General features: G+C 52.5%; 1 protein-coding gene across 8 annotated transcripts; it reads left to right on the forward strand.

The window, feature by feature from the left end:
* The first annotated feature begins 37,780 nt into the window (after positions 1 to 37,780).
* Positions 37,781 to 187,137, forward strand: ARHGEF10L (Rho guanine nucleotide exchange factor 10 like). 8 transcript variants are annotated; one of them, XM_088790236.1, is made up of 28 exons: positions 37,781 to 37,932; positions 84,302 to 84,381; positions 89,945 to 90,133; positions 90,883 to 90,916; positions 103,824 to 103,915; positions 105,605 to 105,688; positions 109,313 to 109,485; positions 114,070 to 114,186; positions 117,042 to 117,150; positions 119,663 to 119,769; positions 121,891 to 121,968; positions 123,003 to 123,182; positions 123,973 to 124,089; positions 125,545 to 125,637; positions 126,388 to 126,561; positions 130,488 to 130,633; positions 132,822 to 133,003; positions 135,998 to 136,113; positions 136,637 to 136,764; positions 138,283 to 138,383; positions 145,431 to 145,552; positions 150,419 to 150,505; positions 151,576 to 151,808; positions 153,510 to 153,664; positions 160,342 to 160,490; positions 177,153 to 177,327; positions 184,734 to 184,856; positions 186,070 to 187,137. In XM_088790236.1, the coding sequence occupies exons 2-28, from the start codon at positions 84,345 to 84,347 to the stop codon at positions 186,606 to 186,608; spliced, it is 3,840 nt and encodes a 1,279-aa protein (XP_088646362.1). In that variant the 5' UTR covers positions 37,781 to 37,932; positions 84,302 to 84,344; the 3' UTR covers positions 186,609 to 187,137. The 8 variants fall into 8 exon arrangements, with proteins under 8 accessions (XP_088646362.1, XP_088646361.1, XP_088646363.1 ...); XM_088790235.1 differs by lacking the exon at positions 37,781 to 37,932 and adding an exon at positions 52,565 to 52,776; XM_088790237.1 differs by lacking the exon at positions 37,781 to 37,932 and adding an exon at positions 52,566 to 52,776 and having other exon boundaries at positions 109,316 to 109,485.
* The last annotated feature ends 87,777 nt before the right edge of the window (positions 187,138 to 274,914 follow it).

Raw genomic sequence — 274,914 nt, forward strand, 5'->3', positions numbered from 1 at the left:
GCGCAGCTCGCCTTTGCCCTTTTACGCAGCGCGTCCTGCGCGTCAGAGATTTCTTTGGGGTTTAGAATGTTAGATTGTTTTTCCCGGACGCGTCTAGACAGGTCACCTGAGGACATTCGCTGGAAAATAGTTACTTTGCTCACGCCTCCGCCAACAAGGGACTTGCCCTAATTGAGTGATTGGAATGAAACACGAATACAATTTGAATAATTTTCTCTTGTGCAGAGAAAAAGCTGGGGGGTTTTTTTTGTTTATTTGGGGGTTTTTGGCCTATGGATGTGCCCCCAGTATGTAGCAAGGTGCTGTTACCGTATATGGTAGGATTACATAAAGGTTTGCTATATTAGTGAATTAATTAGAAATTAACATGGAGGCCAACGATGCACTGAAAGCTAGTTTTGATGGAAATTTTTCATCTTTTGACAAATATTTACTGAGACCCTGGTACATGCAAGACACAGTACTAGGTGCTGGGTATACAAAGCTAGAGGACAAGATTTCTGCCCTAGTGGAATGCAAGGTCTAAAGGGAAAGATATCCGTGAACAAGTAATTGCACGTGTAATAAGTGATGGGTTCAGGATGTGCTACCCCAAAATATAACACCTTGGCGTATTGAATATTTTAAGCTGAAAGAGTGTTGAGAAAATAGGAAAGTCATTCTAATCTTCCACGGGTACCCCTAGCCCTTCTTCCCTGAAATAGGCCGTAAAACCCTCAGGTGAGAGGTTCCTGCCCATCCCAGGAGGAAAGGAGCGTCCCTTTCTCCAGAGAAAAAGGGACACCAAGAAGAATCCTAGTAAACAGGCCTTGATAAGTTTCCCCCAGTCTGGACACTTTTCTCCTACTCCTTAACCTGTCCTAGTCCTCTATAACTGTCCACTCTGGCAGAAAAACACACAGGTCTGTTTCTTTGGGTCTTCATTTCTTTCTGAAGGCTCCTGTGTCACATAACAAAATAAATTTGTATCCTTTTCTCCTGTTAATCTGTCTTGTCAGTATAATTTTAAGACCCAGCTAGAGACCCTAAGAGGGTCTAGGAAAGCTTTTTCCTCCCCTACCCTTCCTCCCCTACATAATCATTGCAAAGTGACACATGTGTAGGAGCATCATGGCAAGGGAATTAGTTCATCCTCCTGTGGGGTCAGGGAAGGCATCCCTGTGGAACGTTAAGCTGAGTGACTTACAGGATGCATAAAACTCACCAGATGAGCAGGGGTATGAAGACTATTCCAGGGCCGCTGGAGGGAATGGTACACACAGAGTCCAAGGATCTGGAGAGATGCCTCCTGGGAGGAAAGGTGTCCTGTGGGAATGGAGCTGAAGAAGTAAGCAAGGGCTAGCTCAGGGAACCTAGTCAGCACATTAAAGATTAATTTTTTTACTAGAAGAACTTGTTGGCTTCTCCAGGGAGGGGGACAAGCTTCTGGTCTCCCTCCCATGTTATGATCGCAATAGCAATTGGTCTCCTACCAAAGGATTTACCTGCTTCCTTTTTTTCTTAGGCATTCTACACAAGGAAATTTCCTTCTTTAAGCAACTTCCTGGGGATGGGTAGAGTTCTAGGATTTTTGCAATTCATTCATTCCTTAATCATTATAGCAAGAAGCAGGATTGAGGAGGAAACAAATGTCTGAAGGAAGACAGAGAAACCAGGAGGTGCAAATCTAAGATACTTGATTAAAGTGAAAAGTCTGCGTATCCAGTGAGCCAAGAGCACTTAGATTTGGAAATGAGGAATCAACTGGTCCAGAGATATTCAGAAAGGTCAAGACTGGGAGTACAAGCACCCTTTAAAAACCTCTTCTTAATAGACCTGCATTTAAAAAGATTTAGGAGGTTAAAGCTTGATGCTTTGATATAAAACACAAGTAGAACCAACCAGGAAAGAATTTTGCCTAACTATGCCATCAAGTCCCCCCCAGGAAATGGCATGTTGATGCTTGTCAGGCCATGGTGGCTGGTTGGGTGTTTATCCTCCAAAACGCCCTGTGTGGCCAATTAGGAACCATACTGACAGTACCTTTAGATTTCAGCCAGCGAGATTCCTTTTTTTCTCCTTTCCCATTATAAACCTTTTAGCTAGCGCAAAAGACACATGCGTCAGAAACACTGATGCAATGAGACGCTAATATCAGGTTGCATCATCTGATCCTAGGTGTGGTGCTCCTGAAACTGGTTTTTCTTGAGGTTGTGCGGCAGTAGAAAAGCACTTTGGGGATAACACCCAAGAACTGGCCCTACTCGTCAGATGGCAAAAGTGATTTTTGCAACTCCATGCCTCAACTCCGCACCACTATTCTAGGGAAAGCCAGAGTGGTTTCCAGGCTGCAATAGGTGCGCCGCAGACATTCATCAGTTAGGTCACTTATGCAACAAATGTTTCCTGGGGAGGATCACCTACCAGGCAAGCTGGAAACGACACTTCCTCCTCCAAAACGTGCTCTGCACTGTATCTCACTTTAATGGAGCAACTTCTCTGGGGACAGACCAGTTGGGTGCAAAAACAGAAGAGGAGGAGAGAAAGAAGGTGGTTGAGATTTCTCAGCCACTAACTAGGCAGCTGCCGCTTTATGCACAGAACTGTGGAAATGTGGGTTCCAATTGCTAGCCTGCCATCAGCGGGACCCGCAGCAGGCTATATGGCCTCTTCTGGGGCTCAGCAGAATCATATATCAAGTTAGTTTAGGCTACTTGCAAGGTCCCTCCCAGAAATGGAATGCTATGCAACTTGGCCCCAGAAAGCTACACCTCCAATTGGAAGATGAATTTTCTGGTCCAGTGTCTAAAAAATGATCAATGGTCATGGGAATGATGTTACTGACCAATGGAAAATTGGTCCTAATGATCTGTTTATTTGTACAGTTGAATTAGAATAAGATGCTACAACTTAGATCTTCAGTGTCCGACATGGTACCACTAGCCATATGTGGCTACTGCGCACTGGAAATGTGGCTGGTGCCCATTGAGATGTGCTGCAAATGGACTTACACTGGATTTTGAAGTCTCAGTACAATAAAAAATAATATGACATATCTCAATAATTTGATTATCTTGATCACATGTTGAAATAATATTTTTGACATATTAGGTTAATGTAGTATTAAGATGAATATCACCTGTTTCTTTTTACTCTTTTCAGTGCATCTACCACAAAATTTGAAATTACATATTTAAAATTCTGTGGTTCACATTTTATTTCTGTGGAACAGCACTACCTTTGAGAGCATAGCTGGAAAACCAGTAATTTGCTCTGGATCCAACACTCTACCTTTGTTCTTTAGTTTCTCTAATCTGTTAAATGGCAAGATAGAGTTTGGGCTAAATTTCTCTTGGGGTTACCTCTGCATTTAATATTCCCCAATTCTGAGAACAGTAGTAGGTGGGGGAATCCTCGTCATAGTGCTTGGAAAGATGTTTGGGAGAGGGAGCTTACATAACCCTATTTCTGCCCATGAGTCATCAACTTTTAGAATCCAAAGCATCTTTAAATATTATTGTTGGACCTTAAGCCACCCTGTCTGAAAGCCCCTGCTGGGCTTAGGTTTTTCCAGTAAGCACCCAGGGCCACCTGACATGTAGTAAGCTGTCAGTATATGTTTGTTGACCTATATACTACTATCCAGATAGAGAATTAAAGCCCAGAGAGGCTCTGAGCCCCCCTAAGGCCACACAGCTAGCTGGTAAGAAAGCCAGGAAGAATACAGACCAGTTCAGGAAATCCCTGGTGGGCTCCCTGGAAGCTGCATCATTTGGGTATTTGTTAGAAACACAGAATCTCAGGCTGGCCCAGATCTACTGAACCTGAAGCTGCATTTTTATTAAGATCTCCCCAGGGGATTTTTATGACTCTTAAAGGATGAGAAGTGCTACTTGATGTCATACCACTTTTCTCAAGGGAAGCCTCGCTGTGCCCTGGGGAAGCTCTTCATAGTCTAGTTCCAGGGTGCGGAGGTATAGGTTACTCACATGCTGGCTAACAAAGACTAAGACAAAAGAAAATTCACCAAATATTTTCTGCGCCCAGTACTTGGAACCAATGCACCTGCTTCTCTTCCTGAGGGTTTGAAGGGCTTATACTTTTTTCGGCCCATTCACCTGCACCTCAAGGAACAAGCAACCTCTTCATTCACAATTTGGCCCCACCTCCTCTGGTCCCTCTATTCCTATTTTAACACAAGAGAGTCCAGGAGAAATTTGAAATGAAAACAGGCACACCTTGGGAGTTAAATCTAATTTTTCAGACCCAGGAAAAACAGGATCGAAATCAATTTCATCAACGTCTGCGTATTAGTTTGTAACCAACCACCAGTCCCTCCCAGTTCTACAGGGTATTTGCATTCATGTTGTGCTCCTGGCCTGTGACAGAAACACAGTTTGTAGAATTGGTCTCTGATCAATAGCTCTCCCGTCATTTTTTAAGACTGTCCCTCATCTAGGTTTGCACAGAAAAGCCATATATGATTCCATTTTTCCCTGGCAGTTGGCCATGTGGCTCTATGGTTTTGAGACTAGAGAAAGAGACAGAAGGACGAATTGCAGACCTTACAGGTGTTTGCTCAGCATTGATTATGTAACGGAGTGGAGAAGCCAAGCGTCTTTCCAGTGAGGTTAAGAAACAGAGTTTGAATGGACAAGAAAAACCAAGGGTTTGGGCTCAGCTGCAGAACTGGGTAATTTGGATTATTAATGACAAAGCAAGAAGATGGATAGCATGTTTAATGTATCAGATGGCCCTGGTGGCTGGGAACCTTTGCGTTTCAGGTCACGACACGTCATAAAAACCTATGACAACCCTTTGGAAAATGGACAAACCAAACCAGTGTGAGCCCCCACAATGCCAAATACCTGGGCTGTCTGACTTTCACCTTCACTAAATGGACTGACTCAGCCAGATGAAGGAAAGGACTTCTTTAAAAGAACCCAGAAGCTCTGGCATTTATTGAGCTCTTACTGTATGCCAGACATTGGTCCATGCATTCTACATAAAACAGCCTATTTAATCTTTATCACATCCATACACATAAATACTGTTGTTGGTCCCTGCCATAGGCCACTAGGGCTGCCATAACAAAGTACCACAGACTGGGGGGCTTAAAGAACAGACATTTATTCTCTCGCATTCTGGAGGCTGAAGTCTGAGATCGAGGTGTCAGCAGGGTTGTTTCTTCTGAGGCCTCTCTCTCTGGCTTGTAGATGCCTTCTTCTCCCTGTGTAGTCACATGTTTTTCCTTTTGTACATGTCTGTGTCCTAGCTCCTCTTCTTATTAGAACACTAGTCACATTGGACTGGGGCCCACCCAAGTGACCTCATTTTAACTCAATTATCTCCTTAAAGACCCTACCTCCAAATACAGTCACATTCTCAGTGGGGCCAACAGTTCTGCACTGCTTGCTCCCAGGGTTGGTGCATTAAAAGGGCTGGGGAGGGGCAGCCGGATGGCTCAGCTGGTTAGAGCGCGAGCTCTCAACAACAAGGTTGCCGGTTCAATTCCCACATGGGATGGTGGGCTGTGCCCCCTGCAACTAAAGATTGAAAACAGCGACTGGACTTGGAGCTGAGCTGCGCCCTCCACAGCTAGACTGAAGGACAATGACTTGGAGCTGATGGGCTCTGGAGAAACACATTGTTCCCCAACATTCCCCAATAAAATTTATATATAAAAAAATACTGTAAAAAAAAATACAGTCTTCGGTGTGGGCAACAGTGATGTTGGATGGAGCTGGATGGTGCCAGGACCCAGCTTCTACTCCAGGGCCTTGCTGTTCCTGGGAGTGGACCACATGGACCCGGAAGCCTGCAGTGTGGGCTGAGTGCCTGCTGTGTGCAGAACCCACCCCAGGCCGGGCGTGTCACCCACCATATCATGGCCTTAGAGCAGGTCCCTCAACCATAACCAACCTAGAGGCACAGTATTCACAAGCCTCAGCTTCCTCTCTTTGCTCAGTAAATCAGGCAGTAGCAATAGCATATGCAAAGGCCCTGAGGTGGGAGTGCATTCTGTGAGGTGTGTTCTGTGTAGGTATAGCAGTTCATCTTCATAACAAACATGAGGAAACTGAGGCTCAGAGAGGTTCTGAGGCTCAAGATTGCTCCACTGGTAAGTTCCCAGGTCATGATTGATTGGGACCCTGTGAGTCTGACACCCACACTCTTTTTGCCACACCTCGCACGTCTCGACTCTGAGAACCGGGCCTCTTCTCAGAACACGCCTCAGTGATGTTAGGCTTAGAGCAACAGTCCTGGACCCCAGGCTCCCTCACTGCAAAGTGAAGGGAGTGGGTCTGTGCTTCATGAATGTGCCCTTTGGTCACCCACCATGACGTACCCCATGGAAGTGCTCTGTGAATACACATGGATGTGCCCTTGCAGACCCGCTGTGGACATGCTCTGTGGACGTACACCACAGACGAGCATCATGGGTGTTCAGTGTGGACAGGCATTATAACATGCTTCGTGGATATGCTCCATGACATGCACTGTGGATGTGCTCTATGAGCATGACCCATGGACATGTTCCATGGATGTGTTCGGTCGTCACGCTCTGCAGACATATCCTATGTATGTTGTGCTTCGTGGCCATGCTTCATGGGCGTGCACCATAGACGAGCACCTGGAGGTCGTTTTTGCTGGGACATCGATGAACATTCAAAAAATTCCAATTGGTATGCATTTATTTCCAACATATTAGAAATCCATGTATGTCTGTATAAATAGCAATCAAATCCATGCTTTCAATAACGAATGATTCATTTCTATTTAAAATAGGTGTTTATTTAAAGCAAGATACTCATTCAGGTGTTATGTAGATCTTGCACAATTGAGGACGGTGATTCACAAACAACCTTGGCTTGAGAGACCAGAATTTGCTGCTCTCTGACACCTCTCCCAGCTCTCACATTCTTTGTTCTATGATGAATCACTGACTCTGACAATCTAGGAAAATCCACCGTGAAAAGAAGGCAGGTAGTGGACAAGAAAGCAAGCCTGTTGAAATGTACACATTGAATCGCGCAAGTCTGGACCCAACCCATGGAAAACTTCTTGGCTTTGAATATATGACCAGGTGTGCAACCTGTCATCAAACACCAGCGTGATGATGGGGTCTAAGAAGCAGGAAGCTGGTAGCAAAGGAGGATGAACATTGCAGGTGGGAACCTGATCTCGGCCTGTCGCGTCTAGTGTGTCTGTGTGAGATATAGTCATTTTTGTGTCCACGAGGTTGCTCTGGAAAGTATCATTTTCTGGGGGAATCTAGTCCCCTCCTATGAGGAATGAGAAAAGTGAGACCCAGAGAAGGTGGGCTGTCTCCATCCAAGTGGAGTCACGTGGAGGAGAAGTGCTCACTGCCCACCGCTCTGCCAGGAGCCACCCTGACAACTAAGCCACTCCTTACTTTCTATTTCTGGGGAATTATTACTGTACACACATTTTTCAAAAGAGTGCATTTATTACCAAACTTCATTAAATTGCCTGAGTCTCGGGCTGGTTCCCCTTCTCTGCCTTGGAAAGAAGGAAGGCATTTGGCTGGACACAGAAGCATTCTCCCATACCATCATTACCTAATGCTCTGTGTCCAAAACATGGTGCTCAGGGCAACCAGTCTAACAGTGAGTTTCCAGGTGATTCATAGGGCAACTGTGAGCACAGGTTACCCCAACAATGCAGGCAGGGCCTTTCCAGGGAGACTAAAAGGTTGGACTGGAGTGAGAGATTGCACGGGAGGGAAATGGAGGGTACAAACTCTGGAACAGGACTGCCCAGGTTGAAATCCCAGCTTTACCGCTTGCTGTGTGGCCTTGGACAAGTCAAATAGCCTCTCTGAGTCTCAGTTCCCTCCTCTGTAAGTGGTAATGATGACACTAGAATCTACCAGGGACACTCGTGCTGTGGCCTAAGTGGGCTAGTCTTAGAATGGTGTCTACGATGTAGTAAGTGCTATTGGGTGGCTATTATCCTAATTGGGCAGCCCCTGGATCCACAGATCTGGATCAGAACCACAGCTCCAACCCTACTCACACCGTGACCTTGGGCCACTTACTCCACTCGTCTGGACCTCAGTTATCTCATGCATAAAATCAGGACGCGATGGAGCTCACTTCGTAGGAGTCTTATGAGGAGTCAAGAACTCAAACCCAGAGCTTGGCACAGAGAAGCGCTTGAGCGAGAAGAGCTTGCATAGCTAAGACTCTTGTCCATGTATTGATGGAATCTTGTTGGGAGTGCTCAGGACTGACCCAAGCAGCAAATGTTTCTGTCTCTGACTGCATGGATGGGGAGGGGGGCAACAGACGAGTAAGCAAAAAAGATCCAGGGCATGGGGAGTGCAGTGGGGGTTGCTGGATGACCCTGGACAAGGTCCCTTCCACTTTTGGGGCCTCAGCTCCACTAAAGGTAAAAAGAGAAGCTGAACCTCATCAGGGGTTCCAATGAGGCTTCCTTGGAGGTGCCTGGGCCTCAGCTCCCCCACCCCCACCCACTTCAATCAGTGCATATTCCCTTTTAAAATAATAATAAACCTCTCTGTTGGTTTTTGCCATGGACCCAGTACCTGACATGCATGTTTATGTTCCAGAAGTTTGTTCCTTGTTACTGAATTGTATTCCATTGGCATGGATGTACCATAGCTTGCTCAACCATTCACTAATTAAAGGACATTTTGGTTGTTTCCAGTTTGGGGCTAGTACAAATAAAGCTGCCATGAACATCTGTACACAGGTTATTGTGTGGACGTGTTTTTGTTTCTCTGGGATAAATGCCCAGCAGTATAATTGCTGGATCATAAGGTAAGTGTGTATTTAGTTTTTTAAAAATAAACTACCAAGCTAGTTTCCGGAGTGGCTGTATCATTTTACATTCCCGCCAGCAATGTACAAGAGATCCAGTTTCTCCTCATCCTCACCAGCATTTGTGGTTGTCGCTTTCTTTTTATTTTAGCTGTTCTAATAGGTAAGCAGTGATATTTTCTAAGGGTCTTGGTTTGCATCTCCCTAGTGATATTGAACCTCTTCGCATGTGCTGATTTGCCATCTGCAGTTCCTCGCCAGTGAAAAGTCTCATGTTTTTTGCCCATTTTCTAAGTGGATTTTTTTTTTTTTTTTACTGTTGAGTTTTGAGAGTTTTTTACATAATTTAGATAAGAGTCCTTTGTAAGATATGTGGTTTACAGATATTTTCTCCCAATCTGTAGCATGTCTTTTCATCCTCTTAACAGGGTTTTTCATAGAGCAAAATTATCTAATTTCAGTGAATTCCCATTTATCAATTTGTTTCTTTCATGGATTGTACACTGCATTCTAGGATGTGGTGCTAGGTCCCAAAGACATTCTCCCCCAAAGATGTGTTTTCTTCTAAACGTTTTATAGTTTTACTTTTGAGTCTCTGATCCATTTTGAGTTAATTTGTATATGAGGTGTGAGGTTTGGGTCAAGGTCATTTTAGGGGCTGTGGACATCCAATTGCCATTTGTTGAAAAGACTATCCTAACTCTAAATCGGGCATGGACTTATAATCATGAGACTTTGCCATCTCTGTGCTTTATACATTTGTGGTCCCTATAGGATTTTGTTTGAAGAAAAAATTCCACTGCCAAGATAGTTTGAAAACGGTTGAACTAGAAGATGCAGACATCTCCCGGCTCTAATATCTTACTTAGTCTAAGCCCTTGAGCAACGTATGAAGTGCAGCAACCAGCTTGAAAGTCCCCCAGAGAAGGGACTCCCAGGTTCCTGCCTCAGCATGAGGCCCCTGCCCCCCTCCGCCTTATCTCTCCATCAAGGGCCTCCTCCCCAGATGGGGCCTCTCACCACAGAAGGAGCGGGTCCTCTGATTGGAGGCTCATTAGCGGAACAAATGATGTCTCTGGCCAGGAGCAAGGGCCTGCAGGGAGGCAGGCAGCCCCCTAGTGAAGAGCACTTAGGAGCTGGCAACTTGTAAGAGGGGGTGGAGATGGAGGGGGAAGGAAGGACCAGGACTTGAAAGGGTGCTTGCAAATTCCATGTCCTGGAATCTTATAATAATCAGAGGGGCAGGCATTATTATTGTTACCACTGTTATTTTACTGGGGCTCCTAAAGGTGAGCTACATTCACAGACGGCACATATCCAGTAAGCGGCAGAGCTGATTCAAGCCAGGCTTGCAGGATCCCGGAGCCTGCGTCCTTTCCACTGCCAACGTGTCACAGCCTCTCCTGGGGACCCAGTGAAACCTCCCGTGATGAGTTCTCTGGGAACAATGTACTTCCTGGAGTCCTCCACCATTCTCTTCTCCTCCAGTCAATCAGCTTCCCGGATTGGAGCCACCGCCTTCCTCCTGCTCAGCTTAGCCCAGGACGCTCTGGGTGGTGGCATCTGAGAGTTGCGTGGGTGCTGGGGTGGAGAGTAAGAGGGTGGGGCCTTTGGAGAGGCACCAAGTTCAAACCTGCTTTGCCTGGGCTGACCTTCAGCGGGGAGGCCCTGGTTCTCTAGCTGCCAACCTGGCCGTGCCAGGGGCCAAGAAGGATGCTTCAGGCCAAACCCCAGCATGCAAGAGCCCCACTTCTCATGCTCCTTCAGGTGGCATGTGGAAGGCACACAGAGCGGGTAGGGACATCGGCGCCCTTCTTCTGGCTTGCAGCTCTGCTCAGAAAAGCCTGGAAAATCTCTGTCTTAGGGTCCTCCTTGAAACATGACCCTCAATCTGAAACACAAGCCTCCTTGAACTGGCCACGAATCCTTACTATACCTTGCATTAGAAAAGAGCTTCTTCTCAAACCGTTTCATGCATGTGTTAAAAACAATTTCTGAGTCAATGACGCAAAAAAAGAACACAACTTTTTTGTATTTAGGAATATTTTATTCACGCTACATTCCCAGAAGTAGAATTACTGGGACAAAGGGCATGAATATTTTTAACGCTCTTGAAGCAAATTGCACCCCAAAAAAATAGAGATGCGTAGTATATCCTGCCGTAAGTAGTGCATGAGGACCCCATGGTTCCTGCTGTCATCGGTGGATGCATTTTAAATTCCTAACACCAAACACCTCGCATATAACTACACTCGGCACATTTTTATTGAACTCGTGAAGGGGAGATGTGTGGCCCTTAGCAGGGGCCATACAAAGGTTTTGTTTGACGCTTTTGCATATTTTAATTTAGTTATTTAAGCCTCACAGTGATCCTATGAAGTGGGTAGTCTTGTCATCCCCATTTGACAGGTGAGGAAACTGAGGCACAGAGGGTGAGAGGTTTGGCCAGGGAGAGTGCTTCTCTGGTACCCCTGCCCCTCCGTGTCCAGCCGTTTCTGCTACCCCAAGGGCGGGTCTCTGCTCAGCAGGCTTGACCTGGATTCTAGATGCTCTGCGTGTTTGGGGAACTCTCCTCAGGAAGAAGCGGGTAAACAAAGAGGCTATGGGGGCTCACCTTGTGAGTTTCCTTCCTCTGAGTCTGGGGGACCACACAGGCTTGTGCCACCTGTGGTTTAATGCCTGAAAAGCACTGCTTCTGGTACTCTGTCCAGTTTGGTGGTTGTTTAGGACGCGAGGACTTATGTGGTACCAGCTACTCCATCACAACCATCAATGAAGCTCACCTTCCTTGGTATGGTGATGCTTCTGCTTTTCATCAACAATTTTAAATTGCAGTAAAATACACACAACATCGAAGTTACCCTTATAACCATTTTTAAGTGTACTGTTCAGTGGCATTCAGTGCTTTCACATTGCGGCCAGCATCGCCATCCAGCGCCAGCATTTTCATCTTCCCAAATGAACTCAGAACCTACTAAACACTACTAACTCCCCATTCTCCCTCCCCCAACCCCATCGCTGTCTCGATGAATTTGACGGTTCTCATATAAGTAGTTACGATGATGTTTCTTGAAAGTTTTTTTTAAAAAATATGTAAACAGTGCAGAGGATCAGTGAAGGAAGAGTAGAAAGATACAGGGAAGGGGGGTAGAAAGATCATCCGACGACCCATCACTCTGTAAAACATTTTTTCCCATTGACAGCCAGCCCCACTTTCTGGGAGCCATCAAAACCAACTGCTGCGTTTCACCGCAAGAGACTCTAGGGAGCTGAAGCTGGTAACAGATCATGAACTTGGGGTGGCCGGGACCCACTGGACCTAACTGAAGGCACTTTTCTGACAGACTAACAGTGGGACTTGCTTTAGCCAACCACATACAAATCTTGGGACTCACGCGACCTCGCCAGAGTGCTGGTTTGCAGGCTACATCCACACAACACCGTGAATCCCCATTCGAGAACCCCTTCAACTCTACCTCAGGCACCCAAGCAGTGTGTTTCTTGGCTGCCCTTGTCCGGCCAGCGAGTAACTCAGCCAGGGTAACGTCTTCCCTCTGGTGGCCTTTATTTGTTTTTAAACCTAAATGCAACCAGTTATCATTTTGGCTGATTTTGTTTTGGTGATGACCTTTAGGCAAAGATCAAGGAGCAATCGCTAAACCTTTTGTTCCCCCTCCAAGGTGTCTGGGCCCTTGGAAAACAATTTAGTTCCTGTCCTGCCCCACCCCACCCCCCGGGGGGATCTAAATGCTAAACACAGGCCGATTTGGGGGCGGAAAGCAAGCTGGCAAACAAAGCCTGCTGTTTTGAGAAATCATCATAATTAGAGCTACCATTTCTCGTGCTTTTTCTAGGGACAGTTGGGTACTTGAGGCACATTATTTTATTCCTGCCTGAGAGTTGGTATTACTCCCTGCAGAGGGAAGCTCCGAGAAGTGAATTGATTAGCTTTAGCTCACACAGTTGGTATGTGGTAAGACCTAGAACACTTCCTAGGTTCTGGCAAAGCTTTCCTTTTACACACACACACACACACACACACACACACACACACACGGTGCCAAAAAAATGTATACACATTTTATTGTGATACTCAATATATACTGATAACAAAAGATGAATACAAGTCACGTTTGACTTCTGCAATCACAGAGGTGCTCAAAGTGGTTCCCATGAGTCCAGACACTACTGCTTGCGCAACGTTGACTAAAGTGTCCACTTGTATACATTTTTTTTGGCACCCTCAGCATGTATATAGTTGTATATAGTTCTCATTATAACAGCAGGAGGTGGGTGCTATTTTCATAATCGTCCCCATCTTACAGATGACAAAACTGAAGAAGTGGGAGTGGCTCTTTCAAAGCAGCTTGGCCAGTCCTTGGGGGAGCTAGGACTTGAACCCAGGTCCTCCTTACCTGCATGTTCACCTTTAGCTCACCCTGACCCCTGACCTCTGGCCGGCTTACCAATTCTAAAGCCCTCCCTCTTCACAGCCGCCCTGACCCAGGGTAAACCCAGCAGTTTTGTTATGTGTAGTTCTGGGGTCTGGGGTTTGAAATGATCCCCTCTGTTGTCAGGCAGGGCCTGGGACAGGGAGACTCCAGGAGTCGTTCTCTATCCCTGAAGACCATCCCCTCTCATTTGACTGGCGGATGGAGGCCCCGGAACCTCAGTGATTCTAGCGGGGACCTGCCCCCTCCCCCAATTGTTATCTTTTGGCAAAGTCGGAGAGATTGTGTGTGCTCGCTTGTTCACAGGTATTTGCAAGTTTGGCCACAATGTCTGTTCAGGACTGGTGAAAAAAACAGGCCCCATATGTGAATTTTACATCTGCTCTCTCTTTTTGGAGACAGCTTTTTCTACTTTCCAGCTCCTCCAGGCTAGCTGTGAAGTAAACCCTTTGCTCTCCCATCCCAGTCTTTTAAAAATGGGATCTTTCTTTCACTTCCCCCTGCCGCTCTTTTTCTTCAGACTCTTCATTGAGGTATAATTTACACACAGGGTAATGCACCAGTTGGAAAGTACAGTTCGATCAGTTTCTTTAACAGCACACATGGTCAGGTACACAACTGTGTAAGCCACAGCCTTGTCAGGATGTGGAACATTTCCTGTGGCTCCAGAAAGTTCTCTCAGTCCTTTCTCTCCCTCATGTTCCCTGGGCGAGTGGACCCACCAGATGCCAAGCCAAATCACGGGGCAGCTCAGTTTCTGGGCTGGAAGGCAGAAGGACACCCAGTCTCAGCCGTCACAGAGCTGTCAGGCTAAGGGAGGGGCAGGAGACGGAACAGGTGATTTCACTGGGTGGGGACCCAGGTAAAGAGAGGCTGATGTGAGGTTCAGAAATAGCCCAGCAGAGGGCCTTTCCAGCGATGGGGAGATATGGGAGAGTCAGAGTCTAGTTAATCTAGAGGGGTGTGTGTGAGAGTGTGTGTGTGTGTGTGTGTGTGTGTGTGTGTGTGTGTGTGTGTGTGTAAAACCCAACCATGACCATCTGAGCTGTTAAAGAAAAAACAACAATAACAACTGCACTGGACACTTGTTAAAAACTGCAAGGAAGATTATTCAAGACTATTGCAATAGGGAAGAGACCATTGCAATAGTGGAGAGAGATTGAATTTAGCTCTGAACACATCACAGACAGCTGGGGATTTATACCAAGGATCAGAGTGATGGGGAAGAATAATTTTTCTTTAACAGTGACGCTGCGAGGTGGGGGAGGCTCGCCTGATTTATTTATGATGTTTATTTGCCCAAGGCCCAGATCAGGGAGACACTCCTAGAATATTTTCACAAATATTATGAAAGGGGGATGGGTGGCTTCATTTGTAAAATGTTTTGGGGGGTGGGGGAGCTGGGATGTGGAGATAGGGGAAGGGGAAAATGGAAGAGCAAAATTAAAAGGTAAGGGATTGTTCAGAATTAAGGTGAACATCTCAGAGTTAATTTGATTTTGCTTTCCTTTAGATACCTGCCCTAGTATTCCATTCTTCCAAAAGGTTACTTTTTGAAAGTGCTCTTTTATAAATATTTACTGAGTCCTGCCTGAGCCAGGCACTGGGGATACAGCAGGGACCAGTCCGGACAAAGATCCTGCCATCCTCGGGCTTCATTCTACTGGGGGTGGAGGGGAGACAGACATTAAACAAGACAAAGAAATGAATTGTGGCATCTCTGTTAGGGAAGGGGAGAGTGTGTCATGTTGGTAGGTTTACATTAGCAAACAGGGAGTGAGGTTGGAAGATTTCAGTGGAAAGGAGCCATTCTGGCTAGGGAGCTAGCTGGGAGACAGAGGGATACCTGGGGGAAAACAGTGGGCACAGGGAAAAGCAGGTGCAAAGGCCCTGAGGCAGGTGCAAGCCTACTGTCAGAGATAGGGAACTTCCCCTTGTTTTCCTAGTTCTTCTAGCTGGTTGAATAATTGAAATGACACGTAGCAGATTAACAGGAGAAAATCAAGTTTTAATACCTGTTCATGGGGAATTCACATAAGCATAAATATTCCAAAGATAGGCAAAATGTGGGGCCTACCTCATTCAAACTAAGGAGGGGGAAGTAAGGCAGGTCACAGGATGGAGCAAAGTTATGGGTTAGCCAACAACTATACATTGGGCCATCTTGAAACAATGGGACATAGCGAGGATTTTGGTCAAATGGGTCTTGCTAGGTTTTCCCTATCAATCACACCTCTTTATATTAAAATATAGTTATCTATGATAATAGCACCCTTCCGGGAGCAAGTTCTCTGTCTAAATTCTTTTTGGCAGTTAGGGGGAAGGTCAAAATAATCTGCCAGGGTGGCACATCTTAGGGTGATGTGTTGTGAACTCTTATACTACAGTATTGAGGCTCCACAGGCAAGGAGGCTGGTGAGGCTGGAGCAGAGTGAGGGAGAAAGAGGGGGAAATGAAGAGGGAGAGGTAAGGGATGTAGGGAAGGAGCCCTGAGGGCACTAAGCAGGAGAGGGACATCATTCCATTTTTTTTTTTTTTTTTTAAGGAGGGTGCAGCTCACAGTGGCCCATGTGGGGATTGAACTGGCAACCTTGGTATTATCAACACCACACTCTAACTGAGCTAACCGGCCACCCCTGATTCCACGTTTAAAATGGATTCATTTGCTGGGAAGGAAACAAGGGAGGCCGCATGGAGGTCAGTTAAGACTCCAATGCACATATTTCAGGTACATGTCAAAGGAGGGGCCATTAGGTCTCATTGATTGTGGGTATGTGGGAGAAAAACAAAAAGATGCCTCTACAACTTTCAGCCTAAGTGACTGGAAGCATGGAGCCTTTGCCATCAAAGGAGCAGGAAGACCCACCTAGACGCAGGTTCCATTGGGGGTGGGGTGGGGAGCAGATAGAAGAGGGGGACCACTTGGGAGCTCAGTTTGGGATATGTTGACATGAGATGCCATTGGACATCCCTTAAAGAACAAAATTCAACTGGGTACATTTGAAGAGCTAATTGGCTATATTCGTCAGTTCATGAATCTGGCAGCATTCCCTCTGGGAACTAGAAGGGTTTTACAAACTGGAAGCTTTTATAGGCAGAAGGTGTGGCAGGGGAGTGTGGGGGTTCTGCACAAGCCATCCTAAGATGTGCCTCAGTGGTATGTAGATTACTTTGAGCTAAAGGCAATTTTAGCTTTAGGCTCAAGAGAAAATTTGGCCTCTGCCTTTAACTATCTATAGTGCAGAGAGAACTTCTATTTACTATATGTTTGTTTTCCAATGACCCTTTGAAACCCCCAAAAGGCACCTTACCTCATCCCTAGCTCTGGATGTCTCATATACCCATGTTCCCTTTTTATCTCTGAACCTCTCGTGCATGTGGGGTCTCTGACTCTCTCATGTATGTGGGGTTCCTATATACATATATGTAGAGGTATTAAATTTGATTATTTTCTTTCTAATCCATCTCATGTCTATTTCATTATTAGACCAGCCAGAAGAACCTTGAGGTTAGAGGTAAGTTTCTTCCTCCCCCACAGGAGTTATTAGGGAAAAGAAGAGAAATAATTATTTTTAGGCCTGGTCATCTTCTTTTGGGGGGAAGGAATGGCAGGATTTTTTTCATGTAGATTTCCTGCTCAATCAGGAACTTCCAGACTGATTGCTTTAAAATTCCCACTCCTGGGAGAGGCTGAAATTGCAAATAGTTATTCAGTTTTGATTTGGTGACATGGCTTAGCAAAATTCACTCCATTTTGGTCTGTTCTTTTCTTTTTTTTCTTTTTTATTGGGGGGAATATTGAGGAACAATGTGTTTTTCCAGGACCTATCAGCTCCAAGTCAAGGCATTGTTTTTCAATCTAGTTGTGGAGGGCACAGCTCACTGGCCCATGTGGGAATCGAACCGGCAACCTTGGTGTTAGGAGCACTGTGTTCTAACTACTGAGCCAACCAGCCCCCCCTCCCCCGCCCTTGGCCTGTTTCTTTTTTAAACACATCCAAGTGGGGTTGTTGAGCAGGCAGTTGATTCTCAGAGTCTGGAGCTGGGGAGAGGTCTGGCCAGGAGAGGTAAATATGTGAGTCATCTACTTCAGTGTAGACAAACTAAAGCCTTGAAACTATATAGGCTCTTCAGGGGACAAGGACCTTGGATAAAAGCCCCTCACAGCTCCACTAATCCAATGCTCACTTTCACAGGGAAAGAGTGGGGGAGATTATGGTCCAAGGTCACATAGTCAGCTCACAGCAGAGTAAAGAATAAGACCTCACTATCAGATCACCCTTGACATCTGGTAGGGTTTCACCGCCCTAGGTGATGTCTGATTACCTGGTCTGCCTTCAGCAGGAATCCTGGGAGGTTGGGGTAGCCAGAATCCTCCCTGCTCCTGACGTTTCCTCTTAGTAATTTTACAACCACTGATCCCTTCCACCCTGTTCCTTGCCAATCAATTCCCACGTTTCCCTGCGGTATTTGGAGTTGAGTCCAATTCTCTTTTTTAATTCAAACCCCCATTGTAGTGGTCCTTACGTCTTTTACAAGAGTCTCCTTGAATAAAGTCTGTCTTACTGTGAACAAGGGCCATGAATCCTTTTTCTTTTGTAGTAGAAGCCACCTTGCAGGAGGCTGTCTGTGACCATCTTCTTGCAGAAATAACCTCCATCAATGTGGGGTCCTGGTGCTTTCCCATTTCTGTAAACTGCACTAGGGACCTGTAGTGACCCAGAAAAATGGTGGAAGGTGGGTGGATGACTCAACCCCGCCCAGTCTCATGTTCCATGCTCACGCCTTAGAGCTGACACATCTGCAGGAGGTATCCCGTGGCTTCCCCATCCCAAAGGTCAAGGCTTGGGTGTGCCGGTGAGAACTTTTGCCTGTCATTGTAGATAAGCTTTCTTCCCCTCGGGAGCATTCTCTTTGCTAACGAATTTTCTTCCCCACTTAGCTCCTGGAAATTTCCATCTTTCCCGGGTCTGCAAACAGCCGTTACTTGTGGGTTTGTGCCAACGCGGGGGTTTTCAGGCACTACTGACATTTGGGGCCAGGTAAGTCTTGTCTTGGGGACTGTTCCTGCACTGGAGGAGGTTTAGCAGCATCCCTGGCCTCCATCCACTAGATGGCGGTAGCACCCCCTCTCCTAGTTATGACAACCAAAATGCTTTCCAGACACTGCCAGATGTCTCTGGGAGCAAAATTGCCCTCCCTTCCGAAATTGAAAACCACTGAGTTACTGGAAAGCTTGTTTCAGCTGTGGCAACAGGAAGGGAGGGCTGGAGGGGGGCCCGTACAGGGCTAAGTGACCAGAACCAGATGTATGGCTTTGATCATTACACTGAAGCCCACTTTACGGCCACGTGTTTCATATCTAGAGGGGGCCTCAGAGACTGCTTTTTTCACTGTTATAAACTCCTGGGGGTGGGGGAGGATGCTGAGAGAATTACCAGGCTCCCTTGGAACAGTGAAAGGTGATGACACGTAAGTGATGTCTTGGTTAATGAAGAAAGATCAATTCTGTGAAGAGAAGGGGAAGTAGGGTGAGTCTGAGATTTGATCCTGGCTCAGCTCTAGATGGCTGTGTGATGTCAGGCTGGTCACTCAACCTCTCTGCGTGGTAAGGATCCAATGCACCCGGGGTGGGAGGGGCCCAGAAGAGGGTGTGGCCTGCCCCATAAATGAAAATTTTCCATTTTAACGCTGAACGATGATGCTGAGCGTGATTGCAGCAAGTTTCCTAATAGCCTCATGTTGTGGAACTCCGGAAACAAAACCAAAGGTAGAGCTCACCCACCCCGGGATAGATGTGGGGCAAATTAACGTTAGGTAATTGTGCTGTGCAAGCAGCACTGAGAACCATGTTGCCTATTTCTAGAAAGGAGAAGATTCAAAGGGTTAGAAGCAAGACTGAAAGGTTATTTAATGACTTCTTGTTTCATACTGAACTGGCTCAAACATTCTTAGAAAGTTTGATGTTGTCTTGAAGATGCCTCAGGGGAGAAAGGAAAGACACACACACACACACACACACACACGCACGCACGCATGGTAGCTTTTAAAAAAAGGAGGCTTGACTGCTAACTTCCATGTCCTTTATTCGCAGTGCTAGCATATTGCACTTACCTAGCCCCCTGCAACTTCTGATAAATCTATATAATAATGTCGGAATGGGGTAGGGGAGAAATTGCACCCAGATTTGCAGCTGGTGCAAGGACCGTAGAAAGAGTGGCAGTTGCTTTGAACAAGTACTAAAGAGAAAATCACAAGTCGAGTCTCTTTTAACTCGACTACTACTACCTGAGAGAAATGAGCCTGACCCACCAAACAATTAGCACTCTGCCCAGGGCTGATCTATCTGAGCCCCTTTTCTTCTTTGTGTTCTGATTGGCTGGCCCAATGTTTTGGTTTGTTCTGGAAAGTCCTGAATTTGAAGATCTGAATGAGCGAGATCCTCTCTCTGTTCCCTCCCTCCCTTCCCCTTTCCTCCCTCCTCCCTTCCTTCCTTTTTTCCTTCTTTCCGCCCTTCCTTCCTTCCTTCCTTCCTTCCTTCCTTCCTTCCTTCCTTCCTTCCTTCCTTCCTTCTTTCCTTCTTTCCTTCCATTCCATCCATCCATCCATCCATCCATGCATCCATCCATCTACTCATCTACCCGTCCATCCCTCCATTGGTACTAACCAGGCAAATCCCTAGCTCTAGTTAAATGCAACCCTCATTGCTCTCACCCAGTCTCTATGCAAATGAACCTTTAAATCAATTGCATTCCCAGGACACAGTTTACATTTTAATGTAAGAATTATTTGCATTGGTCTCAGTTTTCTACAATTTACATGGAATGTAAGTTACTTAAGGACTATGAGCTAGCCAGTCAGGACACCCACTACATCTCAAAATCGTTCACAATTTTCCCCACACTCCTCTTGCTGTCGTCTGCCTTCCCTTTTCTCCTGCTCACTCTGTCCCAGCCACAAGGCCTGCACATGCTGTCCCATAAGCAGGCTAGACCCCTGTCCTAAGGCCTGTCTTCCTAGAATGTGCTGCTCCTGCTGTCCCGTCTTCCTATTAATAGAATGAACTGCCCTCATATCGCTGACTCTTCAGAGGCGCTCATCTCACTCAGGTCTTCTCTGCTCAGAGGTCACCTTCTCAGGGATGCCCAGACAAAACAACCACCCCCATCTGTCCCCTACACTGTTGTGGGGACAGAGTTCCAGAGAGCAGTTCCCAGACTCTTGGCCTCACGTGGAAAGGTGTTGGCTTGGGTAGTAGTAGATGGCCATCAGCTGTAGCCAGTTAGCCATTGGCCACTGATATAACTGCGCTGGTTTGGTTGATTGGCAGAGAAGCGGACAGCAGGTTGCGGATCGTGTGGCTCCTGCTTCCTATGTCTCCAACCCAGCTGCCAGCGAGAAATAGTGGTATGAACCCGCTATCTAGGGCTCAGTTGGTGTTCCTTTTTGGCCTCACCATATCCTGCGTTCTTGTGCGGGGAGTGGGACTAGAGTCCCTGCATGACAACTGTTTTCTTTTTCTCTCTAGTATGTACCAGTCATTATCTGGCACATGCTGCATTTTCTTGCAAACTGTGCCAGCCTCTTCCCCCACCCCTACACATTGTTGAATGGGAGAATAAAGTGACTACTAGGTGCCAGGAACTAGGAATCATATTATTTTTAGAACTGGAAGTGGGTTTAAGATCTTTTTGGCACCCTGTCATTTTAGGGACAAGGAAACTAAGAGCAGGAGAGGGAAGAGCTTGCCAAGAGCAGGCAGTCGGTCTAGTTGAGGACCAGGCAGTGGGATGTAGTGCTAAGACTGTGTTCTTGGACCCTGCTGCTGGGCTCAGTTCTCACTGTGTGACACTAGGCCACCAAGTTCCTTCACCTCGCTGAATCTCAGTGTCCTCATCTTTAGAACGGAAATGCTGCTGCCGTTAGCACTTGTTGAAAGGACGTAGGCAAGCTGTCCAGCCCAGCCACACTGCACAGCACATGTGAGTGTGTTACCAGGAACCCACAAAACAATGAAATAAAGCCATGTGGATTTTCCAGACTCAGACCAGCCATTTCTTCTCTGGAGCTCCCTTGGTTTTTGAAGGGAATTCGAGCCAGGAATTGATATTTTGAAGTCTGAATCAGAGAACAGGACCCTCAGGAATTGCTTAGAACAGTGGGGCTCACATTTTACATCATCTGAGGGGGGCGGAGGAAGAGCCTTGTTCAATAATCTGCATTTCTAACAAGTTCCCAGATGACGAGATGCTACCAGCTCTCCTGGCTCTCAGCCCAGCACTATTTCTCCATTTCCATCTTCACTGAGTCTACTGTGAAGCGGTGGCAGCAGTTCCTACCTGCTCAGCCCAGCTCCCTGCCCTTCCTCCACCCTCCCCAACCTGACCTCAGATTTCCTCTTCTGTCTTTATGCAACTGTACACAGGTGGTTCTTCTGACCTGTCTGGCCCCACTAATGCCATCTCATCCTTTAAGGTACAGCTCAGACAACATTCTTGGCTTTTCCTATCACAGACAGGGTCACCCATGCCAAGTGCTCTGGCCAATTTAAACTAAATTGTCTTGGCCTCAGTGAGTTGAACTCCTGAAGCAGGATACCTATCACTCAATGAAGATCACTTCCTCCAGGAAGCCCTCCAGACTTCCCAGGCTTGATCGGGTATTTCTCCTGAGCTTTGTGCTTATCTGTCTCATAAATGTTCCTGAGAGGGGACTGTGAGCCCGAGGCAGGGATGATGCCATATCTATCTCAGCATCCCCAGTCCTCTTGGTGTTCTTTTCACTGCGACCAGCAGAGGGCGCCTCAGCACCACGATTCTGCCCGTCTGGGCTCATTTTCAGCCTTTTGGGTGAACAGCCTGGACCTTCCTGTTCCCAGGTGAGGCTTCCCTTGTTCTTCCAGAACCAGATCACCTGTGTTTAAGAGCCCAAGACTCGGACCCAGATATTCCCAACTGCGTGAATTTGGGCATTGTGACTAGCCTATCTGATCCTCCGTTTTCTCTTCTATAAATCGGCTATAATAATGCTTCTTGGGAGTTTGTGAGCATTTAATAAAATTATCAAGTGAAGTGCTTAACCTAGCCTGGTTCAGGAGTAGCATATCCATCACTCATTAGCTGAGTGACTGTGGACTAGGAATTTCACCTCCCTGTGCCTCAGTTGCCTCATCTGTAAAGTGGGGATAACCTCAGAGGGCTGTTGTGAAAACTGAGTTAACATATATCAAACAGTAAGAACAGTGCTGGGCATGTGGTCAGTGCTATGTTGTCATTTCCCTTTATTCTTGTTTTTATGTGATGATGATGGTAATGAGCCAGCTCTGATTTTCAACTGTCCTATCCTCGCTGATTGTGGGTCCAGAGTAAAGGCTGCTCCAGGATCTGTGCCCCAACTTTTCCCAGGAAGGGTTGGTTGAAGCTTCTGGCCTGAGCTGGGGTGCCAGTTGAGATGTAGATACTTGGCTCCCCTGAGCCTGGCTGCAGCTCATGGCAGGAGTGGGAGTCCAGGGTGACCCCACGCCTACCCCACAGAAACCAAGGCTGCCTTGGATCTTTGAGCAGGCCCTGCTCTCTGAGGGGGAGAGGAGGCAGCAGGCAGCAGAGGGGCTGGTGGCCTGGTCAGGCTTACAGCCAAACTTGGGGTTGGGGGGGGCAGGGTATGGAGTTTGGACTGCAGTCTCTCTCTTTCTCCATCCACATGGTGGGGACAAAAAGACCTGTCTCCTCTCTCCCTCTTAGGGAAGGCTGGTAGAGCACCTTCATCCAGTGGAGTTAGGTGTAGGGGAAAAGCCCACATTTTGGAGCCTGATAATGTGGGCTTTGAACTCTGACTCTAATTCCTGCCAGCTGTGTGATATTAGGTAAGTGACTGAACCTCTCTGAATCTCAGTTTGCTCATAGTGATACTGGGAGGACTGAACATGTTGTATGCATATGTGTGTTATTTCTGTTTTATTCTTGCTGTGGTTATTAATGTTTGAAACCTGGTGGGTTTCTGTGTAATCTTCAGTTCAACAATACAAGACTATATTCTCTGGGCCAGTGCCTTGACACTAGCCGTGGACCTGAGTCTGAGCTTCCCATCACTTGATGTTCATACTTCTGTCTCCAGAGAGAGGGGAGCTCCTCTGAGGAACACCCACTAGGCACTAGCCCTTTACATATAGGACTGCATGGATTCCTCCTAGCAACGGTAAGAGGTCATCATTCCAATTTACAGTTAAGAAAACTGAGGCTCCAGGAGGTGGAGTGACTTGTTCAAGACCCACATTTGCAAGACCAGATGGTCAGAGGCTGCCTTGGGTGGAGGAGGGGGCTCCAGAACATGATCACAGTCCCGCTCCGGAGAGTCTGCAGAGCTGGCCGGCCTGCTCAGTGCACCCACCAGGGGGCGCCATGCGCATTGCTGAACCCTCCTGGTGATCCCGGGCCAGGGCCGTCCCGCTGAGCTGTAGCTGAGGCTGACTACTGATTTCTGTGAAGACAGTTCCGTGAGGACAGCGTTGTAGCTGGTAATGACCGATTATGCCCATCACTGGCCTCTTGGGAATTGGGCCCCTCCCCGTGGGCTTCCGTGCCCCCTCCAACTTGCTTTCTGTTTCTGCAGTGTCTTGAGTGTGCCCCAGCTGTTTGTGCTGTCAATTTAATTCCCAGATGGCCCTGAACTTGACAGAAGATAGACACAATAGGAATCTAGTAAATGTGTGGGCTGCCAAGCAAATAGATGTAAATAACTTGTGCCTCTGAACCTCTCAGTGGGGTAAATCATCCTTAGAATACTGTTTAAGGGCCTGAGCTGGAAAGGAAAGAGGCTCAAGTTCAATACCAAACAGGGTAAGTCTTGGTGATTCGAGTTATAATTGGAGACAGGATGCTGTTATGGTGAGTGAGGGACCTGTGTTCAAGTCCTGCCCTAACTACTCTATAAAAGACAAAAATGGCAACCATGCTTCGTTTCTCCCATTGTGGAATCTATTTTCCCAGTCCTTGCTTTGACCAACAGAATGTGGTGGAAGTGAGGACATGTGACGTCCAAGCCAGGGTCTCAGAAGCCTTGGCCACTTACGCATTCTCTCTCTTGGACCTTTGTAACTGTCATGTGACATGAGCCTATGCTTGTGTGCTGGGGGATGAGAGACCATGTGGAGGAGGGGGTCCCAGCAAGGCCATCCTACACCAGCTGACAGCAGACTCATGAGCAAGCCAAGTCCAGTTGAGATCAATTTAGTTTGGACCTGGCCAGAAGAACCACACAGATGACCATGAACTATAATCGATATTTATTGTTTTAAGCTATTACATTTGGGTTTGTTGATTATGTCAGAAAGAGTTTATTGATACAGCCATTTATAGGCAAATGATCGCAGTCAAATTGCTTACCTTCTCTGAGCTTCAATTTGTTTACCTGTGAGATGGGCATGATAATAATCCACATCCCAGAGGATGTGCCCCCCATCGTGCTCCCATAAGAAACATCCCCCAAATTGTAATGACTGAAACAACAAAGGTCTACTTCTTGCTCTTGCTACTTGATGATGGCAGGTGGACGGGGGCGGGGCAGGGCGGAGGGGGCGGTGTGCTCAGCTTATTGTGGTTGTGTGCTGTCCTGGGCTGGTGACGTTCCCCATCCTGAAAGGGGCTATGCCAGCCACCATGCCAGAGAGAAAAGAGACTGGGCAGGGTCTTGCTCTGGCAGTTGAACGTTCAGCCCGGAAGTGACACACAGGGCACTTCCATTCACAACTCATTGCCCCACCGACCTAAGGGGCCAGGAAGTGGCATCCTTTGTACCAGAAGGCGAGAGCCTGAACTATTTGGTGACCAGCATTCATAAATGTTAGCTATTGTTTTCTGCTTTTGCCCTCAAATTCAGAGAGTAGAAAAGCAGAGATAATAGAAGCAATGTTCATAGGAGGAATAACAGCAGGTCCTTTTATTGAGTACCTACTGTGTGCCAGGCACAGTGAGAGGCCTTTAGATGTATCACTGAGTCCTCATATTATTTCCATTTCACAGAGGATGTGGCTCAGATTGCTGAGGGTTGTGCCTAGTGTTACCAGGTTGGTGGCAGAACCAGAGTTTGGATCCAGGACTCTAAAATTCACTTTCTTTCTTGTAGACTGTGTGGTCCCCTTTCAGAGCTCCCCGAAGGCTGACCAAGGGGTTTTGAAGAGGGTACCCAGAGTTAAGGCAAGGGGCCAGACCAGACTTCCATACACAGGGCCAGCCAGTCAGTTGTCACCTATCAATTGCAATCACAAATCAGGAAAGTGGTCTGTTTTGCACTTTAATGCCCCCTGCCCCTTTCAGTTTGATAACACATCTTTCCTTTGAGGAATTCCAGTGTGGTCTGAGGTGGGCCAAGAGGTTCAGGATTTCCTTACCCTCATCAGACTGGATGCAGGCTCTGCCTTTTTGCAAAGCCATTCATAACAATGACCATCATTTCTTGCACTCACTGTTTACATGTAAACTAGGTGCTTCATGAGCATTTTCTTATTGAAACCCTCTGTTATCATCCCCACTGTGCAAAAACGGGAATGGTGTAATGGTGTAACGGCACAGAGAGGTTAAGTGTCCTGTCCAAGCCAAGGTCACACAGCTGGCGAGGAACTGGGATTGGAGCCCCAGCAGCCTGGCCCCTTAGCTTCATTTTTAACCACTAAGCTACAAGGGGCTTTCACATCCTTGAGCTCATCTGATCTGATCATACACACACGCCCCAAGCCTGAGACATGGGAAAAGCATGTATTGTAATTCCAACTCTATAAATGTGGAATCTGAGGCCTGGGAATGCGTTCAAGCTCAGAGGACTGGTCGCCTGGGTTCAAGAGCGGTGCCCTTTCCACATTTGGGGGCTCAGTGGGAGGCAATGGTGTTCCGATCACCTATTCCTGAGTAACAAATCACCCCAAAACGTCATAGCATGAACCAGGCACTTGGCCAAGGCACAATGGGGACAGCTTGTCTCTGCTTTTAATGTCGGGGATCTCAGCTGGAAGACTTTCAGGCTGGGCACTGGAATCCTCTGGAAGCATCTTGCCTCACAGGTCTGGCCATTGGTGCTGGCTGTGGCTGGGACCAGAGAACCTACACATGACCTTTTTGTGTAGCTTGGCTTCCTCATGTCATGGCAGCCTCAGGGTCATCTACCTGTATCTTACATGGCACCTCTAAAGGTAAGTGTCCCAGCTAACAAGACAAGATCATGTGGCCTTTCCTGACCCAGCAGCATCCCTTCTGCTGAGTTCTGTTGACTACAACCAGCCACAAGCCTGCCTAGATCCAGGCATGGACCCTCTCTCTTCATGAGAGGAGAGTCCAAGAATTTGTAGACATGTTTAAAACTGTTCCAGATGGGTGGCACCAATATCTGACCATCCCCAGGGCCATGAAAAGCTCGGACAGAGAGTGTGGAGCCCTAACGGGATAGTGCAGGAGCTCAAGTGGACCTCTGGCACTCCATCATGCCTGTTGGCAAAACTCGGAGTCTTGGGTGTCTGTAGCTCTAGGAGCTTCCGGTTGTCATCCTGGAGACTGAGCTCCTAGTGGCCAGCAGGGGGCGCCCAAAGATCTCTTGGCATCCATAGGTTGGGAGGGGGCAAGGGGGGATGATGCTGGAGGCCTCTCTGGACATAATCGCCCTCCACCGCCCAGCAAGGAGCCCCCCAGGGGACTTCAACTGTGTCCACACTGTGTCAGGCCCCTCCCCACAAACTCCACAATAGGCCGTTGATGGCTTTTCCTGCAGATGGGGGAGGAGGGTGGTTCAGTACCCCCTGAGGAAGCACGTGGGCACCGGTCCAGCACTGGCTTTGCCGCCGAGCCCATTGTGAGCTTGGGCAAATCATGTCCTTGGTCTGGACTTTGGGTATCCTGGATGCCAGAGGGTGGTGGGCTACATGATTCTGTAGTTCCCAGAATTTCACTGAGCACCTGAATTTCTTCTCAGGTGAAAGCCTTACCGCCCAAGGCTGACTGCAAGCTCCTTGAGGGTAGACCATGTGTTCTTGACTCTGGTCAAGGCACTTCCCTACCTGGGGCCTCAGTCTCCTCATCTGGAAAATGGGGATGCCAGTAACACCTGCCTCAGGGAGGTGTTGGGAGGCAAAGACTTATAAAAGCACCTGGTACTTAGTAGGTCAAGGACAGCTCCTTGCCTTCCTGCTTTGCTGCAGGTGCTCCCTGAAGCCATGTAGGCAGGTTCATGAGTCACTGGTCCCCTTGGGTCTCTTGGGCGCTTGGGGAGAGTGTGGATGGTGGAGTGCAGTCCATCACAGCTCCTGGATGCAGAGTTCCAGGTGCTCACCCAAGAGCCTCTCCCCAGGCCCCCTGTTGTGCTGTGTGGGCATCATGTTGGATTGTAGGTGGGCATCAGGCTCAGGTCCATGGGAAGCACTGAGGTCCAGGGAGAAGATGGCGGACTCTCATAGGAGCAGCAACAGCAATACCTCCTAGGAACAGGCACCTACGTGCGTCTCACTCTTCGTATAAGGAGGGCACTGCCATCTGGTTTGGGGATGGGGAAGTTGAGGGTGCACTGCTTTTCCCCTCTTCATCCCTGCTCATTGCTTCTGGGCCACACAGGAGCTCTGAGACGTTGAGGACCCGGATATCTCCTGCCTTGCTCCCTCCCAGCGCCAGGCCCCACCACTGCCCACTTCACAGAGGTGCTGCCCATTGTGCAGAGGCCAGGTCTCGTTCACCATCCTTCTCTTCTTCCTGCCCTCCCTTGGCCTCTCCACATCCCAGACGTGGCCACTGCAGCCCAAGTAGCACTGACTTCTCACCATTGGCTGGTGGCTGACGTTTGTCTAGAGAATTGAGGTGTGGAGAGTCGTGGGGCCCCCACCCAGGAAACTTCTTGGCAAGAGAAATTATTTATATTTTTGAAAATACATTCCTTCCTCCCAGGTTTAATCTGTGATCCTGAGGCCTCTTTGGAAGTCTTTGGAGAAGCCACATCAACTTTTTTTTCCAACAGTAACCTTTTTTTTGTAGTTAAATTTCTCTCCTTTTTTCTTATTATGTAGCTAACACACAATATTATATTAGTTTCAGGGGTACACCATAGTTATTCAGCATTTATAAACCTAAAGAAGTGATCACCATGATAAGTCCAGCAACCATCTGACACTGTACCTGCTATCACAATATTATTGACTGTATTCCCCACGCTGTACATTATATCCCCGTGACTTATTTATTTTATACCTGGAAATTTGGGTCTCTTATTCCCCTTCCCCTTTCCCCCTCTTTTTAAATTTATCAATTATATAAGAAGTGATTCCCCTGACTAGTACCCACCTGGCACTATACATAGTTATTACCATATTATTGGCTATATTCCCTATGCTGTACTTTACATCCCCATGACAATTTTGTAACTACCTATTTTGTACTTTTTAATCCCTTCACCTTTTTCACCCTGCCCCCAAACCCCTCCCATCTATCACCCCAACAAACCTAGTGCCCATCTGACAACATACATAGTTAATGCAATATTATTGACTGTATCCCTTAGGCTAAACCCTACATCCCCATGATTACCGTGTAACAACCAATTTGTACTTCATCCCTTCCCCTTTTTCATTCACTCCCAATCTTCTTCTTCCCATCTGGCGATCATCAATATGTTCTCTGTATCTACGAGTTTGTTTCTGTTTTGTTTGTTAATTTTATTCTTAGATTCCACATATAAGTGAAATCACACTGCATCTGTCTTTCTCCGTCTGACATCCTCCACTCAGCAGAACACCCTCCTGGTCCATCCATGCTGCTGCGGATGGCAAGAACCCATTCCCTTCCATGGCCGAGCAACATTCCATCGTATATACTCATATGTATGTACCACCTCCTCTTTACCCATTCATCCATAGATGGACACCCAGGCTGCCTCTACATCTTGGCCATTGTAAACAATGCTGCAACGAACATACGGATGCACATGTCCTCTCAAAGTAGCATTTGGGTTTCTTTGGACGAATACGCAGAAGTGGGATTACTGGGTTCTTTTTGACTCTTGTTATAGCCTTTGTTTTAAAGTCTATTTCACCTGTATAAGTATTGCTACCCCAGCTTTTTTGTTTGTTTGTTTCCATTTTCATGAAATACCTCTTTCCATCCCTTTACTTTCCATCTCTGTGTGTTTTTCAATCTGCAGTAAGTCTCTTGTAGGAATCATGTGTGATGGTTTTGTTTTCTTATCCATTCAGCCCTCCTATGTCTTTTGAGTGGTGTGTTTAATCCATTTACATTGGAAGTAATTTTTGATTGATACGTAGCTATTGGCATTTTATTATTAATAATTTTGGTCTTTTTTCCCCTCCATCTCAAATCTCTCTAGCATTCTTTGTAATAATACTGGTTTGGTGGTGATAAATTTGCCCCTTGGCTTACTTAACCTAGGTACCTGGGCACCTGCCTTCGTTCCCCTGGGCTGGGTTCTGATACCCAGCATTATTATCTCTTGCAATGGAGAGGGACTGGATCCTATTTCACAGGCCCATGCAGCCAGAGGGATTGCCTCAAATTGCAGTGCAATCAGTCTCCTGACACTGAGTAATGCCGCCATCTGGATGCCGCTATTGAGACCCCAGCCTGAGATGGACCTCTGATGGGCTCACATTTGCCCAAATTAGAATGAAATAGAAACTTCAAATCATGACTCTGTCTCTTTCTGTGTGATTGTGGGCAAGACTCTCAAATCTTTCTGAACTTCAGTTTTCTCATCCACAAAATAGGGACACTAATAAACCTATAAATGTCAACCGAACATAAATGAATCAGGAGGTTTTGCTAAAATTAGCAATGGCAAAGTTTTATTCAAGGATCTTAGGATTTGCAAATTGGAAACACTACGAGGTAACATCCAGGTTGTTCCGAAGAAAAGAGAAAAGTGGAGAGTTCTTACAAGCAAAAAGGACATTCTTGAGAAGAATCAGTCTCGTATTCTTAGCCTCTGGATTGGTCCGAGATGGTGATCTTCCAGATACCCCATGGTCTGAATAACGGATGTCCGGTGGTGTGGACAAGTGGACATCCTTTCCTGAGTTCTTCAGAGGGTTATCTGTAGGGTTTACATATATCCCCAGGCACTGATGCACACCTGAAAAGTTCAAAAGTTTAAGTCCTCAGGCTCATTAAAGTAAAATAAAATCGATTCCTCATGCTTCGGCCCGTTTGGTCTGAACCAGTTTTGTCAGCTTGACTCTGCAGGCTCCGTTGTAAATCAGCTTAGCTATACCAACTTCGTCTTGTTTTCTTCACTCATTCCCTGTAATAAATCTGCGGAGGTGAATCTTGGTGGCACAGTGACAGTGATGGAGCAGCCGCTCAGCAGGTGCCAGTTGTCACGTTCTCTTTCCCTCGGTGCACTACCTGGTGAGGTTAGGTTTCCTTATCTGTGGCACCTAGGCCCTACTTCCTGCTCCCCTTTGTTAAAAATTGTATAAACGAAGCCACTTTAAAGTAGAGATGAGCGGCCATCCCAGAGGATGTCTTACTCCTCAAACCTTTGGAATGTTAAAATTGGGCAAAATAACCTTTGGACTGGGCCTAAAGCAGCCTTGTATCCAAACAACTGTTTGTTATGAGTACAGGACTGAACATTAAAGACACTCTTTAGAATTAGTATCACCATGTTAGCTTATCTGCACTTATAGACAATCCTTCCTTCTATTCATGTAATTGTTCCCCTTCCCTTTTTCATAAGTATCCCTTGCCTTCCCCTCTTAATTGGAACACTGGGTTTCTGCCCGAATCAGTGCTACCCAAAGAACTATCCTTTTGGATTGCAAACAAAAGTTGCTTCTCACTTTGGCCGTTTGTTTTTAGGTTAACACTCTCAACTCAGGACGGTCTGTGGAGACAGGGCAGCTGAAATCCTGAATTCCAAGGGGAGAGTTTAGTCTCTTATGCATTTTTCATGAATGGACTTGGCCTGTAGAGGGGTTAGTGGGTCTGTTTCAATGACAGGTGAGAATTATTTGCCGTTAGCCAGGCCATCATTAATGTAAATGAGGCTTCTATGGTATTCACTTCTGCTTTATTAAATATCTTACATTTATTGATTCACTCACTAAACGTTAATTAAACTCCTACTATGTGCTGGGTGCTGGGTTAGGCATTGAGGATGCTGGTGAAGACGGGCTCCTGCTTTCATGAAGTTTATTACACAGTTGAGGGCACAGATAAAATCCAAGCAAACACACAGATGGATACATTACATTATTATAAATTGCATAAATGCTTTGGAGTGAACAAACTAATTTGCTTATCAAAGCTTAAATGATACAAAGATAAGTTTCAGCCTATCCCATGGAGTCTGAAGGTTTTTCTAGGATACTGTAATAAAAATAATGACCACCCCAGAGTCTCTATAGATATCAATGGCCTGCTATGGCCACAAATGCAAAATGAGTGCTTTACATAAAGGAGTTCTTTCACTCCTTACAACAACTGTCATAGGCAAGTGTCATTATCCCTATTTTATAGATGTTCATAGAGAGGTCAAGGGGTCAAGTGACTTGACCAAGGTCACAGGGCTTGCTAATGAAACTGCATTCAAACTTGGGTTTGTTTGATCCGTCTGCCCTGTAATTACAGGCTTTGCCCGTGCAGTGCCTGCTGGGCTCATGCTACCCTATTTGTCTTATCATTAAGCCCTGGCAAGGAGCGCTTATCGCCTTGCGGCTAGAGGGCTGGGAGAAAGCAATAGAAGAGAAGTGACTAGTGGGGCTTGTCTCCTCACCTGGAGGCTGCTAATGTCAAGGTCTGGACCAGAGCCTTGTCTCATAACAAATGGGAGCAAATGGTGTCTGCGTCCAAGATGCACTGGCAGGCCCACCTGGAAAAGGGCCTCTGGCTTCAGCCTTGTTGGCAAAAGCTGGATGAGGATGATGTAATGCGAGAAGCCCCAACTCTGCATCGTTGTTGGTAGCATGTCTTTCATGGCCTTGACTGTGCACACTTTCCAGGCTGCACGCTCGTGGCTTAGGAGGTTGGAAGCCAATATCAAGTCCCCCAAACTCAGAATCTGGAATCCTAGCTTCTGGTACCACATGCCATTAACGGCGCCAATCCTGCTGCCCTACGGATAAGAGCCTGGACCCTGGAAATGAAAGGCCCTAGATTAAAATTCCAGCTTTCCAAATTTCTAGTTGTGTGACTTTTCACAAATTACCTGACTTCTCTGAGCCTCAGTTTCCTCATCTTTCAAATGGGCATACTAAGATTTGCCTCTGGTTGTTTGGGGAATTAAATAAGACAATTTCTATCCAAAAAAAAATAAAAAATAAGACAATTTCTATAAAGTATGTCACCCAGTTCCTGGACGATGATATAGTCTTGGTTGATGAATATAAAGTCAAATCATTTTCTTCCAGGAACTTGGGCCGTCATCAGCATCTCCCCAACCAATACGGAGTCTGTAAAACAGGATGTAACCCACAAATGTTCCGTCTTTGATTTTGTTCTAACTGCACAAGTGCTTATCCATGTAAGAGACTATTGTCCCTTCAAAGTAGTCACCGTTGGAAGGCTCTTCCAGGAACACGGCTCTTGGAAGTGTTTTCAGAGCCCGATGCACGGCTTTGAATGTGTTCCCACTGTGCTTCCCTCTGAGGGTGGGTCTGGTGTTTGAAAGGAATCTTTTGGACCCAGGACTGCCAACTTTGGGTGGGGATCTGAATTGAGAAATGCTAGTAAGGGGAAGTAGAACTAAAATGCAGCGGGGAGGGTGGAAAAAGGTTTTCTACCATGGAGGGCTGTGGATCTGACTAAAGTAGTTTTAAAATAAGTGTGTGGAGTTTGGTTCTATCCAGATATCCCCTCGAGATCCTTTCATTTGCGAGTCCATTGTCCTGGGAACATTCTGAGGATTCAGGGTGTTTGTGAAACTCAAGAGAGCTTTCTGGACACATGAGGGGCTGAACCCAGGCAGTGCCTGCCTGTCTGCCTATCTCTAGTCTCAGAGTCTCTCACTCTCATTTTAAATTGTGATAACATATACATAACATAAAATCTATTATTGTAATATTCAGTGGCATTAAGGACATTCCCAGTGTTGTGCAGCCATCACCACTATCCAGTGTCAGAAATTTGCCATCATTTCAAACAGAAACTCAGTACCTACAAAACAGTAACCCCACCCCCACACCCCCACCCCCCACCCCTGTCCCAGGCCCTCGTGACCACTCTCTGACTCTATGAATTTGCCTATTCTAGGTACTTCCTAGAAATGGATCATATAATGTGACCTCTGTGACTGGCTTTTCTTTAGCAGACGAGCAATATTTTCAAAGTTCATCCATGCATCAGAATTGCCTTCGCTTTTAAGGCTGAAGAATATGCCATTGTATGGATGTACCCTATTTTGTTTATCCATTCATCCATCTATGGACATCTGGGTTGTTTCTGCCTTTTGGCTATTATGAGTAACGCTGATAGCATTATCTTATGTCTGCTTGTCTTTGGATCTGGGGTTGGATTTCTTGGCTTCTCTGAGCATGTGGCCACCCTACTGCTTTTGGGTTGCAAGTGCTCAGTTCCAGCCATCAGTGGGATTCTAGTTCCAAACTCACGAGGCCGACTGTACCTGTCAAGTATGTATACCATGGCTCATGGTCACATCGTATTGATATGGCTGGTGGAATCCATCCTTGGGAGTGGCGAATGGTGTTCAAAAAGGAAAGGGGCATCGTTTGGGATTGGGCCCCCTCCCCCTAAATAAGAATCTAAGCTGGGTCACCCTCAGATAGGACTATTTCTACTTTGATGAACTTACCTGGAATTTTTGAATCAGAAGACTCAGAAAGATGCTATGTTAATTTCCGCATACATGCATGTCTTATGTTTCCTGGTTTCTTATTTTGAGATATAAGCATGGGCCTCCACAATCATCCTTGGCTGTGGTTAACTTGACATCTTGACCTGGCCTGGGAACCTGCTCACCTTGGAGGCGCGTTGGCTGGCGATGTAGGAGGAGGGAGTGTCGCCAGCTTCTGCTCCAGAACCTCTGGTGCCTGTAGTCCCCTAGTCCAGTCCCGCCTCCACCCCAGTGTTCTCACCCATCCTTTAGGCCCCGCATTAGAGTAACGTGTACCTCGTCCAACTTCTGTTTTGTGATTTTGAGCCACTCACTAACTGACATGGGACACATCTCCTGATATTAGCAAGCCTCAGTTTTCTTACTGATAAAATGGTTAATAATCCGCATTCAGAAAGTTGGCGAAGGAGGCACATAGAACTGATGACTGAGCAGGGGTGTCCACCAGGGGCCACCAAGAGGGCATTTGGCAATATCTGGGGACATTTTTGATGAACTTAGCTAGGAGGGGTGGGTACCTCTGGCATCTAGCGGGTAGAGACCAGAGATGCTGCTAAACCTCCTAGAGTGCCCAGGACCGCCCCACGACAGAGAGGTATCAGGTCCAACAGGTCAGTAGTGACAAGGGAGAGCAATGCTGGTCCGGAGCAGCTTGGAACAGTCATTCATTCCACAAATCTTAGCTGAGCATCTTTTGGTGCTGAGTGTGGGAGGAATAGGGGCTTGGCAAGGATACAGGGGGGGAAAGGACCCAGCCCCTCCCTGTGGTGGGGAGGGGGCAGACGGTCTGCCATAAGGTGGGCACTGAAATACTCTTTCTGCATCAAAGTTTGGCCTCAGCTAGCAGAAAGCCTGGCATGTTATTGTGTTATGTCCTGTGCTGATGGCAGAGCAGATTGGGGTAAGGGCTTGGGGAGTCGGGGCTTTTTGGGGCACTGGCTTAATTGAATAAATAAGTGTCTGTGGGTAAGTGGACAGCCACTGTTGGCAAATAGGTACTTCCCAAATGCTTGGTGGAACTGCTGCCTGCGGCCTGCGAGCAAAGCGTCACTTAGGCCACCAGGTATTGTACGGGTGGTAGAAACGCAAACTTCCCTTACCTCTTGGAGTGACCAACAGTGTGGGGAAAAAAAAGTGGAGGTGGATTTATTGAGTTTTTTCCGAACTCGTGGTTCCTTCTCAACTAATATTCAGCCCCTACAATGCCACCTGGATTTGAGAGGAGGGGCAAGAGAAGACCCCCAGAGAGCAGGAGAGAAAATTCCAGAGGCCTTTATACCCTTTGGAAGATGGGGAGCTGGCTCAGGTTTCCCAAGGAAAAGACCAAGGGCAACTTAGGCTACTCCTGCCATGGCCTTTGGTGCTACTTCTGGGAGTGGAAGGCCCAGGCCGGCTCTACTGGGTGGGTGAGGTGGGAAAGGCAGTGGCCCTCTGGGGTGAAGCTTGGGGAGTAGGAGTGCAGCCTCCCAGCAGTAACAGCCTCTCCCCTGGCCAGGGTTAAGGGAAGGTGCTGGAATGAAGGCAAGGGAGGCGGTAATATAAACATCTATTTCACAGGCCCTGAACTGGAACCAGGAAGCAACCCTCCACACTCTGGCCAGGCCCTCTTAAAGGGAGCGCTCTCCCCCTATTACTTCTTCAGCTGTTGGGGCTCTTCTCCACCTCCCCGCCTCTTTGCTCACACTTCATGCTCTAAGAACAATGACAAGACCCTCTAGGGTCCCACAAGGACAGAGGGCTCCCGTCTGCGGTGCTGACCTAGGTGCTTTACAGGCAGATCTCATTTCATTCTCCGGCCCTCTTCACGTTTCCACCTTGCAGCTGGCTCATGGTGGAGACAGGACTCAGATGGAGGCAGCCTCCCAGGTGGGAATCAGAATGAGACGCGTGTTGACTCTCTCCCGAGGTGTGGAACTGCCAGTCCTACTAGGGCTTGCTGAACCCTTTGGGCCCCAGGCCTGTGTGCTCACTTGGTAACTTGTGGAGCCAGAAGCTTTGGTTTCCATCAGCCCTTGATTCAAAATATCCATCTGTTACAGATTCTCAGTGTGACCTTGGGCAAGTTACTTCTCTCTAAGGAGCCTCAGTTTCCCTCTCTGCAAAAAGGGCGAGCCCTTGTTGAGAGGTTTATATAAAGAGGTTTTTAGCGGATAAAACATGGAGAGGTTTTTAGTGGATAAAACATATAAGAGTAAAAAACCAGGATTATCATCATTACTACCACCATCACCACCACCACCATCATCATCATCATCGTCATCATCAGGGGTCAGCAAACTTTCTCTGTAAGGCCAGACAGCAAATATTTTTAGATTTGCAGACCCTACTGTCTGTCACTACTCTATTGTGCCTTTGTCTCTCCAAAGCAGCCAGGGGCAAAAGTCAAATGGGCATGGCTGTATTTCAATAAAATTTTATTTACAAAAACAGGGATGGGTGGGATTTGGCCCGAGGGCTATAGTTTGCCAACCTCTGATCGAAGACCTTAGGCTCGATTGCGGGTGTCCCGTAGCAGAAAGTGGAGCGGGGTGCAGACCAGGCATCCATGGGCAAACTGCTATCTGTGGGTGTTTGGAAGGCAGGGAGAGAGTCAACACGCGTCTCATTCCCTGATTCCCACCTGGGAGGCTGCCTCCATCTGAGTCCTGTCTCCACCATGAGCCAACTGCAAGGTGGGAACGCGAAGAGGGCTGGAAAATGAAATGAGATCTGGCTGTAAAGCACCCAGGTCAGCACCGCAGACGGGAGCCCTCTGTCTTTGTAGAGCGTCATTGTCATTGTTTTTAGAGCATGAAGTGTGAGCAAAGAGGCAGGGAGGTGGAGAAGGGCCCCAACAGCTGAAGAAGTAATAGGGGGAGAGCGCTCCCTTTAAGAGGGCCTGGCCAGAGTTTGGATGGGATGCTTCTTAGTTCCAGTTCAGGGCCCTTGAAAAGAGAGACCCCTTTTGAGACCCCCATCCTGGGTTCTCAGGGATACAGGGTAAGAACAGAGTGTTTATGGTTAAGTGACTTTTTCTGATGTCCAGACACTCGTACTCTTAATCAGCTCAGCAGATGTCTGGCTAACTTCTGGGGGCCCCTAACGCTGACACTCAGAATGCAAACAGGCCTGCCCTGCCTGAGCGTGCTGTCTTGCTTTCCCGAATAGGCGTCCTTGTAATGAGAGCCACAGTTAGAGACCATCTGCTAGGAGCCGGGATCCTAAAGCCCTTTCCCTGCACAGTCTTGTGTCATTCTCGGGACTACTCCAGTAGAACAAGGGGGAAACTGAGGCTTGGCGAGATGAGGTCATGCAGCTGGAGAGGACAGGATTTCAAACCTGAAATGTTCTGATGTCAAGGCGTGTGATTTGTTACCTTCTCATGGTCTCAGTCCCTGGGTGAACTTCCAACCCTCCCCTATGCCCATGCCCCATGGCCCTTCCCGAGCCAGTGAGCTGCTGTCACAGCTGACTTTCTGCTTGCACTGCCCCCACCCCCATCCTTTAGAAGCTCCCACTTTTGTTCATGCTTCTCCTCCCTCCTTCACCCTGGCTACTTCCTGGTCCTCCCAGGCCGGGTGATAGATTGCCTAGCCCAGCCCAGCCCAGCCCTGGCGGGCCTGACTCAAAGTAATGTAGTCTTTTCTTATGGGCTGCTAGGGCCTCCTCCTACCCTCCCGCCCTGCAGGTCTGGCAGGTGACTGACTCACACACCTAGGCCCTCCGCACGCCCAGCACGGCACAGGGAGCCAGTATATCCGACCCCAGGTCCCCCTTCCACCCTGCCAGCTGCTGCGACAGCCAGGACCCTTCCCTGCCAGTGGGGCCTGCCCCCATTACCTGCATTCCTTCCCCAGAAGGCTGGAATTGGACCGCACAGAATCCAGGTCAGGTTTTTGGTTTTTAAATATCTCTGCTCCTCACTTAATTAGAGGAGGATCCTTTGGAAGACACTGGGTGTGTGGGTGGGTCTCTCCATTGTTGACACCCTGGGCTCGGGCCCAGGGACACCCTGCCCTCTCCCAGGTGGTGGTGCGCCTTGGGGATGCCTTGTGTTGGGGATTGGCGAAGGGAACTCTGCTGGGAGCCTCAGTGGCTGTGGCAGGCAGTCTGGGGATGTGGAATGCAGAGGGAGCCTTGCAGGATGGGAACTTTCTCCCACCCCCTTCTTAGGGTCACAGAGTGTGATGATTGCGGCTTGATAGGGCCTCAATGAACACCTAGTTCAACAGCACCATTTCATCGCTGGGAAAATGGAGGCTCAGAGGACAGGGAGTAACTCCAGGTCACACCGTGACTCGGTGACCAAGCAGGAGCTGGAAGCCAGAGTGGCTGGCTGCCTCCCCGCCTAGTGCTCCTTCCTTCTCACTGCCTGTTCCTCTGTCCCTGCCCCCCACCCCTACCCCCACCCCCCCAACTACCCTGGTAGCCCTCTCCCATCTCATCCTATCCTGGCCATGTTAGGAAGGAGAAACTACAACATACGCATTTTCACAGGTGTGGTTTTATGGGCTCACAGTTGGAAACATTTTAAAAGTCACCAGGCAGTTCTGGCCGTGAATCCCCGACAGGTGGCTGTTTAGCCACAGCTTGAGTCTCTCCGGTGATGGCACGCTCACAGCCTCTTTCATTTGTGTGGCTGATGTCTGGCAAATATCATGCTTGCTGGATGCTTGCTTTGTGCCAGGCACTTTGCTAACAGAGCACGTTACATGTATTAATTCATTTAATCCCCCAACACTCCTATGAGGTAAGTGTTATTATTATCATTCTTGTTTATAGCTGAGGAAACAGGCACAGAGAGGTTAATAACTTAATCAAGATTTCACAGCTTGGAAAGGGGAGCTGAGATTTGAAGCAGACAAGTCCAGTTCTGGAGCCGGACTGAACCCTTAGCCCCCTCACTTGACTGCTGCTGTGAGAGGATGAGGCAGGGGTCCAGTTGGGTGTGGCAAGGCTGAGGTTGTAAAGGGGCTGCTTAGAGGACTGTGTGTCCCACTGGCTGGTGGTCTGGGGGCACAAATGTCACCATTCAAGCTTTTTCCCCTTCACCTGCTTCAGCTCCATGGGAGATCATTCTCTGCCTCATGTAGCTCCCCCCGCTGCAGGTTCAGGACAAATGACTTCCAGAATAGTTTGTGGTGAGTGGCAGAAGGAGGGTTCGAAGCAGCTGGCCAAGGATTTCAACCCCATACACCAGCGTCAGGGGTTTCCATGGAGTCCAGCGGGGCAAAGGAGGCAGGAGGTGTGGGTGGGCATGGAGAGGAGTAGGAGGGGCCTGGTCCCAGGTCTTTCCTTCTGTCCATTATCACCTTCCAGAGAGGCCTCTGCTATGCTACCCCTTGCCTTGTCCGTCCACGAAGGGTCCCTTGGTGATTGACAAGGGCAGTGCCTCAGCCTAAGGTGATTGACAGTTTACAGAGCAAGTGCACGTCGGTTGTTTTGAGGGTCTCACATCAGCCTGGGGAGCTGGGCAGGGCAGGAATTGTGATCCCCACAATGATGATCCTTACGATCGAGGGACAAAGGCTCAGAGAGGTGAGGTGACGTGCTTGAGGTCACACAGCTACGAGATGGCAGAGAGTCAGGCCACCTCTCCTGGCTCCTAACAGAGTGCTCCACACCAGGCGTGCCCCTCTTCTTGGTAGCTTTTCCTCCAGAGGCTCCTGCTACATCTCAGACAGAAGTGTCTGAGGCGAGGCTGCCTTCCCAGCTTTTGGCCCCTGAATCAAGGTCTCCTGAGGCTTCGCTGGGGGCCACCACCTCTCTTCTGTCGCTCAATGGCTCAGGACCTCTGGGAGTATGGCAGCCGTCCTCCTGCTTGGGTCTCCTCTGTCGGTGGGACTTTGGAACCGTCAGGGGTGTGACTGGTCTTACCCCATTTCCATCCTTGCCACTTGAAGGTGAGGAGTCCCTGGCGTCTCCCTCCCGGTCTCCTCTTAGGACAGTCACGTGGGCCAGAGGTTCCCAGGGTAATTCTGTTTTGTCTTCTCCCTCTCCTAATGATAACGATACAAAGGCGATATTGATTACTAGCCATGGCTGCCACCATTAGTACATTTCCACTTGGGCACTCACCATATGCTAAGGTCTGTACCAGGCATACTGCAGGCCATAGAGCCTTTAGTCCTCCTGACAATCCCCATTTCACAGATGAGGAAGCTGAGGCTCAGAGAGGTGAAGTCACTTGCCCAGGGTCACACAGCTCATCAATGGCACCAAAATCATCAGTCAGAAAGTTGAAAGCTCACATCACCCAAAGTCACCCCCCCTAAGTTGTGTGCTGAGTTCATGGCACAAGCAGGGCCCAGCTCGGTTGACTCTGGATTTCAAGCTCTTCCCATTCAACTCCTCTGGACTGGGCAGGGCTGGCTGGTGGGACTTGAGAACCATGGGTTCTGGTAGTGTTCTGCCTCTAAATACTATGGGAGCTTGGGCAAGCTCCTTCACCTCTTGGGGCCTGGGTCACCCCATCTGGGCACAGGGGCTAATAATTCTTTCCTTGCGTTCTCACCAAGGGCTGTGGATTATTGTCGTGGCTGGGAATGCCTTCACAACCTGACACAGTCTGCATGCAGAGAAGTAGTACGAAGAGAGAGAATTCCCCAAGCAGCGTCTCCGTCCCCTCTGTGCCTGGGACAGCCTTGACATTCAATCCCCACAACCCCCTTGGGAGGCAGGAACACAATCCCGCTCTATAGTGGGAAGCTGGGACTCAGGGAAGTGAGGTCACGGGATTAACTGGTGGGGAAGCAGAGATTTCAACCCAGTCTGTGTGTCCCCGGAAGTGAGCACCCCCACTGTGCTGAAACAGCTCCCTGGGGATGGGGATCTCCCGGGGTCCCCAGGCCGGGAGCAGTGAGTGACTTTGGGGACACCCACTCTTTGGATTCAAGGTAGACACACCCATGAGGGCAAGTTCCCTGGAACCTAGCAGATGGGTCCAAGGTAGGTGGGTGGTGCTGCCATGAAGTGAGTCGTATCTCCCACTTTGCCCTTCAGCAGAATAAGAGACCCCTCCCCCATCCTTCCTGGTCTCAGGGATAGAAGCAGTCCTTGTTCCAAGAGGGTCAGGAAAAGAGGGAGCTCTCCTGGCCACACGGGGACCTGCAATGCAGGTAACCCTGGTCCTCCCTCCAGATCCAGCCGAGTCCAGCTTAGCCACTGCACAGATGTCTGATGCCCGCGCAGAAGGGGGCGGTAGTGGGGTTAGGTAGCACCCCTGCCCACCTCCTCCCTCCCCATCTTACCCTGGTTTTCTTCCGGAGCAATGTCGTAATTAAATCTGATAACTGTTCATTGCATCTGATGTAATGGGTTCCAATGTCATGGCTTTATTGAGAGGGCTGGAGTGGGGGTGGGGACCCCAGGCTGGGAGCCAGGAGGCTGCCTCAGCTCCCATTCCATTCCTTGCACCCTGTGTGACCTTGAGCCAATCCTTTGCCCTCTCGGGGCATCAGTTTCCCCTTCGGTGAAAAGACAGAGTTGGCTCGGATTATTCCTAAGGGCTCTTCCTGCTCTGAAAGTCTCTGAATTGCTCGAATGGGTGACCCTGAGGTGCCCTCTGGGCTCCCTGCCATCTCTCCCTCCTTTCCACAAAGCTGGGGAACACAGGAATGTGGAGGAGGGTGTGTTTGCTTCTGATACGTAGAAACTGGCAAAGGCTGGAGTGGTTGCCATAAAAACCCACTCCTATCCTTTCTGGCCAGGTTTGGAATAAACCCAGGATGCCAACGTTTGCCGAACTGAAGACTTTTCCACATTGTTGTTAGTGGAAAAAGTATGGACTTTGGGGTCAGACTTGGGTTCGAACCCCAGCTCTGTCCCTTCTGATGGTGTGAACTTGGGAGACTCACCTGGTTTTAGTTTATTCATCTGAAAAGGGAGCTAATAATACTGAACTTACTGAGGTGTGATGACGGTTATATGTCGTACCAGGCAGAACACCTGGCCTGGAGCATAGTAAGTGCCCAGAAAAAGGAAGGGCACGTCTCCGGCACCAATGTCATCTCAATCCCTCATTTCTGACAAGTCGATAAGACTCCGGGATGACAGGACACCTCGCCCCGCTGTCCAGGATCTCAGTGCCATGTCCATGCAGACAAGCAATGTCTTCAGGTGGTACAGATGACACTGGGCTTTATGGTCTTTCCGCTTCCTCTTTCTTAAAACTACAAAACTAGCCCCATGCCACAGTGTCTGCTCCCCTGGGGCTGCTGGCTTTCTTTGTCCCTGAGTCTTGGCATGAGAATTCGAGGGTTAGCGTGAGATCTTAGATTAACTAGAGAACAAGCCCTCCCAAAGGCCAGGGCTCCTGGTAGGTGCTCCGGAATTCTGAGATGGCACCAAGGGAATGGGCTGGGGCTGACTCCCACCAAACCCCAGGGGCTGGCACAGCTTTGTTCCCAGGCACAGTCCTGGAGCCCCACGGCAGGGAGTTATTACACCAGGCACATTCTGTGCTGCCTCTGATTCAGAGAGGTGGTTGGGGCTGGAGCAGATGAAATTCCCTGCTGAGTGGTGGTTTCTGGGAAGGGGAACATGCTTAACCAGACTCCATGCTGCTGCTTACACCCAGCTATCTTAAAGCTCATCACCCACACGCCACTCCCTTTTTTCCCCTCCCCCCTAATAATCAGCATACTCTTCTCTGCTTTCTCTGGAATCTTGGCTGGGGGATTTCCCAATTAGCAGAGAAATCGCATCCAGCAGTTATCCTGTTTCACTGAGTGGGTGGCTGGCTGGGTGTGCAGGAGTTACTGCCCTCAAGTTCTTTTCCTCTTGTTTTTCCATTGTATTCATCCATCCATCCATTTGTCCATCCATCCATCTAAAGACTGTTTATTGAGTGTCCACTCTGTGCCAGGCACTGTATTCTAGAGACACAAGTCTGCAAAACACACATGATCCTGCCCTTGGGGACATGACAGTATATAGCAGGGGTGGCAGACAATTCAATGAGAGGTACAGTAGTTTGTGTTACGGTCTTACTGTCCTCGTTTATCAGTTTCCTTCTATTGCATGGGATGATAACAGTACTTATCTCATCGGATAATTGTGAAGATCTGATGGGATAGTACAGGTAAAGGGTTGGCCCAGTGCCTGGCACGTAGTAAGTGTTCAATAAATGTCAGTTGCGATGATAATGGTGATCAGGATGAGGATGATGACGATCAAAGCCACCTACTTACCGTATGTTTCCATGAGTTGTTCCGGGCAGGCTGGCTCTCTTTGGCAGCAATGGAAGGTGACAGGGGAATGGTGAGGAAGGGCAGGTCACAAGCCAGCCTGTCAGGGTGGGGCAGCCCTTGAGCAAATGATCAGCAAAGAGAGCATGGGTGCTGGTGGGGGAGGAGGGGATATCTACGTCTGAGGGCTTCTCCAGGAAGCCTGAGATAACACAGCTGCCTCTCTGGTTTGCCTAGTTCAGAGTTGGCTGTGAAGCGTCTTAGGGAGAAATAAGCCATGAGACCAGGAGCTGTCGGCTGCCTTCGCAGGGGCTGGTGCAGGCTGTCTGGAAAGCTCCCAGAAACTGAGGGGAGCAGGGAGGACAGGAGCGGGAGAGGTTGGGAAGAGCCCCTGTGCTGGGGGCCTGGGGAAATTGCAGATGGAGCTCTAGGGGGAGCAGCTAGAAGTGGTATGGGGGGTCCTTGGTGGTTCCCCCATGGGCTGGTGGGGGCTGGGACATATCAGTCTTGTGTACCACTGTACCTCCATCTCCTGGACTGGCCAGGCACATCTTAGGCATTTATTTGGGGAGTAGTGGGAGGTTTGTTGACTGCATGCCAAGACTATTGGCATCGCAGTCTGGTTTGACTATTGTGCTGGCTTACCTGGAAGGAGCCATGGCTCCGAAACCAGACAGAAGTGGATTCAATCCCTGATACCCCCGCTCACCAGCTCTGTGGGACCCTGTAAGACACTTCCCCTTTCTGAGCCTCGGTTTCCTCATCTGCTAACCAGGAATTGCAATATTGACATTGAGAGTTGTGTGAAAAGGAGATAGTGAGGGGGTTTAGAAGGTCCCCAATAAAGAATGACTGCTTTTGTCATTATCCATGCATCTGGGATGACATCCAGAGTTGGGAGCCACGACTGTAGGATTGGGCCTGCGGGGAGGGAGTGTCGTTTGAATCCCACGTTGTGAAATTTTGGGGAGACATGCTGGGGTAGAGTCATATAGACCTGAAATTTGTAGCTTCCTTACTGTGTGACCTTAGGCAGGCTACTTACCTCTCGGGGCCTCAGTTCCTCATGTGAAAAGGGGGCTCAGGAAAGCAGTCGTTCTACAGAGTTCTCGCAAGAGTATATGGGCTCATGCATGAAGAGCATGGGGCCTGGTGTCCTGTAAATGCTCAGTAAAGGGGGGCCATCATTACGGGTGGCCTTCAGAGGAGGAATGGGAGGAATGGCATTGTGAGTGAGACTATGAGATGAGCTGAGCCACTCGTTTCCTCTGAGGGAAGGGGCTTGGGTCCTTCATGTTATGTGCCCTCAGGTTACGTACAGATGTGCTCGCCTACTGTATCTCTGCTGATATGTTGGGTAGGTCAAGGACCATCCTGGTGAAGACACTGAGGTCTCAGAAAATGCTTAGTTGCAGAAGAGAACCCAAGAAAACCATTCGGTTTAACCTCGGGTTCCACGGGGCAGGATTTGAGTGATCATAACCGGAGGCCACATGATATGGTAAAAGGAGCACGGACTCTGGATTTCAATCCCGGCTCCTCCACTCTCCTGCTGTGTGACCCTGGGCAAGCCACCTGACCTCTCTGGGTCTGTTTCTTTATTCATAAAACAGGACAAAGCCCCCTTCCTTGTAGCATTGCCAGGAGGCTGAGCACAATGTGGACCTCTGCAATCGGGAGTGATTTTGCAGGCTCCATGGAGGGCGAGGGAGTAGATGTTAATGAACGCTGGGACTGGTCCAAAAATCCAGTCTATAAAACTCCTGCCTGCAGCTTCTGGTGTGTTGCTAATGGGAGTTTATGTGAAGGACACAGCCGGATAAGGGCCTATTGTTCTGAGTGGGGACGGTTTTATGACTCTTAGAAAGCGTCTTTCATCTGGGAGACCAGGGAGCTTATGGAACCTCCCAGCCCTGGCCGGTGAAACTGGGGGACGCTGAAGGTTTCTGGGGCTGGTGCCAGGCTGCAACTATGGCCAGGCCCTCCTGCTATAGTCCAGTGGAGTGGGGGGAGGGTGACTGTAGTTCCCCACGCCAGAGTGTCACTACAGTCTCAGAGCTGGCAGCTACAGCACCTTCCTTACCCAGGTCCAGGCCCTTCCCTCCTGGAGACATTGGGTTAGCCCCCCAGCCCCCATCCTGGTCTGTTTGGCAAGCCTGGAGGCTTACCCTGTTCCCCAGGCTCTCTCCCTGCTCCGCGTCCTCTGCAGCCAGAGCCACATTCTCTTCAGCCTTATGGCAGCTTTGAGAACAGGCCTTGGGCCCTGTCTACTGTCAGCTGACCAGCAACTCTCATGCCTGGGAGCCTCGCCTGGCACCCGAGCCTGGGTATTGGCAGTAACCTGATGCCAGGAAGTGAAGACCTTGTCTCCTTGTCCTTTCTGGCTTCTTGGACAGGCCCCAAGAGCAGAAATCCAACCTCCTTTGGCTCACAAACAGCCTCGAGCCCTCTGCCTGCTTATGCCCAGCGTGGGCTACAGACACCCGAGGATGAGGCTGGCACCCTCATGTAGACGGGGCAGGCACCAGTCTGTGGGATGTGGGCTGACCTGCAGAGGGCCTTTATGCTTCCAGCTGCCTTTGATGCCCCAGGCCGTGACACTTGCCCTTTACCCCTTCACCTTTTCCATTTTGGGAGATACAGGAAAGCTACAGTAGGATGTTTGGGGATACCTTAATTGGTTCCAGAATCCCCCTTCATCCTGCACGAAGAGGGTAGCCATGGGCAGTGCACCCACCTGAATATTAACCCTTCCTCTCGTCACAGACATCTTTGCTTTCAAGGAAAATCCAGTCAGGCACGTGCAAGTGAAGGTGTGTGGGGGGCTCTCTGTAATGACACAACAAGACACTCTGATGGACATTGAAGGCCAGGACAGAATATCTTTGTGTCTGCATTTCTTCATCTGTAAAATGGGATAAAAGTACCTACTTTATAGGGTTGCTGTGAGGATTAAATGGGTTAATACATGAACAGTGATTGACCAGAGCCTGGTATAGAGAGAGTGCTACGGAAGAGTTTTCTCTTCTTACTGCTGTCATTTTTACCATGAATGCCTTCCAGCGCTTCATGGTCTCTGTCTCACTGTCTTTTTCTCCCACTTTATTCTGCACTCCGGCTTCCCCCCACCCCCTTTCCTATGGAGTTTCTGATCCCCCAGAACCTCAGCTTGAACTTGTCTCTGGTTTGTTGCATGAATGCTGGCCCCCCGCTCTGCATGATCTTTTAGGCTCAGTGTTCATGGTCATTTGACCCACTCAGCCTCTCAGCTGTCCAGTTCCAAAATCCTGGGAGAAATGAGCTGATTGGCTCAGTTTCATTCAGATGTTCAATCTGTCGTCCAATCAGCTGTGCTGGGGAGGAGTGGCTGCTATGGCACATGGGTTTGTACAAATCTTGGCATGTCCGCCCCAGCCTCTTGAGAGGGTCTATCAGAGCCCGAGAAGAACTGTGAACTCTGGTTTGGTGCTTTTTCTGTCAACTCTCGGGGGTATTCCCATGTGTCTAATCGTTCAGGGCAAGCTTTCAGAACTCCTCCTGCTGCTGTTGCTTAGAGCCTGTTTGGCTCACAAATTATTGGCTGACTTAAAATTAGAAGCAGTTGTCAATATTAAAAATCAGAGGATTTCATATAGAAATCTGGATTTCTGGTTTCTCTTGGAAAAAAAAGAAAAGAAAGCTCTGGAGACACTGGGTATAGTGATGCATCTACTAGAAATGGGGAGTGACTGTCCCTTCTACAAGGGTCATGGGCTTTCCAGGGGTGCCCCCTCTCCCTGTGGTGTCCCTGATCTTGAAACCTGGTGGCAGTTGTCACACATCTTCATCCTGTGTCTCCCATTTTCATCCCCACCCTAGCCCTCTAGTCACTGGAGTTTGCCATCTTACTCGATGTCATGGCACTTTGCCTGGGAATGGGACTGCATGAGGAAGAAGAAAAATTATATAGCTCTTCAAAATGTTAGACTATGTATATGAGGCCAGTTCTGTGCCAAATAGCCTGCACATATTATCTCATTTAATTTTCTAAACAACTCCATGAGGTAGGTATTATTACTTCCAGCCATATGACAGAGATAATGAAACAGGCTCAGAGAATTAAGCAACTTGCTCTAGGTTAGCACGGGCATCTGGCTTTAGAAATAATTTACAGAAAAGCTGCAAGTACAGCTTTTTCCCTCTGAGGCATTTGAGAGGAAACTGCTGACGATGTTTCTTAACTCTGGATACTTCAGTGTGTGTTTCCTACAAACAAGGACAGGCTCCATGATACAATCCTCAAAATCAAGAAATTGCACAAAACATTTCTACCACCCCGTCCTCAGACCCTATTTAAGTTTTGCCAATTGTCCCAATAAGTTCCTTTGTAGGAAAAGGATTGAGTTCAGAACCACACATGGCATTTAGTTGTTGAGTCTCTTTAGTGTCCTTCAATCTGGAAAAGTACTCCAGTCTTTCCTTGACTTTTGTGACCTTGACATTTTAGAAGACATTTAGAGGAATGTCCCTCAATTTGGGTTTATTTGATGTTTGGTCATCATTCTGTGAATGGCATCTTGGCAGGAATATCATGAAGTGACATTGTGTCTTTCTCAACGTGTCACATCAGGAGGCTTGTGATGTCCAAATATCTCACGACTGGTCATTTAACTCAGTTTGACCACTTGGGTGAGGAGGTATCTGCTAAGTTCCTCTACTGTGGAGTTGTTCTTTTTTCCTTTTGTGGTTCATGAGTATTTTGTGGAGAAGTACTTTGAGACTATGTAAATAGCCATTTGTAGCTTTCAATTTATTCACATCAGTATGGACTCTTGGTTTCCTATCGTAGTCATTGGAATATAAATCCTTACAATTATTGTTCATTTTGATGCTCAAATTGCCCTCAGTTCGGCTATTCGGAGCCTCCTGGAAGGCTCTGTTGGTTTCTGTGTCCTTTTGCTACGTCCCATCACTTCTTGAGCAAGTTATTAATTTCTGGCGCAATATGTTTCAGGCTCAATTTGTTCTTCCCCCCAAATCGGCCAGTTTTCCAAGGAGCTCTGGTTCCTTTTAGCAGAGAACGGTGTTTAGAAACCATAATGTAGCTGCTAAGTGTGCTTAGTGCTATTGGGGTGTTCCTGACCCCCGACCCTCTTGGTGGACACAGCTATGAGCTCACACCAATACCTCCAATTCCAGTCCAAGCCCACAGGGTTCATTCTGTTCTCCTCCCTTTCCATATTTATAATTTCCTTCTCTAATAGTGAGCGTCCCAAGAGTTTGAACCTTGACCACTGCTACCCTAGGTTGCTGCTCATAAATAATAGTTACGATAGTTTATAATATAGTATCAAAAAGTGTATTTATTTAATTTGTCAGGGAGAAGTTGAAAAGTATCTGTTAGACTAAATTTGATTGATCTGTCAAAATCCTGTGTGATGGAAGAGGGCAAAAGGATTATTGTTCCCACTTTGCTGGCAGTGGGACCAAGTGAAAGAGGTTGAGGGCTGTTCTCAGGACTTGGGGTGGCATCAGGCCCAGAGCCCGGTACTGTGTCCATGTGCAGCCCACTGGACGTGGGCTGTCCATCTGCCCATGGTTGTCTTGGCACAATTCTGAGACTAGAAGAGAACAAGTTGCCCAGGTTGGCCTCTCCCTGACACCAAGGCCCGTAAAGTGGTAGCTCAGAGAAGTCACGTTTCCCTTCCGCCTGAGCTCCTGGAACCTCCTCTGCCTGTGACTGTGCCTTTGACCTTGGCTTCCTTCCCACAAATGCGGGTCGTGGGTTGTGAGGAATCTGGGAGGCTTCGGGGGTGGGGGGTTGCTCAGTGCATCCCAGCCCCTTTCAAAATGCCCATCCTACTGAACAGGGGCAGGAGTGCATGGGAAGAGGGCTTCGTCTTGGTTAGACAGGCTCTGTCATCCGCCTTTGTAATCAAAATGTGATCTAGCGTCTCTTAGATAAGAGCCCACTCATGATTGGTTTGATGTTATGGTAAATAATGAAGACTAACTGTTTCCTGTGTGCTCTCCATTTCACTTTTCCATCCACCCACTTACTTTTTGACCCATTATGGGCCTGGACTGGTGGAAAGGGGGCCAGGCTGGGAGACAGAGGCAGGCGCCCTCTGTTCCCATCTTGATTTTGCCACCAGCTTGCTAGGGAACCTTGGGCAAGTCACTTAGCCTCTCTGGCCCATGGAAAATACCACCCTTGCCCTCCCTCCCTCTCCCCTTCCCTCCCTCTTTCCCAGTCCAGTGGTGGCCTCAAGGGAGAACAGAGTCCCTGCCCCATTCAGCTGTATCATCAATGATTATGCTTACACAGTAAATCCTGTCCTCGTCAGAATGCTCAGTGAGAGGGAAATTCTGGTTAATTGAATGTTCTGGGACATGGAAATGTTCCCAGAAATTCTTTTTTTTCCTTTTGTGGCTATTGAAACCCATTCACTCATCTATTTAGTAAATATTTCTCTTGTGCCTGTGCTCTACCAGACTGTGTCCCAGGTGTTGGGGATCCCACTGTGAATGACACAGGAACGTCCTAGCCCCCAATGACTCGGTCTGGGCACACATATACCACACAACACGGTAGAATGAGCACACTGACATGGGGAGCATAGGATGCTGTGGGAGCCCCGGAGTCAAGTCTGGGGACACTTGAGAAGAGATCCTTGAGAAGGCGTTGTTTAGGTTGAAAGCATCAAAAAGCAGTTAGCTACAGTGTCTGGGGAATGGAGCAGTAATGGCATTCCAGGCAGAGGGAACAGTCAGGGCAAAGGCCCACAGAAACACTTTGCATATTCATTTGTGCTGTGGAGTGTAGAATGTGAAGCTGGGGAGGTGAGAGAGAAGAGTGTGTGCATGTCAGGAGAGTGAGATGGTGCAGAGAGCAAGAACGCAGGTGAATGTGGCCTGGCCATGGGCCTAGGGAGGCCTGGAAGGGGAGGCCTTATTTATTCTCAAGCATGTGTTTCTTCCTCATACAAGTAGAATGTAGAGGGGAAATGAAATGAAAACACTAATTCACAGAGGAGAGGCCTCCATTGAGACGTGTCACACAGGGCTGGGAGGCACGGAGGCAAGTGGAGGACTCAGCCTTATGTAAGGAGCCACATAAGGGCTGTAGAGTGTGACCACATGGGAATGAAGGCCTGGCATTACCAGATCTCCAGATTTGTTAAGCAATCTGGCTTTTTATGGAAAATCTCCCAATCGTTAAATGTTGGTAACTAATTAACAACAACAACAAAACCATTGAGGGGAAAACAACATGCTTCTGTGGGTTCCATTTGTTCTATGAGCTGGTGGATTGCAACCCTGGATCTAGAAGTCTACTGATAAGGGTTTGAAGGTGTCTTCTAGAATTTATCCTGATCCTTTCATGATCCCAATTTGTGCTGGGCTCTAAGGGCATGAGGGGGGTTTGGAGTATGGCCCCTGCCCTCAAGCATGGATCATAGCTGCCCTCAAGCTGGAGAAAGTTCAAGTCAGTGCCCAGAGCCAACTTAACAATGGAACAAAAGCAACTAACCCAAGCGTGGAATGCTGTAGAGATCAGAGGAGAGATGGTCAGGGAACAGAGGCCATGTAGAGACGCTTCCTGGAGATTCTGGGCCTTCTGATGGTTCTGGGAGGGAGGGTGCAACCCTTAGTGCAACCAAAGAGGGGACAGGCATTCAGCCTGGAGGGCTCAGAAGGGTCCAGGACAGAAATAAGATAGCCAGGGAGGGGGTTTGGAGTAGGTCTGAAAGGCTGTAAATACAGGCCACAACATCTAAATTTTGGTCCAAAGCTTAATGACACGAGGCCCAAGATTACTCGATGGACATCTGAAGATGTTCTTGCTGCTTTGCTGGCATTCTGGAAACTTTCCTCTCTGTTGTCACGGCCACTGCTTATTCACTCCTAGAATGGAGGCTCTAGCAGGGCAAAGACCATTCCTGTTTTGTCCACTGATATCTCTTGCGTGCCTAGAACAATGTCTGGAACACAGTAAGTGCTCAACGGATATTTACTGGTTGCCTGGGATGGGCCTAGTGTTGCCCGAGGCCTGAGGTTTCAGACAACTCTATGAACAGCTCTTAGGACAGGCTCTATGGAGCTTATGTTCTTGTGTGGAACAGGACAATAAACAAGCAAACAAACGAATGAGTAAGATGATTTCAGAGAGAGTAGCCTGAGTGTGGTTTGCCTCGCTGCACTGTAGTGGCCTATTTATTTGTGTCTCCTTCCAGCCTCTGAAAGCTGAGGGGGCAGGGCTGGGGTCTGTCTGGTTTCTAGCCCCTAAGGCTGGTGCCTGACAAACAGGGAGTAGTTTAAAAAAAGAAAAGTTTTTGCTGGCTGCATTAAATGAATGAACAATGGCTGACAAAGATTCCAGCCCACATACACCTGTGCCCTTTGGAGGCTATAGAACTCATTATTATCAACCCAGGAGTAATTGCTGATAAGCCCGAGTGTGAATTTCGTTGCAAATTGAGAGGTAGCAGGGTAATGTTTAATAACAGGGATAATCTTAATTAATGACCTGATAACTATAATTAATTGCATCATATCCAGAGGCCCTCTTTGGAATTCTGGGAGGGAGTAACTAGTGTTTGGCAGCTTTAGGGGGCTGGAGGGAGGAGGTACTAGGATCTCTTTCCACTTCCTTGTGGAGTAAGCTTTGGCAGCTCTGAGCCTCGGTTTTTTTCAACAGGAAGATGGGACTACGTGGTAGGGCTGGTTCCAGTTCAGTGAGATGATGCGGAGGCCCTCATCATAGCAATCCTTCAATGCCTGAGGTTGCTAGGGTCAGGAGATTGATGTCAGAGGCCAGGGTGCAAGGCCACCCAGGGGCTGGGGGGCTCTCTGCTGCAGAGACTGGGTGGGGGCCATCCAACCTCTGGGTTTTCCCCTGGAACCAACCTAGGAATCTGTCACCCCTCAGGGAAACCCTTGGGCAAACTCTTGAAAATGAGGGAGAAGCAAGCAGCCAGCACGTGTGGGATCTTTCCAAGGGATAAACGGGGAAAATGGGAGGCGACACAGAGAGTGAAGGAGTGAAGGGTCCTCGTGTGGCCTGGGGCTAGGTCCCACTGCTTGCAGTCCTCAGTTTCCCCACCAGTATTGTGAGAGGTTGTGACAGGGTGATCAGAGCAGGGCCAGCAGAAGGGCCCAAAGCCCTCCTGCCACAAGCAGTTGGGGGGCTCCCCTCCTCCCTGTCCCGCCCTCCAGGGGCGCCCTCGCAGGCAGGGGCGCGGCAAAGGCGGCCGGCCACCAGGGGTTAAGCAGTGACTTCAGCCGCTGCAGGCCTGGCGGGCGGGGGCGGCGCCGCGTCGCCGTGCGCGGTGGCTGGACCAGGCCGCTCCGAGGCGGGCTCACTCCCGGCGGGGCCGCGACCTCGCGGGCGGCGCGCGGCGCGGCCATTGGCTCGGTGGCGGCAGCGGGCCGGGCGGCGGGGCGCGGGGCTGGGCCGGCCCGGCCATGGGCGCCCGCGGCGGCCGGGCGGCTGAGGCACAGAGCCGGCCGGCGGCGCCTTTGTGAGTGGCGCGGACAACAAAGGCCGGGCGGCCGGAGCGGGTGAGTGCGGCCCGCGGGCCGGGGCCGGCTGGGGGGCGATGGGTGCCGGGGGGGCCCGGGACTCTGCGATGGGGTGTGTGGCTCTGGGGGTCTCCAGGGCCGGGGCGTCTCTGTGCCAGAGTCGCTGAGAGTGCATGGGCTCCGTTATCCGGGTCGTCCCGGACCCTCTCTGTGTTTCTGCTTCTGTGGGATCTTTGTGTGTCCCTGATTCTCCCAGTGGGAGTCTGGTGTCTTCTCCGGGTGTCCCTGGGTGTGTCTGCGAGTGTGTATCTCTGTGCCTCCAGGTGTTAGTTCAAGCCTGGGTCTTCCCTGTGTCCCGGTGTAGTAAGTGTGTGGTGTGTCTGTCTCCAGGAACCCGCTGTCTTCTCTGTCCGTGTGTCCTGGGAGCCTGTGTGTTGTGGATGTGACAGCCCCCAGAGCCTGGGTGGGCTTTCTACGTGTGGGTCTGAGTGTGAGTGTGTACCTCTTGAGTGTGTGTACCTTCCCCCCCATGGGAGTCTCTGTGTCCCTTGGGTGTCCCGCTCATCGGCATGACTCCTGACTGGTTTTGTGCATCAGTTTTGTGTGTGTGTGTGTGTGTTTGTGTATGTGACTCTGTGTCTCACTTTCCTGTCACTGTGGTCCACTTCCTTCTTCACTGACCTTGGGGTTCCCTGAGATTTCATGAAGTCGGGGAATGCTCCTGGCGTCTCTGTGCTGGGCCAGCCTCTCCCACCCTGGACCCCTGCCCAGAGGCAAAACAGGGGCGGCCTCAGCTACGTGGGGAGGGGGGGAGAGGATGCCCTGGTCAGTGGGAAGGCCATGGCCACAGAACCTGGCTAGGCCTGGACACTCCCCGAGGCAAGGGAGTATGTTTGAGGTGGGACCTGCTGAGAATGAAGGCCAGCCCCCTGGCCTCCAGGGGTGGTCTCTGAGAGGGAGCCCAGGCCTGATGTAGGAGCGTGTGGTAAGAATTCCTCCTCCCTCTCCCAGGGTGGGGGCCTGGCGCAGGGGTGAGGAATCTTCCTTTAGCCTGGAGAGGCTGAGGACCCCGGCTCTGACCACAGCAGGGAGGTGGTGGTGGGTGGGCGGTACTTCCTGCTGACTTTGGAGCTGAGACAGGCCTTGGCTTTCCCGAGGGATTCAACCAGGGGAAGCCTTGCCTCGCCTGCCCCAAGCCCCATCTGCTCCTCCTAGGATGCTAGAGAGAGGGGACAGGTTGCGCACGCTCATTAAAATGCTCAGCCCTTCCCTGAAGCCCTGTTTGCATGGCCTTCAGCTGCAGTGTCCATCTGTCCATACATCCATCTGTCCTTCTACGCAGCACTACGCCCCAGCATCCAGGACTCCAACACAAAGACTAGAAAGGAGGGTCCGCTCTCTAAGCTCCTTGTAACTATGGGCGGGGGCTACCCTAGCCCTTTTTCAAGCTCCAAGGTGAAGCTCAGAACCCTTCTCATACTTCGGAGGCCTCAGGTTGTGCCCGTGTCTGATTCTCTCCTCTGCTCCATCATACTCACCTTCCCAAGGTCCCTTCCTCTTCCACCAAAGACCCTTTGCCCTTGCTGTCCCCTCTATAGAAAGCTGGTCCCATCCTTCACTACTTCACTTCCCACTCAGGATCTCTTCCTTTCTGCCAGCCATATATACACATATACACATGCACACACATAGTCACACGTGATGTAACATTTCGGTCAATGGCAGACTGCATATACAATGGTGATCCCATAAGATTATAATGCAGCTGAATTTCCCGTGTGAAACGGAAGGATGCGTGGTTCAGAAGGAATTTGTTTTCTCTGACGGGAGCAGTTATCTTGTGGGGGTGGCAGTAGATTCCCTGTCACTCACAGCACCTCAATTCTGAGTGCACAGATGACATCCCAGTCAGCCAGCCACGGACCCGTTTCAGCACTGTCCCCCAGCACTTCGTATTCAGAGGGTGCCACCGCCCCCCAGATCTAGCTTGACGGTCTTCAGAACACACTGCTGTAAATTCTTTGTCGTGGACCAAAGATCCTGCACAAGGACGCAGGTCCACAGGCGCTCCCTTAACACGTATGAAGTGCCGCGGCCACTTTAGTGAGAGCTCGGTGGTCGTGTGCAGCCAGCCTGTCCCTGACTTTGACAATATTTGCAGGTTGTCCTGGTGTAAAGCACAGCTGAGTTTTATTTCTTCCACAATTCAATGGCAGTGAGAGTTTTTTATGCTAAAGAGGGTCAACAGAACCAAAAACAAATGACCCAAGTCTAATAGTCCTCAGTTCTACACCCTCTCCACGTTAAACACCCTCTTTTTCATGAATACACCACAAAGTTCCTTACCCTGACTGCTGCTCCAGCACGTGACAGCCCAAACCACACTGCATGACCATCCCTGTGTTCCTTTCTTTCCATCTTGATTTCTTACTGCTACTGATCCTCAGGCCACCTTTCACTCCCTCCTGACAGTCACTGTTAGGTGATGGACGCCTCACCCAGCCACTTTCTCCTCGATATTTCCAATCAGCCGGCCCACAGCCCTGTTCCTGGAGCAGCGCTGACAGCTTCAATGTTCTACTTCTGACCCTGTTGGAAGGAGGCCGGGGGGGGGGCGGCTTGTGGGGCAGAGTTTATAAAGCCTTCCGTGGTGTACAGTGAAGTCCGCGGCCGTCACGGTCACTCCCCACTCACTCACTGACCACCCCCCCCAGAGCACTTCCAGTCCTGCAGGCTCCGTTCATCCTGCGTGCCTTACACAGGTGAACCATTTTCTGTCTTTTGTACTGTACTTTTTCTATGCTTAGACATGTTTAGATACACAAATACTGTTGTGTTACAATTGCCTACAGTATTCATTACGGTGACATGCTGTACAGGTTTGTAACCTAGGAGCGGTAGGTTGGATGGACCACACAGCCTAGGTGTGCAGTAGGCTGGACCATCTAGATTGTGTAAGTGCGCTCTGCGATATTTGCACTATAATGAAATCTCCTAATGATGCATTTTTCGTACCCCGTCATTAAACGATACATGACTATATAATGTACATACGGGTGGCTACAGCACATCTCTTCCCAACTCTGTGTTCGGTAGTGTGTCACCTTGGTAGCTTGTAATTAGCCATAGTGAGAGTATTTACATCATAGAAACTGGCAAACACTGCAAATCAGGGTCCCCTGCCTCAGAGCCAGTTGTTAAACATTTATCAGCTGGGGATCCAGTAGTGAGCCACTCAGGTACAGCCCCTCTCTGGAGCTTGCATGGTGGTGTGACACCACTGGGGTCTGGTTTAGGGTCCTCGGGTGCAGAGTGAGCGGGGCTGGGCCTGCTGTGATGGTTGGGGTTGTAAATTGCTCTCAAATGACCTCTCCCTCTGGAAACGGAGTTACATTACCATGCACCAAGCAGAGGGGAAATGGGATGAGGATAAGATTTAGTTAATTGAGAGCCTGCTTTGACACTGATTGAATAACCACACTCAGGGCACCCAGGCACGTGGGAGACCAAGCAGTCGTAGTGACGGAGAACAGACAGTGGACAAGTCAAATAGCTCAGGGCTGGTGAAGGTGTGATGTCCAGGACCCAGGTAGCTAGAGCTGTCTGGGAATGGCCTAGGCAACAGAGGGCACGACCCATCCATATGGATTCAGGGACAGCATAAGAGTAGAACCAGACAGTTGAGTGGACATCTGTTTATAAGAGCCATAGCTCTTGTCCAGTCTGTGAGCCCTGGTTGGGAGATGGACGTGTGTGCAGTGACATACACAGTGGAGGTGTGAGTAGAGTATAGCAGGATGGAGTGGGGAGAGGGAAAGGGTCTGGATTGAAGGAACAGCATGTACTGTTCAGTCTGGCCTGGGTGTCAGGGGAACCAAAAGTCTACAAGGCTTGTGGCAGAGCAGGGGGTACAGCATCAGCTGGGTACCAGCAAAAACCCTGCCAAACCTCACCTGCCAGGGGCATCATACTCTGTGGTTACTCCCTCGCCTGTAAATCTTGAAGGTTTCTTGGTAATTTCTTGTTATTCCTCAAGCTTGCTGCTATTCCAGCCCTGGCATCTGTGGCTGATGGATTCTCAAAAAAGATTTCCATTTTAATACCAGACCAAACAAAACAGAATTGGGAAGGTGGATCTGCTGCCCTCCCTCCACCCCCAGTGCCAGAAAAGCCAAAGATAAAGGTAACTGGTATTGAGGTTCTCCAGTGTTTTTTGTTACCTCTGCTACTTCTGCCCTTCATCTAGGCAGATAATTGAGAGCTTATTTCTTTACAGGCAACTCATGTTTACTATATGCCTATATATGCCAGACATTTTTCGTGCATCAATTCATTTAATTCCCATACCGATCCTGCAGGTAGGTACTATTAGCCCATCTTACAGAGGAGGAAAACTGAGTCTTAGGTTGAGGGACTTTCCCAAGGTGACAATGTTTATAAGTGGCAGGATTCGAACTAGGTAGTAAGACCTTTCTATAATCCGATTTTCCTCCTTTATTCTATTTTCCTTTTCTCTTTGAGGAGGGGAGGAAAAGAAGATTCACCGCTGGTCTGTAATCTCAACACACTTGGCCATATTTGTTTGAAACTGATGTGTGCTTTTTCACCCACTTAGCTGGGTTCATTGCCCTGTGGTTTAGGGTCAAGGCCTAGAATAGAACCCCAGTGCCCAGATGGGCCCCTAGGCCTGCTGTCAGGAAACAGCTAATAATAATGGCTCATGTTTATGGAGAGAGCTGTACTAATAGCTCTTATTTACGGAGGAGCAAGCACGTTGGCAGGCATGTGGCTGTGGGAGCTTATTCAGTCCTCAGCTATCCTGAGCGATGGGTGGTGTCATCATGTCCATTTTGTCCCCGAGGCGGAGGCCCAGGTCAGCCACCTTGCTTGCCCAGGGTCATGCACCTGTGAGGGATGGAGGCAGCACAGGTAAACCCAGGGCCCCAGCTCCCAGCCCTACATCCCAGGGCAGTACCACCCCTTCCAGGGTCTGGCCTGGCTGTGCCTTTGATGTCCTCTGACAGTAGTGCCCACATGAGGTGGGAAAAAGGGAAAGACAGTTGACCACTTGGCCAGAAGCAAAGGTTGTACTCACCTCTTGGTTAGAGCCTGGTGCTGACCCCCCTTCCAAGGGCATCAGGGGTTCATCTTCCCACCCACCTGTCTGTTGAGAGGGTGGTCTTGGCCCAGGCCCCCCACCACTTTCTTTGCAGGGACATTCTCAGTCTGGGGCAGGGCAGGTGATTTGGGGTGGCCCCTGCCCACGAAGGCACATAGGGCCCTAGGTGAGGTGGCATTTCTGGGTCTGGACCCCCTCCTTCTTGAGAGCCTGTCCTCCTGGCCTCTACAAAAATCCCCTTTCCAGTGGCTGCCTGATTGATATGCATCCCTGACTCCCAGCCATTAGCACACGAGGGAGGTGGCGGGAACCAGCTCTCATTACTTCCCTGTCATCGTTGTTTGAAGTGGTCAGACTTGGCCAGAGCTTTCAAAATGCGGGCTTCTTATTCAATTTCGCTAGACAAACAATGGTTTAAATTAAGTAGAGGAATAGCAGTCTCTGAAAATTAAGGAAAAATATTCCTGAACCAAGATATTACCCAGGACCTTTGTATTTCTTTTAAAAATGAAAGTTTATTGTACTTTAAATTATGTATGTATTGCATAGCCATGGAAGAAAACTTGGAAAATACAGAGAGGGGAAAAAAAAAAAAAACCTCCCTATTTTCCACCACCCAAAGACTACCTCTCTCAATACTATGGTGTATATCATTCATTTATTCGGTGATTGATTTGTTCATTTGGCAAGTATTTATTTAGGGTCCACAAAGGGCCAAGCCTGTTTTGGGCTTTAGAGGGTCAATGGGTGCCCTGCTCCCTGCTGAGCCTCTTTCTGTGCTGGACCTTGGGCCACTCACGTGGCCCCTCTGTATCTCAGTGTCCTCATCTGTAAAATGGGGATAATACTATAGTCACAGTAGCTGTGTCATGTGCTGTGAGGACTTGACAAGAAAGTGTAAGTGGGCTGTTCCAGCCTGGCTCACGGAAGAGCTTAGCCCTGTGGCTGTGGTTACATCCCTGAGCTGGCTAACTGTATGTCACCCTGCCCTGTGCATCTTAGGTGATGGCAAAGGACACAAAAACCAAGCAGGTCACACCGATTAATAAAGTAACTGCATTTTGTCTATGAAAGAACGTCCGATCTATAGACAAGTTTTGTAAGAGTTCATCTGAGCCCAAATTTTGAGGACATGCCTGGAAGCAAGATCTCAACGGACTGAGAAAATGCTCCAGAGAGGGGCAGGTTGGCCATTCTTTCTCTGCATTTGGAATCAAAGGAAAGAACGGAAGAAAGGTCACATGGGTGGCAGATTAAGGAGGCGGGAGAAAGCAAGGCGGGGAAATCTCTAGGATTGGCTAGAAAGCAAAATGGAGAGACACATCTTTTACACTGGTGGGTAGTGAACGTTTAACTACCCACATGGAGTAGTTAATTACAGCACATGGAGATGGTATGCTCGTCGTGAAACAATGAGGGGTAGCGACGTCTCGTGTGCTGGTGACCCCGGTTGTGCCTCTGAGGGGTCTGGACAAGAACATTACTCTGACATCCCCAATGTACGTTATCTTAGATGTGTGACAGGCTTCACTTCAGCTACAGATTGGCCTTCGCTAAGGAAGCTGGAGGCCTGGGATGTGACTACCCGCCGTGACCTGCCCAGTTAGGAATTTATGATCAGACCATGCTGTGTGGTTCCTTTCAGTCACTGAGCTTGTCGGGCTGGCCATGTGGCACCCCCTGCACTTGTCAGGTCTACTGTGTCACTCCTTTTCATTCACAATGTCCTGGAATAAGTCCTGTGAAGGAAATAACCTAACGCGATGGGATGGGAATGATTGAGGGCCGCTGGGCTGAGATGCAAACTTGGGCGTAGTCAGCACATAGATGGGGCGGGGGGACCACCCAGAGGTCAGGTGAAGGAGGAGGAGCCAGGACAGGACTGGGAGGAGCAAGGAGAGTGGGGTCTCTGGGAAGCACACATGGGGACTGTTGCAGAAAACAGCTACCGGTCAACGGAGCTGCCGGCCAGTGAGTGTCCAAGTAAGATAAGTGGGAAAAGTGGCCACTGGTTTTGGCAACATAGAGGCAGTTTGGGCCTTTTTGTAAGAGCAGTTTTGGAGGAGTGATGGGGCTGGAATCTGCCGTGGGAGAGGACCGAGGGGATGGAACGTGAGCAAGGAGAGACAGCATGTGGACAGCTTCTGAGATGCTGGATAAGGGAAGGGGGGTTGGGAAAATATGTCTTTGTTGGAAGGGAAGTGCGGGGACCCAGGACAATGGTTTGTGCTGGTGGCCAGGACTGCCTAAGAGGGGGCGAGACACATGGGACAGCTACAGGAGCTGGATCTTTAGGCAAACGAGAGGGGTGGTACCCAGCTTGATGCTGTGGGGGTGGTGGGTGAGAGGAGCAGGGGTACTTCTTAGGAAATGGGAGAAGTTGGGGTAGGTTTAAAGGGTACCTGGGGACAGTCTCATCTGATGGCCTCATGGTTTTCAGTGACATCTTGACTAGGGGAGTAAGGGGTACATTCCCACCAAGACCACCCTCGAAGGGGTCATTTGCAGCCACTATGAGAACGGGCAGATTGCCATCTCCAAAATGGCGGAAGCAGGCTCTCCTTAACCCTCCTTCATACAAAGGAGGAAACAGGATCAGAGAGGTCAGGGGTTTGTCTGAGATGGCACAGTGGGGCCGAGCCCTCACTCCAGACTCCGTGGGGCCCACATTCTCCAGGGCCCTGGGCTGCTGGCGCAGGGGGCTTGTGTTAGCACACGCAGTGAACATCCTAGCCAGCTGGGAGCCTGGTGTTAGGAGAACTGGATCCCTGCAGCAGAAGCTACTGTAGCTGGGCCAGGGGACACAGATCCCTGGCCTGTGTCACCCTCACCTCTCACTTTTCTTCCCCAATTGTAAAGTGCAAGGACGTCACCTCCATGTGCCGGGACTGCGCTGAGCGCTCTGGGAGGACTAACTCACTGTATCTTTGCAGGAAGTGAGGCACAGGTGCTGTCACTGTCCTCACCTTACACGGAGGAGAGAGGCCTGAGATGTGAAATTCACCCAGCCCACATGGCCAGCTACAAAACGGGGGTGAGAGTCCCCAGCCAGGTGGTCCAACTGCTTCTCCCACAACATTCCCGTTTTGCAGAGGAGACCAAAGCTCGTGGAGTAGTGAATTTGTTGTCATTTGTCTGTCCTAGCATTCCTCTCCTTCCAACACATATTTATTGAGCACCATATTTCTTTATGGATCTGGGGACCAGGCTAGGAGCTAGAGTTGAGTCAAATGTGCTTACCCTCTCTCTGGTGCGGGAGGCAGACAGGTAAGGTAGCCAATGGAAAGATGGGGAGGGCCTAACCCAGGGGGAGGGGCTCAGAGAGGCTTCCCAGGCGGGTGTCTGAACGAAGCAGCCAAGAGGCAGAATCAGTTCAGGGAGAGGAAGCAGTGCAGGTGGGTGCAAAGGCCAGGGGTGAGTGTGTCACAGGGGAGGGAGTTGGGGACGATGCCACTGAAGGCCTCTGCACATCTCAGTAGGAGCTGTCACTTTATCCTGAGGACCATAGGGAGCTAGTCAAGTGTTTGCAGATATGGAGGGACAAGATCAGAACTTTTTGTCCTGGGTGGAGACTGGGTTGGGAAGGGACAGGAGACATCAGGGAGACCTTTAGATGCTGTTACAGGCTTTCTGATTCCCAGATCATTCTGCCAACCAGGCTGCTTCCTTAGTGCTTCCCAAACTCTCGTTTTCCTTTTCCTAAAAGGTTCCTGAGACTCAGAGAGGTGAAGCAACTTGCCTGGGGTCACAGAGCATAACAGGGCATCCAGGTTGGGACTGGTCCCTTGAGTGAAACAACCAGTCTCAAGGGTGGAAGCCCGTGGTGTGTAACCCCAGGGTGGGGCTCACTGGAGGCCCCAGGTGAACGTCACCCACCAGTCTACCTACAGAAGGTCCTCTTGTGGTCTCAGAGAATGGGCAGTGCCTCTGGGCAGGAGGAGCTGGGCTACTGCTGGGAAGTGGGAGTTGGCTCTCCCCAGTGCTCAGAGTTCGGGCCCCATGGGTTTAAGCATTTCTTGGGCTTCCTTCCCAGTGAGTGATTGGAAAACTCCCTGGGGCTGGGCCAGGATTTGATCTTGGATACGGGTCATGGCAGGGCAGTGAGGGAAGCAGTCCCTGCTGGGGATGGCAGCTGTATTTTACAGAGGCCTCATTCTCGGGGGCCAGGAGAGATGGGGAGCAGTTCCCAGAGTCCCGTCCCTTAGAAGTCCCGTCACTGTAGGCAGCTGTCTTGCTTCTCTGGAATCTCGGTTACCTCATCTGTGAAGTAGGGATGATATGAAATGTGATCCCAAAGGATCGAAAAAATAACCTGTGTTTACTGAGGGCCTAGAGTGTGCCAGGCAACCTGCATCATCTTCTTTCAATTCTTTGTGGCAATCTTGTAAGGAATGTATGGTTATTATCTTCATTTAACAGACGAGGCAGCCGAGGCCCAGATAAAGAACTGGCCCAAAGTCACACAGCTAGTAAATGGCAGACCTTGACCCCTGATCCATCCGACTCTGGAGACCTCCTTTGAAACCCTTCTGGTGCATATTAAACTTGGTTCAGCTGAGCCCTTCCTTGGCAAATCACCTGATAGAATCTTGGGCTCCAGCATTCCGCCCACTCCACTTTGGGACAGCTGATTGAGTCCAACCCCTTACGTTTTATCATGAGTCTTGGAGCTCCCGTGGGCCCAGAACCCTTTGCTCAGCATCTCACAGCCACATGGGGCAGGCTCGGGAGGAGACTCCCAGCAGCCTGGACCCCTGGCCTTTTGCTCTTTTCCCTACCCCAGGGTCTCGGAACAGCACTGAATTAGGAGCCAGGCACCTAAGTTCCAGTGAGGACAGGGAGAGCAAAAACAGTGCGTAGTCCCCCACTGGGCAGAGCTCAGCCCAGCCCCCGCCTGGCTCCGGAGTGCAGACCTCAGCTGCTTACAGAGACGGGGACTTGGGCCCAGGGAGACGTTGTGGCTGGTGGGGAGGGAAACGGGAGCTGCGGGTAGGACGATGGAGTCAGAGGCTCATTTAGAGCTGGAAGGGCCTCCCAGGATCTAGTCCAGAGTCCTTTTATGTCTGGGGACATAAAATTAGTCATCTGGAGAGGGGTGGTGACTTATCCCAGGTCACACAGCCAGTGGCAGCAGACCCAGGAAGCTGGAGCCTCAGCTTCGCCTTCTGGCCACTTTCATGGGCATGATTTCCTGCCCAGGCCCTGCTGCTGCCTGCCCTCTCTCCCTTGCATCAGAACAACCACAATCGTAAATGAAAGAAATCATTTCGCAGAATACTAAGCACGTGGTGGCCAGTACAGACTTGGGACAGGCTGTCTTGCTCAATCCCACCCTCCCTACTTACTGGTCGATGACTCTGGGCAAGGCACATGACTCTCCTGAGTCTCCATCTTTCTTCACCTGTGTTGTGATTTAAGTAGATTCAGAAATTGCAGGACTTTTCAGTGCCTTGAACACGCTGAGTATTAATTTCCAGGAAGGAGGTTTCTATTCTGGATCTTCCAGAGTTTTTGACCACCGAACCCCTTTTGTTTAGTTGAGAACCTGTTAGCATATTTCAGGACACAAGTGTTCCCCCAAATAGGTGGATTGAGAAACACTGGTATCAGTGGTTCTTCAGGACTGTTTAGTCTTTTAAACTCAGACATGGAGGACTGATCGTTGAGTTTTGGGGAGACATTCTCTACAGAGCTGTGCCCCCTCCCCACTAGATCCCTGGGGTCAGCAGAACCATAACTGCCCAGACTGTTCGTGCTCATTCCATTCTTTGGTGCCTCCTCTTACCTGGAGCATGAGTTGCTTTATCACTGTCCGTGATGGAGGTAGCCGGCGTCTTCCATGATCGAGCCACCCTGTTTCCCTGGGGCAGCAAGACTGGCTGAGGTGTCCAGGGCCGCTGGCCACTGCCCTGCTGAGAGCTCTTCCCGGGGACCCTGGCTCACCTGGGAGCAGGTTCGGAGGGTGTGAGTTAGGGGCAAGCCTCTCACGCAGGCCAGGGCAGTCTGGGACCGAGGGTGAGCCTGGGGCATGGCCACCTGGCTTCTAGCCTGGCTCTGACACTCGCTCTTTTATGACCTTGGGCCTGACACAGCCCTGTCTGGGCCTTGGTTTCCTCTTCTGTAAGACAAGAGGCGGGGCTTCCTGATTCATTTGTTCCCTTCCAGGCTCAGGATCTGAGGAATGGGCACAGTTGCTACCTTTTGGCCTCTCACCTAGTTTGCTGGGTGCCTTGGAGTCAGCCAAGATGTCCCATCAGGAGCTTTCTCTCTCAGAAGGCAAGGTGTGCATGAAGGTGCCGGACACATCAGGGGGTCTCAGCACCCAGGGGAGTGCGTGAGCCAGTAATTCTCTTGCTAAGGATACAGATTCTTGGGCCTCACCCCAAGAGACTCTGAGTTGGTTGGTAGAGGTCTGACCTTAGAATCTACATTTTAAAAAAGGCTTCCTCTCACGCAGGTGGTTCTGAAGTCAATAGTTCAAGGACCACACTTTGAAAAAGACTGTTAGACTCTCTTTTAACCTAAAAATGCTCAGGAGACTGATCTGCCGGGGTCGGTGACGGCTCTGTACAGCCCTGTCCTGAGATGCTTCAGCCATAGTCACAGCTTTCAGTAGCTGAGGACCCCTCTTCCCCACAAGCGAGCGTTTCCCAAACCTGGCGGGTTACGGGAACCACCAGAAAGCTTTTGAACATAATGTGAATTCTTGAGTTTCACCCTTAGAGATTCTGAACCAGCAGATCTCAGCTGGGACCCATGTTTAAAAAACCCCGTAGGTCTTTCATTCACTGGTCATTCATTCAGCAAATATTCATTGAGGCCTGCAATGGCCTAGGCCCGGGGGAAAGCATTGAGGACATAGTTGTCAGGCCAGACACAGTCTTGGTGGGACATTAGGTCACCTGTGCTAAGCCTGGTGAAGGAGACGGTGATTGCATAGAGATGTTCGGCCAAGTTGGGGAAACGTGTGTCTAGAAAATGGTCGGGTCAGACTAAATCCTTGGGGCAAAGCTGGGATTCTGGGGTAGCTGAGCTCCAGTAAATTCCAGATGGAAGCAGAGCCCTTAGCTCAGCGGCCTCTGGTCACTACTTGCAGGATCCTGTCATTTTTCATTTACTTAGTCATTTATTTATTAATGTATCCACCCACCTACTCATCCACTTACCAATCCACCCACCTACCTACCCATCTATCCATCATCTCTTGAATCTCTGCCATGTGCTGAGGACTATACTGGAGAGACAGAAATGCAAGGCACTGTCCCTGTCCTCAAGGAACTCAGAGTCTAGTGGTCGAGTCAGAGAACAAAGCAAATGATTCCAGTCCAGAGTGTGAGGTGCTCAGAAGGGTGAGTGGCGGCTCTTCCGGCGGGCGTCATGGAAGATGTCCCTGAGGTCAGCTTGTGCTAAGGCTCAAAATGTAGGTGGGAGTGTCCCAGGCAGACCAGGCGGGACAAGGTGTCCAGGCCCAGGAACGGTCTTTCCCTTGCGGAGACAGGTCATGTGGCCGGGGCAGGTGGGGGGATCCTTCTGCTCCCAGAGCTCAGGCTCTATCTTTTGTTTTCCATGTTTGTTTCTGCATGAGGCTTGGGTCATAGTAGGTGCTCAGCAAACATTCATCATTGGTGAATGAGGAGATGTGGGTGATCTGTTACACAGCGTGGCCTGTGGGCCATGCTCAGAAGCTTGTGGCTCTGCAGGGACTTGGACAGGGTGTCGGCAGGGAATGACCATCACCCAGGCTCCCTTGGCTGGGCAGGGAGGAGCAAGGCGGCCTCCCCAGCTCTCACTGTCCTCGGCCTCCTAGGCCTTTGGTTCTTTCCTGGTGGGGCTCAGAGTCATTATGTTCATGACACCTCGGGCGAGCCTGTGACTCCTTCCCAACAGTGTGTCTTTTCCTGCAACTCAAGGGCTGGCCTGGTTGGGGGTGGGGTGGGATGGGAGTGGAAGGGACAGAGTCATGTGGCGGCAGGAGTACAAGCTGTGGTGGCTAACAGCCTCGGCCTCTGGAGTCAGACCTCCCTGTTTTGATCCTCACTGTGCCTTTGTTAGCTGTGTGTCCCGGGGCAAGTTTCTCAACCTCCCTGTGCTTCAGTTCCGTTTCTCAGCTTGTCAAATGGGATAATAACAGCCTCTCCCTCATCCGGTTCTCAGGCCAATGACGAGAGTTGTCATGTAGAGCCGTGCCTGGTACCTGGTAAACATCCGATAAATGGTAGCTGAAACGCGGAGCTTTGGAGGCAGGCGTGCCAGGTGGTTGGATGTTTATTAGTCTTGGAGCCAGGAGACCTGGTTCCGATCCCCCCTCTACCTCTGACCAAGTAGAGACCGTGGCAGGCAGGCTGATTCAGGCTCTGAGCCGAGGTCTCTCATCTGTGAAATGGAGATCGATGCCCCAGATGGTTGCAGGGAGGGGCACTGAGTCTGGTGGTTCCTTCTCTGCGTTGGGCTTATTATTGAAGTTAGAAAACTTGCGTCTAAACAGCTGGGGTGAAATCTCCGTTTGATGAGGGTGGCATGGCTGCCACCTCCACCGCCCACAGACTCCGGGGCTCAGTATCCTGTCTGAACCCCCCTAGCCTTCCCCTCCCATGTCCTCAATGGTTTCTGGGATCCTATGGAAATGGATCACCGGATGACTGGGGCTCGGACTCTTTGGGGTGGTGGGTGGTACACAGTCTGCAGGGACATGGGCAAGGGACTCTTTCCCCAGCCAGCCTGGGTCTGGGACCCCGGAGAGACGGTGTCTGATCCTTGTCTCGGACTCAGCACCCGTCTCCCACCTCATGTCCCTGCTTGGTCTGAATTCCAGGGCTGAGTGACCCATGCATGCCTGATGCCCCAGAAGAGCTGAGTCACAAGTGGATAAATATTAACCCCAGAAATCTAGCTCTGAATGCAAAGCTGTTTCGGCTGGCTGCCTGGGGGACTGCCAGGGTCTGTGCCCCTTGCCCAGCTGATGGCCAGGATAAGCGGGTGCCCTCCAGGGGAAGAAAGGATCCCTGCTCCACGCCAGGTGGTGGAATTTAATTGCCATCACAGTCCAGTGGTCAGACTGTGGTCATATCTGTTTGCGGCAGAGGATGGAACCGAGGCATAGAGAGGGCAAGAGGCCTGCTCAGGTTTACGCAGCTCGTGGGGTGGGCCTGGGGTTGGAACTCGGAGGGTCCCCCTGTAAAGCCCGTGCTTTCCCTGACTGGACCCCCAGGAATCCCATTGCTGTTTGCTGTTAGGGTGACGCCAAGATGCTCTGCTTGTCGCATGTGCTGAGGTTTGCTCTGTCCCCTCTGAGCCGGGGCCTCAGAGTCCCCTTTTGCAAAGTGGGGACAGGCTGCTTGGGGGTCCCTGGTAGGCAGGACCAGGGCCCAGACACCTGAGTGCAGTGAGGAAGGAGCACAGGGAACTCTCCCTGCTTGAGAAGTGTGAGGCGCTCCTGGGGCCTGGGCTGGGGTTTGCGAGGAAGCATCTGGCTAAGCAAGCAGGCCTTCCCTTGAAGACCATGTACGAGGTACCGCGGGGACACCCAGGGCCCAGCCACAGTTCCTGTCTTCTGAGAGCTGACACATGAGCCAAGAGTAAGAACACAGGTTTGGGGACTTCAGGGCCTGGGTTCGAATCCTGCCTCTTATAAGCTGTCTGATCTTGGGCAGGTGTTTTCACCTGGCTCAGCCTGAGTGGCTGTCTCTGAAAGAGGAATGATAATCTCTACTTCCTAGGGCCGTTGTGAAGATGAAGTGAGACGGTGTGTAAGACGGCGTGTGCAAACGTCCTAGTAGATAGGCGGTGCTCAGTCAGTTGACTTCACTTCTCAGGCCGTCAGACAATAGTCATCGCCCAGCAGGTCTGAAAGGTGGTGCCGGCAGCCCAGAAGTAGCATCGGGCGACTCTGAAGGCAGCTGGAGATGAGGCAGAAGAAGGGGTCAGCTCCACAACGGGGGGCGCGAGGGATGTGGGCTGCGCTTGGCTGGGGAGAGAGGGAGATGTTGGCTTTTCCTTGGTCCTGCACCTCCCCACCCCAGCCCTGTAAGTAGTGGCAGCCCCAACATGGCCCATGGCCATTTTCACAGGCAAGGGACATCAGAACCCTGGGAGAGGAAGTGACTTGCCCAATGCTGGTGGGAGTTGGTGGCAGAGCCAGGATGACCCCCAGCCCGAGGCCCACCTGATCCTGACACTGACCTTCAGCCACCTGAGGCAGGTCCCTGGGGCTGTCAGGTTCCCTGGTCTCTCCGCCTGCCCTGGAGCCAGCTATGAACAGAATATTCTAGGGCACATGACTCACAGGCTGGTCATTCCTCTACCAGAGCCGTTTTTTTCTTTCTTTCTTTCTTTCTTTTTTTTTTTTTACACTTTTCCCTAATAAGGTCCCATGTAGTGCTCGCCTCTCCTTTCTTGGGTCCTTTTGCCCTGGGAAGCCTATCCTGGGAGAGCTCCTGCTGCTGGACTGCAAGTGCTCGAACATCGGAAAGGTCAAGCGGAGACATCGGAGTTGCATAGACCTGGATCCACAGCTGGGCTGGCCCACCCTCTAGCTGTGGGACTGGGCAAGTCACTGCACGTCTCTGAGCCTCAGTTTTCTCACTCAGGTCAAGAAATGTATTGGAGACCTGTTAGATGCCAGGTACAGTGCTAGACACTGTGGGTAGAGCTGTGGCCAGACCCACCCGCTGTTCTTTGGGAGCCCCAAGATCGAGTGGGGACCTGGATCTCCACCTTGCAGTGCCGAGGACCCTGTGAAATAACATATGAAACACCACACACAGCTCCTAGTATTACCAGAAACTCAGAAGCGATAGCATGAGGTTTGTTCCCAGCCATTGAGAGCAGTCACTGGGATTTCATGTGAATTACTGTCACTTTGATTTCACTTGTTAGCAGCAAAGTGTGGGGGCTACGTCAGGAGGGACAGGGTTGATTATCCGTGTACACTGGCGATGTGAGGTAGTGTCCCTGGCTGTGAGCCGAGGCTGCCACGTTCCCACGTGTGCCCTGATCTTTGCAAGGAGAAAATGCAACCCAGGTGATGTCCTGGGGTCACCCCCTCCCCCCGGGCACATATGGGGCACCCAAGAGGTGTTTGTTGAACTAGTAGGAGAGACAGTGGCAGCCTGGAATGTGTCCCAGTGGCCGTGACATTGACTTGGGGAAGGAGGGATAGCTGATGGGTCCTGTGCAGGAGCCTTGTTCTGGGAAACTGCACAGGATGAAAGGACGGTAGGTTTAGACCCTTCTAATGTGGGACGATGAGTCTCTTGCCGAAGGAGGAATTCCAAGACGAGAGTGTGACATGAGACAGTGACTCAGGCTTGGGGTGAGGTGGAGCATTTATGGAATACCCACTCTGTGCCAGTCACAGGGCGAGACACAGTACGACCGTCAGGGCAGGGAGCCTTTTCCTTCTGTCCTCTGATGTGTCCCAAACACCTGGAACAGTACTTGGCTCAAGGGATTCTTAATCAACACATACTGAACCAACGAATGAGTGTACTGCTGAATTGGGTCTTGGGAGTGTCTGCAGATGAATAGTGAAGCTTAAGGAGGTCAGGTCACACCTTTGCTTGGCTGTGGGGCCGGGATTTGGAGTCAGGGCCTCCTGATTTCAGGGCTCGGACTCTGACCCACCCATTTGCTAGGATCCTCAAGAAGGAATTCTTGCGCTGGCTGACAAGTTGGATTTTAGCCTCTCAGAGATGCCTCCCTTTTGAGAGGGACTGAGGGAAAATACAGAAAGCTTGACTCAGAAACAGGGGTGGGGTCAGTGCCTGAATCACAGCGGATTCCCCAGCCTTCGTTCCACCTGGATCGGGGGGTGCCCTTTTCAGGAGCCAGGTTAGGAGGAGAATCGATGCTGTCAGCAGTAAAGGGGGCCCTTCCGGGCTTGGTCTGACAACACGGTCATCCTTGGGCACAGCAGTGAGGAGGGCGCTGGTTCACGCTGTGGCTGGCACACAGCTGTGCCTGCTCTAGTTGGTACAGTGGGGCCTGAACCTCAGGCAGCCCCTACGTCGGTGCCTTCTCCAGGGTGGTGGCTGGATGGGCCTGGGTGAATCCTGTGTTCACAGAAACATGTGCCTGCCCTCAGCCCCCACCTGGCTCCAGCCTAGAGTGCCCAGTGAGACTTAATGTGTTCGCATTCGGCAGCTCTGGGAGCCCATGGCTGGGACTCTGACAGACGGGCCTGCTAAGGCTCTGTGGGGGACAGTGCAGCTAGCACCCTGCCTGGGGGCCCCTGGGCCAGAGTACTTTGTCTGCTAGTCCCCCAAGTTCTCCACCTGATGTGCCACCCCACTGGGGCCCTGTCCCACTAGCTCCCCCCCAATGGGGTCTTCAGGGCCCCATCTGCTCATCTGAGTGTTTCCCAGACAGCACAGGAGTCCAGCTGACTGGTAGCTGGCTGGTGGCTGAGGATTAAAGACGCAAATCCTCCTGGGGTTTGGCCCAGCAGCTGGACAGCCTGGACTGGACTCAAATTGCAGCTCTCCCTGCATTGACTATGTGACCTAAGCCACTTTGCTAACCTCTGTGTATCTCAGTTTCCTGATCTGTAAAATGGGGAGGAATAATGCCTCTCAGAGGGTTGTTGTAAAGATTAAAGTAATTATAGGAGCAGAAGGCTTGGAATAGCTCTGGGCAATCAGAAGCAGTTGGTGAATGTTAGCAGTTATGATGCTGGTTTTGGCCCTCAGGCCTTGGAGCTGCTGCCATTCCTCTGTGCCCAGTGCCTGGGCCCTGGGTCCCACCCACTCAGGACTGCCTGTCACGATGAACGAGTCCTGGGCCAGGTCCCTGGGGCGAGGGATGCAATGGCAGCGTCAGGGCCCCCGACTCCCGTTGGAAGCCCCTTTCTACCTTCTCTCTCCCTCTGTGCTGCTTACATATTCTCATTGCTGCCGTGTCCCAGGCCTTGCAGAGATGAACAGTGTTCATTGTTTCCTGGAGTATTAACTGATGGATAGGGCCCCCCTCACCCTATCTAGGTTCGGGTCCCCCTCCAGGAGTGCCTACAGCCCCTCCCCCCAGAGCACCCCCACAGAAACACTGCCTATTATGGTTGGCACCTGTTCAGCTCTCCTTCCCCTGCCAGATGGTGAGCTCCCAGGGGAAGTGACCATTGCATGAATGTGGAGGGTTAAGCCATGAGCTAGGCTGGGCTTGGGGACACAGAGGGGACGAGGGCATCGCCCCTGGCCTCAGAGAGCTCACAGTCTGGTTGTTTATTCATGAACTCAAAACCAGCTGCTCGGTGCCAAAAATGGTGCTGGGTGCTGAGGACAGGAGAGGGCAACATGCGGCCCCCGCCTCGCAGAGGTGGCAGTCTGCCCTTTCCCTCCTGTCCTCCCTCCCTCCTTCCATCTCTCCATACCTTCTATATTCCAGATGCTGGGCCAGGTGGTGGAGACACAGAGGAGTGGTCTCTGCCCCCAGTCTAGTGGGGGAGATTCACAGAAGCAAGTAACTGTAGCAGTTTCTTTGGAGACCCGTAGCCTGGTATTTGTCTGCCATGGGAGCCAGTGGCCATGACTTTGCTCTTTGCGTCCCTGTGACTAGTAGCAGTAACACTACCCATGTTCACAGGCCAGTGTCTACTCTGGATCCTCACGGGACTTGACCAGAGGCCGTCAGACCAGGGGTTCTCCACCTTGGCCCTGTGGACACGTGAGCCGGATAACTCTGTCGTGGGCCCGTCCTGTGCACTGTAGAGTGTTTAGTAGCTTCCCTGGCCGCCTCTATCCCCAGGCACCACTAGCATCTCCCACCCTTACAGTTGTGACAACCAAAATGTCTGCAGACATTGCCACATGTCCCCGGGGGGGACAAAATCGCTCCCAGTTAAGAACCACTGCCTTAGATGGGTCAGTAAGAATAACTGCCTACGTCAAGGTGGGATGGAAATGTTGAAATCCAAAAAACACAGCAAAAGAGGAAAAAAGGGCCCACACCATCCCCTATGCCTTGGGTGCAGAAACATCTGGTTTGGCGTAAAATGCAAACACGTGTTGGGAGGTGGGAGGGCCCTTGGAGGCTGGAGCTGTGTGTGCCTTGGTCCAGGCCACACAGAGGCAGAGCCCCTGGCAGAATGCACTGGAACGTCATCTGGTCTGTGTCCCCTTGCCCTGTGTGGTTATGATGCAGGGAAGGTTCTCGGACGACCACGGGGAGGACGAGGGACCAGTGCTGGTCCTGGGAAAGAGTGTTCAGCTGTCCGCCTACATCCCCGTTAAGCCCTGGGAGCCTGGTTTGCAACGATGTATGGATTTGTGTAATGGTTTAGCTTCTGCCTCCCTGTGGGACTGTGGCTTTCCGGAGGGTAGGAACCAAGGCTGTCTTGCTTATCAGCAAATCCCCGGACCTTGCATGGTACCGGGCGTCCCCACAGGCTCAATAAATATTTGTGGAATGATTAAGGGGTGTTGGATGGCAGAGGGATCCAGAGTCATGAAGACTGGCTGTTCTGTCCTCTTCCTGAATGCCATTGAGCTGAAATGTTCCCAGAATGAGGGAGTGGGGCCTGGAGATCTCAGTTCTAACACAGGCGGGGTCTATGTGGACGATGTGACCTCTACCTCTCACCTCCTGGTTTGTACCCTAAGGTGGAAGGAGATGGTGTCCCCGTTTTCTGAGCAAGACCCTGGCCCAAAACAGACCTGGCATGAACTGGGCAAAGGCTCCGTCTTGGCAGGGAGCACAGGTGCCCACACATGTGTTCGCCCCTCCGTCTAGCGTTGAGCACTTGTTAGGTGTGCCAGCTCCAAGCAGGGAAGAGAGCCCTGGACTTGCCTGCCCAGGTCCCCTCTCTCTCCATGAGCGTCCCTCAGGATGGTCCTGGTAGTGCTGAGTGACAGCCCCGGACATGTGGGGGGTGGGGGGAAGCAATGTAAGTTTGCTGCCTGGAGGGGGGGGTGTCCCTGAATTTAGCTGAATATATTTGAGTTTGAGCAAGGAAAGGGAGGCATCCTGGTGTTTGCAATTCTCCTGGGCTGATTCTCCAGCCAGCGTGCTTTACATAAAGGGGTACATTTGCGGCTGGTTCTGAGGCCCCCTTCTGCCTAACGTCATACATTCAGGGGATTAGAATGGTTCCCTGGCACCTTGCACTGAGCTTTGGCCATCGCTGTGATTTGCACCAATTAAAGAAACTCACTGTCTCTTTTTGGGGTCTTCCCCTTTCCTGATTCTGACCCTCCTTCCCTGGAATCTTGACTTTAAAAGGGATGGGTGGTGGGTGGAGGCTTTGGGGAGCTTCCATAGCTGAGTGTTAGCCTCAGGGCCAGAACAAGCTGGTGGCTGTCCCAGAGCATGGCACTGGGTACCCCTTGCCCTCAGAGGGGGACGCTGCATGGTCAGACGCTGCAGGAGAGGCTGTTCCCCTCTAACCTTGCTCTCACTTGGAAGGCAGTGATGGGAAGAGCTCTAGGGTTGCTCAGCTGTACCTGGGACATCACCCTTCTTGTAGGCCAGTTAGAAGGAGGTGGTCATTCATTCATGTATTCATTCAACAAACACTTATTGAGCACCTACTATGTTCCAGGCTCTTAGCTAGGTACTTTTTTTTAGTTTTTATTTTTATAAATTTTATTGGGGAATATTGGGAGACAGTGTGTTTCTCCAGGGAGTTGTCTTTCAATCTAGTTGTGGAGGACGCAGCTCAGCTCCAAGTCCAGTCACCGTTTTCAATCTTTAGTTGCAGGGGGCGTAGCCCACCATCCCATGCGGGAATTGAACCGGCAACCCTGTTGTTACGAGCTCGCACTTTAACCAATTGAGCCATCAGGCCGCCCCTCGGCCAGATACTTTTTTGAATTATTATAATCCTTATAACAACTCTATGCGGTGGTGATTCTTATAGTTCTCGTACAGAGAGGGAATTAGGGATCAAAACAGTGAAATGACACCTTAGCGTCACAGCGAGTAAGTGGAGAGCCAGGACCCAACCAGTCATGGGATGGGGTACCCGCTTGTGGGGCTGGTGGGAAGACTCGCCTTTCTGTACCTCCCTCACAGGGGCAGGACAGAGAGTAGTTGGAATGACACTCGCATGTTCTTGGGGAGCGCTTTGAATGTAAGTGCTGGCTGCTTTAAGAGTTCCACCAGAGCTATGCTGGGCCTTGTGGCTGACGCCTCTGGTCCCCTGGGGCTCCGAGCAGCGCTTGCCTTTAGGAGACCTCAGGTGCTACCTTTGCTGGCCAGCTCGCCCTGCCTTGGTTAGGTGGGCTGAGCTGTTTTTAGCTCTGAGTTTTGCAACGGTTATTTCTTCCTGCCCAGAGGTCTGATGTGGGACAAAGGGAAAGAGGCAGAGTGCGGGCCTGAAGTAGGAGGTCGGAGCCAGATTGGACCCCTGTGGGCTTTGAAAGGGAGGCCTCCTCCACTGTCCATGGCCTGCCATCCTGGCCCACCAGTGCCCTCGCCTTGACCCTGTGGCTCCTGGGGTCTCTTCCTGGACAGCTGGATATATGGCAGGTCCCTTACCTACTTGCATGGGAAAGACTGATGTATCTACCTCCTGCCAGAGTGGGTGAGGATGGCAGCCATTGGAGCTCCAAGGTCCTGTCCCCTTTCCCAGCCACATGTTTCTGACTCACCAGAACAAGAATGTGGTCCTTTTGGGAGCAAGTTTTTAAAAATAGTCCAAGTCTTTCCTCCCGCCCTGCCCCACCCCTCTTCTTCTGATCACACCCTGGCTTTGGCCCAGACTTCTCATACTGGTTTTGGGGAACCGCCTCTTGCACAGCTCGTCAGTGTAGCTCTGTTTGTGTAGCTCTCTTGGGAGGAGCTGTCCTGGCTGCAGGCTTATTTCAGACGGGAGGAGGCACAGTCCCGGGCCATGGTGGCTTCTCTCCTTCCCTGATCGTGGTGTTGGGACTGCCCCGGGGCCAGCGTGGGACCGGGGGTTCCTTCTTTCATTGAACAGGTGTGTGTTGAGGTCTAGTGTTTGCCAGGCGCTGTTCCAGGGCTGTGGACCCAGTACTGAATGGAAACAATAATGCCCCGGCCTCTGTCGAGTCCATAGTCTAGTAGGTGGAGAGTGATATAACCAACTAAAAGATACCGATGCCCGGAGATGTTAAATGCTGTGAAGATGGGAAGGAGCGTGACGGGGAGGTGTGTGTGCTGTTTGAAAGATGGTGGTTGGGGAAGCTTCTCTGATCTGGTGACCTTGGAGCAGAGCCCCGAGGAGGTGAGGGAGCCATCCATGTGTATGTCTGGGGGAAGAACGTTCCAGGCAGAGGGAACAGCAAGTGCAAAGGCCCTGAGGTTGCAGCCTATGTGGGGTGTTTGAGGAACTGCACGGTGCGGGGAGAGGTAGGATCTGAAGGCAGGGAGGTAGTGGGGACGAGTGTCACCCAGGGCCTTGTAGGCCAAGGAGGGGACCCTGCCTTCCACTCTGAACGAGGTAGGAAAGCATTTGAGGGTTTGAGCAGAAGAGGAACTTGACTAATGTTGAGAACAAAGTGTGTGGGGTTGGGGGTGAAGGTGGAAACTAGAGACCAGTCAAGGAGTCATTTGAATGGTCTTGGAAAGAGACGATGACGGTTTGGGCCAGAGTGGGAGCAGGGGAGGTGACGAGAAGTGGTCAGGTTCTGGACAGGCTTGGAAGGTAGAGCCAACAAGGTTTGCTGATGGGGGGATGTGGGTGTGAGAGAAAGAGGGAGGCAAGGGTGAGTCCGGGGTTTTAGCCCGAGTCGCTGACAGGCTGGCGCTGCATTAGGCGAGCTGGGAAGACTGGGAGGAGAGGGCTCTGGGTCAGGAGTTTGGATGCATGTGAATTTCAAGGTGCCCAGTAGACCTCGGGCGGACATGCTGGGCAGGCTTGCTGCGGGGCAGAAGCCTGAAGTAAGGAAAGTTAGGCTGGAGCCATCACCCTGGAGATCGTCTTAAAAACCAGGAAACGGACGAGGTCCCCCAGGGAGGCGCAGGTGGAGATGAGGCTGGAGTCCTGAGCCTGGGAACGGCCCAGCCTTTGGATGTCCTGAGGATGTGGGAGAAGAAAGGGGCAGAGCAGGAGCTGGCCAGGAAGGAGAGCTGAGAGGGTTTACAGGAGGGAGGAGCCTGGGGGGTGGGGCCAAGGCATGGCCACTGGATTTGGCATTGTGGGTGTCACTGGTGACTCCACTGGATCGGCCGGCACAGCGCTGGGGAGGACACCCCACCCTCGAGGCACCCTTCCCTGGAAACCCCAGCTCCCTCCAGCCTCTCTGCCTCTGCCTGGGCCATTTCTGCAGCCTGGAGCGTCCGTCCTGCCCCTGCATTAGCTCTGCCACATTGCATGGAGTCAGACATGCTTTTGTTTCCTGGTCCCACCTCATCTGCGCCTCAGCTTCCCCATCAGTGAAAAGGAGGGAACGACACCCACCTCTAGGTTTGGTTCCTGAGTGGAAATGCTCGACTGCTAGAATGAGTGTCCTAGAGCCACGCTGGCACCGGATGGCCTGAGAGGTGGCTTTGGATGGGGAAACTGAGGCTCAGCAAGGTAAAGGGGTGGTGCAGCGTCAGTGCTGTCCCCTCCTGGCCTCCAGGGATGTGTGCTGTGGGGCCCCATCACATGGGCCACTCAGGACGAGGCTGACTATCTGGGAACCTCCTGGGACAAGGCAGGAGAGGAGGTCAGGGCAGTTCAGCCCTTAGGAGGAGGCTTTTCATGTCGTCCTCCTGCCTGGGGCTCCTGCCTGGGCTGGAGAGCTGGGGACGAAAGGGTTAATGAGCCTGGGGGGCCGTGAGGAGGAGGAGGATCTGGGGACCAGCCGGGAGGCAGCGCCCCTCGCCCTTCACGCCCTTCACGCACACAGGGTCTTCCAGCTTCTCCAGGCTGCCTCGGGTTTCCCAGGCAACAGCTCCCAGGGATCCCTCTGGAGGGGTGAGGGGTGAGGGTGAGGTAGGCTCTTCTGTCCAGAGGCCCTCTCTTGGGGCCTCTCTCACATGTCCTGCCTGGGGATCATTGACCAGGGGCACGTCTCGCCTCCCTGCCTAGTAAGTCAATGGAGGAGGGAGGGTGGGATTGGGGACGCCCACACTGGCAGGGACAGAGCCTCCATTGTCTGCGGCTTCGGCCATAGACCAAGACTCACCCCTCACACAGCCCCCACGGTGCTCCTGTCAGAGCCTCCCTCCCGCCTCCCACTGCAGGAAACCCATTGAGTGGCCTGGCGCCTCATGGGCGAGGGCAGGAGCTGGCCCTCTTGTCCGCCTGACATTTGGAGGCTCCCGCCCCGGGCTGGGGCAGGCCTGGAGGAGGCTCCCCCCACTCCCACACCCACTCCCCCAGCACTTGTTCATCTCCCATGAGACCCAGTCCAAGGGTCCTGCCCTGGCTGTCCCTGCTCACAGCCCAGTGATGACCCGCTCAGTAGCTGCATGGCCTTGGGACCGTCCATCAGCCTTTCTGCTTTCTTTTCCTCATCCACTATAGGAATTCAGTCAGACAAAAAGTGACAAATATTCAACATGAGGCCTTGTGCACGGCAGTGCGCAAGAGATTTTAGCTATGATCATTTTCAAGATGGTCATTTTGTGATCTCAAGGGTAATGAAGGTCACGAAGGTCAGGGCACATGTTCTAGTGAGTGGTCAGCCTGGACTCAGTTGAACAGTCTGCGGAATGGGACAACGCTGACTGTCCTCAAGGAGTGGCAGGAACTCTGGGAAGGGAACTCTCATGTATTAAGAACCTACCAGCATTGTCAGACGTCCTGTCATTTACATTTGCATGTGACCGATGAGGAGAGAGGCACAGAGAGGGTGAATTACTTCCCGAGGTCTCGCCACTGGAGGGCAGCAGATTCAGCGTCTGCTTCTGGGTCTCTTGGACCCTAGCCTGAGCCCTTCCCACGCATCTCACGCCTCTTTCCAGGGCTCTGAGTTCTGTTCATGTTCCTCTTGCTGTAGCTCCACTGGTGTTTTCTTGGATAAGGCACCTTGTCTCTCCAGAGCCCCCAGGAGCCATCTGTCTCCAGATTCTGCAGCAGCTGGCCATTTGTGTTGAGGGCCTTGGAGGGCGGAGCTTTGGGCATTCTGCCATCCTGTACATAGTGGCTGCGGGTCCCTTTTCCTGGCCGGGCCCACCATCCAGCTGAACCTCTTCCTCTTGGCCTTGGTCTTTCTGGACAGAGCAGAGGATACCTCGGTGGCTAACGTTCTCACCTGCACCTGTCCCTCCCTCCACTGGGTAGGGAGTCCCACACTTGCAGCTGCTTCAGGCCCCCGGATGCCTCAGCCTCACGGGCTCCACAGTGAGTAGATCCCAAGCAGGGGAAGGTTTTCAGGTTCTTCGGTTCTAAGCCCCTGGGCTCCATTCCGTGCAGTTCAGCAGCTGTTGTCCAGCACGTGGGCCAGAGCTTCAGACACTGAGATAAAAGAAGTCACAGTCCAGTGAGGGAAACAGTTATAATAAGGGCTGTCCGTGTCCCAGAATCACCTATGCTCTCTGATCATGGACCGTCCCCCAAGCTACTGAACCTTGGGCCTGGGACACATGTATTTTTTAAAAGCTCCACAACCAGGCTCGGGAACCACTGCATGGGATGGGTCTGGCAAGGCCTCACAGAGGAGAAACTGGGTCTGGGTTTTGAGGGTTGAGTAGGAGTTTGCTAGCTGGTTGTGAGACAGAGTTCTATCGGAAGGAAACAAATAGCCTGAGCAAAAGGCCCAGAGATATAAAGCAGGTTGGCATGGTCATGGGCCTGACAGCCCTTCCTGAGGGCTGGAGTAGAGTTTCCAGTCAGGTCAGACGGGGAGCTGCTGAGGCCGAGAGCTGAGTGGTGAGGGGGAGGGGCGTCATCCAGGGCCTTGCTTAGGACCTGGACTTCGTTGTGAAGGCATTGAGGAAGAGTCTGAGGGTGTGTGTTGTGGAACAGTCACTGTGGCAGCAGAGGTGGGGACAGTGCACATCTGACAAGGGCCGAGAGCCAGCGAGATGGAAGAGCTCTGGTCCCGAGCAGCCCGAGCACCTGGTCCTGCTCCCCTGTCCCCCACGTTTTCCCCTGGCTTCTAGGAGAGACACAGGTGCCTCTGAGGCCAGAGTGGGAGGCAGGTGCCTGGGCCACAACCTGTTTCTTGTTTCCCTCTGTGCAAGGCTGAGTGGCAGCCACCCTTCCTGTCGCGAGTGAGGCCATCCGACTCGGATATGTCAGCCTCTGCTGCTTCCCCAGCTTCTGGGACTGACTTCCTGCCTGCCTGGATCCCTTCCCAACCCTTCCTCCCCGCCTGGGTTCCCTCTCCAGGGGCCAGCCTTCCCTGTCCTCAGACCCCTGGCCTGATGGTGCAGCCTCGCTGACTTCCAGGAGCCCTCTAGGTGTCATGCTCCAGGCCTCATTCAGGAGGAAGAGGGTTGGGGCCACTCAGCTGAGTGGGGGGTGAGAGATGGCCCAAGACAGGCTGAGTCCCAGGCTAGTGAGGAGCGTCAGGGGCCTGCTGCAGGAGCCTCTCCGGGCTGGATGGACCTTGAACTCTAGAGGGAAGAGGAAGTGATATGAAGCATTTTGATTAAATTAGAGCCAGGAAGACACCTGTGGAGGTGAGCAGCGGCTGCTGAGAGTGGAGGGAGGTGCTAATGCCTGCTGCTCCCGGTGGCCCTGGCCACTGAGCTTGACTTGCTGGGCATACCCTGCTGGGCTCCTCCATGCGCCTGGACCTCACCCAGCTGGGGGCTTCTGCCCTGGCTCCTTTGCATCTTTTGCATCTCTTCCTGTCGGAATGTGGCTGGAAAGTGTGGGCTCCTATTTGCCGTTCCGTTCGGGGTAGCAGGAAAGGGCACCATTCAGGGGGGTCTGCCTGCCTCGCCAGTCTTGGCAGTCGTTTTTTTTTTTTTTTTTTTTTTTAATTTTATTCGGTAGCTACGTTTTTCCTAGGATCCAACAGCTCCAAGTCAAGTCGTTGTCCCTCAATCTAGTTGTGGAGGGCGCAGCTCAGCTCCAAGTCCAGTCGCCGTTTTCAATCTAGTTGCAGGGGGCACAGCCCACCATCCCGTACGGGAATTGAACTGACAACCTTGTTGTTGAGAGCTCGCGCTCTAACCAACTGAGCCATCCAGCCGCCCTTGGCAGTCATTTTTAAAGAGATGGTCCCCCCAGAGAAGAAACTCTCCCCTAACCCAAGTGTCATACTGTTGCTATCACAATCTAACAGCAGCTACTATGTAGGTACGGGGAGAGCTTACTCTGTGTGGCATGTTTCGCACATACCTCGCCACTGGAGGGCAGCAGATTCAGCGTCTCAGCTGGGTCTCTTGGACCCTAGCCTGAGCCCTTCCCACTCCGTCCTCAATCCATCGACCTGGGACCAGGTGCTAGTGAGAAAGGTGTTAACTGTATTTCTGGCAAGTGCAGACTGGGATTTGAACTCAGATCTAGCAACAAACGCCATCCTTTTAACCACTGCAGTCGTGTGTTCGCCTCTCTAGTGTGTGTACCCGGGGAAGGTCCCTTTCCCTCCTTTGGACTCAGTTGGCCCATCTGTAAAGTGAGGGCAGCACCTTCTTGTAGCTGCTTTCTGGTGCTGACCTGCTGTGATGTTTTAGTGTCGAATCTCTTTTTTAAAAATGAGAAAGGTGACTTTTCATTTGCCCTTATTATAATGCTCGCTGTAGAATATCTGGGAAATTCAGAAAAATAGAAAGAAAGTAAACAGAAAATCTCCCATAACCCTATCACCAAGCATAACACGGTGACTATCTTCGTGGATTTCCTTCCAGTCTTTTTCCTCTGTGCACTTTTTTAAAAAACTTTTTTATTTATTTAAGTGTATTTTTCCAGGACGCATCAGCTCCGAGTCAAGTAGTTGTTTCAGTCTAGTTGTGGAGGGTGCCGCTCACAGTGGCCCATGTGGGGATCGAACCGACAACCTTGTTTTTAAGGGCACCGTGCTCTAACCAGCTGAGCTGACTGCCCCCCCCGCCCCCCCCCCGTGCACTTTTGAAACCGATTTGGAACCCCTCTGTATCTGCCAGGCCACTTTTGGTTTTCTGCTGGCTGCCCCTTTTGCTAGAGATAGTCATGGCTGGAAGGTTCTGGATCGCTTTTCAGAGCGAGGGTCATTTCAGGGGCATCACAACACATTTCTTTTGGCTCAGGTTCCCACCTCGAAAGCTTCCAGACCAGGCATAGCTCAAGGAAGACATAAAAGAAAAAAAGGAAATAACCTTCTCTTCGCTTAGCACTTTCACACTCACGACCTGGCTCCTTGCGTGTCGTAGCCCGTGAGAGCGTCTGGGCAGGTGCTGTCGTGCCCACTTTACAGAGATGAAGCCTGAGGTGCTGTGACGCTGACGGGAGGCCTGCGGTCATACTGAGAGCACAAGGCAGAGCCTGGCCTGCAAGTGGATCCTGCTGCCCCAGGCTGTGGCCCCCAGATCCCCCCAGCTTGAAGCCTTAGTCTCTCCGGGTTCCTCTGTGAGCCACCCATAGGGTCCCTGATACTCCTGGAGTGTGGCATCCAGACACAGAGCTTCATTTGCTCGGCTTCATTTTGGTGGTGGCAGCTTCAAGGACAGGCAGGCATCTTGGCGCCAGCGGAGGCTGCCGGGTCTGTGTGCTTGACCTTAGGTATGCCGCCGGGAGTCCCCTGGGGCAGGTAGCAGGACCCTCATTTTACAGATGAAGACATGGAGGCTCAGCTCGTCTGCCAGTGGAGCTGAGCCTCCAGCCTGGGTCCCCGACTCCCAAGGCAGAACTGTGGTCATCACAGCCTATGTCCTGCGTGTTAATCGCAGATCAGTGTGTCCCAGGGACCCTTCCGAGAGCTGTACGTCATTTTCCTTTTCATTTCCTTACTAACCCTGTGAGCTGGGTGCTTTGTAACCTCCATTTTGCAGATGAGTAAACTGAAGCCCAGAGTCAAGTAACTCGTCCAAGGTGTCCTGAGTGGGGACCCAGGTAGTGTCAGTAGCCTGAGCTCGTTCCTAACGGTTGAGCCAGGAGGGTCTCCAGCAATGGGAATGGGCTGCTCTGAGCCATCCCGACTCCCTTCCCACATCCTTGTGAGACTCGGACGTGTGTGTACACAGTGGTGACCCAGGCCTGTGTCCGTGCACGGGGGGCTTGCGGGTCTCTGTCCTGGCCTGGGGTCCTCACGGCCCCAGATTCGTTTATAACAGATGCCCCCCAGATTCCAGTCCCAGAGTCCAGGGAGGTGGTGTGATGAAAGGAGTCTGGCTAGGGTTTGGCGCAACTCCCTCCGATTGAATCCTAGGGTTGTCGCCTGGTTCTCTTGCCGCTGTGATCTTGGGCAAATCCTTATTCTTTTGAGCCTTGGGTTTACTTATCTGTAAATGAAATAATGCAGATGAAGCTTGGGCTTCATAAATGCCCATCTCTCTCTTCCTTTCAACGGAAAGCCTTGGGCGTGGAGTGGAGGGGGCGGGAATCAGCCCCGAAGGGGAAGGAGAAATGGTAGAACTTTGGAATCTCTGGCCTGGAGGGAAGGATTCTGGGTTTCTGCATCATCAGAAAACTGCATTTAAGGAGCAGTTAGCACAGGAGGCCAGGCTGCGCACCTCCCTTTTTCTTCCTGTAAAATGGGTATAGGTCTCCCTGCTCCTTCCTAACCGGCTCTGAATGAGCCCACAGGGAGAAGGGACCTGCAGGAGCCCTGCTGTGCGGCTGCTGTTTGATCTTTCAACGTGCAAAGGGGTTTGCTGACATCTTAGTTTGTTTTCCCTAACTCTTTGCTGAAGATAAAATTTTAGTTCTGAGAGTTCAGTGTGGGGCTAACAGGCTCAGTCATACACTCAGTGGAGAGCAATTGGCATTCAATCCAAATGGACCCAGCAGACCCCCTACTAGGAATGTGCCCTTGGGTTCACACATCCTTTCGCTCCAGGCCCTGCATATGGGAGATGTTAGTTGCTGCCTTGTTTATAGCACCAAAAGCCCGGAAATAACCTCAGTACCCATTGGTAGGGATTATGGTACATTGGTCAATAGTGATCCATTGAAAAAAAGACTGTGCAGCTGTTAGATAAAGTGGGGCTCATTTCTATGTACTGTTCTGAAATGATAGCCCAGGTTCTTAAGCAAAAATAAAGTGGTTGCAGCACAGTGGGTGCCATGTGCTTCCTTCTGTATAAAACGCCTCTCTCCAGGTGGCACATACATGGCTTAGTGCTGGTGGAGTCACAGGGAACCAGGAACAGGGGTCACTTCTGTGGGATTAGGGCGACGGGGGTGGGAACGAGACTCTCTTTCCTTGTGCACCCCTCGTGGTGTTTGGGTGTTGAGGGCCACTAGAGCATGGTGGTTACTTTAAGGAGCGCAGACTCTGGGGGCCTTGGCCTGGCTTCAAACCCCGGCTCTGCCGCTTACCAGCTGTGTGATCTTGGGCAACTTACTTAACCACGCTGGGCCTGATGTTCTGATTTATAGTAATTTGGATTCATATATGTTAACATTACTTGTAAAGTGCTTAGAATAACGTCTGAGCTCGAGTAGGCGCGACTTGGATGTTTACTGTTATGAATTACCATTTACATGTATTCCACTTTTATTCAGGAAGCCACTTCATAGAAGTGCAGGCGTTAGTTAGGAGTGGAAAGGAAAACAGTGCACAGCTGGTTTGTGTCGGGGCTAATTAGACTGGAGGGCCGCTGCTTTCCCTCCAGGGTGCCTCCCTTCTCCACAGGGAAGTCCAGAAGGACAGTCCCTGACTCAGAATCCGGGTGCCAGTAGGGAGGGGGGAGAATTCTCCCTCACTGCTCGGCAGGCCCATCTGGCAAGATGGGCTCCACGGCCCAGGAAGCCCACCGGAGGTACCAGCCTCTTGGTTGCACGAGCCCCCACTGCAAGGCCAGCAGCAAATGTGCTCCTCAATTTGAGCATTTGCGTTTCTGCCCCTGTCTCGTGCCATCTGCCTCTCTGCAGCCCTTAGACCCATGTGCCATGGCCGGGTGGCCCCTTGCCAGCTGGCCAACCCCATGGGGCAGGATAGGGGGAGACAGAAAGACTGAATGGCCTTCAGTGGGGCTGTAGGCGGCGGCCGGGGAGAGTGCCCGGACTCGAGCGACTCCATGGTTATTGAGCACCCAGGAGTAGGAAGTGTGTGGCCACGTCCATGACAGTTCAGGCGTGATCCAACTTCTAGGACATGGGGCTGAGCACGATCCTGGCCTCCGGTGCTGGAACTTCACCTGTAAGCCAGAGGGAACAAGGGACTAGTTTCACTGGACCCGCCTGGCTCCTGAGGGCCCTTGGCATCGGACAAGAGGAAGGTCTGTGGCGGCAGGGAAGGTGTGTGGGAAGACGGGGTGACGGGTCTGCAGCTGCTGGTTTCTCTGGGTTAATGATTTATGATGGGTGCAGCCGGGCCCTTTCTGGGCTGTCCTGTGCTTCTGAAGCTGCTGGGGAAGGAGTGTGAGAGCTGATAGGACGGAGAGCACAGGTCGGGAGTCAGTGACCTCCTCCATTGCCGAAACTTTAGCCTTGAACTGCATCTAATTGGATTTTTGGCCTTCTTTTCACAGGCAAGCAGCTGGGACGGTGCTACGCTGAGGTGGACCTTGTCTGATGGCTTCCTCCAACCCTCCTCCACAGGCTGCCATAGGTACCGTACCCTGGGCTTCCTGCTCGTCCCTCCTCTGAACTGGGCTGTGGGGGCAGGCGGACCCTGGGTGGGAACCCGGCTCTGCTGGAGGTTAGCTGTGTGCCCTTGGGCAAGTGACGTATCTCTCTGCCTGCGTTTCCTTATCTGCAACCGGGAATGATAATTTCCTCCTCACAGAGTGAGCTCCAGAAAGGGTTGATTCTTTACCTGTGTTCCTAAGATCCCCTGGAGAGATGGGCAGAGCCCCTCTGGTGATGGAAGTGTGCTTGGGGTGAAGCGAATGAATTGAGGGTGGGGACCTCAGGGTTGAGGGGAAGTGGCCGGGCTGTCCACCTCCGTCTGAGAAGGTACTAAGGTCATGTAGCAGTGTTGGGGCTGCCGGAGTTGGCAACATCCCCCCACCCCCCCACAATCCCCAACAACAACAAAAAACATACTTATGTTAAAAAAATTATTTGTTGTTCATCTGAAATTCAATTCAATGTCCTGTATTTCATTTGGCAACCCGAGCAGTGGGGCCTCAGACACTGCAGGTGGAATCCAGGCCCCACCCGGGAGGAGCTGCATACAGGCCGTGTCACCCCCTGGGCCGGGCTGCCTGTTCTCTGGCCCCGCTGCGGGGGCACAGATAGCAGAGTGGTAACGAGCCACGGCTTGTTTGTCAGCCTGACCCTGCCGCTGCCACTTGACTGACTGGCTGTTTTTATGGCTGTTTCATCACCGATAAACATGAGGATAATAGTTTATCCACTGTGTTATCGCAAGGTTTCCATATAGGTAAGGCCCTACTGTGTGGTAATTGATCACTTTATGAAGGGGAGCTGTTGTCACTGTGGGGTGGTGGCAGGATGGCGGCGTGTGCTGTGTGTGCTTTGCTCTGAGCCCTCCCTGAGCCTCCCTGTTCTTCTCCGAAGGGTGGACACACCTTCTCCATGGCAGGGGTGCTTCCTGGGTCCCCGCCTCCTGCACTCCCTGGGATTGTCTCTCCTGAGGATGGGGTGTGTCCAGGGACATCAAAGGTGTGTGTGTGGCCGGCTCCTGCCAGCCATGCCACCTGTCTAGATGGGTGGGAAGGGCTCAGTGCAGCTCTCAATTATCCAGGGATAGGCTTCCTAATTTTTCCTTCTGATAAGGAGTGATGTCTGACTGCCTGGGTCTCAGGAGCCTGGGAACAGCCCTGGGAACAAGGGCATCTCCTGATTCATGACCGTGACTTTAGGTCCCAGGTGTCCCACCTCTGGCCCCTGCACCCTTTCTCCTACCCACAAGGTGATCAGACGTGGCAGGTGAGAACAAAATCATTTTATGATCAAATCCATTCCATTCAAGAAACGTTTGACGGACATTTATCGTTCCAGTTCTGTCTGACATTGCTGCCCAGTGTCATCTGCTTGAGGCAGGCTCTTTGCCATTTTCTGATCCTTTGAGAGCTTCCCATCGACCAAATAAAATTCACATTTCCCTAAACACCTTTTCAGCCGTCTTGCAGCCCCTTCATCCCTGCCCACGTCTTCAGCTCTCCTGCGTCCGTCGCTGTTTGTGTTCCGCGCCTGCTGTGGCCTCAGCTTGCAGCACCTCTCCCCGCCTGACCCTGTCAGATCTTTACTCGTCCTTCAAGGCTCTGCACAGGGCAGCCTTGTGCCTGAGGCCCTCGCGGACAGGAACCCCCTCCTCTCTTTCAGTACCCGCTCAGTCTCTAGGGTTTTATGTTTTTCTCTTGCCCTGTCTGCCTGCCTCACCCTGCAGTGAGCTCCTTGATATTGAGGGGTCACGTCTTACTTCTGCTTGAACCTTCTGGCCCAGGTGCTGCTGGGAACCGTTCGCTGGATGCGGGCATGACTGTGTTGATTGATGGGTTGGTTACCTGAAGCCATTTGTCCTCCTAGAAGGATCAGGTGCAGAAGTGACCTGAGTCCCCGGACACGGCCTAGGGCTGGCCTGTGAGTGGGCAAGGCCTGCCCATCACCCCCAGGGTCAGGGCAATGGCTATGACTCAGCAGTAGTGGTGATGATGATGATGGTGATGATGCAATGACCGAGGTAATAAGTAGAAGCATCATCGTAAGAATCGCTAACATTTAGTGAGCACCTACTTGACACCAGCTGCTCTATGTGTGTTAGTTCATTGCCTCCTCCCGATAACCCTGGAAGGTAGTTACCATTACGGTTCTCATTTTACAGATCAGGAAACTGCAGCTTGGAAGGGGAAAGTAACTTGACACTCATACAGCCAGTGTATGGGAGAGCTGGAGTCGGAACCAGATGGTTTGACTGTGAAACCGTAATCACTGCAGTGATACCTGCCCGGTGTAAAAAAACAAAAAACGATCGCCTGCCCAGCAGAATCCAGTGGGCAGGGACGGAGGGCACAGAAGCCTCCTTGGCCAGGATGGGCTTATATCCGGGAGCCCGGAAATGGTGGACAGGGGCTTCGTGGTCAATTGTTTCAGTATTTTTTAAACTTTTAAAACCACAACCCTTAGACCTGACAACAGGACTGTGTGTGTGTCTGTGTGAATGTAACACATACTTGTTGTGTGCCTACCACATGCTGGGCACTGTAATTCATGCTGGGGATACAGCGAGGAGCAAAACAGACGAGAATACCTGCCCTCCAGAAGCTGTGGTCGTAGAGGAGACCGACAGTAAAAGAAAGGAAACGTAGAGCATGTCACGTGCTCGTAAGGGCCGTAAAGAAAAACAAAGCAGGCAAGACTAACAGGGAGCCCGTGTCTCTGTGGGCGGATTTGGTCCGTGCAGCCTCTTGGGGAGGTGAGAGCGGGAGAAGATACCTGTGGAAGAACAATCTGGACCCCAGGGCTGAAAGGGCAAAGGTCCTGAGGCAGCAGCACATGTGGCACATTCACGGTGCGGCAGGGAGACCAGTGCGGCTGGGCGGTGAGCGAGAAAGAACTGTAGAAGGTTCCACACATGTGCACACACTGTATGAAACTGACAATGTCTTTTTTTTCCTTAAAAATCTTTATTTGGGGAATATTGGGGAACAGTGTGTTTTTCCTGGACCCATCAGCTCCAGGTCAAGTCGCTGTTTTCAATCTAGTTGTGGAGGGCGCAGCTCGTTGGCCTATGTGGGAAACAGTTTCATATATTAACTGAAACAGAAGTATAAGCAACGGTATCAAAATATGATTTTATTAATGTTGTCATGTATTTATAAATATCTCAAACAAGCAGTTCATAAACAAAACAACATGCTGCCTGGGAATCCCTAATGGATTTTATGACCCCCCAGTGGGTCTGAGAACTGTCACTTGAAAGCCACCGACCCTGCTTCCCACTCAGCCCCTGCCTTTCCTTTGCTAAGGCACCATCACGGGACGGGGTGCTCAGGCTCAGGAGACTTCCAGGCGGCAGCAGGGTTTCGTGGAAAGAGTCTGGGGTGCGAACGAAACCAGATCTGGGTTCAAATGCAGCTCCCACTTTTAGCTGCGTGGCTGTGGGCGCGTCACTGCAGCTCTCGGAATCTGTGGCTTGATGTACGCAATGGGGGTGGTTGTGAGGCTTAAGCAGGTTGCTCCATGGGCCTCATTTCAGGCTCTCGTGAGTGTTTGTTTCTTCCCCCTGGGGAAGGAGCTCGTGCCACACGCATAGCACTGCCCAGAGGAGTCCGTGGGGTCCCCAAAGCTCCCGGGAGGGGAGCCTGGGCCTCCACCAATGGCCTTCATCTGGTCGTCATCCTGCAGAGGCAGTTGGGGCGGGAGGGAGAGCTGTGGGTTTCTGCTGTGGCTAAGCGGCTGAGGAAGGGTCTTCTTGAATTTGATACATTCACACCTAAATTGTTCTGCTCTGGAAGCCCCCAGGTCACTGTGGGGGCCTGGATGTTTCCGGTCAGGGAGACTGCTGGAGTCACATCTGTCCTATTGTCCATCTGCGGTCCATCCACCTCCCTACCCACTCACTCATCATCCGTCTGTGAGCACGTGCTAGGGCTGAGTCCACACATGGACCAGACCGACCTGTCCTCAAGGATGTCAGGCTGGGAGGGGCAGTTGTATTACAACAGATGACATTATGTAACACAAATACCCGGTACTACGCCAAGTGCTCTATCTGCCAAGTGCTCTATCTACCAGGCAGTTCTCAAGGAGGGGTGATTTTGTCCCCCAGGGGACATTTGGCAATATCTGGACACAGTTCTGGTTGTCACAGCTGGAGGGTACTCCTGGCTCCTAGTGGGTAGATGTTACCACAACAAAGACCAGGCAGCCTAATGTCAACAGCGGGAGGGCTGAGAAACCCCTGAGCTACATCTCAGTTCAGGTACATGTCGGCTTCAGGGCATAGGTGCTGTTTTTATCTCCGCCTTACAGAGGAGGACACCAAGGTTCAGAGAGGTGAAGCGACTTGTTCAGGACCACACAGTGGGAGGGGGGCCCACACAGGACTGGCTGAGCCTGAAGCCCACACTCTCAGTCATGGGGCGTGAGCGGCAGCAGGACCGCTCAGGGCAGCCCAAGGAGGGGTGGTCAGCCTTGTGGACTTTAAAACCTGACCACACTGCCCTGTTCGAGGTTCTGTCCTGCCCCAGATTCTGGGAAGGAAGTCTTCTAAGGAAGGGGACTGGAGACCCCAGCTGGGTGAAGCGGGTGGAAATGCGAGGGCTTGTGATACTCCTCAGGACAGAGAATCTACTCTTTCACTTGTTTACAAAAGGTGCCGGGCTCCTACCTGGGGCCAGGCCAGAAGCTGTCCCCTTAAAGGGGACTATAAAAGGGTCTGCTTTTAGGGAGCCGAGTTTGGTAGTGGATTCCAGTTGGGCACAAAACACCTTACATGTTTTACAGGAATGGATGAAGAAAACAAGGGACTAAGACAGAGGGCGGGCAGGACCTCCATTAGTGAGGGTAGTGGCCAGAGGCCAGGGGCTGGGGTCGGACCATCTCTGCTTGAGTTGAGCTTTGACAGATGACAGGAGGACATGACCATGAAGGACGTGTCCCAGGAGGGAGGAAGAGGGCATGAGGCTGCCTTGGGCAGACGGCATGCTGGGAGCATTGGTTTCTAGGCCTTCCCCAGCCAGTCTGCACCCTGGCCACCTGAGAGCTGGTACCTTCAGGCTCCAAACTCTGGTAGGCAGCTGTGTTTTGTGCTGCAGCCGTGCGTGCCAACTAAAGTGCAGCCAGCGGAATGAGCCGGCACGTGCCGAGTTACACACATGCAAAACGCACAGCCACGCATGCACACATGGAAATACACACACGGGTACTCACACACACACGTGCAGATGCATTTAAAAAGCCCCGTGTTTACAAAATGGGGAAATAGCAAACAAGGATACGAAGGACATGCATTCAAGTACAGGGCACACGCGCTCACTCTGGACGCTTGCTCCCTGCTCTCTGTCCACTGCCCATCTGCTTAGAGCCCTCACCCAACCACAGGACACCTCAGGGGCACGGGAGGGTATGGGTTTAATCTAGTCTCTGGGAACTGTCCTTGTTCCCTCACTCAGACCCACAGAGCTGCTCACCCACTTCCAGACATCTCTCCCTTGGCCAAACCCTGAGACCCTGCAGGCCAGCTAACTCCTCCTCCCTTCCAGGAGACCCGCTGGTTCCTGTTGGAGGCCTAGGCCCCTCCCCAGAGGCGGAGGAGGACCCTGGAGAGGCCTTTGAGTTTGAGGACAGTGATGATGATGAGGACACCAGCGCTGGCCTGGGTGTCCCAGGCGTTGCTCCAGAGAAGGATGCAGACGCCCCACTGATCCAGTTGGACTCTGCCCCGGTCACTGGTAAGGTATTCTGGGAGCCTTGGGTCCTCCCATTTCCAGGCCTCTGGGTGGGGGTGGAAGCTCCAGGCTCCCAGTGATGCCTCATTGCCCCTCTGCTGTCCCCAGAAAGCAGGAAGGGAAGAGCCATTGGGAAGAAGCTGCATTCCATTGCCTCCCTTGGGAACCAGGATTCCTAGCATTCCTGCAGCATCTGGTGTGCTTTGGCACACAGTAAATGGAAGGAGTTGGCCCAGCACGGATCTCTGAAGCTGCCCCCCTTCCCGCAGCTTCTCCCAGGGAATCACACCAGCCACAGGACTTTCCCCCTTCCAGTTGGGATTGGGGAGCTGGTGGCTCTGGGGGCGGGAAGGCCCTGATAAGGATGGTGTTAAATGGCAGCTTCTGGTTCTGTCATCTGGGAGAGACTGGGGACCGGACTAGCAGGAACTTCCTGCAGGCTTGGGGACAAGGGACTCCTTGAGGAGCTGGGGGTGGGGGGCAGGCCCAGAGCAGGTGGGGCGGCTGATTCTGGTTGGGGTTGGGATGTGGGCCATGGGGGCAGGGGTGGGGGCGGTGCAGGCGGGACAGGTAGGGGAGCTTGATGACAGTGAATGGCTGGGGGGAGGGAGACAGGCACAGCAGGCACCCAGGCTGGCCTTGGCCCCGGCTCCAGCACCCCCAGGGGAGGCTGGGAAAGGGGGCGGGGATGGACTGAGTCCATCGGGCCGGCCTCTGGCCTGACAGGCTCTCCCTCTGCTCTTCTCCCACAGACCCAGACCCAGCAGCTGCACTGCCCCAGACACAGTAAGTGAGCCTCGTTCCTTTTTTTTTTTTTTTTTTGGGTGGGGGGGAGGTGTGTGGCTGGAAAAAGGGAAACTGGGCAGGAGGTGTGGGAAATGGTAGCACTGAGGCAAAGAGGGCTCAGGAGATGTCTTTGGCTAAGGAGGAACATGTTTTAAGATCCCTGGGCCTGAAGGAAGACGTCAGTGCCTAAAACTCATGTCACTTCTTCCTTTCTTTGGCCCACAAGCCTGTGCAATAGCAGAGGGCTGACCTGGTTCCAAACCATGGCTGTGCCCCTTGCTAGCTTTGTGGCTTGAAGGAGTCGCATAAAGTTTCCAAATGTCAGTCTGTTCATATGCAAAACGGAAACAGTCAAGTCCCCACCCCACTGGGTCGTGGCTGAGAAATGAACTGGCTGTCTGGGGGTCTGCACCCCGTGGCTGTGCCTGGCCCGTTGTCTATGCCATTGCCATTTGTTTTGCCAGCACCATCCCCATTCCCTTTCCTATGCCTGTTGTCCGGACTCGGCCCTTCTCTACCTGGGAGCCTGTCTGAGGCAGGGCTGCCTAATGGTTAAAAGCCTGGCTGCTCAGGGGACTGCCTGGGTCTGACTCTGGCCCCAGCCCTGGCCATGGGTCCTCATGTCAGTCATAGTCCTCTGGGCTTTGGTTTTCTCATCTGTAAAATGGGCCACTGCTTCCTCCTTAGAAGAGTGAAGGACTACTGGGTAAGAGGCCCAGTGTCGCAGCAGGCCCCTGATGGAGGCAGTTGTTATTTTACCACTGTTCCCTTTGTGGTCTTTGGCAAGTCGGCTCTGGGTTGCACAGCGCAGTTGGGGGTTGGGGTTGTGAAAGCTGAGGCCCCTTGGAGCTCTACGCGCTGCTGCTCACTGCCCGGCTCTGGGGACCTGGATGCTTAGGGGGTCCTCTTCCAAGGGAAGTGTTAGTTGTGGATCTAGACCCTGGGGTTTATGGCCAAGGGCAGCCACTGAGGTGGGAGGAGGGTGTTTGAGACACCCTTTGTCCTAGTGTGAGTCCTGGGATGACTAATTCTTAGGCAGGTGTTGCTCAGCGGGAGGTCTCAGAGATGCAGATGTGGCCCAGGCCCCTGGAGCTGAAGGCTGCTCTGGATTCAAATCTCCTCCCAGGAGTCCAGCCCAGGAGTCCTCCTAAGTGCTCATTTGTTGTCTGGAGTGGGTGTGCCCTGGGAGGTTTCCTGCTGGGCCGGCCACTGTGTAATTACGGCCAGAAGTGGGGGCCAGCTTCTCCTCCCTGATTAGGGACCTGAAAAGACTCAGCAATCCTGCACCTGGACCCAGGAGTTCTGAGATGGCTGTGATCTCCCAGCATTATAGCCCTCGGCTGGGCCAGGAATGAAGCCACTCAGAAGCTCAGTCTGGTGGGGGATGCGGACACTTCACAGTGGGACAGAGAAGGGTGCCCAGAGAGCTGGGGCACTGGCCGGTGGGAAGCCAGGAGGGGGTCCTGGCTGAACCACTGAGCGTAAATTCACTGGGGAGGAGGAGGACCGGGAGGAGTGTTCACGCAGAGGAAGCCGCTGAGCAGAGGCAGTGGCTGGGAGATGTGTGGGCAGTGAGCCAGGGCACCCCCACCCAGGGTCTGGGGCTCTAGGTTCTTTCAGGCCACTCTCCCAGGGACCCCCATTTCCGACCTTGGGGTCTGGCCCATCTCTGCCTGCCTTCTCTCTGTGCGTTCCGCAGACCTGATGACTCTAACCAGATCGTGTGTCTGGCTGGTGCCAGGTGCCACACTGAGACCGTGAGCCAGTGGTCCCCAGAGCTGGTGCCCACTGCGTTGTTTTCATCAGTCCCACTGGTCAGGACAGCTCAGGGGGGGCCAAGCGTTTCTGGGAGAGGGGCCCAGCCCTCCTTGGGTCCTCTGCCTGCCACTCTGCAGTACCAGCCCTGTCCTACCCCTCACACTTTTGCAACCCCAGCCCCCTTGAATACCACCTCCTGGAGGCCACAGGGCGAGAGTTCTGTGGCGGTTCAAATCCCCACTCAGCCCCTCACCTGCTGGGTGGCTTTGGGGCTGCCTGTGAGCCACTCTGAGCCCCGGTTTCACCGTGTATAAGATGGAAATAATATCCACCTCGAAGCATTCTGAGAAATAAGTGAGACTGGTTGTGGGATGCACTAAATACACACACATATGGTTTGTGTTTGCTTCTGCTCCCGCCTCCTGTCCAGTGTGGCTGTTTGCAGTGCGGTGGGGTTGGAGGGTCAGAGGCGGTATGCCCAGTGCCCTGGACTCCTGGGCGCGGCCTGGATTGCCAGGGCTGGAGTTTCACCATCCTGGGACGTGAGCCCCTGCAGGGCACCGATCACAGCATGAGTCCTAAGAGGCCTCCATTTACAAATGGGGAGGTTGAGGGGCGGGACTTGCCCAAGGTCACACTGAGATGCTGGGCCTTCTGACCTCTTGTCCAGTGGTCTCTCCGCGTTTCCCAGCTTCATTTCCTCCCTTCCAGGTCTCTATTTACTTAAGTTCCAGCTTCTTCCCTGGGTGGTGATTTTCCACTCTGGAGTCCTCTGGGAGAAGAATCGATTCGGATCAAGTTCCTTCTCCCTGTTATCCAACAGAAAGGGGGGGAAAATCTTGATTTTCTTTTCTTTTCTTTTCTTTATTTTTTTATTAATTTCCCAAAAGTAGTCACAAAACAGACACTGCTTTAAAAAAGCAAATCTCCAAGTGGAGGACATTTCACCTCTTGTCACTGCTTTTCTTCCGTGGCCCCTGCCTTAAGTCTGGAAATGGCCTTGGGCTTGGCCGGGCCGCCTACCTGGCCTCCAGAGAAGCTCCTGACAATAGTTAGAGGACCTGCCCAGGTCCAGGCTGAGCTACAGCCTCAAAGTGACCTCCCTGCTATTAGGACTCTCAGAGGGAAGGAGGCCAGTCCTCAGCCACTTCCCGGCTGGTGAGCTGTCCAGGCAGGAATGTGATGGGTAAAGTGAGGTCTTGGGGCTGGGTCTTTGAGGACCTGGGAACTTGGGCTCTGAGCACAGAGTTGGCTTCCAGTCTTGCTCTGCTGCTTACTAGCTGTGCGTCACTGGGCAAGTGGTTACCTGTCTCACTTTCTGTGAAGTGAGCCTCACTTTCTGAATTAATAAAATGGGGATAATAAATCTGTTTTTTTTTTCAGGGCCCTGAGAGGCATAATTAGACATTTATCCAGGGCTCAGTCCGGCCGGCACGTGCTGGCTGCTTCAGAAGTATTTGCTGTTGTTACTCTGGGTCCTAGTTTAGATTTGGTTTTGGAGGGAGCTGGTTGGGCTCTGTATCCTGGAAGTCAGGCAGACCTGGGTTTGATCCAGCTCTCACCGACCATCTACCCCATTTCTGGGAGTCTGCACAGGGAAGAGAATCACACCTGCCAGGCGGGTGCTTACAAGGACAATTGAGGCTGACCAGCAGTCCCTGGGTCTGTCTCTGGCTTTGAGTCCTGTGGACTTCCTGGTCCCTTTGCCTGCTTGGCTGGGTCGCTCAGAGGACGCAGCCAGGCTGCTACGGGATAAACAGAGCTGCTGGCGTTGCTGGGTGTGTGTTATGCTGAGGCCCATGGGGTGATTTTAGGGTTGGGCTCACCCTGCTCAACAATCCCAAGGAGTAAGGGCCTCATCTGTCCTCTGCTGGGTGAAAGCAATCTTCAAAGCGCTCAGCTAACTGGCGGCACTTTCTCTTTCTTCCCCAGGACACATCTATTATCAGACAACAACAATAATACAATAGTGGCAAATAATAGTAGTAATAATCACGATCACATTTACTGTGTACCAGGCACTGAGCTAAACACCCAGTCCCGTTTACTCCTCCCATCTCTGGGAAGTTGCTCACGTCACAGGTGGGGAAACTGAGGCTCAGGGAAGTTAGGTGGCCACAGTTATATATGGATAGTACGTGTTCACTCAGAACAGAGACTAGAACCAGGGCCTCTCCGACTGGAGGCCGGTGTTTGGCCACTACATGACCCTCCAGGGACGCGCTGGGACTCCAGGTCCAAGCCCAAGACCTCAGACTTTGGCTCACGGTTGGGGGTACGGCCAGCTCCATATGAATGATCGAATTGTGTGTTTATTGGGGTAAGAACTTTGCCTGCTAAGAGACGCTCTCTGAGCTTTTGGGAGAGTGGTTTCCAAGCAGTACGTGGGATGTTCCATGGACCCCAACAGGGGAACCACAGTGGCTTCAGGACTGGCTGTGTGTCATTCTGGGGGAGGTCCCTTTGAAATGGGAGCAGAGCAAAAGCAGCACCCACCCCTCTTGCCTCACACTGAGGTCTTGTGATGGTAGAAGGGTTCGGAAGTATCTCCCACCTGCAGGCCAGCACCACGGGGATAGGGATTTTTTTTTTTTTTTTTGGTGGGGGAGAGGGGTATTTCGCTTGCTGCTGTATCCTCATCCTCGTGGCTTAGCACGGTGCCAGGCACAGGCTGAGGGCTGGATTCCCTGTGGAATGATGGGGACCAATGGATAGAAGGATGGGTGAGTGGGGTCTGAAAGGTGACTTTCAGTGTCTCCATGAAAACGAGCAGAACAAAAACATTGTGCAGATGGAATCTCTGAACCTGGGTTCTGACTGTGGCATCTGACAGGGGCCGGGATAGAGGCCAGTGGAAAGGCAGGCTCGGCATGGTTGAGTGGCCCAAGGCCACACAGCCAGAGTCGCCTGACCCTGCTGAGGCCAATGGTGTCAGTTGTCTTCTACTGAGGGCTTCCTGCACATTATCTCATCTCCTGGGCACCGCAGCCCTAGGAGATGGGGACTGTTGATTATGCCCATTTTGCAGATGAGGAACTGAGGCTTAGAGAGTTGATGTGGTTTACCCAAGATCTTGTAGGGCCGGTAAATGGCAGGCCTGGAGCTTGGCCTGTCTGATCCCACAACCATCGCTGGAGCCCACAGGGCTGCCTTTTCCTGGTGGATTTTGCAGCCCGTGCACTCACAACAAGACTGAGCTCTCGCTCGGAAGTTGTGGCTGAAAGAGCAGCCCTGAGTACCCAGTGATCAGCGGCTTCCTGTGTTTCTCTGGAAGCAGGCCATACCTCTCACCCCTCAGTGTACTGGATGTGGCCTCCAGCCCCCTATGGAGTTGTTTGCTTTTCCTGCTCAGTTTGCTGCCATCCCAGAGGGCCCCAAGCAGCCTCAGCATTTCCTGTTGGGCCAGGCCTTTGGCTTCTGGCCCAGCTGCAGGAACTCACAGTGGCTCCCTGGAGGTACCTCTCCTGCCCCTTCCTGGGCTGATCCAGACCAGATGGACGGTGCTGCTCACAGCCTGGACCCTGAGGGAAGCAACTGGGCAGCTGGATTCCTGGAAGGGCCAAGGAGACCATCCTCCCTCCTTTAAGAGGGAGGCCAGAGGGTCTGAGTCAGAGAGAGATTGAAAGACGTCTCGCCGATGGCTTTGAAGATGGAGGAGGAGGCCACAAGCCAAGGAATTCAGGCTGGAAAAAGACATGGGAACAGATTCTCCCCAAGAGCCCCCAGAGTGAGCACAGCCCTGCCAGTGCCTTGCCTTTGGCCGACGGAACCCATTTTGGACTTCTGAACAACTTGTGTTCATTTGTTACAGCAGCAATAGGAGACTAACACAACAGCCTTGGAAAGAGGGAACGGTTACGGGGCCCACTGTACAGACCCAGAGAAGTGTAGTCACTGGTCCCAGGGGCTGGGTGGCAGGTGATGGCACTTGGGCTCAATGCCCGAGAGCAGGGGCTCTGTTTGCTCTTTGTCTGCAGACCCCCCTGCCCGCCCAGGACAGTGCTGGCGTTGTCCTTGGTTAGTATTCTGCTGGCTGGCTGGTGAGCCCCCGCCCTTCACCTCCGTCCTTCATATCCCACCCTACACATCTTTACGGAGCAGGTACGATGTGGCAGGCAGGCATTCTGTGCAGGCTTCAGTTGTGTTCATGTGCCCGGCTGTGTGTGTGGGCTCTAGAGCCAGATAATCATGGCCTACCCGTGACCAGCTCTTATTCACCAGACCCCGTCCTAAGGGCTTTATCTGCCTAATCTCATTACTCCTCACAGGCTGGCACTACCATAACCCCCATTTTACAGAGGCGGAAACAGGTGCAGAGGACCTGTCGTCAGCCTAAGGTCACAGAGCTGAAATGAGGCAGAGCCAGGGCTGGACCCAGTTGGCCTCCACAACCAGTATTCTAACCCTCTGCGCTGCCATCTCCCACAGAGATCTGGTTTGGATCCCGTCTGCCCTGCACATCGGCTCCGTGACCCAGGACCCGTTTCATTTGTTGCCTTATCTGCTAACCCTCTATTTCCTCTCTGTAAAGTGCAGTAATAGACCCACCTGATGGAACCTTAGGGAGGATGGAATGAGATGTAAGGGCACGAGCTTTTGCTCACTGATCCCAAAGGGTGGGGGGTCTGTCTGGAGCAGACCCCAGGGCACAAGGGACCCTCGGGGACCAACGCGTTGCCTACCATTTCCTCAGATGTCTTTTCTTTCTCTTTCTCCTTTTCTTAGTAATAGTTATACATGTTTATTGTAGACAATTGGAGAGTACAGAAAATGATATACCAAAAGCAAGTTTTAATTCTACCACTGTGTGTCTTTCCAGCTGCTTTGCTATGCGTATATACAAGTGTCCATACATTTATTTATAGGACCGTGGTTTTATTGCACATGCTGTTTCATGGCTCACTTTGTGACTTAATTACATACTGTGAGCATTTTCCCACGGGAACCTGTATTTTTCTTCAAAACCCCACACGGTGCTCGATAAGCTGTTGCTGGGGGTGCAGTGCCTGTCCATGGTCTGACCGCCAAGCCAGGGGCCCTCGACATGTCAGGGAGGGAGGTGTGTGTACCACACAGCGGAAGGCCAGAGGCGGGGTCTGGATCAGCACCTGCGGCTGGGGCCAGGCTCTTGTGTTGAGATGGTTCCCCTGGGGGCCGTGGCGTTTATTCCCCACTGCGGACTGTGTTATGGATACTGCGTGAGGGGCCCCTTTCCAGATTTCCCCTGGGGGCTCCTCACTGCTCTACTTATTCTGTAAATGGATGTGTGACTGTGTGTGGGGGTGGTGGCACAGGACAAACAGACTGGGCCCTGGGACCCTTCTGTATGTGAGGGATGGCCAGGCCACAGTGTGAGGGGTTGAATGCATGTAGGGACCCTGTAACTGGAGGAGGGGGCGTGGGGTGCAGGATGGAGAAGGAAGTAGCACCCCAGGAGGATTTACCATGAGCCAGACCCTATGCTGAGTATTTCACATGCCTTCTTTATGTCCTCCTTGCAAGAACCCTAAGAGGGAAGTATTGTCGCCCCATTTCACAGACATGGAAACTGAGGCATGGAGAGGTGCTACATGCTTTACCTGTGTCATCTCATTTAATCTTCACTGATGGAAGTGGAATCCATTGTTCATGCTGTTCTCCAGCAGCCTCTGGACATGAAGTGACTGTCCCGGTGCACAGAGCTAAGTGACAGAGGTGCAGTTTTATCCAGGTCCGCTAGCTCTGGAGGGTTCACCTCATCACACCTCAAGGCCATGAGCTTGGATTCTCAATCCTGGCTGCACATTGGAGCCAGCGGGAGCTTTAACAACACCGATGCCTGGGCCCCTCCTGACCAACGAGTCAGAATCGCTGGGGTTGGAGCCCTGGGCCTGTATCTGATAGGACCTTCCGGTAACAGCACTGGGCAGCCGCTTTGGATCATCCACCCAGATGCTCCTGAAGGTCGTTCTGGCTGTAATGTACCATAGGAACTAGACAGTGGCCAGGGCTGACAGCAGGCTTAATCTGACAGCAGGGTTAATGGGTTAATTGGGCTTAATGTTCTTGTATCTCTTGGATTCAGGGATAGTGGAGATGGTGGTGGTGGGGAATTTCTGGGGGTGGGGAGAGGGCGGGTGATGCTCTGAGTAGGGCCATCCTGGGCAAGCCCCCTGTGTGCTGCACATTGGGTTTTACTCAAGGCCTTATAAGGCAAATGTTATTCTGGTCCTTTCTATTCGACAAAAGGTAGAATTCTTTCCCCTTTTATATTAGTCGTACCTTGTCCTGGAAAGGGCCCCAGGAGTGCCCTGTGTGTGTGGGCCCAACTAGGAATCCCCAGACCGTTCTGGGTTTGGGGGTGTTCTCCCTGACCACTTGCACTGTGTCCACTCTGGGAAGGGACCCTGTGGAATCTGCTGTCATTGAGATTTGCTAAGACCCTGGGGCCTGTACTGGCAGCAACCCAGGTAGGGAACAATGCCATTCTCTGCAGTGGGGCTTCTTATTTTTAAAATAGGCCGGGGAGGGCATTGGTCATCACTGAGTGTCCACTCTGTGCCAGGGCTGACGGAATGGGGTGACCAGGACACAGCGGGTCCCTGCTGTCACAGGGCACTCATTCCCTTTTTGTCCCAGGCTTGTTCCTGGATAGAAAGGAGGGCACAGAAGGTGCTCTGAGCTCCATAGTGGTAGCCTTTGGGTGTACTTGACCGAAGTCTGGTCATTGAACACTGTCGTTGGGGGCCTGGGAGAGGTCCCTTTTTCTGTCCCCTGCTTCCTCTTTTTCTCCGAGCTTCTCATTCTCTGCTTCTGTCCACGGACTCGGCTCTTTTCCTTTGCATCCGGTGGCAGTGGCCTCACCGTGTAAGACCAGTGTCATCTTAGTTGCTGCCCTTTCTCTCATGTGCAAGTTGAGAGGCATTAGAAGTACAGGCAGCTCAGATAAGGGTGAGCTAATTGGTCTCTTATTGCTTTTTATGGCTCTTATGTTATCTGGAATTTTGGAGGGAGGCCCCAGGAATGTTTGCTCACAAACACAGTTAGACTTCCCAGCCAGGCAGCAGCTGGGAGAGGCTCCCCCAAGGTGGGTGCAGGGTGGCTCAGTGGCCTTGGCAGGAAGCGGCAAGGAGGCAGGAGGCACCCCAGCCTCATTCTTGCTGTACCCTCCTCTTCCCTTGCCTGGGAGGCCCTTTCCTCCGAAGCTGCCTGGGAACTCAAATCTGGGGAGCAGCACAGCTGTTGTCAAGAGCAAGGCTTTGCAGGCAAAGTGCAGCTCTGTGACTTGCTGGCCAGGTGACTTGGCGCAGGGAAGGTACTTGCCTGTTCTGAACCTCATTTGTGAAACGGTCACAATAAGCCACATACTTGTCCATGAGCATTTCACATAGCCCAGGCGCAGAGTAGACACCAGAGAGGTGCAGGGCGGGGGTGGGTGGTGGTCTGCGGCCTAGAAAGACCTGGCCCCCCACAGGCACTGGCCTCTTCCCTCTCTCGGGGCTCCCAGTCCCTCTGCCTTCCGCAGCCATAGAGGCAGTGGGGGTGGGCACGAAGGTGACTTCTCTATGCGGCGTGACCTGCACTCCCCACCCCAGGGAGCCAGGACCAGTACCTGGGCTGGCTCCTCAATGCAAATGCAAATGAGCCCAGACTCCTTCCCAGCAGTGCAGGTGGCTTAGCTCTGCGTTGTCCTGTATGGTTGGTGGCCACTAGTCACATGTGGCTATTTCAAATAAATTGCTTAACATTAAAACTTAAGTTCACTGTGTTTTGGTAACGTGCAGCTCAGAGGCTCATGTTTTCAGCCCCACCCTGGCTTTTACTATGTCGTAAAGTTTTTCCAGGTCCCTTCTAAAGCTGCCTGACCTTACTCGAAAATACCTTTCCTTCCCCGACCGCACCTTGATGTCACCTTTAAAGTATACCCAGGGCCCTCTCGAGTGTTCTCTGTTCTCTAGTTGAACTGCCCTGCAGCTGAGGAGCTGGGTGTTACGATTCGTGTTCAGTATTTTTGTCGTAGAGACTTTGCCATAGACATTTTTGCCGTAAGCATTTTTGCTTTACAACTGACTGGGCGTAAGCAATTTTGCCATAAAAGAGATAAAATCATGACAAATAAAAGAAGGGTATTAAAAGTGAATCACAGAATTAAAAAGATTATTGTGAAAGACAAAATATTTGAATATACAAAGGGTGCCAAAAAATGTATACACATTGTAAGAAAGGAAAAAAACTATTAAAATGGTAATACTCTATATATACCGATAACAAAAGATGAATACAAGTCACGTTTGACGTCTGCAGTTACAAGATGTGCTCAAAGTGGTTCCCATCAGTGTCCAGACTGATTATGGAGAACTACTGCTTGAGCAACGTCGACCAGTGTCCACTTGTATGCATTTTTTTGGCACCCCCGATATTTAAAATCCGTAAATTCATGGCAATACTGTGCAAATAACTGATCTTATTTTGTGGGTTGTACCTAAGCCCTTGTCTTTGTTGTATGGAAAATGTGGGTTCACCTCTGCACCCTCAAAGAGGGCCCTCAGTGCTTTTTATCCCCTCCCCCCGATATAGTATGTTTTAAAATAAGAAACCAACTAACTCTTGGGCAAATCATTGTCATCTGGAAGAAATGCTAACGATTTTAAGACCACCACTGATTAACTATTTTCCACACCACATAGTCAATGGAGAAATGAAACCAGACTGCCAAGCAAACGGACAAAACAACAACAAACCGAACTTATTTTATCTGTTTCTTACGGCAAAATTGCCTTATGGTCAATTAGTTATGTGGTGAAAATGTTTGTGACAAAAGAGTCAGAAATGGCGAAAGTACCTAGAACCATTGCAATTTCTCTTGGACGAAGACATGAGCTTGTTTTTCAGACTCGATGCTGAACATTATCTCTCTCCTTTTGAAAAAACAATGGCTAAATAATCTGGCGAGGTCCAGTGACCTGTGACACAGCGAATCTGTGATGTTGGTAAATATTTAAATGCAAGTTCCCTACTTCCAAGAGTTGAAAGGACACAAACAAACTTTGCAGGCAGACAGCCTGGGCTGTAGATCCCAGCTCCCTCTGACGCACTGAGTGATGCTGGGTAAGTAATTAAGTCTCTTTTTACAGTTTCCTCATCTGTAGCACAAGAATGACAATCCCCACCTCATAAGACCTCTTGTGAAATGAGATATGCAAATATAGGCAAAGCAGAGCAAGCAGCACCTCGCAGGCGTGTTGTAATGGTTACCAATTGTTACGGTTAATATATTGAAGCAAACTTTCCACCAAACTCGACTCAACTGTCACGTGGACTTGGGCTGGACCAGCTTGGTTCTGTCTGAGCATTTCTGAGCAGCAGGATTCAGTACCTTCAGGATGTCTCTGGGTTGAGAAGGTGGTGGCTCAGGGAAGCAGCTGGGAGGGATTGGGGTGCAGGAGGCTCCCTTCAGCTCAGCACCCCATGCTGGTGCAGACCAGCCCCTTCCGTTCTTGGCCTTTACTTCCTGTGGGTGGAAAGCCTTACTCCAGGACTGAAATGTGCGTCTTACCCCAGGGCCTCACTGCTGACTTCTGGCAGTAAAATTTGAGCTGAGACCAGCTTCTCCAATAGGTGACTTCGACCTGCATTGTCCTGTGTGTTCCTTTGCCACATACAGCTGCTTAGAATCAGATTACTTAAAATGAAATAACGTGAGAAATGAAGTTCCTTAGTCACACTCCGTCCACAAACCACGTTCCAAGTGCTCAGTCGCCACGCGTGGCTCACCGCACAGCACAGACAGACGATTCCATCATCACAGCGACCGGCCTCTGTTACGTGAGATGCAGTTGTGAGAGCCCCGCTTCCGGGCCAGGCAAGCGGGCTTTGCGATCTGGCTCAGCCTCTCAATGCAGCACAATCTTGGGCAGGTTCCTTTGCCAGCTGCCTGCAGAGCTGGGAGGCTGAAGGCAGAGGGCTCACTCCAGGCCTTGGGTACCAAGAAATTCAAGTCAATTCTTGGCAACAGTGGCTGGTGTCTTGAACAGTTGAAGGTCTCTAACCTCTGGATTGGCAGATGTGGCCCTATTTTGTCTGTTTGTTTGTTTTTTTGGAGCGTGGGCTTAAGAAACAAAACACTTTCACTTTGGAATAATTTCAGATTTTACAGAAAGGTGATGGTAGCACATAGAGTTCCATATACACCCTCATCCTGTTTTCCCCGTGAACGTCTTAAGGGACCGTGGAACATTTGTCAAAACTAAGACACAAGTGCTGGTACACTGCCCACTCACGAAACTCCAGACTTTACCTGGATTTCACCCGTTTTTCTACTTATGTCCCTTTTCTGTTCCAGGATCCCAGATTGCATTTAGTTGTCATTGAGCCTGTTCTGGTTTGTGACGGTTTCTCAGTGTTCCCTTGGTTTTCGTGGTCTTGACGGCATTGAGTAATGGGCAGGTATTTTGTAGAATGTCCCCCTATCTGGGTTGGTCTGGCATTTTTCTCAGGATGGTAATAGATTGTTGTTGTGGGTTTAGGGTAAGGATACTGCTGAGGCAGGCGTCCTTCTTGTCACTTATGTCCTGTCGGGTACGTGATGCCTACATGACTGGAGACAGTCCCGTGGTCACTTGGTCCAGGTGGGGTCTGCTGTTTCCTTTCGCAGCTCTGCTTCTGGGCAGCGAGTCTCTGAGTCCAGCCTATCCTCAAGTGTGTGGGGGATTAAGCTCTATCACGTGTGGTTATATGAACCCTTGGAAATCCTCGTTTCTCACTGGAGGTGGGCCCCCAGACCTGGCCTCCATGCTGCACGTGGGAGAACAGGGAGATGGAGTTTCCCACTGAGCCTGTGCTGAGGGAAGACGGGTGCCCTTGTCTGGCGAGCACTTGGTCCTTATTGTATCCACGTGATCTTTATGCACTTAAAGCAGCTGGTCGACCTATGGTGTCTTCGAAAGATGGGGAAACTGAGAGGGAAGGGGCTTGTCCAAAGCTTCCTTAGCCCTCCTGACCGATGGCCTTGGGAAGTTTCCTGCCCTCAGCCCATCACGTGCCCTGCTAGCTTGGTGAGGGGCTGCCGGAGGCTTCAAGGAGCTAGGAGCTAGCTTTCTCTGTCCCTCCTGCTGTCACCAGCACCATCCCCGTCCCTGCTGGCTCACTGGCACTGTTTCCCGGCCTGCAGGGTGCCAGCTGTGGTGAGCAATGGGGAGCCTGTGGATGCATCTTTGTCTGGGGTCCGGCGTTCCAGCTGGAAACGGAAGAGCTCCCGTCGCAGTAAGTGCCCCTTCCCCCCTACCCAGGTCTTAGACCCAGGAGGAGGGGGGTGCCAGAATAACCTCGGAGTCTTCTTCTCTAGGCTGAGAGAGCTCACATGAACTGAGGGGTCGTCCTTACTGGGTGTGCTGCTGTGGGCTGAGTGGCAGCTCCGAAGTGGACCAGTCACCGCCCACCCTTGAGAGTTGCCTCCTTTGCTGCCTGATGACAGCCGTGGTCCAGGAGTGGACCACACATTCATCTGTTCACTGGTTCCTCAAATACTTCTGAAGCTGGGTGGTGGGTGTACCCCTGTGACCAAGATGTGGTCCCTCTGGGAGCAGAGCCAGACACACGGGCAGGCAGGTACCACGCAGAGGGCAGGTGCCAGGGTGGGGAGAACCCATGAGTCCTGAAGGCGGACAGCCAGGGAGCAGGGGTCAGGGAAAGAGTGTCCAGGCCTAAGGGCAGCTTGTGCCAGAGCCCGAGGTCGAGGGGATGCCTGGCACCGGGAAGCAGCCTCAGTGTGACTCAGGGTGTCATCTAAGGAGTGAATGGGGTGAGATGAGGCTGCCATCTCCCCAGCCTCCTGGGCTTCAGGGGCCATGCTTTTTCGAAGGCAACAGGGAACCAAGGGAGGCAAGTGATGTGGCCACATTGGCATTTTAGTCGGATCGCTGTGGGGTGGGGGTGAAGCTATGAGACACGAGACACGGTGGGATGGGCTGGAGCCCAGTGAGGAGGCTGGAGAGGGAGGCTGATGGCCGGAACTAGGGACCTAGAGAAGGTGGGCAGGTCTGAGGCCATGTGGGAGGCAAAATCCATGAGGGAGGGGAAGGGGGGATCGAGGATGAGGCTGCAATAGGGCTCTGGCGGCCCTGGGACAGCTGGAAGCATTGCAGTTAGGACAGTGGGGACTTCAGAGCCCACCTGGTCCCATGTCTTCCTGGAAGGGCTGTGGGGTGAGGACAGACTCCCATCAGGGATGGGGATTGGTTTTCAAAACCCTAGCTCTGCAGGGGCCCCGTACCCCTAAGAGGGCAGAGAGTGGGCATGCAATTTCAGGGGGAGACCTCCTTAAATTTTGCATCGAGGGGGCTGCTAACATGGCAGGGCCCATGCTCTGCCCTGCTCATAACCCGCCCAGTGAAGAAGTGTTCGGAGAGGGATGTGCTCATTTGCTGAATTTTCCCCAATCAGGGTCCTGCTGGCTAAGTTTTCGGGGGACTCTCCTTAACCTCACTCTCCAACCCGTCCCCTGTTCCCTCATTCCCTACTCACTAGGGATGGTGTGCCCTCCCTGCCTCTGGGTAGGAGGTGGCTCCTTTGGGTGTGCTGCTGGGTATCTGGGCCACTGAGGAGGTTCCCTGGCCCCAGGGTACAGGTGCTGGGTCTGCTTCATGCTCCCCGCAGGTGCCTGGAGCAGCGGCCCACCAGCCAGATGGGTAGGCCTGTGGGTGGCAGGGAGGCAGATGGGGTCTGCCCTGTCCCTGGGAGTGTGCCTTGGAGGGGCTTGGGGGCAGGGAGAAGGAGCAGAACCAGTGTCCTCTGAAGGCCGTGGCAGGGTCTCCCTGGGGCCCTGGCTGTGTGATACGGCCGCAGCCAAGGGAGCGGCCAGCTGGTGCAGCCCTGATGTCAGTCTGGCAGCCGCCTCCCGCTGGGACGCGACAGCTCATTCGTGCTCTTTTCCTTTCCCTTCTTCACTCCCAGTTGACCGGTTCACTTTCCCCGCCCTGGAGGAAGATGTGATTTATGACGACGTCCCCTGTGAGAACCTGGATGCCCATCAACCTGGTAAGGCCTCTTGCACACTTCCCTCCTTCTGGGCGTGGGGACGGGAGGAGCAGGGGCCGAGAGGGTCTCCTTCCATTTCCTTCCCTTCCCACCCAGCCCATCTGCCCCTCCTTCCTGCTTTTAAAAAGTGCTGCAGTCATTCAGGGAGAGTCTGGAGATGGCTGAGGGCGGGGCCAGACTGCAGCGGGGGGGAGGGGTTAGGGCTTCAGGGCTGGGGACGCGCTAGCTTAGGCGCCCTGCCCAGGGCAAGTCATGTTATCTTTCTAAATCTCTATTCCTCTGGGGAGATTGTGACCCGTGGGGGAGAAACAGGTTAAAGGGGGTGAATCTTACTGAAGCTGGGCCGAACTTACTCATCCAGGGAGGAGGGGCATTTATTATCAATCCATCTTTGCTTGGACACTTTAGGCTAACAACTCTCATGTTTGTCTTCTGTACTCTGCTTTGAAACTTTGATTTGGGGGGTAGATTGCATCCTCGTTCTACAGAGAAGGAAACTGCAGAGGCAGAGCTGGGATTCAAACCTGGGCCATTCTGATCCAAGTGCAGTTGTCTGTCCCCTATCCCAGGAAGACTTAGGCAGCATCTTATGACAGATGAAGCACATTTGCTCCCACTGTTCAATCAACCTCATGAAGTTGGCAAAGCCAGGCTTTAGTTGGCAGTCGCATCAGAGAGGTTAAGCCACCAGCCCTAGATCACACAGCCAGGGTTTTATGGATATCTGCCTGACTCTGCTTTTCCTACTGCACCATTCTGCTTGCTATCAGGGGCTCCCCGTGTAGGGGAAACACAGTCCCTGCTTTTGAGGAGCTCCTAGTCCGATAGAAGCGGCCGTCACCATCCTTCGACTGTGCACAGTCCAATAGGAGAGACACGCAGACAAATGACAAGGCCTGGGGTTCCCCAGAGCCACACTCCTGACTCCTGTCGATGACAGGAGCATCTGTTTAGCAAGCCTGGGAGGTACTTGGAACACCCCTGCTTGTGGCGCACTTGAATCCAGGAGAGGTGGGGAGTGGGCTCACTGTGTGGGAAGGCAGTGGGGTATCGTAGGAAGGTCCCAGACCTGGGACATATGAGTGGCCTGAGGCCGTTGTTTAACCTCTTTGGGCTGTTTTCCCACCTGAATCAAATCAAGCAACTAATTACTCGGTCCCAGTCTGCCTGGAGCACTGTCGTGTCCCCCAGGGTATGCGGATGTGGCATGTTCCTGCCATCCAGCAGTTTACCCTGAGGTGGTTAAGAGCAGGTGGCTTGGGAGTCAGACAACCTGCATTTGTATCCCAGCTCTGAGCCTGCAAATTGAGGCCACCCACCCCAGGACCCCCATCTGCAGGGTTGTGGGAGGTCTGAGTGAGACGAGGCTGTGGCTGGTCCTCAGTAGGTGCACTACATAGGGACCCTGCAGTTGTTACTATGACCTGCCAGGGCCCAGCCCTGACCTGTGCGGACTGACATGGGCTCAGCAGGCACTCGGAGAGGAGGTTGTCAGCCGAGGTGCAGGCTACACACGCCACTGGACACATATGGCCCTGGGTTCTCATCCCGGCTCTGCCATGGATGGGCCACAGGCCTCTGTGCCTCCGGGCCTTGGCTTCTTCATATAAAGTCAGAATGTCATCCTGACCTCATAGGACCTCGGGGAGGCTTGTACCAGAGAACTGCTTAATCCCTCTGGGCCTCAGTCGACACATCTGTAAAATTGGGGTAATAAAGCTGCATCCTTGGGTTGTGCGGATGCCAGGAGATAACTGACGTGGAGCGCTGAGCGGGTGGTAGAAAGTGCTTTGGAAGGCAGGGGCTGTGATCCTGGGGTCCCGGGAAGCAGAGGGTGGGGACCAAGACCGCTGTGAGGCCCCTGAAGCCTGAGGATGTGGCACAGGCTCAGGAATCTGGTGACACCGTCTCCACTGGAGAGGGTATTTCTAAATGAATCCAGGCTGGTCATCAGGATAGTGGGGCCCCTGCAGAAGGTATTGCAATGAATGGAGGGAGCCCAGCCCAGGAGCCTGCAGCGCCCTCCCCGCTCACTGCCTGACCTTAGGCAAGCCTCTTCTCTTCTCCTGGCACCTGTTTTCTCATCTGTCCAATAGGAGGGGGTGAAAGTTTGCACCTGATGACCCCCCAGGGCTACTGGGAGGATCCAGTGAGAGACATGGCATATAGGTGTGGGTTAGCAGGGGGCTGGTGGCCCTTGGAAGTGTGGGGAGAGAGACATCTGAGGTGCCACCTCAGGGGCAGTGCCAAGAACTGGGCTCTGCCCCTTTGCTCACAGGTGGTGGGGCCTTCCCTGCGGTAATAGGACAAACGGCCCAGCCTTATAAAGGTCACTGCCTGGTTACCAGCTGCTCCCTGGAGACATTAGTCACTATTAACTTTTACTTAAAAATAACTTCCTGCTCCTTCCTGACCCTGAGACCCAAGTGTCTAGCTAAGCCTCAGTGCGTCTATTTGGTTCTTTGGCTGACGACCGCCAAGACCCCCCACCCCCAGCTTTCCTGTGGGGTGCAGGTGGGGGCTCGAGGTCAGTGTGGTGACACCCGAGCCCACCCACAGCCCCCACGAGTCAGGATCAGCGGCTCTTTCCTGAGCGCCTGCCATGGGCCAGGCTCTTCGCTAGAGCTTTTTGTACGTACTTTATTTATTCCACCTTTCAGCTTATTATTACCCCTTTTGCTGTGAGGGCTCCGGAAACCAAAGCTCCCTGTTCTTCAGCACACGTGCTTTCCGAGCAGATTAAAAACCCTCCCCAGTGCCACATTTCTTCTGTGTTGACGAGCATTTTCCTCTTCATGAACTTTTGGGAACCTGGCCTCACTTTTGTGAGGTTTGCAGTTCAGTTCTTCTCCAGGTAACAGATCCGGAAGTGAACACCCCCAAGGTGTTAAGGTGAAGCCCAAGATCTCCCAGTGATGGAGCTGGGGCTGGGCTGGGACCCCCATGTGTTCCAGTCCCAGGACAGTGAGTGGCTTTCCCACCACAACCTGGAAGCAGCATCTTATACCCGACTTGACAGGGACCCCAGGGACCCTCGTGGCACTTGAACCTCTAGGCTAGTGGACTGTCAGTTCTTTGTCCCCAGTTTTCAGTTCAAGGCATTTCCTGAGGGGCTTTGGAAGAAAAGAGAAGGTTCCTAGATGCTTGGCCAGGCGCGCCCCCTACTGGATCGTTCTGAGCCCACATGGGAAACTCAGGTTTGGGGAGAGGGATCCAGACTCATTTAATGCCCAGCCATCTCCGCTTTAGCCCCAGGATGCCGCGGCCAGAACCAAGGGTTCGAGTCCGGACTTGGTCCTAGGTCTTCTCTTTTCCACTAGAAAATGCGTGGGAGAACTCAGATCCCAGAAAAGTAATGCTGACAATGGGAGGGAATTATTGAGCCTGTTTATGTGCCGGACACATTTCTTGTGCTTTTCTACCTTTTCTTGTGTCCTCCTCACTGTAGCGATGGATGTTGTGTTGTCATCACATCTGTTTGTTGGACAAGGAAGTGGAGGTGGAGCCCCAGGGCCAAACCACATGCCTCCCTGCCCACCTTGTCCCTGCCCGCCTGGGCTCAGAAATGGGGCCTGGTGGGCTTGGCCTCAGGGCCTCCACTCACAAGCCCTGTCCCTTGGCCAGCAGGGGCGGAGAGGACCCTGCTTTACGAGGACGTGCACCGGGATGGGGTGCCCAGGGAGGCGGAGGACCTAGGCTGGAGCTCCAGCGAGTTTGAGAGCTACAGCGAGGAGTCAGGAGAGGAAGCCAAGCCGGAGGCAGAGCCCGCCAAGCACCGAGTGTCCTTCCAGCCCAAGGTGAGGAGGTGGGGGCGTCTCTCACCCAGCCAGGGCACCGAGACCCCCTCAGGGAGGGGCTGAGGCGGGTGGTGAGGGCCAGGCCTGCAACTCTTATCTAAACAGTGATTCCCAGGAATGCACGGTGAGAGAGGAAGTGGCCCAAGTATCCTGAAACAGGAGATGCCCTACCGGCATTGCTGTTTGGCCGTGGAGAGCCCTAAGCCTGGGATGGACGTGGTTAATTCCTGGCATAGGTGCTCCCCTGACCCCATGCCTAAGGCATTGGGCATGATGCCCATGGGCTCAGATCTGGCCTCAGAATCTTTCTTAACACAGTGCTCCAGGCGGCCCACCCAGCTGATTAGAGCTGGCACTGGGACCAAATCAATTTGATCTTCCTGCCCTGCGAGATGTGTTCTCAGACAGACCTGAGACCCACGCAAATCCTCCGCCCCGGGGAGGTGAACAAGTGGGGGCTGCTGTGGCTAAGACAGAGCTGCCCAGAAGGCTTCCTTCCAAGGCTTTCCAAAGTGCCATCCATGCCTGGGTTTCTTCTGGGGTTTCTGCTGGAACAGTGTTCATTCTGCTGATTTCAAGGAGGGAGCCACGAAAGCCGAGAGGAGGATGGATTGTCTGCTTCCTCCTTTCCTGTGTCAGCCTTGCTCCTCCTATTTGTTCTATGGAAGCCACCAGAATACAGATTCAAACCGTGCTGAGATTTGGGAATTAATGGGAACAGTTTCTTACAGGCGAATCCTGCCCAACCCGAGGGGACTGGGGCCCTCAGGCTCCTTTTGAAAAGACACACAACAGGCAGGTGGGCTTGACCTGTCAGCCAGTCCTGCCTGAAAGTGGGACAGGACATGGCAGGGGGTTTCAGACCCAGGCTGGGATTGTGGGGGCCTCCAAGCCTTTCCTAGTGACTTCTGCCCCTTTCTGAGTTTGGAAATCCCTTCTGGGAGAGGGGTGCTGGCCAAAGTGGCTCATACCTAAGTTTTTAGACAGACTTTCCTGAGATCAAGAAGGGCTCCCCAAGTCCTCAGGAAGCCTGGGGGCTGAGCAGGTCTCTCCTGAACCCTGATCTTCTTATTGCTGGGCCTCCACGGGTTGGGCCACAGAAAATGGCCTTGCTGCCTTGCTAGCAAAGAAGTTAAGCACCTACTGTGTGCCCAGTCTATATCTTTGGGTGTGGGCTGGGGTACACGGAAACAGGAAGACACAACCAGGCTCAGGGAACCTTTGTGATCTAGGAGGAGATAACGACTAGGAAACAGTTTGTCAAAAATGAAGACAAAATTCCTTTCTGTAAACATGAGCTCTTGTACCTCTGGCCGCCTGCCTGACAGGTGGGATCCGATGGGGCTAGTCAGAGAGGCTTCTGAGAGAGGTGAGTTGGGAGCTGGGGTGCAGAAGCCAGAGGGGATGGAAAGGTGTCCCAGGCCGTAGGAATGGCCCAGGTGAAAGCCCAGGAAGAGGCTGTTCCTGCTTCTGTCCCAGGGAGGGGCCGTGTGCACTTCTTTAGGGGAGGAAGGGAACTTTGGTGAGGAAGCCACCACAACCCCTGGGCAGCCTCTCGACAGGAGGGCAGGATGGGTCCATTTCAGCCCTGCTCTGGGTAGCATGAGCAAATGGACTGGATGCCCGGGCCAGCCTTTGTTCTCAGCCTCTGGCTGTCTCTCAATCACCCACAGCCACTTCCCCAGGCCCCTGCCTTCTTGCGGGGGACTGGGAGGGTAGCACAGGCACCTCTCAGAGGGCAGGAGGCGTGGCGATGTTGAATTTGGGCCTCAGACTCGCATGGGCATCAGGGTTCTGTGGTAGCTGGTTGAAATCAAAGATGCCAGGGCCTCACTCTCCTTAGGGACTCTGGCTCAGGGCTTGGGTGAGGCACCACAGTCTGCTTTGTAAGCAGCATTCTGCCCCCAGGGGCTGCCAGGGGCCCGCAGAGCACTCTGGGCTAGCCATCAGGGCCTGGCCACAGGGGTAAAGTCTCTGGCTGTTGCCATGAGCCCGTGTCCCTCACACCCTGAGGCTGGGGCTTTGGACTCTTCCGCAGCAGACAAACAACGTGGCAGAGTTCTTAGAATTTCTAACCACGAGGACTTTTTCTCTGGCCGTCGGCCAAGGCCCACCTGCTCCCTGAAGAGCAGGCTCCCACGAAGACGGGGGATTGTATAGGGATCCTCCTTCTGGCACCCACCTCTGCCTCAGAACCCTCCCTGACCCTGCCTGCGGTGCTCTGCCCTCTTGAGCTGCTCGGGACGCACCTGCTCCCAGGCCTGGCACTGCAGCCGCTGCATGTTTTGAGGCCACTGCTGCTTGGCTCTGTTTTGTGTGGCTGTGGGGCACTGGGCAACAGAGATACGCAGAAGTATTCTGTCCTGTCCTTGGAGTCTGACCAGGGTACCCGACACCCCACCCAGCTGCAAGATAACTAGTGGAGCTCCCCCTTCAGATGTCTTGAGAGGCCAGCCCTCGGTGGGCAGATTTTTGCCAAAGTGACAGACGGGTCTGCAAAGGGACCTCCTCGGAAGCCGCTGACCCAGATGTAAGCAGGAGTCTGATCCTGTTACGGTAACAAGTGCCTGCCGGTTACCACCCATGATCAGCGGGAGTTATTTTTTTTTCCAGTTGTGGAAAGGGCTGCATTGAACTTTTCCACTTCTGATTGTGACCTCTTCATCATCAAGGTCACCATGATCCAGTTGGTCAGGGGACAGCAGACATGCCAGCTCTGACCTCAGTCTTGCTCTGATCTGGCCAGTTCCGCAGGTGATTTCCGATCCCGGTTCTTCCCTAGAGAGGCAGAGGGCATCGGATGGCCCGGGGGCTTTATGATTTTATTGCGTCGATTTGATTTCCGGCTGAAACAGGACTCAGTACAAATTTCAAACTCCCCAGTTTTGGGGGAGTCTAAGTAACTTGCAGGAAGATCTTTGTCCTGTTACTTCTTTGCATGGCAATTGAGAACTTTTGCCTGGTGTGGTACAGCTTACAAAGCAGTTTCATTTATTTCTCTCAATGCCCAAGAGTAGTTGGTATTATTGGCATTAAGAGTCTTATGTTGTTGAGCAGAGAACCTAAGTGACTGAAGGTCAGAGAGGTTAGATGACATGGGTCGGGTCACACAGCCAGTAAGTGATAGAACCACAACTCATTACATATGATTTCAAAGAAAATACCTTGTCCATCCATCATCCATGTATCCACGCACCCATCCATCTATCATTTGTCCATTCATCCATCCATCCATCCATCCCACCAACTACCCATCCATTCAATAGATGTCGAGCACTTATTTGAATAAGATAGTATAACAATAGCTTCCATTTTTCGAGTACTTACTAAACTCTGAGCTTTACATGTATTGTCCATTTACTCTTCTCAACAACTCTGTGAGGTCGTTATTATTATGGCCAGTTTACCAGCGGGGAAGCTGTAACTCAGAGAGGTGACGACGTCCAGCTAGTAGCGGGGAGTGGTAATTTGAATGTAGGCTTGCCTGCCTCCATCCTGCGTTCTTGGTCCCTCCACTTGCTACTTCTCTAGAAGACATACCTGTCTTGATCCGTGTACTTTACCAAATATCACTATTGCTCACACATTTCATGCACGTGAATGTCTATTTGTTCGTCTGTCCATCCATCCATCTCCCCAGGCAGTAGGCAGCCACCCATCCATCCTTCTATCCAGTTGTCCACCCCTCCCTCGGTCGCTCCGTCCAACCTTCGGTCCGTCCATCCGTCCCTCCCTCCCTCTGTTCATCCACCTCTTCCTCCCGTGGTGTGCTAGAACCAGCGTGGCCTAGCTCACAGGAACTCAAGAACCAATTGTGTGCGTCTCTTTTCAACTCCACATTCAGTGATGTCAGGTTGGTAGCTTGAAGTTGGCCGGTGGAAGCATTCACACCATGGAAATGCTACAAAGCAGGGCTCTTTTGCCCGGAGAACCGGTCGTTAAATATTCATCAGCGCAGCACTGTCTCTATCCATCCACTAATCCATTCATCCTTTTAGTCATTCATCTGACTGTCAATTCATCCCTCCATCCATTTTCCCCGCTACATAGTCACCTAACTAAAATGATGCGTTTGCTCACCCATCTCTTTATCTGTCCAACCATCCCTCTCTCCATTCACCCATCTGTCTATCCATTTATCCCCTTGCCCACCCATTCCGCCCATGCATCCACTTGCCATCATCTGTCACACAGCTGCCAAGAACCGCCTCTGTGATAAGCCCCGGGATGGGGAAATGACAAGGACACAGTCCTTGTTCTCTGAGCAAGTCCTTGTTCCCCTTCCTTGAGGGGGAGGCCTGGCTGTTGCCCTCCCATGTGTCCTCGCCAGTAGTGGGGTTCCCTGCTGCAGGGACCCAGCCCCCAGCTGCCTGACATGTTGGCGCTGGATGCTGCTGGGTCTGATTCCAGGCAGGAGCCTGGCTGGACTGCTGCTTGGGCCCTGGTCGGCCCCAGGTCCCGCCTGCCCCGCGCTGTCCATCCACCACCTTACCTGAGTCTCCTTTTTCCTCTGTTGTGTCTCCTCCCTGTCCTGCCTGCTCCTCTCACCTGCTCTCCTTCTGCCTGGCCGCTTGGGGGCTCCAGCTTTCTCCAGACCTGACTAGGCTAAAGGAGAGATACGCCAGGACTAAGAGAGACATCTTGGCTTTAAGAGTTGGGGGGAGAGACATGCAGGAGCTGAAGCACAAGTACGATTGTAAGGTATTGTTTGTCTGTCCCTCCCCAGTCCTGGGTGGGGCCCCCCAGGGGGCCTTTCCTGCTGCTCCCAGGGTCCGCAGAGGGTGGGCCTGAGTCCCAGGGCTGCCCCCAAGACCTGGAACTGGCTGCATCTCACATCTGTGATGGATCTTGTCGATGCCTTAGCTGGCTTGTTTCTTTCCACGTTCTCTCATCTCTTTCTCCCCACCCTCAAGTGAAAACTGTCCACAGAAATTCCTGGGTGGGTTTTCAAACTCGAGGGCCCTCAGAATCACCTGGGGTGCTTTGATACATGCAGATTCCTGAGCTCTACCCCCAGAAATGCTGATTCAGCATGTCTGGATGAAGTCCCCAGAATCTGCATATTTAATAACTATGGTGGGTGGTTTGGGTCACACTTTGAAAAATGTGAGTGTTGGTGACATTGGATGCCTACCACCCCCCACATCCCCTGAGCTGTTCAGAGAGATCCAGCGTAAGGATATCTGTACGAAAAATCACAGATGAGCTCAGATGGGACTCAGACTTCTGGATAATGATGATGTTGACAGCAGTAGCTTCCATTAATTGAGCACCTACTATGTGCTACGGGCTTTGAAGGCCCGCAGGTCTGGGTTTGAATCCCCATTTCACTACTTCCTTGCTGTGTGATCTTGGGCAGGCCTTTTGACCTCTCTGAGCCTCAGTTTCCTTGCCTGTGAAATGGGGGCATTAATAGCACCGCCCCCGGGGTGATTGTTAGGATCAGATGAGCTCAGATCTGTAAGGCGCTCAGTGTTGTGCTTGGCACACCCGAGTGCTCAGTAGATGGTGGTGTTATCATTTGTGCACCTGACTGTTTTGTCCCCAGGGCACCCTGGGAGGCAGCTGTCTTCATGCTGTCATTTAGTGTTAACGAGGCCAGTGAAGGAAGTAGCTGGCTGGTGGTCATACCAGCAGTTAGCAGCTGGGGCTCAAACCTGGGGTTCATGCGTGCCAAAGCATGTGCATTCTCCATCTTGTGCCACTTCCCTTTTCATCAGAACCGGAGGCCTCCCCAGGAGGAGTAGAAGAAGCACTTTACAGTTTGTAGGGTCCTTTTACAGACACCCCCTGAGAGGCCTGGGACCTGGGGTGGCTGAGGCCCTGAGGGGAGCTGGCAGCATGTGAAGGACAGAGTCCAAGACTAGGGTGCTTCCCTGGCCCAGCCTCTGCACTGTGAAGTTGGGGTGGCAGGTTGACTCAGGGCTACCTTTGAAGTGTTCACCTGTTCTTCTTTTGCCCAGGAAATTGCCAACAGAAGGGCCTCAGGTGGGAGTTCCTAGGACAGCTTCCCTGACAGCTCTCTGCCAGGACATGGACTCCAGGACAGAGGTGTCCCATCTGGGGTTTAATCCCCACCCCCCAGAAGGCGATGAGAATCTTTGTGCAATTTTTGGGGTCAACACCTGTCCCTCTTGTTAGTTCTCAAAGGTGTTTATAACACCCCCCCCAAAAGGCCAAGAATTACTGCTTTAGAATTGTCCATTTAAATGCAGAGAGGGGCGGAGACTTCCCTTCCACCCTGCTGGCTGTTTCTAGAAAGTAGGCCTTGTTCCTGAAAAGCCACCACCCTGCTCCCCAGCCTCAGCACCCACTGGGTTTTCAGCAAGCCTCCCTTGCTCAGACCCCCAAGAAAGTGCCCAGACCCTTATGCTGGGGCCCCAGGGGTGTTTGGAGGAAGGTGGTAGTGAGAGCAGAGACCAGGAACCCCTCCGATGACAGCTCCCCACTTTCAGCGGAGAACTTTAGGAAGCAGAGGGTTTTCCTAGAACTGCCCTGCCCATTGTCACAGCCATGTGCTTACTTAAATTTAAATGAATTGAAATGAAATATAATCAGGAATTTGGGTCTTGAGTTGCATCGGCCACTTTTCAGATGTTCAGATGGCTGGTGGCTACTGCACTGCGTGGCATAGTGAAAGAGCACTTCCAGCCTTGTAGAACCTTCTATAGGACAGTGCGTGTAGGTGTTGGGGAAGATGCAGGGCTGGGCTGGGCGCTGAGCGGACAGAAGAATGAGTTAGGGGACAGCAGCTCTGCTTGCAGGCCCAGGGCTCCCGGAGCGTACAGGGTGCCCGCTTCCGCTCCTGGGTACTCCCGTATCCCGCATTCTGCTTAGCTTGCTATGCCACTGTCCACGGGGCCCTCCCTGCCCAGGGGAAGTTGCACCCTGCTCTGTGGCAACTTCGGCTTTCTCCTCTTTCTCGGACAGCAGCTCAGTAAGAAACCTGGGTGTTTGGGGGGCAAGGGACGGGTTCAGCAGGTGGGATGGTGGGGTGTACTCACCTCCTTTGGTTGCCCTTCAGTAACCACTGATGTTTGTACAGTTCATTTTTCTGTTCAGCATGCTTTCTTAGACCCTGTCTGTCTAGTCCTCAGATCCTGGTGAGTCTCAGTGAGGAAACTGAGGCTCAGTGAGGCTAAGACTCATCTCGAGTCATGTTGCTGGGGAGTGGCGAAGCTGGGATTTGAACCCAGGCTAGGACTCCAGGCCTTGAACCTTTCCCCTGTGTTACACCTTCTCCTTAATTTGACGGGCGTAGTTACCTGTGTAATTTTCCCCAAAGGGAAATAAATCAAGTTAGGACCTCCCCTTGCCTATAAGTGGGTTCCCCCAGGGAGATGCCCCTTCTCATGCCATCCCAGGAGGTGTCAGGGTGACACTGCCCCTCTGTCACTCTTGGCCACTGCTGCCACCTCCCTGGTAGAAGAATGGGCCCCGGGACCTTGATGGCTGTAGTCCCGGCTGGGAGGCCTGGGTGGGGTTGGTGGCCCTTGGTGGCCGGTGTCTCCGGCCCGCCCTCCGCTTCTCTGATGAGCTCCTCTGCCTTTGCTCAGATGACCCAGTTCATGAAGGCTGCCAAGAGCGGGACCAAGGACGGGCTGGAGAAGACGAGAATCGCTGTCCTGCGCAAAGTGTCCTTTCTGCACAGGAAAGACGTCCTCGGTGAGGCGCTGAGGGCCGGGCATGCTGGGAGGAGGGTCGGTGCTCGGCCTGGGGGGGTGGGGGGGTGGGCAGAGCTGGGTGAGGCCACTTGGTGTCTGGGCTCCTCTGACGGTGGGACTTCGGGACTGAGCCCCAAGTATCCTGGCCGTCGCACCCTATTTCCTACTTCTCTTGCAGGCGTGGCATTCTCTTCTAGGAGGGTGGGGCCACTTCCTTCAGCGTCCCTGCCCTCGCCCTCTGTCATGGCTTCCTGCCTCGGCCTGGGGGCTCCGGAGCTGGCTGGCTCACTCATCTCGGAGTGCCGTCGTTCACTCCTTCCTTTATCCACCCACCCACCTCTCCACCAGTCAGTATTTATTGAACACCTGCTAAGTGCCGTGCCCCGTGCTGGGTGCAGGGACACCACGATGAATTGAACAGCGTTTCCTCCAGGAGGTCCTGACGCAGTGGGGGAGATGGGCATGTAAATTGGCAATGACAATACAGATGACAGACGTCATGGTGGCGTGGTGTGGTACTACGGCAAGAGCCGGAGGAAATGATTATGGCATGGGGGAACGAAAGGCCAGGGAAGGGCTGAGAGCAGGAGGAGACCAGGTCAGTCAGCAGTGGGGGACGGGGAGGGGACTAGGTGCTCTGGGCGTAGGCGTGAGCATGTGCAAAGGCCGGGAGGTGGGAAGAATGAGATGGCCAAGAGACGGTTTCCGTGATAGCCCACATTTATCAAGTATTTACTGTGTGCCAGGCACTCCTGAGAGCTTTACAGTTGCTCACTTAATTCTTATAAACCAAACAGCTACAGACGATTGTCCTGTTCCCATGTAGAGATGAGGGAACAGGCACAGAGAGATTCAGTGACTTGCCTGGGGACACAGGCATGGAAGGGATAGAAGAGCCTTCTTCCTCTTGTTGGAGTGAGGGTGGGGGTGAGATATCGGGGCCAGAGGTTTAAGCCAAGGAGAACTTTGAGGCTCTGCGCCCTCTTGAAAAATTACGTATTTTACCCTCTCGGTGCCTCAGTTTCCCCATCTGGAACTGGGCTAATATGGCACGTGTCTCAGGGGTCCTGGTGAGGATGACGGAGGGAGTACATGGGAAGAGCCTGGCCCCGCTTCCGGCTCCTGTGTGGCAGGTGTTATTCTCAGTGGGCGGGCGCTGAGTGGAGGTGTTTGGTGCCAGGACCAAACCTCGCGGACTCGGGTTCAGAGCCCAGCTCCACGGCCTCCTGGCTGCGTGACCCTGCACAATTCTTCCCGTCTTGGAACGGCAGGTTCCTCCTCAGTGAAATGAGTTTAATCCCACCACTGCACTCACTGGATGCAGCGCTAACATGTTGGGGGAGCCCTGGCCCCCGATGAGGGAGAGACAGGCCCAGGAGCCATTCCAAGCTTAGTGGAATGGCCAGGAGAAAGGGCAGGGTGGACAGGCCTGCTGGCCGGGAGCCATTTCTGGTCACTCTCTCCACCCCCTGCCCTCCCCACCCCGCCCGTTAGCCCGGAGTTTTCCCTGATGTGACCCTCCCAGATGCGTTATTAATAGCTGCGGCAGGGCTCAAATCACCGGCCAAGAATGTTACCCAGTGGCTCATGGGGGAAGAGGAAGCCGCGGGGCTGGAGGCTGGGGTGGGTGCGGAGTGATGCCTGCGGTGCCATGTGGGCCAGGCAGGAGGGCCTTCACCACCCCCACCCCCACGCTGTCGTCCGCTGCCCCTCCTCCTCCTCCTCTTCTGTCTCCTGCTCAGGTAAGGGCCCGCCTGGGTGTCCCTGCTCCCTCGGCCCCCTTGTAGTCACTGCCACTTCTTCTTTCTTCCCAGCTTCCCCACAGCACCCACTTCCTGCTGCCCATGGCCACGGCTGTTGGATGTCAGAGCCATGAGCAGCCAGGGTCCTGTCTCCCTATGCCTGCGTCTCTCCCCTGGGGCCAGACCTCCAAGGCCGGACCCTTGCGCTCTGCCCGGCCTTCCCTCTCTCTCTGCCTGAGCCTCTGTCCTCTGTCTGAGACCTACCCCCACTTATGCCGGAGTTGCTCTAAGGTCACCAGTTGAACTTTTCCCTGTTGGGTCTTTGCATATGTTTTTGAAAGATGAAAACACAAAGTCAAGCAGCCCATTCTTCTCGGGGCTTGCTCCTCTTTTCAGTCGTCCAGAAGCAAACTATTTTTAGTGCCTAGTGATGGGGACATGGGCCGCCTGGCCATCGCCAGGCCAGAAGTGGGCGAGTCTGAGCAGGGACAGTGCCGCCCGGTGGCTTGGATGCTGAGAGTTGAGCCCCTGCCACATGCTGCTTTGTGTCCCCTTCCTCATGTTGATGGTGTCCCCTTGCTCACGTTTATTTAGGGACAGACTATTCCAGGAGAATGTGACTGTGATGCAGTGACTGGGCTCTGACCCTGTGCGGCCCCAAGAGCTTCTCCTCCCCCAGGACCCTAGTGTAGTGTTGTCCCAGCCCCTGGAGCCGGAACAGGGTGTGTTGTCCTTGCCTTGCCTGTGTCACCAGCCTGTCTGACTTTTCAGGTGACTCGGAGGAGGAGGACATGGGTCTCCTGGAGGTCAGTGTCACGGACATCAAGCCCCCAGCCCCGGAGCTGGGCCCCATGCCAGATGGCCTGAGCCCTCAGCAGGTCTGTAGCAGGGCAGGGGGTGGGGTTTTCAGGGCAAGGGATGGTTGAGGGTCCTGGCCTCTTACGTGGGGCCATAACGTCTGCGTTCTGAGCGGAAGTGATGACTGGGGGGGGCTTTTGTTAGAACCCCCGCTGGGGCCTCTTGGTTCTCTTCTCAACCAGCTGCACGGACTTTCCCAACTGGGCCCTGTGGGTTCCATGCTGTTGTCCTGGGGCGGCTGGGGGCCCCAGCATTTGCATTTCTTGCTTCCCACACCTACGTGCCTGGCGCAGCTCCAATTGAACTGTTTCACATGAAGGTGTTATTTGACGAAAGGGACTGCAGTTAAAAAAGTGGGGGAAGCCCTGAATTAATCAACTCAGAGAGGGCTCTGGAAGCGAGTGAGGTGCCCAGCCCCACCCTCCCTCCACCTGTCATCACTCGGGGCGTCAGAGTCACCACAGGCTTCCCCAGGAGCTGGGGCTCCTCAGGCGATGCCTTCCTTCCACAGTGTCACACCGAGATCAGGGTGGCTTTGCTCTGGGACCTGGGCTGCCTCGCTTGATTCCCTCCCAATCTGGGTTCCCCCAGCCACAAAACAGGCTGTGAGACCCCTGCTTTCCTCTGGTTGGGAGAACACTGAGCAGCAAGACGTGATGGAGCACCGCGCTCAATTTGCCTATTGTTTTGATTGGCAGAAAATGCTGCCTCTTCTGAAAATCAGGGAGCTAGGGCCACACCTCTTGTCGTAGGAATCCATCATTTCTGTTACCTGCCTCCTGGCCCCTGCACAGCACTGACATGGCCACCCACCCCCCTCTCCCGTGCCCCAGGGCAGCGAGTCAGTGTCAGCTGTCGGAGCCAGGCCAGATCGCAGGCTTCCAGCTCGTAATCCAGGTCTCTGCTTCCTAGTGTCGGCCAGTCTCCTTGGGATCTTTTGCATTTCCCACACTGGACAATATTAGTTACTCTAGGCCAGTGGCTCTCCACCGAGGTGATTTTGTCTCCCCAGAGGACATTTGGCAATGTCTGGTGACATCTTTGGTTGTCACCCGTGGGAGAGGCTACTGGAAACTAGGGAGTAGGGGCCGGGGATGCTGCTAAACGTCCTACAGCACACAGGATGGCCCCACAGCACAGTTACCCAGCCTCGAACGTCACTGGGCTGAGGTTGAGAACTCTGCTCTGAGAACAGCTTGGGCACCTGGAGATAGTTGACAGTGCATCCAACTGGGGGCCAGCTTGAAGGACAGTGGCCCGGCCTATCCCACAGCCATGGGGAGCAGGGAGGATGGTGGTGGTGGGAGCCAAGAATGACGTTCTCAGGACAGCTGTGGGGACACAGTGAGGGTCAGTCACCCTCCCATCCCTGGACCACTGTGGACAGGCTCCCCCCTCAGACACCTCTCACATAGGACACCTTTCATGACCTCTGTCCCACCTTCGCTGCACAATAGAAGCTTTGAAAACCCCGATACCTAGGACCAGCCCATACCAATTCAACCAGACTGTCTGGGGTAGGAGCCAGGTGACAGTATGTTTTAAAGATGCCCATGAGATTCTGATGTGCAGAGAAGTTCCGGCCCCCGCCCCCCACCCCACCCAGGTGAGGGAGCTGCACGTCACATGGGTTTGCACAGGTGCTGGTCAGGCTGCACCCGAGGGGCACGTTGATTTGGACTAAAGAGAGATGGGGACGGTGGGAGGGAATGGGGAAGGGACGGGATGTTTAGTCCAAAGCAGAGCCCACTGGGTGGGGTGGCGGGCACCCCAAGCACTGTCATGTGGGCGAGGAACTGGTTAAGGATCGGATCTGTAAGCGGTAGGAGCTGAGACTGCAGTTCCAAGAAAGAATTTTCCACTAGTGTTGTCGGAAGCTGGAGGAGGCCGCCGTCTCCCCAGGAGAGGTGGTGATTCCTCTGTCCCTGGAAGTGTGTGAGCAGAGGCTGGGCAGGGGACTCGAGCCTGGGGAGCACGAGTATCTCTCTGGGGTGGGCAGGGGCTCTGGGAGGAAATGCCAGCCGTCCCGGCCCCAGTGGTCCCAGGAGTGGGCTCTGGGAGGGGCGGGTCCCTGCTGTCCCTGTGTGATGGCTTGTATGGTGGTTGGCGCAGGCACTGACCATGCTTTCTGGCCCGAGCAGGTGGTCCGGAGGCACATCCTGGGCTCCATCGTGCACAGTGAAGGCAGCTATGTGGAGTCTTTGAAGCGGGTACTCCAGGTGCGTGTTGGGGCCCCTGGGGAGAGGACAGGGAGGGCCCTGGAAGCTCACTTTGCAAGGAATGTTTGGGGACTGTGGACAGTGTTAAGGGGAAGGGCTCAAAGGCCAGCACTTTTGTGGGGACAGATGGACATTAAGTGGGGACTGGGGAAATTAAGAATTCCTGATGCCTGGTGTCCACAGGAGGACTGCATTTTCTGAAACAAAGTTGGGGTTCTATGAAATGAGGGCTGTTCTGGAGAGTCGAGGGCATCTGGTCACTTTTGGGCCTGGAAGGTACCATATCTTCCTCGCCACTCTGGGAGCCCCCTGGGATGGGGCTGTGTCTCCCTATCACCCTGGAGCCCCCCAAGCTGGGGAGTAGGACACACCCTCTCTTGCCATCAGATGCCAAGGGGTTGCTAAGTAGATGCTCACGTGACTTGACTAAGGTGTGCCTACCTGGTCTATTATTTGCATTCCTGAACAGTGAATCTTCTGGGATGTTGTGGGCCCTCAGAGAAAGGAATTGGGTGGGGAGGTGCTAATAACCCCCTCTCTTCCCCGTCGGAGTTCGGCTCCACAATGGGGAGCCCAGACCTCAGGCAGGTGAAGATGAAAATGTCCCTTTTTTCTGACACAGCTGGTTGGAGTGTGGCTCTTGGTCTGGGGGCCAGGGGAGCTTGCTGTGACATCACTGCTCTTGCTTCATTAGACAGACTGGCTCAGTCATAGGTAGAGCTGAACAGGGCCAGCCTGGCGCTGGGGGCTGCCTCCTTGGAGTTCCTCGCAGGCAGGCTTCTTCCTCCCAACCCAGCTTAACACATAAGTCATGGGGGTGGGCTGAGGGTGGACAAAGAGGGGCCAGGAGGGTTACATTCATGGGGATCCTTCCGGAAGACAGGTGAGGAGTGAGGCATATGTGCTCTCCTTGACAGCAACGTCCACCCGTGGCCGGCTGAGTTCTGATGGGCCTTGTCCAGGTTGCCATGAGGGCGGTGGGTGGAGGGGCCGCGGCCTGGCCTTGGGGCACTCACCCCACCTGCCCCCGGCAGGATTACCGCAACCCCCTGATGGAGATGGAGCCCAAGGCCCTGAGCGTCCGCAAGTGCCAGGTGGTGTTCTTCCGCGTGAAGGAGATTCTGCACTGCCACTCCATGTTCCAGATCGCACTGTCCTCCCGCGTGGCCGAGTGGGACTCCAGTGAGAAGATTGGGGACCTCTTTGTGGCTTCGGTAGGTGTCCCCAAACTTTCCCTGGCCCACCAAGGGAAAAACCACAGCCTGCCTGGCTCCTGCCTCTGCCTGGTCACCTTGTCCAAGCTGGCGTGGTCAGACGGTGGCAGGGCACGGATCTGCCCTGTGGCCTAAGCTGGGGGTAGCCATGACACCTTCTAGTGCCCAGTATGTTCATGGTACCAGTGAAGCCCGCTCACTGCTCTGGCTCTGCCCAGGTGGCAGCACCTCCAGGAAACTGGCCACTGTGCACGGCCACCCGGCCGGTCTGGAGCTCCCTTGCCGAGCACTCTCAGAGTGACCACTGTTTGAGATGCTCGAACAGACCACAGCCTTGGTCCCCAGAGGGTGCCGCAGGGCATCGGGGTGCGTGCACTGGACCCATGCTCTGTGTTGCCTCGCTGGGCACTCCAGGGCTCCTGGGCTCGGGTCCTCTCTGTGGAATGAGGGGGTGTGCTACACTTGGGGTTTTTCAAACTGAAATCCATGGGCCCCAGAGAGATTCATGGGGCAAGGGAGGGTGAAGTCGGTGGAACTCCATTCTGATCTGTTTTAGGTAATGGGGTTCTGCTAAAAGAAAAACAGTATTGTTTTGAAAACCTCAATAGATCTGACACCCTGGGGTATCCAAGGGGTTTGGGGTCAGGAGTGCCACCTGTGAGGGTGGAGGGCGAGGGGCATTTTATTTCCTAGGGGTGGTGAGGAAGTGCATGTAGAAAAGGGGTGTCATGCCTGCCCCCACCTCTCTCACTGATGTGGTCCTCCCTTGCTATGCCCACGCCCCTTTCAGTTCTCGAAGTCCATGGTGCTAGATGTGTACAGTGACTACGTGAACAACTTCACCAACGCCATGTCCATCATTAAAAAGGCCTGCCTCACCAAGCCTGCCTTCCTCGAGTTCCTCAAGGTGGGCCCGGTGGTGGTCCAGGGCCCCTCTCAATGGGGCACTGGCAATGGGGGGTAGGGGGGCTTCTTATGAGAGAGGGGGCATTTTAGCCAGCTTCAGGGACGACATCGCTTTGGCCTGGGCCCTCCCTCTTTCGTTTGGGGTCCTCCCAATCTCATGGGATGATAGTGGGTCCCTTCTCCCCTTCCTCCCCGCAACAGGAGGGAGATAAAGAGTTACAGTGTCTGTTAGCCTCTTGGGATCCTGGGCTTTGCCAGGTGGGAGGGGAGGCCTGTGACATCTCGAGGATGGGTGAGATGATGGTGGGCTCGCCATGGGGAGACCCAGCAGTGTGGTGGCCGTGTTCCTTTGGCGGGCTGGGTGTGGGTAGGTCCCCAGGTGTGGCTCAGGTTGTCGCTGGGCTGTCCCTTTCCCTCATTTGTGAAAGGGCAAGGAGCATTCCTCACAGGGGTGTCTGGGCCTCATGTGAGAGAGTAGAAGTGAAAGGACAAAAAAGGCGAGGATCGCCCAGTTTCCTGGGATGTGCAGTCAGGCAAGTCATATGGAGACCGCACTGCAGGGAGTGTGCCACCTAGCGGAGGGCGCAGGTGGGCCAGGGGCTGGGGCCTCGGCTGAGGTACCCACTGTCCTGATCCCAGAGGGTCGGGGGCTTTCTCAGTGGGATGCCATCTGACATGGGTCCTGGGGGGACAGTGGTGTTGTAACAGGTGGAGACAGAGGAGAGAGTGTTCCAGGTGCCGGAGTGGTGGGGCCAAGGTCAGAGGCAGGAGGACGTGGGGTGGGCGAGTGGTTGGATGCTGGGAACACTAGGTGCTATAGGCGAGTCCAGGGGAGAAGGGCCAGAGGCAGCTGAGCTCAGTGCGGGCGGCTCTGGACGTGCAGGCCCAGGCCCTAGGACGCGGTATTTCCGGCAGTGAGAGCTGCTGAAGAGTTTCGGGCCAGGGCAGGTGGAAGGAGACGCCAGTGGAGAGGCTGTGGTGCAGCCTGGGTCACAGGATGAGCGCGGGAATCAAGAGGACAGATCTGTGGCTAGAGTGCTAGAAACAGAAGAGACCGGACAGGAACACTGCCCCTCACCCTGGCCTTGGGCCCGGCTACTTTAGTTTCAGCGGAGGGAAAGGTCGTCTCAGCTACTTCTAGAGATTTGACCTCTGCAATAAATTGCTGAATTTCCCAATTATGCTTTTAGCCCAGAGACCTTAACATGACTGCTCTAGTCTTCCCAGGGTGAGGGGCTGTGCAGGGTCCCCGTGGTGACAGGGAGCCCTGGCTGCAGAACCAGGGACTCCCTCCCGCCACCCCCCCCCCCACCCCCCCCGGCTCTTCTCTCAGGCTCGAGGCTGAACAGAGTCCTGGGCCTGGGGAAAGGAGCCCAAGCTGGGCAGCGTCTGCAGCCCGGGGCACTGGGACCTCGCTGCAGAGGGTCAGTGAATGATTCCACCTCGTCTCCAACAGCGACGGCAAGTGTGTAGCCCCGACCGCGTCACGCTCTACGGGCTGATGGTGAAACCCATCCAGAGGTTCCCGCAGTTCATCCTCCTGCTTCAGGTACCCACTGCCGGGCAGGGGCAGGTACCCACTGCCGGGCAGGGTGTGGCATGGGCTAGTGTGAGTCTCTGTGGTGTGGGGGCCTCTCATCCGCGCATCTGCTGTGGAGTGACGGTGGGCAGGGCCTTAGACCCCTGCCCCCCTTTTGCTCCACTCTGGGGTGGAGACGTTCAGATCCGACAGCTTATTTCCCACCTGCCCAGTGCGGAATGCTGAGTGACTGGTGGTGCGTGAGCCCTGGTTGTGGGGAGGGAAGAAAGACGTGGTGTCCCAGGACCTGCAGGCTCCTGGCAGGAAGGAGATGCCCAGTGAACTAGCTGACCTTGGCCACGTCAGCCCTCCCAGGGACTGTTAGCCCCCACGCAGCTTGGGACACCTCCTCTGATTGCTGAAGGTCCTCAGCTAAGGAGATGAGCCCCGGCTGCCCAGCTGGAAAAGGTGGCTGCGATCCTAGGGTCCCAGCAGCATTTTTTTCTCTGTCCTCAGAGCAGCCAGCTGCACAAGTGCTCTCTCAGCTTACCATTGATTGGTGAATCAGGGATTGGGCCACACGTTTATTTTATTTTATTTTTTTCATTCATTACCTGTTTCTTGAGGCCACGGCTCTATGTCAGATACCTTCTGTACCGGCCGCAAGCTGGGCTCTTTCAGACCCAGTGTCTGTAGGGGGCGTGGAGGCTGAGGCGTTGACCCCAGCCAGGGGTGGGTCTGCTGGGGCAGCGGTGCTCAGTGCTGGCTCTCTCTGGGCAGGACATGCTGAAGAACACCCCCAGGGGCCACCCAGACAGGCTCTCGCTACAGCTGGCCCTCACGGAGCTGGAGACGCTGGCCGAGAAGCTTAATGAGCAGAAGCGGCTGGCCGACCAGGTGGCTGAGATCCAGCAGCTGACCAAGAGCGTCAGTGACCGCAGCAGCCTCAGCAAGGTGCGTGCCACGGCCTCCCCACCTGCGTGCCCTTACCTGCTCTGCAGCCTTCGTCACCTGTCTCTCTGCCTCCTGCCCCGTGGCCACCACTAGGTGGCAGTGTTCTCTGAGAGAGGGGATTCCTTGCTTCTCTCGAGCCCGCAGACCTCATGTAGGGGATAAGGCTTGACTGGATCCCCACATTTATTACTATTCATGTTATGATTCATTTTGTTCATCCCTGGAATTGTCAGTGAAGACATCAAAAATGATAGCCTAGTATTGTGTTTAAGTGAGTGGGCTCTGGAGTCAGAGTTTTGGTTTGAATTCAGATTTTGCCACTGGTGCTTGCTGTGTGGTCTCAGGGCGATCGGCCAACCTCTCTGAACCTCACACGCTCCCTCTGAAAGGAGAAGAGTTCAGTGGTGCTTGGCTCCCGGGGCGGCTGCGAGGCAAATGAGGGAGTCGGCAAAACAGCAGGCCCAGAGTCATTAATACAAAGTGGCTGTCGTCATTATTAGTGTTATTTTTAAAGAAGAAAGATGAAAAATCCATGTTATGTTTTGGGGTTGTAACTTAGGAATATTCTAGCAAAAAATCTTGAAACACTTTCAAATATGCCTGTAGAGAGCCCTGTTTTTAAAGTACAAGGCCAGTACCACACACACAAAAAAATAGTCACGTCTTAGACTCACCTGTTGGTAAACTTTAGTTCTCTGTGTCCCTAGCAGCACGTGACATGCGCCTCCTGCAATTGAACCCAGATCTGGGAGGTTCTGCACCCTGGGCTCCGCCTTCCTTCACCCATCAGAGGGTGGACATGAGCCCAGATGGTTCAAGGTGAAGCGACCCTGTCCCAGGGCACGTTGGCGAGAACATGGGTCATTCTTTGGGAAAGGGATATCTGTCTTGTGAGGGTCCTAGGGAGGTGTTCACATCTTCTGGGGAAATAACTGGGAGCCCCCAGGCTCTATGGGCCCTGAAAACAGAACTAAAGCCAGTGAGATTTCAGCGACATGGGGTGGAACTTTCGAATAGTACAGGAAAGGCTGCCGGAAAGATAATAGCCCTTCCCACATGGACCGTACTTTACGGTATATAATGCTCTCTAACCCACTTTGCCATCTTTGATCTCCATCACGGTCCTTCGAAGCAGGGCGGTGACAAGATAACCCACAGGGCCCCTTGCAATTCTAAGCTGTAGGGGTCCTCCATCTTAAGACTCTCCCACCTCAGGCCAAATTCAGGTTGCATGTGTGGTTTTAGGTCCGCACAGTATTTTTTAAGAAAAACAAATCCATTGCCAACATTGGAAAATGGAGAAGTAGCCCATAAAATTCAGACTTGTGGGTCTTCTTGAAGAATCGGAAGAGCTGCCTCACTGGTCTACTTCCCTACATGGCACAGTTCCCCTGCGCAGCGGCTGCCCGCACCCCTTAACCCTGCCAGTGAGATTAACTGCTGGCTCTGCAGGCATCTGGGTCTGCTTCACCTGTTCCAGGAGGACAGAGATGGGAAAAAAGATGGGGTAGGGGATGGAGCCCCCTCCTGGGGGGATGTCCCCATCTAGGATTGCTCAGGGTGGGCATGAGGGCTGGGGGTCACCCCTCGCCTCCATCCCACCTGCAGGCAGGATCCCCTCAGCTAGTAACATACAAGCCTTCTATTTTGGAATGCCTCTCGAGAAAAAGACTTCAGCCCAGCCATGCCACCTGTGCTGGTATTTAATGCTCTTTGCCCTTGGGAGTATCTTCTTCTGTTCCCTCCTTTAGCTCCTTTTCTGTAACCAGGACGGTTTCTCTTGCCTCGGCTCACACCCCTGTGCAGCTGCAGTGGGAAGAGGTCGCTCCAGAGGAGGAAGCCCTTTTCCATAGCAGGTGCTCTGGGAAGAGCTGTCTGTTCTCCCCTGTTCTTGCCCCCATGAGGACCCAGGCCGTAAGGAGCGCTGGTGGCTGGCTGGAAGTTAGGAAGACCTGTTGGTGTTGGGCAAAGAGCTGAAGGCTCAGTTTCTCCACCTGTCAAGTGGGGGTGTGTTTGATACGCGTGGGATGTTGTCATGCAGAGTGTGGTGGTGACCGCACACGGCGCCCTCCCCCTGCCAGGGCCCCCTTGGGCAGTCTCGGCCAGTTCTGAGACCAGTCCTGTGATTTTTCCTCTTGTCCGTCGGGGAAAAGCAGAAATGAAACTGGGTGTACCCGAAACGGAAGCATGTAGTTATTTCAAAATATGCCTGCTCAGGACTCTCCAGGCGGGTGTTTGTGCAATATCCGGGTTTTCTTTTTAATCTGCCCAAGGGGCAGGGGCATGGTTGCCAGAAGCTCAGGGGACTTTCCTGTCCCAAGTTTTGGGTCACGACACACTTGGCAGCCTTCCATGGGGTCTGCTTTCGGGGACCCGTTCGTGTTTTCATGATCTGGCAGTCAGCTCGTTGATGGAAGTAGTGGGGTGGGGGAAGCCAGGCTTAGCAGTTAGGAGGGCAGCCCCGAGGGAACCCAAGTCCTTTCTTGTTGTGGGAGCAGCGGGGACTCCCTGACTCCTATCTCACTCAGCCAGGAGCCAGGGGCGTGTGGCCAGCTGCCTGGTGCTGGGGGGATGGTACACGTGGTCTGGCTCCATCCTATGCTGGGTCTCGCCAAATCACTTTACCTCTGGAATCTCGGCTTCTTCCTGTGGGTGGGCATGGCCTCAGGGAACTGCTGAGCCAATGGAATGAGAAGTGGAGTATTTAGTGCCAAGCACAGAGCCCGGCACACAGTGGGGTTTGTTACCATTTGGACTTCTGTGTTGACGTGAGAGACGTGGTTCTTTGGAGGATGACAGGGCGTTCTCTCCAGGAGAGGTTTTGGGGTGCTCTGCCCAATTCCTAGCGAGGATGGGGAAGAAGGGGAGGATAACTGTTGCCTTCAGAGTCATGGGTTTTGGGAATGAATTTTGCTAAATCCTCCTTCCCCCCACCAAAAAAAAATCCCTGTTAGTGAGATGTTTTCCCAGTGGGTCCTGGGTGGGATGTGGTCCCAGTGCTGGAAGCGGGTTCTTGGTATCCAGCCTGAGAGTGGCAATCTCCTGCTCAGTTGCCTGAGGCTTGAAGGTCTTTGGCCTCCTCAGAGGTCACCCCATTGACCAGCAGATGTGCCCCACCCCATCGGAAGATCTTCCAAGGAACAAGACAGGGTGAGGCTATTCAAGAGGTCAGGGTGCAGGAATGGGACCGACTTCCAGGCCAGGCAGCTCCCTGCATGAGGGAACTTCACGGTACACTGTCATGGAGAGCAGCAACAGCCGAGGGGACAGCAGCTGTTTACAGGGTGGCCATCATGTGCCATGTGCCAGGTCAGCTTCTTGGGTGTGTGACCTGTGCCGGCACTCAGACGGGCCCCAAACTTGGTTTAATGCTCTGCTGCCACCATTTTGAAATCCTTCAGAACTTTTGGCTGAGGTCTGCGTTTTCGTCTTGCACTGGGCGCTGCGAGTTCCATCGCCAGGCCCAGGTCACGCGTTACCTTGGTGAGCTAAGCAGTGGAAGTTCTTGCCCCACCTGACAGCCGAGGAAACTGAAGTGTGGAGAGGGGAAGTGACCCGCCAGATGGCTTCACAGCTGGTGCTCAGGGCATCAGGATTGGAGCACGTGTCTGTGACCCAAAGCTTGTGTCGCTGGCAGTGCTGGGCATTCGGGATTGTCGTAGGGAGGGGCTGGCAGTGCCTGGCTCACCTGAGAAGGGTGCTGGCTACTTACTGGGCAGGGTGGGTGGTCAGAGAACCCAGCATGTGGTCCTCCAGCCTCTTGTCACCCCCAGGATGGGGGACGTGGCCCTGCCTCATCCTCTGCCCCTCCCAGCCTAGATCCCTTTTGTGCACAGCTGGAGAATTCCGGGTCTGTGGCATGGTGATATCTGTGTAACAGCCTGCATGCTGCTTGGTGTTGACCTTGTTATGTCCCCCTCCCCCAGCTGTTGACCTCAGGCCAGAGGCAGCTGCTTCTCTGTGAGACGCTGACGGAGACCGTGTACGGTGACCGCGGGCAGCTGATCAAGTCCAAGGAGCGCAGGGTTTTCCTGCTCAATGACATGCTGGTCTGCGCCAACATCAACTTCAAGTAAGCGGCCTGGGCCATCGCCCCTCCTTGGAGACACACTCCTGTCCTGCCCAGTCCCTCGGCTGGCCTCTCTGAGACAGGGTCCCACATGAGCTCAGCTTAGGTCTCTGACATTCTGGCTTCCTCTCCCATTCCTCTTGGCCGGCTCTGTCCCCGGTCCCCAGCTCTAGGAAGCACTTGGAGAGGTCATCTGGGGCCACCCCTGGCCTTTGGGCAAACAGCTGTCCGTGGTACAGAGTGGTCTGTTCTGGAACTCTGCCGTTGGTCACTGAACAGCCTCCTGCGTTTTGACCACTTTGAAATTCAACAGATTCTCCCTTGTCCCCAACCCAAATCCCTGCTGCGTTAATTCACATCAATTTTCCTCTGGTCAGATCCCAGAGTTTCCTAGTACACATCAGCTTTTCTCCCCACAGCCCAGAGTATCTTCTCCCGCAGGAGCCTGGTTTCCTGGTTCTGGGTCACAGGCGGTAGAAATGCCCAGAGCCAGGCTGCCTGGCTGGGGTGAGGGTGATTCTTTAAACCAGAGTCTGCAAACTCGCAGCCCAGGGATTGCATTGGCCTCCAGGAATCTTTTGTTCGGTTCACACAGGGCGATCACATAAACATGGAGACATGTGACTATTCTCGAAAATGTGAGGATCCCACCTTCTGGGCCCATATTGCCCGGGCCACATGTCCCCTCTCCTGGGGCTTGTGTTCTGCCGGTCCTCACCAGTGACCGGTGGACCCTACCGGCTGTACACTCACCTGCATCCCTTGCTTGGCCCTGTAGGTGGCAGGCATTACAAACCTTTACCAAAGGAATTCCAGCTGGGACCTTCCCAGCTGGGCTCTTATCCACGCCAGCGGAGAGAATCTCTGTTCTCAGTGTTTCACAGCCTTTAAAAAGCATCATGGACACAACAGCATGGCAACAGTAACCAAGATCCAAGAGGGAACGCAGTCACCCATAGTTGAATGTTAATCCCCGCCTGGCCCTCCCACCCACAGCAGGAGCAGATGTGGGGTCAGGGTGCCCGTGGAGCCTGACTTAGACTCCGTACCCACAGTCAGCTGTGCATTCCTGCCCACGGCCACGGAGCAGAGTTGGGGGTTGTCCGTGGTACACTACTATATTTCTCCGAAAATAAGAGCGAGCCGGACCATTAGCTCTAATGCGTCTTTTGGAGCAAAAATTAATATAAGACCCGGTCTTATTTTATTGTAAGACTGGATATAATATAATATAATATAATATAATATAATATAATATAATATAATATAATATAATATAATATAATGTAATATAATGTAATATAATAAAATACCGGGTCTTATATTAATTTTTGCTCCAAAAGACGCATTAGAACTGATGGTCTGGCTCGGTCTTATTTTTGGGGAAACAGGTATTAATTCATCAAATATTCGTTGAGCCCTTGCTCTGTGCCAGTGCACAGGTCTGGACAGGACCACCCGGCCCCGGGAGGGACTCAGGCAAGGAAAGCTGCATCGCAGACCAGTGTGGCGGTGCTCATGGCTGACTCATTCATTCATTTCTCAGTCGATGACTTACTCAATCAACCACTGTCATTTTTAAGTCTCCTGTATGTCTTAGGCACCATAGCTGACTGACACGTGGTCTGCCAGCCTGTTGCTCACGGCCTACCATGGGTGATAGGGGTGCTAGTGGCCCACTTTTGGGGGATCAGTTTGGGAGATTTGGGGTGAGTCATGTGACCTGTCGATCACTGTCCTCATCTGGAATAATATAGACATCCTAATAGGTCCGTTGTGGGACTCAGGGAACAGAAGGCTGGTGCCTAGTGCAGTGAGAAGGCCCTCCATGTGGTTCCTTCTGCCCACACCCGGCTCAGCCCAATGGCCGGCCCCCAGCCTGTAGAAATCACTCAGTACAGTAATGACCTTCCATTCCTTCTTGTTTTTCCCCTCAGGCCTGCCAACCACAGGTAGGAGCTTGGGGGTCCTGGGGGGCATGTGATTCTGGATCTGGGGCCGGGGCCTGGGCATTTGGTGCTCTGCCACATCGATGGTTCCCTGCCCTGCCTGGCTTGGTTTTGGCCTGAGGTCTTGTGCTTGGGCTGTGAGGTGCCTGGCTGAGCTGATGTGCTGAGGGGTGGCACTCTGGGCTGGCCCTGGCGCTGGGCTGCTGTGGGCTCTCCAAGCCTCGTCCTCTCTGTCCTGGCAGGGGTCAGCTGGAGATCAGCAGCCTGGTGCCGCTGGGGCCCAAGTATGTGGTGAAGTGGAACACGGCGCTGCCCCAGGTCCAGGTGGTGGAGGTGGGCCAGGAAGGGGGCTCCTACGACAAGGACAACGTGCTCATCCAGCACGCCGGTGCCAAGAAGTCCTCTGCCACGGGCCAGGCCCAGAGTGAGTACCTGCCCGGCTGCTGCCCGGGGCGCACCTGTCCAGGCTCAAGGGCCCATCTGGGGAGCCCCAGGCTGATGGGCCACTTGGCCAAGAGGCTTTTGCTAGTTTACAGACCACTGCGCACAAACACACACCCACAGCCCTCCCTGCATGTGCCCACACACATCCCTCACAGTCACATCCCCACCCCACACACAGGACAGGTGCCCACTGCCCCTGCCCGCTCCAGCCCCATATGCCCTCATGTACACACATGTGCTCACACAGCCATGTGCAGGCGACTCTGAGTCAGAAAGCGTGCCTTCCAGTCCCTGCCTGGCCATGGGTTGCCTCCCTGTGTCACATCGGCAGGTGTTGCCGTCTCTCTGTGCCTCATATTTCCCCTCTGGACCATGAGGGGCCCAGGTGACACTCACCCTTTCCCCTGTCCCCTCAGGGACCAGGCTCAGGGCTGCCTGGCTCTGCCTGGATCCTCCCTCCCATGTTCTGACCATCCCCTTACACTTTGTGGGATTTGAGGAGAAGGACAACTCGGGGGTGATGCTCGGGGGCCTCTGTCTGTCCGCTCGTCTCCGTCTCCATGGTAGCTGCCACCACTTTGCTCAGTGCTGCTGCAGTAGCATCCTGGCTGCTGTCTTGCCCTCCACCTTTGTCCTCTTCCTGTCCATCCTCCACCCATCCTCAGAGCAACTCTCCAAAATGCAGATCAGATCTGTGTGTGTCACCCGCTACCCTGAAATCCACCAGTGGCTTCCCCTCACTCTCAGGATAAAGTCCCAGGTCCTCACTCTGGCCCCTGCGCCCCTCCTGGGGGTGCCCTCCCACCACTCCACGTCAGCCCACTCTGTCCCCTCACTCCCTGAGCTTGGCCTACTGGCCTCTCAGTTCCTGGGGGCCAGGGGCAGCCTCCCCTTGCCCCAGGGACTTCTCCGGCCTCCTCCCTCTCCCAGAGCTGCTCCTGCAGCTCTGTTTTCTTCTACTTGCCCTCCTAGCGCAGATGGCACTTCCTCAGGAAGCCTTTTCTGATTGCTTCAGACTGGGCCAGGTCTCCCCTCCCCCGGTGCTCTCAAGGCCAGTTGTACTGGTTGCCATCTCTTTCCTTGGCATGGCTGTAGCCCTGCCTGGAGCCGGTTTGAGGTGGGTGTTATCAAACGTTGGTTGAATGAATGCAGGGTGTTGAACTTCAGGGCTAACAGAAAGGAATGCTTAGCCGGAAGTATCTCCTACAGGCTGGGAAGGCGCTGGGCTACACAGACTCTCCCCACCAGCTGGCCCCGGTCCGTTGCCTGACCCTGGAAGTTACCTCACCGGCTGTTGGCAGTAATGGAAAGTTTGAGGGAGTGATTGCATCATGCTCTCTCCCTCTCGGAGGCTGGGCCGGACAGCGGGGCCCATGCCCAGATGCGAGCGACTCTTTCCCCTGGTCTGTGAGGCAGGAAGGGCTGATTTGCATTCCTGACTCTGTTCACAAGCCCCCTGGGAAGGGCTCTACTGAACCACCTTTAGCCCCAGCTCGACCTCATTCCCCGCACTACTCGGTCCTCACTCTGGGACCCCTCCTTCCATGACTGTGTTGTCTGTGGCCGCATTCATGACACGAGAGTAATATGCTGCCAGACCCCCTTTAAAGGACACAATGAAATTCTTGTTGAACCCCAGTTGTCTGTGAATGATTTTTTTATAATATTGTGATTGAAATGTGTGCAAATATAAGACTAGGTACAATAGACGCCTTATGCTTATACCCCGTGAACAACCATAAAACCAAGACAAAAATCACAAGTGAGATAAAAATGAAGCTACAAAACAGTAAAATTCAAAGGAACAGCATTCATTTCATGTGATGGGTGACGTCGTTTTGCTGGAACCGAATTGCTCACAATATGGATGTGACCCTCTGACAGGGCAGGTTCTTTTGTGTGCTCTGCACTCATGCCATGGGTGCCATATGCTGACCTGCATTTCCCACCAGCTCACCTATTGGGGTCCCTGCAGAGTTCGTCTTTGTCCACTGTTTGGTGTGAGCACGTCACTTACCTACCCTGTCCGCGTTGCTCCTTGCCTGTGACCATCCAGTTAGCCCTGCTCAGTCCCAACCCGGAAGCCTTGAGACCATGCAGCCGCATGTGGCTTTAAAGTCATTACATCCAGGATTCAGGATGTGATGTATCTGTTTTTTAGATAATCATCTGAATGACAACCCAAAATATGCCTCCCCCCACCCCCGCCCCCGGAATTCCATAAGACCTCAGCTTGAGAAACCATGGCCTACAGAGCACAGCCCAAATTCCCTAGCATGGCAGTTGAGGACTCCCCCATCCAGTCCTGGGGGTCCCTCCTGCTCTGTCTCTTGCTGCCCATCTCTCAGCCCCTGACACTCTAGCTGTATCATCAGCAGAGACCTGGGCATCTTCTTACATCGTCACTAGTCCATCGCTATGATATCTTTGTCCCCCAGTACCTTCTACCATCTGTGTATAGAATTGATGCTTCCCCATACTTCCTCCCCTTCCCCCAAGTCATAAGCTCCATAAGAGTGGGGACCCCGTCTGTCTTGTTCACAACTGTCTCTCAAACACCTGGAATAGAACCTGGCACATAGTAGGTTCTCAGTATGGTTTTGAACAACTTGCTGTTCATGGGCTTTCTCAAGCCACAGTGCCTTTGCACATGCCGTTCTCCTTTCTGGCAGTGCCCACCAGTCTCCTGACTCCGTGAAGGCTCCTTTTCTCCTTCAGGCACAGTTGGTTCTCAGTCTTCTGGTTTCCCATGATCCTTTGTATAGAGTGAGGGTGGCCTGGATCACAGGTGCTAGGCTTTCCCTGCGATTGGCACTGTCCCCGCCAGTAGACAAGAGCCCCGTGATGTTTCCTTCTGTATCTCTGGTGCCATATCCCCAGGGTGCCAGCTCTTCCTCTGGGCAGTGAGTGGATGCGTGGGTTCTCGCTGGTACCTGCCCGCTCCTGAGGCTGAGTTGGGTCTCTCTCCGCCCAGGTAAGGTGTACTTCGGGCCCCCGCGACTCTTTCAGGAGCTGCAGGACTTGCAGAAGGATCTGGCGGTGGTAGAGCAGATTACGCTACTCATCAGCACGCTGCATGGCACCTACCAGGTACACCGTGCTGGCCAGCCCGGCTGCTGGGGCTCCAGCCTCCTCCCTGTGGGCCCAGACTCAGCAGAGTGGGGGGCTGCTCTCCTGGCCCAGTCCCCTGACGTGGCTTTGGCTCAGCTCCCACAAGCAGCAGGGGCGGCTAAGCTCCCTGTCACTACCTAGGAGTCTCCTTCCGGTTGAGCAAGGCCTGGCTGCAGGGCGTTTTTGTTGTTGTTCTCTGCCTGGTGGTCTTGTTGCCCCTTCCTGGCCTTGCCCCAGGCTGGAGACAAACCTTGCTGGGAGGTGTGTCCCTCTCAAAGGAGGGGTGCCAGGTGGGGTCTGAACCAAGGGCTGGGCAGCCTGCCCGCGGCCTGGAGCACGGGGAGTCGGCCTCCTGCTTGTGGCTGAACGAGCTTCCCGGCTGAGCTTCGGGACTTCTCCCCATTTTCTCTCCCCTGGGGTGCCCTGACTATTGTAGGACCCGGTGTGGCTTCTGGGGAGTCCGTGGGCTGTGTGGCGACCTCATTAGTCTCCTCAACCCTAGAACCTGAACATGACCGTGGCTCAAGACTGGTGCCTGGCCCTGCAGAGGCTGATGCGGGTGAAGGAGGAAGAGATCCACTCTGCCAACAAGTGCCGCCTCAGGCTCCTGCTTCCTGGGAAACCCGACAAGTGAGAGGCAAAGGCGCCATCGATGAAGTGGGGGATTTAGAGGGGGGCCCTGGAACCATCCTATTTGTCAGTATTGCTGTGATAGGAGGGGGTGTGTATGTACGCTCTGCAGCCCACACCCAGCACAGCATTTGGCACGGAGTAGGTGCTCGTAGTCGAATGAATGAATGAGTGAATGAAAGAATGAATGAATAAACCATCTTTTCATACCCAGGGTAAACCCAGCCTCTGTTAGTGTACTTGGACACTCTGCTGATGGTTGGTGCCATTTGTGCTGTGTCCTTTTACTTACATCAGACCGTGCAGTCCCTTGGGACCAGGCCCTGGGTCTCCTCTCATGGACCCAGCCTGCCCCCAGCACTGCCTCTGTCCCCTGATGCCCACCTAGCAGCTTGCGCTGAGTAAACCCTCAGCTGATGTTTGTGGAATTGATGACAACCTGGCAGAGACGGGGAAAGGTATTTGTCTGATCCTCCCTCGGCTCTGTAAGGTGTGTTATTACCCCATTTTACAGATGAGGAAGGTGAGGCTCAGAGAGTTACATGACAGGCCCAAGGCCACATGGTTAGAGGTAGAGCTGGGTTCTCAGATCTGACTGAAGCCTCGTCTGCTGCAGTGAGGGACTCAGAGGCCAGGTTTAGAACCCCAGGGGACACTGGGGGACATATTGTTACAGGGAAGAGAAGCTTGGAGCCCTATTGTTTGAGGAGGGCCTTGAGCCCAGGATGCAAGGCTCAGGACTTGAGGCTGCGAGTCAACAGCTTTGAGCTCTAACTGGAGCTGCCACTGCCCTGCTGAGTGGCCTCGCACAGCTCCGTTCTCCTCTGCGCCCCTTTCTCCCCAAGCACTATACAGTGGTAGTGACATTGATCCTGCCCATCTCCCTGGGGCTGGGATGGCCCATGGTAGAGAACAGGTCCCAGAGAACTCTGAGGGGCCCCTGCTTTTCCGAGATGACAGTGTGGTGACAACCGTGACCTCCAGCTGCCCCGAGCCTGTGCACAACCCCATTCACTCATTTCTTCATTCATTCATGTGTCCAGTCAGCAAACATTTCCCAGGCAACTACCTTGTGCCAGGTGCTGGGAACAGACGTGAGTGAGACCCAGTCCTTGCAGAGACTCCCGGTCAGACATGTACAGGTGTCTGACAAGGCCCGTGAAAGCTGACCAGGTGGAGCCCTGGATGGCCTCTCGAGTCATAGCCTGCAGAGGGTCTGATACCTCTGGCTTTGCTAGGCACCCAAGCCGAGGCACCTGGGGCTGAGCTGGGGAGTGTGGTGGCCACTCTGGGGGAGGTGCCTCCCTCCTGGGGCCATGGTGAGTAGAGGGACTCCTTCCTCCAGGGGACTAAGGCTTTGCTGGGTGGGCCACCGGCCTCTGTGGCTACACATTGATGCTCTGAGAAGATCTCACTCCACCTCCAGGGCATGTGGGTTGAGGGAAGAGCTGGGTGCTTGCCCAGGGGGACCCAGGCCCGTGTTCTGGGCACTCACGTTCCTTGCCCCCCTCACCGCAGGTCCGGCCGCCCCATCAGCTTCATGGTGGTCTTCATCACCCCCAACCCCCTGAGCAAGATCTCCTGGGTCAACAGGCTGCACTTGGCCAAGATCGGACTGCGTGAGTAAAACCCCGAGGAGAGCACTTCAGGGGGCAGGGGTGGCAGAGGGAAGGTTTGGGGGGTGTATGTGTGTGGGACGTCCAGGCTCATGGCAGGCTCCTGAGTTGGGGGTAGATGGTGCAGTGGAGAGACAACTGGAGCCGAGGTTCTGAGTCCCGAGACTCTGCTTAATGACCTTGGACACGTCACTTCCCCTCTCTGAGCCTCAGTTTCCCCATCTGTAAAATAATGGGAGTTGACAGAAGGTAAATTAGTGGTTGCCAGGGACCTGTAGGGAGGGGGGAATGGAGCGGGACTACTAAAGATTTCTTTCTTTCTTTTCTTTTTGTGTGTGAGTGATAAAAACATTCTCAAATTAAATAGTAGTAATGGTTGCCCAACTCTGAATATACTAGAAACTAGTGAAGTGTACACTTTGAAAGGTGGTAGCTGAATTATATATCTCAATAAAGCTGTTACCGAGAGGCGAAGCAGATTAGACTAAACTGACTTTCAACGAAGGACCTCTATGAATGATTCTTTTTTCCCGTGTACCCCCTAATAATAATATAGACAATAATGGGCATCTATATTTACAGAGCGCTTCCTGTATACAAGCATGTTTCTAAGCATTTTACGCACCTTTCATTTCACATTCATAGTAACACTAAGAGGTAGGTATGTTGTGAATCCCGTCTTATGCTTGAGGGTTCTATGGCCCAGAGAGGTGCAGTGACTTGCCTGAGTTCACACAGCAGGAACGGGCTGACACTGGGCAGTTGTCCCCAGAGCCCACTCTCAATCCCTATTCATTCTGCCTCCTCAAGTTGGTGAGTTTCTGTCTGCCAAACCACATTCATTAAGTTATAATTACTTTATTTGAGCTTTTTGTGAATTGATGAAAAGTCCAGGGCCTTGCCAGTCAGAGCTATTGTTCCCTGTGCTGTATCGGAATTCCCTTTTGCTGGTTCCAGCCAATAGCATTGATCTTTTTGTTTTGTTTTATTTTTCATTTTTGTTTCCGCCGTGATCTTTTTATAGATAAGTATATATTTCCAATAGGTTCTGAAACATTTCCAGAAAGAAGTCAGGACTTTCATCAATGGCTTTCATCAATTACAAAACTATTTATTGAGTCTCTACAGTAATTTTCGGCAAGGGGAAAAGAGCACTGACAAAAACAGAAAGATCGCTGCTATCAGGGAGCTTACAGGGGAGGGGTAGGCAAATATTACACGAGGAGCAAATCAACAAGGAGGGACGTGCTGTGGAGGGGATAGAGCTGGGAGATAAGCTTGCACTGAGCCTGGGGGTCAGAACTGCTGTCAGGGAGGGCCTCTGAGAAGGCGAATCTGAAGCTGTGCAGAGATCTAGGCAGAGTGATCCAAGCTTCCAAACAGCAAGTGCAAAGGCCCTGAGGTGGCCAGAGCTCGTGAATGGGGCAAGTGGCGGTGGGGGGCCAGGTTTTCCAGAAAGCCAGGGTGCGAGGTATGGAACTTATTCTGAATGTGATGGGGAGCTATTTGTTGTAGCACTGAGAGCCTGACAGCGTCGTGTCCGAGTTCTGTTCAAGTGGGTCATTCTGCCTGCTGTGCACAGATGGCAGGTGGAAGTCGGGGAGGGAATGGCGAGGAGGTTGTGGCTTTGGAAGAGCCCGGATCAGAGGCTTCTGCTTAGCCAGTCCCTTCTTGGATCTGGTGCTGACATTGCACACGCCTCTCCTGGATGTTTCTGGGTGAGCAGGAGGCCTGAGAAGGGTGGAGGAAAGATTTTCAGCTGCGGCTGTACCCAGCTCTGGCAGAGGACTGTGGGAATTCTGGCCCGAGCAAAGGCTGAGTAAGTTGGCTCCCCCGCTTGCTGGGCCTCAGGCCACACGCTCCCCTGTGCGGCAGTTGCTTCTTGGGCAAAGCGCCTGAGCCCGGTTAGTGCACCTGCTTTAAAGGCAGGTCCATCTCCTGTTTGAACCCCAGGTGCTTTGCTGAGTGCGGCTTTGTGTTCGAGGGAGAGGCACTGACTGATGTGAACCACTTGGGTCTCGGCGGCTCGTGAAGACGCTCAGCCGCCCTAGATCCACGCAGTTTCACTGCAGCAAAAGTTTTAATGGAACCAGAGTCATTTGAAATCTTATTTGAATGCCTGGGTTCCCCTGGGGCTTGAATAATTTGTTCTTTTTATTTTGCCAGTTTGTTTTTTTTATCTGCAGTGCCTGGTGAGGAGGGGAAAAAATAACACGAGCCTGTTAGAAATAGCATAGGTAAAAAAAATTTATTCACAAAGGAAGTTTATTCCCTTAATTTTTTTTTTCCTGTGTCTTCCTCTCTCCGTGACTACAGTGTGATGAGATCATAATCCACTGAAGATTGAGAAAGGAGAGGGCTGGACTTGGGGTGCCTGGGATCCAAGAGTGGGTGTCAGTTCTGCCCCTTGGAAGGGCGTTGGGGTGGGGTTGGGGGAGGCGCTGGGGAATCTGGGGACTCGTTCACATCCCAGCCTGGCTACACCATGCAGCGCAGACCAGGGAAAGGCAGGCTGCTTCCTGCCCCCATAACAGACTGGCGCTCCAGGGGTCCCATCCCCTGTTGTGTTTGGAACCTTAGCACTGTGTGAAGTGGAGCCAGACTGCCTGGGTTCAGTTCCTCGCTCTGCCATTTACCAGCTCTGTGATTTTGGGCATACCCTCGCACCTCTCTCTGCCAATTAGTCTTCTGTTTGTATGGGCCCCGGAAAAGGGTTGCAGGTGGAAAGCTCCAGAGAAGGAAGAGGCGAGACTGGGGGCTTCTGACCCTCTCTTCCTGTGTCCCATCCCCCCCGCAGCTCTCAAAACTCAGCATCCCTGGCCCACATGGCCCTGGAGCCCCTCCCACCATAGCCTCCTGTTCCTACCTCCCCAGAAGACCTGGGCCTCGCAGGCTGCGGGCTGATCCTCTGCACACGGCCTGGGGGCCCTCCCTTGCTGCCTGGACTTGGTTGGGTGTCCAGCCCTTGGTCTTCACAGTAGCACCACTGCTCCTCCTTGCGATGGGTGCAGTTATGAAGCCTGAGCACGACCTGGGTGCACACCACGTGTGCGCTGGGCCTCTTCTCCTTTAACTGTCAACCATCCCTGAGGTCGGCCCTGGGACCTGCCTGAGCCCTTGGCCGGAAGCAGGGGGTCTGCCCTCCAGGACGGGGCTGGGGTGGCCTTGGGGCACGATTGGGTTTTATCCCAGCTGGCTGACCACAGCCACCTGCCTGGCCTCCCTGGATACCAGCATCTGTCTGCAGGGGAGGGGTGTTTGGAGAAGACACGTACTGAGGTCACACAGCCCTGACGTCTGTTTAGGGAGGTGTGAGAGGGGCCTCGGAGGCAGCCTCCGATTTGGGGAAGTAGCGAGGGGAAGTCGGGCTGTCCACTGGGGCAGTAGTGACAGAAGCACGGCACTGGGACTGAGCACAGGAGGAGTTTGGGAGGCAGGTCGGGGCTGGAGAAGCAGAGCAGGTCAGCTGGTGGTGGGGGGGCGGCCCCAGGGGCAGCGCCTGCAAGCGTAGCAATAGGCAATACTCTTAACCTCAAGGACAATGGACATAATAGTACCATTTCTTGAGGGCCTGGGATGTGCCAGCATTATATCTGTTCTTTCAATGGCTTACAACAACTCCAAATGGTTGGAATTATTCCCCCATTTCTCAGATGAGGCAACAGGCCCAGAGAGGTTATGTGTCCAGCTCAGTGTTATGCTGAGGATGTGCCAGGACCCCTCTGGCAGAGCCAGCCCCCCGCAGACGGCAGGGGTGTTCTGCGGGCTTGGAGATGGGGGAGCAGAAAGGGAGGTTGTCCCCAGCCTGAGCTGCTCCTGCTGCTCTCGTGTTCAGTGGGCGCTGCAGAGCCAGGCACTAAATAAGCCCCCACTTAATGTCAATTGGAAATCACAGCTTTGCCGTCGGTGCCAGTTCTTAATGTCACTTATCCCAAGTGGGCCTTCAATTTTCAGCAGCAACAGCCTTCTAATTTGGTCTCCGCCGCTCTGGTTTTGTGACGGGGACAATGTCAGTGGCAGATGGGAAGCAAGAACTCCATTTTCTTTTAACGTTCCCAGGCGCAGGCAGGGAAGGCACCATCTGGAAGGAGAAGGTCAGATCATTAAAAAATATATACATACTAATAAATTGCCAGGACTTGATGGGCCGTGGGTGCTTGGGGTCGGGGGAGAGGAGAGGAGCTCAGGGCGACGTGGTGATGGAGGTGGGGTGGGGGTTATGTTCACCGACTGAGTTCCAGGGGGCCACCTGGTGAGGAATGGGGTTTGGGTGCTGTGCTCAGCTCCCGTCTGGTAGAGGTGAGGGTCTGCGTGACTGCAGGCAGACCTTGAGAGCAGGGGCACGCTCAAATCTTGCCCATCTTTATTCACTGCCCAGGGGCCGTGATGTGAGCACCTACCACTGAGATGGGTGCAGCTCCACAGGCGGGCGGGCTGTATTGGTGATCACCGCGCGGCAGGCGCTGTGCGAAGTGACCCCATGGCTTAGTTCCTTGGCACCTGGGCCCTGCCTTTGACGTCCCCCAGTGTCCATTTTCCCAGGGTAGAATGGGCATGGAAACACTGACCTCCGCTGGTGGCCGTAAGGATGAAATGGGACAGTATCAGGACAGAGCTTTGTAAGCAGTGACACGTGGCACACACAGTCATTCCGTTCTGGTGGTGCCTGTCCTCTGCCATAGTCATCCTTTCCTTGATGGCCTCTCCTCCTCGGTGGTGGGAGCCAGTTTGGATGTGATTCCGTCTCCAGGGCCTAGTGGGGTGGAGGGCCCGTTTTGGGGGTGAGCTCACCGTCCAGCGACTCTACTCTTTGAGGGTCGGGTGCGCCGATGTGCCTGGTGCTCAGGCTGGCGTTGGGGACAGGCGTTGGAGCCCCGGCTGGAACAGGTTGTCCACGCAGTAATGCCTGACATTTGCCAACGTCTTTAACTTCTCAAAGAACATTCACACCTGCCACCTCAGTCCAGCAACTCTTGCCATGGCTGACACTCAGGTGCCACCTTTCTCTGGAGGCAATGGCATTTTTAAAAAAAAGCCACCTTATTAAGGTATGATTGACATACAAAAAGCTGTCCATATTTAAGGCATACAACTTGATGAGTTTGGTATACACACGTGGACCCATCATCCCGGTCTATGCCATAACAGGTTTATCCCTCCAAAAACTCCCTCCTGCCCTCCTATCTGTCTATCTGTCTGTCTATCTATCTATCTATCTATCTATCTATCTATCTATCTATCTATCTATCTATCATTCATTCATTGTGATAAGAACACAATGTAAGATCTACCCTCTCAGCAAATTTTTAAGTACGTAATATGGAATTGTTAGCTATAGGCACTATGCTATACAGATGATCTCTGGGATTTTGTCTTTTTGTGTAACCCAAACCTTGTGCACTTTATTGATTCCTCCCGTGCCCCCTGTCCCCCCAGCCCCACCCCGACAGCATTCTGCAGAGCTTGCTCTGTGCAGGGTGGGAAGGCTGCTGTCACGATAGTTCAGTCGATGGCCTCTCCTCCAAAGCTCTAGGCACAAGCACACCTGCCTTGTCATAGTCCAGTGTTGCCATGTCCAGGGGCAGTTATGCCTTTGGGTATCAGTGGGGGGCGGGTTGCTGGAACACTGCCTGGTTTAGTGCAGAGAACCCAGGCTTCGAGTCAGACAGACCTTGGTCACCTGGACAGGGCCATCGAGGAATGCATATGACCTGGTCAGCTTAATCCCTGAGTGTCAGTCTCATCGTCCATAAAGGGAAAATCATTATCTGACAGAGCTTGGTTATTGTGGAAATGAAGCCGGGGAGCATGTGCATAGCACGCAGCGTGTGCCTGATGCATGGGCACACAGTGGGTATGCTTTAGCTGCTCCGTGCCCCTACTGTTGGCATCCCAGAAAGGCAGTTGTCACAGGGAGTGTCATCATATGGAGCATAAAGGATGGGCTCCTTACTATGGACAACTCTTTGGAGAGATGCCGTTTACTCACTTGCTCACTTCTTTCGTTTCATTCTTTCAACCCCATGTTTGCTGAGCACTTACTCGGCGCAGGCAGCGTGCTGGGTGTGGTGAAGCAGGGGAAAATAAGACACCCCAGATCTTGCTGCCTTGAACTTATATTCTAGAGACATATGGGGATGGATCCTAAAGAAGAAAGTGGACACAATGATTTTAGGTTGTGGTGAAGGCTATGGGATAAATAAGACAGGATCTTTCCCTCTGAGAGAAGGGGGACACTGTCACCAGGTGTTCCGGGAGGACTTCCTGGAGGTGGCAGCATGTGAGGGAGCCCTGACCCGTATGAAGGAGCCACTGCAGAGAAGGTGGTTTAGCGGATGCTGTTGAGTGCAGTGCAGAGGTCTCCAAATGCAAGTCTAGGTTCTGGGCTTGGGCCTGGGCGTCTGTACTTGTAGCAGGTCGCGGGGGGCTTCTATGCCCAACCGGACTGGGGGCCCTGGAGATTTGGGGGTAGCTTCAGAGGAAGCAGGAGGAAGAGTCTTCCATTTCCCATCATCATCACAATCAGGTATAAAAGCAGCTTGGCTGTGTGGTCGCAATCCCAAACCATCCTGTGTGCGTGCTGGTTTCCGACCGTCTCCCGCCTCTAGGAGGTGAGGGCAAGGCCGCAGGGCCGGGACTGGGTGCAGCATCTTAACGCTTTTTAAAACCGTTATCCATCTATGATGTCACTGGATCCTCACAACAAACACAGGATGAAGGCATGTTTATCGTCTGTTTCACAGGTGAAGACATTGAGGCTCAGAGAGTTGGGATGATTTCAGGAGGTTGCTCAGTGAAAGGCAGGTCAAACCATAGGTGTCCTGACTCTTTGCTGGAGACCCACAGCCATGACCGAGGAGCGAGGTCCGATTTCACCTCGGATGGGCAGGAGTGGTGCTGGGGGTGGGGCCAGTGGCTGGGTCAGTCTAGGCCACCGTGCCGGCCGGACCTCTGTGGCCTGCAGTGGCTCCCTGGGCTTCCAGGCCTGCTCACCTCCCACCTGGTGCTCGGGCTCTACCAGCGTGACCCACACACTTCTTCTTGCTGTAGGGGAGGAGAACCAGCCGGGCTGGCTATGTCCGGATGAGGACAAGAAGAGCAAAGCCCCATTCTGGTGCCCGATCCTGGCCTGCTGCATCCCCGCCTTCTCCTCCCGGGGCCTCAGCCTGCAGGTGAGTGCAGTGGGTCTAGCTGAGTCTACTGTGGAGGTGGCTGTGGTTCTCCTTCTCCTGGGAGAAGCAGAGTTTGCAGGCCATGCCCGTAGCAGGAGCGGCCCAGGTTCCAGATCCAGGTTCTCAACTTCCTGATGGAGTTGGTCAAGCCTTTTTGTTGCTCTAGGAGTCAGCTTTCTCACCCCAAAAGGGGGAGTAGATGCCCTCTGTGGGTCAAGTGAATGGAAAATTCCATTATTTTGAGCTAACAAATAGCAATGACCTCATCAGTGGATGGCATGATTCCAGCCCAAAAGGTAGGCCAGAAATATGCCCAAGTGGCTGTGCCAGACTCTGTGGGCTGGACCCTTTGTGGGTGGGAGCCAGGCAGAAGCCGGCTTTGGTGTGGGTGGGGGGAAAAGACAGGGACACACTCTATAACCATCATGCCTCGCGTTTGTCAAGCACCTACTGTGCTCCCCCACTGCTCTGCCGCCACTTTCTTGTTTTCATATTGATAGAAACCCTATAAGTAGACGTTTCTAGATCTATTTTACAGGTAGGGACCTCATAAGGCTCAGACAGATGACGTGACTTTCTAAAAACAACACAGCCAGTAAGGATGGTTCCAGGAATTGTCACCTTGCTCTGCCCGGTTCCAGCACCTGTGGTCTTAACCGCCACTGGTCATCTGTCCCTGATATCCTGGCCAAGTTCACTTCTTTACCTGGAACAACTCTCCCTGGAGCATCTCCTCCCAAGGAGATGAGGCCGTCTGAGCTTTAGGGCAAGGAGAGGCCCAGATAAATAAGCCCCAAGAAGCAAGATGATTGGGCTGTAACCCAATACCCTTGAGATGTTGTTCATCCATTAATTCATTCATTTGTCTGTTGTGCATGTAATTTTTGAGCACCTACTGTGTGCCAGACCCTGTGCTAGAACTGAGAATCTAGCGGTGACCAAACATACAACATACCCTCCTGTAGCTTTCAATCTAGAGGGGAGAGACAGGCAAGACCCTGGCAAGCCAAAAGAAATAAAAAAGAGTGACGTGTTATAAAGAAAATAAATGAGATATAATAGATACAGAGGTGGGACCAACATAGTTAGGGGGTCAGAGAGGGCCTCTTGGAGGAGCTGGCATTTAGACTGAGACCCGAATGGTAAGAAGGATGCAGCAACAACAGCCACATAACTTAAAATTTCTTTAACCTTGACAATATGGCGGCAGGCCCTTCCACGAGGCATCTGTGCACAAAGCTCTGTTCTAGTTACTTCTCAGTGGTTAACTCCAATCCTCTCAGTGCCCTCGGATGGGGGGCTGCGAGTCCTTGAAACTAAGAGAAGGGATTCGGGAGCAATAATTTGCCCACGTCACCCATCACTTGGGAAGGAGAGTTTTCTAGACTCTTGCCTGCGCCTGCTCCTTTCCCTCTCTCACGGGGACTTGGCTGGTGTGTGCCCTGGTGTGGGTCCCCCCCACCAGATATTTCCAGGAGTGGTCAGGGTACTGTTCACTTCTGTAGGGCTGGGGAAGCCCAACCATCGTGGGGCTTCAGTCCTTACTTATTGATGAATAGGCAGCCTGCTGAGTCTTGCAAGGTACTGGTGGGCCTTGGGCTGGGGGCTGTGGAGTGGGATTGTCCAGAGCTCACTCTGCCTGTGACTTGCCTAGCCTTCAGGCATCCTGCGGAGAAGGCTGACCAGGCAGACTTTTGGGGTGGGAAATGGTCTGCGTCTCCCCTCAGGACTCAGGTGGTGCCCTGACAGGTGGTGGAGTCACACACAGGCTGCTACCTCCAAGGCAGAAGAAGCCCCCACCCAAGTGTGGAGCCTCGTACCCGGGGGACCAGAGCCCCAGAAGCTCCTCATTTGGAGCTCTCAGGGCCGGGGCAGCACCCTCAGCCTCTTCCAAGCCCTCTGCCCCCCACCTCCTGTGGAGCCCCCAGTGAGAGCTAAGGGAACTATGAGTGAACCTGGGGCCATGTGCCTGTAGAGCTCCTGAGGGATATCCTGGGGCCTGCATATCCCCGTCTTCTGGGTCCTAAGACATCACCCGCTGCCTGCGCCCGCCTCCCAGCCAAGATCAGACAGAGGTGGCTCATCAGCTCCTCGCTGGCAGCAGCTGAACTAGGGCCTTGAGTGCCAGCGCTTTGTCCAATTACCGCAGTAACGGATGTGAGGTGTTGGCTGCAGCCCGGGCCTCCCTCCCTGCCCAACGCCTCTCCCCAGGCCCAGGGGCCCAGGACTCTGGCTCTCCGCTGGCCTCATGGGAGCTGGCGACTGATTGAGTCTGACCTCTAGGAAAGCTTACTGGCCCCAGCCCCTGTCCCAGTGTGGCCATGATCAGCACCTTGTACTTCCAGCTGGGTGAGGGTGTGTGTTGGGTTCTTTCCCTCAAGGAAACAAGGACTCCGGGGGGCTGATGGAAGGAGCATTTTTCTTCTCAGTGCTGATGAGCGGCTGGTGCCCAGGCTGGGCTTCGGGCTGGGCCTTCTGACTCAAGGGAATTGGTCTGGAGAGGGAGAGAGCATGGACCCTGCCCTGCGTTCGAATCCCCACTTTGCACATCCCAGCTGTGATATCAGGAATGCTACTTCAGCTCTCGCTGTCCCAGCTGTGTCTTTAGTGCGTACACTGGGGCAGCCATAGTGCCTCCCTGACTAGGTTATACCGAGGATTAAAAGACACGATTAATGTGAAATGCGCCTGCCGCATGGCGTGCGCTCAGAGTTCGAGAAATGAAAGCAAACGTCTGATGACATTTTGGTGCCCAGGGAAGAAGAGCCACTGGTGTCTTTTTGGGGAGATTGTGAAGGCCTGACTACTGAGGTATCGGGAGATTCTTCGTGGACCTCCAGTTCCATCTGAACTGGAGGCCTATCCGTGGAGGGCAGGGGGAGGCCCCAGCATTAACTCAAACCCCTGTGGGCTGAGGTCCAACCTAGAGGCCTGCCTGGGGCCGGGACTTGGGGAAGGGGCAGGGGTACTGCCCGCTCTGAGGAGACCTGGGGTGTGGGCTGTAGCCCAGGCCCTCAGAGGGTCTGCAGCCAGGCTTCCTTAGGCCTCAGTGCACTAGCCGAACGGCCTGCTTCCTGACCGTCACCCTCTATTAGCTGGAATTACTTGTTATTTGTGGGATCCTTGTCTTCTGACTGTTACAGTTGCTCCTCTGTAATAGCTCCTCACTCATAGTATTGTTATGCCAATTAAGTGAGTTACTTCAGGTAAAGTGCTAGAACATTGCACAGGAAGTCCTTGGTAAGCAATGGCTGCTGCCGGGTGTCCAGCCCTGTGCCAAGTGCTTTACGTTCACCCTTTCCAGTCGCCATGACCATGAGAACTGTTTTCCGGCAGCAGCCGAGCTGGGCGTGGAGCCTTTTGCCAGCTCATGCTGCTCCCCTCTGCACTGCATGAGCCCCTGGTTTGGGGGAGTCGGCTTTCTGGCACAGACAGGACTTCTGGGTCTGGGAGCCATTTGAGTTTTTGCCATCCTCTTGGACCTGGGCTCTGTTGACTCATCTGACATCTGGAGTTGCCATGGGGACGCCTGAGCTGGGGTTGTGGTTGCCACCTCCCCACCTGAGAGGACAGGAGCGGCAACCTGCAGAAAGGGCTGGCCACCTAGCTGGATGTGGCCAAGAAGTGGAAAGATGGGGAACAGGGGCCTAAGGGGCCCAGGAGGCCGGGCAGCCAGCCGGGCAGAAGTGGGGCCCTGGAATGCCGAGGCCCCCAACATGGCCTTTGAGTAGAAGTCAACCAGAAAGGGCACTGGGCTGGGAGTTAAAACTGAATTCCAACCCTGACTGCCACTAACTTGCTGTGTGACCTTGAGCCAGTCATATCCCCCTCCCCCATTCCTTGAACCTCAAGTTTGCTGACTCTTAAAATGAGGGTCTGGATAAGGTGACCTCTTTGGGCCCCTTCACCTATGATCATTAGAAATTTTGTTAGAATATTCTAACAGGGCTGGTGCCAGCCTGGGCCTTCCGCACCAGCAGAGGGCAGCACCTGCCTGGCAAAGCGTCCAGTGGTGGCCGCATTCCTCAGACGGGCACCTTCAGGCTCTCCCCACTGCACCGCTTCCCCTTCCATCTGCCCGGGGAATCCAGCAAGGCCATCGAAAGGGCCAGGCCATCTCTTTGCATTGCTCTTCTGGCCAGAGAGACAGATTGGCAGGATCTCGCTCCGGAAACAGGCTCCAGAGAGCCCCCTGGTGTTGCAGGAGGAGCAAAGAACTGGCAGCTCTGTGTGAGAGCCCGTTACAGATGGAGCCCCTGCCCCCTGTGGGCAGCCTGCACAAGCCACCCAGCCCTCTATCCTGGTGTGCCCGTCTGCAGAGTGGTTCTAATGATCTGGGGGTCCCCCCTCCATTGTGCTGCTCTGGAGGCATGCAGGAAGGCCAACCAAGGAGGCGGGTGCAGCCAGGCCTGTCACTCGCCTTCCCTGTGGCCTCAGACAACCCTGGGTCCTCTGTAGACCTTGTTCTCCCCATCTATAAAATTAAGAAGAGGGGGTGTGGGGTAGGGCATTACTGGTTATCAACAAATCTTAAATGGAAGCAGCTCAGTTTGAAAAATCCTCGGGAAGCCCTGAGTGTCACTCAGGTCCCTTCTAGCCAGAAGGTTCTAGAAGAGTGATTGTCAAATGTGAGTTCAAATACAAGTGCATGGGAACTGCCTGGAGGGCCTATAAAACCTGTCACTTCTCCTACCACACCCTCAGGGATTCTCATTTGGGCCTGAATGGGACCCAGGCAGCTCCAGGTTTGATGACACCCCGTTCCCCTCCTCCCCCAGGTGATTCAGACAAAGGTTCTGCTGCCACATGTTGGCATCTCAGGCCCCTTGACCCTTAACCCTGTATGCGTCATCTCTATCTCTGCAGCTTGGGGCCCTGGTCCACAGTCCCGTCAGCTGTCCCCTGCTGGGCTTCTCGGCAGTCAGCACCTCCCTTCCACAGGGCTACCTCTGGGTGAGTAACCCCCGTGCCCAGCCAGGAATTCTGGCCTCAGGACGGGAGCAGGGAGGGTGGCACCCGGGACGGGGATGCTGGAGAAAGCCACTGACCCCCAGGTGCACTTCGCCTGGCAAGGTGTTCTTAGGAACCTCTGTCTCGGGCTCTGAGCTCAGAGTTGGCAGGTGTAGCCTCACAAGGGACAACAGAACACTGGGGGACAAATAAGTGAGCATGACTCTTGAAAATGGCCATAGTGCTATGAGGGAAATGAATGGCAGCTGTGCAGAGTACCTGGGTGGCAGGGTCCTCACCGCAGGGTCAGGAAGCAGCGCTGGTTACTGCCAATTTCTCACAGAGATCCCAGCCCAGCTTTCTGAGGTCAGGGTTCCTGGCAAACTCCCCTTGATTCAAATAGGTGACACCCCCAAGCTCCTTGATGTTCGAGCCTCACCAGCCCTCTGGCCACCCTCTAACTCCTCCTGCGCTCCTGTCTCCAGGCACTCAGCAGGAAAACTCTGGCTTATCCTTCAGAGTCCAGCCCATATGTCCCTTCTGAGGGGGATTTGTTCTTCACTGTTTCTCCAATATCTAACATGTGGTGTATTCATCCATCTGTCCATCCATCCCTCCATCCGCCCATCCCTCCATCCCTCCATCCCTCCATCCCTCCATCCTTCCATCCCTCCATCCATTCAGCAAGTATATATTAAGTGCCTACTATGTGCTAGACAGAGGTAAAACAGTGAACAAGGCACAGAGACATTTTAAAGGAGCAGAGTATATGTTTATTATTTGTCGGTTGAAATTCACCCTAATGACAAGGAAATAGAAAGCTGACTGGGTATTTACTCCACCTTAGCTCCTTACCTGCTTTCCTTTGGGCCCTGAAACAAACTTGCTGCCATGGCAGCTGGGGACAGGTGACCTTCAGTGACAGCATGCTAAGTGTGTGCAGGAGGGGGTATGCTCCCCCCAGTTATCCGTGGCAAGTAGAAGTTAGGGACAGGTCACAGGGAGGGCGGGAGCTGAGCTCCACCTTTGCGTCTGTGGTTCCTCCTGACGGCCTCTCTGGGTCTCTGCCGCAGGTCGGGGGCGGGCAGGAGGGCGCAGGGGGCCAGGTCGAGATCTTCTCCTTGAACCGGCCCTCGCCCCGCACGGTGAAGTCCTTCCCGCTGGCGGCCCCTGTGCTCTGCATGGAGTACATTCCGGAGCCGGAGGAGGGGGAGAATGGAGACAGAGATGGAGATGAGAGCCACACGGCTGCTGACCCCTCGGCTGCGGTACATCCGACCATCTGCCTGGGGCTGCAGGATGGCAGGTGAGGGGCCCGGGAAGGAGGGCTGAGAGCAGCCAGGGGCAGGGCAGGGCGGGCGGGGTGGGGGATGTCCCTCTAGCTTTCTGGGCAAGATTGTCTCCCACCAATGTTCTCCACCCCGTTTGGGAGAAGGAAGGTGGGGACCCGGGAAGCCCAGTGTGGAAGCCAAAGCATCAGGAACCGCTGACCCTTTAGCCGAGACCCTTCAGTGCAAATGGGCTCCTGCCCGGGCAGTGTGGTACCATGGGTGAGCGCTGACGTGACTGTCATTCGGAGCTGGGTTGGAATCCACCATTTCCTCGCTGCAGGTCCTCGGGCTCACCCTTAACCACCCCAAGCCTCAGTTTCTCATCTGTAAAGTGAGAATTAGACTCCCACCATGCAGGGCCACTGTGAGAGTCCAAGACGTGGGACATGTGGGCCTTCAGTTCACTCAGCTGTCGTTGCCAGTGTCCACCCGCCTGTGGCCTCAGTGCCCCTTGCATGGAGGATGAGGGTCCCGGGCATGCCCAGGTAGTGAGATCTGTGGGCATAGGGGGCTCCCCCGTAAGACATGCCCAGAGCTGCTGAGTCAGCAGACACTTCCTTGCAGTAAGGGGAGCACCCCTCCCCCCACCCCCACTAGAGTGCTAGCCTGCTGGGGGCCCATAGCCGGGTCCAGTGGTGCAGACGGAGAATGAGTTTTCATCCCGGTTAATGGGCCGGTGAAGATGGTGATGAATGAAGGCCTTGCACCTCAGTGTTTTCTGCTCCTGTCCTAGAGTGAGGGGAAGCGGGGAGAGATATTTCCTGAGCACCTACTTTGTGCTCCTCCCCCGCTCCCGCCACGGCCCGGGGCCATGAGCCTCACAGCAGCCACACTCTGAAGGGTTTCCTCTGTTTCCCACACAAGAAACTGAGGGAGGAGCAAAACGCTAACATACGTAGAACAACTTGGAGACTCCGGAGGCTCCGCCCCTCCCAGTGCCTCGGAGGAGCTCGGTGAACACCTTTTTTGTTCTTAATGAGATAAAATTCACATAACATAAAATTCACCATTTTAAAGTGTACAATTCAGTGGCTTCCAGTACATTCATGATGTGCAGCCATCACCACTGTATAGTTACTTCTAGAACATTCTCATCACCCCCCAAAAAAACCTGTACCCATTAAGCAGTCATCCCGCATTCCCCGCTCCCCCGGGAACCACGAATCTGCTCCCTGTCTCTGTGGACTGGCCCCTCTGCACATCGCACAGATGTGGAATCATACAGTATGTGGCCTCTTGTGCCTGGCCTGTCTCTCAGCCTAACGTGTCAGGGGTCGGCCACGTGGCATGTGGCAGTGCTTCATTCCTTTTTATGGCCATGAGGTAGGCGTCATGGTCCCGGTTTTGGGACAGGACTGAGGCTTAGCCGTCTCAGGTCAACCAGCTGGAAGGAGGCACAGCTGGCTTTGCTCTCAGGCCTGTGTGACCCTGAAAACCTTTCTCTCAGCACCTTTATTGTGCTACCTCTGGGGCCCCCTGAATCTTCCATGGGTACAGGGGCCGGGGAGGGTACCATCCTCAAAAGGCCAACCAGGGAGAGTTTGAGCTCTCCAAAGGTAGAGCCATGGCCTGGTCACACAGCAGGGGGCGCAGCTGAGCAGGGGGGAGTCCAGGAGGGTGTGTGGGGCAGTGGGTGGGTAGGGGGCTAAGTGACTCACTTGGGCCTCTCCCCACAGCATCCTGGTTTACAGTAGCGTGGACACGGGTACCCAGTGCCTGGCGACCTGCCGGAGCCCAGGCCTGCAGCCCGTGCTCTGCCTGCGGCACAGCCCCTTCCACCTGTTTGCCGGCCTGCAGGATGGGACCCTGGCCGCCTACCCTCGGACCAGCGGTGAGGATGGAGGTGCTGGGGACAGTGGGGGGCAGCCCTGGGCACTGACTGGGAGCCAGATCCTGTATCTGAGCGGTGGTGGGAGGCAGGCCAAGGAAGCAGCTCAGAACGAGTCAGGGCATATCACAGCTGGGGGGATTGGAGATCCCTGATCCCCACTGGGGTCCCTGCAGGAATGGGGTGCTCCCTACTGCATAGACAGCTCAGCCCATGGGCGGGAGACTAGTGGAGAAGAGCAGGGATTCTGGGCTTGCATAGACCTAGCTTCAGGTCCAGGCTCTGCCCTGATGACAGCTGTGTCCACCGGTGAGTGGCTTCTCCTCTTCACGCTTCAGTCTCCTCATATCTAAAATGAAAATAATGGTAGAACCCTCCCCTTGTGTGGTACCAGCAGGTTAAACAGTGCCATGAAGGCAACGCACAGGGCCCGGCACAGTAAGTGCCTTAGTCGAGTCAAGCATCTCAGTTGCTATCATTTTATCAAGCCACCCATGGCACGGGTTATGACGGTAGAGGGCAAGGCTAACAGTGTTTGAGCTGCCGTGTTCCAGGAACCTGGTAAAGTGCTTAATGTTTGTTCATTATCTTAATTGTCACCACAGCCCTTGAGAATTGCCTCCTCTTTATAGACCCAGTGCTGAGGTGAAGGGAGGGCATGCGACCACACAAGTGCTGTGGTCCCCTGTCCCCTGTGATTAGTTTGGCTCCCTGTTTCATGATGACAAAGGCTGGGCAGAGAGGGTAGCTGCTCCCTGGTGTCCCCCGGAGAGGGCTGATGAGTCTGAATCTCTGTCCTCCCTCCCTCTTCCCTGCATGAGCCTCTAATTGCTGCGTCATCACAGCCTGTTGCAGGGTTAGAAACGGGTATTTGTAATGAGCTATTTTTTATTTTTTTTTGCCACTTGGCACTGTGTTGGTATTTTTAATTAGCTTTTGATAAGGCATTTATAGTTTTTAATTAAAGGGGGAAGAGGGAGGGAAAAAATTCCTCTCACTGTCAGAGCGTGCGTGCATGTGAATGTAAATAGGGGCTCAGATCTTCAGAGATTAGACAAGGGGTTCCAGAGGGACCTCCACCCTCTGGCCCCCACTGAATACTGTGAGCCCTGCCTTGTCCCACCGAGGCCCTCCGGGTCCCCAGTTTGGGCTGCCTTTGGCCCTTCCCCTCTGGGTTCCCATTCACTTTGGGTGCCCAGGCTGGGAGGAGGACAGGGGATGTATGAGTTAGCTGGGACTGCCCTAACGAAGGAACACAAACTGAGTGGTTGAAACAACATAAATTCATCGTCTCACGATCCTGGAGGATAGAAATCCAAGATCAGGGTGTCATCAGGGCCACGTGCCCTTGGCAGGCACCAGGGAAGGACCTGTTTCAGGCCTGTCCCCCAGCTTCTGCCTTGGCTTGTGGCAGCATGACTCGAATTTTCACGTGGCGTTCTTCTTGTGAGTGTGTCTGTGTCCACATTTCCCTGTTTTATAATAACACCAGTCCTACTGGATTAGGGGACCTATCCTACTGCAGTGTGACCTCACCTTAACTAATTCCATCTGCAACATCCCTGTTTCCAAATAAGGTCACATGCTGAGGTTCTGGGGGTTAAGACTTCAACAGATGAATTTTTAGGGGACGCAATTCAACCTATAAGGGGTTTGGGGTCTAACCACTGGCTCTGAGCCTGGGGTTGGAGTCTGGTAGTTTGTCAGAACCAGAAGGATCAGTGGGAGCCATTGAACTCCACACCCTCATTTTCCAGGTGGGAAGGGACTCCCCAAAGTCTCGGGTGAGCTGAGACCTGAACCCAAATATCTTCTTTCCAGGTCTAGAGTCCTCTCCGGGCATAAGGGGGTTTTGGCTTCTCTGGCCTGGAGGAGAAGGTTGAGAGTTTCCATCAGCTTTCCCACCTTACACATTTATCCACCAAGTATTTACTGAGCACCTACTATGTGCCATGGGTTCGGTGGCAAGCAAAATAGATATGATCCTGCCCCTTGCAGAGTTTATAGAGGGAGACAGAATTAGTCAAGTGAACAAGCAGGGAACTTATGATTAGACATTGTGCTGAGGGTCCTAAGGTAGGGAACAGGGTGTCAGGTGAGAGCCCGACCCTTCTGGGCATGGGGTGGGCTGACTGGCCCAGGAGCGGGAGGATCCTGAAGTGAGTCCTGAAGAATATGTGTCCAGGCAAGTGAAGAGTTGGGGGAATGGTGTTCTTGGCAGAGGGACCAGAGGTGTTCTTGGCAAAGGCCTGGAGGCAGGAGAGGGGTTGGTCTGGTGGGGAACCCAGAGAGGAGGCCGTCTTGCTGGGCAGTAGGCAGAGGGGGGAGTGGCACGAGGCAAGGTCTGGGAGCAGACGCTGGGTCCTGTGGACCCTGGGTTTGTCTCAGTTGATGGGAAGTAGAGGGACATGAGGGCAGTGGCAGAGCTCTGTGCCCTCCGAGGCTGGTGGACAGGCGTGGAGGCAAGGAGACTGGCTGGGAGCAGAGTCTGGGTCACTCTCTCCTCGCGAGCCTACCCTCTGTGCCTTTCGTTTGGCTTTGGCCAGGGAGGCCTCTGGGAGAGGCCTTACCTGGTGCCTCCTCCTCCTGTGGTGTCGTCCAGAGGTGGCCAGGGCGGGAAGGGAGGCTCTCAGGACCGGTCGCACAGTGTGGGGTGGGGGGGATTCCTTTCCATCTCCTTTCACCGGGGCTGTGTGTGTCTGGGCCTAGAATCATCAGCCTGGCCTGTGACCCAGCTGTGGGACCTCCTCCAGACTCACCAAGGCCTTGGCTACCCTTCAGATACCCCCCACCTCAACCCCAGAGCCAGACCGCAGAGCCCGAGCCCTGAGCCTGCGGAACCCACCTCTGGTGCCCCCTGGTGGCCTGGAGGGTCTGGGGATTGAAAAATCCAGACCCTTGTCCCGGGCTCCCAGTGGATATTGGATATTTGTCAGTATTTATAGTGACAGGTTACCATCTTGCCTGGGTTTGGCTCAGACCACGACTGGATAAAACTGGCATTCCTAACCCACGCTTTGGCTCATTGCAAGAGGGCAGGACCAGAAATATTAAGTAAAACAGACAGAAACCAAGCTGGGAACCTGGGATTGGCCTGAATCCTGGAGGTCCTGTGGAACCAGCAGCTGAGAGGTGACTGAGGAACCCAAGGTCATCAGGTCACTTGGCATCCCCGGCTGTCAGAGCCAGAGGGGACTTGGAGTCCAACCTCCAGCTGACAGATGAGGAAACCAAGGCCACGAACTGTGTGGCTGTGGGAGTCAGTCTGCCCCCAGGAGCCTCTGCTTACCTGCATTCATTCATTCATTCATTCATTCATTCACTCACTCACTCACTCACTCAGCAAATATGTATCCAGTGCCCATGAGGTACCAGACACTGAGCAGGACCCGGGGACCCAGAGAGGAGCCAGGCGGCCGCTGTCTCTGCCAGTCCTGTGTTGGAGCAGAGCTACCTGGATCCCCTCCATCTCCCCCATCTCTGAGCAGGCACAGAAGCTTGACCAGGTCTGGGTGTGGGTGTGGGAATGTCCCTGGTTACATGCTGGGGATGTGGGCCAGGGTCCCTCCCTGGAGGAGCCAGCTGTTGGAACTGTGAGGGGGTGGGCTGGGGGGTAGTCAGGCTGCCTGGGGTTGAGACCCAGCTGTGAGACTGGGCTTATTGTTCACCTCTTAGAGCCTCAGTGTCCTCACCTGTAAAATGGGATGAAGACAGCCCCACTGCACAGAGTGGTTGTGAAGGCCAGGTGTGATCAGTCACACAGGTGCCCCGGACGGACCCTGGAATGTAGACTTGTGTTTGTTGCCTCCCATCTAAATGGTTGTCGCCGGTGCCATTACTGACTGGGCACGGGCTGCTCTTTGGGCCTCTCTCGGTCTTTATGACTTTCACTCGGTGTTCTGCCTTCTGGCTCCAGCTGGATCTGGACCCCGAGGGAGACCGGCTGGGCTTTCTCCCCTGCAGGCTGGGGGAGGAGGGGTTCCAGACTCTCGAAGGTGCCTTTGCTGAGACAGGGCTTTCACCTCCCTTGTCTGACAGTGTGAGAGCTGGTGCCGGGCCCAGATGAATGGGCGGTCACGCAGGTGTGTGTGTGTGGTGTGTGTGTGTAGTGTATGTGTGTATGTGGTGTGTGTGTGTGTGTGCTATGTGTGTGTGTGGTATGTGTGTGTGGTGTGTGTGTGGTATGTGTGTGTGTGTGCGTATGCCTGGAATATATACGTGTGTATCTGAAGCCGCTGGAGGGCAAGGAGTAAGATGGAGGGGTAGACCCCCGCCACCAGGCTGCCGGGGAGCCAGCCCCGTCCAGAGCTCATAGAGATTGCACTTAAAATTTTAGAATTGCAGCCCGATAGACTAGGAAGAACCTTAGATGTTAGAGTTCTGTCCCGTTGGGGTGCAGATGGGAAAACTGAGTCCCAGCAAGGGGAAGCCTCTTGTTCCGGGTCCCTGTGATTGAGGACTCCTGCCCAGTGCCCTTTTTGATATAATAATATCGGCATTAAATTTAATCACAGTTTATCGTTCTGTCTTGGAGGCAAGACTTCTTAGAGGGTCCCTGGAGCTGCCTAGCAAGTGGAGGGGTGGTCAGTGCACACGTGACCCTCAGGGGTATCAGACTCCAGCCCCATCCTAGGCATCTATGGCCATGCTGTCCCAGGAAAGTGCAAGATAGAAGTTCCAAGGGTTCTGGTGGCCACCACTGCTGTGTGCATGGTACTGAGCCCCCATTTCTGAGTTTTCGGGGTGTGGTCCCACCCAGGGAGCAGTCTAGCTGCTCCCTGCCTTAGCCTTAGAGGTGGGAGCGCCAGCTTCAGGCTACAAGCACTACTCATCTTGGCCACTGGGGGGAGCCCATAGCCTTGCATTTTTGCAGCTCTGGTGTTCTGGTGAGGTTTGGTGACCCCGCGGCCCTGGTGGAGGCCTGGCTGCCTAATGGTCACTCGCCCATTCCTGATCTCTAGTTACGGCCCCAGAGCCCTTCAGAAACTCATGGAACCTGAGAGGGCAGCAGGGGTTAGGGAAGGAGGCTAGGACCAGAGTCAGCTGAGTTTAAATCCTTCTTGGCCCGTCACCCGTTGGGTGGCTTTGTACAAGTTCTCAGCTCTCTGGGTCGCCGTTGTCTCATTAGTCCAGTGGAGTCAACACCTTCCTCCACAGACTGTTGTGTTGTGGCAAATGAAGCAAACAGTAAGAGCTAATGGGCGCCGGGTGTTTCCTAGCTGTGTGATTTGGGCAGGTTATTTAAACTCTCTGTGTCGCCATTTCCACATTTGTAAAACAGGAATCAGAATAGAACGCACAGGCTGGGAGTTAAGGAAATAATTCACGTAAAGAGTGCCTGACATGCAGATACATAGCGGTGCGGAGCAACAGCTGTCAACACTCCTTACTGTATGGCAATCCCGTGCTGAATGTTCTACGCATGTCATTTGATCCTGGCAGCATCCTGTGAGATGTACACACGGTCATCATGCCCATTTTACAGATGAGGAAACTGAGGCACAGAGAAGTGAAGTCACCCGTCTTAGGTCATGAAGAAGTTGAGAGGCCACAGCCAGGATCCTGGCCCAGCCTGCTTCCCGTGTGCTCACGTGCACAGCCTGGAAAGAGTTGCTTGTGTGCTCGGGTGGGTGGGACGTCCCTATTCCCCAACTCTTAGCTGAGCTGGGAGTCTGCCAACTTTAAGTAGGACAGAAGGGCGAGGGAAGAACCTGTTTTAAAGGTAGGGGAGGGGAGGGAGATCAGGGAAAGCCTGGGGGTGTGGTGGTGATGGGAAACTGGTCTGTCCTTCTCTTATCACACCCACCCACCCCAGGCAGTGGCTTCCACTATACACCCTGGTGGCCCTTCCAGCTGTGCAGACAGCTGTGCTCCATCATGCCAGCTGCAGCTGGCTCATAGGGAGAGTCTGTGAGGGGGCTGCCCGCCTTCCAGGGACTCGGTGGAGGCAGTGTAGGGGAGGCCAGGCCCTGGCAAGCCAGCAGCAGGCCCTGTCCTGCCTCCTAGGCCCAGCATGGATGCCTTGCTTTCCGGTGTGTGGCCTCTACTTTCTCCTCCACCCTTCTTTAACCCGCCCGGCACCCTGGGAAGGCAGGGTAGCCATGGGGGTTCTGTGTGACTTGAGAGGAAAACCAACCTCAATGAACACTGCTCACATACCAGGGAAAATTCTTGGCTGGTTCTTGGGCGAGGCGAGCATCCCTGGGGTGGGCAGGGAGAGGCTGTTCAGTCCCTTGCTTTGCTCCATCTTCAGAGGTGGAGGACTGGGGACTGATTTCCTCTTGGGACTTCCTCCTTCCACACCTGGGTGGTGGCGTCTCTGGGGAAGAAGGTTATCAGAGATCTGGGTAAAGGTGACAGAGTGCCTTGAAGTAGGACAGCAGATCTGTGAGAAGGCAAGTGTGTGGAATGAATGAACAGGAGAGAGAAGGAAAGAGGAAGGGAAGAGAAGGGTGGAGGGAAGGAGAGTTGGCGGGGGTGGGGGGGGAGTGGCCTGGAGGAGGGGCGGGCATAAATGAAGTCAGCTGGAAACAGGGGCCATTCTGCTGGGAGGAGGGTGAGGGGCCACAGAAATGGGCCAGAGGGTCTTGTGGAGCCAGGCTGGGCACACCTCTGCGGGCTGTGGTTCCTAAGGCTTGAGGAGCCCTGGGCCCTGACCTGCTTCCTTCCTTTCCCTCCAGGAGACGTTCCCTGGGACCTGGAAAGCCCTCCCGTGTGCCTAACAGTGGGGCCAGGGCCCATCCGCACCCTGCTGAGCCTGGAGGACGCTGTGTGGGCTAGCTGTGGGCCCCAGGTCACTGTCTTGGATGCCACCAGCTTGCAGACTCAGGTACTGGCCTTTCCTTGTGGCTTGTGGCCCCTGGCTCATGAGGCCATCTGCCGGGCACACGCTTGCTGACACTTCTTACCCTCTCCCTGGCACTGCTCTCTGCCCCTTTCTGTGTCTTGGGGATCAACCAGAGTTTGTTAGGAAGCAGAGGGGACCATGGTCCCTGCGGGGCCCTGCCTTCTGCCCCCACACATGTCCCCAGGGCTGCCGTGAGGGGAAGGGTCTTGACTGCATCCTGAGTTGTGTCTGTTGCTGCCAGTGGAGGTGGAGCTGGGGTCCCTGTCCTCGCACTGGCACCCAAGACTCAGCTGTGCCGAGGAGATGGCCATGGGGACACAGCCATTCTGGAGTCAGGGCTCTTTAAACAGTGTGGAGGTGAGGCTGCTGGGTGCTGCCTCACCCCAGGGCGAGCACTGCCCATGCCTTGACCCAGGAATGAGGGCCTGGTCCCAGGGGCTTGCTCCTGGCTCAGCCCAGGCCCACGCCTATCGCAGACCAACAACATGGCCCGCCCTGCCTCCCTTCATCTGTGAAATGGGATGATGATAGCACGTGTTGAACTACCTGGAGGAGTGAATGAGAATGTTTATGTAATGAGAAGGTTTCATGCAGTGCCTGCCTCAAAGTAAGTGTTTGGAGAACCTCAGTTATCGCTGTCATTTGCCTGACATACATTCTTGTTGCCGTGTATGCGGTTTATTTGGAAAATCAAGCTGCTTCCTTAGTCGGTGTCGGTGGGTGGGGGGGCGTGTGTCAGCATCACATTCCTGCCGACTGCTGTGCTAGAAGTGGGAGACAGATGGACGAAGGGGAGGCCGGGCCCGGGCCGGGCCAGGCACTGCCCACCTCCCATCCGACTCTGTCCCTCGCCAGCCGCAGTGCGGTGCTGCCCAGGCACCGCACCTCAGCTCTGGCCTGACTGTCCCTAGGGCCGAGCGGCCTCCCAACTTCAGCACGAGGTCGTGATGATTTAAGATTAGTTCTGGACCAGCTGCTCTTACAAAGGGGATCGATACTGCCTTTCACCTGCTTTGCACATCTCGGAGGGTGTCAGGACAGCTCTGGGTGGGTGGAGGCGGGGGGAGGGACGGGTGGTGGGGGGTCTCCACAGTGGGGCCAGAGGGAGCATGCACCCGGTCTGCAGCCAGGAAAATTGAAAAGTTTGTGCGGGCAGCTTGCCTTCAGTGTACACAATCCTTGGGCACAGTAACGATGCGATCGCCATGCATATTTAATAAAGCTGCGCTCCGCTGCTGCTCGGAATAGAGAGGAAGCTGCCCACCCTAGCGCCCGGGCTCTGGAAACAGCTTGGTCTGGCTGCTGCTAAGGACCGCCGACCTGCATGGCCACTCCACACTCGTCCCATCTGGGTGTCCTGCACGGCCAGCTGGGCCTGGAGGATCGGCCTGGAGAAGGGGCTGCTGCCAGGGTGCTGTGGTCATGCACCCGTGCCTGGGGCTCAGCACCTGCAGGGAAGGGCACGCGTGCAATCTCTGCAGCAGAATGCCTCACTTCAGAGGGAGGACGTAGCTCATTAGCCGACCCCCCATGAAACACCCTCTGGGGACTTGAGATACATAGAGCGGCTCAGTACTCTGAGCGGACAGGATGGTATTGTTGGCTGAGGGTGTCGCTAGCATGTCTTGGCCCAAAAGCGCAGACCTAAGTGGTTAATCTAGCGATTGTATTAACTCTGAGGAGATTTTTCTGATTTTTCCCACCCCCAGGAAGTAATAATATAACATATATTGAGTGTGGACCAGGTACGGGTTTCAAGTACCTTGCATGAACTAACTCATTTAATCCTCAAACCACTCTCTGAGATAGGTGCTATTATTATTCCCACTTTACAGATGTGGACACAGGCACAGAGAGGTTAAGTGGCTTGCCCAAGGTCACACAGCTAGAAAGAGGCTGAGTTGGGAACTGAGCACAGGCATCAGACACCTGACTGCCCTTAACCTTTGTGCCAGCGTCAGTGCAGGCAGAAGGCTCAGTCTCCTTTGGGCTGCATTGTCCCCTGCAGTTTCTGTCTTGTCACACATAACCCTTGGGAACCCTCATTTGTTTACACACCTGCTTTTTCCACCAACACGTCTTCCGGGCCTAGGATTGGGCCCTGTTCACGTCGTTTTCCCCAGTGTCTTTCTAGCACACGTAGCTCACGTGGCAGGTACACTGAGTAAAGGGTCTTAGTGGACGGACAGGTGGTGTCCTGCTTTCCAGGCCCTCGTATGGGGAGGGGGCTGGAGGGATGAACAAGAGTAAGACCTGATCTCAGAAGCTTGGGGGCGCAGAGTCCATTGTGGGAGCAGTGTCCGTGTCAGCTGGTGTGAGGAGACCTGGGGCAGGAGGGGGCAAGCCCAGGCTCGGTGGGAACCCAGGGGTGGCACGCTAGGTGCCGACCCAGGTGGAGGAGGGACAGGAGCAGGGGAGGGCCGTGGAGGGCAGGATCCCTGAGCGAGGCTGGCACCGATGGGTGAGGGAAGAGAGGAGGTGGGGAGGATGCTCTGGGCAAAGGAAGCACCACAGCGGAAGCCCCGTGAGCCGGGCCCGGCCAGAGAGAACCCGGTGTGTGTGGGATGCTGGATGGTGTGGGCATGGCTCCCTGGGGGGCAGGGGGGGCCCAGCTGGGCCCATCCTGGGCTCCTCCATGAGGCCCACTTGGCCCATGCTGGCCGCCCTGACCTTGCTGAGTCTGTCCCCCCAGGAGCCAGTGCCTGCAGTCTGTTTCTGGGTTTGACGCTTGCCCACCAACTGCTTGTTCAGCTCCTTGATCCCAGCGGAAGCAGCAGCGAGGCTGTTAAATAATAATGTAGCTCGCCAGGGCCTGTGTCAACACCACATCCTCTGTGTTCATTATCTCGATCGCCACCTTCAAAGTCTAATCCAGTCGTCTGGAGTTCATTTTAACCGATTGCTGGAGGGGAAAACCGGCTGTGGAATGATTGTTGCATCTTAATTTAAAAAAAAAAAAAAAAACTTATTGGGGACAGGCTGACAGGAGGCCTGTGGCCTACGGGGTGTACTCTGCCAAGTGGGGGCGGTCTGCGTGCCTGGCAAGGCTGCTCCCTGACTCGGCGCGGGCTGGGGTCTTCATCACCCCCGCTCGTGGCAGGGATGGAGGTGGAGGCTGGGCTGGGCTGTGAGTGTGCTTTATGTGACCGGGGCCTCATGTCGCTGCAGAGCCATCAGCTGAGCCTTGCAGAGGAGGAAGTGAAGCAGAAGTCAGGCCTTGGACTCGTGGTCTGTGGCGTCCGCTCCCCAGCCGTGCTGGCCCCTCTGTTGGGCTCTGAACATGTCAAAGTCCTTCCTCCCCCGCTGGCCTTTGCCTCTGTTGTTCCCTCTTCCCCTGCCGGGACCACCAGTCCCACAGATTCCCCTGGGCAGCTCCTTTTCATCACGCAGGTCTCAGCTCAGCTGCCACCTCCTCAGTGGGCCCTGCCCTGATGACTCCAGCAGAGTCACTTTTGCCCCTAGTCATAGTCTTGACACTTCACCTGTTGTGTCATCAGACCATTGGGTGTGGCCTGAAATGACCTCCTTGACCGTTGTCCATTGGCACCCAACTGGCCTGTGAGCCGATGAAAAAAGGGCCTGGTCTCTTTCGTTAGCTGGTGTGTCCCAGGGCGCAGCTCCGCCTCTTGGCTGGCGTTGCTGGGAGAATGTAAGAACACCCTTCCTCTGTAGGGCAGGCACTCAGGTGGGGCTCACGGGCGTGTGCCATGGTGTGGGACCTGTTCTTTCTGGGCGGAAGGTTGAAAATCTGGGCAGGAGGAAGCTCAGGCCTCCTGGGCCAGTTGGAGAAGTATCCAGGCGGAATTGTGCCTTTGAGGAAGCAGGGCAGAGGCCAGACCCAGAGAAGGTGGGAAGGGATTTGGGTAAAGGCTGGCCAGAGGGTCTTGGGTGCTGGAGGTGGGTCCTGCTCAATGACGGACACTGCTGTAGATCAGAATCGTTCGGACAGGTGGGAGACATATTTGGGTAGGACAGCTGTTCACACTGAGGTCCAGCCTCTGACCTGCCCCTACCAGCAGCCAGCCTTGAGATGTTTCCATGGCAACCCCCTTTTCCCCAGAGCCTCCTTGGTGCAGTTGCAAAAGCAGGGGGTGAAGACTCCCGGCCCTGCCTGGAAAGCTCCAGAACACAGGGCAAGTTGTGGCAGTGTTCGGGCACCGGGCCTGGCTCCGGCCTGTAGGGCTCTTGTGATGGGTAGTTGGGGCGAGCCTCTCCCATTAGACTCTGGCTCCCCACCCTTGGAGAAGGCTGTCTGGACCACTCGGCCTCCTCCACATGCCCTGGGTCACACCCCTGTGACTCGCTGCGGCAGCGCCGCCATCCTCCTTCACAGCGTTGGTCATAGCTGCACGTTGACGTTTTAGGGATGGTTAAGGGACTAACGAGACCGCAGCTCTGTAGGGCAGTCCGGGCCTGGTTGGCTCCCACTGCTCCCATCACATCCTGGTGCCGAGACCAGGCTGACGCATAGTACTTGCCCAGTGAAGGGCGGTGAAGGACATTTCCTTAGGGAAATGGGCTCTATCTGTGTGTCTGCTAAGTGGGGAAGGGAGATGTGGGCAGGGGGCTGGCAGAAGAGTTGACCGAGCGCTTGATTTTAACTAGCTTTCGAGATTGGCGCCGAGTGGGTGCTATCAGTAACCCCGCCTCCCATTGGTTCCCGGGCGCTGGCCTCCCGTACTGGCACTGATGCCTTTTGTCACTAAGCACACCAGATAAGAAATTTTTGGGTTCCTGGACATCAATGGCCCTCAGATTTCCCCCGGCCCATCACTTCACACACCCACCTTCCCCACCCTTAATTTTTACATTTAGTGCCCAAATTTAGTTTGCATGTATTAGCTGTTGTAAATCTATCATAACAGTGTGACGCGCTATGAATAATGCATCAGTGGGCTGTATTAGTTTTCTGTCTCCTATCTTATTTATGACATGAAACGGGTGGGAATTTGCAAAAGCGAAATCCAGGCGCAGGGCTTCTTGGGTAATGGTATGCAAATGTGCGTGAGGTCCGAAACATTCACCAAGTCCTCAGATGTGGGGAGCTGCGAAGCTGGGGGCCCTGTGTGCCGGCCACCTGAGCCTGTGGGCTGTGGTCACGTCACTCCACAGAGTTCATCTCAGTTCAGCAGTTTTGCCTGAAAATTTTTTTTTTTTTGCATGTGTTTCATTGTTATTATTGTCATCCTGTCTTTTTTTCAAATTATAAATTGGTGGGTGAACCGAGAAATCAGTTTTCTAAAGGTTATGGAGACTTCCCCGGAGGCTCCAACAGTACCAAGTTCCAGGAGGGTAAGAGTTTTCCAGCAGCGGGAAGAATTGAGGTTAGATGTTCAGAAGAACTTCCTGTCAGGAAGCTTATGAAGGGTGGGGGCGGGGTGGGTTTGGGGATCCTGTGGGGCCCCCTTCCCTGGGGAGCATCGGGAGGCTCAGGGCCGTGGTTGCTGACTCTGCTGTGGGGTGTCTCAGGGCACGTCTTGTGAGGCTGGGGAATGGCTCGGCGCAGGGCTCAGGGCGCCCTCAGCTCACCCAGAAGAGCTTAGATCTTTCTTGGATCCAATATGAGGTCCCTCCTCACCCCCACCGTCTCAGAAGATTTCGGTTGATGAAAGGATTTCATGGTTTTAAAAAGAAAAAGTAGTTTGAAGCTGTTGGCTCAGGAACAGGTTCTATGAAGCCATGGAGAAAAGGGAGACAGAAGAGAGAAGGCAGATGAGAGGGGACCTTGTGGAGAGAACAGATGTGGGACGGGGTGAGGGGGTGCAGAGGATGGCAGCAGGTGCAGTCTTCCTCCTCTGAGCCCCCACTCCTCCCAGGGCCCCCATCAGTGTCTGTCTGTCTGTCCTGCCCTCCACGTAGCCCCTCCAGGTCCCCCTGCCCCTCTGTGGTCACTGTCCCCTCTGAGCCCCACTGCAGGGGTCGGAGAGGACAGACACCAAAGGAGTAGCCACTGAACCCTCTGGAACGTGGTAAGGACACGCAGAGCCACAGATGGACCTACTGGCTGCCAGGCCTGGGCTGGTTCTTAATACAGTGGAAGCTGAGCGCTGGAGCCCAGAGCCGGAATCTGGGTGTAATCACGGGTTGAATGAGGTCACACACGCGGAGGCCAGTCCAGGGCTCAGTGTCCACTCAAGCGGTTATGTGCTGTCATCTTACTGGGCTGGGGGAGGGTCTCCGTGGTGGGAAACTTCTGGAGAGGCATTCCTAGCTGTCTCTGCTGCCTTGTCTGAGTGAGCTTGGGAGCTGGGCTGGCTGGCTTCGGCCCCTGGCGCCATTGATTGCCTCAGTTTCCCTACCTGTAAATCGGGATAATTACAGAACCTACCCTAGGACGAAGCTTGATATATGCAAAGCCTAGAGTGAGTGTCAGCAGCTGTGTCATGGTGATTACAGGACTTGGTCAGCATCACAGGGAACAGCCAATAGGTGGCAGAGCCAGGATCTCAGGTGCTTCTGACACCCGTGCCCCAGCCTGAGGCCCGTGGTCCTCTGCCTCTGGTAGATGTGTATACCTGCATCCTCCTGCAGGGTTGCCAATATCTGTGAGCAGCGACAGTATCTCGGTCCTTCCATATTTTCCTGTGGGCAAGAGTAAGCTGACTGCTCTGTTTCTTGCTTTCCTTCTGCCCCTCCAAGGCCGTCCCCACCTCCTCCCTCCCTCCCACACCAGCTCCTCCCTTCTGCCTGGTCTCTGAGCTGCCCAGGGCTCCTGGCTGTGGCCCTTGCCTGTGGCCCTCACATGGCCACTGATGACCAGCGATAAAGGAGCAGGCATCAGCTCCCCCAGAATGTCTGGGGAGAGAAGGGATCCTTGTGGCCTGGGTGATGAGGTGAGACCAGCAGCCGGCTCAGGGCAGGTGCCTGGATGCGGGAGACTCACGCTCAGCTGTGGGGCAGACACAGCCGCCACCGAGCAGGAGGCCAGGAGAGGAGCGAGAGTGTGGCCGGGTGGTGGACCAGGCTTCCTGGGTGCGTTCAGTGAGATCGGGGTGGGAAGGGTGGGAAGGGCTCCTGAGCTGTGTGATTGGGTGCATGGGCGTGGTCACGTGTGTATGCATGTGAGAGCGGAAATTGGTTGGTTATTTTAATATGATATGGGTCCCTGACTGCACCTTGAGTCTTGCTGACAGCATCCAGTTGGGTGCTGGGGGTCTGGGTCAAGCTCAGAGCCAATCCCTCCTCCCTGTTGTCCCCCTTGCTCTCTCCCCAGCCCCCACCCCCTCTGGCTGGTCCCCACCTTATCTTGGTTACGGCTGATCCTAACCTTTCACATGCCTGCTGCTTCTCCCCGGTGGTCTTGGGAGTGGATGCGTGTGTGTTATGAGGTGTGGCCCTTCCCTGTACCTGTCATTTACACCCTGGGGGGAGGGCAGGCGGCTGCCTTGGCCCAGCTTCACCTCCGTTGCTGTGGCCAAGGGGAATCTGAGTCCCGCCTGTCCCTGTGTGGGTGGCTCCCCCTCGGGTGCTAAGCAGACGCTGTGGGAAGGGGTGGGGGTCAGTGGCAGAGGACCACGTGAGGCGCCCAGATGTGCACCACGAATACTCCCTTGGGCAGGACTTACAGGTGTAACCAGGGACTGGGAAGCAAAAAGAGAGCAAGGCAGCCCAGTGGGCACCGAGGCTCGTTTTCTGGAGTCCTGGCTGCTGGGGATCTTTCCAGATCAAAACTCCCATCACACCTGACTCTGCTTCAGAACCGTCCAGGCCGCCTGTTCCAGTGCCCCCGGGCCAGGGCAGGGCAATGACCAGCACTTCCAGCCTTGCACTGGGCACTGGGCTTCAGCAGCGGACCTGCCCCTCTGCTGTGGGTCTGGTGGTGGAGGGTATTATGGGCTTGGCAGAGACCATCCCAGTGAGTTAACCCAATTGAAACTCACTCGTCTCAGAGGCTGTTTGTTCTTGACAAGTAGGAGTTCATGTAATCTTTACAACAGCCCTATGCGGTAGTTAGCTTATTACCCCCATTTTAAAGTTGAGAAAACTGAGACAGGAAGTGGTCAAGCTGGGCCTGAACCCTGACAGTCTAGCCCTGCGCTCATGACCTCACTGCCGCTCCCAAGCAGGATACAGATGACAGGATAATCTCAGGCTGGAGCGAGTGTCACGCAAGAGGTAAACCAGGTGCGCTGAGCTTGGCCTACTATGTGCAGGACAGGTCACACCCGCACTGAGCCTCGTTTCCTCTGCTGACCAGAGGCTCAGGGGTCCCACCTCTCGTGGGGGTTGCAGGGACTCCAGGGGCAGGTACTACCAGGCAGCCCCCGGCACCTGCTTGTACAGGGCCAGGCTGGAGCGGCTGCTCGGGCAAGGTCATGCAAAGCTGCTTGGTGGCCCCCGGTGGCCCACAGCCTGGCCTCCCTCCTCAGGTGTTCATGGAGAGAAAATGCTAAGCTGGCTTGAACAACTGAAGAAAACAGAAGGAAATTAAATAGTACTAATGAGGAGACTATCAGTAGCCTACTCTCTGAGATGCTTTTAATTTCCTACTTCCTCCAGAATAGCTAGAGCATTTTAGTTTCACTTCGTTTTTAAACGCAAAATGTTGGTATGGCTACAGCAGGTCAGGCCCCCTGGAGTGGCATTTTCTGTGCCTTTGTCTGGGCTGTGGTTGGGGTGGTAAGGGGGTCAACCCCAACCTCTGTGCCTACCTTCCTATGTGCTTTGTGACAAGCAGGCTTTAGTGCAGGAAGTTTTAACTTTTGGGGGCCAAGGGTGGTTCACAGACTCTTGACATGTCAAAAACGGTTGGACGTCTTCCTAGAAAAATGTACCCAAGACACATTTTGCACAATCAGTTCCAAAGTGGGTTGTTAAAAGTTTGGGACTGTGTCCCTCCTTCCCTTTTACGTTCCGATGGTGGCCCTGAGCTAGGAGATCCCAGCGCCTGGTGAAGTCTCTCGTTAGTCAGAAATGACCTCACCACTCCTCCCCTCCCGGCCCTTTACAGTGAGTAAACTGAGAGCCAGAGATGCCAACTGACTTGCTGGTAAGAGGTGGAAGGGGATGCGTCCATCAGAAATGCATCAGAAAGGACACATCTGCTTCTGGCACACGGTCTCTTGGCCTTGACTGGGTCAGATTCTGAAGGCAGAGTGTTTAGGCATCAGCTGGGGCCCACACGCAGGTGTCTGTACGTGGCTCAGAGATTGGTGTGAGCTTTGGAGTGCCAGTAGGGAGACCAGCCGTCCTGGTTTTCCCAGGATGAGGAGTTGGATTTCCAGTGCTACAAATTGGGCCTTCCTGGGCAAACTGGGATCCGTTGGTCACCCTAAGTTGGAGTCCTGGCTCCCCTGCCCCCATTTCCTAAGCACTGTGACTTTGTAAACACCATTCAGTCTCTAATTTTGTTTCCTCGGCTGTGAAACATTGATAAGAATGAGACAGATAAAGAAAGAAGGGAGTTGTTGTGCTAGTTGCCTGTAGAAGATGGACTGCCTGCCTGTCCCGTACGGTAGCTGGAGTGTGACCTCTGAGTGACCAGCCTGTCCTCTGGCTGATGGAGTGGCCCCACACCACTGATGTCTGGAAGCTTCTTTGGTGTCCTGCCTGTTAGATGAGGATGGAATGGTGGTGCTGGGGCATTAAGCGAAGGTGGAGTTGGTGAGCTGCTGGCCGGTGTTCTGCGGCTGACCTCTGGGCCCATGATGGTGCCTCCCAGGCCAGCTCGTCATGGGGACATGAGTAGGAAGCAAGAGCCCCTTCACACCCACACCTGCTGAGGTGCTCAATGTGAGAGTGCTGGGGGAGGGCGCTGAGCTTGGAGTCCACAGGCCAGGCCCGTGCCTAGCTGCCCCTACCCAGCGGGTCACCGGGGCTCGTTGAGTCCCCTTCCAGGTACGTGCCTCTTTCATAAAGCTGAGAATGGAATAGTGTGGCCTGGGAAAGGCCTGGCATGCAGGAGGTACCCAGCAAGCAGTAGTTCTGCCAGCCTTCTGCCATTGCTTTGGTGGCTCTGGTCCCCGAAAGCACCAGTATTCCTTCCCGGCTCCTTGGGGTCATTTCAGCTCTAATGACTTTGAATTCTGAGCTGCTCACCCTGGGAATTTATAGAAACCAACCACAGAAGCGTCACCTGGAGGCACATAAATATTGTACGACTGGAACTTGGGCCGCGTCAGCACTATTTGGGGCAGTATCTCACTCACCCAAAACCCTCTGTGCAGATGTGGGGATGCCATGAGGGGGCGGGGAAGTGGTGAAAGGGACAGGACTCCGGGAGCGGGCGCAGGACACCTGCTTTCTTCCCAGCTCCCCGACCAGCTCCTGAGTGCAGCCAGCGTGCATGGGGCCCTCGTGGCGTGAAGCACTGTCCCTCGAGCCTCCCAGCACCCTGTAAGGCAGATTCTCCTCTGCTCCCCATTGATAGACGAGAGAGGAGACCCAGGTTCCTGGCCAGAGATGAGCTGGGACCCGGGGGGCAGACCTGGGCCCTCCCCACCAGCTACCTTTTTTTTTTTTTTTTTTTTAAATAACTTTGCTTTTTCTCCCAACTTTTGAAAGAGAATTCAAACTACAGGAAAGTTGAAAGAATAGTAAATGAACACATATATATTCTTCACCTAGTAAATCAACTATTAACATTTTGTCATAATTCTCCCTCCACCACTTTATACACATGATACACACACACATACCTTTTTTTTTGCCAAACCATTTAAAAGTCAGTTGGAGACATCATTACTTTACACCTTAATACTTGAGCGTGGCTCTCCTCCATGACTTTAATAGCATTGTCATACCCAGGAATTTAATTAACATCAATATTCTGTTCATATGCACATTTTTCCAGTTGTCCCCAAATTATATTTCATAGCTTCTCCCCTCAATCCCATCCAGGATCTAGCTGGGACAGCATATTGCATTTGGTTGTCATGTCTCTTTAGTCTCCTTTTGGTCTAGCATAATCCCTCCACTCTTTTTCTATCTATCTTTCTTTCTTTCTTTCTTTCTTTCTTTCTTTCTTTCTTTCTTTCTTTCTTTCTTTCTTTCTTTCTTTCTTTCTTTCTTTCTTCTTTCTTTCGTTCTTTCTTTGTCTCCATGAGATTGACTTTTTTGAGAAGTCAAAGCCAGTGTCTTCTAAAAGGTCCCACCATCTGGAATTACCTGATTGTTGCCTCCTAACGGGTATTGAGTGTTTGGCCAGATTCTTGGCCGGATACAACTTCCTTCCGTTGCCTCACCTGAGGCGGCGGGACACGTAGGCTGGCCTCATCCTTGATCCCTGGGGTAAGCGGGTCCACCGGGTCTCCCCACTGGAAAGGTACAGGTTCCCTTTGTAAGTACTGGGTCACCTGCAGGTGCTTCTTGGAGAATTTGGGAGTATCCCGTTCCTCAGCAAACTTTCACCCCAAACTTGCATTATTTAGAGTTCTCCTTCCTCCTGCTAGACTCCCCCCTTCACTACCACTACAAATTCCTACATTCTTTTTCAAGTCCAGTGTGCTATCGTGTAGGACTCTCACGGTTATTTCTGGTGCTCAAATGGTCTCACATTTGGCCGACAGAAGTCCCTTGGTCCTTGGGTCAGGCGCCATCACTCTTTGAGCACGTCCTTGCTTTTCTGCATCGGGAGCAGTTCTAGGCTCAGCTGCTACTACTTCCCTGCGCTAATCAGCCATTTCTCCAGGGCGCCCTGGCTGGTTCCCTTTTGTGGGGAACGGTATGTATAAATCAAGGTCTGGGGTGCTCAGTGCTTCTGGGGGGCCACTTTTAGTGGACAGAGCCAAGAAGAACATTCAAGGTTTATAGTGATGCCTCTATTCAAATCCAAGATCGCAGCGCTCCACCCTGACCTTCTCTCTTTCCACACTTGACTCCTTTCTCGCTGTGAAAACCGTGGTCCCCAATGATAATACCAGCGCACTTCGATCCGCCACTTAGTTTCAGAATTGCTATGCCCTCCCTGTACCCCACCCCTCAGCCTACTAAGGAGAGGTCAGGATTTCTTTGCAGATCTTTTTGTCCTTAAACGAGGACCAAGGGTGTATAGCCAGAGTGCTGAGTTCCCAAGCTAGCGGCGTGGATTGTTTTCTGTGTGGGCGTGACCATGTTCCACTAAAACTTGATTCACCGAAACAGGCAACAGGCTTGTGTAGTCCGAGGGCCATTGTTTGCAGCCCTCTGGTCTATAGCATTATTCTAACAACAGTTCTCGGGACATGGTAAGCAGCTAGTAAATAGCTGTGTCTGGCCCAGGGGACTGCGTGGGCCGGACGTGCTGGGCCTTCCAGAGCCCAGAGGAGGGGCAAGACTGGGCTGGAGGCAGGTGGGCCTTACTCAGGGACAAGTGGCATAGAGGCCTTTTAGGGTGGGCCTAGGCGGCCCCTTTCCTAGGCCTCCCAGACTGGCCAGGGATTAGAGGAGGGGGCCGGGAGTGGGAAATGGGAAGCCGTGGCCTGGGTTGTGGTGCCAGGTGGGCAGCGTTTCACCTGGCCCTGATTGGGAGCAAAGGAGAGCTCGATGAGCTGACAGCCTCCTCTGGCAGTTAATTCTGAGCTCCTCTCTGGGCGAGTAAACACGGGCTTTGGAAAACAAAAGTAATGGTAATGACTTGTCAGCTCTGAGCCCAGTGGGCAGCAAGAGCTGGGCTTCCCTGAAGCCTGCCCCCACCCGGGGTGCTACGCTCAGCTCCCTCAGCCCCCCCTCAGGCACCCATGGTGTCAGTGTGTGACCTGCTCCTGTCCTGTGTGTCCAGGAGGCCCAGCCAGTACTGCCGAGACCTGGCTCTGTGAGCAGGCTCCTGGCATGGGGAGGGGTTCTGGGGAGCCCAGAGAGAATCGAGGAGTGAGAGGCTGGGGCTGCTGTGCTGTCGTTCACATGACCCCTGCTCTTTCCTGCACCTGCCTTCCCGTTGGACGTGGTGGGCTTGCACAGGCCTTGTGCAAATCCTCTTGGGCCTGGAGACAGACTTGTTACACCTCTGGAGAAATGAGCCTGCATTTCCACTGCTGACTTCTCTTTTCATTAGATTCTGACAGCAGCACACAGGGATGACTGACTACAAATTCAGGGGCAGCTTTCGTAGTCCCCGGCCTCTCCGTTTCAGGGAGGTTTGGCTTTTTCAGAGGCAGGAAGTGCTTCTCACTTTTCTGCAGGAGCCGTGCAGGAGTCTCCCTGCACACGTGTGAGCTCACGTCCACCTTCCTGTTGGTGCGTGTGTTTGCGCATTCGTGTACGAGTGTGTGCGAGCTGCTTTTGGAAAAGTCTGCAGACAAAGCCTGTTGGGCACCCGCTTCCATCCTGCTGCCCCATCCGTTCATCTGTCTGCTCACTGATGATGGGCATTGTGGGAAGTCGGGTTGGGCCTCAGTGTCTCATCTGTGTTTGGGGTGGGTGGTTCCTTGTTGGGCCTTTCCTGGCAAGGCCCCTCGGGAAAGTGTCCTGTGAGAACCCGGTGTTCTGCCTGCCTCTGGGCCTCAAGAAAGTTGTCTCCAGTGCAGGCCGGTTCAGGAAGATAGCAACCTCCCCCGTCATCCCCACCTAAGGTTTCCTTCAAGGATTCTCCGCTCAAGAAAAGAGAACTGGAAGCCAGCACTGCCAGGGCTATGGGCAGCAGATTTAGAGGGAAAGGCCCGAGAAATGGAAATTCCACCCCTCCCCCCACACTGCATGGACTGGGCCCCCCTTTGTGGAGGCTGAGAGGGGGCTTGGCCTCTCCCCCAATCCCAGAGGCTTCCTGGCTTAGCCTCCAGCACCTGGGCCTTCACTGGGGTGAGGGCAGGGTGCTGAGGAGAGAGAAACAGAGACCCCCTCCAGGAGCCCCTAGTCCGAGCCCCCGATCTGAGAGAGGAAACAGCTCCCTGTCTTCTGAGTATGCCCCTCCTCGCCCGTGAGCCCCCACTTTGATGGAGACCATGTGTGCCTATCCTTGGTGAAATCTGAGAGGGAGCTACAGCTTCTGCTTTTGGGGTCCCTCCATTAAGGGGCAAGTGGTAGAGCCTTGCCTTCTGAGAGCAGGATATCGCTCTGCCTCTCCCTATCCTTCTTCTGGAGACCCTCAGCCTTCCTGTTCCCCCAGTCCTCCAGCCACCTTGCCCTGGGCCACAGAGCTCAGCCATCAGGGAGTGACTCAGAAAAAGCAATTTCGTTGGCCATCTTACAGTCCTGCCCTCCTGGGAATGAGCTCTGAGTTCATTGGCTTGGCTCCCCATAGAGGACCCCCCCCCCCCAGCTTCTTTATCTTGGTGGGAAACCTCTTGGTGATTTGAGCCAGGATGGAGCTGGGGCTGAGGCCTGGGCTAGAGCGACTCTGCTGCAAAAGAAACGGAGCCTTCCTACTGCTACGTACTTCGTGCTCCGTAAACCCATGTGAGGCCCAGAATTCCAGCTTCCTGCCATACCACTGTCAAACAACTTCGTTCAAAGGTACACCTGATCATACATGTCACTTAGCAGCTCAGCCCTCTCCAGCACTTACGTAGATTCAAACTCTTCACCAGGAACTTCAAAGCGTCATCTTTCCCCACTTCTCCCACCTCTGCCTGACCTCCGTGCGCCCCGACACTAACCACCTTTCTGTTTCTCAAACATGGCAAGCACGTTCCTGCCCCAGGGCCTTTGCACCTGCTGTGCCCTCTGCCTGGAATGCTCTCCCCCTCTACCACGCCATCATCCCAGGGCTGATTCCTTCACATTGTTTATATCCCTGACTAAACGCTTCCTCCTAGAGAGAACTTCACCAGCTACCCAATCTTAATGGATCCCAATATTTTTCTCGGTGCCGTGGTTATTATTATTTTGGAGTAATCTTTATCTGTTTATTTCAATTATCTCTGTGCTGAGAACATCCACACCACAAGAACAGACCCCTTGGGTATCTCATTCATCATTATCTTCCCAGACCCATGCCAGGCACATAGTAGGAGCTCAAGAACATCGACTGAATGAAAGAGACCGTATTTGGAACTGAGCCTGTGCCGAGCCCCCCCCCCCTCAGGTCCCCATAATCCTCATGACAGCTTCCACTTACAAGTGGGGAACCTTGAGGTCCAGGCCTGTGAGGTTATTGAGGAAATGAGGTTTAATAGCAGGTCTGATAACAAAATACGTGCTCTGACCAACATCTCCCTGCAGTTGTGGGCTTCTATGCTCTTTATAGAAAAAATGGAAACAACAGAAAACTGAAAAGGAGGAAACTGACCAGGGACTGCCCCCAGAATAATCCTGTGTGCAGGTTTTTCTTCCCCTGTCCCTCCTCCTCCCCCCATTTTGGATGTAGCCTTTCTTTTTCTTGTTTCCTTTTTGCATTCACTACTATAAAATTCACATTTTTTTTACGTCCATCACCTGGTTTCTGTAAACATAATTTGGAATGGATGTGAGACAGTCCAGCAAGTGGCTACGTCAGAGTTACCTGACTGTCCCCAATAGTTGGGCATTTAGGTTGTTTCTCGTTTGCTGTGCCGGCGTTGTCATCGATGGACTGTAATGGTCCATCCATTCAGTCTTTGACTGGATTTTACTGTGCACTGGTCCCTGTGCTGAGCAGGGTGGTCCTGAAGGGTCTGGGGTTCAGTGTCTGTCCTTGGAGTTCATAGTCCAGGGTAGGAGGCCGCTGAGCACATCCCCAGAGTGGTGTAGGTATCACCAGGTGGGACAGGGGATGGCAAGCAGATGGAAGGGGCTGGTGCAAGTACGGTTGGGGGTGCCTCATGGAAAAGGGACAGCACCCTGACGGGGAGTGTTCAGATGCTGAAAAGCTGTTCCCAGGAGAAGAGTGGGTGATGCACGTTGCAGACAAATCATCGCAAGGGTGGAGGAGTGGCAGCATGGTGTGTCATAAGCGTCCTTTTGTCCCAGGCTTTGACTGGCCTGGAGTGGAGGGGTCTGCCAGGAAAGGCATGAATTGAGGCAGAGCTGGGGCCTGGAATGCTGAGTTAAAGAACTTGGACTTGTTCCTTCAGTGGATGGGAAGCCTGACCGTTTGTTTCCCCTCTTTAAAAAAGAGTTTGTTTTATTTTTTAAAGATTGAAATTATACAGACACCTATTAAAAAAAAAAAATCAAATAATGTGGTTTATCCTGAAAGGGCCTTACCCCTCTCCATCCCCAGTCCTGCCTCATGGGAGAAAATACTTTCACCTGTTCTGTTTTTAAACCACCCGGCACTTTCCTCATGATACTAACTTGTCTGCTCTGCTTGTTCTTGATTTATTAATTTGGGGACATTACGCGTGGCCTCCCCGCTGTGAAAGATGCGGCTTGGGCTCACACACCTGCCTCCCTCCCCAGTAGTCCTGTATGCTGCCTTTGTAACTTTAGAAGTAAGCTGCTGCTTCCGCTCATTGACTTTTGGCTCTGTCTTTCCATCGTGTCACAGTGGCGTGCTACAGCCGGGCCCTGTCAACTCCTGAGAGCCAAGTGTGCGTGACTCTTTCCCTGCTCCTTGTTCAGTGAGGTTGTGTGGGTAGCTTGAGATTTGGCCCCGTTAGAAGTATTTACACTGCGGGAAGTGGCAGACACGACGTGTCAGAATGCCCCTGCCAGTTGTCAGACAGTTATCAACACGCCACTGCTGGGCTCCTGAGGTTTCCTTCCAGCCTGACTCTGGTTCAGGCAGCAGCTGGATTAGCAGCTGGATCAGGCCCCCAGAGGCTTGGCTGGCCGATCTTCCCAGCACTGACCCCCTCCTCTGTGCCATAGCAAAGCTTCGAGGCGCACCAGGACGAGGCCGTGAGCGTGACACACATGGTGAAAGCGGGCAGCGGCGTCTGGATGGCCTTCTCCTCTGGCTCTTCCATCCGCCTCTTCCACACGGAGACGCTGGAGCATCTGCAGGAGATCAACATTGCCACCAGGACCACCTTCCTCCTGCCAGGTGAGGCTGCGGCAGGGGCCTTGTGCCCGGCTGTCCTGGGCCTGCGGAGGGAGGGAGCTGACATGGGCGGAGCACCTTCGATGGCCAGGCAGAGGTGTGTCCTGGCCAGCCCACCTCGTTAACCTTCAAGGCAGCTGTGGGTCAGCCTTGAAAACTGGTCCTCCAGGAGGGGAAGTGCAGGGGTCAGGATTCGAACCCAGGCCTGTCATGTGGAAGCCTTTCTTGCTGTCGTTGTATGCCCCCTGTCACCGCAGCACAGCAGGATGGGGCTTGCAGGGAGTGAGGCTCTGAGCTCAGTGGACTGTCCCAAGTCAGGCGGCTGCTAAAAAGCCACTCTGGGTGGGAAGCCAGGCCTGTCTATACCTACCACACCTCAAGTTGCCCCCAAAACCTAATTCTGCCTCAGACTACCTTCAGGATGAGGTGAAGGGAAAGAAAGAAGGCCAACCAAGGGGCTCTTTACTGAGAGGTTTTTCTAAGAAAGGCAACTGTGTCTCTTAGCTTGTTGGTCAGGATTTGGAGGCACGGGGAGGTTCAAGGTCTCGGATGGCACCCCCTTGGGGCCTGCACTTTCTTCTGCATAGCTGTTTGTGAGACATGGTGGAGAGGATTAAGGTCAGAGGTCACCTAACACCCCGCCCCCCCCATGTCTGTCAGAGGCCAAGGTGGAATTGGCTCCAGGCATCTCCCTTGCCATTTGCTGCCCAAGATGGCACCCAGGCCCCTAAGGGCTGTGCTGGGGTGGAGCCAGGGCAGGTACCCGCTCAGCACCCATTCCTATCCCCAGATGGCTTTAGAGCAGCCTACAGCTTGCCTTGCTTCCCTGCTTGGCCCAGCTTCCATCAGACAGACAGACTGACCACAGGCTGGTCTGGGAGGACAAAGAGACTGTCTTGTCCAAGCATCGCAGGTTGGGGTGGGTTCAGCAGCTGGGAATGCTGAGGGGCCCTGGGGCCTGGGACACAGGGCAGGCATGGCAGGCGGTGGGGCTTGGGGGGGAGGAGGCTGGAGCTAATTGTTACAAGGACTCAAGCAGATGGGCTGGGGCGGGGGCTGGAAGTGGCTGTGTGCTGAGTCGGGGGACTGAGCTCCCTGTCTTACAAGGCTGGGCCGAGGGCAGGCATGCCAGCCAGCACCTCGGGGGTCATGCGTGCCTCTGTCGTACCCCAGACACCTGGTCCCTAACGCCAGGTTGAGTGCCCAGAAATCATGCTGGCTCCTGCTTCCTCCCGGCCAGTCACGGCTGTCCTTGAGTTTGGACTTGTGGCCATAGGGCGTGATGGTTACTAAGAGCAAGACCAGTAGTGATAGTCTATGGTAATGGCCACTCTGTCACGAGCCCTGCAGTGAGCTCGGTCTCAAGCGCTTTACCTGCAGGGTCTCATTTCATCATAACCCCACAAGGTGGGGATTGTCCTCATTGCACAGATGCAGAAACTGAGGTTTGTTCAGCAGGTGAAGTGGCTTGTCTGTGGTCCTGCAGCTGGCCAGAGGCAGGACTGCAAGTCACACCAGGTCAGACTCACTTCAGAGCCCCACTGTTTGTAATGGGGGAAGAGGTGGCTTCAGAAGTGGCTGGTGTCCTGGCTCAGCCCCCACGGGGTCTCGGGCAGATCTCTTTGCCTCCCAGTGCCTCTGGTCCCTGGATGACAGGAGATGGACTCTGGTTCCGGGTAAATGCCATCAAGCATGGGAAGATACCTTGCCCACACCTGGAGTGTGGCAGGTGCCCCAGGAGAAGAAATGCTTCCCTAACATGCTCCCCGGCGTGTGATAGGGGGCTTGTGGGACCTGTGTTATGGGTCTGTTCTTTCTTTCTTTTTGCAGCTTCAGTTTCATTGTATTTCATAGGATTTAGACCTTATACAAAGTAAATCCATTTTAATTATGATGAACATGTCTCTGTATCACTAAAATATTTCCACATTCATGCTGATAGCTAAATTATTTCAAGTTAGTGGAACAACAACAACAAAAAACCCAGATAATCTATAGGTCTTCCTGGTTTTCTCATCTCATTTGTGGGGTCGGGGCGAGTGAGAAGAAGAATCAAGGTTATGAAGCGGTCAGAGGCCAGGTTTGTGCACAGACCCGGCTGCGGGTAGAAAAACAGCAGCTTCCACCAACACAACTCTGACTCACTGCGTATGTTCAAAGTGCGTTTTCACCACCATTGACTGATTCTTTGCAGTTACCCTTTGAAGAAGGAAGGGTGTTCATCATTGCTCTGATTATTTCAGAGCCAGGTAAACTGAGGCCCAGCAGGTTATACGGCTGGCCTGTGAGTACACTGCTGCTGAGGCCGAGCCAGGACTTGAATTCCAGCTGTCTCACAGACTTGGTGTGCCGTGTCCCCCGTCCTGGGTCTCCATTTCCCCATCTGTACAACGAGGGCCTGGGATTTGAGTCAGAGCTTGGCCATGCCGTGTAGGGCCCACCAGAGCCTAGAGTGGGGCCAGCCCTGCCGGGGTCCCCGCTCTGGCGCCTTGAGCCCTGTGACTGGGAGTGAGTGGGGAACCTCTCTGCTCCTAGGTCCCTGCCTTTCAGGGAGGTGTGGGCCTTATCTGAGACAGTACAGTCCTGGCGCGAGCAAGTTTCAGCCCCAATGGTGGCGTTTACTGTCATCATCCCCGTCTTGTCTTCTTGGCCATCCCTATCTCTTGTCACACTGGCCCCCGTCGGCCATGCATCTCCTCCAGGGCTCCTTGCTCACAGCCTGCCTTCTGAGGCGGTGCCCTTCCCCCTGTATCAGCTACAAGAGCAGACAGAAGCTACCTCTCCGCTTGCCGGACCTCGTTGGGGCTGGGTCCTGGGTGCGTCTGGGTCGGAGGCTGAGGTTCCTGGGGTATGGCTTCCCGAAGGTCCCCAGGAGTTACTGCCCTGGGCCTCCTCACCAGGCCTGACTGTTCCTGCAGTAACATTCAGGAGCCTAGGGCCTGCCAGGCCAGGACCCCCCAAACCCGAGGGGAGCTGGGCTGGAGCCAGCCCTAGGAGGAGGGAACTTCAATCCACCCCACCTGTGCCCCGGTGGGAGACCAACAGAGCAGCACTCTTAAATTCTTTATTAGAGATATTTTTAAAAGGCTTTTAAATAGTTTTTTCTTCCCCCATACAACCAAATGAAATAATTGCATAGTTAGTAGTAAATTTGCTCCTCCTTTAGCGTGGATTTTTTTAAGGGAATGTTAAAAATTTATCATGCTTCCTTCCCTTCCCCTCTCCCCCTCCCCCCGTCTTCCACTCATGCACCCGACTGGTATTAATGCATTTTTGAACCTGAACGCCCTCCCCTTCTTAACTAGACAGGTCATTAATAAAATGTTCTCCGAGAGCCTGAGCTTTTTAAAGTTGTATATCTCCAGATAGATGGCTTGGGTGAATTGAATACTGCTGCATTAAGTCTCTGTGATAAAATATTTATCCACCATTAGAATTTTTTCTTTTTTTTCTTTTGGACTGTTTGTGAAGTGCCTGACTCTTTCCTCAAGGCAGAGTGGAGGGGGGGGGGGGGGAAGGAAGGCCCCAAGAATGAGTCTGCTGGTGAACTCATTTCTCAATTCCAGCCTCTCTTTCAGTTTCTCACTGCCTTTCTTTCATTTGTTGGGTTTCGACTGTCCAGGGGGAGCGCAAGGATGTAGGGGCTTCAGGAAATAGTCTCTTGCTGGTCTCTAGGCCCCGGGGGCCCTGGGAAAGGAGGTGAGGCACTCGAGAGGAAAGATTTGCCACTGTTGCCTGTCTTGGCGCTATTATTTTTGTGGGTTTATGGCTCTGGTGCAGCTGATCTTAAGATATTAGAGTCCAGGTCCTTTTAATAATGACAGCTGTTATCTTAATAGCCTCCATTTATTGATTGTATACTACGGGCTAAGAGCTGTGCTCAACTATGTACATATATTATATCTACATACCATATATATGCATATGTAATATTTCTAATCATCATAAAATTGATCTAGGTAGGTTGGTTTGTAATACGCATTGATCAAGGACAGAAAGTGACTTGTCAATTCGTACAGCTAGTAAGTGACATCAACGCCCAAGTCCTTTTTCACTTCTCTACTTTCATTCATTCATTCACTCATTCACTCATTCACTCATACTTTTTGAGTGTCCTCCATGAGCCAGGATATTCAGCGAGGAGTGTGGGGGGGTGGACTTCGGGCTCACAGATACGCTGCTGCCCTTGTGAAGCTTACATTTGGGGCAGCAAACAGTAAATAAGCAAAGAGAAAAATAGGTTAGTTACAGACCTTGGCCAAGGCCAGGAAGGGAAGCCAGCTGGTGACAAAAGGGAGCTCGCAGCCTGAGCCTCTTGCACCCTGATTTCCTGAGGGCTGCAAGGCTTTCCTACCGTGTTTCCCCGGACACACGACCTCACCGGGAAATAAGCCCTAGCGTGATTTTTCAGGATGCCATCCCCTGAACATAAGCCCTCATGTGTCTTTTGGAGCAAAACATAATATAAGACCTGGTCTTATTTTCAGGGAAACACGGTAGTCGTTTGGAGTCTGCACTTTCTGGATTGACTGGGGAAGAGTCCCAGCTCCATGGACACCCAGAGATTGTTTGTGACATAGCCCCCATTGTCAAGTGACAAACGGGCGTTTTTTCCAGTGTGGTTTGCATTTCCACATTGAATCAACACTATGAATATGACTTTTTGAGTTTGCATCACGTTGCCAGCCTCATATATCCCCCTGCCTGCTGACAGCTCCACTTGGATGTCTAATGTGCGTCTTAAACACATCCAATGGAGAACGTGGACTTCCACCCCAAGCCTGCCCCCCACCTCAGTCAGTGGTACTGCCACGTACCCAGCTGCTCCAGACAAAGGCCCTTGGCGTTGTCCTTGACTCCTCGCCTCTCTCCCCACTGTAGTCTGTCAACAGCTCTGTGGTTCTGCTTCAAAACAGAACCCGAACCTGTTGGCGTCTCATTACCTCCTGCCACCACTGTGTCTCGCCCGCCACCGTCTCTGCTTCACGGATCCCCTTGCTCCACCCCCTCCCCTGTCGTGCATCACACTGCAGCTAAAACACTCCTCTAAAGTCGGGTCTGTCGCTCACCTGCGTGGACCTTCCGGGAGCTTCTCATCGTGCTCAGCAGGAACGGTCCCAGCCTCTACCTGACCCTTCCGCTTTCTGACTGCCTCTCTGGTCATCTCGAGTTTGCCTGCTCCTTGAGTTGTACTGGCTTCAGCCTGTTCCACCGAACCCGCCAAGCTCCTTCTGGTCGTCGGGCCTTTGCATGTGCTGTCTCCTGGGCTTTTGCTCAGGTCTGGGGGTGGCTGCCTCTTCCCTGTCATCTGGTCTCACATCCTCACATCCGCCCCCCATCCTTCCTGGAGGCAGAGTGAGGCACGAAAACCCAGGACAGCTCGCACCTACTCTCTGCCCCACCCCCACTGGAATCCTCTGCTTAGTATTTACGTTCCTTGTTTATGTTTCCATTTTCTCTTTCTCCTGTCCAGGGCTGCGCCAATATGGTAGCCACTATTAAAATGAAATGAAATGATAAATGTAGTGTCTCTGTCCCTCTGGCCACATTTTAACTGCTCAGTAGCCACATGTGGTTAATGGCTACCTAAGTGGACAGTGTCATAGAGAACATTAGCATTATACCAGAAAGTTCTAGAGTGTTTGCTCCTCAAGGGCAGAACTTTGTGTGTGTGTGTGGGGGGGTCCCACTGTGCTTCCAGCACTGAGTGCAGAGTGCTGCACACAGTAGGCACCTGAGGAGGTCTTGGGGTGCCAACAAAGCTGTGTGATCCCCAAGGTGGAAACTCTGGTTCCAGTGTGACTGAATTCCCACCATGCTCCTCTGAGACTGTTTGTTCTGCAGAGGAAACCCATACGCCTACACGTCTGGACCCGAAGCAGTTTGTGCAAGAGGGGGAGGCAATAGAAGCACAGGCTATGATAAGCAGCACACCTGAGCTTGGCTCCCCCCACTGCACTCCCCAGCTGGGCAGACTCTTTGGACCTTAATATCCTCATCTGGGAAATGGGCGTAACAGCCGTGTCTTGCATGCCTCTCAGCTGTCGCAAGGCTGACGTCAGACTAGAGCCCGTACATTGCATGCTTTAGACACTCCAAAGCGATGATTCTCAGAGTGTGGTCCCTGGGCCAGCAGCATCAGCGCCGCCTGGGAACTTGCTAGAAATGTGGTTTGGGGCCTCACCTCTGGGGTTGGCCCCTCAGTTGTGAGTGCTCCTGGTGGTGCTGTGCCTTACCCAGGTTGAGAACCACTTCTCTCAGCATCATTTCTCATGTTACCTGGCATTGTCATTGCCGTGATATGCGGCATGAATTTGAATTTCCTTTGAGGGGAGAATAAGCCCCTCTCAGTAGGGCAGAAGGAGGCAGGCAAGAAGCGAGACGGCCTTCTGGAAAGGCAGGAGGCTGCTCCCAGCCTCTCCCTCATACTTGTTCCCATCGACCGGAATTGTTAGCCATGGAGCCGGAAGGATAGCGGCCGATGGCACCTATCTGTCTGCATCGTATACCAGGCACTGGCTTAAGTGATTTACATTCATTGACTCATTTCATCCTCAGACAAGGCTATGAAATGTCATCCTTGTCCCCTCTTACCAGTGAGGAAACCATGGCACAGAGAGGTTTAGGGACTGGCCCTGGGTCCTGTAGCCCGGAAGTGGCCAAGCTGGGGTTTGAACCCAGAGCCCTGCTCTCGGCCACTGTGCTGTGCAGCCCACACTGTGTTTCCTCCCTGCCATCGCTTTTTGCTAAAAAGAAGAGAGCACCCAGGGGACGGCCAAGAAGGACTAATCTGGATTGCCATCAAAAACATGCCAGTTCCTACCACTGCGTTGTCCATTTCACTGTCAGGTCCAATGCCTCACTGGAGGAAAGGCCCACCTGGCACCCTGGAAACCGAGGGGCTGTGCCACTGCCAACTTGCCTTGTCTTGTATCCACTCTGGCCCCTCCCCATGCGACCTGTCACACCAATATCCTTTTCACCCTCAAACCCGCGCCTTCCCAGGCCTCCCTGGCTTCACTCCCCAGCTGGCTGGTTGTGGCCCCGGCATGGGCCACCCTGGGCCTATGCTTGGTGCCTAATAACCCAGCCACTGCGCGTGGGAAGCTCTCAGGGGCCTGCACCGTGCTCTGTGGCATTACCTCATTGCATCTTCGTGGCAGTCCCATGTCACACACATGGGAGGAAACTGAGGCTGGGTGGGGGGAGCACTCAGCTTGGGGACCCAGGGGAGACCCCAGCCAGGTCAGCCTCCCAAGCCCCAGGTCTTAATCACACCCCATCCAGCTTCTTGCTTGTCTCATGGGAGGAGCCTGGACTGTGCCATTTCCTCACCTTGGGTGGCCCCCAGAACCCACTGCCGTCCCCCAAGGAGGGTGTCCTGCTCACGCTGACCGCTCTCTCTGCAGGCCAGAAGCACCTGTGCGTCACCAGTCTCCTGATCTGCCAGGGTCTGCTCTGGGTGGGTACCGACCAGGGTGTCATCGTCCTGCTGCCTGTGCCTCGGCTGGAAGGCATCCCCAAGATCACAGGTGAGGTTCTGGGAGCCAGTCTTGGTAGGGCCCGGGAGGCAGCTGCAGATGCCGGGGGGTTGGTGACTGTTGTGCCCAGATGTTATGCTCTATTCTGATATGGGGGCTGCCTCTTCTCCGATGTTCTCTGTCATCACAGGCAGATGGTGGCACAAGGCAATTAAATCATCCCAGCCCCACAGTCTCCCACCTCCTTTCCGAGTCTCAACTTCCCAGTCTGGTAAATGGGCACAGTAATGTGTATTGGCCAGATTGTTTGAGGACTGGCTGAGACACCTGACTAATGGCAGAGGCTCTGCTGGGCCCCTTCTGTCCCTTCCCCACTGTGGCTTCAAAATGTCCAGGCTCCAGAGACAGAACTAGCTGAGGGCTCCTGCGGATGGGGTCCGTGTGCAAATGTGTGTGCATGGATTAGAGGAAGGTCTGCCCTGACCTGTGGCACTGGGGCCCAGGAGAATTAGGGCGGGGGCAGGGAGTACCCCGCAGCCCTATGCCTTCCTTAGCCTCTGCAGATGACAAAGTGGCCTCCTCTAGCTGCTGCTGGAGAGCAGGGGTGAGGGGAGTGGGGGGGGGGGCAGAGCCCTGAGGGCAGGCCAGCCCCCACCAGATCTTGAGCTCTCTGCTAATGAAGACTCTTCCTAAATTCTGAGATTTCCTGTTTTTCTCGTCACCTGGGTCATGTTGTTCATCCCAGGCTTGGTCCTGGGGTTGCAGGGATATATCAGGCAGAGACTCTACCCCCAAAGAGCTGACAGTCTGGTGGGGCAGCTGTAGTCCAGGGTGGCAGGTGCTGAGATGGCGGGTGCCTGGGGAATGGGGTCACAGAGACAGGGGCGTCAGCTCTCCGTGGGTGAGTTCCAGAAGGACCCACCATGGAGGAGCTTGAACGGGGCTTCCAGGATGAGTTGTAGAATCAGGTGGGTGGGAAAGGCGCTGAGACGTGAAGGTGACCCGGGCAGGGAACTCCAGGTGCTTTCACACCGAGGGTCCCCACGTGGTTTAGAAGGTTACTCCTGTTCTCCATCTCCCCAAAGAAAGTAACCCAGGAGCATGGGAGCGCCCTCCCCCAGACCCGTGGCCTTCTGGGAAGGTTCTGACATAGATTATAGTTAAAAACAAACAAACAACCAGAATGTTCTCCCAGAGACTCGTGTGGGTGCCTCGCTTAAAGCTCTGGGCTTTTGGGCCTCTTCCCTCTGCCCCATTTCTGCAGGGAAAGGCATGGTCTCCCTCAACGGTCACTGTGGGCCTGTGGCCTTCCTGGCCGTGGCTACCAGCATCTTGGCCCTCGACATTCTGCGGAGTGACCAGGAAGAGGCCGAGGGCCCAAGGGCCGAGGAGGACAAGCCGGACGGGCAGGCTCATGAGCCCGCGGCCGCGCCGTCGGGCCACGTGGGCCGAGAGCTGACCCGCAAGAAGGGCATCCTTCTACAGTACCGCCTGCGCTCCACGGCCCATCTCCCGGGCCCGCTGCTCTCCATGCGGGAGCCGGTGCCCACGGACGGCTCCGCCCTGGAGCACAGCGAGGAGGACGGCTCCATCTATGAGATGGCTGATGACCCTGACGTCTGGGTGCGCAGCCGGCCCTGTGCCCGTGACGCCCACCGCAAGGAGATCTGCTCCATGGCCATCATCTCTGGCGGGCAGGGCTACCGCAACTTCGGCAGTGCCTCGGGTGTCAGCGGGAGGCTGGCCTCGTGTGGGGAGATGGACAGCACCCTCCTTATCTGGCAGGTGCCGTTGACGCTATAGCCCCCACCCAGGGGTGCACAGCTGCAGCCATGCCGGGCTCTCGGCCTGCTGGGGGCCCTCCACGTCATCCAGGGTCCCCCAGGGAGCGCTGGGGAGATTTGCCTTCCAGGGATCGGCACAGGTCTACGCGGACGGGCCTGGATTCCCAGGAACTACCTTGGCAGAGCAGAGGAAAACCGCTTCCTTTTTTTAAAAAAAATTCAGAGTGTTTCAGGGAGGGGTTTGGGTTTGGGGTGAGGGAAGACACCTCCGGAGGAAATGGCCTTTTTAAAAACAAACAAACAAAAAAATCCCACAAAACCTTCTAACTGCCTGGCAAGCCCGGCTTTTCTTGTCCGGGCCGAGTGGGGCTCAGGCAGCCACGCACCCCTCCTGGAAAAGCGTGTGCGTGTGCATGTATGAGAGCGTGTGGGATGGTGTGTGAATATATATATATAAATACGTATATATGGTGTATATTATCTGTGTATAAAATCTGTACATATTGGAGCTCTGGGAGATGCTGGAATAAAAGTCAAGAATAATGTCAGTACTTGGATTGAGGTTTTGTTTTTGAGATGTGATAGGGCAAGAGAGAGAGCAGCTGTCACTAGATAGGGATTGTTCTGGAACCAAGGGCGACACTGCCCTCAGCAGGCGTCACCGAGGCCAGGCCACAGGAAGACCCTGCCACAAGAACAGGCCCTAGAACTGGCCTGTCCGACACGGTCGCCATTGGTCACATGTGGCTATTTAATTTTTGAAATGAATTAAATTAAGTTAAAGTTAAATAAAATGACCGATTCAGTTCCCCAGTCCCATTAGCCACATTTCTAGTGTGGCTTGAACAGCCCCACGAGGTGAGTGCCAACTATTGGACAACACAGAGATGACGGCTTCCCTCCTCCCAGAAAGTACCCTTCTGCTCCATAAGGGGCTCTTGGGAGCTTCGTTTCTGAATATTTTTTGAAGAAAAGGCATGGCGCCCCTAGCTCCGGAATGGTGTGGCGACAGGACGCCTTGGCTCTGCCAGCCTGGGATGCAAGGAAGCTGAGGGCGTCACTGTGTGGAGGATGGAGCCTGGGGCTGTTACTGTGGGCCACAGAGTGAGGTGGGCAGGGGGCTAAGGTCCCTGGGTCTGAGACAGGGTGGGGTGAGTTGCAAATGGTGGGAGCAGAGCCCAGGCTGTGGGGGACATTGGCGGGTCGGGCTGCTCGGGGCCGTGGCTTCTCTCTTCTGGCTCAATCCCCATCCTTAGAGTTCTACAGCTGCCTGCAGGGAAAACAACAAAACCCAAACCCACCACCCAGTAGAGAAGCATTTCCTCCATCTTCCCACCCATCCACCCCCCTGTCATCTGTTTGCATGTCTGTCCACCCACCCCCTACCTATCTGTCTGTCCTCCCTTCCACACACATCAGCGGCAGCAGCGCCAGGTTTCATGGAGAAGGAAAACAGGGCTCAGCACAGATGGGAGGCAAACCTCTTAACTGGACCTGGCCTTGCAGCTTGATAAGCCTCCATGTGATGCTCAGGGAACCCAGCGGGAAGAGCCACCATGGAGGGCGTTCCAGCTGGGTCCTAACAACTGGCGGATCACACCCACCGGACGAGTCATTCATTCATTCACACCTTTTGCAAACCCCTTGAGCTCCTGCTAGACTCAGGTACTACCGTGTTTCCCCAAAAATAAGACCTAACCGGAAATTAAGCCCTAGCATGATTTTTCAGGAGGACATCCCTTGAACATACGCCCTCATGCGTCTTTTGGAGCAAAACTTAATACAAGACTCGGTCTCATTTTCGGAGAAACACGGTATGTTTGTGTTCATTGTTGGAACCAGGGAAGTGAGGAAGGCAGCCACCATCCCTGCCCCCAGGAAGTGCACAGTTAGAGGGCAAGGCAGGCGTAAGTGCCAGTCGGGGAGGGCTTGGGGGAGGGCAAGGGTGTGCAGAGAGGGGGTGACGCCTCTTGGAGGGAGCAGCCTGTGCAAAGCGGGGTGTGCAGAGGTTGGCTTACTACTGGAGGGGAAGTGGTCCAGCGTGGGGCCCCAGGAGGGGGCGAGAGAGCTGTGTCTAGAGGAACCATGGCCAGGGGCACTGACCAAGAACATTCTGTTCCTGTGGAACCCATCTTCTCTGGGCCTCAGTTTCCCGGTTTATATCAAAGGGAGACTCACCACTGTCCTGCCCACCTCTCATGGGAGAGAAAGGTCTTTTCTGAGAGCCAGTAGGACCAAGTGCATTGTACTCAGGTTAATTACCAAATGACCTGTGGGTGTGTGCGTGTGTCTGGGGGTGGTTCCCAGAAGGTGCCTTTATCCCATTGGTCAAATGCAGGTCAAGACCTTTCCTGGAACGATGACTGGTGAGTAGTGGCTGCTTGGGACGACGAGCAAGCCTGGAGGCTAAGATCCAGCGGGCCTGCATTCAAGTGCAGCTTCACTGAAGCCCTGCCGTGTGGGTCCCAGGGGGTCCCTTCACCTCTGGGTCTCGGTTTCCTCATCTCTAGAATAGGGACCACGACATGGTGCAGAATTGCTCGGGACGAGTGGTAACAAGTCCATGGAAAGCACCTGGAATGGTCCTCCAACGGCAGCTTTGGATTTTTCCTTATGTCATCTTAGCCTGCCTTGTTCCAAACGATTTGAGGCAGATGTTCTCGTTAAGAAGTCCTCCCTTGCTGTGCAGGAGTTGGTGTTTCAGAGCTCTGTGGGGCTGTTGGAGCCTAGATCTGTAGATCGCTCAGCGGAAGGGGACCCGGGAGATCTAATGGGCCCACAAAATCTGTCACCTGGAAAATGACGACTTTGCTACTACAGTGAGATGATCTTATCAGTCAATACCCATCTCCAAATCTCTGACAACAGTGAGGGAGGATTGGGTCACCAGAAACAGCTCCGAGACGTGTGGCAGGTGGATGTGCCCTGCTGACAACAGGAGGCCCCTGCTGTAGATAGCCATCAGAGTAACAATAACCATAGCACGTTAGGTGGGTCAGCCCGTTTCCCCCTCTAAGCCACTCTCCTTGCCTCATTTTACAGGTGAGGGATCTGAGGCTCAGGGAAGTTACATAACTTTCCGAGGAAGCACCGGGGCTAAGACAGGGTCTGTCTGCCACCAGGGCCAGACTCTTAGCCACCAGTCCACTCCACTTCCAAGAGAAAAACTTTGGAGACAAGCACACCAGAGTTCCAACGGTGCTTTCCTCACTTACTAGCTGTGTGACATCAGGCAAGAGCCTTCACCTCTCTGTGTCTCAGAGCGGGGATAATAAATAGTCCCTGCCATGGGAACCGAGTGTCATTCATTCAGTATTTATTGAAAGCCTATTATGTGTTAGGACCCGGATCCAGGTAGGCATGGGGGAGACTGGTGAAGAAGACAAATACTGCATATACCCTGCCCCCAATTCTCCCAGTGGGGGTAGAGGGAACAGACAGTAAGTCAAACGGGCCAGATGGTGAAAGAGATAACAGGAGGCAGCTGCCAGCCAGCCCATCTCCTAGGGACCCCAAATCTGATGGGGGAGACCCAGCCCAACTCTGAGGGACCTGCCAGCTTGACGGGGAAGATACAGTTTCTGCTCAGGAAGAGACCCTAGTCTGATAGGGGAGATATAGCCCTGTCCTCAGAAGATTCTCCAATCAGATGGGGAGACCCCAGGCTGAAGTGGGAGGGAAATCCTTTGCCTTGGGGAGATACCAGTCAGAGAGGGGAGACCGGACCCTCAACCATGAGGAGACTTAATAATAAGACATACAACAGAAACTTTTTAACAACGCAGACCTAATTATAGCACTGCTGAACTACTCTAAATTCCTCATTTACACTTTCCTGGGGAAATGGCAAGTAGCAAGAATGTGTAAATTGAGGAAAATTAATATAATTACCTGAGCTATTTCTTGTCATCTTTTCATATCAACAGAAACCACAGACCTTTCCTGGTGAGAAGCATGGTCATTACTGGTTCATAGTGAGGCAGACAGCTGGCTCCATCTCCGCAGAGAACAGATTCTTACAGGTGCTCCTGTGCATAGTTCTGGAAGCCAGCGTGGCCCTGACAGATGGGCTGGGCTCTGGTGGAGAGAGCGCCTGGGCCCTCAGTCAGGAGACATGGATTCAAGTGTTGGTACCAGTGTGAATGTGGTCTACAGGTCCCTGCTCCTCTGTGAATCCAAGTCTCTTGCTGGGTCCAGGTACCATGTTTAATGCATGATACCCTTGATCGCAATGAATCATTACAACCACTCCCGGAGGAGGTTGTATTATCCCCACTTTACAGATGAGGAAACTGAGACTCAGGGAAGTGAAGTCACTTGCTAAGGGTCACACAGCACAGAAGACCCCAGGGCTGCAGGTCTTAACCCTGCACTACCTCTGTACCATCCTTGGCCAATTTCCCTGCCCTGCCCCCTCCACTCTGCCACATAAGGACCCCCATGAGAACATGTGCCCACATGCTAATACAAGCCACAGAATGTTTGCAAACCTTAGCCTCGGTTTCCTCTTCTAGAGCTTGGGGATATTAACAGCACTGACTGCATGGGCCATTTTGAGGATAAAATGAGTTAATTCATGTAAGATACTCAGAACAGCTCCTGGCCCATAACGAGCCCTCATTAACTTGATTATTCTCATCTCACATAGGAGCCCTGCCAGGTGTCTGCTGAGATGCTCCTCTGTAGAGTGTTAAACATCCCGGCATGTTGCAAAGCCCCTAGCACCTTCTTCAGAGAGGCACAGCTCCGCTACAGTCACCTGGAGAACCGAGCGGTTTGTGCAGAAACCTCTATCAGTGCTGCTGGCTTAGGACGCATAAACGCCAGCATCACTCACCAAGCACTTTGGGAAAAGAAGGGCAAAGTGCAGTAAACACCATCCTGACCAATAGACACCTCATCGTGGGCCGTTTACTGGGTCCAGGAAATGGATGGTGTAAGTCTGCAGAAAACATACTTGCGTTTGAGCAAGCGACACGCCAGAGTAGCTTCCATTCATTCATTCATTCATTCGTTCATTTGTTCATTCGTTCATTCATTCATTCATTCAGCAAGTGTCTACTGGGGCCAGGGCAGCGAATGAGCAGACATTGTCCCTGCATTCCTGGAGCTGAGCCCCCAGCCTCATGGGCAACACAGATTTGAAAAGGAAAGAAGGTTCTTGAAGACCCAACATATAAGGATGAGAATGCTGGCTTTGGGGGTCTCACAGATACAGAGGCTCCCACTCGCTGGCCTCAGGTTCTCCTGCTGTAAGATGGTGATAAGAGTATCTTACTCGGGGCCGCTGCTGGGGGTAAAGGAGCAGACGTGTCTGCAGAGCTCAGCACAGGACCTGCTCCCTCAGCGTTAGCTTTCTTGAATGGTGATGAGGTTAATACTGGGGCTGGCCTGGTAGTAAGCACGCGGCTATCGGTGGGCAGGCAGGGTGCTGGGGAGCGTTCTCTTCTGGGGCCCTATCTGGAAGGGAAATCCAGGTTGCTCAGCTGCAGGGGAATTGGGCACCAGTGTGAAGCTGGACTCCGTTGGCAAACCCAGGGCTGGGGGCTTCTGGTTCCAGGAACTGGGGTCTGTGGCCCAGGGAAGAAAGGGATCCACCAGCTCCATTCCAGGTTTCCTGAGTTCTTTCCGGTCTAAACCTAAATCAGATGGACAGACATGATCTTTTCCCCCTTGTGGTTTCTGCTGAATTAGATGACCAGGCCTTTTTCTTTGGCAAATCTGGGGACATTCATTTGCATACGGTTTGCATAAATCAGAGCCTCATTTGCATATATTTGCATGTTTCTCTGGATGTGAAGTTCAAGAGGCCCAAACTCATTGTATGTAAAATGAAATAAGTGTGTTGAGTTCACCCACTCTGAGCTGGTCTGAAGCCCATAGGCAAGGATGAAGGTGCTCAGAGGGCCCTGTGGTGTCCGTGGGATACTTAGACCAGGGAGGGACTCTGGGGCCAGGTCTCCCCAGTGCTACTCAGGACTAGGAGGAAAAGAGAGCTTTGGGCAACTGGGTACAAAAAGCTAAAGAAGCTGAGATGAAACCACAGGGTAGGGTTTCCTCAATGGGCCAGCGCAGACTTTAGAACAGGTATGGACAGGGGAGTAGTGGCAACCCTTCTAATAGGGCCTCATTGTTCAGCACCTACTATGTGCCAGGCACTGTACTAGGCTCTTTACACGTTAGTCCATTTTCTCCTTAGAGCCTTATGAAGTGGGTTATCAACCCCGTTTTGGACATGAGGACACTGAAATGGAGAGAGCTGATGTGACCTACCCAAGGCCACGTGACTGGTCTTTGGAGGCCCTGGATTCAAACACATGCCAGTTTGGTTCTAGACCTCTCTTTCCTGATTAGGGAGAGTGAGAAACCCAACCTTTGGCAACCCTTGGAGCCCTCTGAGCATCTTTCTCCCAGGAGAAGTCCCTTTCTTCTTTTCCTGTGTTTCCCTGGACTGCCTCATGAGGAAGCAACTGGACGAGAACCTGTGCTTCCAGAATGGCCTGGTTTCCGTGGCAACCAATGCACACCTCAGTTACAGGCTGCCCCCGAGGAGGGGTGACAGGGTAGTTCCCTTGAGGGCAGGGGCCTCAGTGCCAGCCCCTGGTACAAGCCTGGCACCAAGCAGGACCTCTGTCAGTGCTTCCATAGATGAATGGACATTAGGTGGCATACCTATTGCCATTGTGTGCCCGGCCCTCCTGGGGGGTGCGTTAAAGGTGGTAGAGATTTGTTGTCACCTCCTCACATTGAGAAACGGAGTTCATTTCCCTTTTTGTGAGTTGGTCTTGAACTGCTTTGACAATGGAGTAGGATGGAAGTGACACTATACCAGTTCTGCGCCTGGTAGCTTTGGCTTTCGTGCTTTTGGGAGCTCTGAGTTGCCATGTGAGAAGTCTAGCTATCCTAAGAAGGATGACAGGGACAGAGGCAGGGAGACAGAGGGCACCAGACAGTCCCAGCCATGAGTGCACATGGGTGATTCGCCTTGGACACTGCTGCCTGGTCAAGCCCAGGTGACCACAGACCCAGATAATGTCATGTCCAGCAGAAGAGCCACCTGACTGAGCCCAGTCAACCCCCAGAATCATGAGAGATCATAACAAAGGGTGTTGTTTTAAGACGCTAAGTTTAGGGGTGGTTTGTTTCGTATGACCCTATTCACCTCCCCTTCCAGTAGTACAAACATCCTTTGGGATGCCCCCTCACCTGCTCAATCGGTGGGGGTACCAATCATAGTACTACCTTGTTCCTTCAGGCACAGGAGTGGGTGTGGGACACAGGCCTGGTGAGGATAACGTCTCAGCCCCTGGCAATAGTGATTGGCTCACAGATGGGCATATGACTCAAGATTAACCAATCGGGGCCCTTCCCTGGGCTCTATGAGGTCAAATAGGTTTGCGAACTCTTCCGAGGAAAAGTGCTACCTACCTCATTGCTGAATGTCACTATGGTCACCTTCCAAGTACTCCCCTTGGGAAGCTATGCACTGATGCCAGCGTTTAATCCACACTTCAGAGCAATTTTGGAACTCTTTTTCTGGAATGGCCATCAGAGCTGTCGTATTACCCTTGATGTCCTGAATGTCATCAAAATGTCTTCCTTTCAATATTTCCTCTATCTTCGGGTAAAGAAAGAAGTCATTGGGGGCCAGATCAGGTGAGTAGGGAGGGTGTTCCAATACAGTTATTTGTTTACTGGCTAAAAACTCCCTCACAGACAGTGCTGTGTGAGCTGGTGCATTGTCGTGATGCAAGAGCCATGAATTGTTGGTGAAAAGTTCAGGTCGTGTAACTTTTTCACGCAGCCTTTCAGGACTTCCAAATAGTAAACTTGGTTAACTGTTTGTCCAGTTGGTACAAATTCATAATGAATAATCCCTCTGATATATATGTATATAAAGGTTAGGTTAGCAACATCATTGTAACAAGTTCGTGAACTTAATTATCAGAACTCGTATATACTGACACTGGGTGAGAGAAGCTGTTTCCTCTGGAGTTACTATGCTGGGATGATGTAAACCCAGAAGACGCCTGTGGTCATGTTCCCCATCCTGACCCCACACCAGCTCATTATGGAGCAATAGTGGCAGAGAAGGAGGCCAAGGCAAGATGGAAGACGTGGTGTGGTGACACCTTTGGGTTCTTGGCGTCTCTGGGACAGCTGTCCCTCTGGATTTCCCAGTTTCATGAGCCAATAAATGTTCTTTTTTCTTTAAGCTGGTTTGAGTTGATTTCTGTCACTTGAACTAATGGGACACACATCATACTGACTCCATTTCTTTGCCTTATTAAACTTAGAAATAGCAGGGGCTGCGTTGTTATGTCTCCGAGGCTTGGTTCTAATGAGAAAGGATGGAAAGGCTACACCCGCTCTGTCTGAGGCCCCACTGCAGGGTGCTGGCCGCTATTCTCTTCCTGAGCCTTCAAGGGAGGTGGCTCTGACCCTTTTGCAGGGTGGGGAGCAGGTCAGAGGCCGAATGTCTGAGCCACGGATCCTCTCTCCATTTGGCAGCTCTGCTCTGAGGCAGAGTGAGGCGGAGACCAGGTGGGGGAGGAGGGGGGACCCAAGGGAATCCCATTAATTTTTCCAGTTCTAAATCAATTTAATGGGAGCCTCTGATGACTCTGATCTGATTTTTCATTTTCAGTGTTACAATTATCAGCTGATATTACTGGCAGCTCAAGCTTGAAATGGGACAGCACAGAGGAGGCTGTCAAAAAGGGAATGGTACCAGATTACACCAATTATCTAATATTGTACTAATGAGACACCCAATGCATCTCTCTTGTTTACAGCGAGGGGAAAAAAAAGCCTCGCACTATCACTGTTATTCTCCTTTGCTGATTGTCACGTGCCCAGCTCCAGGATTTTATATCCCAGGGAGAACTTCCATTTTTAGGATCCTTCATTCCGATACTGCCGGAAGCCCTGAAGTCTACCCTTGGTCCTTCTTGCTGTTCTTTGATGAGACAGAGTGCAGATGGTTCCAATGTGCTCAGCCCCTATGAGGCAACACTGTACCAGGAGGCATGGTGAGAAATTTCAGGTACCCCCAAACCAAAGAGCAGGTGGCTCAGAGAAGGATGTGTGGGATGAATTGGGCTGGAAAGGTGTTCAGAGTCAGAAACCTTCCTTCCCCCTTGCAGATGGGAAAGAGGCTCAGAGAGGGGCGTGACTTGGCTAAGGTACCACAGAGAGTTATGGCAGAGCTGTGCGTGAACCCTAGGTATCCTGACTCCCATCCTACAGTCTTTCCACCCACCACTTTTGGCCAGTGTGAGCTCAGGTTTTTTTAAATCTCCCGTGCAACCTACTGGATTGGGAAGCAAATCTGGATCAAAGGAAAACAGAATCACTGAAGGTGTTCAGGCCGCAATGCAGCCCCGTTGTCTGCAGACTCTCATGTGTGCAGAGCTGCCGTTTCTTAGCACACGGTATGGTGGAAAGGGCTTCGCTTTTGGGCCCACTTACCAGCTGTGTGACTTTGACCAAATTCTTTAACCCTTTGAGCCCCAAAGGGAACAGAAGGCCCTGAATGAGAGAGGGCTCATGGAAATCAGGAGTGAATGGTTTATCCAAAAGAACCATTTTCCACAAGGTCAGTGAGGGGTGTTTTCATGACATTATTTAGTAAAATAAATAAATAAATAAAATCTGAGGACCCACTATATACTCAGGTATGTGTCAAACGTTTTACGTGTATTATTTAGTCAGTGCTAGGACGCAGGGCTGTCAAACCCATCTTACAGCTGAGAAGACTGACATTCACAGAGACCAGGTGGCCCGACTCCCATGGCATGGTAAAGCCGGGATGGAAACCCAGCTTGTTTCCAGAGACCTTCAGGACAAGATGGGTCCCCTGGGTTCTTTGGCCTCCAGAGGGTGAAATGCATGGGGGGCAGGGAGGAGAGGGGAGGGACACAGTGCCCTGGAAGCGCAGCTGACCACTCCCATCGCCCCTCCCCACATTCTGATTCCTAGAGCTCAAGCCTCAGGGCAGCCGCTTTTAGAAACCTGGTCAGCTCTGCTCTGCTGAACTTCATTATCTTTATGAAATTAATTTACGTGAGCCAGTGTGGCCACCTAATTAAGACGTTTCCCAGGGCCCTGTGCCGGCTGCTTAATGAGGTGGGAGCGGCTGGACTCTGGTTCAGAGTGTCCTGGGGTGAGGAGGGGGGTGGGTGTCAGAGCGTGACCTGACTGCTGTGGGTTCTCGCTCCGCCGCCACGGCCCTGAGCTCTGAATGACCACCACCTGTCATTTCGTCCATCCACCTGCCTCCTGCGTGGGGCCCACTCGGCTGCACAGGATTTCTTGGGGAAGGAGGTGTGCTGTGGCTCACAGTGCCGGAGTTCCTTGCAGTTAATTTTGTAAGTGACACAGATAAGACTTTCTGTTGTGCCTGATAATGACTCAGCCCTGCGGCCGAATGCCCCCAATTTGGTTAATGAACTTTTTTTCTTTCTGTAAATGAGATTTTGAGATGGAAGGGAAGGATAGGCAAGGAGCCAGTTAGGAGGCTGTGACAGCACTTGAGGTGAAGGAGGGGCTGTCTACACGGGAGGAGAAGAGGGGGCTGACGGCATAGGAGGTGTGATGGGTGGGGGCTGAGGGTAGGTCAGAGATGGCATCCATGTTTTTGGTTTGGGCAACTGGACAGAGTGGTCAGTCCTGTCCATTCATTCATTCACTCAGTCATTCACTCATTTATCCAACACACACAATCACACACCTACACATACTGCTCACCTACATGCTAAGCTCTGGGTGCCAGTTACTGGGGATAAAACCATGACCCAAACAGACCAATTCCCTGAGCCGACACTCTAGTAAGATTTAATCTTAAACTCGTACACATTTAAAAACTTAAAACCTTGAGCCTTGGGTTCATTGAACCTTGAAGTCAGAGACTCTTCCCTGTAATTCTATTAACTTCCATTAAGTCAGTGCTGACTTCATGCATCATCTCATTCCGTCCTTGCCATGACCCTGACAGGCAGATTCTAGGTTATCCCCATTTTACAGATGGTGCCATTGAGGCTTTGGGAGCGTCAAGTTCACAGGGCCCCTGGGTGGCTGAAGCCAGGACTTGACCCAGGCCTACCTGACACCTCTCCCCGCCTCTGCTGAGTCCCTCACCTTACATTTGCTATAACTTCCTACAGGGGGGGTCGAGCAAGCTCTCATCCTGCTCATTCAGCGTCCCTCTGTGGCCTGACTTAAACCAGGTCGCGGAGCCCCGCACTTGGTTCTATGGTCGTCTGTGTCCTGATGTTTGAGCCCATAAGGCCCCTGCCCACCTTCGCAGGCCCCGTCCTTGTCACTGTAGCCTCTTCTGTCTCCGGTGGAGTGGCTGCTTCTCTGGCGTCTGTGTAGCCCTCACTTTTGCCTTCACCCCTACTCCCAACCTGCTGGGTTCACTGTAGAGCCGGCTCAGGCATAGTCAGGAGGGAGTGGTCATGATAAAAACAGCACTAGTCACTCACCCTGACTGTTGGCTTACTATGTACACGTGCTCTCCTCATCTCACCCTCCGGAGGACTCTACCAGGCAGGTACTGTCGTTATTTCCACTCTACAGGTCAGGAAACGATGCCCAGGGGCACACAGCTAGTAAGTGGCAGAGCTGGGATTTGAACCCAGGACTGTGGCTCCAGAGCCCACACTCTTAACCAGAGTTGTGTGGAGTTGGGAGGCTGGGTAAGAAAACCCCCTGGGTGAGGTTGCGTAATATGGATCTGATCTGCAAACAGCAGCCCCATTTATAGTAAAGACAGGTGGGGCAAGTACGGGGAGCGGCTTGTGTGGTCAGCAGCCAAGGCTGTGGCCAAAGCCACCCCCTCATACAGGTAGTAGAGGGGTGTCAGCCCATGGTGATCCCCCAATCTAAAATAGCCTCCCTCCCAGTCTTATTTGTATAGCACCCTTCAGTATCTGGAGTTGCCATTGGTCTTCCTGTCTCTAAAACGTAAGCTCCAGGAGGGCAAAGGGTCTCCTCTTGTTCACGTGGGGCTGAAGCCCCACCACCTGTGACTCAGTGTCAGGTCCCTTGTTCACCTGCAGACGTCAGAATGGATTGTCCTCGGAAGAGACAAAATACCCAACCCTCTGGAGTGTGTGGCATGGTCTAGATGTGGGCCTGCTTCCATCCTGTCATTTCAGGTCAAATGATTACAAAACAAATAAACAGAAGCAACCAAGAGTGAGGGCCAAATGGCGCCTTCTTTCTATGCCAGACTTACTGCTGCCCAGAGCCTCTTCCTACCCCTCCAAGCAAGCCCTGCCCCAGCTGGGACATCAATATGGCTGCCCCTGGGATCCCAGCCTGATTTGCCTTTAAATTTTACGACCTTGTTTATGTAGCCCAAGGCCTGTGCACTAAAGACCACATGCTCCACTGGACATTTATGCTGCAGGTGGCGCTCAGTGTGGGCAGGGGAGAGGCTGTGTGCAGACGGGCCCCCGTGAGCCTGGGGGAGACGAGACGGTGGGCTCTCAGCCTGGCCATCGCCCTCTCGGAATTCTTGCCTTGGTTGACTCACAAGACCTTTTTCTTATTGGTGTCACTCAGTTCAACAGTTCACCCCCAGTGATCCACGCTCCATGTCTGGGCACTGTACTAGGTGTGGGGGGTGAGCATGACATCAACCCATCTTAGGTGCCTGGTCAAGATGAGGATTTGGGCGCGAGAAGTGAGGGAAGCAAGGCTGGGTGGGGGAGGACTGGAGGGCTGCCAAGCCAGTGAGTGATTTCAGGCAAAACCCCATAGAGAGCAGCCTGGGCCTGACCCCGCAGGGGACTCCGGTGTGTAAGTTATATCTCTGAGTTGGTCCCGACTTGTGACCTGTCAATCATTTGCCGAGAACCAGCCCTGGAGTTGCTGATGCCCAGATAGCTGAGCACCCTATAGATGTGGGCAAAGCAGCCCAGCTTCTGGAGAAGGTGCAGGTATAGGTACTGGAGGGTGAGGCCAGAGTCAGGGCGTGCTCTGTAGGGGCCTGGGAAAGCACCTGACACTCTTTGCTACAGGGGTTGATGAGTTCACGGGCAGGTGGCAACAGACAGGTAAATGAGACAATACTGCGTGGTACTCGGGACTGCAAATGAGAACCCCTCACGTGTGTGAGTGCTCATTGCGTGCCTGGTGCCATGTTGTGTGTGGTACCTGTATCATGACACCTCAGAACGATTCTCCGCAGCAGACACTGTTGTTATTCTCATTTTACAGACGAGGACACGGAGGCCCAGAGAGGTTATATCACTTGTCCAAAGACACACAGGTAGTGAGTGCAGAGCCAAGGCTGGAACCCCAGAACCGACAATCCTTTTTCTCCCCCCACAGTTCTGAGCTTTAGGGCAGTTCATATGAAGAGGTCTTAACTCAATCTGGGTGGAAAATCAGGGAAGTCTTCCGGGAGGAGGGGCTTTTTGGTAGCAGCTTCCAGGTCCCTGTTGGTTGGTCAGCCCTTCAATAATTATTCCCTGAGTGCTGAGGACATGCTGGGTCCTGCTCTTGGCTCTGGAGAACAACAGAGAACAAGCTGGGAGAAGTGATCCCTGAGAAGGCTGCCATTCCTGCTTCTGGCTTCTGGGAAGGGAGGGGGGAGAACACAAGAGGCAGAGGGCGTGAAGATGTCCCTGGAGGCTGGCCATGGGACGGGGAGGGACTCACAGGCCTGGTGTGCGGTGGCGGCTCCGGGCTTTTGGCTGCTTTTCCTCAGGAAAGAAACACACACCACTGAGCACATACAGGGCACTGGGAGCCATCGTCACACCAGTCCTGTGGGCGTGACTACTGTCACCTGCAGCTGGAGATGAGACCAGAGTTCAGCGAGGTGAAGGTGCTGGGGGTGGCACAGCTGGTTGATAGCAGAGCTCGCTGCAGGTGAAGTGCTGGGAGGAGCAGAGGGGACCGGGGTGGACGGCGATCGATGGCTGTGGCGGAAGAGAGGAAGGCTGAGGAGAGGGAGGAAATAAAGTTAAACCGCTTTTAGAGGCACTGGGTGTCTGCAGAGATGGTTCCTGTTGTCCCAGGGTGCTTGTAAATTGTCGCCACTGCCTCCGTCAAGCTTCAGAGAAGGAGAGAGAGTGTCTGGCCTCACCCCTCGGTGTTTCCACATCTTGAGAAACCCAGCTGCCTGTGGAAGCTCCAGGCCCTTTCTGGCTTGTCGGACACTTGGGCCCTTTGGGGAGGTGCCTCTCCGATTTGCCCTCTCCGATTTGCAGTAGAAGGTCATACTCGGGGGTCACCCAGGAAGGGATCAGGGAGGTGGGGATAGACCTGTGTTCTAACATCTATGCTGCCTCTTGCCAGCTGGGTGACTAGGGGGTGTGTTGTGGTCCTCTCTGAGCGTCAGTGTCTTCCTCTATTTATTGGGTGTCCTAAGTCTCTCAGGCCTGCTGAAGCCTTGCAGAGGGAGCAGGATTTCCTGTCTCAGGCCTTGGAGACAGATGTGGGAACCAAACCCGGGCTGATTTAGCACAGGTAGCCCTGGGCAGGGCTTGTGAGGGCCCAGCATCTGCCTGCCCATGTCTCCTGGTTCTGACTGGGGACCCTGAGAAGGATGCTCCTGGCGCTGGGAAAGAGCGCAGGCTCCTGGTCTAATGGGCTTTCAAAGCCCAGCTGCAGGACCTCGGGTGAGCTGCTCCACCTCTCTGAGCCTCGGTTTCTCCAGCGTCCCTGCTCAGTCAGCACAGCTGTCATGATGCCTATTTTCTGGTGTGTGAGAGGAGGGAACCTTCCCAATCTCCCAGTTAGGATCCATTTCTGGAAAATTCCAGGTCCTTCTAGGCTTTTTCAAGCCCATAGCCACTGCCCCCTCTGCGTGAGCATAGGGGGCTCTTACTGGTTCTGAATGAGCCACCTTGAGGATAGTCACAAGCTTGTCACCTTCCTCTTCACCTTCCCAGGAGCCCCGAGCCCCTGAGCAAGTGGCCTCGGATCCTCCATCTCTCCGTCTCTCCCATCTGCCTGAACCCCCTCCCCACTAATCCTTTTTTTTTGGGGGGGGAAGGGGAACAGGACTTTATTGGGGAACAATGGTCAAATTGTTGTCCTTTCAATCTTAGTTGTGGGGGGTTCTGTTCAGCTTCAAGTTGTTGTTCTTTCAGTCTTAGTTGTGGAGGGTGCAGCTCAGCTCCAGGTCCAGTTGCCGTTGCTAGTTGTAGGGGGCACGGCCCACCATCCCTTGCGGGAGTCGAACCGGCAACCTTGTGGTTGAGAGGACAGGCTCCAACCAACTGAGCCATCCGGGAGCTCAGCGGCAGCTCAGCTCAAGGTGCCGTGTTCAATTTTAGTTGCAGGGGGCGCTGCCCACCATCCCTTGCGGGAGTCGAGGAATTGAACTGGCAACCTTGTGGTTGAGAGCCCGCGCTCCAACCAACAACTGAGCCATCCGGGAGGCAGCTCAGCTCAAGGTGCCGTGTTCAATCTTAGTTGCAGAGGGCGCTGCCCACCATCCCTTGCGGGACTCGAGGAATTGAACTGGCAACCTTGTGGTTGAGAGCCCACTGGCCCATGTGGGAATCGAACCGGCAGCCTTCGGAGTTAGGAGCACGGAGCTCTAACCGCCTGAGCCACCGGGCCGGCCCCCCACTAATCCTTTTGACCATTTTCTCTTCCCGAGTGCAGGCCAGTCTGCTATGGGGCCATCTTCATCACTTTACCCCGGGGTGTGTCACAGGCTCACCATGCCACTCACCACCATGAATGCCAACCCTGGACCTGTGCACAGAGTGTGAGCCCTGGAGTCGGATCTGAGATCAAATGCAGGCTCCACCCCTAACCCTGTGGCATGGGGGCCTGCGCCCTCCCCTTCAGCATGGCGGGCCTCAGTTTCCTCATCTGTCCAGAGTGGAGAAGTGTGAGGATCTCCTTCTGGGTACTGTGGTTCTTAGACACAGCAGGTCTTCTGACCGAGTGTCACTTATACCTTGATGAGGGATTTGGGACACATGGCTCATCCCTCCACCCTCTGCAGAGCACAGAGGGGAATCCTAGCTCCCGCCCGCAGGGAGCTTGCCACCATGTTCAAGGAGGCAAAATGCAACATGCAATCAATAATTAATGGTAATTCAGACGGTTGTCATAGACACACAAGGCAACACAAAGTGCCCTAAGCCCAAGGAGCTCACTGTGAAACCTGGGAGACAGGTTATCATAAAGATGTCTACAAGTAATCTCTTTAATAAATAATAATGATCATTTGTTGAGTATTATGGGCTGGGAACTGTAAAGTGCGTTACATGGATTTTGTTTTAATTCTCACAAAAACCTGAGAAGGCAGACGTCATCCTCCTCAGAGAGGTGAAGCCGCTTGTTCTCCGGGTTACACAGCAGAGCTCAAAGGAGCTGGAGCTGTGATTTAAAGCCAGAAGGGTCTGTTCTATGTCCCTATGCAGGATCCTTTGTGCACAAGGTGATGGTTGCCTGATCTCCCTCTATGCATCACACCAGGGACTCTCCCTGCAGTAATACCCATCTTCAGTATTGCAATGAAGGTTCCAAGTGACGGAAAACCCAACTCACACAAGCTTAAATAACAAAGGGAATTCTGGCTTACACAACTAAAAAGGGAGACAGGGCCTGCTTCAGGCAAGGATCGATCCAGCTTCTATGCCCTGATTGGTATAGATAGGATCAATGCATTTTTCCTTTCTCTGCTCTTGGCCCCACTTCCTCAGTGTGGCATCATTCACAGCTGGCCTGCCCTCCTGCCACCAAAATAGCTACCACCAATGTCTCCACATCTGTGAGTAAATGAGAGTCCCCTTTACCCAATAGCTCAATCTAAGTCCCAGAATCTGGCCTTTGGTTGGCCAGATTGGGTCATGTGCCCATTCCTGAACCAATCACTGTGGCCAGGGAGATGGAAGACACTGATTGGTTTATGCCTGTCAAGCGCTCCCATGGCCAAACCACATGGCTAGGAAATTTAGGGCAACGGGAGGGAGAAGGAAGAGGGAAGAGGATACCAAGGAAGCAAACTACAAATAGATACGCGCTAGGTCCTTCCTACAATATAGATGCAACTCTCCCCATTTAACGGATGAAGCAACTGCAGATCGGAGCCGCCGTATGAGAGGATGGTGCTCTCTGATGGGGGAGGGAGTGTTCCAAGGGGAGAGCCAGCTCACCACTGCGGGTGTCTTACATCACCAAACACACATGGGCTTCACAAGGGCCTTGGAATCCTAACACTTGTGACTTTCCCAAAGCACCGTGTAGCTCCTCACTCTAGTGACCAGAGAGCGCAAATGGAAACTGCGAGACTCTAATTTTTTCCAATTATATGGCAAAGGTGGGCAGCATAATGTTTCTCGATGCTGGGGAGTGTGGAGTAAGGTTATGCATCCTTGGCTGGTGGAGTAGAAACTGGTAAGAACTTCCTGGAAGAGAGTGCTTGTGTGTTGTGTAAAGAGCTTTGAGCCTTTGACTCCCAGCAATTTTACTTCCAGGAACCCTTCCTTCCATGACTAGAGATGGGGCCGTTCGCGAACGATGCATAATGTTCACAGTGGTGTTACTGCAGCAGGGGGCACCTGGTAACACTGTCACCTCAAGTTTTTACCCGTCTTTGCCTTTGGCACGTGTCTCAGTCTGCCAACTGCAAGTGTACGACTGGGATGGCCGTGGTCTTGTGTGGCTGTTCGTTCTTGATTTCTTTAGTCACAGCCTGTGATCCCACAGGCTTTCCCGGTTCCGTGGCTCTCTGTATGGGAGGAACATTCCGCCCCTGGGATGCGGGAACCTGGAGGACAGCAAGCACAGGCCCTCTGCCACCATGTTCACAGGCAGACATTTCTCCTGCTCTCAGTCTGTGTCCATGCAGGAAAGTTGGGGTCTCCTTGCCTCTCTGGCTTAGATCCCCACACTGTTATGGATGTTCGACCGGAATCTAGGTGTCTTCTTGCCCTGTCTGATACCCTTGTGCTTAGCTCAGAGCACTCCTTAGCTGGTCTGGGGTGGGAATCCTTGCTTTCTTTTTAGGAGGGCGCAGCTCACAGTGGCCCATGCAGGGATCAAATTGGCAACCTTGGTGTTATAAGCACCGCGCTCTAACCAACTGAGCTAGCTGGCCATCCCAGGAATCCTTGCTTTTCTACCCTCCTGCTTTCTTCCACATCTTTTGTCTTATGTCAGAAGCCAAGACAGTTAGCGCAGTTGCCTGGATTGGTTCTGGGGTGGGGGTGGGGGGCTGGTGGGTGAAGGAGGACTCTGAGGGGAGCCTTGGTTAGAACACCCAATAAGAACTGCTGAAATGTAATGAGCACTTACTATTTCCAGACCCTATTCTAACTGATTTACATGTATTAGCTCATTTATGTGTGTTAAAACCTACTGTGATAGGTGAGGAAATGAACAGAGAGGGGAAGTAATTTACCCAAGGTCACACAGTGGGGAATGGTTAGGATAGAGCTTTGAAACCAGGAAGCTCAGTGTCACATTTCCTGCTCCCAACCATTCCTCCCATGCCTAGTGGGGGCTAAGAGGGGCGTTGGTGGTGAGAGGGGTGCTGAGGTGAATGGAGCCCTTAGGGCTGGTCAAAGCGGGAGAAAGAAATTCAGGACCAGCCACCCACTTCCCTGCTCCCTGCTGCCATGAGCTGCCCTCCACCTGGGAATGGCTGAGCTCCCCACTGGGCTGTGCACAGGCCAGTGTCCTCCTGTGGTAACTAAATCTTGGGCCCCCTGCCCTTGACCTCAGCTCTGCCTGTTGAATCACCATACAAGCCACCTCTTAAGGCTCCAAGTAGTGGATGAATTTTCAAAGGAGCCTTGGAGGCCAGATCCTTCTATGGTGGTCCTGGGAAATTCATCCTCCTTCTAACTTCACATCCAACCTTTCTGTCTGATTTGGGGGGTGGCGTCCTAAGCACCTACTGTGTGCTCTCTCTATACACTGTTGCACTGGACTTCACGTCATCCCTGTGTTCCGAGTCACCTTTTACAGTTGAGGGAACTGAAGCTCAGAGAGGTGAAGTCACTTACCCCAGGTCACACAGCCAGTAAGGGGGCAGCCTGAGATTGAACCCCACCTGGCTTATGCTCCTTCCCCTCCATCAGGGATGCAATTAGAAGGTGTGGCCCCACCTTAGAACTGACTGGGACCTCTGGGAATGGAGCCGGGGTTGGGTTTGTGGGATTGGAGATGGGAAGGGGGCAGGGGCTCTGTGAGCTCCAAACAGAGGAACCTGTGTGCTGTGTCTGATGCATTCGGGAGAATTTCCTGTGGGGATTCTCTTAAAGGAACTGTGTGAGTGACAAGGGATAGGGCCATGGATAAGTGTGCTTTGGTGTTCAGGTGGTGGGTTCTGTGATCACACAAGCTTGGGCTGGAATCTCAGCTCTGCGTGCTACCAGCTGCATGATTTGGGACAAATCCTTTATTCTCCCTGACTCTTGGGCTTCATGTCTAGAAAATGGGTATAATAATGCCTCCCCTGACCCCACAGAGACAGCAATGTACAAAGTACGCACATAACCTCAGTCAAATGCATTGAACACTTACTGTGCGGTGGGCACCATCCTGACCCTTCCCACCCTTAACTTCATTTGATTCTCTCTACGACCCAATGGGACAGATGCTCAGAGAGCTGAGACACCTGCTCAAGGCCTCACAGCCTGGAGGTGGCAGAGCCAGGACGCAGAGGGCCTGACTCAAGTGCTGACAGTTCCTCCCACCCTTCTTTCTCTGCCCCTGGCACTTGGCCGTGGCCCTGGTACTTCTAGCCTGGGGAATGCCTCAAGGGCAAGCCTGTTCAGGGTTTGCAGAGATTCGCCATCAGCTACTAGTTTTTTCCCTGGTGAGCATGGGCGGTGGGGGGCGGGGAGGGGAGGGCATGGGTCCTCTTGATTCTCCCTGAGATATAAAACAACCACTTGCCGCAAACCTTTGTTCCCTGTGCTTGCTGGGGAGCCAGGAGTAGGGAGACATTCAGGTAACTGGCACTCTCAGCTCTGCTCCCCACCTCCTGCAGCCACAGGGTAGCTGGGGGCTGGTGGTGGGTTCTGGGGTAACCCCAAGAGACTCCCCCAAAGCCTGACCAGCGGGCAGTGCCTACAGGCTCATCACTGCAGAGACCTATCTCCTGGAGCATTATCTGTCTTAGCTTGGGTCCTGCACAGCCCTCCCCGCAATCCTGAAAGCAGACCCTGAAACAAGGCTGGGTACAGGTAGTTTATTTGGGATTTGATCCCGAGGACCAGGGGAGTAGAGCAGAGATGGATGTAAGTGTTATCAATTCAGCCTTTGGCATTGGGAACTGGTGTTCCACCTGGCCAGAACCTTCTGAGAATACTTAGGAAACGCATTTCTAAACTGTCCACCTGGGGGACTAAGGGAGAAGCTCCTGTCCCCCACTGGTTGAGGTGGCTTCAGGGGTCTAAACTCTTCTGTACTTTTGGCTATACAAGAAGGAGAAATCAGTCCTAAGCTCTGTGAAGTGACCCCTGCATGAAGCTGTTGGAAGCCTGTAGCAGGGGCTGGGAAGGAGTGGGGGTGGGGCAAGAGGATTTGCAGGGGCACCAAAGAGGTGTCTGATACCTGCATTTCTGTCCATCTGGTCACTCCCCTGCCCCTCCCCAAGTGTACCAGCTCTGCCAATGGTCTACAGTCAAAGATCACAACTGCTCTTCCATTATTTTGTGTCTTTCTTAAGGTGCACTTGTTTTGTTCCAGGCCCTGTGCTAAGCACTTTACCATCTCAGTGGATCCTCGCAATTCTATGGGGGAGGCACGGCTACCTTCCCCTTTTACACGGGAGGGAATAGAGGCTCAGAGAGGTGAAGGTACAGGTCCCAGGTCACACAGCTGGGAAGCGTGGGGTCGGGGTTGACAGCCAGATCTCCTTCCTGCTGCACCCATAGGCTGGCTTGTACTTCCTGCCTCTGCAAATTAGCCTCCCCCTGTCCCCATCCACCCTGTGCTGGGGCCAGCGCACCCTGTGGGAGGCAGGTAATAGATTTTACAAGGGAGGGAGCCATGGGGGAGACACTGAGCTGGAAGGAGGTGGAGAAATGGATGGATAGGGGAAGTTCTGCCAGATGGGGGCTGCGTGCCTCTTAGTTGTAACACCCCCTCCCCCATCAGTAGCCCTAATCTTGTCTCCCACCCTCTGATCCTGACCCCCGTAGACTCCCAGAATGTTCTTCATGGCTCATCTAGTCCAGATTTTCTCCAGATTCCTTGAAAATTATGAAACCCTTTGTGGAAATAACTCCCAGCACATCAGGTAGATAGACATGGGTCTGGTCTAGCTGGGGATCAGGACCAGACCTCCACTTTCTCTCCTTTCCTTTCAAAATGCCCCAGAGGCCATTCCAGGGATCCTGGGCTACCAAGGAACACACTTTGAAAACCCCTAATTTTGTCCATAACCCTCCTTGAGCAGATGGGAAAAAAGACGCCCGGAGAGGTTGCCCGACTTACTCAAGGTCGCTTGCGGAGTCAGGGGCAAAGTCCAGGGCTGGACCGCCTGGCCTCCGTGGCCTATGTCCTCCACACTGCCGGGGGTTCCACAGCGCCTCCCAGAGCTGCACCGTGTACAATTCCCTATGTAAATGCCACGCATGCTCTGGTGCTGTTTGTTCACAGTCAGGAGACCGGTGCTTCCAAACCCTTATCACTGAAGCAGGGACCCTTATGCGCAGCCTCCCCCACCCTGCTCTCCAGGCTGAGATAAGGGGCATCATCTGTCTCCAAGTCCGGGGCTCCAGGAGCGGGAGACGTAACAAATGGTGTTCACTGATCAGCACTGTTTGGCTGAATCTCCTTGAAGAAAAGACACAGAAATAGCTCAGCGGCCCCAAATGTCCCAAAGCCTGACTTCCCCTGGAGTTGTGAGGTGCAGGCAATGCGAAGCCGTGGCAGACACCTTCCTTTCCTGGGCCCCCTTCTCAGTGGGAGGCCCTAGAGAGGTCCCCACAGGGGACTCCACACAGGGATACGTCGTTACCAGCAGGCAAGAGGAGTGCCCAGGGTGCAGTTGCCTCCATCTGGTTGTGTGAGCTTCAGTCTCTGCTCCCCTCTGGGCCTCAGTTTCCCCATCTGGGTGTACCGTAAGCCATTGGTCTGGGTAATCTCTAGTGCCTTAGTAGCTCAGGCAGCATCTGCCATCTAAACCCCAGCTGCCTTGGGCCCCCCGACACAGGCAAAGCTGTGGGCTACCCTCGTCTGCATGCCCAGGGACCAGCTCCATGCTGCAGCCTTCCTTCCACCTCCCGTGGCTCCCACCTGCCCCCTCCTGGAGGACTGACTCTAAAGGAAGCCTGTCCGTGGTCAGCAGAGCTGCTTTGCTCGGCAAAGGGGCTTTCGTCTTTATGAGCAGGATTTCCCACCACATCACATGGCTGGGGAAGAAACGGGCTCCTGACTCCAATGGGAGTCTTCAGAGAGCCCAGCTTCTTGTCCTCTGCACATTAGGGCTGGAGCAGCTGGCAGGAACCCGGGTGCGGCTTAGTGTGGTTAAGGGCATGGACTTTGAAATAAAACAGACCTGGCCTTGAATTCTGGCCCTGCCACTGACTTTCTGTGTGACCTTGGGCAAGTTGCTTAAATTGTCATGTGACTCAGTTTCCCCAGCTGGATTATGGGACCTAGTAATCCTACCTAATTACATTACAGGGTTGGTTCAAGAAATAAATGATAGTGAGTATAAAATACCCAGCACGCTGCCTGGCACGTGGTTGAGACTGTTTCATGATATACTGATTGCATTAACCACCCCGATTTTCAGTCTGTCTTGTACCTGTATCCTTTGCAATGAGACCTGGCAGTTGCTCTCACCCAACAGGCAGAGTGTATTTCCCCATCCTTTGTCCCTGGTCTGGACTTGTGACTTGCTTCGGCCAAGAGGGAATGTGATGGGAATGACAGTGCACCAGGCCTTGTCCATTGCCACGTGTTTGCTCGTGGATGTTTGCCGTGGCCATGCGAACGTGCCCAGGCTACCTGCTGGCATCCGGGAGACGTACAGACAGGAACCGACTTGCCCTAGTTGGTCAAGCCAACAGCCAGGCAACCTCCAGACACTGGAGCCCAGCTCAAACCAAAGCCACTTGACTGTTCCAAAGACTCATGACCTAAGTAAATGCTTATTGTTTTAAGCCACTGAGTTTTGGGATGTTTGTCACACAGCATTATTAGGGCACTAAATAACTGATATCGATATTTGTACTATTACACTTAGAACGTCAGAGGTAGCCCCATGTACTAACTTGCCGTGTGTGGCCTCAGGGAAATACATCTTCGTGAAGTGACAGTTGTGACTTAGCTGCTGGAGTTAGACTGGGGTTTGAACCCTACTTCCACTACTTTCTTACTGCCTAACCTTGAAATATCACTTGACCTCTCTGACCCCCATGTTCTTCACTTGTTGGGTGATAAAACCCTCTCAAAAGAACTGTCGTGGAGATGAGAACTTCTTATTTCAAAGGCCAAGTCCAGTGCTTCCGCATAGTAAGGACACGTTTCAGTTATCTATTGCTACATAACAAAACACCCACCGACTTAGAGGTTTAGAACAACAATTGTTTACTGTTTCTCTTGATTCTATGAGTAGATGGGTTGGTTTTTCTGCTCCATCTGTTCTCAGTAGGATGACTTGGGTGGGGGAACTGCTCCTGTCCCTGAGCCCCGAAACTCATAGAGTGCCAGGCACACTGAGGTGAGTTGGTCACTCTTATTGTCTGGGTCACTGCTGCAGCTGATCTGGCTATAGGCTTGACGGCTGGGACATGCAGGATGGTATCACTCACACGATTGGTGGTGGCCTGGCTGTGCACTAGGAGCTCAGCTAGGGTTCTCTGTTGTGGCTTCGAGATGCCTCTCCATAGCCTGGCCTTCCTGATAGCTTGGGAGTCTCAAGGTAGCATTCATTCTAAGAGGAGTTATTCCAAGAGAAAAAGCCCCAGTGAGCAAGCATATATAGATCTTCTGCTTGCTCATGTCCCATTGGCCAAAGCGAATTGCATGACCTGGTCCCAGAGTCAGTGTGGGAGGGCCCTCGACACGGGCAGAAATACCAGGAGATATGGTCACTGGGGGCTGCCCATGCACTGTCTCCCACGGGCTTCGTAGGTGGTTTGGGCTGTTGCTGTGATTCTTATCGATATAATGAAAGGTCTGGATTGATGATCTCTGAGGTCCCTCCCTCCCAGCTCCTCTATTCTTTGATCCAGGAGGATGAATGACTCGCCCAGGGCCACACAGGGAGGTGGGGCAGAAACAGATAAATCATGAAACTCACATAAGCAGCACTATTGATAGAACTATCAGTAACCGAGAAACGACAGAAACATAAAACATTATCCATCTGAGTATTTGTTAAGAGTCTTAAATGTGGCAGGACCATGGCAGCGGCAAACCATTCTGTGCCTGCATTATTGTAATGAGTAAAGGGCTGCGGAGAGATCCAGAGGGGCCTGGGGCAGTGGGGGTGACTGTCAGTCACACAGATCCTAGATCCCTCCCCCTGACTGTGCAGAGGTCCTGCTGGAGGTGCTGTGTTTTCAAACCAAGGGGGAGGGTATTTTCAAATTGAGGCTCAGTGAGGTCAAGTCACTTGCCCAAGGTCACACAGCTAGGGCATGGCAGAGTAGAAATTGGAACCAGCCTGTCTGGTTGCAAAGTCCAGGGTGTATTTTTCGAGCCAAGCTGCCTCAGGGCTTCATATAGCAGCAGCTCTTCTCTAGAAGGCTGAGTCGGGGCAGACAGTTGGTGCTCAGATGGGCACCAGCCTCCTGCCTTTTCTCTCTGGAGGAATGGAAGGGCCTGACTGAAATGAAATGGGGCCACTAGGGACTGCACCCAGGAGGCCCACAGGTCAGGAAGTGTCAGCGCCTTGCATTCCTGACCCAGACGCCTGTCCGATAGGTAGTCTGGGAGGAGATTAGTGTCAGACATTGGATTTGGATAAGTTGGAGCCTGAGGCTCAGCCAAGGCCCTTACAGGCTGTGGGACTTTGGACAAGGACCCCAATGTCTCTGGGCAGCAGTTTCCCCAGTTGCTATAAAGATGAAATGAGAAGATGCACACTGAGCCCTGAGCCTGGTGTCTGACCCCAGTAAACCCTCTGGAATGATTACTCGTATCGTGCCCTGAAATTCCGCGATCCTGCTTGGTAGTGAAGGAAGGAACAGGATGACAGATGACCTCTCTAGGTCTCTTCCAGACAGGATTCTCCCCCAAGGCCCAGTAAAGCGGGTGCAGCTGTGTCTCCCCCACCCCTGTAACCCCCACCCTCTACCACTGGACGACTGAAAAGGAGATGTGAGCAAAACGGATCGCTTGGCCGGCCGTACTCTCTGTTGGCTGATTCCTGGGGAAGAGTGACCTCTATTCATGTTGGTGCATTCAAAAGCCGAATATTGGGATGCAGCGCGCCTCCCCTGTCCCTTTAAAGAACCCGCTGTTAAGTTTCAAAGACCGTGGCCAAGCGTGAGGAGAGTCTGGGAGTGCAATTTCTGGAGGAGGAATATTCCATCAAACGCCTGTGATGAATGGGGCCAGCGCCACTGTAGACACTTGCATTGGATGAGTGGCCTAGCACGGAGACTTCACCCACCAGGATAAAAGGAGATTCATGCCAAACGGAATGCTTGAGCAAACACCGGCGCCTGTGTGCATTTCTGCTGCCCCGTCCTTTGCTGCAGCTCCACTTCCCCTGTCTGGCCAGAGCCAGTCTGAGCTTAAGGAGGGCCAGCTCTTTGCCAGGAAGCAGAACCAGTTACAGGTACTAAGGGATCTCTGTGTGCCCAGGAGGTATGGGGAGCTTTGCATAAGCTGTCTCATTGCATGCGCTCCTTATACAGCCAGGTGGGAGTTAGTCCCATTCTGCAGAAGAATGTGAAGCCCAGAGGGGTTAGTGAACTTGCCTAAAGTCACACAGCCCAGTAAGCCAGGAGCCAGGAATTTGACTCCGAAATGGTTCTCTTTGTACTGCCCAGAATGCTGGCACTGGATGCACTCTTAAAGGCAAGCAGTACTAACCATGGCATTTTATGAGGCTCAGAGGTGAGATGTGACTTGACCAAGGTCACACAGCCAATTCAGCAGAGAGAAATTTTCTAGTAATCAACAGAGAAGCGAAGTTCAGCTCCCGGCTCATAGTTGGCATTTACTAGATGTAAGTCCATTTCATTCTTCCTTCTTTTTTTTCAGCCAAGGCCAAGGGAAAGAGGGGGAATGACAATGATGAGAACTGAAGACTCAGTAAGGTAGAGTGAGTCCCAGGTCACACAGCCAACATGGGTCAGATTTGTCTCCCTTTCATACACACAATTTCCTTCTACCTCCAACCTCAGGCCTGTGGATGCAGGCTTAGCTGTGAGGGGTGCCCTTGGGGGTCACAGATGGTGTTTTGCACTACGGGTTCCCAGCAGAGCTCATGCAGCTTCCAGAGGGCTGGGCCCTGGGACTCTGGGGTTGATGGGTGCTGTCCTGGAACCCAGGAGGAGTCTCCTCTTCCATCTCACCTGCACTCCCACTATGGCCCCCTCCAGACAGAAGGGCTGGAACTCACTGCTCACAGGCTAACAAGGGACCCTCCTCCCTCTTGCCCGTCGCCCAGCAGGAGGCTGCCTGCTCTTTCCTGCCCCTGGTTGCTCCCTCTGATTAGAACACGTTTCCCTCGCTCCCTGCCTAATGCCTCCCTTTAGGGCTCGGCATAGGGTGCCTGTTCCCCGGCCTTTAGCCTGGGCTCGTACCCCTCCTCTGCGTTCCTGCAGCCCCTGGCCTGGCTTCTCTCAGAGGACTCATCACCTGAGCAGCGATTCCTGATTCCAAGGCTGTTTCTCAGCCTGGACCGTGAGCGCCCTGAGGGCAGGTTTGTCCATTCAGCTCAGGAGCTCCAGGGACTGGCACACAGTAGGTGCTCTGTAAACACTAGTGTAACTGGATGGGGTTGTGAGCTGCAGCTGTTCATGGGAAGTGGGCATGGCTGTGTGTGTGTGTGTGTGTGTGTACGCATGTGTGTGTGCATGCGTGTGTGTGTGTGTGTGTGTGTGTGCGTGAGCGCCTTGGATCTCAGCTACTCCTTTGGGAAGAGGCCCAGGACTTACGGTTCAGGTCTTGACTTGGCCAAGGGCTGTGTCTCCTCGTGTCTTGAAGGCACCAGCCTCCCTTCAGAACCGTCAAACGGGCATTTTGTGGAGGTGGGTATTGGAGAACACAACACCTTTCATTCTGTTCTTAACTCAGAAGTGCTGTGGACCCTCATTCATTGACCCTGGGCACAGGGCAGGTGCCGTGCTCCACGCTCCGTGCTCCGTACGGACGTTCTCATTTAATCTCTCCATAGCCATTGAGGTGGGTTGCTGTGATCCGCCTCCGGACAGAGACACAGAGGCTCAGGCGGTGTAGTAACTCGCCTGGGGAGCAGAACCGGCCCTGGAACCCTGTCTACCTGATGCTGGGTCCCTATGCATAATAGGGACCTAACCCAGCTTGGGTGAAACCCTGCCTGGCAGCCCCCTCCCCACACCCACTACGTGTCCAGGGTTCTCCTGCTGCTGCCTGCAGGAGCTGCCTCAGCCCCAGTCCTGGCGGTGGCTCTCTCCTTCCCAGTCCTACTGCAGCCTCCTGCCTGCTTGATTGCAATTAAGGATGAGAACCGTGGAATAGGGCTGCACTGGTGAATTCATAACCTTCTCTCACCCCAGCCAACCCTGAGGCCACTGCGCACCTCTGGCCGGGGGCGGGGCGGGCTACAGGCAGCACTTCGATTTTCCTTCTTGGGCAAGAGGACGCAGTGCTCTCTCACCTGCAGCTGCTTCCTGTCCCTGCCCCCAGCCGTGGTTGCCAGGGCCCGACCACTGCCTGGGATGTCCCCAAAGCCCAGGGCTTCTCTTCAGAAATGCCCTCCTCCCGTGGTGCTGGTCTGAAATCTCAGGACTGGATTGACCCCAGGGGCCACTGGTGTCTTCCTCTCTCACTGTGTAGGGAGTGGCCGCATTGCCCTGCAAGAGAGGGCACTCCGTCTAGCTTTGTTTGGATGGTGGCAGTGAGTCCTTCCAAGGGCCACTGCCAGGCTGTGAGCTCCCACCTGCAAAGGCAGGGACCTGTGCTGGGCACAACACACAATGAGTCGGGGACAGAATGGAGCTGCCCTGTCCTCTTTGACGACTGGTTCATTTTCCTCCTAACCAAAAGGAGGGCCCGTCTCAGGGTATGTGGAGGAGACCCTTGTCATTGTGAAGGGAACTAGAGTTGGCCATGACACTAGAGGGAGAGAAACGTCTCAACCCTGGAACACAGGCTCAAACCCCAAACGTTCCTTTAGACGGCTCGATGCAGTACAGTGTGGAGTGCAGAATTAGACGGACCTCGTGGAACTCCGGCTCTGCCACCTGAAGCTGGTGTCTTTGGATGAGGGATTTGACTTTGTTGAGTCCATTTCCTCCTCTGTGAACCGTGAACCAGAGCAGTAGTACGTACAACATGAGTTGATGGAGGAGAAACAAATGAGACAATGTGTGTGAGCACCTACAACAGGGCCTGGCCCCAAGTCAGGGTGGTACAGTGTTTGTGGTCACTATTTTATTTGATCTTCATGCAAAACCCCCCAAGAGGTTATCAGGAAACTGAGGATCAGAGAGGGGGAGTAACTTGTCCAGGGTCACACAGCTGTAGAGGGAGGGCTGGGATTTAAACCTCCAAATCCTACCAACTTATATGGTACTATCTCTGTTTAGGGGGCAAGGGTCCAGGGCTCTGGCTCTCCCCTTTATCCCTGACTTATCACGTGACCTTGTGCAAGTCACTTCACCTCTTTGGGCCTCACTGGCTCCATCTTTAAGATGGTCATGTTACTTTTGCTGAATGAAGACAGATGGCTGAGTTAGATGGAATGAATTAGACTGGAAGGGGCCTTAGGGACAATCCAGTCTCATTCTGTCCTTTTACAGATGTGATCACTGAAGCCCAGAGAAGACCAGACTTTCCAGAATCATGCTGCATTTGGGATGGAGCCAGGGCAAGAAGTTGCCAGCCTCCTGGCCCAGGGCCCAGGAAGTGACCTCTGGTGGCCCTCCCTCCTGCTGGGACCTCTGGATCCTCCCCAGTGGCAGGTGTGACACCTGTCTCCTGGCTACAGGTTCCCTGCTTCTTGCCTCCCCCTCCTCTGCCTTTTCTGATGGTTCTAGCCAGTTAGAAACCACCTTCCTGTGGAAGCTGGGGTTCCAATGCCTTCATTCTCCCTGTTGCCACCCAGCGCTGGGAGGGACATTTCCCGGAAGCCAGCGTTCTGATCGGATCATCATTAGAATGGTGGACTGATCGTGAAGGGCCTTGCAATTCACCGGCTAATCACCTACCCTTCCTCTGCCCGAGTGGGAGCCTATCAACGACTTGGGGGACAAAGGAGGAAGCATTTTTGGAGTCTACAGAACCCCCATTGCCCTCTCCCTCACGTCTCAGGGGATCGAGGAGAGATCCACGGAATAGGCACCATTTAGCAAGCAGAGTAGGAAGACGGAAAGGACCCCCCCCCCCCCCCCGGCCCCGGAAGTAGAGAGAAATATCCTGGAGAGGAATGATGCTTTGCCAGACCTAATACTGATGGGGGATTAGGGTCCCGATTCAGGAGATTAAGTCTCCAATCCTCCTCAAATTGATGCCAGAAACGCGGAGATGAAAGATCCTTGGGTCCCCACTCTCTGGGAGTTGTGACTGCAGGGGTGTTAATGACCCAAGAGGATTGCTTCTTGAGAACTGAGGCTCTCATCCCAGGAAGACTGATTCCGCTGTGCTGTGGGTACTGCAGGAACATTCCTCTCTGTTCCTCCACACCCTGGCTTTCCCGGGAGCTCAGTCCAAGCCTGATGCCATCCTGGGAGTGACTCCTCCCTGCAGGGACTTTGGAGAAATACTTGAGAGCACGGCTCTCTCACTAGAGCTGCATTGCAATCACCTGGGGAGCTTCTTAAAAGTTACTCTCCTAGGCCCACCTCCCCCAAGTGTCAGATTCAGCAGGTCTGAGAATTCAGAAGGCCCAAGAATTTACATTTCTCACCAGTTCCCAGTAACACTGACGTGGCTGGCACAGGGGCCGCACTGTGAAAAACCACTGTTCTGGAATTTAGATGCTAGGTGCTCAACTCTGACTGTACCTTAGAATCACGTGTGGAGATTTGAAACCACCACCAAGGCCCAGGGCCCCACTCTGAGAAATGGATTTAATTGGCCTGGAGTGGGGCAGGTAATTTAAAACGTCCTCTAGGTGGTTCTCGTGTGTGGTTGGGAGCAGAGCACCACTGGTTTCAGCAGAGCGTGGAACAGGTTGAGTAGGCAGCAGCTGTATCTTGTTAGAGGTTCTGAGATGGGGGGAGACAAAGACACTCCCTGGGGCTGTTCGGGAGACCCTTGGGCTTAACTTCCAGACTTGGAGCCCAGGCAGCCCAGGACCTTCCTTTTGGAGCTCCTGAGATGGCTTCTCTTGAATCAGGTACCGCTAGGTGGTCTGTTCCTTCATCCATCGACATTCAATAGACTTGTATTTGGCATCTATTATGAGTACTGTTCTAGACCCTGGGGCATGGAGCTGTGAACAAAACGGCCAGAGATCCCAGCCTTCCTGCAGCTCACGCTGGAGTTCATAGCACTCATGCTGCCAAGTGAGGTCTCAAGGTGCCCTGGCATCTGAGTGTCTCTTTGCTCAGACTCATGACTGTCTCTGCGATGGAACCTAGAGACTGGACTAGGCAGTGGGGTCAGGCCTGACTGGGCGTAGAGGCAGTGCGAGCGCTCCCAGCACGCCCTCTGGGTCGATTCTCCAAAACTGGGCCAAGAGGGAAGCCAAACTATTTCTTGGATTCCTGTTGGCAAACGTTCAGCTTTTAGGAGACAGCCACCCGAGGGTCACATAATCCGTCCCCTGCCTTCAGCAAAGATGACAGCAGGTCTCCCCCCGGGACCTGACCCATGGTGGCGGGTCTGGGAACCCCTTCTGTCTAATGTCTCTGCCTCGTTCTGTTCCTGCTTTGGTTTCGTGTCTCTCTTTTTAATTCACTGTCTCAGTCTCCTGCTTTTCTCTCTCTCCATTTGTCCTTTGTTGGCCTGTCTCCATCCTCAGGCCCAGTCAGAACCCTGCCCACCTTAGGACGCTGGGAAGATCTCTTCTCTGGCCACATCTCCTTCCCCTTGATGAACATATTCCAAGCCCGAAGCTCCACGACCCCTTGGGCACCTTGACTTGTTTCTGTCCCGGGCGGGGACATGCACAGCAGATGGCAGCGGCACCCTTAGGGATGGTTCGAGCAGCGACACTGGTTTGTCTCTGATACATTAATTCAGTGAACGTTTATTGGCTGTGTATGATGTTTCAAGCACCAAGGTGCAGAGATAAATAAATCACAGTCCTTACCTTAAGGAGTCAAGTGAATAACGTCGAACGTGCCATCCATCTACCCTTCTATTCTTTCGTCATTCATGCATTCCTTCATCTATCCATTCACTCATTCAATGAGCACCTCCCAGGTCAAAGACATGCGGGCATAAAGGAATAAACCTGAGACTATTCCTGCTCTCAAAGTCATTCCCTAGTGCAGGGGACAGACAAGCAAACAGACAATTAAGGGGCTCTGAGCTCTCACCAGATTCCAGGTCTGGGTACCCAGACCCCTTCTTGAGCTTATCTGGCCGTGAGCTGCGTGGGCTGTGCTGGGACAGGATTGGAACATGGATGGGGTGGGGCTGCCAGGATCCAGCTGGGAGGGGGGTCTGTGATCCTGACATGCTATGAAGTCTCCCTGAGCTGGGAAAGGGCTGGGGGCTGCAGGCCAGAGCCTGCTATAAACTTTGCCCCTTAATACCTTGATGATGTGCATATAAGAAGGCAAGCTGTCTGCCGTGGGGGAGGGGAGGACATCCATTTCCCAGCTAGGAAATTATTGAATATTTAGGACCCAAAGCAGATCGTTTGGAAGGGAAATGAATTTCTCTGGCTTCCTCTGGCCAAGATAAATCAGCCCAGATGCTCTTGTATTTTCATTTACCCCCGTGGAAGGGTCTGGATGGGTGTTTATGCAGCGCTAACATAATCGTTCTTCCAGAAGTGGGAACAATTGCTCCCAGAGCAGTTAGCTCCTTCTTAATGCTGGCATGGTAGCCCCCACTCGTCTGCCGCTGCTGTGATCATCCCTGGGACCTGCAGCCCAGGAAGGGAAGGGGCGGGGAAGCTGTCCGTAGCACCATTTCCCTCCCAATCGTTGGAGTTTTCCTGATTTGATGGGGTGTTGAGCAAGATCCAAGCCTCGGCCAACAACCATGGGAGACCCAACAAAGTGCTCAGTTGTCACAGAAAAGGGTCTGAGCCATGGGGCAGGAGGATCAGAGATGCTGGATTTAAGTTAGACTTAAGGAAGGACTTCCCCTGTCGGTGTGGCGGTAGTCTTGCTCTCCCTAGGCAATTGGTCAGAGCAGAGGAGACCCTAATCTACGAGGAATGGAGGCAGGGGATGGACTGAATGGCCTCCGAATCCTGAATGACCTAGGATTCTGATACCCAGATTACCAACCTGTAAATGTGTTAGAGACTCCTGCCTTAGCCCTGGCCACTGACTAATTTTTCCTTCACAAAGTTCTTTTCTTCTAGGCCATGCCAAACTTTTCCTGTAAGGGACCAAATGGTAAATATTTCCATTGTTGCAGGCCATTCAATTTCTGTCACAACTACTCAGTGCTAAGGTTGTAGGGCTAGAGTGGCTGTAGACAATATGTAAATGAATGGGTGGGTGTGGCCATGTTCCAATAAAACTTTATTTATAAAATCAGGTGGCGGGCTGGATTTGGCCCCCTTCTGCAATTTACTGACCCCCAATCTAGATCTTCAGTTGTCCAACTGAGATTGAGCCAGGGGTTTCTGGCCCTTGTCTGTTTTTGAAACAGCTCTGTTTCATTTTCCTGATCAGAAAAGTAATGTTTGCTTATAGTGAAAAATTAAAATAATACAGAAGGTGAGAGTCATTGGTAACCCTCTCTCTTCTCAAAGAACCACTATTCACAGTTTAATGTCTGTATATATTTTTTTCTAACACTGTATCTTTTTAAAGGTCATCTTGCACAGACTACACTTAATGGAGGCTGTTATATTCTGAGTCCCAAGCTGACTCAAGTTGAAAAGAAAACTGGAGATGGCCGCTGGGAAGTTGAGTCTGGGGTGATAGGAAATGGAAGAAGTGGACTTTTCTTTTCTGGGAACGTTGCCTCCCAGGGAGTTGGTAGGTGCCTTTGGCAATGATATCTCCTGTGTGCTGAGCTGACGGGAAGAGTGGGTGAGTGCAGGAGATAGAGCAGGGGCCAGGGCCGCCCCTCCAGGCCAGTGGGAGGTCAGAACTCACTGGGGAGAACTTGCTGAACCCAGCAGTGGGCGGGGCCCCTGACACACTCATGATGGGTGTGTCCTTGACAGTGGGAAGAGGAAGCCACAGCCAGACAGGGCCAAGGTCTTTGAATGCCCCAAGGGGCTCCCCAGCTTGGGGCACTCGGACATGGGATGACGGATCTGCCAGTTCTGGAGGAGTGGAAAGGTCCTTTGCAGAAAAACCCTAGAGTGCAGGGGGAAGGTGCTCCTCATCCTCCTCTCCCCTTCACCTTGAGCAAAAATACATTGAAACTGTGGGGAAAAAGAGGGTACAAGGAAGGAGAGAGAAGCCCAGTCTTGATAATAGGTTCCCACAGTCCCCGCCCCCCATGGTCCTATGCTTCCTAAGAGTGGGGGATGGACCTTGACTTCCCTCATGGGTCCTAACACCATCTGTGCTCTGAAACAGGAGCCCAAATCCCCAAACACTAGCTTTTCTTCAGCCTTAGTTCCATGGAGAAAACCATCCTTTCTCAACAGTGACAGGATCGAGAGGAAAGGAGAAGAACAAAATGCCACCTGGGTGAGCTGTGCCACGTCCACAGCAGAGGTGAGAGGGTGAGTGGAGCACCGTCCCCTGTCAAAGCCGGACTCATGGCCACCAGCACACATCTGGGCCTCACTCACTCATTTCCAGTCTTTGGCGTTCTAGGATCATGCTCAGATCTTCTCTGGGCACAGGGAAGGGCCCAGCGCGTCACGCTTTTCTGTGAGAGGTAGAACAGCCTGGTAGTTATAAGAACAGTTCTGGGAATCATTCAGGTCTGGGTTCAAGTTCCAACTTTGTAACTTCCTCACCATAGTCAAGTGTTGCCCCTTTGAACCTCAGTTTTATCATCTGTAAAATGGGCATAATATTAGCACCCTGAAGATCACGTGAGATGATCCATGCTAAGTGCTTGCCCCAGTGACAGCTCTGAAAGTCATCTTTCATTCCTTTGAGAAACTATTATTAGGGCCATTGGCATAATTTGTACTAAATTTCAGGCTGATAGGAGGTCTGGAGAGAACTCTGTGAATGGTCCCCAATTTTTTTTTTTTCAGTAGACTCTTACGATTCTCAATGATTAAGTTGGATAGCAAGCAAGCTTCTAAGGAAGGAAACCTGACCATCTGGTTCACGGCTATTTCTGATGCCCAGACAGGGCCTGGCTCCCAGTAAGTGCCCAAAGGAGGGCTTTCTCCCATGGAGAGCGTAAGAGGCAGAAGCGCTGAGCAGAGCCCTTCCCTCTGGCCTCTGGGCTGAGGCCTGGCTTCCTGCCACTCGCCTGCCAGCCCGAGAGCTGATGGCCCAGTTTTCCACACCGCCATATTATGTCACAAATTAATTTCAGCTTGGCTGGATTTAATTTGGTTCCCGAGTTTAAAAAAAGAAGGAGGTGTAATTAACAAACAATAATAACAATGGAACAGAAGTTCAGCTCTCACAGTTGATTTTTCATAAAAGCTGATGAGGGGGACACTTGTATAGCCCTGCGTGGTTCTGGAAGCTGCACCAGGCAGGGAGCAGACCAGGCTGGCCCTGCCTCTCAGCGCATTCCAGGAGGGACCCTGAGATGGGGCATCTCCCCCCAACCCCTGGGGCAGACCTTGTTCCCCTCACAGCCAGGCTGACCTTTGTCCTTCTTTGTCTTCAACTCTGAAGACATTCTGCAGCCTCGTCCTGTGCTCCTCTCTCTGTCACCCTCTGCCCACCCTCACTCTCATCCCTTCTCCTGTGGGAAGGCTTCCCACCTATCCTATCATGTCCCTCGGAGAGCAGAGTGGAGCTGAAGGAGCCCTGAAGAGCATGGGCTGCAACCCTCATGGTAGTTACCGATGACACCTGGCCAGTACTGTGCACCTACTATGTGCCTCCAGCTCCTCCTTCTCCTTGTGACGCTGTGAAGTGGGTACTGTTAGGCCCCCATTTTGATGGATGGAGAAACTGAGGCTTGGAGCAGGAAAGTGCCTTGTCCGACAGTAACAGCCAGGAAAGGGTAACGTTGGGTGAGACATCATGCTAAACGCCATGCTGGTGACAGTTGAGAGTACAAAACAGGTAAGGGAAAGCCCCTGATTTCAAGGAGCTCACAACCAGGGCAGACCTTGAACCAGGCTGACTGGCTGGCTGTGCTGGCTTTTGTTACTCTTATTGTCCCCCTGTGTATATGAGTCTGCTTAGGGCTGTCATAAGAAAACACCACAGACTGGGCCACTTACAGGACATAAACTTATTTTCTCACAGTTCTGGAGGCTGGAAGTCCAACATCAAATGGCAGCAGGGTGGGTTTCTCCTGAGGCCTGTCTCCCTGGCTTGCGTTCACGGCTACCTTCTTGTGTCTTCACGTGTCCTTTTTTCTTGTGTGTGCATGTTCCTGGTGGCTCTCTCTCTTTTTCTGAGGACACCATCCTGTTAGATTAGGGCTCCATCCTTATGGCCTCATTTAATCTTAATTACCTCCTTAAAAACCCTGTCTCCAAACACAGTCACATCAGGGGCTTGGGGCTCATTTTCAACATGTGAATGGGGGGAGGACACAGTTCAGTCCCTAACACCACGTGGTGGCAATCAGCCCGAGGTGAGTAGCAGCTACTTCCTCAGGACAGGATGTTTTTTCTCTGTTAGTGACAATCCCAACTAGGGTGACCACCTTCAAGGCTTGACTGAGACAGAGGGGGCTCCTGAGACATCAGATTTTCAGTTTTAAAAGCAGGCTAACCAGGACACTATAGTCCTAATGCCAGCCTGCTTTCGTCATTTATTTTTACCCGCCTGGCCCCCGTGTTTTGACTTTGCATTAGAGTGACCCCTGGACCATGAAGGCTGGTGGGAGATGGGAAAAGATGTGCTCCCCTCGCTTCAAGGAACCAGGCGAGTGTCTTGGCCAAGGGAGAAAAAGCACGCAGCCCCGGAGACTCTGTGAGAGCCCGGCCTGCCCAGGGTTAAACCTACCTTGAGATAAAACATCCAAGGGAAGGAACCAGCTAAAGCATTATCATGATTAATGTTATTTCAAAGGCGTAATTTTTCCCCCCTCTTTCAGAAATGTTTGTGTGCTGTCGTGTGGAGTGCTGTCTCTTGATTCTGAGTGTCCTTCCTCTGGAGTCACTGGGAAGAAGGTCGCAGTTCACCAGGCCTCTGATCTACCCACTGACAGCCCCGTGAGGCTGAGGGTCACGAGCAGCAGAAGGCAGCATGATGGGCGAGGCAATGGGACCAGCCTGATGCTTTAAGGGATGGGCCCTCGCTGGCTGCAGCCTGGCCTTGCTCAGGGAGAGACAGAAGCTGCAGCCCAAGGGGCAGGAGTGGGAGGCGTCTGGGGGGAGGAGCATGACCCTTCTTCTGATTCTAACCCTTGTTGGCTGAGGAACTTCTCCAAGTCTCAGTTTCCTCACCTGCAAAGTAGGGATAAGCACGGCACTTCCTCTTCTGGATAGTTGCGCAGTCCCTTGATTCTGAGAAGTTTGAGAACTTCTGAACTCCACGGTGCCCCATCCCACCCCGCTGGGCCAGGGAGAGAGACAGACTCTGTATTTCTAACAAGTACTCAACGTGATGCCGTGCTGCTGGTCTGGACCACATTTTGAAGGGCAAAGATTGTGAAGATCAAACCAAATGTAAGTTCTTAGCATCACTGGACATGCTCAGGGTACATCTGACTTATCATCACCACCACCATCATCATCGTCATCATCTTCAGCGTGGCCAGTATCACCATCAGATGTGGTCTGTGCCCTCCCTTCCTACCATTCTCCAGAAGAGATAACCGAGACCCAGAGATGGTTTGAGACTTGAACCAACCAATTTTGTACAGAAGAGAAAGCCACCAGGGGTTGAGGGCTGCTGCATTGATGTGGACGAGACCTTGGTGGCTGGAAGGCAGGAGACTGAGATTCAAGTCTTGCTGATGTACCTTGCTGATTAAGCCTTGAACTTTCCAAATGGAAGGGCCCTTACAGGGGTTTCAGTCTAATTCCTTCCTCTAACATTTGTAGAAACTGAGGCGAGATAGAGGAGAAAATATACAGATAAGGGTATAGATGTTGGAATTGCACAGTCCTGCATTGAAATCTCTGCTCCATCACTTGCTGGTTGTGTGACCTCAGGCAAGTCACTTCATCTCTCTGAGTCTCAGTTTAGTCTTCTGTAAAATGGGGTGGGCTAGCCAGTTTCCAACATGGCCTCCTGGTATTCACACCCTTCATCAGTTTCCTCCCACCTTATACTGGGCTTTGTCTGTGTAATCAATAGAATATGGCAGAAGAGATGGTATTCTTTTCCAAGGCTAGGAGGCTAGGTTATAAAATATGCTGTGGCTTCTGTCTTGGTCTCTCTCTCTCTCTCTCTCTCTCTCTCTCTCTCTCTCTCTTCCTCTCCCTCTGTCTCTCTCATCACTTGCTCTAAGGGAAGCCAGCTGCCACATCCTGAGACCACTCAGGCAGCCTATGGAGAGTCCCATGCATCAAGGAACTGAGGTCTCCATCCAACAGCCAGTGAAGAACTGAGGCCAACCAACAGCCATGTGGATGAACTTGGATGTGGATTCTCCAGCCTCAGTTGGGCTTTGAGATGAGACCGCAGCCCTCACCAACAGCCTGTCTGCAATCTCATGGGAGGCCCAGAGCCATCCTGCTAAGCCACTCCCAGATCCGTGACCCTCCCAAAGCCGAATGGGGTAATAAATGTGTGTCATTTTAAGGTGCTCAGTTTGGGGGTAATTTGGTACACAGTAGTGGATAAATAACACGTGGGGCTATTGACATCTACCTTGCAGATTTGTTGTGAGGACGACATTCACAAAAGCACTTTACACAGTACATGATGCATGTTGCAGGCTGCACGAGGTGTAACAAACCAGTGACAGCATAACGAACAATGTCATTGACAACCCCAAGGGTTACACAGTGAGGGTGTGACAGTGTCAATGGTCCTATGCTTCCCAGTTACCTAGTTTTAAGCATCTGTGCCCCATAAACCTTCCTGCCCTTGGTGGGCACTAAAGGTTTTGCCAGAAAGGAAATGGCAGGGTCAGAGCATGGAAGGCAGAAGATGTGATAGTGATGGTGGCAGTCCTTGGGTCTCTGGAACAGGGAGCAGCTATGGTGTGCACTGGGGAGTGGAGGGCTGAGGTACAAGATTGGTGTATATGTGTGCACATATGTGTATGTGTGTCTGTATTTGTGTGCATGTAACTGTACGAGGACGTGTGTGTGTGTGTAGGTCACCTCTGAAGACCCTTCAGCCCAAGATTGGATGATTATCTGATTCACTGCTTGTTTTTGGTTCTGCACTCTGTAATAGACTCAGCAAAACCATGGCAACAAAGGGATAATTAATGAGCAGGGATGGAGGAGGCCAGGAACCTGGGAATCTCTGAGGCCACTGAGAGAAGCTCAGGGTAAGGTCCACTGGGGTTTGTCTCCTTGGCCACATGGGGCTTCTTTGGCAGAGAGATATTAGAGAGGGGCTGAGTGGGAGATAAGACCTTGGACCTCCAGCCCCAGCATCACAGGAAGCACAGGACTTTCTGGGCCCTCCAGAAGGCTCCTTTGGGGTCATCTGCTCCAAGGTCCTGGAGTGCCGAAATTAGATGCATTTTTCTTGAGAGGCTGCCTGTGGCCTCTACCAGGTTCTCAGATGGGTCCCTGATACGAAGCATGGCTACTTTGTAGATATTACTCATTGTAGAGACAAGAGAAATGGAGGCACAGAGAGGTTAAGAGACCTGTCTCAGGTCACACAGCAGGCTGTGGCAGAGTAAGGGCTGGAATCCAGGCCTCCTTGCTAAACACTCTGTCCCAGGGGTCCCAGAATGCTGTGGTCCAGAGGGCTCCTGTGCACCTCGGCCCTCTGGCTGCTAGATTCTCTGCCAGGAGAGCTGGCGCATCCCTGACCCCTGCCTGGACCAGATGGGCAGTCTTCGCATACCTGTCTTCTCCACCCCTGCCTTTTCACAGGGAATAACTGGGGCAGAAAATTCTGGGGGTGTGCAAAGTCTGCCAAGTGTGAGCCTGGCACTATTCCAGGCACCTGGATGCCAGGTGGGTTGGAAATAGAATTGGTTATGGGGGTCTCTGTGGGTCTGAACTTCTGGGAGCAACTTGGCAACCTCCTCTCCTTGCTCCTGCTTCTATGCCAGGGGTGTCTCTTGCATGCCAGTTCCTTCCTGCCATGTGCCAGGAACATCTGGAAGAGGTTTTTCTGGCTGGTTCTGGGGTGCAGAAATGGGTTCTAGGGGTCTCAGTTATGTATTTAATCACAAATATTTACCAAGGAAAGGAAACTGGTGTGAGTCTGGAATGACTGCTAGTGCAAGGCACTGAGTGAGGCATCCCCCACCCCGTCTATATCCTTCATTCCACTTCTCATCAGTCCACTGATACTGGATTCACAGTTTTATTGAGGAGGAAATTGAGACTTAGGAATTCTAGATGACTCACCCATTATTATGTTAATGCTGAGTAACAAATAGCCCCCAGTGGCTAACAACTGTAAGCAATTATTCCTCTTGCTCACAGTGGCTGGGTCACTGGGGTGGCTCACCTGCAGGCTGCAGGTTGGGTCCAGGCAGGCTTCACTTGTCTCACCTTCTTCTTGTACCAGTGGCAGCTCAGAACCTGTTCTCACGGCTGGGCAGAAACATGCAACATCTCCTAAGGTTTGATCCTGGAACTGGTGCACTGTCCACCTGCTCGCATTCCAAGGTGAGTTACATGGCCAAGCCCCACATTGGTGGGGCAGGGAAATTTTCATTGCCTACTCTAGTGGGAGGCACCACAAGGTCACATGGCAAAGACACGGATGTCTAACTCTCTAACAGGAAGACTAGAAGAATGGGGAACAATAATCCAATTATCTGCAGTAGGAAGACAGACTTGTGAAAATAATATTGACGTGCATTTCATCAAATCTAAGAAACCGTCAATTGTAAGACACACCATTAATTTATGTGCCACTAAGAAAGAAAAGAGGCTGCCAACTAAAGCGTGACGTGATGCTTTCTTAGCTCATCATATTTTTATTTTATTCTTATTGAAAGAACTATCTGATATTTACTTAGACATGGAAGTGACAACAATATGAACAGTTGACTAGGTTTGCTCTTGCACAGGCAGTGACAACTGTGTCACAACTGCCACTGCCGAGGAGACTGTGAGATGCCATCGACTGCAGGACACATTCTGACTTCACAGATGTTATTAATCCAATGTGTGGCTTAGTATTGATGAAATCCATCATTTACTCACGGTGAGTGCTTGCTCTGAGATGGACTCTGTGCTAAACATTCTATGTGAATAAGCTCACATTTACCTCATGACAACCCAAGGGGAAAATATTATCCCCATTTCAGAGATGAGTAGAGCAAGGCTCAGAGTGATCAGTTGTCTTGCCCAAGACCCATAATTAGCAAGTGGAAGAGCTGGGATTTGAACCTAGGACGGTCTGACTCCAGAGACAAAGTGGTTAAGTGTGTGGACACTGTGACCAACGGTATCTCAGTTTACTCATCTGTAAAATGGGGATGATATAAGTAACTACCTCATAGGTTGTTATGAATATTAGAGTTTTGAAAACAGTGTCAGGCACTGAGCACTCAAGACATGCTGGCCACTCTGGTAGCACCAGATACTTTTTGCCTCTCTGAAGCTAACAGTATAATAAAGGCTGTGACTGAACTAAGAGCAGAGGGTTATGGGATCGCAGAAAAGCAAACCAGTAACTTAGTGATTTGGGGAAATGTCAGAAGCTTGGTGTGAAGAAAGAAAAAAGAGTGTGTGATTCATGCAAGCATTTATTTACTAAAAATATTTGTTACCTACTGTGAGCAGGCAGTACACAGTGATTAGATTTGAAACCAAAACTTAGGGGGCTAATTTAAAAAATTGAAATACAGGTTGTCTACAATGAAATGCACATACCTTAAATGTTCAGTTTGAAGGATTTTCACAAATGTATGCACCACTGTTACCACCGGCCCAATCACGACAGAGAATATTTCCATTACCCCGGTTCCAAATTCACCCTTCTTGCCTGCTGGCTGAAAATGGATCTGGGCCCTTTAAATTTTTTCCCTGGCCAGCTGCCAAGCTACGCCTCGGTCACTAGAGGGCGCTGGGGAGCGCGTGCCGCCGGAAAGGTTCGGCTTCCTGGTTTCCACGCGCGCTCACAGGCGGGTTCTCGCAGCTCGTGCGTCCGCTCCAGTGCCCGGCTCCTGCCTTGCACGGTGGTCAGTAGCGCCCAGCGGCCAGCAGCTTCCCCGGCACCTCTTTTCAGGCAGCTTTATAGTGAGACGCCTCCTGCGAGCAGCTTTTGTGGCATCGTCCAGGGCATATTTCTGGTAAGTTCCAAAGGTTGGATTTCTAGCAAGTTCCACTGGTGTGGCACCAAACCGCCTTTTTGCCACGCGGTGAGCCGTAGCCATGCCTTGTTCATCAAGGTCTGGACGTCAGCGCTGGAGGGTGTGTGTGAGGGCGCTGCTTTGCAGGGGAGGGGCTCTCCCTCAGCCCAGGGCCCTTCCCTGGGGGACTTTATGCCAGCCTTTGGAGGGGACTCTTCCTCAGGGGCCCTGGGTGGGAGCTCCTCCTGGGGGGGGAGGGGCGGTGTCTATCTCAGCCTGGTGGGAGGTCTTTTCTTTGAGGCTCTATGTTCCATATTAGCCCAGGGTGGGGGGCTCTTTCTTGAGCGGCTGTACCTCAGCCTGGGTGGGGAATCCCTCACTGGGGGCTCTGTCACGGTTTGAGGAGACTCTTTCTTGGGGCCTTTACATTAGCCTGATGTGGGGGTCTCTTTCTGGGAGGCTTTTCGTGGGGCTCTATTTCAGTTCTGGGGTGGGGGACTCTTCTTTGGGGTTGTATTTCAGCCCAGGGGGCTCTTTCTTGCAGTCTTTATTTCACTTCTGGGGGGCACCTATCTTTGGGGTGTCCTACCAAAGCCCTCAGGGGCTCTTCCCTAGGGACTGTCTTAGCCCTGGGGGAAGGGGATTCTCAGGGGCTCTATCTTGATTCTGTGGTTGTGGCTTTTCCTTAACCTCTGCTGTTCTCACACTAATTACGTTCTGTGTTTGCTTTAGTAGCCAATGCGCCGTTCATTCAATGCCCTATTATAAGTTCACGATTTTCATAGGAAATGTTCCCTGTTAAAATTACGGTGCGGTTCCTTTTTCTTGATGGGACCCCAACCGAAGAGAATTGGTGTCAGGAGTGATAGCAGGAGGTGGGCCTGCAAAGACGGGATTTGCGGACTGGTGTTCTCATGCCTTTGTGCTTGAGCGTGGTGCTGAGCTCGGTGCCAATGGGGAACAGGATGCTTGTTGCCCAAGACATGTACGGGGGGGAGGGGATGCCACAAAAATGTACACATTTTAAGAGATGTTATCTATGTATTACTTTTCGAAGTTGAATTGAATTATGGTAGCAATAGGTAGTAGTATGTTCACTCAAAAGATGGTGTTAAATCAAATGAATGCTGGCGTCCTTCATTGTATTACAACTTTAATACAGCTTTTTCCTTTCTTAAAATGTGTGTACATTTTTTGGCACCCTCTGTGGTGGCATCACAGTTAATCAAACTATCACTTGTGGTGGTTGGTTGAGATTTAGTGCCACTGAGGCACATCCCTTGGGAGCCAGAGTAAGGCTGCACTTGACCTTTAAGGCAGTAATAATGGCAAATAAGGACCGTGGGGCGGGATGGATTCTTTCAAGGGCTCCTGAGCACTTACAGAGAGAAAAGTCGGTTCCCTCTTATCTCAAGCCAAGGTCTGAGAACCACGGAGCTTCCATGGCAGCCCTTCAAGACAATATTTCTTACAGCCGCAGGGCCGATATTGCTGAAGATCACAATTTCATTTTGTGTTTCTTGTGCTGGTTGCTGAACTACAACCACAATTGAATTTACATCTTGACACACTCCTCATGTGAAAATTAGGGCCTCCCTTACCGGTGGTGGTAGCTTGCCCTCCAGTGTTTGAGGAGACTGTTTCTCCTCTGTTAAAAAACCCTGTGATGACCTTGGCAGGGCCAGCTGCCCTGAGAGGGGAGGCCCATTCTTTTCAAGACTCACCGCGACCACCCCCTATCATCACTAGACTCTAACTGGGGTCAAATCTCAGCACGTTTCATGGTGACAGGGACACACTATGACCTAGGAGGAATCACCAAAAATATTGCAAGACTTTGCTAATATACATCAGCAGAAAGCTGGAAAACAGGTGTGGGAGTGGATGCTATGGGTTTTATACCAACAAGGGCAGAATATAACCCTAGATTGGGCTGAATTCATTGCTATGGATGGCATTCTGGATTTGGTTATTACTGTGTTTCCCCAAAAATAAGACCTAGCCAGACAATCAGCTCTAATGCGTCTTTTGGAGCAAAAATTAATATAAGACCCGGTATTATGTTATATTATATTATATTATATTATATTATATTATATTATATTATATTATATATTAGACCTGGTCTTATAGTAAAATAAGACTGGGTATTGTATTATATTATATTACATTATATTATATAAGACCTGGTCTTATGTTATAGCAAAATAAGACCGGGTCTTATATTAATTTTTACTCCAAAAGATGCATTAGAGCTGATTGTCTGGCTAGGTCTTATTTTTGGGGAAACACGGTAGCTTGTGCAGTTGGAGGTGGCTCTAACCAATTACTTGGTTGATTGTCTGAAGTTTGGTTGTGACTGTGGCCTGTGGTTAATGTGGTTGTGATGTCGTGATGTGAAAGAGGGACTCCAGAGACTTCGGGAGACAGGAATGTTGGACCGGATGTATTCAATGCAGTCTACACACTGCTGCTCCCCGCTATGTTCCACAAGAAGGCACAGAAGACAGAAGCACCGAGAAATCCGTGAGTGAGGGGAGCGCATCATCCTGTAAATGCTCCACGGATGCTCGCTTGTAGGTGGGGTGTGACTGCAGAGGCTGCTCCCATTGAGATGGGCCCCCTGACGGGGATAAGGGCATCGCTGAGTAGCAGAGACCAAGGGGCAGCGCTTCACTGCCCAGGACAAGATGGGCACATCTACTGTAAGGCATCAGGAATGCCCAGGCCATCAGAGTGCTTTGGCCCACAGGGATCTGGGGGAGGCTCATGGATCAGTGTCTCTGGGAGTGAAATAATGGGCAGCCCACTAGAGTACTGCTTGAATATATTGTATTTCTGGATCTGGTAGCCCAATCCTGACTTGCGTTGCCAGTATAGAGAGTCTTGGCCTCTCCTCCAGTTTTCTAGACCTAAGTCAATTCACAGACCCAGGGAGGCTGGGACCCCGTGAGGAAGGAGCCTGCACCATTGCTGCAATAATTATTAAAAACCTTCGTCCAAGCCTCCCCCAAGGGGACCACTGGCCATATACCAATGTGATTGTGCACTGGAAAAAAGGAAATACCCGGATGGTTCTGGGATTACTAGCCCTGGCTCTGAATAGGCACCAATTCCTAGAGACCCACAGTGGGAGCTTGTGATAGTCAGGTGATAGAAAGAGTCTTAGCTCCAGTCTGACTCACAGAGGCCCAGGGGGTCCATGGACCCATCCTGACATTATTTCCCCAATGCCGGAATGAATTATTAGAATAAACAGACTTAGCAACCAACCATTTCCTCCTCTCTTTCCATTTTTATGTCATGTGCAAGTGTTTGGAAGTGAACATTACAATTTAGTCTTTAGGTGACAGAATATTCTGTGGAACTGTGACTGAATTTGAGGAGGAATAAACACAGTCAGCAATGACTTGTGGGGTTGTTCGTTTTGCTTAATGGAAAGGCTGAGAACTTGTAAGAACGATAGCTGTGTCTTCTTCGGTAGAAATACAGAGTTGGGTTGTTGTACAGGAGTTCAGTTGCGTGAGAAGCGTACACAGGGAAGCTGAGTCGTCAAAGGGATGCAGTTTGTTGTTTGTTGATGGTTTCCTCTCAGCTCCAAATTCACCCTTCTTGTCTGCTGGCTGAAAACGGATCTGGGCCCTTTAAATTTTTTCCCTGGCCAGCTGCCAAGCTGCGCCTCGGTCACTAGAGGGCGCTGGGGAGCGCGTGCCGCCGGAAAGGTTCGGCTTCCCGGTTTCCCCGCGCGCTCACAGGCGGGCTCCCGCAGCACGTGCATCCGCTCCAGTGTCCGGCTCCTGCCGTGCACGGTGGTCAGTAGCGCCCAGCGGCCAGCAGCTTCCCCGGCACCTCTTTTCAGGCAGCTTTATAGTGAGACGCCTCCTGTGAGCAGCTTTTGTGGCATCGTCCAGGGCATATTTCTGGTAAGTTCCAAAGGTTGGATTTCTAGCAAGTTCCACTGGTGTGGCGCCAGACCCCCTTTTTGCCACGCGGTGAGCCGTAGCCATGCCTTGTTCAACAAGGTCTGGACGTCAGCTCGGGAGGGTGGGTGTGAGGGCGCTGCTTTGGGGGTTCTGCTTCAGCCTTGGGGGGATGGCTCTTTCTTGGACACTTTCTCAGCCTTGGGTGTGGGGGGTGCTTCCTTGGGGCTCTGTTCAGCCCATGTTGGGGGCACCTGTTCTTCAGGGGCTCTGTGTCAGCCCTAGGGGGATTCTTCCCTGATACTGTTCTCTCGCATTCTCCTTACTTCTTTCTAGCCACCCCCTTGTTAATTCAATCTCCCGTTGTAGTTGGTGATTCTTTATGTGAAGCTTTCCCTTTCAAATTCCTGTGTGGTTTCTTCCTCCTGACTGGTTGCAAAGTGATTCACGTTGTACGTATAGATCAGAGTTGGTTTACCCATTTTCATGCTGGTAACCCCCAGTTGGGGGCCGTGAGGATAATATGCTACGAATATTGTACAGTGGACCAGCCTGTTCAGTGTGCTGTGTTTTCATTTCTCCTGGCTGGATACTTCTGTGCGGGTCCTTTGTGAAGGCCAGGCCGTGGGGCTTTGACCCTGTCTGGAGGGTGCTGAGGAGTTCCTGGGAGTTTCGTGGGGCAGTTTTTATAGCAGCGATGGGATTCCCTGTGGGTTTTAGAAGGGTGACTCGGCCTTGTGTTGTGGGAGTGGGGGACACCAACTTTCATTTCCCCCGGTGAGGGTGGCAGCTTGGCCTAGTGACTCACGGTGTGTGTCCTTGCTCCGTCACCTATTTCCAGATCTGTGAAATGGGAATGTTCATGTGCCTCCACAAGATTATGGACGAGACTGGAAGGGATAATGCCCACTGGGCATGTGGCATGGGCTGGCATGGAGTAGGCTCACAGCAGGTGGCACCTAACGTGCTGTTATTAGGTGTTTAAGTCAGGATGTCCCACTTTCTGCCTGGCATCAGCCATTATGTGTCCAGAGGGGTGGGAAAGGGCTTGGCGCCCTGCCATCGACACCTCTGGACCCAGAAAGGGTAGCACAGCTGCCCATGGCTGCCCAGCTCCTGGTGCGTTTCCATGCCTTCTTGTGGTTTTCCTCTGAGGAGTGGCCTTGGGTTCTCGGCTCCCTGCCCCCTGACAGTCTGAGCCCCGAGTTGCCACACCCCGCCACATCAAATGGCCATGATTAGTCAAATAAAATTTCCATCTGTTGCGGAATTTACGCGTTATTACTGGCTGTAAAACCTATTGGAGGAGGAAGATGGGTCTGAGGGAGTCAGTCCCTCTCGTGATGTGCAGTAGTGAGTTTTAAATACGGTTGCAGGTGTCCTTGTTGGAATGAGCCCGGTCCCACTGCTGTCTGGGCCAGAGGTGGCGGGGCTGGTGGGGGAAGGTCCTTCATTGCAGAGGGAGGAAGAAGAGGGGCCACTGTGCTCGGACCCTGGGGGGTCACTGTGGCGTTTAGAAAGATCCTGGGTGCAAAGGGCCTGGCCCACTGCAGGTGCTGAATGAGTGCCTGTTTCTGCTCTTCCTGCTTCCCTCCCTTCTTCCCCTGGGGACCGAGTTGGGCTCCTAGACCGAGGTAGCAGTCTCTCTGGGTCAGATTCTTGCTGTCACAGACTCTGTGTGACCAATCCACGTAACCACGCTGAGGCTGCATAGCTTCATCTTTAAAATGGGACAATTAATTAGCAAGGGTGCACCCCAAGGAACTCTGGGAGGGAAGATTTTGGGGCATGTGGGCCTCGTTCTGGTGTTAATATATGGCTTTACTCTAGTGCCTGACTTGTTTTAACCTCTCAGTACCTGGGGATGGAGGTGACATCGTGGGCTCCTTCCCATCTGGGATGGGAAGGTTCGGGGGGCCGAGGGCTCATCTGAGGTCATCTGGATCCCAGGCACCCTGCTTTACTGGGGGGGGGCGTGGCTTTAGAAGTCCAACTGGAGATGCTGCATGCAAGATGGCACTTTGGGGGCCACCTTGGCTTCCTGGTGGCTGGGGAGGGCCAGTGAGGCAGGTGGTCTTGCTGGAAGGGACTCAAACGTAACTGAGTCCCTAGGGCTGAGGGGAGAGGTGAATTACCCCGCCCCACAGAGAGCAGGTCACAGGATCCAAACCTTCAAAGGCAGGGCCTGCGCCTGAGGGTCTGAAGACAGACAGTTCCTTGACTGCTAGGCCAGAGGTGTTTTCACAGCCACTCTCTGTCCCTCCCTGCCTCCCCTGCCCACCTCCCCATCAGGCACAAACTGGTCCCCCACCTCGTGGGCCCTTTAAAACCGTGGGCACATGCCCAGGCTCACAACACTGGCCGCACGTTCATTCCTCAGAGTCAGCTGTTGACAAGCCCGTACCTGTGGCCAGGAGCCATCAGAAATCAGCCCTCTTTGGGCCTCTGCTTACCTCCCAGCAGGTAACTCTCACCCTGCGTCCCCCTTTCTCTGGTTGAGTGTGACCATTTAGCCCTGGTTTGCACTGTGTCTGGAGTTCCCTGGTCTCAGCCTCTTGGTGCCAAGGGTGCAGGGAGGGCGGGGTTGACCCAGCCAGGGGCTTTGGATCCTGTGAACTTCTCTCTCTGGGGTGGGGTAATTCACCTCTCCCCTCAGCCCTAGGGACTCAGTTACGTTTGAGTCCCTGCCAGCAAGACCACCTGCCTCACTGGCCCTCCCCAGCCACCAGGAGGCCAAGGTGGCCCCCAAAGTGCCGTCTTGCGCTCAGCATCTCCAGTTGGACTTCTAAAGCCACGCCCCCCAGGAAAGCAGGGTGCCTGGGATCCAGATGACCTCAGATGAGCCCCTCGGCCCCGAACCTTCCCGTCCCAGATGGGAAGGAACCCACGATGTCACCTCCATCCCCAGGTACTGAGAGGTTAAAACAAGTTGACCCAGTGGGGGGCTGCGTTTGCCCCAGAGTTGCATGAGGAGCTGAGGCCTCTGGACTGGGGGCCTTCTCCTTGAGCCCCCCAGACTCTGAGTCCCCCTGACAACTTGATCCTCTGGAGGAGAGAATTTGGCCACGTGAGGCTCCCAGCTCTGCTGTTGGTCACGTGACCTAATGGGGCCTCAGTTTCTCTCTGTGTGAGTGGGAAGCCTTGCAGCGTCTGGGTGACAATGAAACAAGTTGTGTGTGTGTGTGTGTGTGTGTGTGTGTGTGTCTGTGTGTCTGTGTCTGTCTGTCTGTCTGTCTGTGTGTGTCCGTCCCCTGGCCAGGAGCTCATCTCTGATTCCTTGTTTGCCTTTCAGGTCAGGCTAGGTGAAGGGGCAGAGAAGAGTGTGCCTCTGGGAAGGCAAGGCTTTTGGGGCTGGAGTGAGCTGAGTCTCTGGAATTCTCCCCACATCACTGGGGGATGAAAGAGCCTGTGACGGGCGGGCACTGGGGAAAGGCTCGGTGCCATGATCTGAAACAACGGGGGGTTTTGTCTTTGGATGAGCTTCTGTCGTGCTGACCTGGGTTTCATGGTGGGCAGTGGGGGTGCGTGGGGCTTTGTCATGCAGCCCCTGTGCCAGGGCCCTCGCTCGTGCTCCTCCCTCCTCTGTTCCCCCCAACTGTCCCCACAACTTTCACTCCTGTTTAATAAATGAGGAAATAGGCTAGGGGTCTGCGCTAGAGTGGGGAGAGGGTCCAGTTGTTTCAGGCCTCGGAGCTCAGACTTCCTGTCACTATAACAAATTAAACACTTATTTATTGAACATGCCGTGTTATGCCAGATGCTGTACCAGGGGCAGGAGATGTGAGGACAGCCAGAAAACCAGCCCTCCTGGCACCTCTGGTTGGTGGGGGAGAGGCACATGGTGAACAAGCAAACTGACTGAAAAGATTTCAGGTAATAATCAGGGCTGTGACGATGTGATAAATGGAACAGATGGCATGTCGGGGGCGGTGGAGAGGGGGTACTTGGGTGCTGTGGTCTTCAGAAAGGCCCCCCTGAAGAGATGAGGTCCCCGGTTCCTCATAGTTGCATTTGCCTGCCCCACTCCCCCACTATTCTCCCATCTCAGGCTCAGGGAGGATTGGAGCCTGTGCAACTGGCCTCCCCACCCCCAGCATTGGGAGCTCCCAGGCCTGAGCCTGCAGCTCTGCACCCCCCCCCCCGTGCCCCGCCCTGCCCTCCCTTCCCCATCACTGACCCACCAGCTGAAGGACCCTGGTACGTCTCTCTGCTGCTCCCAGTGCCCCTTGCTGCCAGCCTGGGAAGAGAGTCTGAAGATTTCCCTCCTGAAAAGATGGTTTGGACAGTGCTGTGACTCCCTCTTCTGCTTGGAGAGGCTTTTCTAAGGGCTGATTAGGTTTTTCTCTTCCCTGTTCCTCATTAGACAGAGGTCTTCTCCACGAGAGGGTTCCCAGTACTTCTGGATTCGTGCTCAAGCCTTGGGCACAGGAAGGCTTAGAGCAAAATGTTTCCTAGTCCTCCCCCCCAATCCACCCTCACCCCCCTCAAAAAAAGAACGGGAGATTGGGAGGCTTGGAGCTGACGAGCTGTAAAGTGTGGAGTGGTGGGTTTGAGCTAGAGTTTCGCGCCTCACCAGCTCACGACCTTGTCAGTCTGAGCCTCAGTTTCCCATTTGCTAAATGGGGATGGTGACCTCACAGGGTTGTCACCAGGGTTAAATGAGACAGTGATTCCTCTAACGTTTTCTATCAAGATCATCATGATTTTTGATGAGGTGTCCCACACCCAAATAGTAAAGGATGGAAACAAAGCCCTGTGGGGTCCAGCTGAGCGAGGCCCAGGAATCCAGTGGCAGAATGAGGACATCCCAGCCCCTTGAGGGACATCTAGCTGGTCCCTCCTGTTGGAGGGCAGCTGTGGGGCTGGCCTTTCCTGTGACCCTGTAGTCCTCCTTCCTGAAGGTACTTCTGTCTTTCCCTGAGAGTCTGGGTCCCCTGTCCCCATAGGCTTTGCAGTTTAACGGCTTCCCCTTCAACTCTGGATTTCCGTTCTTGACCAAAGGAAAGAATCGAAGCCCTTCTCGTAGGAGGCTGAGAACATCCATTCTATTACAAGTTCCCTGAGGGCTAAGGCTGTCCTGCACAAGCAGGTGACTATGGCATTGTCCTACCCACAAAATGCTTAGGTGACGGCTGTGATGGAGTTGGCTCTGGGAAGACAGAGAGAATGCTCCTCACCCACGGGGTGGGGAACAACAGGGAAGGCTTCCTGGAGGAGGTGACATCGGAGTGGAGTCTTTAAACACTAACCGACAGAAACCAGGCAGACAAGGGGTTTGAAAGGACAGGCCAGGAGGCAAAGGGCCCCCTGAGGCAGGGATGACCTGTGCTTTGTTGTAGCTGGTGGGTCAGTTGCGGGCTGGGGAGTGGCGAGCATTGAGGTGGAGGAGCCAAGTTACGTGGCCTTGAAAGTCAGGCTGCAGAACTTGGATTCCATGCCAGGGGTCATGGGCACCAGGGAGGTACGTTTGAAGAAGGGGAATAGCAAGATCAGGTTTGTTCTTTAATTGCTGTCATCTCTTTTGCTCAATAGTTTTGAACCAGGGCAGTTTTGCCCCCCACTCCCAGGGGACTTTCGGTTGTCACAACTGGGTGGGGTGGGGTGGGGCTGGGACTGGCATCTACTGGGTAGAGGCCAAGGATGCAGCTGAGCATCCTCCAGTGCACGGGACAGTCCCCACGACAAAGAACGACCTGGCCCCGAATGTCCGTAGCGCTCAGGTAGGGAAACCCTCTAGCTCCAGGCCTGGCCCTTAGTTGGCTCTCAGTGAGGTTTGGATGCGTGGGAGTCTGGGGACTGGTATGAAGTCAGCCTGAGATGTGGGAGTTGCCTTCCTCTTAGCGTGCCGTTTCTTCCCAGTGCTCTCATAGGCCTGGACAGGAATGTGACAAGCTTCTGACGGGCAGGCTCCATCCAGCCCGGGTCCCCTTGGTGTGAGCAGAGCTGTGTCCACAGCTGCCCAGCATCCTGGGGCCCCTCCACAGAGCCCCACATCCTGCTGCCAGCCCCTTCCTCCTTGCTCCAGCCGCATGCTGCTCACAGGCCACCAGTCCCATGGGGTATGCAGACCCCATGTGGCCCAACAGCCTGGGTTGTAACAGCTGAACATTTCTTGAAAAATATTCTACTTGTCTCGAGGCCTTTATCCCTCCTCTGCCTGCCTGGCTCCCTGGGGGATCCCACGCAGAAACTGATGTGTTAATAGGCCCGGCAGCTTCTCCCCTTCTGGCTCTTCACTTAGCCTCCTGCAGCAAGGGCCGCTGCCTCCCTGCGTCCCTGCCTGCAGCCCCGAGATGGTGCTTGACTTTGGGTCCTGGTGTCCAGGTGGTGGGGGCTGGGGGGACATCCAATGTTAGAATTCCGTCACAAAGAGCCAGCTCCTGGAGACTTCCTGTGCAGTGTTGGCGGTGTGAGCTGTGGGCACCAGGGCCGCCTGAGCACTGGTCCGTGTGGTCATTTATGGGTGGCATGTCTGGCCACCCCACCTCTCTGTGAGAGACGTGGAGGGAGGCCCTCATGGCTGTGCTGAGGATAAACCCACCCCCTTTTAAACCCCCAGAGCTTTCAGAGCTCTGTGTCCTGCCTACCCCCTGCCTTCCATTGTTGTTACAAAATTCCATGAGTGCTTTGCCTGGCCTGGGCACTGTGCCAGGCAACAGGCCTGTCTTATTTTATTCAGGCCTCACGACCACCTCAGAATAACGGCCGTGCTATTATTTCCCCCGTTTTGCAGACGAGGAAGCTCAAGCTTGGAGAGGGTTGCATGTTTGGTGAGGGTGACGCTGGGGCTTAGACCCGGATCGGTGCCCATGGAGCCTGCCACGCAGGGCTGTCTTTCCAGTCCTAGCAGGTTTCCTGTGACTTCCCTTTAGCCGGGTGACACAAGAAGCCGCCTTAGTCTGTGCGGTCTACAGGGTGGGATGGGCTTCAAAACTGAAAACTTGCAGCAGGCGGCCGGCCTGCCTCACAGTGTGATGGGTTGTCTAGGGAGGTGGTAAGCATCCCCTCTTTGGGAGTATTCAAGCAGGGGCCGTTGTTTAGGTGGGACAGAGGACCCTTCTCAGGTGTGAGGGGCTGGGCTGCAAGGTCTCTGAGAGGCCTTCACTGCTGAGGATAAAGTGCTCGGAGCCTGGAATCCTCCAGACCTTACAGGAGATGGAGTCAGGGCTCTCATTCTCAGGAGGAGGAAATGAGCCTCAGAAGCAGGCGTTTCTGTGCCGAGGGCCCTGGGCGCTGCTCTACCTTCCCCCTTATCCCAGGTGGCCAGGTACAGAGCAGTCACCCCTCAGTCTTGCTTGGTGGCAGCACAGTGGCAGCAGGGGGACTTTGGTCTGGTGAAATAGTTCTCCATCTGTTCTGTGGAGCACCTACCAGGGGCCGGGCCCTGGGGACACAGGGCCGAGGGGAGGTGACTTCTGCCCTCAGAGAGCTCGTGCTTGAGTGTGATGGGCAGGCAGGTTTGCTGGCGGTTCCCAAGCATCAGACTGAAGTCCAGGCTGTCCTCAGAATGGCAGGACCAGTCCCCAGGGGTGGGGCGGGGGAATCTATATTTTGTCACCAGCTCCCCAGGGGATCATGGCTGAGACCTTGATTCAGAAACAGGACATATGGCTCTCAGGGGGTCAGTGGGCAGCAGTGGGCTCAGCCCAAGGGGAGGGGGGAGGGGTGCCACTGTGGTGAGAGGCGGTGCAACTGGAGGCGCTTCTTCTGTGAAAAGCTGTGCTGAGAGCTGGGCGGGGTGGCCTACCTCTGCCCTAGTCCCTAGAGGTCGGAGGCTTTTATCTACCTTAGTTCAGTGTGTCTCAGTGACCAGGCCAGGGTCTGGCACGGGGGAGGAGCTCGCCTGGGTGGACTTACTTCATAAGGCAGCCCCGCCCCTCTGTGCCTCCAGACGTGGTCTGGGCTTGAGTGCTGGGGACGGGACCCTGTGCTGAGTGCTTTGTGTGTATTAGCTCATCAGACCCTCACAAGACAACAGGTCCTCAAACAACGTCGTTTCATTATAATGTTGATGAGATACCAAAGGAAGTTAACTCTTGTTTATATCAATTAACCTGTGGTAAAATTCATTTCCTTATAGTCGTTAAAGTCACAGAACCTATTGACGTGAAGGGAGGACTTACTGTAACCCTGTGAGGTAGGCACGGATAATTGCACCCATTAGACAGATGAAGAAACTGAGACCCAGGAATGTGAGCTAACATGCCCAAGCCGCTCTCCGCAGCTGGCTCTCACCATCTTTTAGGTCTCAGCTTAAGTTCCACCTTTTCAGAGGGGTCTGCCCCGAGCCCTGGGCCAGTTACACAGCCATCGTCCTTGCTTTCTTCACAGCAGCTACAAATGTCTTGTTTGTTCGCTTGCTCCGATCATCTCTGGAGTATAAGGCCTCTGAACACAGCCTCTGCCTCCTGGTGGGTGCAAGGAGGAGAGTCAGCTGATCCAACTTTTGACACCTGTGTTCCCAGCCACTAGGCTTTCCTGCCTCTTGGTTTGACAGGAGCCGTGAGTTCATTAAATGACACTGGTGTCTTTTCCTGGGACCCTGATGTGAGGCGGAGGTTCCTCCTGGGTCACCATCCCCGCCCCAAACTCCCAGGGAGTTAAATCTCACCCCAGGTTTTAGATCAGCTGAAGTTCACGCAGCCAGCCCTCCCAAGGGTAATTACTATAATTTCCCTTGCAAAACCCTCGGCTTTTGGATGATATTGTGACCGAAATGTAAAAAGCAATGACACTCTTTGCCCTTGTAATTGAGGCTTCAAAAGTGCTGCCGACGTCTCCAGAGAGCTGGTACTCAGCCCATGTGTTGGAAGTGTCACCTTTGAACTCTGGCTTTTTGACTTTGTGGGTGCGCTGCAAATGCAGTAATGACAAATGGGTGGGACGTGTTGACTCACCGGCCACCTAAGATTGTGGTGCCATCCCTGGTCCAATGTGGAGCCTCCTGGCAGCTCCCCTGAGCTGGGAGGGGTGATGGGCCCTGACTTGTTCAGGCAGAAAAGTCGTGTGTTCCCTGAAATCGCACAGTGTGATAATGGCAGGACCTGGCTTGTATCTGGGTCTCCTTCCCCTATGTTTGTTCTCTCTCTGTCTCCCATTGCTTCTGCTCAAATGACCCATCAGAGAGGACGTTCTGATGGTTCTATCTCCCAGCTGAAGTTTGTTGCAGAAGAGCACTAATAGAAACACAGTTCACAGCCTTGGACGCTGACGGCTCATTACTTTGCACATGCAGCTGGCATAGTGGGGGCTGTTATCCCCAATTTATGGAAGAAGGAACTGAGGCGCAGAGAGGTTGCTGACCCGAGGGCAGGGACGTGATGGAACTGGGATTGGAACCGGGGCAGTCTCCAGGGCCGAGCTTCTGACCAAACTGCCATGTGAATTGTTCAGAGTCAGCATTCCTTCAGGGAGTTCGTTTGTTCGTTTGTTCATTCAACCCACGTTGTTTATGGGTGCCTTTTATGTATGAAGCATTGTTCTAGGTATTAGGGATTCAGTCCTGAACAGAACAAAGTTCCCGCCCCAGTGAGCTTCCATTCCAGTTGGGGGAGACAAACCACAGCAGACAAGTAAATAATGCAGTCTCAGGTTGGGAGAGCTGTGGAGAAACATGCATGCGATGGGGATACAGAGTGATGGGAGAGGGGAGCCTTTAGCTAGAGTGCTCAGGGCTGGTTAAACAGAGACCTGAGGGAGGCCAGAGGCAAGCCATGCGAACAGCATGGGGAAGAGCATCCAGGCAGAGGGAGCAGCATATGCAAAGGCCCTGAGGTAGGAATGTGCCAGGCGTGCTCGACAACCTGCACGGAGGGTGATAGGAGGTGAGGTCAGAAATATATGAGCGGGGAGATGGTGGGTCGTAGTGGGGGTTTGTGCAGAGGAATGACACGATCTGACCTCTGCTGTTGAGCACAGGCTGGAGGGGGTGAGGTGGAGGCAGGGGGACCTGTTTGGGGGCTGTTGTAGTGGTACAGGGGACAGATGGTGCTGGCTGGTTCTAAGGAGCCTCTTCTTGGAGACTCTTTCCTTTCCCTGTCCAGCTGGCTTCTGTGCATCCTTCCCTCGTGGCTAAGACCTCCCCTGCACTCCTGGTGGGCTGAGTTTGGCTTCTTCCATGCCCGTGGCTCCCGGGCGCTGCTCTTTTGTGCCCACTGGGCTGTCTTGTCCATTAGTCTCTTGGCGCATGGTAAGCCCTTTGCTCTTTGGCTATCGAATGAAGAGCGTGCATATCGTATTTATCCTACTTGGGGACTCAACTTTTCTTTCTGCAGACATACCTGCTTTATATGTAATCTGTTCAGTTATATCTCATTATTACATACATACATACATACATACATGAATCATTTTCAATCAAGAGGCACCACCCCGCGTTGCTTCTTGGCTCACTTGGGTTCCAATAGCTGACACCGGGGAAGAATGAAGCTGTGCTACTTCAGCAGTTGGCAGCTTGGCTTTTCCCTGAAAGCACGAGCGTCTTGGCCTCTCTGGCCACGCAGAAGTGGTGCCCACGCATCCCTGCAACGGGACTGAGTGTCTGTGGGTTCAGTTTTGGGAAACAGGTGTGAGTGTGTTTGTGATGTGGGGTCTAGAGAATCAGTCAGGGCTTTTTTTTTTTTTTTTTTGCCAAACAACAGGCTCTGGCCGCCTTCCACAGAAAAGGAACTGATCAGAAGGCAGCTCCTGGAATCTGAGGTCTGAATGAGGGACTGGCGTGGAAAGGCCAGGAACCCAAAGCCCTCTGGGACCCCACCAGGATGGGTGTCCCCAGTCAGCTTTTAGGGATCTTGCAGGATAGAATTCCACATCCTGGGAGAGAGGGGATCTAAGTGATTGGGCTTTGGGCGTGTGACCAGTCCTGGCTTGGTAGCATTCGGGGAGATTGTGGGGACTCTGGGTCAGGCTGGGCCCGGAGGGCTGCGTGGTCTTGAATAGGAGGGGAAGGGTGAGAACTGTGGTCTGAATGAGGCTCATCGCTTGGGCAAAGTCACAGAGGCTCGGACGTGCCTGCTGGGTTTAGTGGATGTGGAGACCCACTGGTGCTTCACTGGTACGGAGCAGGGAGTGCAGCTGGAGCTGCAGGCTGGAGATGTAGGAGAGGCAGAGGAGGGTGGCTGTGTCTGGCTGGGGTGGAGCAGTACCAGGATGGAAGCAGAGCTCATGGAGTAATAGAATACACTGCTTTGGTGAAGCACCTACTATGTGCCTGACACGCTGCTAAGCGCTTTCTTGTGGCCTTATCTAGCCTGCACAGCAATCTTACCCAGTAGTGCTGCTATTTCTCCTACTGAACAGATGAAGAGGTGGGGCTCAGAGAGGTTAAGTGACTTGGCAAAGGTCACACAGCAAGCAAAAAGCAGAGAGAGGATTTGAACCCAGGCCTGGTTGAAATGCTCCACTCATCTGTATTATGGAATCATCAGCCGTGAAGTCGGGTCACATGCTGACGTGACCTGAGCTATCACCCTGATTCTTTTTTTTCCAGCTTTTTCTTCCTCTGTATTCCTAGGTAGCATTGAGCATGGCTGAGGGCAGGCAAGGGCAGTGGAGTACAGGTGGTTTGGAGAGGGTCAGAAGAGACTTTCTCCTTGTCCCTGCAGAGCTTTTTTCCTCCCTCCCTTCTCTCTGCAAAGAGCTAGAACAAAGCCGGCAAAATTGGTGTCAGCAGAAAAATCTAATTTTCACCTTAGACACGTTTGCAACTGACAGATATTAACCCAACCTCTAGACTTCCCTCCCAGACAGGTCTGAGCTGAGTCTTGCGCTGGACGTTGGGAGACCAGCTCTGTCATGAATTCACTGTTGCGTTTTAGGCAGGATGATTCTCCTCGATAGGACTCAGTGTTTCCACCAATAAAATGGAGGTGGTGGCACTTGGAGTTAGGTGTCACAGATTCAGATGCCTACAGGGGCCCTCCAGGTGCAGGAGAAAAGAGGGTGCTAGGGATGGAAAGCATGACAGGCACGTGCCCTGCCTCCAGGGGCAGCCCCTGGTCAGCCACTTGTTGCTATGTAGGGCTGCCATTGCTAGTTCTTTGGATTATTTTCAGGAAAAGCCAGACATTTTAATTTGCTATAAAATAGTTCAAATTTTAAATGTGAGCACTTACTTACACATTTTTAGAAAGATCATATAGGCAAAACAAACAAACAAACAAAAAAAAACAAAAAAAAAAACTTCACGGGCTGAAACTGGCCTGTGGGTCCCCAGTGTATAATGACTGGACTGTATTATTTGGATTTCTTCCAGCTGGTTGAGATTCGGCTACATTTAACATGCAAATAAAGAAAAGTCAAATATTTGTGTTCTAGATATATTGATTTGTATTTATTGATGAGCTCTGCAGTTTATAACGTGCATCTAAGCTCTGAGTTAATAATGGAGCGTAAACCTCTTTGAGGAACTTTAATCACAGATTAGAAAATCTGTGCCGGTGCCTCTCCCTTTGGAGTTCCTCAGCCTCTAACGTCTATCTTTAATCCTTCCTGCTGCAGACATAGCCTAGCCGTGTTTCTATGGTAACTGAGCAAGCAACCTTCTCCCCTCATTGTCGGGTATTCGGAGAGAGAAAAACGGGGCGGCTGGCCTTGAGATTTCCATAACCTGGACAGCACTCTCAGGGACTTCGACTTTCCACCTCTGCGAGACTGTAGACGGGACAGGCTTATTTGGAGCCAGCAGGCAGCCTGAGAACAAAATTTATTGGCTCTCATAAAATTTTAGAGACCTCTGGCTAGAGCTACTGACTTTATCACATTTGCTGCTGTTCCCAGTCTAGAGGGTGCTGTGGATCGATTTGTTTCGTATCCAGGGAGCAGTGGGTTTATAGGCCCTTTTAAGGGTGGGCCAATACAAGAGCCAATAGGATTGAAAGAGAATCTAGGGGTCATAGTGGCCAGTTAGCTGACCAGGAACTCTGGCCATTCCCACCGTGCACAGTGAAGCCAAGCCGATCGGCAGAGGAGGGAGACGGCTCCATGGGGCTGTGGTGTGTGAACCCTCAGCCCTGGGCTCGGACCGGGAAGAACGGGGGAGTGGGCAAGACGCAGACAGTGGAGTCTAACTGCCTGGGGTCCAGCCCTGACTCCAGCACTGTGGGCTGTGCGACTTGGGCAATAAGCATAACATCTCTGAGCTTCTGCTTCCTCGTCTGGAAAGTGCGGATTTTAGTAGTGACCTCCTCACAGGTGATTGTAAGGGTTGAGATGACCCTGGAAAGCATAGAGACTAGGGGTCCGCACACCCTTTCTGTAAAGGACCAGAGAAGAAACATTTTAGGCTCTGCAGGCCACGGACTCTCTGCCAGACTCCTCAGCTCTGCTGTCGTAACTCGAAAGCAGCCAGGGACGATATGTAAAGGACGGATGCGGCTGTGTTCCAATGGAACTATTTATAGGCACTGGAAGTTGAACTTCGTATACTTTTCATGTGTCACAAAAAGAGTCTCCTTTTTCTGATTTTTCTTCTTCAAAACCATTTAAAAAATACAAAAACCATCCTTGGTCCACAGGCCATATAGGAATAGGCCGTGAGCTGAATTTGGCCACCGGGTCACCGTTTGCTGACTCCTGGTGTAGAATAATGCCTGCCTCGTAAATTGTCTATTAAGTATTATCACCGATATTACCTTTCTCTGCATCATCATTCCTCTCGTCCTAAGAGGGTGGGTTGAAAGCAGTAAAATAATTTGGCCCAGAAGGAGATGAGTTGGGCCAGGGGAGAGAGAGTGCACAGTCACTGTTACGGGGAAGAGGAGGTTTGTCCTGTGGGGTCCTGTTATCCCAAGTAGGGGTGTCCCCAGGGACTGGAGGGCAGAATTGACAGGGAGCTGATTTTGGCTCGGAGGCCTCCAGCAGCTAAAGTTGGAGCCGTCTGCCGTGGGCGCCGTGAGCTCCTGTCACTAGAAGTGCTTTAGCAGGGGCCAGGTGCCCCTGACACCTGTGGTGGGAGAGGCTGGCTCGCTGGATGAACAGATGTGTAGGTGCTGGGGTCCAAGCTCCGGCCAGGGCAGGGAAGGAAGATTCCAGTTCTTCATGTCCCTTTTCCAAATTCTCAAAGCACCTTCCCCTCTTCCTTGCTTCTCAAACAATCCAGCGATGCCTACGGGGCCAGCATTACCCCCGTGTAGCAGGCGGGTGTGCTGGGGGCTAGGGGGTGAGCTGGACACCCGGCCAGACCTGCAGGGCAGGCGCGGAGGTGTGGCTTGGTGGAAACCCATGGCCTGTGGGCCTGGGTCGGGTTCCAGTCCCAGCTCTGCTGCTTCCCCTCTTTGTGATCCCGAGTAAGAAAGTCACCTGACCTCTATGAGCCTCAGTTTGCCCATCTGGAAAGCAGAGGCATATGATCTCAGTGACAAAGTAGTTGGGAGGATGAAACGACTTACTATGTGTAAAATGCCTCGCATGGTACCTGACAAGAGTAGGTATTCAAGCAGCGTTCCTTCCTGGCCACCCGAGTCCCGGCCTCTGGTCCCGGGGCTGCTGGGGTGGCCTGGGAGGGTCAGGGAGAAGCCGGGCCTGTGGGACATGGCCTGCCCACTCACGGTGTGCTGTGTGGGAGTCCTCTCCTGCTTCTGTGGTGCTGGCGTCTTCAGGGAAGGGATGGGTGTTGGGTGCAGTAACTCCAGCCCAGCTTGAACCTCTCTGGGCCCCAAGAGAGGTGAGGCAGGGTCTGGGCTGCCCACAGGCCCAGTCACTATGGCTGGGGACTTTGTCCACTGAGACACAGAGCCGTGAAAGCTGGGCAGAGAAGTCTGGAAGTAAATTCCCTTCCTGCACATGTGGGGCTGTGCCCTCTGGGGACTTGGGGAGGGAGACTGTTGGGAAGAGGACCTGGGGAAATGGGTGGGGTGAGGCCCAGGGCCACAGGCAGAGGTGGCCCAGGGGACGTGACCTCCCCTCACTTCCTGCTTCATATGCTGTGCCCTCTGCATGTGCGACTCACACAGGGTGGGGAGGGGTCCCATGAATCCTCAAAACCACTCTACAAGGAGCATGGAACTTGTACCCCACTTTAGGGATGGCCAAACTGAGGCTGAGAGCCCAGGTCACCTGTCCAGGGCCACAAGGAGGAAGGTGGAAAGTTGGGATTTGAACCTGGGTCTGACAGCAAAAGCCTGCACCCCCCAGCCCAGCATCCCTACTTCCTGGCACCTTTTGGGGGGCATTGGAGTCCACAGGGTGTAGGGTAAGCCCTGATAATGAGAGTAGCCAACATTTTCGGGGTGGTTACTACACCCCAGACACTGTTCTAAGTAACCGTGTTTATTAATTTTGTATCCTCACAACTTCTCTGAGCTATTTCCATTTGACAGATGAGAAAACTGAGGCACAGAGAGGTTGCATACCTTGCTTGAGGTCATAAAGCTAAGCTGTAGATCTGGGAGTTGAACCTAGGAATTCTAACTCTGTTTATTTTGTTTTTTTAATTAAATTTATTGGGCTGACATTGGTTATTAAAATTATATAGCTTTCAAGTGTACAATTGTATAATACATCATCTATACAGAGCGTGTCAAAAATGTATGCACATTTTAGGAGAGGAAAAACTGTATTAAAATTACGCTGATGGTAACCACTTTGAGCATCTCTTGTAATTGCAGAAGTCAAACGTGACTTGTATTCATCTTTTGTTCGGGATATATTGAGTATTACAATTTTAATAGTTTTTTCCTTTCTTAAAATGTGTATACATTTTTTGGCACCCTCTGTATTTTGCATTGTGTGTTCACCACCTAAAGTCAATTCTTCTTCTGTCACCATATATTTGATCCCTTTTACCCTTTTCTACCGTCCCCCCTCCTCACTTTCCCTCTGGTAACCACCACACTGTTGTCTGTGTCTTTGAGTTTTTGTTTGTTTGTCTTATTTGTTCATACATTTGTTGTTTTCACTTTATATTCCACATATGAGTGAAATCATATGGTTCTCGACTTTTTCTCTCTGATTTATTTTGCTTAGTTTGATAATCTCAAGATCCATCCATGTTGCTCCAACGGCAATATTTCATCTCATGGCCGAGTAATATTCCATTGTATATATGTACCACATCTTCTTTATCCAGTCGTCCATTGAAGAACACTGGTTAGGAATTCTAATTCTGAAGCCTGTTCTTACTCTGCTCTCTTGCCTTTGTTGGACACAGGATAGGTGAGCAATGAACATAAAAATCTAAGACCAAAGGGCAGGCGTGAGTTTATTAGGAGATTGGTGAGTCTGGACTCACTCTGGACTTTACGTTCCCATCTGTGTGATGGGCACGTGACCCTCCACCCCACTGTCCTTGCCTGAAGGGTAGTTTGTAATGTGAAGAACAGCCCCTTCTACTATAACATTACAGATGTGAGCCTCGAAATCGCCATGCAAGGCAAAATTGCACAAGGACAATCACGGAATTTCTGGGGAAAATGGGGTCGGGGCACAACACTCAAGCACTTTGTCTAGTGACACATAAAAAAAGATAGGAATTGAATAAAATGGCAAGCGAATTTTATCCATGTTCAATGGTTGAGAAATACGTAAGGTGTCATATTTGTTTTAGTATTTATCTTGAAAAAAAACTGAAGTTTGCGCTCTGTCTGCTGGCTACCTGCCACATTCCCACACCTGCCACCCTGGGTGCAAAGGGAAGAGAACAGAAGAGCGAGAGAGAGAAAAAGACGAGGGGAGGGAGAGCAAAAATGCAAAATAGGCAGAGGGGAAGTAGAGGGGAGGGTGTGAGGTTGCCCTACGAAGTGACAGAGGTTACGGTAGATCAGATGCACAGATGTCACCCCAGGTGTGGGTGAGTGGGACTCATTGTCCCTGTGAGGTGTGTGTGTGTGTCTTGGGAATTCCTAGGTGGCTCAGGTGCAGGTTTTCTGTTTACCCAGTATTTCTCATGGATGAAATATCTCTGAGCATTACGAAAGTCACATAATGCTCAGATTGTTCCCTAATACATCGATTGCATTGGAACAGATTTGCATTTTCAGAGGCAGTACGAGTTAGAAGCTGTGAGACGTGGGAGGGTCTTTTAAATAGGGACTGCCTTGCCTTATGAGGTTAGCCTCACCCCAGAAGATGGGCTTGTACTCGGAAATTCAGGGCCTACGATGGCCCCTGGGACTTGGGTAAGGTTGACCCTCCCTAAACTCTGTCCCCTCGCCAACCCAGCTGCTGGTCTTTGGGTTCTCAAGGCACCCCACCAGGTCCTCTAATAAACCATTATTTAGGGGAGAGCCAGTATGGAGGGGGTCAGGGCAGCACCATGGCTCTCAGCCCACGGACTCAGCAGAGAAGCCATGCGTGTGGAATCGTGCTTGACCAGGGAAAGGGGCCACATGGGGTGGGAGGAGAAGCGGGGGTTCGCTTTGGAGCGAGAGGAGAGCGGGAGTGGTGGCCATGCATCCCCAGCTTCCTGGAGCCTCTGCTGTTTGGCCAGGAAGTCCCATGTGCTGTGTGCGGAGCTATGGGGGCCAAGGGGCCTTTCTCCGATCAGACCCAGGGGATCTAAGAATCCGCCTTCCTTGGCACCATGGGGCCTCCATGTAGGTAATGCGGTCTTGTGAGTAGCTCCTCCTTGGAGCACAGAGGGGAAAGAAAAAAGATGGCTTGGAATTTATTAGTCTAATTACATTTTCCTAATGCGGCTGACCCCCCGCTCACAGCGGGGTGCTTATCAAAGGCACCGCCACACCAGAGTATCGGAGTTTTAATAAGCGTCAATTGGTTATTGTCCTTGCTGCGTCGGACACTGTAGACGTAAGCCCCTTGGGGAGGCAGGGAGCTTGCGTTCTTGGCCGGAATATTATTTACATTAATAACCAGGATTAGGGACAGGTTTTCCGTGTTGAGGAGAAGCGGTGGAATTCTTTGTTCAAGCAGCTCCCAGCTGCCAGCTGAGTATCTACCGGTGCCCGTCTGAGCCAGGAGGGCACTAGGCTGGGAGTCAGGGGCTCACCGCCCACCATGTCTTGCCGCATGAGCTCTGGCAGGCTGGCTCTCCGCTCTGGTCCCTCTGTGTGAAATGAGAGGACAGAGGAATGACAGTGAAGGGGTGCAGGAAGCACTTTCTTAGCACATAGCAAGTGTTAATAAATGCTACCTGTTTCGGAAGTGGCCAGATAAAGGAGCAGTGATAGCTAAGCCCCACCCCCACAGACATTTGTTGTGCTTTGGAGTTTAGCAGTTTCACCTCAAAATGAGCTTTTCTAGAGTGCCAGGTTCTGCCCTAGTTCCTTTACACAATGTGTGTATGTGTGTGTGTGTGGGGGGCAGTCTCACTGGTGGAGAAGAGATGGGCCCTCAAGGGCTCAAATTTCTGCTCTCTCATTGGCTGTGTGACGTTAGCACCATTCTTGACCTCTCTGTGCCCTCGTTTTCCTGCCTGTAAAATGGGGATAATAAGAGGATCTCTCTCATAGGGTTAATGAGAGGGGACTCAGTGAGGTCATCCACGCAAAGTGATTGGGATTGGGCCGTGCTGAACAGTTGTGGTGAGAGTAACAGGCTTTCTAAGCTTCTGCTTTGTACTTGATAAAATGGGGAAGATGATGCCCCCTTTGCAGGGTCGCTGTCAGGGTGCAGTGGGGTTGTGTTTATGTGATGCCTGAACACAGCAGGAGCAGTCAGAGATGGTGGGCGTCGCTGTTCTGGTCTCGGTTCTGACACTGACCCGAGATGTGTCTCCTTGATCGCAAAGGACAATCAGAGGTGCACGTTGCAGACGGCCAGTCAGCACCTAAAGCCTGGGCTTCTCTGAGGCCGAACTCTGGGCTCATTTGGCTCCAGTGGGAATGCTGGGGGATGCATCTATGCCCAAGGTTCCCGCAGCCTTACAAATAATTGCTTCCTGCATTTGGTCCTGGTGCTACGTTTACCGCATTTTGCTAATGCGGAAGGCTCTTCTGCCCCCTGAGCAGCTACAGTGTCTTGGGCGTCTTGGTTTATCACTGCCTCACGTGTTAGAGCTGAGGGTGGGGGTGTGGCTGTCTCCTTCACTGCTGTGTCCTCAGCGCCAGACACAGTGCCTGGCACATAGTAGGTGCTCAGGAAGTAGCAGACAAACACCCTTGCCTGCATGTTGCTATAGTATGTTAGAAGGTGAAAAGTGTGATGGGGAAAATGAAGATGGCGATGGGGATACTGGAATATTTAAGGAGGCATGCAATTTTAACTCCCTGGGGACCAAGGAAGGCCCACTGAAAAGGTGCCACCTGAGTAGAGACTCCAAGGTGGTAAAGGAGCAAGCCATGCGGCTCTCCGGGGAATGGGTGTTTCCTCAGAAGAAACAGCAAGTACCAAGGCCCTAAGGTCGGCACGTACGTGGAGTGTTTGAGGAAGAGGGAGCTAGGGATCCTGAGTACAGTGAGCAGGGGGGATCGAGGATGAGGGCAGAGCTCTCCTTGCTATGACAACAACTGAGGGCTCCATCCTGGGGTCGGGAGGGGGTCTTAGAGCTAAGACGTGAGATTCCCAGCACAGTGTGAGGAAGTGCCTGGTCTACCTGGAGGAGTCAGGGAGGGCTTCCTGGAGGAGACATCACTCAATGAGAAGTTTGGGGAAAAGGAGCAGTTAGTTACCTGGGAGTCTAAGGTAAGGAGGAGGGAAGGTCGTGGCAGGCAGAAGGGCATAGAGATATGTGTGCAGTATGCTTGAGAGACTGCGGAAAGTTCCATGCGACTTCTGTTTACTTCTGAGGGCTGGGGGTGGGGTGGGGTGGGATAGGAAGCTGAGAAGAAGCATCATGGAAGGTCTTGTACAGACCTGATAACAATGAGGGCGACCCCTTGCCTATCTATAGGGTGTACCTCATGTTATCTTTTGTCCTCAGCTCGGGGAGTAGCTGTCATCATCTGGAGAGGTTGAGGCACAGGGACGTGAGGTCACTGGCCCAGGTCACACAGCCTGTAAATGACAGGGACACTCTTTGCACCCCTTAGCCTTTGTTCCCCAACCAAGACTTGTGACCTGCCCCTGAGGGCCACAGGGAGCCAGAAGGCTTTAGAGCTGCGGACAGAAGCTTGTGATGAGGGTGGTACAAAGGTCCCGTCCGCACAGCCTTCATCCTGCCCCTTCCACTGGCTCTGGGGAGAACTGTCCTCTCTGAGCGGCACTTCTGGGACCTGGGAGATGGCGAAGATCGCAGGTTCAAACCAGTTTGTGCGTCAGCCTCTCCAGGGCCGACGGCGCCTGGAGGGGCAGTGAGGACGACTTCTCCGTTGGTCCTGAACTCGCCTTGCTCCTGTTCCGGGCCCTTCTGCCCCCCGCCCCCACATGGACAGCTCCAGGAGTTGGGAGGCAGGCTCCCCGCAGCCACCCAGGAGCTTGGCCAGCTGCTTTCTCACAGTCCCCATCTCTCCAGACCAGACTCAGCTTCCCTTCCACGCCACTCTCTTCCCTTCTCCCTGCCACGTGTCCCTAATGGCCTCGTTTTCCCTCTCAGACAGAGTGAATGCCATCTGCACACTTGGCAGTCCCATGTGCGTTCCTTCGCCCAGCTCAACTAAGGTTTTTAAATAAGACTGGTTTTAGCACCAATCCCTAGGGCAACCTCACTTTTTATATCTTTCCTTCCAGAGGGGACGATTTGTCTCTCTTCTTGGTTTCCTGTTTCTAAGCCAGTAACCCGACCACAGCAGAACAAACCCATCTTCTAAAAAATGCAAATAATGGGCATGTTGTGCCGGGTCAGAATTTTCGGGAAGTCAAGGATTCCATATCCTGGTTCTCGAGGAACCTCTTCACCTCTCCAGGGTGCTCGCTGGTTGTGTACGTCACAAAGACGCCACCTCCCCCCGCCAATGACATCTGCGTGCCCAGCATCTCTTGTTCAGCGGCACGCCACTTGAAATTCTTTATCCCGGGGCCCCAGGCGTGCATCATTCCCACTTCTAAGCGTGTCCTGATTCTTTCACTCACGCCACCAGATAAACGCGTGCCCACAGGTAGAAGGCAGTCCTCGTATCTGAGATCCTTGGCAGATGACAGCAGGTATGGAAAGTGGCTTTCATCTGCTATGCCAGCTCTGATAGATGGCCATTGCTAACTGCAGTGTGGGGCGGAGAGATTCCAAGCTGTGCTTCTGCTCAGTGGGAAGGAAGCCGATGATTGATTAGTGATGTCTGTCACAGCCGTGAGGTAGCGGAGTGGGGGTGCGTGTGCTAGAATGTGCCATCTGAGGTCGGGGGCCCTTTCCTCCTGCCTTCTCCTCCCTTGTCATGCTGTGTGCTCTGGAAGCGGGCATCGTGGCTAGTGGTGCCATTGGCTTCTTTGAGGGCTGAATGGGACACACATTCATCTCAGCTAGTTTTGGGGAGCAGCTGGGAATTGCTCTATCCTAAGACATGTTTATCCAAGGGGACTTTTCCAAGCCACGTGGTGCCCCTAGGCTGGGGGGGGCTGAGGCACCTCTGAAAGACTGAGGTGGGCAGGAAATCTCTCCAGGCATCGAGCCTTGAGATTCTTCCAGCCTCGGTGCAAAGGGCTTGCATGTTCTTCCCTCAGTGGAGTCTCACAGGGCAGAGGGGCTGCAAGGCTGAAGTGTGTCCTGAACCATACCCCACAATGTCCTTCAGGCCCCGGGGTGGGGGTGGGGAGGAGCACAGGGCTGGGGTCTCTACAGAGCCCATGAAGGGGTCCAGACTTAGCCATTGCCACTGAGGTCATCTTTCTTAACTCCATGCATAAAAACTAGAACTGATGCCCGGTTGGCTGAAGGGATTTCATCAGGCATGGCTGCTGCTTCAGAGAAGGGCCAGTTTCTGGTGAAACAGAAATCCCAAGGCCCGTGGGGTGCTAAGGAGCAGAGTAGTAAAACAAAAGAACAGCATGCTTGGGGCCCAGTTTGCATTCTAGTTCCAAATTCCAAAGCTGTGCCCTGAAATTGCTGTGTGGCTTTAGGCAAGTTGCTTTCCCACTCTGTGCCTATCTGTTTTTTCTGTACAAGGAGGGAGGATAACTAGAGCTCTAAGAGCTTTTCCTGCTTTAACTATGGAAATGGGTTCTCCTGGGCACAGCTGGGAGCTGTGGCCCAGCATGGCTCCTTCCACGCTGTAACTCAGGGAGATCCAGCTGGCTCTGCGTCTCCACCATCTCAACATGGGGCCTCCGTGGTCACCACTCATGGGGACACACGTGGAGATGGCCCAGTGCTTTTGAAAAGCCTTTGCCCGGAAGGGATCACTTCTGCTGTCATTTCACAGGCCAGACTAGTCTCCTGGCCCCACCTGGGGCTGGAAAGTCAGTCTTCCATGTGCCTGGGAAGGACTGGATGTGGGTGAGCACCGGGAGCTCTATCCCAGTTAGAACGCCTGGTTTTAGAACGACTGGCTGTAGCCAAGAAGGGGCATTAGCCTGGACAGACCTCGCAATGCCTCCCATGTCATACTACAGCTCGGGGAACTCAGGTCCCGAGAGAGCTGGTGTCTTGCCTGAAACAGGACCTGGCGTCTGTGGAGGGGCTGGGAGCAGATCCCAGTTCTCCCGTTGTCCGTTGTCCGGCGCTCTCCTCTCCTTCTTGTTATTCTGGCGCTGGGGCCTGGAGTCCTGCTGTCTAATCCCGCTGTGTGATGCCGGCAGGGGTGGGGGCGGCATTGCTGGGGCTCTTGTGAAATTATTTTAAGACCTTGGAAAGCAAATCAGAATTTCAAGCCATCCAGCCCTCTTGAAAGCAGACCGGGGGAGTGTGAGAAGTCATTTAATTTTTACTTCGTTTTATTAATAGGATGTGGGAGGTGAGGGGAGCCTGTGGGTTGTGGCTGAGGGTGCTGGCTTCAGAGCTGGGGTTGATGGAACCAGTTCCGAGTCAGGAACATTGGAGAAAAGCAGGGGTGGGGGGTGGGGGGTCGCTCTGAGCCTGGTGGGCGAAGAGGTGGTTACGGGCCGTGTCCGGGGGCTCTGGCCTGCAGATGCAGAGCTGGGAACTACTGGCTCGTACCAAAGAGGGCCTTCCCTGGAGCCCCCCGTCTCTCTGGGATTGGGGTCTGCATCAGTTTCCCTGGGCTGCTCTAACACATTCACACACTGGGTGGCTGAAAACAACAGAAGTTTATTCTCTCACAGTTCTGGAGACCTGAAGTCTGAAACCTGTGTCGCTGTAGTGAAATCAAGGTGTCGACAGGGCCGGGTCCCTCCAGAGGCTCTGGGGGAGGGATCCTTATTGCCCCTTTCAGCTTCTGGCAGCGCCTGGAGCTCCTTGGCTTGTGGCAGCATCACTCCAATCTCTGCCTCTGTCCTTACGTGCCCTCCTTCCCGTGTGTCCCCATGTCCTCTCCTCCTGTCATAAGGACGTCAGGAACTTACAAGTCATTGGATTTAGGGCCCCGCCGAAATCCAGGGTGATTTCATCTCGAGATCCTTAACTAATCACATCTACAAAGATCCTATTTCCAAATAAGGTCATAGTCTGAGGTTCTGGGTGGACATGAATTTTGGGGGACACAATTCAACCTACTACAGGGGCCATTCGTGGGTGGGCTTTAGGAGGGTGCCAACCACCTAGATCCATCATAAAATTCAGTGTGGACATTTCCCCCCCAGAAAGACACACAGCTTCCTTTGATCTGTCAGAGACCCTGCGATTAGGGACCCGCATTCTTATAGGACACATCTCTGGCAGGTGGGATTTCCGGGACAGAGGACAGGTTACGGGAAACACAGATAGATGGGGGGATCTGGAAAATGGGCCACTAGTGAAGGAATCTGATGGAATAAAGAGGAAACAGGCAGAAATGTGTCCTGGGGGACCTGGGACAGTACCTCTCAGGTTTTTAAGAATACGAATTTTTCAGATTCGTCCCCAGGAAAATGTGCATTGTCAATATGTACACCTTTGGCGTACAACTCCAGGCGGAATGTGCCTCCCCTCCCCGAAGCCCATCCCTGGACCCCCAGAAACCCCAGTTAGGACCCCTGCCAGACGGCGCACATCGGATTTGGCAATTAGGAGGCCAGGGTTGGAGGCAGTTGTGTCTGCTTCTGGTTTCGAGGATGACAGATAATACGGGTGAACGTGCTCCCTGCTTTTAAAAGCTGCATTACTTATTTTGTCTTTTTGTTAAACTGTACAAAGCAATATCTGTTCATAGCAGGAAAAAAAATGAGGAAATGCGGATAAGCAGAGGGAGGCAAATCCCTTTAATGTCATTACCCACAGATAGAGACCGGTGTGGTCTCTGACCTTCTGAACCCCTTTCTTGGTATTTTATTTGACACAAGAGGGATGATAATATAGGTAATAGTGACGCTCACATTTTAACCTCAAATATTGAATTCCTTTTCCTGTGAGGAAATAAATGCTCACGAAGCCTCTTTCCTGACTGCATAGCGTTCTGTTGCCTGGTTGTACTGTAGCTTAACCAGTCTTCTGTTGGGGGACAAATCACCCTGTTTCCTTTCCTCCTTTATAAACTATTCTGCAGTGAAGATCCGTGCAGTTTCTTTTGTGTATCTGCTTCTGTAGGGGGAAGTATGTTGTAAACCCTAAGCTGTAAAGCACGTTATTGATGCACCCGTTTCAAACCTTTATTTGACACTGGATCTGTGTCTGGTGCGTGGGGAAGGCTGGGGGGGGGGAGGCCAGAGTGGAGGGTGATGCAGTGGCTTTTACACTGCCTGTGACCCCCTTGGGTCCCTGTGTCAGACGGTGCCTGGAGGCTCTCTGTGAAGGTGGTGTTTTTATTTAAAACATCCGTTACTTAATACTTGTGTCCTGGACTGAATTGGCACGGAATAAAGCAAAAGGAGACCCTCATTCTCGCTGCCCTCTGGCTCTCTGCGGCTTCTGCAGCTCTGGCCCCTGGTGTGCCCCACAGATGAGTTCTTGCTGTCTCCTGAGGTGGAAGGGATCTAGAACGCTGTGCTGGTAGAGATGTCGTCTCCAGGCCTTTTCTACAGACAAACGTTCACTTCCATTCTAAGGTAAAGCTCTGTTTTCTGGGGGAGGTGTCTCTTGGGCCACCCCGCTGGCCTGGCGTTCTGAAATGAGAACTAGCTCTTGGCTGGGTTGGTACAAAGGGCAGGTCCTGGCCAGCTGGCGGAAGCCTTTGAACTGGCAATGACTTGGAGCGTGGGGTTTCTGAGGTGGGCCCTTGTCACCCTCTAGGTCTAAATAGGAGGCCAGTTTCCATCCTGCCCCTCACTGTGTAGACCAGTCAAGTTGCTCAACCCTTTCAGGCTTCAGCTGTCTCATCTCTGATATGAGAAGATGACCTCTCCTTTACATGCCTCATAGTGATATTAGAAAGCTAGTTTCGTTCGCTCCTGTGGGGGAAGAACAAGTACCATATGCTTGGAAGGATGATTTACCATAACCCGTTTCCCAGGAGTTGTGACTTTTCAGAAGTTGAACTCTTACTCTTTTTTGTTTTTGTTCCCACTTTTTTTTCCTTTCGTTTTTTGAGAACAGTATAGAACCTTAGGAAAGAGATACAGCACTTTCTCCCTGCCAGGCACTCTTCTAAATGCTATACCTGCAGTAACCCGTTCTCTCCTCATGAGATCAGCACGGTGCTTCTCCCCATTTTATAGATGGAGAAGACTGAGGCCCAGGGCGGCAGCATGGTGGGTTTAGTGCGTGTGCTGTGGAGTTCGATGAGATACAGCGTGATCTTCGGGCACCACAGAGCCAGGTTAAATGCTTGGTGGGCCACTTGCTGGCTGCATGACCTTTGAACTGCTCTTCTCTCACCTGTAAAGGGAAGTAATACCTGTGGTTTCTGGGTCTGTCAATACCACCTGAGTGCCTGGCCTTGCATGGTTAGCACGTGTTGGCAAACACGTGGCGAGTCATTTTCACTGGAAAGATTCCATTCTCCAGCATGCTATTGATTCCTGATGAGAGGATTTGGATGGTCCCCTTCTGTTCTAGCCACAGAGGACAAGAGCATGCATCTGATAGCTTGTTGCAACAATAGCTGAGAGTTCAAAGTTCACTGCTCCCTTTATCTCCTCATGCCCCTTTCTGGTCCCTCAGGGTCTTAGATATTCATCCCCTGCGGTGACAGATGCTTGCAGGGTCCTTTGTCCTAACTCACAATGGCCCCAAACAGTTGTTAGCTAGTTTAGATGCTATTCTTTATCTCGGTGGTCATTTCTTATAATTCTTGGTATGTCTTTCTCAATTCTCCCTCCCCCACCCCTTAATTTGAGGGGTGTATTAGTTTTCTCTTGCTGGGTAACAGATTGCTACGGATTCAGAGGTGGAAAACAACACACGTTTCCCACTACAGTTTCTGTGCGTCAGGAGCCCAGGCATGGCTTAGCTGGGTCCTCGGCTTGGACTCTGAAAGTGCTGCAGTCTTGGTGGGGACTGGGCTGTATTGTCACCTGGATGCTCCATCGGGGAAGGATCGCTTCCAGACACATTCAGGTTGTGGGCAGAATTCATTTCTTGTGGCTGTACGGCTTAGGGCACGAGCTCTTCCCAGGCCTACCTTCCGGTCCTGCAGGCCACCCTCAGACGTCTTCCATGTGGTCCTCTCCCCGGGCAGTTGACACATGGCACTTTGCTTTTTCAAGGCCAGCAGGAGGGCGTCTCTCTCTTCCACCTGCTAAGATGGAGTCTTAGGTAATGACACAGTTACAGGAGTGACATCCCATCACCTTTGCAGCATATCCTGGTTGGTTAGAAGGGAGCCATAGGTCCCTCCCACACACAAGGGGTAGGGATGACACCATGATATGGGTCATCGGTGTCCCCTGCAGGCACGGCTGCCACAATGAGCTTCATAAGATTATTAATGTGGCGTAAAATAAGATAATTACATTTTTTTTGCCCCCAGAGTAAAGAAGATGTAATCCTTTTTGGCTATCAGATCTCCATTTGGCTTTGTAGTTCTAGACTGAGTTCTGGAGCGTAAGGGTACCAGGTAAATAAGGGATTTAGCTTCTTATCTAGAATCTGTTTGCTTCTCTTGCCTGAATTGTTTGAAGTGAGAGGAGGAGTGAGGAAATAGAGGGTGAAAGTGCGTAGGAAGCCACGAGGGACAAAGGAGAGCGGGGAACACGTATGGACATTCTTTACATACGTATGTAGATGTCTTTCTATAGGACAATTTTATCTAAATGCATAAATGTGACATTATACATTCTAGTGCCATTTTTCTTTGTTTTGCTTATCCTCTAACCCTCCTTCAGTGGCCTCCTCCCCCCTTACTCTCACCGTGAGGCCACGTTAATGATCTACTGTAGATCTTTTCATGTTTTACCATGTTTTTATAATCATATGCAAACATGTATTAATGTGTTTACATCCGCCTTATCATACTTCAGCCATGCCCTGTGGAAATCCTTCTACACGGATAGCTGTAGTTCTGGTGCATTCTTTTTATTTTTATTTTTTATTTTTTATTTTTTTGCATTCTTTTTTAATGACTGTATAATATCCCAGAGCGTGGATGTCCTGTAATTTCACTGACCACCTCCCTATTGATTGCCACTCATTATCTGTTTGTTTCCATAAGAAGACGCATGAAGATAAACCTCCTTAAGTTTATCCTTAGGTACAGCCATAGATTTTATTTCTCTGGGGTATAATTCCATGAGTGAATTGCTGGTTGAAAGGTTTGTGTACTTTTAATTTTAATAGCTGTTGCCCGCTTGATTTCCCCAGAGGCTGGAGCACTTCATGTCGCCCCAGTGATTTGAGAGTCATCTTTGCCCTGTATCCCACCAGCAAGAATTGTTATTGGTCTTGTTAGTTTTGACCAGGTTGAGAGGTATAAAGTGATATCTCACTGTTTTAATTTGCATTTCTCTGCCTAGCAGTGCGTCTCAGCAGCTTTTCATCTGTTTGGTCATTTGGGTGTACTCGCCTGTGAATTGCCTCTGTGAATCCTTTGCTCATTTCTCCATTGGGTCATTTGTGCCCTTCTTGTCAACTTGTCAGTTCTGTATAGTATAGATTTTAATCCTCGATTGGCCTCTGCCCAGCAGTGATTTTGCCAGAGATGTTTGAGTTGTCCCTTACCTTTGGTTATGGTTTCTTTTGCCGTGCAAACGTTCTGAATTGTTTAGTTAGAAATACCTGTCTTCCATGGTTTCCGAGTGTTGTGCGGGGGACCCTGCTCACTGCGCCATTTGTCGTGCGGGGTGGCCTGCGGGGTCTCTGCTCCCACTCCCCACACAAGAATGCAGGATATGGTGAGGCCAAAAAGGAACACCCATGGAGCCACAGGTAGGGGAGTCATACTGCTATGGTCTCACTGGAGGCTAGGTTCACTGGACGTGCGACCTGCTGTCCGTTTTTCTGCCAACCGACCGACAACTCTCCTCCACTCTCCTCGGCTCTCCTCGGCTCTCCTCGACAATCCTCGGCTCTCCTCGGCTCTCCTCTGTAGCTGCAGCAGTTATATTAGCGGCCAATCGGCTAACCGGCCACAGCCGAGCCAGCACCCCTCCACGTGAGGCCGAGAGCCTGTAAACTACTTTCTGGGGCTCTGTCACCACACCGAGTTTGCAGTGTTGGTTAAGAAGGCTTCCTCACCCACACATGTTAGCTTTTTTTTCACATCAGCAATTCAATCTAACAAACCTTTGCCAAGTATATGATCTGGGCCACACACCACAGACATGGGATAAATAAGAGATGGTCCGACCCTCACGGAGCTCACCGTCACACAGGTAATTACAACCAGAGTGACAGAGTACAGGTGGCCAGGGTCAGGGGCTACTGCCCTAACTCAGGATACAGGATACAGAGGTGCCAAGGCCCGATGCCCCTAGCGCAGACAGGTGGAGCCTGTGGTGGCCCAAGCCCCCAGGAAGGTCACCACCTGCCATGGGTGGCCTCATTCATTTCCCCTTTTGCTCTGTGTCCCATGATGTGTGGCTGCCTGAACTGAGGCTTCAGGGCTGGTGGCTGAGGTGTCCAGGCGAGGAAGGAGGGTGGTGAGGGAGATTTCCAGGAGGAGGGGACAGTAGGAGGGGTGGCAGCATTGCTTGTCCTACCTAAGGAGTCCCGACCTGGGCTATAGGAAGATGTGGGAGGGTGGGGACGTGTGCCACCATGCTCCAGAAAGTCACGTGTAAAAGAGAAAGGGACCCAGAGCTGATGCTCACGGCCAGTGGATGTGGCGGAGGACAGAGTTGGGCTGATGCACTTGGGAAGTGTATCCCTCTTTGGTGCATCTGTGTTGGAGGGTATGGTTGTGTCTTCCAGCGGACCTCCTGCCTGGGGTGTCTGCCAGTGGACTCCTGGGGTACCTCGGGCCATTTTTAGGGCTGCTGTTGATTTGGGGTCACCAAAGTGGGCTAGGTGGATCCCAGGAGAGAGTGAAAAGAACGCCGGAGTACAGGAGACAGAATTAGAACGTCATTTCTATTTATGGCCTCATCTCCTCTAAAGGTGTATTTTTATGTATGTTTAATGATGTACGTAAAATGAGGAAGGCAGTGCATGTTGATAATTACAAACAAATGCATACTGGGACGTGTGCACCATCCAGAGTGTGGGGACCATTGATCTCAGTGGGCCGGGCTATGTCAGCCCCCCCAAGCCGTCCCCGAGTGAGGGGACCCGTGGCATAGAAGGGAGGGCTGTTCACGTGGGTGGGGGAGACCTGGGAGAGTGATTACTGGGAAGGAAATAACTTCTCCCACGCTCTTCTCATACTTATCACCTCCTCGAAACAGCCCCCTTCCAATCCCGCTTGTATTTTATTCTTTAGGAAATCTCTTGTAATTTATAGTTACTTCGTCTGTTTAACTTTTTGCCTATTTCCCCACTAGACTGTAAGCTCCCTAGAGAGGGACTGAATGTCTCAGCCTTGGGGATAGCCCCAGGGCCTAGTACAGTGTTTGGTGCATAGTTGGTTCTCATATCTGTCCACAGCATAATGAATGGATGTATGAACCCATTTTAGGTGTTTTCTGTGCCCTCAAAGGTGGACATCACTATCTCCATTTTGTAGGTGAGAAACTTGGATTCAGAGAGGCTGAGTAATTTGCTCTAGGTCACACAGCTATTTGGTCACAGGGTTGGGAGGAAGGGAGCTAAAGTTTCCTGAGTGCCTACTAAATGCCTGACTCTCATAATACCTTGCTACCACCTCATTGGCTATAAAGAAGCCTGTTCACAGAAGAGTAAACTGAGGCTCCGGGATGGGAATTGATTTGCTCAAGGCCACTCAGCTAGAAAGCAGAGAGCTGGGGTTTGAACCCCGGCCTGTGTGGGTCCCAAGCTAATTTTCTTTCCACCATCTCCCCAGTGATTCCTTTATTCTGAGTCAACTTAGGGGCCTGATGGTGACTCTGAGATCCAGAGAGGGCATGTGTAGGAATAAACTGAAGGGCAGGTACCCTGGCAGACACCCTGAAGGCAGGCGGTGAGGAGGTGGTTGGGCGGGGCTGCCCCGATGGTGGGCGTTGGCCCCGATGCACCAGGCCCCAAAGCTCAGCTGATCTGCCTGCCTGATGAGGTGGGTGATGTTTTATGCATGGTGCCTAATTTTGCCCCGGCAGTCTCTGGCTATATTTAACACCATTAATCATTATTGTTGGCTCCCAGGGGGATGGATCCCTGATTAGTGTCAGAAACACATCACATGAGGAAGAGAGAGGGGAAAAAAATAAGAGCTCGCTCCCATCCTGATTCCTCTGAACTGGAGATGAGATGCGTGTTTGCGGCACCCTTCTCTCTGCCATCTGTGACGTTCGTGACTCACGCTTCCTTGGGTTGGATTCCCACCCCTCTGTCGCTGGGCTGCCTCCAGGACCTGCCATCCCATTGGGCCCCTCTCGGTGCCTCGGTACCCCCTCTTCTCTGCATCAGAGCCGTGTGCAGCTCAGCCAAGGGAGGACAGCAGCTCAGTCTGAGCTCAAGAAAGGGTGAACCCAGCACTTAGTAGGCTCCTACTATAAGCAAATGTCCCTGCCCTGTGTCTTACCTACCTTGTCCCCATCACTCTAACGTGCTCCTTCCTAGAGGATGTGTTTTTAACCCCCTTGACAAATGGGGAAACTGAGGCTCAGAGTTAGGTTTCATAGGCCTGTGGCTGGTTTGATCAAATATGTGGAAACACCCCTATTTACCAACGTTGGGTGACCTTGTGGCTTTGCTTTCAAATGTCTGGAAGGACATTTTCGTCGCATCCGTCACAGAAAAGTACCCTGTCTTTCTCATAATCAAATGCAGATCTATGCACAGGCCAGGGATTCGTGTTCACCATTTATTTTCTACCTTTCAGGCCTCAGAGGACTGAAAGTCCCTTCTCATCCATCTCCATCCCCCTCCTACTTCCCCCCTTCGCCTTCCCCCCAAGGACCTGTGCATCCTGCCACCAGCTTGATGTTGACCTGGGGACAATAACTCATGTCCCATCCAAGAGTTCATGGGGGCTCTTTCCTGAGCAGTGTCTGCCCTCCTACTCATAGCGATGGCTTCTCTTGGCTTAACTTTGGGGCTTTGCGAAGACCCTTCCCCAGCAGCGGTGAAGATGGGAGAGAAAAGAAAAAGAGAAGGTGAGGATGGAGGACCCTGTCCTGCCATCACTAGTCATCCAAGGAGGTGGCAGACTGAAAGTCAAGTGGTACCAGACAGAGGTCAGCAGAGTGTGGTAGGAGATGGCCCCAAGGGACAGGTCCCACTAGAGGACTTGCTATGTTCCGGTGTAGGAATGTTCAAATCCTGCAGCTCCCCTGGAGAGGCACTGACCCTGTGGGGTCCCCAATTAGGGGAGGGGTTTGGAGGGCCGACAGGAGCGCTGTCACCCCTTAGTGTATGGGGCAGGTGTGTGTGACCAACTGCTGTGTGTACAGGCTCTGTGCAAAGGGTATGAGACGTGTCCCTACTTCGTGGTTAAAAATGGGAAACAGTTTTTTATTTTTCCTCTTGCCCTTCACGGAGTTCTTTCAAGTTCTCCTTTCTTGGGCCTTAATGTCCTCAGGCAGATGTCACTATTTTCGGACCCTGTCAGTTATTAAAACACAGGCCAGTCTGTTTTAGAACCTCGGATCTCATGTCTCATCTAAAGCTCTCTATGCCATTTTCCACCCCAGCTCTTCCAGTCTCCTCCAGGAGCAGGGAGAAGGGGACTTGCTTTCTATTGGACCAGGCAGGTGGCAGAGAGTGAGGGGCCACCTTCCCTGGTTTGGGTTGGTCCCATGCACTCTGGTAGCCTCTGCCACTCTGATGGTCCCTCCCTGCTCCTGCTCCTTGATAACCTCTATCTCTTTGCCTGTGTCACCTCCATGGCCGGCACTCTGTTCTCCATAAGCCTGCTGTCAGCTGCGCACAACATGTGTAGGGAGAGTTGGTGTTTGGGGCTGGTTCTGCTGCCTCCTGGTAACTCCTGGCAGGGGACAAAAATGGGTAGTCTAGCCCCAATTTCGGGCAGTACCTTGTCAACTCTCTCTAGACTCTGAGGGTGCTTGGCCCCCCTTGTCTCTCATTTTGGCTTCAGCTGTCATTCCAGGGCACCAGGAAAAGTCCCATCCACATTCTGTTCCATGCAGACTTTTCTTGCTCATGGCTCACAACCACCCTGTTTGGTTTATGGGATTTTTTCCCCCACTGATAGGTGAGGAAACAAGCTCAGAGAGGTGCAGTCACTTGCCCAAGGATGCTCAGCAGTGGACAGTGGGTGAGATTTGAACCCAGGTCTGGCTAACCTTAAAGCCCTTGGTTAAGAGCCTGGGTTATGGAGTCTAACTTCGTAGACTGGAATCTCAGCTCTGCCATTTCCAAGCCATGTGATCTTGGGCAGAGTTGCTTAACTTTCTTTGCCTTGGTTTCCTCATCTGTAAAATGTGAATGACAATTAACAGCAAAAACCAGGATGTTGGGAGGATTGACTACATTATACTGCAAGACTCATTGTTGCATTTGCTGCCAGGTCTGTTGCTGGCATTGTCCCTCAACTGCAGTGGCCCCACAGAAGAAATGGCTTTCAGGTCTCAAAACCCAGAAAACAGATGTTGAGCAACCAAACAGTCACCATGAGTTGATTGTGTTTCTTTCTTTGCTTTGGCTGCTAGGAAGCTTGGTCAAAATTGCTGCCAGTATATAGGCCTCCCTGGTCTCATCTTATTCTTTTTTTAAAGATTTTATTGGGGAAGGGGAACAGGACTTTATTGGGGAACAGTGTGTACTTCCAGGACTTTTTTCCAAGTCAAGTTGTCCTTTCAATCTTAGTTGTGGAGGGTGCTGTTCAGCTTCAACTTGTTGTCCTTTCAGTCTTAGTGGTGGAGAGCACAGCTCAGCTCCAGGTCCAGTTGCCGTTGCTAGTTGCAGGGGGCGCAGCCCACCATCCCTTGTGGGAGTCGAACCGGCAACCTTGTGGTTGAGAGGACGCGCTCCAACCAGCTGAACCATCCGGGAGCTCAGTGGCAGCTCAACTCAAGGTGCCGTGTTCAATTTTAGTTGCAGGGGGCACAGCCCACCATCCCTTGCGGGGCTCGAGGAATTGAACTGGCAACCTTGTGGTTGAGAGCCCACTGGCCCATGTGGGAATCGAACCGGCAGCCTTCGGAGTTAGGAGCATGGAGCTCTAACCGCCTGAACCACTGGGCCGGCCCTCATCTTATTTTTTATACTTTTCTCTTTGCTGTAAGTTTTTCACCTCATTGTGTCTTATTTCCTATTCTATGCGTTGTAGAACATTTTCTAAATGTCTAGGTGAAGCCTTTGCTGTCACAAGCCGTGGCCATCAGAGAGGAAATAGAGGACAATATAGAGATCCTAGAGAGCGGCTCTGCCAGATAGAGTCCAGTTCTTCCCCCTCAGAGCACAGCACCTTTGAAAATTGATCTGTTCTTGTGGGAGTGAGTGGGTTGGTAATACTAGAAATGTCCTCCCCCTCTTTGAGTGCCGAAGCAGTAGGGCAATCTGCTGATCAAGTCTGCGGAAGGAGGCTTGCCTAGTGGGTCCCTGGTTCAGTTTTCGGATCAGTGCAGAAATACCCACAAATAAGAGGCTCAAACAATATAGGAGTTGACTTTGTTCTCATATTCAAATATTTCAGAGGTGGGTATCGTGGTGTGGCTCGAGGGCCCAGTGCCAGGACCTAGTCTCTCTCTCTCTCTCTCTCTCTCTCTGTTGCTGCTGTGTAATACCTTCCATTCTCCAACTCACCCATGTCCCAAGACAGTTACTGGAGCTCCGTCTTATGTCTGCGTTCCAGCCAGCGGAAGGAAGAGGAAGGATCTAAGATGGGCGCCCTTTCTCCCAGTAAGGACGCCGCCTAGGAGTTACAGATAGGTACCCAGCCCCGCTTGACTGCCCAGTGACCAGTTTCAGGACCACACCGAGCCTCAAAGGAGGCTGGGAAAGGGCCTGTTCATCCCTCACAAACTTGAGCTCTCTGAGCCTGTGTCCTCCACCATCAATACTAACTACCTTGCAGGGTTCCTGTGAGGACTCACTAAGAATGTGGTAAGAGATAACAGGTCTTCTAAAAACGTAAATTTTCTTCTGTTTTCAGTTTTCCCTTCCCTCCATTACTTGGGGCTAAGAGGAAAGCTTTAGCTACACCAGGAATGATTGAGGAGCAACAAAAAAGGAATACTCTTTGAGAGGGAATGGGGTAGCTCACGCCAGGATGCTGGGGTAACAGATTCCCTTTGACTCCAATAGTGAGGCTGTAAAACCGAAACTGAAAAGCAAGGCTGGGGTCCCATGTCGATCACTAGAGGTTAGGTACGTATAGAAATGGGGCATGGACCCGATGACCTTGGAATGACCTCACCTGCCCTTGGATTCCCAAACATAGCCGTGATTGTCTCCCTTACGTGTGCGTGATACTTGCACAAGACAGGCTGGGTTTGCATGTTGGCTGTTTTCCAACTCAAGATGAGCTTGGGCAATTCCAAAACTGTTTGCACACCAAGCAGACTGGCGTGGGTTGGAGCATGGTGCAGCTCATTCCCCTGACACCCCCTGCCCCCCAGAGCTGAATCTCCAGGAACCCCCTGGGGGCCTTTAAAAGCTGAGCTAGTGAGTGTGGGACCCCAGCAGGGGGCTGGCTCTGCTCCGTGGAGGCTGCTGGGAATGATGTTCTCCCCTGGGCTCTCACCAGGGTGGGGTGGGCACAGTCAGCAGTGGGGCAGCAGGTCCTGGGGATCCCCAGCTGCCCTGGCTACTGAGCATGCCCAGATCGACTCTGTGGGGCATGATATGGCTCCCTGGGGGAAACAGGGGAAGAGGAGCAGGAGGGGGTTTGGGTGGGCTTAACTTGATGGAGGGGGGAGAAAGGCTGTGTGTGTGTGTGTGTGTGTGTGTGTGTGTGTGTGTGTGTGTGTGTGTGTGTAAAGATCCTGGTAAAGGGATGCTGGAGCTTCCCAACCCCCAGGCTTACACAGCTCCCATGAGGCTGGTCCAGGAGTCAAACCTCAGGTCCACTGTGCTTCAGATGCTGACTGTGTGCTTCTTGGATCTTGTCTTTTAACCTCTTCAGGTGGACCCCTCTCCAGCAGCTGACAGCATGCTGTAGATTCAGCCTGCACCGTGGAGGGTGGTTTAGGTGGTAGCTTCATGGAGTATCAGCATATCCTCCTGGAGTTAGCTCCTTAATGTCCAAGCTGGGAAGTTCCAGAATGATAGAGGTGGCACATCTCTGGTACTCCAGTGGGGACCCACCAGCCCCGAGGGCCGAGGTGGGTGGCAGAGTCCACTCTGGCCCCTCCAGACATAGCCAGTGTGTGTGTGTGGGGATCCCTGGCAGCCTCCATCACTCCTGGCCCCCAGTTTCCTCCATCATATGCTTATCGTCCAGTTCTGGAACACCTGTCACTAAGAAACACTTGGCTCAGCAGAAAGAGCACAGACTTCCCACCACACCAGGCTGGAGACCTGAATCTCTCCTGCCTCACTGGTGGACCACGGCAAGATCCCAGCGTCTCAGAGCCACAGTTCACTGGGTGCCCACTGAATGGTAGCCATTCACACTGAAAGAAGGGGGATGTGGGGTAAAGAGTGGGGGCAGGAAGTCTCTGACTTGACTCCACTGGAGGCAAGGGGGGACCTGGAATAATCGAGACTGGAATTCCGTCAGATCTGAAGCGGCAGAGGACGGAGTTGAGGGAGGAGGTTCCCTCCTCCATAAAGGTTTTTTGAGTAGCCAAATCATGGGGTCCATTCACAGGCGAAGTTATCCCCTGCCGTGACTTTGCTCTACCGGTGCCTGAGTTCTCCCCAGGGATCTCAGAGAACTAGCTATTTAGGCTGGTTCTGCCTAGAAGGCAGAGGTGTATCAGTTTGTACTTCTGTGAAATGTGCAGTGTAGCTAAGCAGCCGTAATCAGCCTGGCTCTGCCTTCGTCTCATGCTGACTGACGCAGGGAAAGAGCTGCAGGATGTAGCCCATGCCCACACGTCACCCCACAAACATCGGCCACCTTCGAGGTGCCCGGAACTAGAGCAGAGTGGGCAGGTGTGGTGCCCTAAGGAGCTTGCTTGTCCTCCGTGGGGAAGCTGAGCTTCAAAAGTGCATTAGAATAAGCAGCGGGGTGGGGTTTGCGAGGGCAGGGGCCCCTCTCATCCTGGATGGTAGGGCGTGGACAGCATCTTGGCGGGGAGCTGACCCTCAAAGGAAGACTGATGGCTCACCTGGCAGGGGCTGAACACAGGGAAGGACATTTTAGCCAAAAAGAGAGGGGGAGAGAGAGAGAGAGAGATTGATTTGAAAGGCACGTAGAGTTTTCTTGGGAACTCTGCTTTCAAGATTCGTTAGTCTGAGTCCTGCCTTAATTTCTATTAGGATGATAGAGGCATGGGATTGCCTGGCATTCATTCCACACATGCTTTTCCAAAACTACATTTTTATTTTTTAAGTTCTTCTATGTGTGTCACCCAGGGGAAGCAGGTCCATGCCATTCTACCACGTGTCCAGTCAAGGCCCCTCTCTGGTTTCCCTCTTTAGAAATCTTTCATTCCCAGCTTCTGCTCCTCTCCCCTTCCCGTGGGAACACGTGTGTATCCCTATGTAACATGTAGGCTTCTGCGTTAATGCATAGCCCCGGTATTGTGCTATTAAAGAGCTCAACGTTTTATTTCTTCACTGTGTCCACTCAACACTCTGTTTAAAGATGCGTCCATGTTGCTGGTACGTCCATGGAGAAGCAGGCTTTCTGTGGATGTAATCAGGGCTCAGTCTGTCCCTGAGGGGTCCCGACGTTAGTGATGGCTCCAGTTCCCACTCCACAAACAATGCTGCAGGGGAGCCCTCACCACAGGCTTGGAGGTGGGGGATGAGGGGTTCTCAGGAGTGTCCACCCATGCGTGGAAAAGCCGAGCCACCAGGACAGCCACATGGAATTCACTGAGCTCCAGCACATCACCTTCCAGAAGGTCCTGCTGGGCTTACTCCCATCAGCAGGGCGGGAGCATCCGTTTCCCCACACTCTCACCAGCACTTTCTGGGGGTTTGCTACCGTGTTTCCCTGAAGATAAGACCCAGCTGGACAATCAGCTCTAATGCATCTTTTGGAGCAAAAGTTAATATAAGACCCGATCTTATTTTACTATAAGACTGGGTATAATATAATATAATACCGGGTATAACATAATATAGTACTGGGTCTTATAGTAATGTTTGCTCCAAAAGATGCATTAGAGCTGATGTTCCGGCTAGGGCTTATTTTCAGGGAAATAGGGTAGTTTCTCTAATTGGATAAGACATCTCCTTGCTTTACTGTGTGTGTTGCTGATGAGTGTGTGGTTGGACACCAGATGTGCTTCCTGGCTGTTTCCATTGCTGGTCTGTGAATCAACTCGTCATGTACTTTGTCCATTTCCCCATTGTTAAAACAGTTTTTCTTGTTGGTTTGTAAGAGTTCCTTACTTGTCACTTTTAGACATTGTCAGTATCTTGTCCTATTTTGATCCGTTTCTGTTAAATGCATCTGTGCTTTCATTGACCAGAAATCAAATCATTTTTATGTTGTTACCTCTCTCTCTCTCTCCCTCCCCACCTCCCTCTGTTCCTCTTCCTCTCTCCCTCTCTCCCTCCTCCCCAGCCCTTTATTTGCCTTAGAAATGATGTGTATGTGTGTGTTTTCTGTCTTGGTGTTAGAAGTGCTTCCCTATGTCAAGGCCAGATTCTCCCACAATTTCTTCCCTTAGCTTTATAGTTCCACTTTTAAGATTTAGGACTTGAGTCCATCTGGATTCTGTACTGTATTTTCTGTGTGGTAAGCACACAACTGTATTTTTCTCCATACTGTTAATAAGTTCACCCCTCTCCCCCGCCCCTTGCCACCCACATTCCATTTTTTGTCCTCTGGTTTAAGGAACCACCTTTATTATGCTTCAACTTTCCACGCACAGGAGGTTTTACGTGTATGTCTGGGCCTCTCTTCTGTTCTGTTTGTTTGCCTGTTTTTATCTGAGCATCACAGCTGTTTTTATTACCGCATCTCTGGGACCTCTCTTAATCCCTCGGAGGCCAGAGGCTTTGCTCTTCTCTTTTCAAGATGGAGCACCTGGTGGACCGTTTCTTCTTCCAGATTATTTTAGAATTAGTTGATCAAATTCTTTAAAAAAAAAACGCCCTGTAATGTTTATCAAAATTGCGTTACAATTTCTTTGAGGACTTAACATATTAGCAATGTTAACATGACATTTATGTTTCCTTTTTTTGTCATTTAATAATTTAAAACTTTTCCCCGTATAATGTGTCTTGGGCATTTAAATCAATTCTGAAATCGTTTATATTTTTTAATTGACAACACGAGTGGCATCTCAGCTTTTGTTATGTTTCTAGTTGGTTATTGCCAGTGTAGAAGAATGACATTAATTTTTAAGTTGATTGTTCTACACACGTTCAGATTCTGTTGGGGTTTTGTTTTCTTTCTATAAATGCTGACATTATTATCGTGAATGTGAGCAATGATAGTTTGCTGCCTCTTCTTCCAATTATTTTACATTTTATTTCTTCTTGTCCTACTGCATGTGCCAGGACCTCCAGTGTGACGGTGAATAGTAGCAGTAGCGTGGCCGTCCTTGCTTTATTCTCCATCTTAAAAGGAGTAACTTCGTCTAAGATCCTCAGCTAATGATGCCATTTGCTGTCAGCTGCACTATTTAGCATTGATCCAGTTAAGAAAAGTCTCTTCGATTCCTTGTTTGAGTTTTTAAAAATGAATAGACGTTAAATTTCATCAAGAGCTTTTGTCAGTCTATTGAAATAATTCTTGCACTTTGATGCTAAACCCTGTGATGTCTAAAAGTGCTTATAAAGTTCTGTTTGTGTGCCTGACTGTGTTATAGGTGCTTTATAAATATTAACTCACGTAATCCTTTTAACAACTCCGTGAGCTAGACACTCTTTATTATTCCCTTCTTAGATGAGACAACGTAGGCACAGAGAAGCTGGTTAACTTGCCCAGAGTCACACAGCTAGCATTTGCAGGGCCAGAGGAAGAGTATAAATGGATACTCATATATCAGTATTTAAAGTTATAAAACAAGCTAACAAACTGTTAAGTGAAATATATTCTATCATCCTTTCTGCGAAATATACCTTGATAAAGATCAAATCTACAAGATGTCAAGGTGACCAAATTTAACACGTTTCAGTGTTCTGTTGATAATACTGAGACATATGGATGAGTAATAAAGTCATACGTAATTTATAAATTATATAGGTAGTCCATAAAACTTACTTTTTTTGCCTCCAATTCAATTGAACAGAATAACATTTTGTTGTAATCAAGACTTTCTCATAGTTTGTGTTCTACTGATAGTAGTCATATAAAAGATTTAAAAAAGAAAGCACACCTATTCAAAGCATACAAAATCAAATTTTTATCAACTATAAATTAAATGTAAACGAATAAAAAGAATTTCTTAAGCTTTGAAAAAGTTTTCTATCTAAATTCAAAACTGTCTGCCAACATGAAAAGCTAACATATAAATCAATACAAATTTTAAATTCAAAAGCCTTTAAAGCTTAAATTATTTACCCTTTGAAAATATAATTCTAACATTCACTGCCCATGTAGCTGCCAATATAAATAGTTGGTATCACGCTTTCCCCCTCGTTGCATCTAGATCGAGGCATATACAAGTGTCCGAGTCATACGAATTGTTCAGTGTTTGGAAATGTCCCTGAGCTGCCACGTTCGGCTGCTGTGAATACAGAGAATTCGTGGGCACCTCCCCTCCCCCAGATGGGAGCATGAAGGGAAGCGAAGACGAAGCTGATGTCCGCTTCCGGGAAATGGTACTTGATCGCGCAGGAATCTATTCATTGCGCCAGAGCCGAGAGGAAGACTTGACCTGTTGGTTAACTTGTCTTTCCTCTTTGCAAGGTGCTTCCACCGTTCATGTCCTCCCCGCGACTCAGCTGTGTCCTGACATGTGCAGCATGGACAGCCGCGCTTCCACTGCATCTGGACTCAGGGTGCTTGCTGTTTCGGGGTTTTGAGCAGGAGCAAAAGCATTTCTTGGGGTCCTGAACACACGTGTTAGTCATGAGAGCGGATGTTGAATTAGGGTTTGCGTCATGCTGGCGCTGAGTGACAAAGGGTCTGTGTGTGCGTGCACACATACTTGTTATAGGTGGGGCCCAGGACAGGGCCCCCTCTTATCTGGGTGTAAGGAAATCACTACAGCTAGCAAGGAGTGGACGAGTTGGGATTTGAACCCAGGCCTGCTCTACTCAGTGCTGACTCTCCACCAGATGGTTTTAAATCAACTCTTACACTTGCTTAGCTGATCTTTTCTTTTGGATTTTTGCAAATATGTTAAGTGACGGGCCTATGATCTCCTTGGCTTAGACCGTCCTTATTCAGTTGTGGAATTCAGATCATACTAGCTTCACAAAATGAGTTTGGTACCTTTTTTCCTATTTTCTATAAATTTGGGATGTTCAGTTTGGTAGAACTCGCCCATACAACCAGCTGGGTTTATGGCCCTTCGGGTGGGGGTATCTTTGATTACAATTTCCATTTATTTAATGGTTTGTTCTGCTCAATTTTTCCATTTCTTCTTTTACCAATGTTGACATTTTATATTTTTCTGGAAACTTTTGTTGGTTTTCAAATTTGTGACCCAACCATGAGGTCACGTGGGGGAAAAGAAAGGATGCAGTGTTGTCCTCTGGCTGTCCCCTGTGGGTGGTACCTGGCCATCTCCTCCAGGCTGCTGTTTCCCCATGGGAGGCCCAGCCACCGTCCAGTCTGTCTCCTAGTGGCTTCTCCTAGTTTTCAGCATCGACATCCATCTTTCTTCGATGGTCCCAGCAGGATGGGGTCTGGGAGACGGTGGCTTGTATTGGCTGGGGAGTCGTAGTTCAGCAGCCAGTGTTAGTTCTCGGTCTTGTCAGGACCGTGTTTAGTTATTATCACCTGTGAAAACTGCTAGTGACTGGAAGTGTATGAAGAGACTTCACACTGAGTCGAGGTCCTGCTGGAAAGAGTTCTTCAAACGGTTAGTGATGTCTGTTAGCGATGATGTCTGCAAAGGGTGTGTGGTGGGGGGATGGTGTGCCCCTTACTCCCAAATTAAACATTCAGCTCAGCTGAAGGGCCTCATGATGAGAGAGAGAGAGAGAAAGAATATGAGAGTAAAGCTTAAAGCAAGGTTTGTTGTTTTTTTTTTAAGCCAGTAAGTCTTGGGTTCACATTCCAGCTTTGCCAAATTCTGGCAATACGCCACCAATGGGCAATTTCTTTTTCTGAACCTCGGTTTTCTTATCTGTAAATTGGAAAATTGGATACAATATTTACTTCAAAAGGTACTTGTAAGGCCTACATGAAATAATATACATCGCCCAAGAATTCTGTGTCAGTTAGGAATCTAACCTACCCAAACTGGCTTAAAGAAGACAAGGTTATTGATTGACTCAAAGAACTGAAAGCCCCAGAGGTAGGCTGGATTCAGGAGCAGTTTGATCCAGAAGTTTAGGCTGTCAAACCGTGGCCCTGTTTCTCTGGGATATTCTTGGCCTTCTGCATGGGTCTGCTTTCTCCTCAGGCTGTGGCCGTTTCAGACCTGACGTCCATGTGCTGAAAAAGAGAAAATGGTTCTTTGGGGGGACTTCCTGTGATAAGAGGAAAAAGGTTCTTTCGAAGTCCTGACTTAATATCTCCTCATCTCAGTTGGCTTAAATTGGGTCATACGTTCCTCCCTGAACCAGTCACTGTGGTCGGAGAGTTGGGATAATCATTGGATTAAGCCCACGGGGATGCATTCCTGAGCAGAGAGTTGAGTAAACCCCATCCAACCTCCAAGTGGACCCGGGGGAAGGACAAGTCCAAAGCAGGATCTGGGTGCTGTTGACTGGGGAGGGTGACAAGCGTAAGGGGATGCAAGAAAGGGCTGCCCCTGGTGATTGCAGCTGCCTCCTTCCTGCGTCTGCCTTTGCCACATATCCGTCCCCACCGAGGAGGGACAGAACCTTCTCATCTCCATCAGAATCTCCCTAGGGGAAGGTGCTGGAGTCTTATGATTTCCTGAGAAGGCCCTAGATTCTCTGTATCCTGTGTACCCCACTGCTGTCCCCCTCCAAAAATGTCACCTATGGGTCACTCCTTACAGCTACTGGGTACACTCCCACCTCAGGGCCTTTGCACGTGCTGAGGTCTCTGCCTGGCGCTCTCTTCCTGGATATCCGTATGCTTTGTGCCCTCACTTTGTTCTAGCTTCAGTCAAATGGCACCTCCTCAGACAGGCCTTTTCTGTTCAGCCCATCTGAAATAGGCACTCTTTCTTCCCCCATAATTTTTTATCCTGTCCCTTGCTTTATTTTCCTTTGTAGCCAATGTTTTATAAAATAAATGTTTTCTAAGACACACACACACACAC

This window comes from Rhinolophus sinicus, chromosome 14 (genome assembly GCF_057876585.1).
Source record: "Rhinolophus sinicus isolate RSI-liver-muscle chromosome 14, RSI-T2T, whole genome shotgun sequence".
Lineage (NCBI taxonomy): Eukaryota > Metazoa > Chordata > Mammalia > Chiroptera > Rhinolophidae > Rhinolophus > Rhinolophus sinicus.

Excerpts from the sequence above, each read along its gene's own strand:
- ARHGEF10L (XM_088790236.1), top strand. The coding sequence starts at position 84,345 with ATGGCTTCCTCCAACCCTCCTCCACAGGCTGCCATAG. Across the intron at positions 136,114-136,636 it reads CGCTGCATGGCACCTACCAG|AACCTGAACATGACCGTGGC; the intron begins GTACACCGTGCT and ends CCTCAACCCTAG. Across the intron at positions 160,491-177,152 it reads CCACCAGCTTGCAGACTCAG|CAAAGCTTCGAGGCGCACCA; the intron begins GTACTGGCCTTT and ends TCTGTGCCATAG.